The 288,358-nt window shown below is 40.4% G+C and overlaps 13 protein-coding genes, 3 long non-coding RNA genes and 2 pseudogenes across 62 annotated transcripts; 12 read left to right on the plus strand and 6 right to left on the minus strand.

Moving 5' to 3' along the window:
• Nucleotides 1-22,160: 22,160 nt before the first annotated feature.
• LOC103707189 (SH3 domain-containing protein 3) lies at nt 22,161-31,382 on the plus strand. The gene is given in 12 exon segments (XM_039126062.1): nt 22,161-22,439; nt 23,284-23,406; nt 24,260-24,298; nt 24,300-24,329; nt 24,447-24,623; nt 27,996-28,097; nt 28,237-28,434; nt 28,529-28,591; nt 28,674-28,760; nt 28,844-28,889; nt 28,892-28,917; nt 30,868-31,382. Coding segments are annotated over 12 exon segments (1,071 nt in total). The 5' UTR covers nt 22,161-22,379; the 3' UTR covers nt 30,988-31,382.
• Nucleotides 31,383-32,026: 644 nt separating this feature from the next.
• Nucleotides 32,027-47,158, minus strand: LOC103707188 (annotated as a pseudogene).
• A 22,659-nt stretch (nt 47,159-69,817) lies between these two features.
• On the plus strand, nt 69,818-75,211 carry LOC103707187. Of its 6 annotated transcripts, none has more exons than XR_005511757.1 (4): nt 69,818-69,996; nt 70,104-73,761; nt 73,868-73,980; nt 74,737-75,211. It is a non-coding gene; the product is annotated as an uncharacterized LOC103707187 (long non-coding RNA). The 6 variants fall into 6 exon arrangements; XR_005511759.1 differs by having other exon boundaries at nt 70,104-70,913; nt 71,933-73,980; XR_003385731.2 differs by having other exon boundaries at nt 70,104-70,360; nt 70,842-73,980.
• A 4,720-nt stretch (nt 75,212-79,931) lies between these two features.
• LOC103707186 (phytosulfokine receptor 2) lies at nt 79,932-83,723 on the plus strand. Its single transcript, XM_008791590.4, has one exon. The coding sequence runs from the start codon at nt 80,381-80,383 to the stop codon at nt 83,543-83,545; it is 3,165 nt and encodes a 1,054-aa protein (XP_008789812.2). The 5' UTR covers nt 79,932-80,380; the 3' UTR covers nt 83,546-83,723.
• Nucleotides 83,724-85,896: 2,173 nt separating this feature from the next.
• LOC103707185 (ADP,ATP carrier protein 1, mitochondrial-like) lies at nt 85,897-91,490 on the minus strand. 4 transcript variants are annotated; one of them, XM_039126064.1, is made up of 6 exons: nt 91,333-91,488; nt 89,462-89,572; nt 88,760-88,862; nt 88,088-88,592; nt 87,629-88,000; nt 85,897-86,499 (listed from the first exon to the last, which is right to left on the minus strand). In XM_039126064.1, exons 2-6 carry the CDS (start codon nt 89,478-89,480, stop codon nt 86,200-86,202), a joined length of 1,299 nt encoding a protein of 432 aa, XP_038981992.1. In that variant the 5' UTR covers nt 89,481-89,572; nt 91,333-91,488; the 3' UTR covers nt 85,897-86,199. The 4 variants fall into 4 exon arrangements, with proteins under 4 accessions (XP_038981992.1, XP_038981993.1, XP_008789810.2 ...); XM_039126065.1 differs by lacking the exon at nt 89,462-89,572 and having other exon boundaries at nt 88,726-88,862; nt 91,333-91,487; XM_008791588.3 differs by lacking the exon at nt 89,462-89,572 and having other exon boundaries at nt 91,333-91,486.
• Nucleotides 91,491-97,622: 6,132 nt separating this feature from the next.
• On the minus strand, nt 97,623-104,086 carry LOC103707184 (transcription factor GTE12-like). The gene is made up of 11 exons (XM_039126066.1): nt 103,941-104,086; nt 101,798-103,092; nt 101,631-101,682; nt 101,420-101,554; nt 101,279-101,343; nt 101,104-101,161; nt 100,923-100,997; nt 100,528-100,646; nt 100,341-100,407; nt 98,686-98,807; nt 97,623-98,489 (listed from the first exon to the last, which is right to left on the minus strand). Exons 2-11 carry the CDS (start codon nt 102,953-102,955, stop codon nt 98,223-98,225), a joined length of 2,118 nt encoding a protein of 705 aa, XP_038981994.1. The 5' UTR covers nt 102,956-103,092; nt 103,941-104,086; the 3' UTR covers nt 97,623-98,222.
• Nucleotides 104,087-106,538: 2,452 nt separating this feature from the next.
• LOC103707177 (glyoxysomal processing protease, glyoxysomal) lies at nt 106,539-115,964 on the plus strand. The gene is made up of 15 exons (XM_008791570.3): nt 106,539-106,839; nt 106,964-107,010; nt 107,194-107,374; nt 107,464-107,514; nt 107,659-107,736; nt 108,085-108,222; nt 110,568-110,699; nt 110,863-110,966; nt 112,407-112,492; nt 112,574-112,668; nt 112,741-112,842; nt 112,925-113,465; nt 113,598-113,799; nt 115,305-115,393; nt 115,508-115,964. Exons 1-15 carry the CDS (start codon nt 106,774-106,776, stop codon nt 115,738-115,740), a joined length of 2,145 nt encoding a protein of 714 aa, XP_008789792.2. The 5' UTR covers nt 106,539-106,773; the 3' UTR covers nt 115,741-115,964.
• A 2,598-nt stretch (nt 115,965-118,562) lies between these two features.
• LOC103707176 (serine/threonine-protein kinase 24-like) lies at nt 118,563-138,662 on the plus strand. 4 transcript variants are annotated; one of them, XM_008791567.3, is made up of 20 exons: nt 118,563-119,077; nt 120,555-120,611; nt 122,746-122,773; nt 122,862-122,984; nt 124,699-124,810; nt 124,978-125,015; nt 125,134-125,187; nt 129,036-129,104; nt 129,186-129,302; nt 129,434-129,502; nt 132,806-132,885; nt 133,044-133,259; nt 133,361-133,589; nt 133,693-133,785; nt 133,887-134,054; nt 134,165-134,256; nt 134,350-134,488; nt 137,907-138,031; nt 138,122-138,280; nt 138,379-138,662. In XM_008791567.3, exons 1-20 carry the CDS (start codon nt 118,980-118,982, stop codon nt 138,416-138,418), a joined length of 2,106 nt encoding a protein of 701 aa, XP_008789789.2. In that variant the 5' UTR covers nt 118,563-118,979; the 3' UTR covers nt 138,419-138,662. The 4 variants fall into 4 exon arrangements, with proteins under 4 accessions (XP_008789789.2, XP_008789788.2, XP_008789790.2 ...); XM_008791566.4 differs by having other exon boundaries at nt 118,564-119,077; nt 133,361-133,607; XM_008791568.4 differs by having other exon boundaries at nt 118,843-119,077; nt 122,862-122,988; nt 133,361-133,607.
• A 632-nt stretch (nt 138,663-139,294) lies between these two features.
• LOC103707175 lies at nt 139,295-140,326 on the minus strand. 2 transcript variants are annotated; one of them, XR_001879457.3, is made up of 3 exons: nt 139,994-140,326; nt 139,618-139,853; nt 139,295-139,518 (listed from the first exon to the last, which is right to left on the minus strand). It is a non-coding gene; the product is annotated as an uncharacterized LOC103707175 (long non-coding RNA). The 2 variants fall into 2 exon arrangements; XR_003385730.2 differs by having other exon boundaries at nt 139,618-140,326.
• Nucleotides 140,327-149,381: 9,055 nt separating this feature from the next.
• LOC103707174 lies at nt 149,382-157,158 on the plus strand. 13 transcript variants are annotated; one of them, XR_005511770.1, is made up of 5 exons: nt 149,382-149,818; nt 149,918-152,068; nt 152,564-153,004; nt 153,122-153,406; nt 155,175-155,598. It is a non-coding gene; the product is annotated as an uncharacterized LOC103707174 (long non-coding RNA). The 13 variants fall into 13 exon arrangements; XR_005511763.1 differs by having other exon boundaries at nt 149,382-149,546; nt 149,773-149,818; nt 152,564-153,406; XR_005511766.1 differs by having other exon boundaries at nt 149,383-149,818; nt 153,171-153,406.
• Nucleotides 157,159-174,513: 17,355 nt separating this feature from the next.
• LOC103707173 (protein TPX2-like) lies at nt 174,514-182,121 on the plus strand. 2 transcript variants are annotated; one of them, XM_008791564.3, is made up of 23 exons: nt 174,514-174,899; nt 175,247-175,329; nt 175,431-175,498; nt 175,682-175,766; nt 175,846-175,898; nt 175,995-176,110; nt 176,997-177,243; nt 177,328-177,430; nt 177,523-177,639; nt 177,742-177,837; nt 179,367-179,543; nt 179,629-179,691; nt 179,771-179,851; nt 179,934-180,010; nt 180,129-180,207; nt 180,296-180,430; nt 180,521-180,607; nt 180,703-180,822; nt 180,917-181,083; nt 181,161-181,269; nt 181,545-181,604; nt 181,704-181,798; nt 181,918-182,121. In XM_008791564.3, the coding sequence occupies exons 1-23, from the start codon at nt 174,728-174,730 to the stop codon at nt 182,003-182,005; spliced, it is 2,478 nt and encodes an 825-aa protein (XP_008789786.2). In that variant the 5' UTR covers nt 174,514-174,727; the 3' UTR covers nt 182,006-182,121. The 2 variants fall into 2 exon arrangements, with proteins under 2 accessions (XP_008789786.2, XP_038981997.1); XM_039126069.1 differs by lacking the exon at nt 174,514-174,899 and having other exon boundaries at nt 175,247-175,343.
• A 1,795-nt stretch (nt 182,122-183,916) lies between these two features.
• On the plus strand, nt 183,917-195,308 carry LOC120110601 (probable protein phosphatase 2C 62). 2 transcript variants are annotated; one of them, XR_005511772.1, is made up of 5 exons: nt 183,917-184,180; nt 190,190-190,441; nt 190,618-190,894; nt 194,588-194,880; nt 194,960-195,295. XR_005511772.1 is itself a non-coding variant. In XM_039126071.1 (5 exons), the coding sequence occupies exons 1-5, from the start codon at nt 184,148-184,150 to the stop codon at nt 195,095-195,097; spliced, it is 855 nt and encodes a 284-aa protein (XP_038981999.1). In that variant the 5' UTR covers nt 183,917-184,147; the 3' UTR covers nt 195,098-195,308. The 2 variants fall into 2 exon arrangements, 1 of the variants encoding a protein (XP_038981999.1); XM_039126071.1 differs by having other exon boundaries at nt 194,588-194,742; nt 194,960-195,308.
• Nucleotides 195,309-196,117: 809 nt separating this feature from the next.
• Nucleotides 196,118-197,507, minus strand: LOC120110602 (annotated as a pseudogene).
• Nucleotides 197,508-203,091: 5,584 nt separating this feature from the next.
• LOC103707171 (arginine/serine-rich coiled-coil protein 2-like) lies at nt 203,092-210,950 on the minus strand. 8 transcript variants are annotated; one of them, XM_039126074.1, is made up of 5 exons: nt 210,798-210,950; nt 210,637-210,707; nt 208,826-210,544; nt 208,604-208,713; nt 205,304-205,932 (listed from the first exon to the last, which is right to left on the minus strand). In XM_039126074.1, the coding sequence occupies exons 2-4, from the start codon at nt 210,682-210,684 to the stop codon at nt 208,648-208,650; spliced, it is 1,833 nt and encodes a 610-aa protein (XP_038982002.1). In that variant the 5' UTR covers nt 210,685-210,707; nt 210,798-210,950; the 3' UTR covers nt 205,304-205,932; nt 208,604-208,647. The 8 variants fall into 8 exon arrangements, with proteins under 8 accessions (XP_017698318.2, XP_017698317.2, XP_038982000.1 ...); XM_017842829.3 differs by lacking the exon at nt 205,304-205,932 and adding an exon at nt 203,092-203,415 and having other exon boundaries at nt 210,637-210,950; XM_017842828.3 differs by lacking the exon at nt 205,304-205,932 and adding an exon at nt 203,092-203,442 and having other exon boundaries at nt 210,637-210,950.
• Nucleotides 210,951-214,567: 3,617 nt separating this feature from the next.
• On the plus strand, nt 214,568-222,251 carry LOC103707170 (pentatricopeptide repeat-containing protein At1g11290, chloroplastic-like). Of its 6 annotated transcripts, XM_039126077.1 has the most exons (4): nt 214,569-217,886; nt 219,522-219,577; nt 219,751-219,871; nt 221,126-222,251. In XM_039126077.1, the coding sequence occupies exon 1, from the start codon at nt 214,764-214,766 to the stop codon at nt 217,557-217,559; it is 2,796 nt and encodes a 931-aa protein (XP_038982005.1). In that variant the 5' UTR covers nt 214,569-214,763; the 3' UTR covers nt 217,560-217,886; nt 219,522-219,577; nt 219,751-219,871; nt 221,126-222,251. The 6 variants fall into 6 exon arrangements, with proteins under 6 accessions (XP_026660488.2, XP_038982005.1, XP_017698301.2 ...); XM_026804687.2 differs by lacking the exon at nt 221,126-222,251 and having other exon boundaries at nt 214,568-217,544; nt 217,640-217,886; nt 219,522-220,167; XM_017842812.3 differs by having other exon boundaries at nt 219,522-219,871.
• Nucleotides 222,252-222,358: 107 nt separating this feature from the next.
• Nucleotides 222,359-230,295, plus strand: LOC103721807. Of its 9 annotated transcripts, none has more exons than XM_039126083.1 (8): nt 222,361-223,231; nt 223,421-223,875; nt 226,987-227,174; nt 227,425-227,491; nt 227,579-227,745; nt 227,850-227,944; nt 228,964-229,101; nt 229,188-230,295. In XM_039126083.1, the coding sequence occupies exons 1-5, from the start codon at nt 222,481-222,483 to the stop codon at nt 227,618-227,620; spliced, it is 1,503 nt and encodes a 500-aa protein (XP_038982011.1). In that variant the 5' UTR covers nt 222,361-222,480; the 3' UTR covers nt 227,621-227,745; nt 227,850-227,944; nt 228,964-229,101; nt 229,188-230,295. The 9 variants fall into 9 exon arrangements, with proteins under 9 accessions (XP_038982015.1, XP_038982014.1, XP_038982011.1 ...); XM_039126081.1 differs by having other exon boundaries at nt 222,362-223,231; nt 227,579-227,613; nt 227,850-227,946; XM_039126082.1 differs by having other exon boundaries at nt 227,850-227,946; nt 228,964-230,295.
• An 8,458-nt stretch (nt 230,296-238,753) lies between these two features.
• On the plus strand, nt 238,754-241,194 carry LOC103721808 (squamosa promoter-binding protein 1-like). Its single transcript, XM_008812154.4, has 2 exons — nt 238,754-239,265; nt 240,734-241,194. Exons 1-2 carry the CDS (start codon nt 238,946-238,948, stop codon nt 240,930-240,932), a joined length of 519 nt encoding a protein of 172 aa, XP_008810376.1. The 5' UTR covers nt 238,754-238,945; the 3' UTR covers nt 240,933-241,194.
• A 10,408-nt stretch (nt 241,195-251,602) lies between these two features.
• Nucleotides 251,603-253,588, plus strand: LOC103721813 (UDP-glycosyltransferase 71K1-like). Its single transcript, XM_039126088.1, has one exon. It carries the CDS (start codon nt 251,885-251,887, stop codon nt 253,328-253,330), a length of 1,446 nt encoding a protein of 481 aa, XP_038982016.1. The 5' UTR covers nt 251,603-251,884; the 3' UTR covers nt 253,331-253,588.
• The last annotated feature ends 34,770 nt before the right edge of the window (nt 253,589-288,358 follow it).

Consider the following 288,358-nt stretch of genomic DNA (forward strand, 5'->3'; position numbering starts at 1 on the left):
CCGCTTCGATTTTGCTTTTAAAGCATCGATCCAAGTTGATACGCTGCTTTGGTTTCTAAGGCCGACACATGGCGCGATCTAGATGGGAGGCGCGGTTTGGCCTTATCAATCTAAGCCGTCGGGAGGGTCTATATAAATCCTGGCCTGGCCCTAAAAGCTCTCATTTGGCCACTGTAGCTCTTGCCTTCTTCTTCTTCCACTTTCTTCTTCTTTTTTCCGATCGTTGTTTTAGCTTTCTCCAGGGGGTGTTCAAGGTGCTCTTCGGGTGATTTTCCTTGGTTCTTCGCTTTTGTCTGCTAGCCTTTTCGGTGAGGACCATGGTAGGTTGCTCTCCTCACGGTCGCTCGGAGGGCCGTTAGTCTTTCTTTTCTATTTCCCCTTTTTTCTTCTTTTTCTTTCTCTTCTCGGTGAGCACGGCAATGTCGGGTGGTGCTTCATCTTCCGGTAGGGACCTTTCCTGTAGAAAGGGGGTCGTACTGAAAATGGGCATGGCCCAGATGGGATCGGGTCAAACTTGGCCGAGGAGGAATTGGACCTGATCCGAGCTCGGTTTTTCCCTCAGCGCGGGTTCCGCCTGGAGCCTGCGAGGTCGGAAAATCGGGTCACGAGACCTCTTCTGGATCGGATCGGAGTGTACGTAGAGACACTCTGGACCGGCCTGCGATTCCCTTTGCACAGGTTCGTGAACGAGATCTTGGCGGCGTACCAGCTCATCCCAGCGCAGCTCGCTACGAACTCGTGGAGGACTATCATCGGCTTTTTATATCTTTGCCTTGCACACGAGATACTGGCCTCGGTAAACGTCTTCCGTTGGTGTTTCATATTGAAATCCAACCCCGCGGATGGAGAATGGCTTTACCTTGCCCTTCGGGGCAGTAGGCCATTTTTCCAAGGTGCTCCTTCCTCCATTCGTGGGTGGAAGGAAAAATTTTTCTTCCTCTCCTTCGAGCGGACGTGGGAGTTCGACCCATCGTGGGGGCAGCCCCGGCTCAAGGCCATCAACACGCCCCCCAAGCTTTCGGTGAGCGAGCAGAAGATTCTCAATGCTCTTCGCAGCCTCGAGGGGACATTTTTCTGAACGACCTCTTGAGCGAGGAGGCTCTGGTGAACGTTTGCCTGAGCTCGGGGCCCCCCGAGGGTAAGGGCGGTCGCATTGCTCCTCCCTTGTTTCGTCATCCTTTGTTTTACTTGTTTTTTCTTATTATTTTTTCTTTTGGTGCCTGTCTGACACTTGAGCTCTTTCTCCTCTCCAGACATTGTAGAGATGGTGACCAGCAACGCAGCCCTCCTCGCCAGGTACAAGAATTTGACATAGCAGAATTTGATATGGCAGAACAGAAGTTGACATAGCCGCTTAAAAACTAATGCGATAGATCAAAAAGCTAACGCAGCAAATCGATATGTTTAGCAATACTGATATAGATAACTGTTGCGACAAACTAATGCATCCACTACCATGGCTAACTAACATAGCATACTGGTTTGTTTATCGATGTGGCGGACTGATGTGATGGACTAACGTATTTGGGATGTGGTTGATTGACTTTTCTGATGATGCGGCAGTGAGAAAAATGGAAGTTGCACCGAGGACAGGGCTTAGAGAGAAGACAACTGAAAGTTGATGATCCTCGTAGAGGGAGGTACCATGGAAGAGGAGTAAGAGATGTCCAACTGGATAGTGAAAGAGTTGGAGGCAGCAAATGAAACCAGATATAGAGAGAAAGGGGCCGAGCGATAGTGAGAAGAGACAATTGAAGATCTAAAGTTGAGGACAAAAGCGGTGAAGAGGAGCTGCAGATCCAATTAGAAAATAAAGGATCTTTGTGTATTAATCTACCAGAAATAAAGGATATGCAGATCTACTAAGAAATATGGGATCTACTAAGAAATGTTTATTCACTAAAAAATAGAGGATATGTGGAGAAACAGAGAATCTGATGATGCACCAAAAAAAAAAAAGATCTTCAGGTGTTGATTCACTCGGTTGAGATTGATAAATCGGTAATAGAGGTCTTAAAAGCTTTTAGACATAGCAACGACAATCATAGCAAAGATGGAAGAGATGGCGACAGCAGATTAGGTGATCGGTGGCTCTGATATCATATTAAAATATTTGTAGAAGAAGAGAAAAACAAGAGAAAAATAGAAAAGAATGATTTTATTTCTCTATCCTTCATATTCAGTATATCTTAAGGATTATATATACCTGTGTACAGACTCAATATAAGAAAAAATCATATAGGCAGATATAAGATCATACTAATAAAAAAAAATATTACTCGTTGATACAAGTTGTTATGTAATCCGTAAAATCACTCTAACAAGATCATGCTAACAAAAAAAAGATAATATTGATCGATACAGGGCCAAGCTAACCAAAAAAAAAATTATGAGCTATACATGTTGTTACGCGATCTCTAAACTTACACTAACAAAACATGATCCACCTATAAATTCATTCGGCATGTTTTGACTCTGTCCCACAAGAATTGAGGGTAGTCGGAGGATATCCAACCAGCATCACAAGAGGAATCGTGCTAGGATCCACGGCATATCGAGATGCCTCGACCGCCAAACACCTCTGATGCCGCCGAAGACCGACAAGCTCTCGGTTGCTGCTACGCCTTCCGCGACATCCTCCTCGACCCCTCCGTTCTCACCGTCTCTCGCGTCTACGTGCCCCTCCGACCTTCCTCCTCCCATGTCGATGTCGTCACTATCCTCTGCTGCAACCCTGGCTGCCTGGTGTTCCTCGTCTCTGATCAAACCCCCACCACCTCTCTTGGTTCAACCCCAAGGGCCTCCATGCATGCCCGCATTGAGTGCGTCCCCGTTGCCACTGGCTCCACTGACACCCTCACCCCCTCCTCCATCCTCTTCGCCCTCTCGCATGGCCTCATCAATGAAACAACCCTCGTTGAGGAGGATGGCCACGGTGTGGGGCGTGTCGTAGGTCACGCAGTAGAAGAAGGGTCACACAAGAAAATAAAACTTTTTTTCAAAAAAATAAAAATAATATTTTAAAAACTAGAAACATGTAACTAAATCATTTTTTACGTCAAATTTCGTATTCCTTTAAAACAAAGAAGAAAAAAAATACCAAAGCTATGGTTCCTTGAAAGGGTCTGCTAAACTCTCCTATCATTTCTATCTCTACTTTTGAATCATGCATCAAATGGTCAAGCCATTTATACATGATCCCTACAAAGCAAGCTTAATGAGCATATAAGAAGCCACTTTATTTGCCACTTTAAACTAATGAGCTCCACTAAGCTGGTGTTATAGTTAAGTTAATCTGCAACAGATTTAAGTTTGAGTATTAATTACGGACATTGTTAGCCTTATCTATTGTTGGAACTTCGATATAGATTCAATTTCTTGTAATTTGACTGATGATAGAGCTTCCACCCTTCATAAAGTGAGGTGACTTTTTTCCCTGCGTCTGGGAAAGCTCGTTGCAAACATAAATTTTCGAAGTTGATTTTTTTTTCATACACGATAAGTCCGTTGGAGCATTCCATGAAACTTTCAAATTTACATTTTAATGTAGCATTGACTATGATATCTTGCAGTCTATTTCAGTTTATGGCTGCTCAAAACATGGCTCATTTTGAAGTCTCTTTGTCAAGAATATGGAAGGATATTCTCAAGTTTGATCCACCAACATGCTCTTGTGGTTGTTATATTCCTACGTATGAAAATATTGAGAGTTAGCATGGAAAATAATGAGGGTGTTTATTCTATCATGTTGATTATGGAATGCAGTTGCGTAGATGTGAATTCGCTGAAAAGTTGCAAGGTCTCGAGGGGCTATTGGTTAGAGGAAATATATTTTTTGAGAAATTATAATATGTATATATACTTTTATTGCCTTTGGAGTACACCAAAAAACAGTACATTATGGAGTGCACTGGGCAACACCACCTCTCCTACCTAGAGATGGTCCTCCGAGTGGTTGGCAACAAAAGAGTTACAGCTTTTGAGTCAGAGAAACTACCCTCGATTTGTTGATCTTTGAATTTAAGTCCTGATTGTCATGATATTTTCATGCCCATCAAATGGAGAGCAAATGATCTTTCAGAAACATATCATCCATGGATATAATTGCTTCTGTTTCCACTATAGAGTCATTCATGAATATTTGATGCCTTGACCTGACTTCTGTGTGATAATATATGCTAAACTATATGTACGGAATTTTTTACACCTGAACCAAAACCAACAAGGAGGCTGCCTCAGTTTAGGAACCAGAAAATCAAGATATTTTGTTGTTATTTCTAATCAAATCCAAATTGCTCAGGGCCCAAGTCTAGTCAAACCGTTTTCAAAACCCTTAAATACACGTAAACGAGAAGAGCTTGAGCTAAATTATCATTTGTGCAAGTGCACTTTTTACTTTTTGACCTGTTTTTCGTTATTATCAATTGGAAGTTAAAAAATTCTATTTTTTCTTAAAAGCTACTGTTGCCCCTGATCTTGAGACGTCGGGGTGGACTGCCTATGTGGACTTACGAAACAACAAACAAGAATGAAAGCTTGCTAGATTAGCTTCGGCCGGGCCCTCTAATGCTTAAGTCCAAAATGATTTTTTTAAGAAAATAAATGAGAAAGAAAAATCAAAATAATGACAGAGTCTCACTTAGTCTAGGCGATTACCTCTCTCTCTCTTCCCGTGAGGTAACTTTAGACTTATTTTGTAGCTAAAGCCCCAAATCTTTTGAAATTGTATCCTAAGAAACTTGAAGACGCATCGCAACAAACTGTTGATGTGGCATAACAACTTTGGAGGCGTGTTGTAAGAACATAGCATGCCATAGAATTGCATGCCCTTTTGAGGTGGAAGGACTAAGTTGCTTCTTTTATAAGAATGGTTCTCCTCCGTTCATATCAATAACCCAGGTACTGAGCTGGGCTGAGAGGTGGCGGCCTCAAAGATCGGCTTCTTCTGGTCCACTCGGCTCGACCTCCAAGGCTGCTTGAGGAAGCCCAACCACAATGCCTTGAAGAATTTTCAAATATATCGAATCCTCGCATGCCACTACATGCCGGTCATTTAGTGTCACAAAATTATTTTTCTGCATCTATCTTATTGCTAAGTCATTTCCGAAGGTGTTACCACCCACATAGTATGCAAAAAAATTGCTTTTGCTTCAAAATCCATGTTCATGCATTTTTAATGTATATCATGATTTAGGATTTCGATCAAAGTTGGTTTAGGGTTAAGAATTTTCATTGTTTTCTAATGATCAACTTTTTTAGTTTTCAAATTATCAATATGATCTAAAAGAATTATTAGACTCAATGTGGACCATTTTAGCCACTATAGGTAGGATTGGACAGGATCAAAAAGCAAGATCTACTACATTGGAAATCTAAATCATAGGCCAAACTTTCAAAGACTAGCTATATAATGCTCTATTAAGATGATATTTTCTTATAAGAAAAAAAGATTATGCATTTTTTGAACTCTAGGGCATGGTATCTCTCTTAAAAGATGCGGCACATTGAGTAATCAGTCCCAAATTCAATCTTTTGGGCCCCAAAATGAGCTAGTCAAATTAATTTTTCCCTTTTGGAAAAGATTTTGATGAGGAGTGTCTTCCAATACAGGAAGAATTAGATAAAGCGATTGCAGGCAAAATCGATGTATAAGACGAAATATACCTTCTATAGAATTTTAGCTTGTTTATCTTTATTTCCACTAGTGATGTCTATTATAAAAAAAACTAAGTTATATCTGAGCTAGAAGAGGAATCCGACTTAGATAAGCAATCTTAGTTTATTAGGGATCAATAAAGAAAGGGATCTATATCCTATTTTCACAAATTTTTGCTTTTTTTTCTAAATTTTTTCGAGAGATTCGAGTTGAGAAAAAGGAATTCTTCCTTCTCCCTGATCAGATCACAGTCTAAGGTAGGGAAGAAAATCTCGAGCTATATTATATTGCTAACAGTTGAACAATTGTACATAAAGAATTGGCTTATACAAAATTTGTTTCTATTGACAAAGAAAGAAAATTATAAAATATAAGAGGTTTAGACAACAATGGTCAATGTAACAGCATTTCATGCTTCAAATGACATAACTTTGTTTGCCACCTCGCCCCTTAACATACAAACACAAAAAATGCACTGAGTAATATGCCTTGTCTAATTAATCAAATTCCAGTACCATGGAACAAAAGTTGAGTCCCACGAGAGGTGAGATGGTATAGCACAAACTTTTTGCTAGCATATGTGAAAAGTTGGGTAGTTTAAGGCAGTTATGCAGCTGATATATGGTGTATTCAAGATATAGAGGTTGTAAAACATGAATTCTTTCAAACTATTTTATCAAATAGATTCTAAAACAATCTTATCAACTAGATTTACCTCAGCTGACTGGCATCTCTCTCTACATGGGGGAGGTCTTGGGGTCAAATCCAGGTGGTGACATCCTCATATTTCATATGAAGAATGTCAATATCACATAACCCTTTCCCTCTCCCCCAATTTTTCCAACACATACACAAGCACATACCTTTATTTGTTGTAATTTTTGTTTTAGAAACAATTGTTGGGTGAGAATTATGGAACAAAAAAGAGTAAAACTTTCAACAAGTTAGCTTTCTACTATAACAAATTTCAACAAACATACATAATAATAAACTTACAATTTGATTTCTCTCATCTTGGTAAAGGACAATAAAATCTTTACGTTTGAGATCATACTTCCTAATGAAAGCACCTGTAAATAAAGCAAAAGTGGATATTAATGATGAGATATGCAGAAGAGGTTTATTTTCAAATCCATCTTAACTTTTATCTTTTTTTTACTGGTTGCTTGGCTTCTTTTAAACTTTAAAAAAATTTATAATATTTTTTTCTTGAATCGTTACAACCAAGTCCTACTATTTTTCAATCACTAATTGAATCTTCTCACATAACTGCACATGTTAGCAAGCAACAATGTATCGCCGTACCAATTAACAGTTTGTGAATTTACATAATGATGAAAAAGCAAAAAGTTGCTCATATAGTAAAGTTCAATTTTTGTCTTTCTATGAAATATACATTTTTAAATAAGTGTAAAATATAAAATAAATTGGTGATTTTACTGATAAATCTGCTTTACTCAGATGTGGTGAAAGCTATTTTGGACAATATACATTTGATTATAAATGGATGAATTACGATTGTTGGTTTTTTAAGAAGAATAAGATAAGGCTTGTAGATTTGTGAATTAGGCATATATATAGGATTTCAGGGTTTTGAAAGCAATAAATATTCTAAACTTAAAACTAGTTTCTTGGATTCATAGAAGCAAGTAGGGAAGTATTTACTGATGTGAAATATAATTAACTGAACGAAAAATAGAATATTTATCAGAAAACAAGAGATAGGACATGATCAAAATAATTGAATAAATAAATTGCAGTAATTGTTGTTTGATAATGTACATATTAAATATTTAAGTTTTAAGAAAATAAATTAGATTGGTGAGAGAAAGAAGAAAAGAAAAAAGCTATTTGTGAAGAGAAGAAGAAGAGGAATAAGTATATGAAGAACAAGATGAGCTAAAATTAAGAACTAAGTATTATCTTAATCTACTTTTACAATAAATAAGATAATAAAAATCTTTCTACATATAATCCAATTTCAAATATTATTATTTATAGCCAACAATTGCTAGCATTGCTGGTTGGAACCTCTAAGGGTTTGCTAGGAGGAGGTTTCAAATATTGGATATTGCTCAACAAATCTACATATATATATATATATATATATATATATATATATATATATATATATATATATATATATATATATATATATATATATATATACATACATACATATATATATATACACACACACACACACACACACATATATATACATATATATATACATACATATATATATATATATATATATATATACATATATGTATATATATAAGAAAAAAAAGATCAAAATAAATAAATAAAATACTTGAATTGTTCACACATGAGATTTGGTGTAAAATCGAATAAAGAAGATTATCTTTGTTCTATATCCAGATATAAAGAATCATAATAAAGAGAAAGTTCACATTATTTTTTATTGGGTTTTTTGCATGGATACCCTTCTAAATATCAGATTTTTTTATGCATACCCTTTCAAAATTGATATTTGCATGTATGCCCAAAACTATGTTATTGTACAAATGCCCGTAATATAATGGTTATTCTAACGGTGTTAAGAAAAATCATATTTATATTAATTAAAAATATAATAAAATTTTAAAATTATGCTGTTGTCCTAGCCTTGTCTTCTTCTTCTGCTATCGGGATCGCGATCTATTTGCATGTCTACCTATTAAGGATATTTTAATCATTTTAATTTGAAACTATTAATTTTTTAACGTCGTTAGATAGCATGAGTATATATGCAAAAATAAAAATAAAAAAAAGGGTAGAATGGCAAAACAAGTGTTTTACGAGGGTATAAATGCAAATATCAATTTTAAAAGGGTATTCATGCAAAATCCAATATTTAGGAGGGTATTCGTGCAAAAAATCTTTTTTTATTTAATTTGGAAATGATATGATAAGTATATTTTTTGTTCATGTGTGGAATCTACCCCTTTATTTTATCACAAACGACATTGAATAGTTTGCATGGTTCAGTTAAGCTCCACTTGTTCATTAGTGAAATTATAAAATAGTGCATCCACTTCAATTTGACTATATGCCAGTCTCACTAATAATGACTTTTTAAATGGATCCTCATAGTTATTTTCTGACAAAATGATCACTAAGATGAACTAGCTCCATTCTTTCATGTAAAGTTATATCACTTATAATTTCAACTAATAATGATGCAAAGATAATTAATCTAAGTGAACTTTCTGTATGTTGTCTTGCGAACGTAGTTGCTTACCAGCATGTTCTAAGACATACACTCTGCCACTATTGTTAAGCCAAAACCTGCAAAAGGCGTAACACATTAAAAGAAGATAAATCATTTCATTGGGGAAAAAATCATCATTAAACAAATGGAAGGTGGAAGAAGTGATCCAACTTGAATTTCATTTGCCAAGCATAAGAGGTGAAGACATCTCTCACTGTAAGTTGAATGCCCTCTTTGTCATCTAAATATGGTAGGCGTGCCTCCGACTCCATCTGTTTTTGTTAATAAAAACTTAGTATGCATCTTATTATATAAATACTAATAGATAGTAACTAGAATGATAAAGAAAAAGAATTTGGCCATTGTTGCCATCTTCATCTAGTCAATCAGTATACAGAGAAATTGAGGGGAAAAAAAACCTTTGGAAGAACGATTCTCCCTCCATTGCTCACATCGGAATGTGTCAACTTCTTTTGAAGCACAAAGTTTAGCTTATCCTGCAAAACAACAATACCACTTTTATCATTTTCTTAGGATATGCGAAGCTTTATTTATAGTCTCATCATGGAGGAGAAGAGAAGTGGAGGGTGAGAGATTAAAAAAAACAAAAAAAGGAAGGGGGGCAAAAAAGCCTACCATGTTCATATAAGGAAGAAAAGAACTACCAGAAATAATATCATGAGCAACAACAGCTCCGGAGGAGGTGGAGTGCATGGAAGAGTTTCTGCGAATGCAAGAGCGGCAGGCAAACTTAGAGCAGCCATTGTTTTTCTTCTGCCTTGCAAGCCTTCTCTTATTTCTTAATAGCTTAGCTAGACTCCGATACTGCTCAATATCCCCCTGTGGTTGCACTGCAGGTAGCCAGCATCGATTCACTTCAAGGGTGGGAAGGAAAAAGTTGGATCTTTGTTCGACATCTAAGGTGGCAATATTATTGTTAACGCTGTGCTGTCCTGTTTCTTCCATCATTATTTTCATATGGATGAGCCTATGCCTTGAGTCACCACCTCTCCTATTTTGATTTTATTAGGCCACCCATTCAAGTGGACATGGTAAATAGACGATGGAGGAGAAAAGGTAAGAGTTTGGCTTGTTTCGTTTTGGGCTTCATTAAAAGGGTAGTGCTGGAGGAAGTGATGTGAAACTGTGGGGTATTAGGTCATGTAGGAAGCAGGATGTGGCTCCAAAGAGTTCATCCTTTCACATAACGTTGTCTTCTTGCAGGAGATGCCATTGGTGGCGTCCATGGAAAAGAAAAGATAGGAGGTAAGGTCAGACTGGAGGAAGGGAGGAGGAGGGAGGTAAGGAGGGGAGGGATGCAACAAGTAGGAAGGCCAGTGGAAGGGGATACACAAATGAGAGTGAACAAGACCTGGCAAGGGAACGTCTCAAAGCATGCATCTAGACCCATTAATGGAAGTAAATAAGTGGGATGAATGAGGGGAAGGGGGGACTGGGGAAGTGGCAGGTGCAAAGCATGGTGTTCACGGGGAGATGAATGAGGACACGCACATTTCAGGATTAAAAACCTTCTATATATTAGCTACCAAAAATAATATTACTGGGGTGCTGATGCATTCGGCCGGTGGAACCTCTCTACTCATTCAAGTCATGCAGCAGAGAATCCGCCTCCATATCATTTAGAGACATTAGCATGGATATCGGTTTCACCTTTTTAGGTACCGAGGCGATAGTGTAATTGGAGCTGCTCATGGCCCGAGCTTGGAGCCTTGGACACAAAAAATATCAAAATTTAATTGTAGCTCACGGCTCTAAATATGATATGAACCTGCACGTAAGCAATAAAAAAAGCGGAAAACCTGCCATGCTAAGCCTTCAGTGGCTGCTAAGGACCCATGATCATGTCATGCACATTTTGGATGGCGTCGAGCATGAACGTTGGAATTCTTGCAATAAAGGGCAGCTATCCGTCTCCGAGATGGATAATATAGCAGCTATCTAAGATGATGCATCCTTTTGCGGTGCAAAAGACATACCATAGATCTAAACTTGACTGCTAACGAGTGAAAAATAGATTCGACTTTGACAGGTAAATGCCGGACCAAGTTTAAGGTTTTGATTTGATGCATATGAATGGGTTTATATATGTATGCTTAGTAGACTTCATGTAGTTTGCATATGACTGGGTCATCTAGATCTAAGTTCTTTGGATATTTTTTAATAGGCATACACTACAGTAAAAGTGGGAAAAGCCGACGCTTAAATGCCGACGCTAGGGGAAAGCGTCGGCATTTTCTGCTCCCGCGCCAAACTTTCCCGACGCTCTTGGTGAGCGTGGTTAATTTGAAGCAGTGGACGACGCTTAAACGCGTCGTCGTAGACTTGATGCTAAAACGACGCTTATAAGCGTCGCCAAAGCCCCCTTAAAACCCAGCGCCCGACCCCAAGCCCGCATACTTGCCCTAGCTACTCCCGATACCCCTCATTTTCCTCTCCGGTGCTGCCCTTGCCTTCGTCTCCGGCGCTGCCCCCATCTCCCTCCTCTCCGGCGCGAACCGTCCGACTCCTACCTCCTCTCCGGCGTCGACCGACCGACCCCAACGCGCTCCGCCCGAGGTAGTTTCTCCTACTCCCTCCTCTCCCTCCATCTCGCTTGTTCTCCTCCTTCTCCTCCTTCCTCAACACGCTCCTCCTCTTCTTTGGTATAAGCCTTGATCGAGCTTCGCCTCCGCCGGAGGATCTTCTCCTCCTCCCTCCTCTCCGGCGTCGACCGACCGGCCCGAAGTCCCGATCGATCCAGGCCTGCCTCCGCCCGAGGATTTCTAATTTTACTTAGTGTATTTCCTATTTGTTCTTTTCTTCTTGTGTACCTCTTCCCGGGTTAAGACAGTTGCAATCACATTTCCTATTTGTTCTTTTCTTCTTGTGTACCTCTTCCCGTCTCTATCTTCTGCTCTTCTTCTTTGTTCTCCCCTTCCTTCATTAGCATAATTAAGGTGGGTTGGGCCTTGTCCTAAGAAATTTCTAAGAATTACTAAAGAACATTTAAGCCTTATTTGGGGATCAGTACATGGAAAAGTGAATAATTCTTGAGGGACCAATATCAGATCATATACACAGTATCTTTGAGATGAACATTGATCTTTCGAGTGCTATATTGTCTAAAGCCATTATTAGAAGAAAGCTAACAAATTCTCAAGAATTAATACTTTATTCCTGGCAAGAAATGGTGGCGTCTTTAACATACTAAAGTTTATCGGGTATCGAACACAATTTTGATTCCAAGTTCTCTTGCACTTTAGGAAAGCAGCAGTACCACTAAAAGTTTCAGTCCAGGTCTCAAGTTTCCATCAAGTTCTAGGTCCTCTTGCTTTCAGATTAGTTCTTTGTCCAGTTATGGTTTCTTGCATTCAAAGATAAATTCTGCTAACAGAGACCAATGGCAACTCTTCTTATGCTGATATTGATGTGAGGGAAAATAATGTTGGGGCAATTGCTTACCAGGGATGGGGACGACATCATCCCCTTGATGAAGAATCCAAGCGAGAGCTAGTTGAGAAGGAGCACAGTGATGCTTCATGGCCAAGTTCTCTAGTCTCACATAGAGCGTCTTGTTCTTCTCTAGGTTCTCTCCAGTAAACCTTGGATGAGAAACCTAACAAAATTATCGATTAATTATAATTTAACAAACTTCATTTCAGAATATCAAGCATATTAGCTGCTCATTGCATTAAAATACTCTGAAATATAAAGCTTCGGTTGAAAAGCTTGGATTTAATAAGAGTTCATACCAAGAAAGAATTTGTAGGCACACTTTCTGTAACTCCTCTGCCACCGAAAAAACCACGACCAAGAGGGCTATATGGAACTATTCCAATGCCAAGTTCTCTGCATTTCCATATGCAATACACTAAATGAATTGTAAGAGGACAAAGTATAACCGCATGTAAAATATCAAGATAAGACGAATCAATGTAACTCCAGAAGCTCAGCTGCGCAAAACATCATCCATGTTTCAGTAGCATGCAAAATTTTGTATGCCTGTTGTGCCAACTGATGAAGTAAATGCGCCAACGAGTTTGATGCAATGAAGGAATCCCGTGTACAAGATCTTCTGGTCTCAGTATGTGTTTGATTGTTAGAAGTTTTTGTTTTTTTCTTTATATTGCTTAGCTTACTATTTGTGTTATAAAGAAAAAACTATATTGCCATTTGCCAGCTTAGTGCTCTTCAGTACAGAAGAATGGATTTCGATGAGTTCTGTGCGGCATCGATGTGTGTAGAATTTCCTCCTATCTCAATTTTTGTATTTGGTGCTCTGAAGCCTGCTACCATCGTTTCGGCGCCTCTCTTTTTCCTTTTAAATTTATTCTAACTTCATATCAAAAAGAGAAGAATGACAGTGATTATTTTAGATTATTTTCTTCTTGATGATTGCCTGAACTCAAGCAGGTGCACCCAACATTTGGTTTGATCGCTTACTAAGATCAAGTTGGGTGCACGATTTTAAAACTGGGCAGCCCAACATTGGAAGCTAGAAACTGTGTGACAGCATGGCTGGCTCTACTGTCGGAAATGAAGTGAAATTTGTTTGTGAGGTTGGAGTATCTGAACACAATTGCAAGTCTCGAATTCTCTGAATATAGTGTATCCATGGATTGATGTTGGTTTATAGGTTTAAATTATTAATGTGACTGTTTGTTTTTTTGAGAGAGATATAGGAAAGAGCTACAAATCTTATTTCAGAGCGCGTCGGGGAGTCATCATCATCCGACGCGGCCAGTCGCGTCGAGGCTCAGGTCTATGCCGAATTGATGGGCCCAGAACGTTATGGTCGCGTGAGGGGTTACGGTATCGGAGTTACCCCCACTCAGCTGTCTGCAGTGAGCCGATATACCCAAGATGCCAGATAAGGTACTAGCACTGCAGAGGTTTGTAGTTTGAAGACAGAGATGGCACAGATAAAGCAGTCATATGAGACAAGGATAGAGGAGATGAGGCAGAGTCATATGACTGATATGGCGGAGTTGAAGCAGAGCCAAGAGTTGAAGATACAATCTTTGCAGGATCAGCTTGACCATATTTCATCTTTTTTGCAGAGATTTGCTCCTCCGATACATAACTAAATATATTTGAATATTTTATATAATTATAATGTATTCTTGTATTAGCGTGATGACTTTCGTATTTTTAGTTTCTAAAGTATTTTTTTTCTTGTAGGTTGCTGATACTTCATCTACTCGTAGAGATGATGCCGTCGACTCTTGATACATCGTAAATTGTGTACTTAGGAATTTGAGATGGATGTTTTTAGAATGTTTTTGAAGTACAATGTAATCAAATATGATAATATTGAGATTTTGAATGAAAAGTTCTTGTCTGTGTTGTGTATTTTGTTATCTATGTGATTTAGTGTATGTGTTTTGTTAGAAATTAATGTATACAGAGAATTAAAAATTGCATTTACAAATTTTTTTTTAAAAAAAATGCCATTGCCGACGCTATTTAGCGTCGGAAATACGAACTGGCACGGAATATGAAACGCCAGATAACGACGCTTTATTGCGTCGGTAAAGCAGATTAGGCCGAGCTTTTAAGCGTCGGCATAGCCCAACAGAAACTACGGTGTGAAGCGTCGGTTGAGGTACACCGACGCTTTTAAGCGTCGGAGTATTATAAAAGGAACGACGCTTAAAAGCGTCGGCATAGACCGACGACGCTTTTTTGACGCGTCGGGTTAAACCCGACCCACGCCCACCTGCCCGACGTCTGACCCACGCTTTGTGAAGCGTGGGCTGGGAATTCGCTGACGCTTATAAGCGTCGGTGAAGACAAAAAAAACCGCCGGGATTTATTCCTTCTTTGTAGTGATATAACAGAAGAGGAAGCATGCCATTCGGGCGTCTCATGAGATCTAAGGCTCACTAAGCCCCCCGTATCCATGCTCAGACCTAATCCTGACCCGTACATTTATGATTCAAGCATAGATCAAAAGACCCCTATAATTTTGGGATTTGGATTTGGGTCTTTTGAAATTTTGCTTGAGGGAACTAATTTGGCGGTGGATGTTGAGTAATGATAGCTCATCATCATATAGACGAAGGACTCTTATTGCTTACGTGTAGGTTCATATCATATTTAGAGCCGTGAGCTGCATTTAAATTTTGATATTTTTTTTGTCGAAGCTCGGGCCATGAGCAGCCCCAATTACACTATTATCGCCTCGGTATCTAAAAAGGTGAAACCCATATCCCGAGGTTTGTGGCTGAGTATACCTGAGTATAGGCGACAGAGATCAGCCACACTTCCTCTTCTGATGGATCTTTGATAGCTCGGGATACCCGATGTTCCCTTTCTACTCAGGCAACCCCTCAGATAGTATTCTTCACCCGGGAGCCTCCATCCGCGAGTTTCCTTAAAGTCAACTTCGATGGGTCTGTTTTGGATGGAGGCACGAGGAGATGTGCGAGTTTTGTCATACGAGATTCATACTCCATGGTGGTGGCAGCGGGCGGTTGCCAATTATTTGACACTTTGGTTCCTGGAGTAAAGTTGAGGGCTGCCTGGGCGGACTTTTGATATGTGAGGCGATTGCTATAAGCCAGTTCGGTCATCTTGGAGGACAACTTGGCCACAGTGATTAGTTGGATCCAGGAAAGTCCGAGGGTTATGAGCTTGGACCACCCTTTCAGGCCAAGCATATATTTAAAAAGGCCAATGAGGTTGCCGATTGGATGGCTGCTTATGTGGCTAATCATTCAGAGAGTACCTTGTAGTCAGAAGAGGGGGAGCTGCCTTGGACACTCCGTGAGTTTGTATTTTCTGATTTTATTGAGTGTATTCGTACACGCATTGTATGATGAACCCGTCAAAGCCAAAAAAAAAAAAAAAAACTCTTATGATGCTTATATACATTTGGGCCCATCCATCTAAACATGAAAACTTTTAGATAGGATCTTAACATGATATCATAACCCACCAATCCTTTCTGCTTACTGAAACCTCTATGCTCTCACTTACTAATCCATGTGTCATGCCGCATTTCGAGTTTCATTTCTCGAGCTCTATATGTGAAAGGAGATGTAGAGGAATAATAGTCCCACGTCAGAGAGATTAAGAACTCTTGTGGTGTTTATTACTCTTAGGCCATCCGTCTAAATGTTTGGATTTTTAGATAGGATCTTAATAATGGATAAGAAAGAAATTTCAATCTACTCAACTCAAATCATTCACAAAATTGAAAAAGGTGACAAATTAAAAATAATTTAGGTGGGAAGGAAGGTAAAAATCTTTTTACTTTCATATAATCAATATATAGAGAACATATGGCATAATACCGCTATTTGTACTAGTAAAGTCTATTACAAAATTTGGATCCGATTTCTTTTCTAGTTAAGACCATTTTTTCAAAAATATTATTAAAAATTTAAATTTGGGCAAAAGCTATATCTCAACTTTTAGAGCAACTTCGCCTTCTGTCATGCTAAATTCCTCACATATTAAGAGATACAACTCAATCAAAATTACAAAAAATAGCAAATTTTGTTTTGACGGGATGTTTGGAAGTCTAAAAATAATCTCGAAATGGGATTGTCGGAGACTACAGACCTACTAGTGAGTCACTATGTCATAGATATCAAAAAATTATTTTATTTTTTTTAAAATGCACCAAAAATGAATGCCCTTTGTCAAAGTTGGTCCCTCATAAACTTTTGATGCTTCACTCGGCCTTGGATGTAGCAGATCTTGTTCAAAACCCTATCCAAACCTGCCTAAAAAAGGCCAAGCTGGTCCACGATATGTCTAGTGATCTCTCATGGATCCCCAACTCAATCATATACATATATATCTCCAGTACCTTACTTGAAATTAGACCTTATCGATACTTGACAATTTAACCAATATTTAATGTATATATTAAGCTAATATATACTAATACCTCCCATGTTTCTTATAAAAATGTTTATATGAGGATATATCATTCATGAAAAATTTTGAGGACATGAAGGGGATTAGGCTTCCTAAGTAATGGTACTTGATCGAGACTTGAACCTCATTCCACTCCATACTCAATCCAACCCGAACTAACACTCAACCTAATTTGGATTTGAATGTTACTGACTAGCTGGTTCCTACCCTATCCGATACGAACCTCACCAACCCAATACTTGTTGGGTAGGGTGGGTTCAAATGTAGACTAAACCCACTAATTAATTAAGTTCAGGTTAGATGATGCCGAACATGACATGACAGCACCCTTACGTGACCCTTGAGTTGAGAATTGTTAAGCAAAATACTAATATATAGAACCTCTTAAACTTTAGGGTAGATAGATCCTATCAAAAAGAAAAAGAATTCAATCTCTTAACCTGACCTAAATATCGATTAGATTGGATTGGACCAATCCCCATTCCAGCCATTTCTATTTGCAGCCCTAGGTGGGCATATGAAAAAAAAAGTAATATAAAATAATAAACCATGCATCAAAATACAAATTAAGATTCTCCATTTTTAGAAAGGATAAGAAAAAGAAAAGAACAAGAAGAATGAGAAAAAAACACGCCATTACAAAAAAAAGAAAAAAAGAAAAGAAACATGCAAATATTATAGTTTATGTAATTCATAAGAATAAATAATTGACCACCTACCAACCGTTTGCTGCTAATTGAATACCATTATGATTTCCCAAAAAAATAAGAAGACTTCTATAGCCATCTAGCATGCTCCATTATCAGTTATATATGTTTATTTAGACTAATTTGTTCTGTCATAGACCACTATCCTTGGGATTGGCCGGAAAGTGCACCATCCTTGGAGCGAGCTATATGTACCGCAAGATGAATAGAGCTGCAGACTGGGTTGTCTTCTTTATAGCCGACCATTCTAGTGAGATGCTATGGACGATTGGTGTGGCCTTGCCCATCTATTTCAGAATATTTTATATGCTCTAGACATGCGTAATTCACCTGTCCTAGCAAAAAAAAAAACAAAACAAAAAACAAAACTTTGCATAACTAGACATAGACACCTACAAACATTCATGCATATAAATATTCACCCTTACTGGTGGTCTTCGTGACTGGATGCTCCATATCCCCAAAGGGCAACTTGGCACCTCGCTGTTGGAGTGGTTATTTCCCTCAGAAATATTATTTTATTTTCATTTCATACGAGTGACAAATATATCTATGAAAAATACCACTCTTTTTGAAGTTCAGGTTGCTATCTTTCACGCGAAAAAAAAGATGGGTCTTTTTTTCACCATGTATAGCATTAGATCACACTTTGCAGAGATCTCAAAGCATTCTAAACTCTTCGTTCATCCATATGTACAACTCTTGCACAGACTAATGGTGCATTTGCACTAAGGAAGGTGAATCCTTCTTTCTTTCGCATGAAAGATGCATCCCTCTTCTTGCGCCGCTGACATGTTTAAGATTCATGGTTTGTCCAACCTCATGCACCAACTCAATGCTACACCAAGCTAATAATATGCTACCACATGGATTTTTGACCACCTCAAGTGCATCCTCTGAGCACAATCATCTCCACAAAACTCATCCAACACGTACCCTCAGCGATGCCCCTTGACCTTGTTGGACCCCCTTCCCCTCTCCTCCTCCCCCATCACCTTCGCCACCTGCAGCAGCTACTCGACGACATAGGCCTCCATGCACAACCAGACTTCTTTGGCATGAGCTGCGCATTACCGAATTGGTCACTATCCAGCAGTCATGCGATCATTAGCACCCCACATCGCATGCTTTCGAATGACGAGTTCCGCCTGCAGTGGCCCATGAATGCCCTCATCGTTGTGTGCCCTAAAATCTTAATTTGCATAGCCCAACCCCTCTGGTGCCTCGTCCGTTGCCAACACCCAGAGAAACTACTGCCCTTGCCTCTCCAGCGGCAACGCCTCTTCGGCTGGCAGCAGCTGGTTCTACAATTCAAATGATATGTACACCACCGACTCTAGTGACGGTTGGTCTAGCCACGCCCGGCAACTAGCTGTCGCAATAACAATGTCTTTGTCCTTCATGCTGCGGTCTGTAGGAGGCTTCAGGGCGACGATAAAGTGCAGGGGGGGCTACCGCAAAGATGGCAGGCTGAAGAATCTAGCCTAGGCATCGAGCAAGGGCTTCTCGAGGGTGTCGGTGGTGTTTCAAAGGGTTGCAAAGATTTGGTAGCGGATGAAAATAGTGGAGAGCTGGTCGTGGAAGGCGGTGGAGAGCATGGATCTCTCCAATGTCGCTTGTGAGAATAGGCCCCTAAAGGGCTAAAGTCGGGAGGGCCATCTGACTTCAGCCCATGGCCCATTAGAAAAAACACAACAGAGGATCATGATCCTCTACTCGAGCATTATGGGGCTGGAGACGTCGCTGTAGCTCTGCGGTACCTCTGCGGCCGCCTGAACAACTGCTAATCCTACTTAACCGCTGCGGGAGTCATGACGGTGAATGAGCTACGATCCCCTTCGGAAGTCCTATATAAACTCCTCATCCCTCTGAGAGCTTCGCCACCCCGGCCGAGCGCTGTCCGAAGCTTTCTTCTTCGTGAGCCTATATCCTTTGCTCTGAGATCTGTTTGAGCGCAGCTGCCTCTAGCCTGCTGGTTGAGCAGCATGCAACCAAGACCCTCCATCTCTGTCGTCGCCGCCGCCGTGAGGATCATTAACTGCATCGGTAAGCTCTCACATACTCTTGTTCTTGCGATCAAAATTAACCTCTATTTTGAACCAATCCGAGGATGATCTCGATTCTTCCCCACCGGCCACCATTGCGGCTGCCGACCGCCACTCCCGGTTGGGTGGCCGTTGACTAGATGTCAACCTCTGGCCACCCAGGCCTAGCCACTGCCGGGCCTCCCTCCCTCTTCCCTCTCTTCCTTCTTTTCCTTCTTTTCCTTCCTCCTCCTTGCTCATCGGGATGAAGAACCCCCTTTTTTGGGTCTTGTTGGGCCCAATTCATTCACTTTGGGCCGCGTTAGGTCCAGATCATTCATTATGGGCCACATCCAATTTGGGCCCTATTCATCCCTTATGGGCTGCGTCCAATTTGGACTCTGTTCTTCCATTGTGGGCTGCATCCAATTTGGACCCTATTCATCCATTGTGGGCCGCATCCAATTTGGACCTTATTCATCCATTGTGGGCCGCATCCGATTTGAGCCCTATTCATCCATTGTGGGCTGCATCGAATTTGGGCCCTATTCATCCCATCATGGGCATGTTCATCCATTGTGGGCCCTATTGGGCCGTGTCCATTGTGGGTCAAGTTTGAGCCCTATTCAACTTGTTGGGCCGTATCCATTGTGAGCCGAGTTCAGGCCCTATTCACCATGTTGGGCCGTGTCCATTGTGGGTCAAGTTTATACCCTATTCACCATATTGGGTCGTATTCCTTGGGCCTTGCTAGGCCCTGTTCATCTATTGTGAGCTGAGTCCATTCTTTCTCCCTCTACTTGACTCGTGGATCAGGCTAATTCTCTCTTTTCCTATTATGGTCAAACCGGACTGGATAGGCCAAGCCTCCGATTGGATCTAACCAAGTGGATTAGGCCATAAACTAAGTGAATCAAGCCCAAAAGCTCAACTAGCCTTAGATCATGTATCTCTTTCTCTCTCTAAGCAAGCCTACATTCTGACTAGATCTAGGCCTTTCTCCTAATGGTCGATCCAAGCCACTTGGACTGAGCCCAAGACCAGGATTAGACCAAATTCAGATCCGAGCTAAGATTCTCTCTCCTCCCTTTCTCTCTCTAGACATGCTTGGGGATCCTAATGTAAGTCATGTTTTTTTTGTTGCTCGAATCTAAGTTGACCCAATTTAGAGACCCCGAACCGCCCCAGTATAGTTGATCAACCATTACTTCAGTCCAACTAGATTTGACCACTTTTAATCTTTACTTGACCCGTTGAATCCTTCTAGCTTGGACCGACTTGAGCAGTCGAGCACTGTCACCTGACCAACCTAATCTGGAAGCATGAGATTGTAGTATTTAATTTTGACTTCTGAAATTATGTTAAAAATTAATAATATTTTAATGATATTAAATAGGTATACCTGACCAATTTGCCTGAAGTGGGATTTAAAGCGAAAAGAAGTAAGTAATCTAATGCTTCAAAGCGCATTTTTCAAATTATTCGGATAAATTAATTATTAGTTGATTAAATTCTGATATATGTTTTGTATTTAGTTAAACAGATCGAGCATGTTAATAATTATTTTAAAATTATGTCATATGTTATGAAATCTGAAAAATATGACCGGGCAAATTATGAAAAAGCTTTTTTGTATATATGTATGTATTCTTAGCATGGCTATGATTTGGCTCCGCCAATAGAGATTATTCGTTGGCCCTGTCGATTTGTAATTTGTAAGGAATCGGTTTCGACACTAACCACCAGTGATTAGAATAGTGGTATTTGGACATCATTGCCACCGATGGTTAACAATAGTGGTTTTTGGTACTTTGTGCGACCCATATCACTAGGTTACGTGGCTATAGCCTATTGATGTTGGGATTCTGGTATTAGAGTTTTTATGAAAATGTTTAGTAAATTTCAAAAGAAAATATGTTATTTGTGATTTATTTTTCAGTCATGATTTTATGTTTAAATAAAATATCTTGGTATGCTTTACTCTACTATAGAGTATTATGTTGCTTAAGCTAGTGTAGCTCATTATAATATTTTTTACTTTTCATATCCAGAGCATGATTCGAATGGAATTGAGAAGTGCACTAGATTTTGAAGATTTTATTTAATTATTGCTTTTTAGTTAGATTAGCTAGCTTATTTGATTTATGTTAGCATACGATACTTTAAAACTTTTATAAGAACCATTTAAATAAATTAATGATTAAATAATTTTAAAATTATTCATTACTTTAATATAATCTGCTGTCTTGTATGTCTGCATGGTATGCGTTGCAGATATGCGGCGTCTACCGTACTTCGGGTCTGAGTGCTCGTCCTCAATTAGGTTCTGTTGGATGGGGTGGCAGAGTGCTCAACTGAATCCGTTTCTCTTTTTTTTTTCTTTTTTTTTTCGTCCTTGTCCTTAAAGCCGGTAGGGCTGCTATATCGATGTGCATAGGATAGCGGCTTGGCAGGGTGTTGTTCTTATGAGAAATTATCCCCTGTATGCACTATATGGTCATGCATGCAACCAATCCTTTCTATGGGCGCGCACCGAGGATACGATGGATGGTCCATAGAAAGGAGCGGCTGTGTGATTGGCTCCGTGCAAGGCCACGTGGTGCATAAAGTTTCATGGAATAATTTCTCTATTCGCACCCCATTATAACTCGTCCTTTCGCTCTCGCGACCTTTTTTATCATGCCCTTTCCAAGAAAGGTGATAGACGGAAAGAAAGAGCCACCGTGAGCTGGCAGCCTTGCGTCTCTCGCCTAGATTTATAGGTTTCAGAGGGGAGGAGGCGTCACAAAGAGAAAAGAGAGATTTAAAAGCTCGCAGTATCAGAAGTGGGAAGTATTAGAGGATTCTTTGTTGCTTGGTTTGGATTTGGGTTCTCGATTTGGGGAATGGAGGCGCTGAGGAAACAGGCGAGCAAGCTCAAAGAGCAAGTCGCCAAGCAGCAGCAGGTAAGATCGACACCTAATCTTTCTTTTCCCAGATCCTACCTGGTTCGTTTTGCGAATGATTCACGGATCCAATTCATTTTGGGTAATGATGCGCCCAATATGGTGATGATTTATGAGAGAGAAAGGAGGAAAAGAACTACTTTTTTGTCTGATCTTTAGTTATCTTTTTTCTTTTTAAGGTTTTTTTTTGGAAAAATAATGAGGGAAAGGGATCTGGATTCGTGTGAAGTTCAATTGGAAAAAGGAAGGATCTCCTGCTGTTTGATTTTGGTGACTGCAAATGGTTTCAAGTTAGGTTTTTTATTTATTTAACCTAACATATGAGTTTCGAGCTGGTATTATCAAGAAAGAATTTTTTTCCTTTTTTATCTTGTTTTCTTTGTAAAGTTATCAACTTTTTGGCTTTATATTGATTTAACTCATTAAGAATTATACAAATTTACTGAGTAGTGAGAGAACTGCATTGCTGATGTAAATGCCACTGGGGTTTGATATCCACGAGATGATGACGTGTAACAATGTCACAGTCACAGATTTCTAAGATAATAAGCACCAAATTGGTGCTTGGACTTCAACAAGTCCTTAACTCGGGATATGATAGGCCTACAATACCTATCACTTTCCATCACGAGCTTATGCAACAAGTGAATTCTGAGCTGTAATACTTTCTGACTTTTGAAGTTATATCTCAACAAATTGTTCTGAGATTACTATTTATGAAAGCACAAGTTTTTTCAGATTTCATGATTGTTATTGATGCTTCAAAGTTTTTTTCAGTTAGCTGTTTAATCTGCTAAAGAAATCAACAGACTTTAACTGAGATATTTCTTTAAATTTATTTCAGGCGGTGATAAAGCAGTTCAGTGGAACTGGTTATGAGAGTTCAGGCGCAATGGTTATAGATGAAGCCGAATTGCAGAGACATCAACAACTAGAAAAGTTATATAGGTCTACTCGTTCTGGGAGGGTAAGAAAGAATGTGACCATGCAGTGTTGCTTCTTCATAACTTCCTTTTTTCCCCCTGAAAATCTGATATCTGCTGCATTATTAGCTTTTCAGCAAATTCTGCTCAATTCAACTCATATTATTATAATGGTGTCATATTATCTTATACCACAATCTCCAATAAGTTTAATCTAGGGGCATGGCATCCTCATACCATACAATGTATACGTTAGACCCACAAGTACACTATTTATATGTGCATGCATCCTTCTTTGTTATACATTATATGGATGTCTGTGTGCATGCGTGAACATGCTTGTATATACATGTATATGCACATACCTATTATGTATGTAGATGCATATATATTAGAAGATGGAAAGAGTTAGAAGAAAGGGGACAAACTTGCAAAGACAGTTGAAGAGTTGGTAAGAGAGAATGCCTACAAATGTGTGAGATTTTGATGTTCGATTCCTTCCTTTTTCATGCTGAAATCAGGTTGCATTTAAGGACCTTAGCAGGCTGGCCGGTGTCAACATAGATATCTTGACTTATTTATATCCTTTTCATTTTATTAGTTCAACATGAGGAATGCAATTTCTGCATACAGTGCAGGAGGTTTGCATGCAGCTCCTCTAAAGTCCCAAATACCTTACTCTACTTTTCTTTTATGCACATCATTTGTGGTTCTAACCATGTTCCATGTGGTAACTTTGAAAAGTTTACTTAGCCAAATTCCACCAATAAATTTCTTGCATAGCGAGCATGATCATACCAAACTTTCTATGTTTTGTCAGCATTTTCTTATGGTTATACCCAATAAAAGATGTGACCCAGAAAACTTGTTGGATTTAATGATCCTTTTTGGCATCAGGATTTTCAAAAAGACATTATCCGAGCAGCTGAAGGCCTTTGCAACTATTGGATATAAACACATTGAAATAGTAAAAGTTTCTAATTTTATCTCTCATACTATCTTTGTGCTAGTCTTTGCAGTTTATCAAGTAACTAATTTGTTTTCATCATAAGTATTGATAAGATACAGTGTTCACTTAGCTGAGATATATATATATATTTTTTGCTGAAAAGGGACAAAGTTGTCAGAGGACTGTTATAAATATGGAGGTGAGAACAAAGCTAGTGATGCAATTCTAGCCAAAGCAGCATCTTTGTATGGTGGTGCACTTATAAATATCGAGAAAGAGCATGAAGATTTTAATAAGCTCTTGACTTCACAGGTTACTGTCTTCAGATATTTGTTCTATTCTAAAAATAGTTTGATTTTTCTATAAAGGTATAGAAAATATATAGTCTAATCAGTTACATGGTTTTGAGAATTTTTTGCTACTTATACTATGATGATTCAGTTCTGAATTATTAACGCTAACAAACTGTGCATGTACATATTGCTCAGTACTACATGTATAATATTTTATTATATGATGATGTTGTCATTGTTAATTTCATTCTTCAATTGACCACTAAATGTTCCCTTCTTTGGGTTAATGAAATGATATCTGCTTGAAGTATGCCTTACAGTGAAGTGTTAGCTAAGGTTGCAAGGGGGAACAGTTTCCTAATATTTTAGACATAATCAGCTTTATGGTTTAAGGTCTTCCCAGTTTATGTGGAAAAAGGTCAAAGTTGCATAGGGGATCTTGCAGCTCTCCTGTCTTCCTACTTAACTGCTAGAAGAATTCCACCCTTTTTCCTGCTGCAATCTCTTAATGTATCTGTTGGGTTGTTTCACCTGAATTTTAGTTCCCAAAATGATAAGGGCACCTAATAATAAGATGATATATTCCATTTCTTTTGCCATTTATCAAACTAGTTTTTTGCATTCTATATTGGGATTTGGGAGATTTGGATACTTATAGTTATATAGACATGCTTCAGCTTAAATTTGAATGTTGGACTATATTTGATGTTAATAGAGCTTGCATCTTTAATTGCTAGATTTGTTGGTACTCTTATCATGAGATGAGTGCTGTGATAATGAAAGTTCTGTACGTAGATTGGATTATAGAATTTACAGTCTACAAATGGTTGAGTGTTATTTTTAATTGGTGAATTCATTCACCATTGTAGTGTCTGTGACAGTCCCAATTTATGTCATTGTAAACTCACAAAAAATTTGGGAAGGTACATAGGCTATGGTATATTTATGAGTGGACTCTATCAAAACCATTGTAGTGTCTATGAGGGTCCCAATTTATGTCATTGTAAAGTCACAAAAAATTTGGGAAGGCACATAGGCTATTGTATATTAGGAGTGGACTCTATCAAACCTTCTTTGGTCTGACAAGCTACAGAAGTCACAATCCTAGGCTCTTGTTCATCGAAATGGAGTCAGATAATGAACTTGAGAGGAAAAGATGAGCAGAGTTTACAGCTAACCATCAATCTGGAGTCACCCTTTGAACAATTGTTGTGAATTTGCTGACCAAGGCAACCTTAGGCAACAGAGGGGCTTAAAACGAAAGTGAGGAGGTTGGTTGGTGGATAGGGACCAGGGAGGCATGCCTTTATTTGTTTTAGGTTAAACTTCATGTTACTAAAGAGCAATATCTGGTATAGAGATCTGCAGTCATCTTTAATGCTCAAGTTATAATATCTATATGCTTTATGTTTTGATGCCATAAATGTACACCATATAGCATATAGTAGATCAAGTTGCAAGCTTGGCCCATGCTATGGAAGGAAGAAGTACAAGACATGTACAGCCAAAACAAAAGGAGTTCAAAATAAGGACAGGAGAACAATCTACCACATGGAAAAACACCTGGAGTAACCTTTTATAGTTTGTGAATAAGGCACACCACAATCAGTGTTGCTTCTACACAAAATTAAGTATTGCCTGAAGAGAGACCTGGTAGTCTCAAGAATATCAGAAAGTCATGCATTTGACGCACTAGCCACTGGTGTCTGAGAGGAGTAGCGCATTACTTTGTGAAAAGGGGGAAAAGAAACCTTGAACATCAAAAAGGAAGTTATTTATCGCCACAATAAAATTAAAAAATATATAATAGCTTAGAGTTTGAGTAAGCCATTGGCACAAAGCAAAAATGTAACTTTTGCATGCTTGAGACTTATAAGATAAAGCCAAAAGTAATGACTGAAGTACTAACAAAAATAACGACATCTGTATTTGCTTTTATTCAGAATATTCCAAATATTTGAATGGATCAAACTAAAGTGCTTATGTGACTGTTGCTAGTATCATTTGGGCTACTTACTGGGTAAGTGGACAACAACTACCTAGAGTCAAAATAGCAGCACATTTCAAAAATATTCAGTCTATCTAAGCTACATTTCCAATAAATTAAAAGGGGAACTAGATTAAGAAGAGGAAGGAGAAGAGGAAGTAAAATTGCCCTGGATATTAGGTGAATTGGATATTAGTGAACCATGCAGCAGAAGCCTCCTCGTTCATGGACTATCCTACTTAGACTCTAGTTTGACGGTCTTGTTTTTGGCAAGAATAACAATCACATGAGATTATATGTTGATGATCTGCCAAGTTAGACAATCAAAGAAGGGGTTCATAAGCAAGCGTGAAACATGAAAAGCGTAAGGAATAGAGACAGTTAGACAAATCAAACCATGGAATGCCCTGATGTGTAACAGATTAGAAAGAATCATGAACAGTAGGAATCTCCAACCATCCAAGATGTTCTGTAAGTAACATGCGGTAGATGATGAAACAGCAAATGATCCATTGCATAGCAAAAGTAATATGATGGATTTTTCTTCTTTTTTTTTTCCAATGGAATAGGCTAAGACTAGTTACTACACAGGGATGTCAGCCCAGGCCCATATATTGCTAAACTATGGCCATGGCTTGGGGTGCTGGCTTTGGTCCATGCTGAGCCAGTACCAGCACCTGGCACAGGTTGGCATGGCACCTACTAAATTCGTTTTATTAGTTTTTAATAAAAAAAAGTATTTTTAAAACTTTCTTGCTTGCACAGTGAGAACGTGCTCACTATGTGGATTCAGGATTTGAATGCATCAAGAACAGACATAAGCATTTTCGTTAGCAATTACAAATGCTAGAAGGTCCGGGGCAGACAACTTCTGATAGCCTTTTCATCATTGCTGAACAGAAACTTCTATATTGCACTTACCTTAGGCTTTGGAATAGCAAGGTTATATGAGCTGACTCTTTCATGCATGACCTGATTGAATTTTGACTTTTGCTAGATAGCCTCATGTGGCCTGTGAACTAGTAAGTTTTTTTTTTCACCGCCCGTTCACCATCTTCCTTTCTAGTCATACAACTACAATAATCAATTAAGACTGCAACGCTTGCAGTTTGATGTATTTTGCAATAGGTTATCTTTCCATGCTCAAGGCCCTGTAAACCTAGACATTATCTGAGGCGAAAAGATTTATCATGGCGCTCTTGAAACAAGTTCTCATTTTGGGAGTATTTAAGCATATGCCTTATTCTTAACATCTTGTTTGAAAATTATCTCTCAATGATACCATAGACATTTAGATTTGCACATCAAAATTTAGTCTCATAAAGCTTTCGTTCATATTTGTGAACCATTTTGGAGTTATCTTCTGAAGTTTGACTTATCCTACTTATCATTTGATTATTTTAGATTATGGAACCATTAAGAGCAATGGCCATTGGTGGTCCCTTGGAAGATGCTCGAAATCTTGCTCAACGTTATAGTCGGATGAGACATGATGCTGAGAGCCTGGTAAGAACTTGTTGGGTCAACCATAGATTGGGAGCAAATTGTTTCTTTTTCATTGCTCAAGGCATTGTTGTTTGATATCTCATACCAAATTTCAGCCTCATACTTTTATAGTTTCAATTGACCACAAAAATGTGAACAGGCAGCAGAAATTTCGAGAAGGCAATTTCGAGTGAGAGAAACTCCCTTTTTGGAGAATACTTCAAAGCTGCAATCATCCGAAGCTAAAATGCAGGAACTCAAAGCAAACATGGCTGTGCTAGGAAAGGAAGCAGCTGCTGCACTAGCTGCTGTTGAATCACAACAGCAAAGGTTGACTTTTCAGCGCCTAGTTGCCATGGTATGATTATATGTAGCTCTTAAAATGAGTCTCTTTTCTTTAGTTGGATCAAACACCGACATTGATCTATGTTTGATCATACCTTTTATTGAAGGCCGAGGCAGAAAAATCATTTCATTTAAGAGTTGCTGCCATACTTGATGATGCTGAAGCTGAGGTAGCTTCCTTTGCGCCTTTATAAATTAAAATGTCCAGATGATGGAAATTTTAACATCTTTTCCCCCCTGAAATTTATATAGATGGTCTTGGAGAAACAACAAAAGGAATCTGCACCTCCTTCTCTGTCTCACAATCGCTCTGAGAAAGCCTTATACTTTCTTGCTGAGGTAAGTCAAACACTACAAAAGGAACAATAAGGATTCCTGACTGTCTAAAGGATGAATCTGTAAGTTTTCCCTTGTTTTGGCAGGCAGTGTATAACTTTAATGCTGCTTCTGAGAAGGAACTAAGCTTAGTAGTGGTGACTATGTTGTGGTCCGACAGGTAGTTTATTTGTTTTTTTTTTAATATCTATGCTTGTTCTAAATCATTCTTTTTAATTAAAACATTTTTCCATCGATATTGGAACTGAGGGGAAACTTGTTAAAATGTCTTACAAACTTTTGTTAGATCATCACTCATTTGTCGTGGTAATATTTTGAATGCCAACTATCTTAAATTAATCAGGGAAGATATACATCAATCAGTTAGTGTCGGTTTCCTCACTGAAATTTGCTGAATTCCTTCATAAATTAGAAGATGCCTTTGAGTAACGGGTCACAGTCCAAGCATCTGACCAAGCACCAGGAAGCCCTTAAGCACCCAGGTGCATGCCTCTATGCCAATGTAGGTATTCAGTTACTCACCAAGCCTAGGACCATTGGGAGTGATGTTGCCTAATGGTCAAGCTGCCACAGCACTTAACCGGACTGCTGAGAGCCTAAGTTGTTGCCTTAGATGACACTGACAGATGTAGATTAGACCTGAGCATTGACCAGGCCAGTCCAAAGCTTAATATGAAAGGGCTTTACTTGCTGGCCTGAGCTTGTCCTGTCTCGGCTCTGGATCTACAGTCTTCAGCCTGACCCCAGCTAGGTTATTAAAGTCTAGGCTTAGGACTAACCCAGGGCATGGGTCAGGTCCCTGTCTATGGTTGATTTTTAGAGATAAGGAGGAAATAGGTGACGATGATGATCATGAGTATCCAAGGAGAAAAGAGAGGCAGAGAGGAATGGCTACAAAGACAAAGAACCTGTGGCATTAGGAGGGGGAAAGGGTGTTTTTTTTGGAGGGTGGGGGCGGTGAAGGGGGAGGGGAGGGTGGTGGCAGCATGGACAAGAATCATCACATGAGTTGAAGTTGGAGAAATGGGGCTTGGGAGGGAGGAGGTGGTAGAGGTTTTGATGGCAGGTGGGGGTTTCTGATGGAGGCATGGGAATTGGGGAGACAGCCAAAGACAGGGATGTGGATTTCTTCATGATACGAGAGTATTTGAGATTAGATGAGAGAATGAAGTCTTTAAAATAGTTTATAGGTATTTTGTATATTATAGGTATAAATTTGATAGTATAATATTATTCATTTGTTGTTGCTAGTTAGATTGGCCCATTTTAATTTTGGCCACCTGGGCTAGAAACCCCTGCTGAAGCCCCCACAAAATTGAGCCAGCTGAGCCAAGCCAGACCTGATTTGCTCAGGTTTAATGTACATGTAATCCAGAAGTACTCAATATTTTGGGGGATGGTGTCGTCATGAATTATTTCTATTTCAATGGTGGCAAGGCAATTTAAAGCGGAAGGCATTCCTCGACTCGACCATGTCTTGTGTCCGGCTGAAGTAAGGTAAAGGTGGGGAAATTGGAAATGAGGAAATACTTTACATTTGCTCCAGATTTATGCTTCTAATGCATTATTTCATTTTTTTTCTAAAAAGAATAAGGTGACATTTATGGATCCTTGAAACTACATTTATTATGGATCTTATGTTAGAGCCCCAATAAAAACTACCAATAGAAACTACATGAATTTTAGGGTGTTAAACATATTTTATAGAAACTCCAACCACATCAAAGTCCGAAGACGCTAATGTTTGAATTTCAGGCTTATAAGATCTTCATATTAGAAATTCCTTCCATCTTCTTCATGCCCTCTAGTCAGTTAAAAAATCTCATACCAGCTCTTACAGGCTATTCTTGTATAATATATAAATACCTGATACATGCTATTCTTGTTTAGTGCAAAACATTCCTTAGTATTCTTAATTTGCTTTTTCATGACTTCAAAAAACAATACCTAGCTTTCTTGGGAGAGAGAACAAATCCTTCTGAGTGCTTGGTAGAATAAATTTGGTTATTATAGTATAATGTCTACTTGATTGAAATGATTGTGTCGAATGAGAAGTTATATGTCACTATATTTTGTTTATGCTTTTAGTGGTTTTGCTTTGTCAACTCAGGTCGCTCCATCTGGCTGGTCCGAAGGAGAATGCAGAGGCAAGGCAGGGTGGTTTCCATCGGACTATGTGGAGAAACGTCAGAACATCCCCCCTAACAAAATCTTTACCCGAGCGTACTAGTTTTCCTAAGCTGCCGTGGCTACCTTCAGTTGGTTGATTTTGAGAAGCTGAAGTTTGAAGCACCACAAATTTATCGGCAGAGATGGGCTATAGGTGAGACTGGGAGCTTCACTTTTTTCTGTAACATATATAACATCCCAAGCATTACAGGACTGTTTCATTCTTTGCTGGGAACCAAACATGACCGGCATGGCAAATTGCTGTAATCTATGTGTTGTGATTTCCTAATTAATGTGTTCCGTTTTCTTCTCTGGTGAGCATTAGCAGTAGCAAATCTTGAGGAATACTGAAAGAAGCTATAGGGAAATTTATGTAGGAACTTCCAAACATAACTCGGGTTCCCTAGGCTAAAGTTGTATAGCCCATGTACTTGGGCAATTTTCCTTTCATTTGAACTAATATCCAAATGGGCTATGTTCTATTTTTGGGGAATTACGCACTCATTATGTTGAGACTAATATGTGCTTTGCTCATATTCTCTCCAAGATATTCTAAGATCATGGTTTATCCGTTATGTATGATTCGCAAAGAAAACACCGATAATGGCGAGCATTGTTTTCCCAGGATTAGTACAGGTCATTGTGAAACAATGATCCAGTGTTATGATGCTATACTGTTAATTCAGGCAACGATACCTTAACATGGTTACGAAAGTGATCGATCATCCTATCTTTTTCCCCAGCGCTGAGAAAGAAGTCTTGGAGAGGAAAGTATGATGAGCCGAGTGACCGCTCGCCCTCCAAAAAGCTTCTAGGGACTAGGAAAAGAGAGTTAAATAGGGAAAGGAAAAGGCAAAAAAATAATCAGAGGAGCTCAATCGGGACAAGGGAAGGCCAAAAAAGCAAATCACCACCCTTTTGATTAACGGCATTGATAACTATTTTGAGTATCTTTTGATGTGTCAATATCCTTAAAATTCAATATCTAAGTCGTATTGAAGGAGCTATATTTTTATATACATTTATCCGAAGATACCAATACAAAAGGATAATGATATTATTTTATATTTAAAACAATTATTTATTAACACTGTCAGCCAAAAATCTAATAGGAGAGTTATTCATACGAAAATTTGATAATTTAAGGGATACATACGCTGATAACAATTTTCTGAAGGCAGATATACAACTATATTTGCAAGAATCTACATGCAAAAAAGCCCAAAAAAAGAATATGGCGACAAGATCCATCTCACCCCGCCATCAGCACAGGTTACAGATAACATTGTTAGTATTAATAATATATCTGAAGCATCCTTTTGACAGGATTCAGTTTCGGTATTTTCTATATTCACGCATGATCACGATCCAAGCGATTTGCAACTGAAGAAAAGGTGGTTACATCAAACATTTGATCCAGCGGCCCAGATTTTGCAGCAAGAATGCAACATGTCTCGTTTTCTAATGAAATTTCCATGCCAATTCAATGATAAGCTCGCTAATATGGAAAGCAGATCTCAGCAAGTTTGAACTGCATTTGTTAACTCCACATCCTGCGTACAAGGCACATAATTAAAAAAAATATATATCACTCCTCCCTGGAAGGTGACGTTAAAAATATATCACTCCTCTCTTTCTAAATCACAGCTATAGAAAGAGAATGAAAGGGAGAAAACAAGTTATTAGAAACCAGTTGCATGCAATAGACTATAAAAATAATAAAATATGCATTCCATGGACAGAGTCATGAAATAGCGTCCTTTCAAATACAAAGCTTCAACATGCAGAAATTTTACAGATCACAATACCTAGAGATAGAAGAAATGTGAATAACAGAAAACATCGAATTTAGCAAGAACGCATTACATTATATTGTGTTATGATATACTGAAGTATACTGAAGAAACTCAAAAGGGTACAAATCAAGAAAGTAGGGAGATAACTTATACTAGAAGAACCATACATATTCCATTAGACATAAAATTATATGCATCTGGCTGGGGCGAGCTTTGTTAGTTCGGTTATAGTTAAGTATTGAATGTCTTCCAGTTTCTTCTCTGCTATAACTCTCAAAGTTCAAGGATTCACCATGAACTCTTTAGTCTTACATAGCATGCATAGCATATGATATAATTGCTGATCAAAAGCTAGGGGAATAACTTTGGTATACAAATCATGCATGGTATCTCTTCATGCAGTCAATTACCATAGGATTAGAACTCTGATCAAGATAAGTATCCAGGGGAAGCTTCTAATTGACAAGCTTCCTGAAAAATATACAATCATGAAAGGTTTGTAATGAAATTCTCTTCCAATTTGGTACATGTCCGAAATCTCAAGGGAGTTTTCTGAAAGTTGGGAGAAAATTACGCTCATAGTATTGTTCATTAGGATCACGACTAGTCAACCTCAGCACTTCATTTAACTTTAATGACAAGGGTCAACACATTATATTCAACAGTGAAAAAGTTCACACTTGTACTAGTAAATGAAGTGTTAACCAAGGTTCTAAAAGTGGACACATCATGCGAGTGGCCAGGATACTGCATTATATGAGGCATGCAGGGAGGCTATGATGGTTGGTGTTCTAAAAATATTAAAAAATAAATTACATTCACAAATAAGATAAAAATGAGTGGAAAATTAGACAAACAAATAAAAATGCATGCAAGAAAATATAAACTTTTGCATTTATTTAAGAGCCTATCATAAAACTCCGACAAATTGTACTCAATTTTCAAGTGCATCAATGCAACAAATGAATCTACTGATTATCAAATGGACAATCAGATAAGATACACAGCTTGTAACTGAGCTTAGAGTACCCCACCAAATAAAAAGATGTAGTTGCAGACATTGGATCTCGACAACTTAGATTAACTAAAGATACAGTTGTAGACATCAGATCTCAGATCTCGACAACTTAGATTAGCAAAAGATACAGTTATAGACATCAGATCTTGACAAATTAAATTTTATGGGAAGTGGTAAACCTAAAAACCCTTATGGAGAAGAAAAAAGGGCTAGCATACCCTAGGATCTAAGCCAATCCCTAAGTCCTCAATCTAGTTTGTGTTTTATCAAACAATAAAAGGAAATGCAAAAAGAAAAGAAAATGAAAAGAAAAGAAAAGAGGAATCGAAGAAGAAGAAGGAGAAACAGAAAATAAAAAGATATAGTTGCAGATATCAGATCTCAACAGCTAAGGTTTTAAGGGAAGTAGTAAACCTAAAAATCCCTACGGAGAAGAACATGGGCTAGTGTACCGTAGGATCTAAGCCAATCCCTTAGTCCTCATTTTAGTTTGTGTGTTAGCATACAATAAAAGGAAATGCAAAAAGAAAAGAAAAGAAAAATAAAAGAGGATTTGAAAAAGAAGTAAAAGAGGAGGAAGAAGAAGAGGTCGGGGATGTTGAGATCATCGTCTCTCTCATCCTTGGACCCACTTCCTCCACCTTCTCTTAGTATCAGGTCTCTATGAAGAGAGCACTATGCAGAGGGCTGGCATTTTGACCTCTTGTAGCTTGCTTTAGGGGTGTAACGCTAGCTAGGATTAGATTTAGGGCATGGTGGAAACAAGGGCATGAGACATAATGCTAGGGTTTTGAGCCTCTAATCTTCTCCCTTTTTGTGTTCGGCTAAGAAAGAGGGGTAGCAGAGATTAGTAGGCTCTACAATTCTAGAAAATTCCAAGCTATTGGAGGACTAGGATGGGTTGGTGACAAAGGCATTAGCAATTGCCTCAGTATACGATGCCTATGATTGGTGAGTAGGTGCAAGGTTCACAAACACCAATTTCAATATCCATACTAGTACTATGTTGGTATAGTATCAATACAGGTCAGTTCGGCGTACTGACACTTGATACACCCCAATACTGCCTAGTATAGGGTGGTACAAATCGGTAAGGAGAACCATGAGCTGGTGGGTTAGGGTTAGTTTTGATCATTTGAGGGATTTCTCCTATTTGGATGGAAGTAACACATGGGTGAGATTTGAGGTTTGTGAGGGTAGCAGCAAAGGAAGGATTTCAATGGCATTTTTATAATCTAGCAGTGGCTGAGGGGTAATGGATACGAAGAAGATATAATGTTAAAGGCAAAACACATGATATCATTCTCATCCAATGCTTGCAGGCTTTCTTTCTTGGAGATAAGTAAGGTAGTTATGAGATGATATCTTGCCTTTGTGGTGATTTGGATGGGTGTAGGAGACCAAACATGAAGCAACAAACCAGGGTAGATTAAGTGGCACAAGTAAAGACAAAAGGTTAAATCAATAGCCATCAAATCATGTCACATCACTTGAAGATTCTTGACAAGCTTGAAAAGTTTTCATTCTTCTGCATAGCAAGTCTCAGCACATTATGGCATGATGCAAATTAACAAAATTTTTATAATTAAATACTTTAATCCTACGGTTTAAACTAAAAATGGTTGGTCTGCAACTTTAAGTTTATAGAATTGAACCCGTCTTGACTTTTAAAACAAAAATTAAGTATATATTGAAAAAACATAAAGCTGTAGAGCTTGAAAAGCATGTGACTGTAACAAGGTCATCATTGTAGCTCGCTTCTTTTTGGGTGTGAAGCAGCGTCAAACCAAAATACCCAACAAGAGGATTTAAAGGAATGGAATAGAGAAATGCATGTTAAATGCACCTATAATGGTGTTCAATTATCGGAACAGAATTTCCCAAAGATGACAAGCATTTTTCAAGCCAATTTAGCTTTTCTATTGTAGAGAATGTCTTAATAATAGCAACTATTACACAAAAAACTATTTATATGACGACAAACTAGGGCAATATTTTCAGTCCATCTGTTGAACTCGCTTGATTTCTTCCTATCCAAATAATAATAATTTTAACATAAAAAAAAGGATTAAAACACACCATGAAATATCCTAGAAAAGGATCAAACTAGATAGGATTAGACGAAACTTTAAAAGCATAGAAAGAAGTTGCTCTGAAAAATAAAGAATAACAATGAAGAATAAAGAGAAGAAAAAAAACGCATACCTTAAGGAGCTTAATTCTTCACGATGCCCAAAAAGTTAATCATATTATCACAATGTTCCCTATAATGTAAACAAGACCGTAAGTTAACACATGAATGGCAAAATGAAAAAGTATAAGTATGCTTAACAGTAGCTTACAAGTTAAAACACCACTTAATAAATGTGTAGGTACAACTGTGCTTATTATCACAAGTTGCAAGTATGCAGAACAACATGCTATCTTAGGCTCAACATAGAATGAAATTTATGATACCTATAAATAATTTATATTTATAATAAACAATTGAACCTGAAAAATGCAAATGAACCTAAACCAAGAAACTTATTGTATTCAATATGAATCATAATAGTCCAACTAAAAAAGAAAAGAAACTTAAGACGATCAATTGATGTAATTGGTGCATAGTTGGATACTAAAAGCAATTGAGAGCGTCAAGATGATGATATGGCCCTCCAACATATGAACATCATAGTTCCTACTAGGCATGAAAGTTATCACATTTTACGCTATGAACCAAGTTTCTTGGTTATGGTGAATTCTTTTTACTACATTTGATAAAAAAAATTGAGTAGGTTAAGATATTAAGTAAATGAATTGAACATATTGAAGAGAAAAAGGAAGAAAGAAGTGGACATGGAATGGGTAGCATATAAGCAAATCGGCTGATGGACTGTCTACCACTTAATAGGAAGAATGGATTTGGAGATTATTTAGATAAGTCAAAATTTCTCGCACCAGCAGCTGACACTACTATTTAAACTAAAGTTCTATTGCATACAAATATTATGTAAGGGAAGAAGAAAGGTTAACTTTTACTGAAGTTAACAAAGAACCACATAGAATCTAACTCCAAACTCATACACCAACAGAAAAAAAAGTCATGACAACATCTATGTTATAAAGGGACCTCAACATGGAACATGCAGAAAGAATCCTCCATTTGCTCGCTAAAATTTTCAAACATGTGAATAGAGTGATAAAGAATTACTCCAAAACTGTACGCATTTCAGTTTGCATCCACCTACCGTGACTTTATTCACTTGAGGAAAATGTCAAGAATTAAAAAATTCCACAATATAAAGCACCATATCAACTGAAGTTGCATAGAATAACATTTCTATAAGATTCTCCAATGCAATTATCCATAACGAATACAAAGTAAATTCCAAAGACCATGTATCTCACTCTTCAAATGCAAAACTGGAGTCAACCACTAAGAATGATTTGGCTTAAATGGTGGCATTTGTCTTTTTTAAAAGAAAAAAAATGAATAGATGATCAATTATCAATTTTCAGACAGATAAGTCTGGTTGGCTATACACCATCCTGCAACTTGTGGTCTCAAAGAATTAACGGATTTGGCCCTTTGGATTCTTCAGGATAGATTGATCTAACATGAGTTTTCCGTACCGCAGAAAAATATGTTAGAAAAACAGTCTTAAAGGAGTTTTTGATAGGCCAAGGAAGATAGAAGTATGAATGCAAAGAGAACTAAGAGATAAAGAAATGGAGAATGAAATTCAGCAAGCACAAACTCAGCTCTGCCAGTTCCCATCTGTCTCATTTATTTAATACTAGGATAACCCAGTTCCTAGTTTGAACCTACTGCTCAGAGGTTGAACCATACAAGTTGCACCAAGTAATTAAGCCCAAAATGCTTAATTTAAAGCCCAAAGTAGCAGAACCAACAAGTAACAACGAAAATAAATGGACAATATAAAACTAGAGCCATAGATTACTTATCATCTTTGCTATGTTAATTATAAGGCTAAAGATCCCTGGGGAAATATAAGAGTGTTTTTGAACAAGATTCCCTGTTCAGGCAAGGTCATCAAAACGCCACCTCAAAGAAATCGTTCCACCAAAACTTTGTCTTCGGAATTTTTTAATATGAAGATCAGAATACTCATTCAAGGGTTGCCTGTTAAGGATAACAACTCCGAAGGAAAAAAAAAGTTTCCAACTATTTGTTATCAAATATGACATTTTGTGATGTTTTCAAAATTTGATGCACTATGAAGCAAGGTCCGCCGAACCGGTACCTAAATCCATATCGGTCGATAGGTGGGTCGGCATGGTATTGGTTCGGTATCGTACCAACACACCATACGCCAGAACCGGCACGCCCATTTTTTTTAAGATTTTCAACTTTGATTAATTAGTAATCAACTTTTTTCAACTTTTTTGATGATATTAAGTATAGTTTGATATTTTTTTATATTTTTTATATTTCTATCATCCCAATATAATCTAAACGATGCATCTTATTGTTTTAAAGTGATATAAAACATAAAATGATTAGTGAGATGTTGCATGCTACAAAAAGTAACATGAAATATCCTAAGATCAACTAGTGAGATTCAAAATATTAAATAATATAATCAATTACGTATATTTAAAGTACAACATACATACCGATATCTAAAATCTCGTCGAGTGGCGATGCCTCTCGTAGATATCCGAATCATTAGCATAGTCAGAAGGCACATCAGTCAACCCTTCTAACCAAGCGGCGTTGTAGTGTTGTATATTCATCCCATAAGAAACGCGCTCTGGGTTATAAGCACTCTGAAATTTTTCGCTGAAGCTGTAGCTCTAAGAGGTGTCCTCTAGCTGATAATACGGCTGTGGAAGAGCCCATTCAAATATGCCGGCAGCAAAATTCGACCCGTAAGATACTCCGAGCTGCGTAGGGTAGTAGCCACCGGAAGATGATGCCTCAGATGCACCATATCCATATCCATATCCATATGAGTCATAGACTGCCTGTAGTTACGGATAATAAGATTCAGTATACGACTTAGAATCTGATGTCTATGAATTCTACTCCACGTGCGAGATCATCTGCAGCAGCATCGTGTCCTCCTGAATAACCTCAAGAAATCCGTCTCCTATATGCAATTATATCCTCGCGAATTCTACCAGATCATACATCGTGGTCTCTATCCTATGTAGCATGCGTAAATTGGAACTCACCGGTGAATCGAAAACCATCCTGCGATCGTATCTCATTAACGATGGTCTCATGTCCTCCAGTCTCTTTCTAGCAATCGTGTAGATCATCTATAGATCTATAATATATCATAAAATCAAGCCAAAATCAAAAATTTTGGCATGACCTCTTCTTATTTTGCAAATTTTAAGATATTTTTTAGTGTCCCAAAAATAGAGAATGAGATAGAAGAGAGGAAGCATACCTTATTTAAGGTTGGATCCTCCTTCAATCGTGCTGCATCAGTATATTTTTTGTCGTGGGAAAGGAGGGGTATTCAGATAGATTGGGAAGGTATGAGAAGTTTCTCAGGCCTTCCTAACTAGCCTTTAAAATAAAAAAAAAGACGGAGGAGGGGGGCCGGTTCAAAATAGGTCAGACTAGGTGCGAATTGGACGGTTCGCATCGGTTCCACACAGAACCAGCTGGTTTGGACCGAGTATGGGCGATTCGCGATCGGTTCTGGCTCGTTCTGTCCGATTCCCAAAAAAAGGTAAACTGACCTGGTCCCCAACCGGGTCGACTTGGTACGAGCCGAACCATGCGGTTCGGCCTGATTCAACAAACCTTGCTATGAAGTTTTCAAGATCGAAAAAAAAGGTGGGGGACAAAAGCCACATGCAAAAATCTTTGCAATCCTGACCTCTCCTTGTACAATCTCAAGTGAGTTTAATAAAAAGATGTCAAGATTTGTTAACATCTTGGTTGCTATATATTGGCCCAAGATTTCAGATTATCTCTGTTCTTTCCCAAATTTCCCCACCTTCCATCTCGATGGAGATAAACTGCAATCTCAGTTCAGTTTGGTCTCGGTCTCTGACTAAGATGATTGATATATGAGTGTTCAAAAACCAAAGTTGGCTTTCATGAGAACAATGGTAAGTTTGAAAAGATGGAGCAACCTAAGAGAACATTAATTTGTCTTGTAAACAAGATAACAAAAATATGATTAGATAATAAATAGACCTGGCAAAAAACAAACAGCAAAGCAACTTCTTTTAGACTGACCACAAGAAGATGAATAAACCTTGTGCAAAATGATAACGGTAGTTAGATTCAGTATGTCCTCTTTCGTGGGAGCTATAAAGGCATGCATGAAATCAGTTAAGATATATATGAGGATGTTGATCCAAATATATGGATTGAAGAACCTAAAAGTAGTAACAACAGAAGTAGTTGAGTTATGCAGAGAGAAGAGACAGAGTTAACACTAAAAAGAGGTTGATTTTGTTTGGGAAATTCGACAAGGGAAGACTCAGATAGACTTGGACAGAAGAGGATCTCAAGAAAAAAAAAAAGAGTGCAGTGTCTATGCAAATAAATAAAAAAGCAGTATTCACATGGCCAAAACAAGAACTTGCATGTCGGTTATCCCTGATACAATGGTCTACTATAAATGATCTATGCATGCATCGTGAAAAAACATTTCCAGTTTTAGAAGGAGAAAAAAAAAGGCATGTCATAAGGCACTCTCATACAAATCCAACACAGTACTGTTCTAGGGACAAAATAAGTTACAGCAAATAAACACAATGGTATATAACTGTATGCTCTCAATACAATAAATAGATTTATTTCCTACAATTCACGCACAACTCATGCAAATTATGCAACATATTTATTTGCTTCATTTGGACATCCAATATCGGCAAGCAAATAGTACAGTGAAGTATACAGCAGCAACACCATGTTTTGCACCAATGCATGGCTTATAAGTGTAGACTTCTTAAATGTACATTAAACCCAATTGAGAAGTCTACTTTAATTTTGCATGCCACATCTGACCACAAAGAATGGACCCCTAGCACAAAATCTGAATATCATTAGGTAAATTAAGAATGCCACTTTTTGCAACCAATATTAGTGAGAAAGTACCATCAGTAACTTATTTGAAGAAAAAGAACCATAAAGAAAACTTACAACTGACAATTCCCAATAATTTATAAGCTATAAAAGGACAGTTAATTAGAAAAATGATCACTTACTTGAAGAAATTCATTCATTGTGATTCAACTGCAACTCTGCCTCGCCAATGCACAAGCATTCCTCCCAAATCACTTATTGTAGTGCACCCACTGTCTTGTGGTGCATCATAATCCAGGGACCAAGATTTTGACTGCATTTTAGTAGCAAAATAACCCAAACTGTTGCCCAAATCCCTCAAGTTTCTTATCCTACGCAAATTAATCTATACCAACACCATCAATTCATTCATTTGTAAATATATCACCCAGTACTCGAGGAAACTTTAAGAACCCAAATGCAGAGTTTTTTTTTTTTTTGCTAAAATAGAAGGATCATACATAACGTGTACGGATACAACTAAGAAAATCAAAATGCAAAACATTCCGGAGCGCACTAAGCAGCTCCGCCTCTCCCACCCATAGGTGGTCCCCCGAATGGTTGGTAACAAATGAAGCCACCCAATCTGCAGCCTCAACCCCATTGGCCTCTCTAAAGACATGCTTCGCCTGGATTACTAGCCCATCCTGGCCCATAGCCCTAATATCTCATAGCAGCGAGTGATAATCGCCGACCCCCCCTCCCGAAGCTTGCTGGATCCACCCAATAGCTGTCGCAGAGTCACCCTCCAAAATAACCTCTCTCCCCTGCAATGCACGCTATACATAGCACAAGCCAGCCCATGCCGCTCTCAACTCCGCCCCTGGCATAAAGATGTCAAACAGGTGGCAGCACCCAGCGGCGATCACCCTGGAATCCGGACCCCTAATAACAAAGCCCGCGCCTCCCCTTGATGCAGAGTTCAAGTAGGCTTCTCATTGGTGTTTTATATATTGGAAAAAAGTCTGGAATTTGTGACACTAGTGGATAGCTAGTTCATTTCTACACTCATGTAGACTTTTATTTGTAGTTTAGTTGATTTTAGCAAACATTATGAACAGAACAAGTACGGAGATTATTCTTCAAATTTCAAAGTTTGTGTGACCATCGAAGCAGTTAAACAGCCCTCTAAAGTATCACACAAAGAAAATTGGTTCAAGGCTATAAACCCACACAATTAGAACCTATTAAAATGAACTACTTAACCAAGTCATCTAATCAAACCACTGAAAAAAGGACCAATCAGCCACCATATATATGCCAATATAGTTTCGCTGATTACCAGCCATGGAAAGTATTTGCTCTGTACACTGTAAAATCTAACAAAGTTGCCATTAAGATACACAATTAACTTCCAGCAAATGTTGTTCTTTTGCAGGAAATCAAAACCAGGTCAATGTAACTAGTTCTTGTCCATTTTTGACTTGTCAGATAACCATTAAATGCAAACATCCAATCAAATGGTGTCATAAGACTATCACATTAAAATACCCATATACACAACATGCACGTGGCAACAAATATAAATTTCATACCCTCCAAGTGTAAACGATCTAAGAAACATTCTAGAGGGACATGAAGACAAGGAATCAAGCAGTGTAAAATCATAAAATACTGCTACAACAACAAGATATCATTTCTTTTGTTAATTAGTTAATATAAGGATGTTATAAGTAGCAACAGATAAAGGAAATTGGTGAGATGATGAAAAGTAGAAGTCACGACATCAGCAGTACTTTATTAAATATGGTGACTTCTGACCAAACAACTAACTCAGCTCCATAATATTGTTATATCATCATCTCAAAATTAAGCAAGAACCACCAAGCAGCTCCATTTTCTGAAAGCAGAACTAATAGCAATGCATGGGAAATTCTTCTATAAACACTAAGAAAAGCTAACAAACTTCAAACTATGCTACCAAAGATAAAATGTCAGGTATAAGAGAGTTATGGGAATCTACATTTCTAGATAATTGAAAGACTGCAGTATAAAATTTTTCAATAAGTTCACAATGCCAACAGCAGCCTACGGTATTCCAACATGAGTTCACCTTATACTCCACTACAACAAAATTGCCCATTGGAAATTTCAACTGTTCCTAAAGAGGGAGATAAACATGTCTGAGCCTTCATAGAAATCTAATATAACCTAAGATCTTGCTGACTGCTCCAGTTGATGATATTAAAGATCTCATTGAGAAAAAGCTAAAAAAGATGTATGGCAATGGACTATGGTAATCGCACATCTAAAAATAATAAGTGAAACAGGATTTATGAATGAGCTCATAAACGTAAAATTGTCATAAATATCAATATGAAGATTTAGCAAAATGATAATCATTGAGTGTCACAAAATAAAAGCCAGAATATTCAATACCAAAATATTCATACTGAGAACCTGCCCACCACAACGCATTCCTGATTAACAACACCTCAGCTTGTAAACTAAGTAACTATAAAGTTGCACTAAAAAAGACATTCTATGCAAGTGAGAGGGCAATTGATATTGTGTATTTGTGTATGGTATGGCCACTCTTTCATCTACGTCCGTGAGCTCGTAGCATGTCATGCGCACCCCAAGAGCCATGCCCAGATCCGCCCCCATACTGAGGACCAGCATCTGCACCTCCAGGAACCTGGAATTCAGAAGGAGTTTCCTATCACAACCGGTTTATGTATATTAGTAGTTATTGCGTGTCAGAGGGTGTATCCAGTAACAAGTTGTTGCAAAGTAGAATAAAGGCCGTACAGAATTCGTGCCATAGCCAGCTGGATAAGGATTTCCACTATAACTGGGATCAGGATTGCCATAGTTCCCACCATAGCCTGCAGCTGCAGACCCCACAAAAGGGGAAAAAGAAATATCAAAGAACAATAAGCACGTGTTCTTAGCCCATGAAGAGCAAGATTTGACAAAATATGAGAAAATATTAGTTTTAATGCAGGAAAATAAGACTAAACAACTGCACTTGAAAGAACCTTGTTTAATACTTTAATTTCTAGTTGTAGTTTGTAAGTTGTTAATCAATGTGTTTCCATATAAGTAAACAGTTATAGTAAACTATAGGAAAATCATAATCATTTGTCAATCGTGCATCCCAACATCAAAACTCCAAGAAAAGCACAATGTAGTGTCCTGATCACCATAGTGCTATACACAAGGATTTTGAATCCTTGATCTTGAAAATACCACTCTCTCAATCCTAATCTAGGAATTAAGATGTCATACTTTGGTACCTACCTTTAATCATGACAACATCAGAGTTTAAGAATAAAATATCAAGAGGCTGCTAGCAATCCACTGGAACATGGCTTAAACGTCAAAGTATACTAGAATTCCATGCTTGATTCAAACCTCATTCATCTGTTGCTCTTAGGAAAGACTAGGAAGAGTTTGACCAGTTCTACTCTTTCTCTGTGAGAAAAGGATTGAGGAGCCGTGTCATGGAGCAGCTAACAATACATATTTCATTAGGAAAACTCTCAAGTTTGTGCAGTCAAAATTACACATTCAGTAATGTATTTCATCATTAATCATCAAGAAACACCTCCAAATAATAACTAAAAATAATACTCTCTTCCAATCACAAGTTTCCTTATAATCTCATCCTCCATAAGTGTGTTGACTATGAGGTGACCTTGACAACAATTGTAAAGATACTATCTAACCCATAACCATTATATATCAAGGATGTTTTGACTCCTAACTAAATTAGGCACTCAATGGTGATGAATTCTCAAAGATAAGAAAAGATAAACCCTTTTCAAGCAAAATGCATCCCTAAAAAGGCCATATTTACCTCTGCACTCTAATTTTCATATCTCCTAATTCAACCATTAATTTTGAGTTGGCAGACACGCGGCTACAATGAATGTTTTTAGTATATTACCTATACACCATTCATAACTAAGCTAATCTGCCTTGATATTTGAATATGGCCAAAAAATCTCCTTATTCCAATGAACTATGCAATATTGTGTTTGTACCGCCTACCCATTCAAGAACACAGAGGAAGTCGTCAGGATATATTTAGCGATTCTCTTGAATATCTAAATTCATACTATAGTTTCCTTAGGTCTATTAGACATTATAGTTTGCTTGGTGAATATGTAATACAAATCAATCTTGAGTTTATATTAAAGATAAGAAGAAGCATATTCAATCAATTCTTGGGTAGTAGAGCTATATGATAATTTAGTAGCGTTAAACTGGTAAAAAAAAGAGTTTACTTTGGCAAAGTTTGCTACACCGAATAACTTGTGAAAGGTGCTGATCATGTTTCTAAATCAAATTGCTTGGCTTTAATTATGTTAGATCATTTGAGTCAGGTGCAAAGCCTTTCAATTATTTTCCATTTATCAACGAATGCTCTAACTATAGCTTGCCTTAAAATTTAAATATGACAGTCTGAGTTGGCCATAAAATCTTCTGCTAATACAAGGTTCTTTTCTTGTTGCTGAGCATTTCCTGCTTTATATTGTTCCTCCCTCTTAATATTGCAGATGTCCAATTTTAATGTGCATTATGGTTCCCTATGACTGGATTTTCCATCAAACATCCTCGCTGATGCTCCAAATATTAATCACTTTTATTGAACAAATTGAGTGCACTAAAAGTTAATGCAAATTATAGTTGCATTCTTAAATTGATATTAAAAAAAGTGAGCTAGAGAATTATGAAATCTGCAAACCAACTGCTCAGGTAGCTCTCCGCGTGATTCATATGAAACATGTACCAACTGTATGGCATCTGTGCAGATTGCAGGAAGCCAGACAACAAACAGAACCCTCTCATGTTGGTTCTAAATATTAGTGCGAAACTCAAAAAGCAAAACAGAGCATAAAGGTGATTACCTTGAGTCCCAGCAGCAGCTGCAGCTCGTGCCCTCTTCTCAGCATTAGCAACCTCGGCCCGTAGCTTCTCAACCTCACGAGCCATTGAGATCAAATTGTTCTCCATAACCTGTCCTTGCTCATAACTCTCGGCATATCCCTTCTTCTCGTAGTCAATACCACCCCTAGGCATCCATATGAACCATAAGCTTATGATTGCAAATGTCACAAGATTATGGATTGGAATATATACCTTTTTATTCAGTCGTGCCACAGTTTTAATTTCTAACTCATGATGATTTTATCATTTTACAGTGCAAGTTCCCTCAATATGAACACTCAGACCTTTAATCATGTTTGGAACATGTCCAAGGATATTATCATTTCCCATTATTTATTTATCTTAGTTCCAACACGACTTGTTGCTTCACAAAGATTACAAACTGTGAACATTGTTCCTTGTAGAATTAGATCAATCAACACCAATTCCATTTAGGATTTCCTTTTTCTCGATTTTCTTAAGTTACACGGTAAAAGATCGTACTAAAAACAAGAAAGAGCACTGAAAAAGAGAGTCGGTGGTATCAAGGTAATGGTACCTCACTCGCTGCACCTCCTGCTTCAAGGTCTCGATCTCTGCCTTTATTGCAGGTGCCTCCTGCAAATCAGCCAAGGCCCGAGCCGAGTCCTGGGTAAGCGCATGCACCTGCCCCGCGAGCTCCTGCCTCATTGCACTCAACTTCTGCATCTCCCCACGGATCTGTATGAGCTCCGCCCTCATCGCCTCCGCCACCCGGAGCTCCGACTCCAGCTTCATCGACTTATCATAAGCCTTATCGAATCGTCGAAGCCAATCATCAATAAGAAACAAATAATCTTTCATCAAGAAAAGGAAAAACAGAAAGAAAACAACGAACTCGATCAATAAAGGGTAAGAAAGAGGACCTCGTGGAGATGTAGATCCCTCTCGGCGTGAGTGGAGGCGGCGACGTGATTGACACGCGCCATCTCGTGGCGGACGGCGCCGAGCTCCTGCTTGAGGGCGACGTGGGTGGCGGCGAGGCGCTGGTTGTCGACGAGGAGGCCCTGAATCTCCTGGAGCTGGGCGGCGAGGTGCTCCTCGATGATGGCGGGGTGAGGGGGGAGAGGGCGGGGAAGGCCGCGGCCGAAAGGAGGGGGGCTCGCGGAGGTCGTCGAGGAGGGTGGGGTGCATCGGGCCCACGCCGCGGCCGAAGGGGGGCGTCGGGGGGCCGTGGACCGAAGGTGGCGGGCCCTTCATCGCGTGGGGCGGCATCCGGCTCCTTCCCGACATCGCCGGCGAAAAACCCTGAGGGGACGAGAAGGAAGGGTTTGGTGGGATCGCAGGAGAAGAGAAGAGGTTGCAAGGAGGAGGAGAGCGCGTGCGTGGCGTGGAACGGCCGCGAGGCTTCTCCTCCTTCGGCTCCTTTTTAACCCCTCGGCTGAGTTTCACGCTTTCCGCTGCTTGTTGGTGCTCTCTCGGAGGGCATATGGTAGGCGGGGAAAGGTTCCCAGAGTTGAGTTGGATCACCTGGGTCATGGGCTGTGTTCGGGCCCCTCATTTGACATTTTGATAAATGGTACGCCTAAAGTCTTCCAGAGGACTAGGGATGCCTCCTCTCCCTCCTGCTCTTCATCATCTGCACCGATGCACTCTCGAGAGCTCTCAGATAGGTTGTATCCCTGTATGCTCTTTGCAGACGATTATTTATTGCTAGCTCGGTCGTCTCGGCAGGCTGCAGGAGTTATTAGTAGGATTCTCTGAAACTATTATGCTGTGTCGGGTCAGTATGTTAATTTCTCTAAATCAGCTATATGTTTCAGCCCGAAGACTACTTTGGCAGTGAAGAATTCTATTCTGGAGATTTTGGGGGTGGGTGAGCAGGAGGGCACATTGAGATACCTGGGAATTCCACTCTCAGGTCAGCAGTTACGTAGCAGGGACTGTTCCTCTCTGGAGCTTAGTATCAGGCGTAGACTGGAGGGATGGAAGATGCACACATTATCGATGATGGGGAGGATCACCTTGGTTCGGTCAGTTCTGTCTTTGATCCCCACTTACTTTCTCTCCAACTCTTTCATTCCAGTGGTGTTCCTGAGGACTCTTGAGCAACTCTTTAGGAACTTCATCTGGAGGAGGAGTAGTGGTAGAGGCGGTATTCACTTATTGGCAAGGAAGTTGTGTATCAGCCAACTAGATTGGGAGGTTTGGGGTTGCAATCTTTGGTGGTGAGGCGGGAGGCTCTAGCGGCACATCACATTGCCAGATTCATGCTAGAGCCCGATAGTATGTGGTCCTCGCTGATGAGGGCAAGTATGGTCCTTTTCTCCCTAGGACATGGGCTGGCCGTCACCATTCACTGGTCTGGAGGGAGATGTGTGCCAGAGCCATACTGGTGCTTCCGAAGATTAGATGGGCCATTAGGGATGGGCGATCTATTGATGTTTTGGAAGATAGCTGGGTGACTGAGCTGCCGATCAGTCGCTTGTCGACCATGGTGGATTCGGCGAGGTTGAGTGGATACAGAGTTTGTGACTTACTGGACCCTGTTGGGGGTTAGTGGAGGGCTGGGCTGATTCGGGAGGTTCTTAGGGAGCAGTTGGCAGAGTTGGTTCTGGCTCTTCCGGTACCAGCCTGGGAGGAGCCTGGCAAGTTAGTATGGATGCCATCAGGCCGGACGCGGGTACGAGCTAGAGATCTTCATGCTTTGTGCAGTAGGGAGCCAGCCCGGCAGATTGAAGGAGGATGGATCTGGAGGATGCGGGTTCACCCGCGAGTGGTGCTCCTTATATGGAAGGTGGCATGGGGGTGCCTACCGACCAGAAGCATGCTAGCTCGATGAGGAGTATGGGTTACCCAGTTTTGTCAGGTGTGCACGGAGTTGAGGAGACTATCGATCATGTCCTTTTGCAGTGCCCTAGGGTGAGGGAGACTTGGAGTAGTTCACCTGCATCCTTACCCCAGGTGATGGAGTCGACACAGGATTTGATCCATTTGCTAAGAGTTTCTATGCAGAGCCCCATATTTTGGAAGGGGGGATCCTCAGAGCATACCTGGCCTATCATATTTGGTTGGACAGGAATGTTGGCATATTTGAGGGTAGGAGGCTGTTGCCGAGGATGGTAGTGCATAGAGCTGTATTGCAGGCTAGGGAGGTTACTGCAGTTACCACGTTGTTCTCTACTGAGATGGCCAAAGACATCTGGAGTACTCTTTCTGCTGTTGTAGCGCCCAGGTTTGCCAATGTTTCTTGGGTGCCCCCACTCCTTGGTCATAAATAAAGATGTTGAGTAAAGAATAGAATTTAATTAATAAGAATTATAATATGACATAAATAGATATGGTAAAAAAATTAATTATGGAAAGAAGGAAAGAAAAATATCATTTGTAATGCCCCAAGCACAATTACCTTCCTTGGTTAAATCTCCTATAGAAGAAGGAAAAGAAAGTTGATTTTTTTGCTTATATACAAGACTCGAGCTACTTCCTTTTACAGTAGAATGATATCTACCACCGGTTTCACAAGTTATACGAATTTTACGCATGAAAAAATTAACCGTCCACTTTATAATTCTTTTAACCTTTAAGAGAGAGTAAGTTAAAACTCTAATAATCTATAGGAATCTTGACAGCCATTTAGAAGTTAATAAAATTTTTACTACGGTCTACTCCACATCGTATGAGAGCAAACTAAATCTTTGATCTTGGGGTAAAATCAAAAACAAATCCATTGATGGTGGGAAAATCCTCTTATCGTCAATAAAAAGATTTTAGATCCAAATTCATGGAAGTGAGTTGTCAAACCAAGCACTCATCAGGATTATAAGGTAGAAGATGCTTGATAGGAGTGCTATAGTGTTGAAACGTATGTATAAGCAAATGAATCTTTCTTCTTTCCTTTATTATATAATTGAAAGTTATTTCTAGCAATAACTTTCTTCAGAAGATAATTTTTTGTCATAGTAATTTTTCTCCTGTCATTATAAATAATTGTCCTATATTGTGACAACTTTCTTAAGAAGTTAATTTCAATGTTAAACTATTAATATATAGACTCATGTGTAAGTAATAAGTGGTCGGGCATTTCAAATGTTATATATAAATTATTAATCAAATTCTTATTGGACCTAATATTTTTGACCATTTACTATAGTTCGTCAATAATCAATTATTTTTAGGTGGAAATAATTAAAAATATTTTTTATCTTCGCCTAGCCCTACTTATCACATTTAATTTATGAATCATTTATTCCAATAAAAATATCGAATAATTTAACCTTTCCTCCTCAAATAAGTTCGCGATTCCTTTCCCCCTTACTTCATTAAACATGGTATTAAAGTTATAGAGATCTTGCTGGTTCGAGTAGCTTAATAAAATTATTTATTTATTATCTTGCTTATTTGTTACAGTAATGTCACATTGATTTTGGTATGCATACGAATGGATATTTTGGAGGACTATTCTTCTAGATTATTATCAATATTTAATGTAACAAATATAAAAATCAACATTTGCGGAGTTCAGCGTCAATTTTATTTTCTTACAGAAATATTGATCATTATTGTAGAATCTGATTGGCTGTTATAAAATAATGATAACTAATCATGTTATTTACTTGCATCAATGATAAAGTTTAACCGATAAAAATGTCAAAATGCACCCTTTTAATTTACTATGTCTTTGACCAATATCATCAAAATTTAATCAATTATCACTATTCCCAGTACAACATACTAGGATGATGACATGACTCATTGTTCATTCAGATTTTTTTTCAAAAAAAATGATGAGAAAGAAGAATATGTTACTCGGCATAAAAAGGGTGTCACAGAAACAAAGTATGAAAGACCAAAGATAGAGTTTCAGTTGTGGGATTTATTTTCATCAAAAAAAAAAAAGAAAAATTGTAGGACTTCTCCTATTTGGGTAGTGGCAGATTTATTAAATTTCGAAATGGTAGATGGCTCCCTAATTTCTATTATCCAATGTCTTTCCTATTCCTTTTATTAAAAAGGTGCCCCGAGAAAGCTCCCTGGGCACGAGGCCTTGCAATCAGAGGCACTACCCTCCGTAGATAAGATCACGAGCCTGTATACGGCCTTGCACCATATGGAAAGGTAAACACTTGCCTCTGCTAAAAATAAGTTGGCAGTAATAAGGGTTTCTGATGGGAGGCAAAATGGATCATCCTATTCCAGTACGGAGTCATTAATCTCTTGCCATGTAAATCTTAAAGCTAAGAAGGCCAAAGAAGCTCCCTCGACCGCAAGCGACGACCTCGATAAGAGCTAGGATGATCTCGACCCCACCAAAAAGAACCTCAGCCAGAGGCCAAAGCCGACCTCAGCCCGCTAGAGGCCAGAGCCGACCTCAGCCAGCCGAAGCCGAGCCGACTTTGCCAAGCACATGTCGCGGCCTCCAAACCTGCCCGACTTCCCCCGCAACCGTACCTGGCCACGTCATGACCCGGCAACCAAAGGCTATATCCTGCCACGCCCGTCTGGGGCCATACTCTGCCACGCTTATCAAGGGTCACACCCCACCGACACGCTATCTCCAGCTATTGGGCCAGCTGATCATATCTCAGCCCGAGATTTCAAGTAATGGCCGTCACCCTCATCCTATAAAAAGAAGGTAAGGAGGGCCCTCGAAAAGGGAGACAAGCTTTACAAGCTTCAACAAGCTCCTATAAGCTACGACAAGCCATTTTAAGCTACAAGAGGCCATGAAAGGCACTCAAAAAACTCCCCTCTCCATAAAAAAGGCCCAGCCAACTTAGCCATCGGAAAGCCTTCGCCGGAATTCCCTGCCAAGACTTTGTGCAGGTACCCCGGAGCGCAGGAAGGTGGCCATTTCCCTTCTTTCTGGCCGGCGTCTTCTTGGAGGTACCCCGGACCACCGGAGGTAGCCCTCTTTCGTCATCCCAGCCGGCGTCCCCTCAGCTCCCTTCCGGCATGGTCGCCTCTTGCCAAAATTCAACCACAACAGTTTCAATAGGATTCGAACTCATTACTAGCTCAGTTTGTTATTGCTGCACAGTTACCAAGTTAAGCTTGAACTCGACTAAGCCCACAGTTCAGGTTAAAGTGAACTCATGAAATATCCAACTAAACTGGAATTTATACCGGTAAACACAAATTTGATTCAGTCAATTGATATCCAGTTGAAAGCTTATACAACTTGATTCTTCCTTGGTCAATCCAATTTTTTACAAGATTTTTCACTAATCAAGCCCATTCTATATGATCCAATGTCCTCCACATGCATTTTCTAATTACTGTATAATATAAACAAGTTATAAATCTCAACCTAATAGACCCTAGTCTGTCCCAACTTCCAGGTATCCCCCACCAAATCATTAGTTTCCATCCATCGTAGATCGAGCTAGATTATTTATTTAATAAAATTATCAGATTTGGATTTGAATTTTTGATTCGTTTAATATATTGGTTACATTCGATTGATAAATTGTTGATCTATTGTAATAACCCCAAAAATTTTTTTTATATAAAAAGGGATAGAATAGTCCTTTAAAATTGATATAAGGGGTAAAATTGGAAGGAATCAAAAGTTAATGGCATAACTGTAGATCCGCTGAAGTGGCAAGGGCAAAATGGAAATTTTTAAAGTTTGATTTGACTTAAATGGGGGTTTGTCTGGCGGTGGGTTGGCTGAGAAGAGGGAATTGAGACAGAGAGGGAGAGGAGTTCTCAGGCGACAGAGAGGAAAAAAAAAAAAAAAGAAGAAGAGGGAAGGAAAGGAAGAAAGAAGAAGAGGAAGGGGATTCGAGGAGGAGGGAGATTCCGGTTGCACTTCCAGCTGAAGGGAAAAACGTAGATCTCCTTCCCCTCTACGCAAGGACCTCGATTTCAAAAAAAAAAAGGTAAATATCCGTCCCTACCTAGTCTTTTGATGATATTAGGCTATACAAAGGGTGGATGTAGTCTAGAGGGATCAGATAAGGGTTGTAGAGGTGGTTAAAAGAGAAAGAATCGGATTTCGACAAATTTTTCCGGCACTACGGAAAAACTGTGTCGAAGTCCCAACTTTGGCGAATTATTTAGGGGGTCAAACGGCCTCCGATGATGATGCATATTATCTCTCTGGAATCCTCTATGAGTGTAGAATGTTAGGTAAAAATTTCATCAAATTTGGAGTCCTGAAAGTGGATCAAAACCGGGATGAAGTAACCCACTATCAGTTCGGGTTACTGTTCATCCGGGTAGAAAATAGGGGATTTCATGCTATAATAGAGTATTAAGCCTAGATCAAGCTAAAAGGGACCTTGTACTCATGCAAGGGAGTCCCTAATACACATAAATGATGAGTTAATTAATAGAAAAAGAAAAAGAGAAAGAAAAGAAAAGATTTAGGGAACGGGGGAGTTGAATCAATTAAAGTTCCCTATATTATAATTGGCACGTAGATTATGACCTTGATACAAGACTAAATGTATGGTAAATGCATGTCACAGTTGGGCAAGAAGCTAGGGAACGAGAGGAAGAAGTTCCCCACTGCCTGCTGTAGAATTCTAGAGGCGTATCGAGGCCGTGCCGGATTGGCAGGTGAGTGGGAGTCATGTACTTTGCACCATGAGCATCCTTAATTCATTTTCATGAATGTCGCCAAGTGTGAATTGATTCCACTTGAGCATATTGATTGATATTGTAGTAGATTCCTCTATAATCTTGATTCTCCATGCTTGATTATTCTGTACATGCATTTGAGGGAACATTGAGAGGAATTACGAAGGGTTGATGAGTAATCAAATTGATTCCGAATTGTGAAATGATTTCTTTTGTAAATTGATTTCATTTCCTCTATTTTAAAGACTTGTGAGTCGTAGCTTGATTATACTCTTTTATGAGTAATTAATTGGTTCCAAATTGTGAAATAACTTCTTTTGTAAATTGATTTCATTTCCTCCATTTCAAAGATTTGTAGAGCCTTTTCAGTGGTATATTGAGTTGCATTGCACACCCTTGACCCCTCACTCCCAACCCTAATGTTAGTTTATGATTGGGTCGGAGTCGAGTGAGTGGTAGTCTTAATTATGCTCCTTTTTAGTAGAGTATTGGGAGGGTGCATTATGGCATTTATGCATAGCTTGGCAGTATCTGCAGGACACCTATAGTCGATGGGGTTGAACATCGGCCTTTGTGCACATAGTAGCCTTCTGGGTGGGCGGAGCCCCAGTCCCTTCCTAGGGGGACACGGCCCTAGGCGTAGGATCGGCCGGTCCTACGACTTATATTCTGCTTGCCGCCGGGCATAGTAAGACCCCGCGAGGTGCAGTATGGCTTTCCGCGGATGTAGAATTCCCGCGAGGTGCCGTTTAGTATGTAGATGTGAGATGGATTTCTGTTCTGGATACTGGCCAGCATTTATATGATCAGTGTGGTGTCTTATCCTGCATATGCATGTGACAGTAGGGAGTTGTTGCTGGTTCGCCTGGGGCGTAAAACCCACCTTCCGATAGCTGTTTAGCATTTATGTTATCGGTATGATGTCTTATCCTGCATATGCATGTGACAGTAGGAAGTTGTTGCTGGTTCGCCTGGGGCGTAAAACCCACCTTCCGACAGCTGTCTAGTGATGATTTACATATTGGTGTGGTGTCATATTCGATGTATGCATATGGCAGTAGGGAGTTGTTGCTGGTTCGCCTGGGGCGTAAAATCCACCTCCCGATAGCTGTCTTGTTGATGATTCAGCCTATTGACACCTGATTTATATGATTCAGTACTATGACCTGTTGAACATATTCATGAGTAGCATATATGTTGACTTGATTATTCCATATATGCTTCAGATGAGTTGATATTGATTGTGGTGATATTGATGATTTACTCCATATTCTTTATGTTGAGTTCATGTTCATCTTGTTATTGATCTTGAGATTTTACCTCGAGCCATGATTATATCTTGTCTCATGTGCATAGTACTCTCTACTCCACTCACTGAGTATTTATATACTCACTCCCCAGTTTGATGTTTTTGATTGCAGGAAAGGTATTGTATAGAGAGGAGCAGGATTAGTGGTTGCCTGCTAGCTGTGCCGCTCCATAGTATAGTATAGTATAATGTAGATAGAGGTTTATCCCCTTTTGGTGTATTATAAACCTTCTATTATATATAGTGCATAGTTACAGTCATAGATCCTGTTGTGGATATGGGTTTGACCATGGATGGATTGGGAAGCAGGTATATATATGTGTGCAGATCAGTTGTGTGCCTGTGATAATGTATTGCTATATATTGTCCAGGTTTATATGTGACAGATTATGTGATTGCTGCTCTGACAGGTAGTATGTTGTATGTATTGAGATAATCCTGACAGGTCACTATAGGAAAAGTGATCATTTTGTGGATGCATCATGCCAAATTTTTCAAGATTTATTGATGATTGATAGGTAGTAGGGTTCTACGCGGTGGCTGGTGGCCTTATGCCTACCCGCACCCTAGGACCGTCGCGGCGGCCCGCAGGGAACGGGGCGGGGGTCGTGACAAAGCTTGGTATCAGAGCAAAGGTTAAGAAGAGTCCTGTCAGAGCAATAGGATGAGTCAGGATTAAGTATAGGATTATACTATGGAGCATAGGATTTTTTCTGTATGTTATTTTATGAGTCATTTACAATTCAGTAAAATATATTATGGCTCTGTGTAACGACTGTCCTCTCTTTTGACTCTTTTAGAGACATATAAAGAATACTTCCAAGGAGAATGGAGCCAGATATAGCATTGGATGCGGGTTCCGCACATGTGGAGCCCCAAAGAGAAAAATCTCCTCCTGCTGATAGACGGAGGGTTGATGATCAAGGAGAGGTAGGAAGTAGAGATGCATTAATGGAACAGTTACTGGCAGAGAATCAGGCTCTGAGAGAGCAGATTGCTCGGGGGAAATCTCCTGCCCCGTCAGTAGTATCCATCCCACCTCCTGTAGTTGGTGCCAAGAAGTTTGGCCAGGCGGGCTCTAGATGATGAGGGGATTACTGTACAGGAATTTCTGAGGCTCAGAACCCCAGAGTTTAAGGGGGAAGAAGGTGAAGATCCTCAGAGATTTCTGGAGGAGACTGAAAAGATGATACGGAGACTGCCCTGTTCTGATGCAAGGGCAATAGAACTTGTAGGGCTCACAATGAAAGAAGATGCCTGGGGCTGGTACCAGAGGCACGTGGAGGACAGATTGTACAGTAGGAATCCTCCAACCTGGGAAGAGTTCAGGCAAGCAGTGATGGATGAGTTTTTGTCTCCGGCTGAGAGGCAGAATCGGGCTCTTCAGTTTGAGAGGCTGAAGCAGATGCCCGGAATGAGCGTATCTGAGTACGCTCGTGAGTTCACTAGATTGGGGAAGTATGCTTCTTACATCATCCCCACTGAAGCTGCCAGGATAGAAAGATTCAGGCGGGGTCTGATTTCCCCGCTTTATAATGCAGTACTGGCAGTAGAGGTCCCCACCTTGTCTAGGCTGATTGATAAAGCAAAACAGTGGGAGATCAGAAACAAAGAGGAAAGGGCTGAAAGAGAACAGAGAAAAATGAGTAAGGGGAAAGGGCAAAGCAGCCGAGGTAGATCTGAAGGAGCAAGTCTCCCGGAGGGCCCGACAGAGCAGTCTGTACGCTCAGCTCCACCTGCCCCACGTAAGAGGAAGTGGAGGAGAAGAGGTCAGTCACAGGATGCTTCTTTACCATTAGCACCTCGTCCTCCGGTCACTATGGCCAGAACTGAATCTAAGTTCCAATCATGGCCAATGTGTGGCATATGTGGGAAGCAGCACCCTGGCAGATGCAGAATGGGTCAGGGAGTGTGCTACAGATGTGGACAGCCGGGTCATTTTGTCAGAGAATGCCCGCAGGGTGCCACCCAGCAGTTTGTGCCTTTAACATCCTACCCTTCTGTGCAGATGGACAGGCCTAGTAGTAGGGGGCCTGTAGGCAGAGGCAGAGGTCAGACACCAACGTCACAGCAGAGTGTTGGACCATCTCAGCTGTTAGCTCCAGCAGGCAGAGGGCAAGGAAGGGTGTTCACGGTAAATCCACAGGAGGCACAGGCATCAAATGCAGCTGTGACAGGTATGCTCCTCATTGATAAGATTAAAGCTAGAGTGTTATTTGATTCTGGAGCTACCCATTCATTTGTGTCCCCTTATTTTGCTAAAAAGTTAGCTAAGGATAAGATATTGATGCATATTCCCTTAGTTATTAGCACACCTGTAGGGGATAGTATAGAAGTGAGATATGTGTATCCTACCTGTGTGGTAGAGGTAGAAGGTAAGACACTCCCAGTCGATTTGATTGAGTTGGCAGTGTTAGACTTTGATGTCATACTGGGCATGGATTGGTTATCAGACAATCGTGCCACCATTAACTGCCAAGAAAAGAGTGTTATTTTCAGACCTTTAGATAAGGGAAAATTTACATATCAAGGGGACAGGAGTGAGATCCCAATGAATTTGGTGTCTGCAGTAAAAGCAAAGAGGCTGCTGAGAAAGGGGTGTCAAAGCTATCTAGCTTATGTGATGGACACCCAGGTAGAGTCTGTGGATCTGCAGCAGATTCCAGTTGTTAGGGAGTATCCTGATGTATTTCCAGGAGAATTACCAGGATTGCCACTTGATAGAGAAATTGAGTTCAGTATTGAACTTCTTCCTGGTACAAATCCTATATCGATTGCTCCCTATCGTATGGCACCTACAGAGCTGAGGGAGTTGAAGGTCCAGTTGCAGGATCTGCTAGACAAGGGGTTTGTTAGGCCCAGTACATCACCATGGGGTGCCCCAGTTCTGTTTGTGAAGAAGAAGGATGGATCGCTGAGATTATGTATAGATTATAGACAGCTGAATAAAGTGACCATCAAAAATAGATACCCACTCCCCAGGATAGATGACCTGTTTGATCAATTACAAGGGGCTGAGTACTTCTCGAAGATTGATCTGCAGTCTGGGTATCATCAGTTAAAAAATCAGAAAGGAAGATATATTGAAGACTGCATTCAGAACGAGATATGGGCACTATGAGTTTCTAGTGCTTCCATTTGGGCTGACAAATGCCCCAGCAGCATTCATGGATTTGATGAATAGGGTCTTTAAACCCTATCTTGACAGATTTGTGATAGTCTTTATAGATGATATCCTCATATATTCTAAGAGTCAGGCTGATCATGAAGAGCATTTGAGGATAGCACTACAAACCTTGAGAGAACATGAATTGTATGCCAAACTTACCAAATGTGAGTTCTGGCTACAAGAAGTTGGATTCTTGGGACACATAATATGTAAGGAAGGAATCAGGGTGGATCCCAAGAAGATTGAGGCAGTTATGGATTGGCCGAGACCAACAAATGTAACAGAAATCAGGAGCTTTCTGGGTCTGGCTGGGTACTATAGGAAGTTTGTAAAGGACTTTTCAAAAATAGCTACCCCATTAACAAAGCTGACTCGGAAGCAGGTTAAGTTCACTTGGACAGATTCTTGTGAACAAAGCTTCCAGAAGCTGAAAGATTGCCTCACATCAGCTCCAGTTTTGACTCTACCCACAGATACAGGCGGATTTGTAGTCTACTGTGATGCTTCTAAAGTGGGATTGGGATGTGTGTTGATGCAGAATGGCAAGGTGATTGCATATGCATCCAGACAGCTAAGAAAGCATGAAGTAAACTATCCCACTCATGACTTGGAAATGGCTGCTGTCATATTTGCACTAAAGATATGGAGGCATTATTTATATGGTGAGAAATGTGAAATATATACTGATCATAAAAGCCTCCAGTACATTCAGCAGCAAAGAGATTTGAATCTCAGACAGAGGAGATGGATAGAGCTGTTGAAGGATTATGACTGCCAAATCCTGTATCATCCGGGCAAGGCTAATGTAGTAGCAGATGCATTAAGCCGGAAGTCAATGGGCAGTTTATCTCACATCTCCATCCAGAGGAGAGAGATAGTCAGAGATCTGGCAGATTTATTTGCTCAGGGACTATCTTTTGAGTTATTAGAGGTTCGTCCTTTGATTGCACAGTTTCAGGTGAAACCGAGGTTGATAGATGAAATCAAAGTTTCACAGGATTTAGATCCAATCCTTGTGAAACTGAGAGGAGAAGTGCAATCAGGACAGTCAGAAAGGTTTCAGATTGTAGATGGAATGTTGAGGTGTGGCAGTAGGCTATGTGTGCCAAATGTGGAAGATCTGAGACAGAGGATTATGCATGAAGCACACAATACTCCCTATAGCATTCATCCTGGTTCCACCAAAATGTATCATGATATCAAAGGCATATATTGGTGGAACGGATTAAAAAGGGATGTGGCCAAATATGTGGCTTCTTGTTTGACTTGTCAACAAGTGAAATTTGAACATCAGAAGCCAACAGGGCTTTTGCAAGAGTTACCTTTGCCCGAGTGGAAATGGGAAAGGATAACTATGGATTTTGTGGTCGGGCTGCCCAGAACACAAAAAGGATATGATTCCATCTGGGTGATTGTGGATAGATTGACAAAATCAGCCCATTTTCTACCGGTGAAAACCACATATTCAGTAGCTCAGTATGCCGAAATATATGTGAATAAAATAGTATCTCTGCATGGAGTGCCAGTTTCTATTATATCAGATAGAGGTTCACAGTTTACCTCTAGATTTTGGCAGAAACTCCATGAGGCATTAGGAACTCAGCTTGATTTCAGTACAGCATTTCACCCTCAAACAGATGGGCAATCGGAGAGGACCATTCAGACCCTCGAGGATATGCTCAGAATGTGTGTACTGGATTTCAGAGGTAGCTGGGACAGATACTTACCTTTAGTGGAGTTTGCATATAATAACAGTTATCACTCCACTATTGGTATGGCACCTTATGAGGCACTTTATGGGAGAAAATGTAGATCTCCCTTGTGCTGGTCTGAGATTGGAGAGAAGCACCTAGAAGGACCAGATTTGATCAGAGAAACATCAGAAAAAGTGCCAATGATACAGGAAAGGTTGAGGACAGTGTTCAGTAGGCAGAAGAGCTACTCAGATGTCAGAAGGAGAGATGTGCAGTTTGGCACGGGGGATCACATGTTCCTAAAGATCTCTCCTATGAAAGGGGTAATGAGGTTTGGAAAGAGGGGCAAGCTTAGTCCCAGATACATTGGCCCCTTTGAAATATTAGATAAAGTTGGCAATGTATCTTACAGATTAGCACTGCCTCCAAACCTCAGCCATGTGCATCCAGTATTCCACATATCTATGCTCCGGAAGTATGTGCCGGATCCATCTCATGTGCTATCAGTGCAGGAAGTTATAGTAGAAGAAGATCTTTCTTATGAAGAACTTCCTGTCGCTATTCTTGATACTCAGATCAGGAAGCTGAGAAATAAGGAAATATGTATGGTAAAGGTCCAATGGCACCGGCACAATGTTGAAGAATGCACTTGGGAGTCGGAGCAAAGTATGAAGAGCAAATACCCTCACCTCTTTGAGTAATCAGGTAATTTACTCTTTTAAATTCGAGGACGAATTTTATATAAGGAGGGGAGGATGTAATAACCCCAAAATTTTTTTTATATAAAAAGGGATAGAATAGTCCTTTAAAATTGATATAAGGGGTAAAATTGGAAGGAATCAAAAGTTAATGGCATAACTGTAGATCCGTTGAAGTGGCAAGGGCAAAATGGGAATTTTTAAAGTTTGATTTGACTTAAATGGGGGTTTGTCTGGCGGTGGGTTGGCTGAGAAGAGGGAATTGAGACAGAGAGGGAGAGGAGTTCTCAGGCGACAGAGAGGAAAAAAAAAAAAAAGAAGAAGAGGGAAGGAAAGGAAGAAAGAAGAAGAGGAAGGGGATTCGAGGAGGAGGGAGATTCCGGTTGCACTTCCAGCTGAAGGGAAAAACGTAGATCTCCTTCCCCTCTACGCAAGGACCTCGATTTCAAAAAAAAAAAAGGTAAATATCCGTCCCTACCTAGTCTTTTGATGATATTAGGCTATACAAAGGGTGGATGTAGTCTAGAGGGATCAGATAAGGGTTGTAGAGGTGGTTAAAAGAGAAAGAATCGGATTTCGACAAATTTTTCCGGCACTACGGAAAAACTGTGTCGAAGTCCCAACTTTGGCGAATTATTTAGGGGGTCAAACGGCCTCCGATGATGATGCATATTATCTCTTTGGAATCCTCTATGAGTGTAGAATGTTAGGTAAAAATTTCATCAAATTTGGAGTCCTGAAAGTGGATCAAAACCGGGATGAAGTAACCCACTATCAGTTCGGGTTACTGTTCATCCGGGTAGAAAATAGGGGATTTCATGCTATAATAGAGTATTAAGCCTAGATCAAGCTAAAAGGGACCTTGTACTCATGCAAGGGAGTCCCTAATACACATAAATGATGAGTTAATTAATAGAAAAAGAAAAAGAGAAAGAAAAGAAAAGATTTAGGGAACGGGGGAGTTGAATCAATTAAAGTTCCCTATATTATAATTGGCACGTAGATTATGACCTTGATACAAGACTAAATGTATGGTAAATGCATGTCACAGTTGGGCAAGAAGCTAGGGAACGAGAGGAAGAAGTTCCCCACTGCCTGCTGTAGAATTCTAGAGGCGTATCGAGGCCGTGCCGGATTGGCAGGTGAGTGGGAGTCATGTACTTTGCACCATGAGCATCCTTAATTCATTTTCATGAATGTCGCCAAGTGTGAATTGATTCCACTTGAGCATATTGATTGATATTGTAGTAGATTCCTCTATAATCTTGATTCTCCATGCTTGATTATTCTGTACATGCATTTGAGGGAACATTGAGAGGAATTACGAAGGGTTGATGAGTAATCAAATTGATTCCGAATTGTGAAATGATTTCTTTTGTAAATTGATTTCATTTCCTCTATTTTAAAGACTTGTGAGTCGTAGCTTGATTATACTCTTTTATGAGTAATTAAATTGGTTCCAAATTGTGAAATAACTTCTTTTGTAAATTGATTTTATTTCCTCCATTTCAAAGATTTGTAGAGCCTTTTCAGTGGTATATTGAGTTGCATTGCACACCCTTGACCCCTCACTCCCAACCCTAATGTTAGTTTATGATTGGGTCGGAGTCGAGTGAGTGGTAGTCTTAATTATGCTCCTTTTTAGTAGAGTATTGGGAGGGTGCATTATGGCATTTATGCATAGCTTGGCAGTATCTGCAGGACACCTATAGTCGATGGGGTTGAACATCGGCCTTTGTGCACATAGTAGCCTTCTGGGTGGGCGGAGCCCAGTCCCTTCCTAGGGGGGGACACGGCCCTAGGCGTAGGATCGGCCGGTCCTACGACTTATATTCTGCTTGCCGCCGGGCATAGTAAGACCCCGCGAGGTGCAGTATGGCTTTCCGCGGATGTAGAATTCCCGCGAGGTGCCGTTTAGTATGTAGATGTGAGATGGATTTCTGTTCTGGATACTGGCCAGCATTTATATGATCAGTGTGGTGTCTTATCCTGCATATGCATGTGACAGTAGGGAGTTGTTGCTGGTTCGCCTGGGGCGTAAAACCCACCTTCCGATAGCTGTCTAGCATTTATGTTATCGGTATGGTGTCTTATCCTGCATATGCATGTGACAGTAGGAAGTTGTTGCTGGTTCGCCTGGGGCGTAAAACCCACCTTCCGACAGCTGTCTAGTGATGATTTACATATTGGTGTGGTGTCATATTCGATGTATGCATATGGCAGTAGGGAGTTGTTGCTGGTTCGCCTGGGGCGTAAAACCCACCTCCCGATAGCTGTCTTGTTGATGATTCAGCCTATTGACACCTGATTTATATGATTCAGTACTATGACCTGTTGAACATATTCATGAGTAGCATATATGTTGACTTGATTATTCCATATATGCTTCAGATGAGTTGATATTGATTGTGGTGATATTGATGATTTACTCCATATTCTTTATGTTGAGTTCATGTTCATCTTGTTATTGATCTTGAGATTTTACCTCGAGCCATGATTATATCTTGTCTCATGTGCATAGTACTCTCTACTCCACTCACTGAGTATTTATATACTCACTTCCCAGTTTGATGTTTTTGATTGCAGGAAAGGTATTGTATAGAGAGGAGCAGGATTAGTGGTTGCCTGCTAGCTGTGCCGCTCCATAGTATAGTATAGTATAATGTAGATAGAGGTTTATCCCCTTTTGGTGTATTATAAACCTTCTATTATATATAGTGCATAGTTACAGTCATAGATCCTGTTGTGGATATGGGTTTGACCATGGATGGATTGGGAAGCAGGTATATATATGTGTGCAGATCAGTTGTGTGCCTGTGATAATGTATTGCTATATATTGTCCAGGTTTATATGTGACAGATTATGTGATTGCTGCTCTGACAGGTAGTATGTTGTATGTATTGAGATAATCCTGACAGGTCACTATAGGAAAAGTGATCATTTTGTGGATGCATCATGCCAAATTTTTCAAGATTTATTGATGATTGATAGGTAGTAGGGTTCTACGCGGTGGCTGGTGGCCTTATGCCTACCCGCACCCTAGGACCGTCGCGGCGGCCCGCCGGGAACGGGGCGGGGGTCGTGACATCTATCATGTGTCAACTTATCCGACACAACTAGCTTGCCACCATGGCCACCAAGCCCAAGTAGAAATTGATAGAATTGGGTTGAGTTTGAGTAGGGTTTATTGGGCTAAGCCCGGTCAATACTCAGCTGAGCCTCACATGCGATGCCACGAGAAACGGAATAAATAAAATACAGTGTGTTTCATCACCAGCCACAAGCATGAGCGAGAAAAAGGCTCTTTAGAGTGAGAAACTCTGAGGAGAGAGGAAGTCTGTCAAACCCAACGGCTATCTTCGCCGGCGTCGGCGAGATCTCCGTTGTTGCCTGGTGGGCGGGAGATCGAGGTGGGCCTCGCGTACTTGGCTTGGTTGTGTGCTTGCTGTTTCAGGTATCCCAATGGCCCGGAAGAAGGGGAAGCAGTCGATGGTGGGGACGACGAGCTCGGCAGGGGAGCAGGCGGCGGGGTCGTCGACGGCGGATGGCAAGGAACCATCGGGGCTGCCTGCGGTGCCGACGACGAGGACGTGGGCGGAGGTTGTAGCTCAAGGCAAAGGTACGAGCTCGGGGTGGAAAGGGGAGCGACCGGGTGGCCGTGCGCGCCCTGGACCTTGGGTTACTCATAGACTGACGGAGACGGAGGTGGCTCGTTTGAGCCACCACTTCTCGTCGATCGTCGAGCTCCCGGGGGAGCCTATCGAGGTAGCCCGCCGGGAGTGGGAAGGCCTTGCTGTGGTCGGTCGGAGCCTTGGCCGGCGGGTGCCGGTCGAGTGGGTAGCCAAAGATGTGGCTGCCCGGTTGAAGAAAACAGGGGAGGTGGTGGCGGTTACCCTGGCCGAAGACCACTTTGCTCTGCGGTTCCGGTCGCCGGAGGTCCGGGACCGCGCCCTGGTGGAGGGGCCCTGGGTGGTGGCGGGGCAAATGTTAGCCATGGAGCCGTGGACGCCGGACTTTCTACCCAGGGAGTCGCCGGTGAAAACGGTGGTTATGTGGCTACGGCTACCCGGGCTTCCTCCAGAATACTGGTCGACCTCGACCATTTTGGAGATTGCTGCCAAGGCAGGGCGGCCGTTGGCGGTGGATGGTGTCACAGAGGGGCGCCGAGCTATGGGCTTCGCGCGTGTCAAGGTGGCGATTGATGCCTCCGCTCCCCTCCTCCCAGGAATCCGGATCCTCGGGAGGACGAAGGCCCTCTGGCAGCCATTTGTATTCGAAAGCATCTCGGATCTATGCTTTCGGTGTGGTAGAATCGGACACCTTGAGCTTGGGTGCCGGTTCGGGGCTCCGGTGCCGACGGGTGCGAGCCTTCCGGGGGAGGCGGACCCCGGGCCGATCTATGGCCCGTGGTTGGTGACATCTCGCGCCCGGCAGCCGCGGGAGCAAGGGCTGCCGCAGTCGAGGAAGACGGGTGAGACCGTAGCTGGGTCGCCCCCTCCTCGGTCGCCTTCGCCGGGCGCCGAGCCCCCTGCTGGGTTGCCCCCCTCTAGGCCGCCCTCGCCGGTTGCTTCGCCGGTTGCTTCGCCTATCCCTTCGGTGTCCCCGCCGGACCTGGAGGGTTGGCAAAAGCCAACCAAAATGGCCCGTCGCCATTCCCCGCCGGTTGCCTTGGACTCCGGCGGGCAGGTGGAGGGTGTCCCGGAGACGATGGGGGGAAGGATCGGGTCTGGCCAGTGTGATCAGGCCGGGCCAGGCGATCGTTTGGTGGGCCAACACAAGGGAGCGTCCAAGAAGCGGCCCAGAAACGCTGGGCCGCTGCTGGATCTAGGTCGATCCCTGGGCCGGGGACGGGCGGGCCACAGGGGAGCCTGCGGGGCACGTGAGCCCCGCGTGGTGCATGTGGTGAACCGCGCGACGGGTTCCCAGGCCCGTCGCGCGGCGGGTAGCGCGTGGCCCAATCTGGCTGGGCCACGCGCGGTGGACTCTGAGAAGGCCCCTGTGGGCCTTCCACTGTTCACAGTCTCTTTGGGCTCTACGGGGCCGGCCATTGGGCCCGATCTGCTGGCCGAGCGGATGGGGTCTAGCGCGCTTGGTTTCCAGTTTATGGCCCAGGTCCCCGGGGTGGCTCTGCTGTCCGAGGTCCCTACCACTCTAGGCCCTCTAGAGTTGGATGTGGGACAGGGGGATGGTGCCTCGAGCGGGCTCGAGTTGGGCGACGCGATTATGGATAGTGGGCCCCCTGTATGTGTAGATTGTCCTATGACGGGCTCTCTGGAGGGGCAGGACGCACCCGCACTTGTGGAGCATGGGGTAGGTGACCCGTGTGGTTCTGAGGGGGCGGCTAGCTGGTCCGCAGATCACTCGACGGTTGTTCAACGGGTGAAGGCGGCAGTGCTGCGAGTTGTGTCTGGGGTTAGTGTGGATGAGGGTCAGCGGGACGATCCTTATCATGAGGTGGTGATGGACCCTGCGGCCCAGAGGGTGGATGTGCCTGTGGCCGACCTCTCGGACTTTTCCCCATGAGGATTCTTGCATGGAATTGTAGAGGGGCGGCGAAGCCGGCCTTCATGTCATCCTTTAGGAGGCTGGTTCAGATCCATAGTCCAGAGATCTGCCTTCTCTATGAAACACGACTATCCGGTAGAGGATTGGGTCGTGTTTTGCGGCGACTTGAGGTTGACTGGGAGTCATATGTAGTTGAGTCTCGAGGGTTGTCCGGGGGCATTGTGGCTTTATGGAAGCGGGGTGTGGCCACAGTCGATGTATTCCATAACTGCTCCCAACAGGTCCTAATGATTATCTCGGAACCTAATGTTGCTCCATGGGTCTTGAGTGGTGTGTACGCTAGTACTGACCATCGGACCAGGAGGGTTTTGTGGGATGAGCTCTCCCATTTACTCGCTCAGGGTCTTCCGACAGCGATAGTGGGGGATTTCAATTGTATCCTGGAGGGGAGTGAGAAACGTGGAGGTAGGGTGTTCACTGACTCTGTGGATAGGAGGGAGTTCCGCGATTTCATCTCGCGTAATGGCCTAGTTGATCTAGGTTTCTCCGGCCCGCAATTCACTTGGTGTAACAACCAGTCCGGTCGAGCCAGGGTGTGGGAGCGGCTTGATAGGGCCGTTGCTTCCACTGACTGGCTCATTAGATTTCCTTCCTACAGGGTTAGTCACCTACCCCGGATTGCTTCGGACCATTGTCCTTTGTTGATTTCGACGGTATCGGTGTCTAGTTACCGGTGCCCCTTCCGGTTCGAGAAGGTTTGGCTGTCCCTCCCCCAATCCTGGGACATTGTCCGAGGAGCTTGGAGTCTACCAGTTCGCGGTGATGCCATGCAGAGGGTTTCACGCAAACTGGAATTGACCAAGCGACGGCTACGACGCTGGAATCGTGAGGTAGTGGGCGATATCTTCAGGAAGTTGGAGGATGTGGAGGCCGCGATTGCTGACCTCCAAAGTAGTGAAGATCAGGTGGGTGTGCTCTCCGAGGCTGATATGGTGAGCCTCCGGGGACTTCTCGCCACTCACCATTCGATCCTGCGTCAACATGAGATCTTCTGGAGACAAAAATCCAGAATTCAGTGGGTCAGAGAGGGTGATCGGAATACTAGTTTCTTTCACCGCTCTACGGTTATCAGAAGACAGAGGAATATGATCCGATCCTTGCGGGATGAGCAGGGCCACCGGGTGGAGGGGGATTCGGCCATTAGCCATATCCTGCTTGAGTTCTTTCGATCTCGTTGGACGGAGGATAGTGGGTCTGATGAAGCCGGCCAGCTCCCGAGGGCCGATTCCCAGATTGATATGACCGAGAACGCTATGTTGGTTCGACCAGTGACGGAGGGGGAGGTGCGTGAGGCTATTTGGGCTCTGGGAGAGGATAGGGCCCCTGGTCCAGATGGCTTCCCACCTTTTTTCTTCCGGAGATACTGGGGTATCGTTCGGAATGCAGTGGTGGAAGCAGTCCTGTGTTTCTTTAGTCGAGCTGGGATGCCTGACGACTGGAAGGCCACATTTGTCACGCTGATACCTAAGCGTCAGGATGCGGCCGAGCCCAGCCACTTTAGGCCGATCAGTTTGTGCACAACTTTATACAAAGTTGTGGCAAGGATACTGATGGAACGTATGAAGCCCCTCCTCTCTAGCATCATCTGTCAGGAGCAGGGTGCTTTTGTGAGAGGTAGGAGTATTTCTGATAACGTCATGGTGGCCCAAGAGATGATGTGGGATCTTCGACGGGCCTCGAAGCGGCGGAGCTTGATGGCTGTCAAGCTGGATATGGAACGAGCTTATGATAGAATTAGGTGGAGTTTTCTTAGGCTAGCTTTGGAGAGTCTGGGGTTCCATGAGACATGGATTGGGTGGGTTCTAGGGTGTGTTCGGGGACCAAGGTTTTCTATCTTGGTCAACGGCTCTCCAACCCCTTTCTTCAGTTCTACCATGGGGCTTCGGCAGGGTTGCCCGCTATCTCCATACTTGTTTATCATTTGTTCTGATGTCCTGTCTCGGTCGCTGCGGGGGGTGTGTGCCTCCGGAGTCCTGGAGGCTTATGTCCCAGCTCCAGGGGCCCCGCCTATATCACATTTACTCTTCGCCGATGACTGCCTCCTCCTGACCCGGGCTCGCGTAGCGGACGCTCGGGCTATCAGGAGGGCTTTGGCTGTCTACTGCACTATATCCGGTCAAAGAGTGAATGCCCAGAAATCCTCCCCAAGTACGTCACTCCGGGTTCGACGGGGGATTCGGAGGATCCTGGAGATGCCCGAGCAGGACGGGACCTGGACCTATCTGGGTGTTCCGATCTCAGGTAGGAGATTGCGGGTTTCCGAGTGTACCGAGCTGGTGCAAAGGGTTCAGAGCAGATTAGAGGGTTGGCGGGCTGCGTCCCTATCTATGATGGGCAGAGTCACGCTGATTCGATCTGTTTTGGGGTCTATGCCCATCTACCTTATGGCAAATACGGTGGTGCCAAGGACTGTTCTAGTGAGGATTGAGCGACTCTTTCGGGGTTTCTTATGGGGCTCACTGGGTGGGGGTCGTGGGGTGCACCTGGTGGCGTGGGAGAGTATCTGCCTCCTCCTCAGAGAGGGTGGTCTTGGGGTGGTGTCTCTCATGGAGAGACGAGAGCAGCTCCTTGCCCGGCATGCCTCCCGTTTCATCCTGGAGCCGCAGGGGTTTTGGAGCCGGATCATGACTATCCGTTATGGGGGGGCAGGTCCTGGGGGCTGGGCCCGAGGAGCGCGGAGATGCTCCTTTCTATGGCGTGAGATAGCGAGGTACTTGCCATTGGTGTCTAGTCACACCCGATGGCTGATAGGTGACGGGCGTAGCATTGATGTGGCCGGGGACCCATGGGTCGATGGCCTTCCTCTGAGGCTTTGGCCGACTATGGTTAGTGTCGAGGCTGGGGAGGGTCTATGGGTCTGTGATCTCATGACTCCCGGGGCGGCTGGCTGGGATGAGATTCGGTTGGCCAGTCACTTCGGGCAGCATTTGGCGGAGCGGGTCCGCTCACTCTCTTTCCCACAGAGTGGGGGACCTGACGTATGTGTGTGGAGGTCCTCGTCCAGATCCAGGGTCAGGATGGGCGACCTCTCCCGCATCATTAGACGGGAGTATGAGCCTGGCCCATATTGTGTCTGGATCTGGCGATTGAAGCTTCACCCGAGGGTAGCGTTGTTCCTTTGGAAGGTGGTCTGGGACCGTCTTCCTACGAGAGCTGTACTTGGAGGTCGAGGTATGAGGATCCCATTGGTGTGTGAGGATTGTGGTGTGGCCGAGACAGTGGACCATGCCCTGTTTCGGTGCTCATGGGCTAGGAGTACTTGGCGTCTGGCAGGGGTCCCACAGGAGGTATGGCACTGTAGGGACCTGTTCTTACAGGCCATGCGTCAGGGCTCGGAGTCCCCGGTGCTTCGTCAGGAGATTGTTCGAGCGAGCTGCACTGCCTACCAGATCTGGCTGGCTAGGAATGCTCGCACTTTCGGCGAACGACGTATGTCGCCGCGATTTGTGGTCGAAAAGGCACGCGTTCAGGCGGCAGAGCTGTGTTACACTATCCCTGTTGAAGGGACCTTGATAGCTCGGGACATCTGGGGTTCCCATTCTGCTTCGGCAGCCTTCCGTACGGTGTTTTTCACCTGGGAGCCCCCACCCCCGAGTTTCCTCAAGGTCAACTTTGATGGGTCTGTTCTGGATAGTGGCACACGGGGTGGCGCGGGTTTTGTTATTCGGGACCCGTCTGCCAGGGTGGTGGCTGCCGGTGGCAGTCAGTTATTTGACACTTCGGTTCCGTGTGCGGAGCTGAGAGCAGCCTGGGCGGGTATTCGCCATGCCCGGTGCGTCTTACAGGCTAGGTCCATCATACTGGAGGGTGACTCAGCCACTGTCATCAGTTGGATCCAGAGGGGTCCAAGGGGTGGTGGTAGTGATCATCCTTTGCTTCGTGACATTTGGGCTATGGCGAGGGATGGATGGGCCTTTCAGGCCAGGCATATTTACCGTGAAGGTAACGGCGCCGCGGATTGGGTAGCTGCGTATGTAGCTTGTCACTCCGGAGGCACCTTGTGGATTGATGATGGGGAGTTGCCTTTGGCACTTCGAGGTATCCTATTTTTTGACCTTATTGGGTGTATCCGTTCCCGTCGAGTATGATACCCCGTTTTAGCAAAAAAAAAAAAAAAAAAAAAAAAAAAAAAACAACAACGGAATAAATCATCGAATTGGAATGATGAGGGGAAGAGCGGCAGGCCATGGCGATGCCAAAGGGTTCGGGCGATGTCCAGCTCGCCGCCGTCGCGGGCTACGCCGTCTGATTCCAGGAATCCAACCACGCGGCTCTCGAGTGCGACCCAGGCCATCTCCGCTCCCGTCCGCCGCTTTGTGTCTAAGGGCCAGCTCTCTCAGGTGCTCTCCTTACTGTTCTTAACTTGTGGTCTGCCACTACGGTCTAAGAGAGTGGCAGTAGAAAGCTTCGGAGTCTTGAATTAATCGGTTTGTTTTCACTTGTTTAGGTAATCCAGCAGGATTCGTGCTGGATTTTCTTCTCGATTCGTGGACTGGATCGCCCATCAGGGCATAGCCCATATCAACCAAACACCAAACACCCCCCGAGCATTGATGTGGGAGGGAAAAAAAAAAAAAGAATCCTGCTAGATGACGCAAACAGGCCCTTAAATTGCTTGATCTCAGAGATTTGATGTGAATTGGAACTATAAGAAAGACGAAGTGAATGAGTTTATTGCATGAACCTACACAGCAACAACATAAGGTAAAAAAATGGCAATTTTTCCTTATGCATTTGGAAGGCTTATCATCAGTATACATCAGTAGACGTAACGTAAACAAAATAAAACCAGAGAATTGACATTTCAGATGACGATGATGGCTTTCTTTCATGTTACATCCGTAAACAAAATAAAACCAAAGAATTGACATTTCAGATGACGATGATGGCTTTCTTTCATGTTACATCACTTGTTATGTTGATGTAGTTGAGATAATACTTTCACAGCTAACATTCTAGGCTTAATTTGTTGGGTAATTCACTTTGCATGCCTAATTCTTTTTTGCTTTTATGCAGATCTTACTAATTAGTAGAGTACTTGCTGCATTTTCACTGAAGCATTCCATCATTCATTTCCAAACAAGTTTTTCCTATGGAACATCAAAATTAGGCCTTTTTAGATATCATTAGTAAATATGAAGATGTTCTATGTAGGAATTCTTTATCTTGACTGCATTTTTGTCAGGTATTGAGTAAGCCTCTTTATCGACATAATGTTCAGATGATGTTTAGTTGAGATAAGCTCTACGTTTCTGCAGTAAGTAAACTACCTGAGGCCTACTTTTCAAGTCTTCTGTCTGGATAAATAACTCCTGATGGTTATTTAGGGATGCATAATTGGAGTACTTTTGAATAGCTTGACAGCTATTTCACTTATTCGTAACTATGTGCGCATTATAATTTTTATAAATGCTTGACAATTTGCAGTAGGTAAATATGTTGCATCTTGTTCATTGAATTCTCTCATCAAACCCATGTTTGGGAAATCACATCGTTTTCTTGGAGACTTGGGCACATTAGTAAATTAGAATCCTGCTTGATCACTTATTGTTCCAAATATGCTGTCAACGAACCAAGTAGTGTCAAGAATTCTCATGTTACTAAGTTTGCCTTAACTTTTTGTCCTGAAAGCTCATTCTTCTGCTGTGTTTTTCATTGGGTTCACAGCTTCTAGGTGCTGAATCTGTAAACCGTCTGAATTGTACTCCAAATTTAAAAGATCTAGAAAATGCAGATGTTATAATTGAAGCAATTGTAGAGCCTAAAGACATAAAGAAGAAATATTCAATCTCTATCACTTGTCTTGCTTCTGCGACTACCGACCAACCCAGGTTTTTGTCATTGCCTTATCTGTTGCACGTAAGATAGGCTCACTGGATTATTAACAAGGTCTACTGAACACCATGTCTACTTTAATTAAATTTTGCCTGTTATGAATCATAAACGGAGACAGCAGGCCTTAATTTGTTGATTGTATGAATTCTGATAATAATACATGTTTATAATTTCGGTACACATATCTCGGTCACATGTTGACTATCTATAGCATATTTGCATACACACCCAGAGTTGTGAAGAAGATCAAATGCATTTACAGGCTCCTATTTTTGTCACGCGAGATACTCGGCGGATGCCTTTGCCTTATGAGTTATGGCAACAGGAATCTTTTATTTCTGATTGGTGCTTAATTAGGATTGTTTTAAAAACTCTAGTTTTTCTCTGGCTGATGTTGACTCTCTGCTGAGCAAATTAATATAGTACTGGCATATTCTCTAGGCTTCAGAGTGAAGAGACTCATTTATTGAGGTCTTTGGTTGGCGCCTATTCAGAATAATCTCTTGAGTATTGACAAAGCCTCGTCGAATGGTCGATCTTGTTTTCCAATGTGTTATGCTCGTGAGATTATTTCCTTCTAATTGATGAAGCTACTACTCCAGAATTTCAAAAACACTTAGCTGGCCTTCTAACTGATGAAGATACTACTCCAGATTCCAGAAGAAAATGCTTGGCTGGGCTTGTGTTATGCAGGATTTTGAGGCAGTCTAGGAATCACCAGAAGCATGTTCTTATTTTTCCTGCCAGACAACTCATGAAAAAAAGTGATGCCTAGAAATATTCTCCAGTTGAATAATTTTATTTTGGGTGCCAGACACACTACAAAGGCATCTTCTTTTTGAAGTTACTAGTTCATTTTGAGCTTCACTATCTAATTTATCCTGCTAAATAATGCTTCTACATATTATCAAGTGTAACTCTTCATCATTGCATGAGATTTTATGGTTAGTGGTTCAGTCCATCGTGATTTCTTTTTCTAGAGATGCACTACACCAGTAACTCCAAAGGTATCATACACATTAGCAATTGAATGTCTGACTTCGCTACTAGTTTTGCCAATGGGTGCTATAAGGATAGGAATAACAAAATATATCTTGCATGACTGATTGATTTCATATGGATGATTACAACATAATTTAATCAATAATCACTTTCATTCCACACATACCATATGATAAAGTACTAGTCATTATAATTGCACTGCAAAATAAGAAGAGCATATTCAAGAGAATGAGAAATTAAAATTAGAGAATGTGAAAAGAAAAGAAGAAAATGGGATATAAAGAATTGACTATGGAGTAAAAGATAGACCAACATAGTTACTCCAGATTGATTTGTTTAGACTCATTGACTTTGTTTATACATGCATGGGACCATCAGCAGATATATCTTTCTAATCAAAGGATGCACTTGCTACAGTTTTTGCATGGTTTTAAAGCTTATTGAGTCTGTTTCTGTCATTCTGTGTTAACATTTTTGTGGTTTTTGTGACTTGATTTTGGAAAGTTACTTCCTTGGAACTGCAACAATGAACATTATAGCAATCAACACAGATACATGGGATTATTTATGTTGCTGGAAATTGGACCCGAGGGCAACCACGGGCTGAGAAGGAGGAGCTCTGGCAAGAGTGGCGCGTCGGCGGGCTGCGTCCTCCGAGGGACCTGCAAGAAGCCGGTGGCCGGGGCTTCCGGCGGCGGCCCTCCGATGCTTAAGTCAGAGGGGGGCTTAATTTTGGGGAAGGAGATGGACTGTATGTAGAAGTCCGAAGCCCCCTTTTTAGAAGGAGAAGCTCCCCTTTTTATAGGACGGGTGCCAGGTTACCTGAGATGTGACTGGGCGAATTAATGAATTACCGTCATGATTGGGCGTGGTCGTGCGCATTAATGAGCTGGCGTGGGCAGCTGAATAAGACGGAGTGGCGCATTAATGAGTTGCTGTGGATGACTGGACGGGATTGAATGAGTCAACGAATTGCCGTGGATGGCCTGAGACTTTAGGCTGGTTGATATGCCGTGGCGTGGCCGGCAAGCAAAGCATTGTGCGGTGAGACTACTGCAGGGCGTGGCCGCAGCATGTGGACGATGAGCTCGGCCTTCTGGCCTCGGCTTGCATGAGCTCGGTCTTCTAGGCTCGGCCTGCATGAGCTCGGACTTCTGGGCTCGGCCTTCTGAGCTTGGTCTGCATGAGCTCGGCCTGCCGTCGGATTCGGGTGTTCTGATTATATTTATGGGATGGTCCATTTTTCCCCCAACAATTTATGATGTTGGGTATCTGTATATCAGCTAACAAAAGCTTATTTGTTCAACACTAAACACAAGTACAGAGTAGTTGAAGTAAGTTTACATTTTAAATAATGGCTATTGTATATTGCAGGTGATGGACGTGCACTTTATGAACCCCCTTCCATAATGTAATTGATTGAGATTGTGAGAGGAGCAGACAAATTGGACGCGGTCTTTCTGAAAATAAAAGTCTTGGCACAAAAGGTAAGCACTAGAGTGTTTCCAACCCACCTGCATGGATCAACAAGTCTTTTCTTGCTTTCGGTGAACTTGCATAACCCACTAGAACCTCGAGGTTTGTAGATGTTAGGTTATTGTGGTAACAAATGAGGAAGAGCCATAGATTTCTTTTGAATTAGTAATTTATGGGCTGATTTATTAGTTGACAGAGAACCTAAAAGATCCATTTGATTTGTAATTGTGACTGTCCTTTTTCTAAAACAAACACTTCTTAAAATATTGCTTATTATATTTAACCTTCAAATCTCTTATATCTCGATTGCTATGTACGAATGCAATGGCGTCGCCTTTAATCAATCTTGTATGTAAGGGGTTGATCAAATCAAAAGTTTTCTTTTCGGTAAGTCTTTGATCAGGATAGCTTTCTATCCGAAAAGAATCAAATGGAGCGACAGAAGGCAGAGATGTTGTACAAGTAGAAATTTACCTTCGCAAAATTTTTAGCTTTTTTTTAGAAGATTTCTGCTAGTAATATCTATTTTAGGAAAAAGCATCTTACAAGGTTTAGAAAGAGGAACGAATCAAATTGTGTTAAGACGGATTTCACATTATAAATAGAGGCTACGTACCTCATGTTTTTAATCCTTAATGAAAGAAAAGAGATTTTAGCTGTATTTTCGAAATTCTTCTATCTTCTTTTAGTTATTTTTTGAAAGATTTGAGGTGAGTGGATTGAAGAAAATTTTTTTTCTCTCCGATCGGATTGGTTGGAGCCTGCAGACTTCATTGGTTTAGATGTATATCTTTCAATACCGAAGGTGCTTCATGAAGGACTCGGGGACAGCAAGCAAAATCCTAGCCCGCTCCTTGTTTAGTACGTTGATGCTGGTCGCTTGGGAAGGGGGCGAGGGATTGGCGTCCACACCAACCACAAAAAACCTGCAGCAAAACCATTATCCTTGCTCTGAAATCCTTGAGGAAGATTAAAGCTAGAAATGAAAGGAATCTTGAGGGCATGTTGGAGCCTGAATTGGGGCTGGGAAAGAAGATATCTTCCTCTGACTGAAAACAATAACAGGGAGTATATTGCTTTCGGTGTCTATCTGGAAGGCAGTCATGTATGCTCAGAGGAAGACAGGATAAATGCAGGTTGGCTTATCAATTCCTAATTGATGTTATAAAGCATGTATTTTTTCTGATGTTCCCTTGGCAGAGAATATTTATTTATACTGTAAAAAAAAAAAAGTCTTCTGAAGCCAAATGCTCTTAAATGCTCTTGAATGTGCGGTTGAATAGGAAGAGAGAATTTTTTTTCTCCCTCCTATTTCATAAAGTTTATCAAGGTCATGAAAATAGTTTGAATTTTTCAAAATTCTTGCATGCATCTCTGAGAAGAGTGGTATGGCCAAATATCATCCCAGAAACGAATCCACGTACCATTGCCTATCCAAAGTCTGGCCCAAGTTCTGCCTAATGAAAGTCTATGTACAAAATAAGACTTTTCCAAATGCACAATATTTAAGGGGTTGGGTTGCCCGATCCATTTTAGCCATTGGAGAGGTACTTAGCAGTCATAGACTGCATTTAATTGTTGTTCTAGATGAATTTCACAAAAGAGCTCGTGCACTTGGACATTCTGAACCATTAGGAAGATTGTCTTCTAGGCTTATGTTCTTGATCCTTTTATGTTTTCTTGGTTGCCCTTCTTGAATATTTTGAAGTGCAAGGGGATTGTATGATGTTAATTTCTTTCGTGTTGCTACGAGAAGGATTCTTCACTATTAATTCCTGGTAATGAGATAATAATTCTTAAACAACCATACTTCAGCGCAGATAGATAGATAGATAGATCAGCATTCCAAAGACATCCATCATGCATACTTTTCTTGAAGCCTGTATTGAGTCCCAGGGTCCCCCCTACTGTGTCTGCTCTGAGGCCTATAGGCTTGGCGGCCTGCCTCGGTCTTCTCTGTTGTACTGGCTGAGTGAGTCCACTCGTGGTTGTAGGACCCTACTCAACCTTTGCTCCATGAAATGGTAGTGAGCCGGTCACCATTGTCCTCAAAAAGGAACATGACATAATGAAATTGTGAAGAGTATGGTAGTTGAAGGATGAAACTAAATTGTATCTTCCTAAAATATTGTTGAGATGTTTTGGAATCGACTACAGCCGACAGAGAAGACTGGCCAATTAGACCTTTCCATGAAACCTCCATCCTATCACAAAGCCCCCCACGTGGCCTATCCAAAAGCTCGCAAAGTTCTTCGAATTTCAAAATCCTCTCTCAGCTAGCAACAACTTGGCTATGATAGCAGACAATTTTCCAAATCACGCCTGTGAGACGCGCAAAGCATGGTATGTGTGTGAAACAATCTCACGTAATCCTCGGAGCGTGTGATGGTTTGCCAGAGATGGCTGATCTGTATGCATGAATCCCTTGGTGATAGTCACTGGCTCTCGTCTATACAATCTAATTTCGAGAAACTCTCCACATAAGTGTTCTCGAGCTCTTATACGTCTTCGATCATTCTCGCAACTTCTATTGTTTTTCGAGAGTTATTCTGACTTAGGCATCAAAGCGTGCTAGTTAGATATTCTTTGACAAGAAAGCTTCTTGGTGTTTGTTGTTTCAGGGCCGATGTTGGAGCGAAGCTCGAACACGATCTCAACTTCCCAATGCTATCTCGCACATGCCTCGACTTTCCGCCGATCTTCACAGCCTGAACCGGCAATCGTTGAGCCCTCCAACAATTTCACTAGCTTGGTGCCTCAATCATATCAATTCTCAGCAGCAACAATTGTAATGCCAGGAAGAACATTGCGTTGTCTGCCAGCAACATAACCATTTACCTTTTCAATAAACAAATAGCGAATAATCTCATCCGGAATCAAGTATGACTATTAAGACCAGCAACCACGTCAATTCCCACTGCTGCTAGCTTCGTTTCAGATCTCAAAAGAGCAAGGGTGATGCTTCACTTCTAGCTCAATTAAGCCAGTTAAACAAACCCGAAACTTATTTAGTTTTAAATTAATCCAAATTTTGGCCCAAGACTCTTGTGAACGGCTAATTGGACGGTTGAACTAGTCCAATCAAAATGAACTTGTTAGCTACGGCCTGCTCATAAAACTCCTTGAGGTGATCCTAGCTAACTGATGAGGTCCAACTCTGACCATTGTTTTTTCCTAGTATACTCTTTTACGCAAAAAAAAAATTAGTTAATTATCAACCAACTATAATAAAATGGCTGATAATATTATATCGATCATATACGGTTAGTTTATTATTGGAGTTAAATACTTGAAGTTATCTGAATAAAAAAAGTTTTCTGTAAAGGAGATGCACCGGCAAGCACTTACTAGAAGTCACTAACATAAGAAATCATCTATAAAATGGTAGTTATTATTGAAAATAATTAGTAATTTGCATCATAAAAAAGATAAAAAAAAAAGTCCTAGTAGGGCCCAAAACCTACTTACTCTAAATCATTTGTCCTAATTTCTCAATTACTTCATATTACAATAATATCGCATTCCTTCTCCTATAATGGATGGGTTGGATCCTGTATCTCCTTGTTACCGCACCGTTTATTTTTCGTAATAATCATGATAATTGTATTTTTAATCTAGACAGTAGATTACTTTTATTCGAGTGATGATTATTTTTATTCAAATAACAATTGTGATTATCATGATTGTATAACTTAAAAAATAAACAATTTATGAAAGTTGTTAAAGGAATTATCAAAATACATTTTTCATATTTTTGTATATATTTTATGGCTCGGTGGATAATTTGATAAGCCAATAATTTTTTTTTATGTTTCATAATATGATTAATTAATATATTAACTAATCGACTACGAAATATTGGATCGAATTTTACCGTTTTTTCTTCTGCAGTACCCTCCAGATCGGGAGGCTCTCGTCTTCTGTTTCCATTTCTTTATGACATCAAGACCGAGGTTTCAGCACACGCACTCTTCTCCCTATGTGGGCGTCTCGATATGGGGATGTGGACGGGAGTGAGATTCAAGCTAGGCCGGTGGGGCCCACGGCCTCTCTCGGCCTTCCCCTCCCGGGCAAAAAAAAGATAAAAAATTTAAAAGAGAGTGGGGTTCGCCTGCCCTGATTCAAAAGGCACGCAACCCAGTTGACCCGGGAACTGCGGGAATCGCACGTCTCCGCCCGCTCGCCGGCACAACTCCGTTCCCTACGGGCGTGCGTCCGGTCCAAAGCCGTTCGACCCGGTCCGGTCCGCGACGATGTTCGTCTTCTTCGGGTTTTTTGCAACCCACCCCTCTCTCTTCCTGTCGGTGGGTGGAGCAGTCGAATTAAGCTGCCAGTCTAAACGATTGAGTCCGGCTTTGTGAATTGCTTGGTTTGGACATCAAAAAAATAAAGCATGCTTTGTTTTGAGACAAGTGGGCTGAGCAAGAGTCTACTTTATTAGATTACCTTTGACTCTTTCTCTAAAATAAATTATGGTGAGGAAACTCAGTTCAGCGTGATTTTAGGCCAACCAAATACTTGAAGTAGGCTCCAACTGGCCAACACTAAATTTAGATTGGTAATTATGGGCAACCATATTTTTCTACTGCATTTTGAAAGTCTATTTTGAAATCAAAGTTTTATTAGCCATGATTATGGTTATAATTAAACTTGTCAGATTTGCTCGCATATAATTGAATTTGATCGGTAATTTTAACTTATTTAATTTGTGATTTATCTTATAACTAGATTTAAATATGAGTGATATATGTTTATTGGCTTCAAAAATTACTTTATAGTATATTAGTCTAGATAAAAATATTAAATCCTAAAAGTTTTGATGAAACACATTTGTCAACAAGAGTACGTCGAAGTTTTTTTTCTTTTTTTAAAGAATATGACTCTTTAACTACATTTGTGCTTCTTTAAGCGCTCATTCATACATATTATCAAATAAAATGCCCAAATTCAAATTGGTTGGCAATAAAAACAGAATCTTTTACGGATTTCCGACCAGCAGAGCGGACAAACAATCTATGAGCCAAGAAATCAGAGTAGAAGGGGTGAACGTGGGATCGAGAGCATGGAGGATCCAAGAAGGGTTGTAGGGTTTAAGTAGAGAACTAGGGGAAGAGAGGGATTGCTTGAAGGGATATCTGTGGATATCATGCCATGGTCATGGAGGCCAGAAGACGACAAATGTTGCGGAGGCGCTCACTTTTTAAATTTTTAAAAAATAATTTAAAAATTTTGATAATCCGACGAAAAGTGTTAATCACAATATCTATTTTTCAAATATGCATATTTTTTAGATTTTTTAATTATCGCTTTTAACTTAAAGGCATGCCATATATTTTATCAGAAGTTAGCATCTAGTCCTCCATTTAACTGTAATTTTTGTTTACTCCTATACATTTATTGTGTTATGTTCAATACTATATACAATTAGACTAATATTTAGACATATCCAGTCATATGTTCTACATATTTATTTATATTTTTTTACCCAAATACACTTTTTTTAAACAGAATCAAGGACAAAATATTTAATAATTATAAAAATTGAGGGATGGAAACAAAATTTTTGATCAACCGGGATTAGGCGTAAAAAAACGTAACAGCGAACAAAGATTTTTGAGATTCGAATTTGTTCTATATATTCTCAAACCGGCTTGGTTAAACCGGTCGGAGACCAACCCGTCCGGCCGACAGCCTTCCAACTCCCGTCAAACCCCACCACTCCGCTCATTAATTACAGCCATTGAATACAATCCCAAGCGCCAGGTCCAAGAGCGGCTGAGAGCGCATTGAAAAAGCAAAAGAAAGCACGAGATCTGTGAACCAAAGCAAGACATCATAAAACCGCTGCCTGCCCTGGTCAGCACCCACTCCATATTAAAGCGCGGGACCCACCACTAAAGCGCGCAAGGAACCAAAATCCAAGCCAAGGTGACAGAATCTATCTCCCCTCCCCCCATTCTCCTTTCCTCCCCCCCCTCCATCTCTCCTAAGATTTGAAGCTTCTTCTCCTTCCGTTCGGCCTCCGCTGATCCTCTCCGCTTTCCCATTTAATATCTCGGAAACAGCGCCTGCCCGCATTACTAAAAGCTCCAACCTGTGGACGAAGCGCCCATGTTCCGATCTCTGGAGGGAGTCATCCTTTGAAAGGAGAGAAAAAGAGAGGAGCAGAAAGAAGGGGAGAAATGGTGGCATGGAAGGTGGGCAGTGCTGGGTCCACAGGGAACTCTTGCTTCGCCCACAAGCCGGTGACCTCCCCCCTCTCCCTTTGATCCCGGAGTCCTCTTGGGAATGTGGGTCTCCCCCAGCTCCCCTTTTGACCACCACCCTCTCCCATCTCCCACATGCATGAGCCTTATCCTTTTTGGTTTTTAGATCTTCTGGTTCGTCTCTCTGGCCAAGGGCCACATCCAGATGGGCTCCTCCTCCTCCTCCTCCTCCTCCTCCTCCTCCTCCTTTTCCTTCTTGAAATGGTGGGCGTTCATGGTTTGTTTGATGTGGTCTTCTCCCTTCCTCGGCGCCGCGGCCCCAGCCTGCAACCAAGACGACCACCGAGCCCTGAGGGAATTCGCCGCCAACTTTGCGGGTGGCTCCGTACTCGCAGGTTGGTCCGACGCCGAGACCTGCTGCAGCTGGGAGGGCATCGTCTGCTCTCGCAGCAGCAACCGATCCTCCTCCGGTCCCGAGAGAGTCGCCGGGCTGCTCCTCCCCGGCCGCGGCCTCGAGGGGACCATCTCCGGCTCTCTCGGCAAGTTGGACCAGCTTCGGCGCCTCGACCTCTCCCGCAACCTCCTCAGGGGTGGCATCCCCGAGGAGCTCTCCAATCTGAGCCTGCTTGAGCTTCTTGACTTCGGCTACAATGAGCTGTCGGGGTCCATCACTCCGGTCCGTGGCATGGCGGGCCTCAGGATGGCGAACCTGTCTTCCAATTCCTTCAATGGGTCTCTGTTTGATCTCGGGGCATTGCCTCATCTCTCCTACTTCAACATCAGCAACAATTCCCTGGCGGGGCGGATCGGTCCCGATATCTGCATTGGCTCCCAGGCGATTCGGGTTCTGGACTTGTCGTCGAATCTCTTCTCGGGGCCGCTCCCCGGAGGCGGCGCTCTCGACTGCAACGCAACCTTGCAAGTGCTGTACCTCGGCTCCAACTCTTTCGCAGGTGATCTCCCTGACTCCCTCTTCGATTTGGTCTCGCTGGAGAGGCTGTCGCTGTCCTCCAACGACTTCTCTGGTAGATTGAGCTCGAGGCTGAGCAAGCTTTCGAGCCTTAGAACGTTGATCCTTTCGGTGAACCGGTTCTCCGGTCGCCTTCCCAATGTGTTTGGGAACCTTACAATGCTCGAGCAGCTCATCGCCGCCTCCAATTCCTTCTCCGGAATGCTCCCTCGTTCCTTAGCCCATTGCTCGATGCTTCGAGATCTTGATCTTAGGAACAACTCCTTTACTGGTTCTATCGATCTGAACTTCACCGGTATGCCGCATCTTTCTTGTCTTGACCTCGCAACCAATCACTTCAAGGGTTCTCTCCCGACCAGCCTATCCAATTGCCGACAATTGAGAACTCTGAGTCTTGCCAAGAATGGCCTGTCGGGTCAAATCCCTGAGGAGTTCGGGAATCTCGCGTCCCTTTCTTTGCTCTCCTTATCCAACAATAGCTTTCATAACATATCCGGGGCGTTGACCATTCTCCAGCGGTGCAAGAACTTGACCACACTTATCCTCACCAAGAATTTTCTTGGAGAAGAGGTTCCTAGGATCTCCAATGGGTTCGAGAACCTGGCGGTCCTCGCACTCGGAAACTGCGCTCTCAGAGGTCAAATTCCTCAGTGGTTGGTGGACTGTAAGAAATTGCAGGTCTTGGATTTGTCGTGGAACCACTTGAATGGCACTATTCCCGCTTGGATTGGGCAGCTGGACGATCTAATATACCTGGACATCTCGAACAATTCCCTGAGTGGCGAGATTCCGAAGAGTTTGACCCAGCTGAAGAGCCTTGTTCTCACTAACAGCTCGGTGAATGGGAGCTCGCTGGGTATGCCGTTGTATGTTAAACGCAACCAAAGCATCCATGGCCTGCAGTACAATCAAGTTTCGAGCTTTCCTCCATCTTTGTGTGTGAACGACAATGGGATTAATGGGTCGATTTGGCCTGAGTTTGGGCAGTTGAAGGCGCTCCATGTCTTGGATTTGAGCAATAACGACATCACCGGAAGCATTCCTGACACCCTTTCTGAGATGGAGAACTTGGAGGTGCTGGACCTGTCGTGGAACGGGCTTAATGGATCGATTCCTGCATCTCTGAGTAAGCTCACATTCCTATCGAAGTTCAGTGTGGCTCATAACCACTTGCAGGGAGAGATCCCGGCTGGGGGGCAGTTCTTCACCTTCTCTAACTCAAGTTTTGAGGGCAATCCAGGATTGTGCAGGGGCACAGGTTCTTGTAAAAAAAATGGAGTCATGGGGCAAAGTCCTGAAATTCCATCGAGCGCGGGCAATAAGATTGGAAGGAGTAGCATACTTGGAATTACCATCAGTATTGGGGTGGGGATTGCATTTCTTTTGGCTGTTGTGCTGCTTAATATGTCAAGGAAGGAGGTGGGAGATGCAGAAGATGAAGAGGATTTTGAAGAGAGGACGCACAGATTATCTGACTCGGGTTCAAAGTTGGTATTTTTCTTTCAAAATTCTGACTCCAAGGAGCTAACCATCAGCGACCTTCTGAAATCCACAAACAACTTTGACCAAGCAAATATCATCGGGTGCGGGGGGTTCGGCCTGGTGTACAAGGCATATCTTCCTGATGGAACGAAAGCTGCAATTAAGAGGCTTTCTGGTGACTGCGGGCAGATGGAGCGAGAATTCCATGCAGAGGTGGAAGCCCTCTCGAGAGCCCAGCATAAGAACCTTGTTTTGCTGAAAGGGTACTGCAGATATGGTAATGATCGGTTGCTGATATATTCGTATATGGAGAATGGAAGTCTGGATTACTGGCTACATGAGATGGTGGATGGTGGGTCTCTGCTAAGGTGGGAGTCGAGGCTGAAGATAGCTCAGGGATCAGCAAGGGGATTGGCGTACTTGCACAAAGTCTGCGAGCCCAACATTATCCACCGAGATGTGAAGTCAAGCAACATTCTGCTGGATGAAAAATTCGAAGCCCATTTGGCTGATTTCGGTCTGTCAAGGCTGATTCGGCCATACGACACTCATGTGACCACCGATCTTGTAGGAACTCTGGGATACATTCCCCCCGAGTACAGCCAGACATTGACGGCCACTCTGAAGGGGGATGTTTTCAGCTTTGGGGTTGTTCTGTTGGAGCTTCTTACCGGTAGAAGGCCTGTGGATGTGTGCAAGGCTAAAGGGTGCAGGGACCTGGTAACATGGGTGCTTCAGATGAAGTCTGAGAAGAAGGAAGAGCTGGTATTCGATGCTGCAATTTGGAATAAGGCCTATGAAAAGCAGCTTCTGATGGTTCTTGAGACTGCATGCAAATGCATCAGCCCAGATCCACGGCACAGGCCCTCAATCGAGCATGTTGTTTCATGGCTCGACAGAGTTGGATCTGATGCCTGATTCTCTAAATTTGTCATCTTTTTCTTATAATATAGTTTCTGTACGATCTTCAAGAGAATGACTTAGAAGTGGTTTGAGTCCAATTTTGGAGAAAAACATGTAAATAAGTGTGCTTCTTTTAGTTTCTGTTAGACAAGAGAGCAAAATATATTTTTAACTCCGGCCTTTTTCATTTCATTGTGCATTCTTCACGAATTTTTGCACTGTATACTGACTTATTACTATATCCTGATTTACTTTTAATCCATAATTATTAAGAAAATAGTCGTACATTTACACATGATACAATCTGTATTTAACTCAATCTTACTATGTGTTTCCGCCAACACAGGCTTCGATAGGTAATTGTTACTGGATATTCCACAGATGTTTGTCTAATTTTGTGCAGGCATGGTTTTGTAGCCTGTGCCGGTTGCTTTTGCTCACTGTTTTGGGTTCTGCAAGTGATTTCTCTTGATTGCAACCGACCACACAGCCATGTATGAGATTATTTTGTAATCCATTAAACACTTTCTCTTTTTTTCCTGCTGACTAAACGTTTATTAGGTAATTATTTTGGTGATTTAGAAAGGTCTTCCCAATTTTTTGCAGTCATCTCTTAGCTCTTACTGGCTGCTGTTCTCGGAGTTCTGCAATGTTAGCTCATTCAGGTTGTTGCTCTCTCAGCCCTCTGTCTGCTAAATTGACTGCTTTTTTAATCTCCATTCATTACCAATAGCACATTCGCTGAATAACTGTGCTTCATTATCCACTTGGCAATTATTTTCAATCGACATAAACCTGCCACACTGGAATTAAAGTCGTTGCAACTTCTGGCTTAAGACGGTCAGTGAACAGTGGGGCTCGGCCTGAATAACGGGCGACTCGTAGAAACTTCCACATCCACAGATCCTAATTCAGAGACATGGCACAGATTTTAGAGAGACAAGTTTAAAGTGGATGGAAGCTTTTAGGATAAATGTCGGGGCGATCCAATAGGAGGACAGAAAGATCCAATTAGAAGCAACGAGCATTCAAAGTTTAACCATGAGAAAGAAAGACAATTAACCTCCCTAAACGATAAGCAATATATGAAATGAAACTATAGAGAGCAAATTAGCTTTGGCCCTTCGGCGGTGATCCATTTGTTTAGTTCTGGGGATCAGAGAAAATTTGATTTTTGGGTGGGAACTATTTGTTTAATGCAACAGATGTTGGACGGTGTAGTGCATTGAGGATTTAATTATTCAGAATTAGTATAGCATCTTCAAGCCCAAAAACCAACAAGACCCCAGAAGGCGTCTCATAGGATTCAGTAAAGCATTTTGTTCGTTAATTGCATGAAATAAGCCTCGACACAAGCTTTTTACCTAATGTTATCCATCTATTATAGTTGGCCTATTCAAACTCTGATGTGTAAGCAGAAATAAGCACACAAGATTCATTATCCGAGTAGGACCATCAACGTATTAGATTCCGTTCATAAGTTCGCAAATGTTATCAACCTTCTGAAGAGGAGGGGGGAGCTACTCTGGAGAAGGGGCAAAAGGAAAGGTTCCACTAAGCATTCATGGCATAACAAAAATTAGCAAGCTGAACTGGTAAATCCCATGCTTGAAGTTGTGTCAGAAACATCAAACTGGATCATTTCAATTTTTACCAGAACCAAGATGAAACTGCAAGTGGTCTTAGAGTTTCAACCAACCTTAACAAACCAAATAAATTGTACATACGCTTTTTCCTTCTTCAAGAATTATAAGAAAGAATTTTTTCTTAATTTTTTGAATTTTTTGAACATTTGATACTAGGGCAACATTACATTCTAGAAGAAATTGGAAGAGCCTTAACTGTTTTGTATAAGCTCAATCATCAACAAATAATAATACATAAAAATCCCCATTCAAAATATATATTACATAAAAATCATAATCACAGCATGTTAGATAACCATCAAACACTAAAATGACAAATAACAGTTTCAACATGATACAAACGAACACATATTTTCTTACCTCGCTACGTTAATTAATTTTTCCTAATTGTAATCGACTTTTAATGTCATAGTCTTCAACCAAAACTGGAGCTGAAACTGGCTGCTTTGAAACCGGGTGCCTGACATCATTAGTCATGGAATAATCATTTATGTCAAGAACAGGCCAACGTTAAGTGGTTTAGCACAGCAAAACAGACCAACGTGCCAAAAGTCATGCACAAGACTCCGACCATACGACTGAACCATTTTATTATTTTTCTCCTCATCTAAAAGCGGTTCCACAGGGGACATTTATTTCCAGAACCATCAAATAGAAACACATCTTTAATACAATCATGAAACTAAAGCAGAAACAAACCAGATGCCACGAAGAACCACATCAAGAAGAAAACACTCCAATTTAAAATGACGCAATCATGTTCTGGACAATTCAACATACAAGATTGACAAGATCATATACATAATTACGCAATAATACATTTTAATTCCCTCTTTTAACCAAAGAAGAGGCAGAACAAGCAACACAGTCCATAATTCATGCATCTCCAGGAGTCCATAAAGGGGTGTTCATCCGTCAACATTACTTTAAACTAGAATCAGAAAGGAAGCACAGACACCTAATACTCTTGTAGTCTTGTTCTTCATCATCGAACTCTAGACATCTGCAACTCGAGAAATGGAATTAGCCACCACCACCAGACCCATACTTCTTTCCAAAGACCAGGACCTGCAGCTTGTCATAACCTGCCAGAACACCAGCACCAGCCACTGCACGCAAGATATTCGCACCAGCACCCTTGAACAGGGATTTAGCTCCCTCATTTTTCAAGATTTGTGAGAATGCATCTAATGAGCTACGGTACTTGACAGCCTCCCCAGATGTCATCATCATCCTTCTGCGAACAGTGTCGATAGGGTAGGAGGCAAGACCAGCACCAATAGTGATTCCCCATCCAAGCAAGAAACTGGCAAAGAAATTATCCTGCAACAAGTCACCAAGTCCAACAAATAACTAATAATGTCATCTCTGCATTCATGAAAATCGATGCACATGCAGATCGGAGAAACCTATTGCTCAGAAGATGTGCAAATGGCACAAGCAACCCACATCACGATGGCTAAAACCAACAAAAATAATAAACCAATCAAAGTGCAAGTCCAGCTTTGAATCCCAGGCCAGGCTACCGGATGTTGGTAGGCCCAACCTGCAAATAATCTGACAAGTTTCATAATGATGCGATTTTTGCCACTTGAAGTGATGCCCACAAAATCCCACCATGAAAGAAAAAGAGAGAAGGCAAAAGAAAAGGATTAGTTTGGCTCACATAAAAATCTGATTTTGTTCCATATTTGGTCTGGTTGAGGTGTACAACCAAGACCAAGTTCGTAAAATGGCCATGTTGGCCCACCTAACACACTGACAAGGCACAACCTAATTGTTTCAGATACTGATCCTAATTATCATGCATTAGAAGTATAGACCAATCAGTCATCAGATTCAATCAGAGAAACACAATCAGGTTATTCATGTAGACTCAGATCACACCAGGTTTATGTGCCGCCACCCCAAAACAAATAAACTAAAATAAAAAAAAACTTAGCTTCAGATAGACTATAAACTAAGTGTTTTGTCATTAAGGATATATATATATATATATATATATATATATATATATATATATAAAATTTAAACATGAACCAAGAATACAACAAGTTCCTTTAAACAATTATTGTAGAATATTTAGGACATGGGTGTGTTGATATCATGAATAAAAATGAATTGATTTAAAACCAAGCTTTTTAACTATGTGTGAGTGCAAAAAAAGAATGCGCAAATGAAAAGATGCATTGCATGCTTGGTTATGAGCAGAAACAATTGTTGGATGATAATGGGTGTTTTTTTTAAGTTTTGCTAAAGCAAACATTTCATTTCGATAGTAACATCATTTTTACAACAAAAGGGTGAACTTAAATATTTAGATAATCTGCATAGAGGATAATTCACAGGAACATTGTCTATAACTAGTAACAAGCAGGCTGACAGGGGTTAAGAATAGTGTTAGGTGCGTGTGCACATAAATATGCTTGAATGCATCCTTTCTTTTACTAACCTGCAAGGCGCCAACCAGCACCACTGGTTTTAAAGAATCATACATTCCAAAGTAAAGCCCACGATAAACAATGATACCAACACAAGAGATGTTGAAGCCCCGATAGAGCCCTGCAACACCATCAGATTTTAGGGTTTTCCTGTAAACATCAAGCAGACCATTGAACTGCCTTTCACCTCCCTTCTTTGCAGCCTTGGCATCATTGGCTAGACGGGTCCTAGCATAATCCAGAGAATACACAAAGAGGAGAGATGAAGCACCAGCTGCACCTCCAGATAACAAGTTACCGGCAAACCATTTCCAATACCCATCTCTATCTTTCTTAAAGTTAAACATACGCTTAAAATAATCCTTGAAAGCAAAGTTCAGGGCCTGGCATGTAACACAAAACAATCAATCAATAATTAAAAAGGACCAATAACAATTGCAAAAGAAAATAAGGGAAGAAAAAAAGCTAACCTGAGTAGGAAAATAACGGATAACATTTGCAGTATTTCCTCGCCACAATGAAACAAAGCCTTCATTTTTGATGGTTCGGGCAAAACAGTCTCCAATTCCCTTGTAGGGTTCAGAGAGCCGGCCAGTTTTAATCATCTCATCCTGGTTCTGAATTAAGAGTTTCACCCGCTCGATTGGAGCAGCTGCTGTTTTGGAGACAGCAGCAGAAACTCCTCCCATGAGAAAATCTGTAAGAAATCCTGAAATACCCTTCTCCTGTGGGGCAAAAGCAGAGATGGGGGAAAGAGGTGAGAGAGACGAGAGACCAAGGGCTCCATTATTGCTGTGGTATGATTTCAGCCAAGGGCTCTTCAGGCCCCCATTGACATAAATGCCAGGAAAGTAGTGGATGCTGGTGTTCCTGGCCTGTGACAGTCTAGAGAACAAGTACGATTGCCCATGTATCTTCTGTACTATAGATGGAGGATGCAGTTCGTCTGCCATTTTGGAATGCCAAAGAGCCGACCTACAAGAAATGAACAACAATCAAAAAAACATAGGCTAATAGTACAAGGAATATATATTAAAGTCCATCAAATACAAGGATTGAAGAAAGCAAAATGTAACTAACAATGCATGTAAAAATTATTTTCACATACCAAGAGAGATTGCTTGATGTAGTTACTGCATTACCTTTTCTTATATTTGTCTTTACTGCTTAAAATGAGGATGATGTTTATAGAGATTCTTTGTTCCAGGGTTCTCAATTTAATTTGCTGAACCGAGAACAGAATATCTGAAAAAAATTGAACTATTAATTACCAAGAGAAATTGCTTGTAGATATTAAATTACCATTTTCTTATGATTGCCTCTACTACTTAAAATGATTATCGAGTTTTGTAAGAAGTCGTTGTTCCAAAGCTCTGAATAAAACATCGGGCCTGTTTTGATTCTTTTCATCCATTATTCCCCGAATACTTACTGTCCAACAGGAAGTGAGAAGGTCGGAAGAGTGGCATGAAGAGGAAACAATCTTTGTATGATACACCACTACCTCCCAATCTAGAAATCTCTGGGTTTACGTATTCCTTCTCAGAGATGATTTATCATATCCCTAAAATTTAGGGATTGAATAATCTCCACATTCTCAAATAATGCAGCTTCCTCCTCTCCTGCCTTCTTGCCTCTCTTCCATTATTCTCATTTTTCCATAAGATGTAAGATATCCAAAGATAGTGGATGCAAAGCATCTAAACAGGCCCATACTGAACAAAGAATATCCCGAACATCTCTAGGGCTGGCCAACTGAGCTTGAATGATAAAGAAATACTAAAAATGTTTTAATGACAGTTGATGCAAAAAAGGAATAATTTTGAACTGCATTAATGTTTCACCTAGATTGGCTGCAAACATGCTTCTTATATCTTTGATCTTCAATACTTCATAAAGTTGATAATCATGACAAGCTACTCATTCAACATCTTGTATGGTTACTTGTTTACAGGCTGTATACAGAAAGATGTAGGCCATAAATTCTAACCATGATGTGAAAACCATGAACATTTATGTTCAAACTCACATATCCAGAAACTCTTGGATTAATGTACATTCTGGTTGATATGATCTGTAAACAACAGCATATTTGATAGCAAAATCTACAAGCGCAGTAATATGTATATGCTCACATTAGCTAGTGCATGAATCAGGTTAGTTTCTGTCTTTCAATGGATTCATGACGCATGTCTTATATACCACACTGTTATCCCATACTGCCGGTGTTCAGTCTACAGAGATATCTTTAACCAATAACATAGTCCTTACATAGGTCTGGAAAGTATATGCATGAATCCTAGGATCACTAGAATGAAGATGACCTCCCCCACCCTTGAATCTATTTTATACAACCATCTTTGTTAAATGATTTTATTCTTAAATCTCTAAATGAGAAGTGTGGACATTCCCAGGTTCTTGATAATGACATAAATTACCACCTACCATTGTAGCAAAGAAAAATCTAAACGCGATGAAGAAAACTTGATATCTATAGCCTCTTGATATGAGCCAGTAATGAAGGTTGGAAAGTGGAAAAATAAAAAAAATACGAACATTGCAGTACACACCATGTTGATTATTGTGCTTTACAAGACAATTACAGGTAAATTTGGTTCTTTATATTAAACCACAACTTCTAGCTCAGTTCCTGCCGCAATTTGCAAATATTTGTAAATTGTATCTGATTTTTCATTGAAAAACATCTTTGACTTCTTGCTTGTCATTGGCATGGTTCTTGCTCTTTAGCATACAGGCAATAAGATTTGTATATTTTTCTCTTACTTTTCCACATTTCTTTTTCCTGATGGATTTGTCAAACTAATTCTAAATACTACCTGATGACAAAGAACGATTGACAGTGATGATTGTAATAGTTGAGACCCCAACATATTCAAGTCGGGAAAAGGGAACTAAATGCTTCAAAAGTCCAACATATGCCTAGTAACATAAACAAAAACAATTACACGGCAAGTAAGATCATGTGAATAGCTTCAATGCTCCCATGGCATCTATAACGCATGGTGGATAATCTAAGTCAATGATCAGTATTTGTCACATTCCCATATCTTATAGAAAATATAAAGACAAAATTTAAATAGTGTGGATAGCTTGCCACCATAGATCCATGCAAATCTCGTAATCTTTTGCTGAAAACTGTTCATTCAACAAGTTTCAGAAACATTGAAATATTTTCTATAGACAGGGTCCCGATGGCTAGGGTGGACTACCAGAGCATAACTTAGTTGGCACATGCCGTGTAAACAATGAAGCTGTTTCCATCAACATAATAACAACAAAAAAAAAAATCTGTCCCCTTACAAAGGATCTAAAGTGGCATCAAGATCAGACATATTAATGATTCTACAAAATTCCAATATCTAACACGTGCAACAAGATCTTAAAGGAAAGAGATAAGAGCTAAGTATGAAATTCGAAATAAAATTTGATAAGGGTAACGGCACCTCAAAATAACTTATCCAAAACAAATCAATCGAAGAAATGAGCAAATCCTCAAAGATAGTAACAATAAACACCCAGGCAAAGGCCAGATCCTCTGAAATTGGAAGTGTTTTCGACGAAAACCCAGTATAAATCGAGTATCGAGAGATCGAGCATTAGCAGGCGCCGATTCCAAAGGAAAGTCATTACGATCCAAGGGAAAGAACTGAAATACTGGGAAGAAACGAAATAAAGGAGGGAGTCGGAAGCTCACCTGGAGAGGGCCGAGAAGAGATGCCGCCTCCCTCGTCACTCTCTTCGCCCGACGGGGAGGAGACGGAAGGGATTGGGAGCCGCGATGCCTTTTATACGGAGAGCGAGGACCTAGGGGACAGAACCCAACTTGCGCTCCCACATCATTCCTCGCTGCTGGGAATGTTAAAAAAACCACTAAGCCCTCACTTCTTGGAGGATTTTATTTTTCTTTGGAAAAAAAAATATTTTTTTTTTTTTTTGTACATAATACACAAGGGGGGTAGGACCTCACCCGCTTAGCAGTTAGCAGTCCCCACTGCCCCCCTTCCATTAGAGAATGTTCGATACGAGTAGAAATTTTGCTCATACCATTTCCGACCTGTGGGTCACCCAACGTATGAGTACGTTACCCCAACGCCACCTCAGTGCTAACTGGACCAGATAGCGTTTCCACCGAGCGTGTCCAAGTGAAGGACATGCGGTCCCCAACATTTGCTCGATGCCCACGCATTTCGAACCTGGAACGCGCTGGTAGAAGCAAAGCCTCGTTCCAACTATGTTATCACCTTGGTAGCTTGAGAAAAAAATTATTAAAAATCTTTGCAACAATTAAAGTTTTCCCATGATATTACTTACTATATACGGTTAGGGATCATCAATATATATTAATTTGTGAATATTTTAATAATATAGATCGTGATAAATAGGATTGATCAACCTTTTTTTTTTTTTTTTTTTTTTTGGTAGTGCGGGTCGATCATACCCGGCGAGAGCGGATAGACCCAATAAAGTCGAAAAATAAAATACCTCGGAGTGCCAAGGGCAACTCCCCATCACCAAGCCATAAGGTGTCTCCGGAGTGACAAGCTACAAACGCAGCTACCCAATCCGCAGCACCGTTACCTTCACGGAAAATATGCGTGGCCTGAAAAGCCCATCCATCCCTCGCCATGGCCCAGATGTCCCGGAGCAGGGGATGGTCACACCCGCCACCCCTCGGACCCCCCTGGATCCAACCAATAACGGTGGCTGAGTCGCCCTCCAGGATGATAGACCTAGCCCGTAGGACGCATCGGGCATAGCGAACGCCCGCCCAGGCTGCACTCAGCTCCGCACCTGGAACCGAAGTATCAAATAACTGCCTGCCACCAGCAGCCACGACCCTAGCAGACGGATCCCGAATAACAAAACCCGCGCCTCCCCTCAAACCACCATCCAGAACAGACCCATCAAAGTTGACCTTAAGGAAACTCGGGGGTGGGGGTTCCCAGGTGAAAAACACCGTACGGGATACTGCCGAGGCAGGGTGGGAACCCCAGATGTCCCGAGCTGTCAAGGTCCCTCCAACAGGACTAGTAAAACACAGCTCAGCCGCCCGAGCGCAAGCACTCTCGACCACGAATCGCAGTGACATGCGTCGTTCACCAAATAGGCGAGCGTTCCTGGCCAGCCAAATCTGGTAGGCAAGACAGCTCGCTCGAATAGCCGCCTGACGAAGCACTGGGGACCCCGATCCCTGACGCATGGCCTGTAGGAACATATCCCTGCAACGCCATACCCCATGTGGGACCCCTGCCAGACGCCAAGTAGCCCTAGCCCATGTGCACCGAAATAGGGCGTGGTCCACCGTCTCGGTCGCACCACAAGCCCCACACACCAGTGGGATCCTCACACCCCGACCGCCGAGAACAGCACTCGTAGGGAGACGGTCCCAGGCCACCTTCCAGAGGAACAACGCTACCCTCGGATGGAGCCCCAATCGCCAAATCCAGGCACAATCCGGGCCAGGCTCACTACCTCGCCTAAGGAGACGGGAAAGGTCGCCCATCCTAACCCGGGACCTGGTCGAGGAGCTCCACACACGAACATCAGGTCCGCCACTCTGAGGTAGAGGGAGTGAGCGAACCCGCTCCGCCAAATACTGCCCGAAGAAACTGGCCAACCGAGTCTCATCCCAGCCAGCCACTCCGGGAGTCATGAGATCACAGACTCGAAGACCCTCCCCAGCCTCAACACTAACCGTAGTCGGCCAAAGCCGCAAAGGAAGACCGTCGACCCATGGGTCCCTGGCAACATCGATACTACACCCGTCGCCGATCATTGATCAACCATTTAGACGTCCTATTACTAATTTTGATAGGTACTTTCTCTATTCTGGAGAACAAAGTCTATCTCTAAATCAACTATATTTTACCTTTCTTTCGATAAGAGAGGGTATCTATTTCTTTTAAACTCAAAATCAAGCACTCAAATTGAAGATCCACGCTATTGATTATGATTCCTATCATTAAAAATATTTAAAAATAAAAAATATATAGTTTGGTGGTCTCTAGCCTATGCATCGAGTAGATAAAAAAATAACAATTTCCATTTTTATATAGTGAAATACATAATAAATTTAAATTATGAATCCAGCTTATTGATCATATTCTATACATGTTAAAATATTTGCAGATTGAAAAATTAGATCATTGCAAAATATGATATCATATGATTTTATCTATCCATTTTTATACCTATTTGATGATTAAGAAACCATCAAAGCAAATGAATTTTATTTTTTAAAGATATTTTTAATAATAGAAATGATGACCAATATTGTAAATCTTCATTTTGGATGCTCAACTAGCATGTAACCCACGGCGATCCAGAGGATACATCTTTTATTGAGAAAATATAGCATCTTTAAAATATTATTTTTATTAATTACATAGTTATTTAAAAATAATATATATTTTACTAATATAAATATTTATTTTATTAATAAAAATTTTGTTTTTTAATAAACTATCATTTATTAATGCATTAATATATTATTAAACATTACTAATCTTCTAACAAATATTATTTAATAAAAAAATTATTATTGCTAAAATATATTATTTTTACTAAAATACTATCAGTATCATCAATATTAATAATAATATTAATTTACTATTTTTACTAAAATGTTATTACTTTCAAGTAATGTATTAAAATGTAATCCTCTAAACTTGCATCCCACATAGCTCCCTTTGAAGCCATCCAATCCAGCAATGTAAACGTCAAACCATAAAATAATTATGCTTTCACCTAGTGCTAATTGAGTTTAATATCACTCTCAATGGCAAATCTACATCTCAATAGGGCATCTTTTTTACTTGGCGAGAGAACGACTTATATACAGTTGGTTGCGTTGCCAGATGGACTAAAGCACGAGGATTTGTGCTGTTGTATCTGATACCGAATGCAGAGCTGCTCAACTTCTTTTTTTGAAGTGAGATTCCAAATCTGAAATTAGCTCGTGCGGTACTCAAATATCCCAAAGACCGATGAAAGCCCGCCCAATAGCAAGAAGGCTTTTTCAACAATTGGAATGCTTCCTTCCTCGATTGATGAGGCCTAAGGAGTGCCTTTTGTGCCGGTTAGTTTTGCGTATCAGTTCCTTGCTTTTCTTCCCCAGCTTGAAGCATCCTTGTTTTATTCCTCATGGCTCTCCTATGAGTATAATTTCTTCCAACCAACGAAGAGTGACTAGAATGAGGAGCAGGAGCGCAAAAAATGGATATTTGTTTTAAAAGAAACTATGTTTCTCTTCTCTTTTTCTCCTCTAACACTATGCGTTACTCTCGATATTATTAAACATTATTAATCGTTCAACGCAGTCCGGCATTCTCTATGGGTGTAATTTCTCTCTTTCTGTTATTATCTGTATACAAGATTAATAAAGAGTAGGAGGAGATGCAGGAGAGTGCAAAAAAAAAATATTTATTTTAAAAGAAACCATCTTTCTCTTTTCTTTTTATCAAAGTTAGGAGTCAGCATTTTTTTTTTTTCTCTTATCTCCTCTTTTAACCATATGCGCCCCTCTTAATATTATTAAACATCATTAATCTACTAAAATATTATTAATAAAAAATATATTTACTAAAATATATTATTTTTATTAGAATAATATTAGTACTATCAATATTATTATTATTATATTATTATTATTTTTATTAAAATATTATTATTATTTTTATTAAAATATTATTATTATTAATTAATGTATTGAAATATAATATTGTGGACGTTGCTGTTGGACCAATTTTTCCAGAGATGGACGCAAAAGAGTGCGGCTGTTCAGCGTGTCTATAAAAAAAGTCCCACCTTGGGTTGGCTCCAGCTGGTCGTCTCCACGCGATCTCGTCCGTCCGATCAATGCTTTTGTCCCTGGCAATTCCTTTAATTACCTTGCGATGGGAGTGTCACACTGGGACAACCATAGAAATACTCTTTGCTTTCTCCTAAACTACACAAATGCCCTTCAGAAACATTTCCATGCGAAATTAAATGATGGAAGGGTGCAAGATCCTAATTTGAACTGCCCTTCCTTTTCTCCTAAACTACAAAAATACCTTCCGGAAAAACTTTTGCGTGAAATTAAATGACCGAGCTCTGCATCCGCTTATTTTTATATTTTATATATATATATATATTAATTTTGGATATTAAAAAAATAGCTGATACCCTCTTTCTACGAAAGAAGCAAAATCCATGTTTATACATGGGATGGGATGGACCATACTCTTCTAGAGATAAGAAGGTACCTACTTTTTTTAAATCCAAAATCAATAATCGAATATTCAAATCAAAGATTCACATCATTAATCATAACCTATATCTATTAAAATATGTATAAATTAAAAATTAATAGATTTTAACACTTAGGTCATAACAAAATATGATCTTATGTCATTTTAACTATCTATTTTTTTTTTACCTACTTAATTATAGGCTTGAGAGCATCAAAATATAACTTTTCGTTTTCTAGATATATTTAACAATATATATCATAATCAATAGTATAGTTCTTTGATTTGAATGTTTGTTGTTGATTTTTTGAATCTAAATTGAGCAAAGGCCCTCTACTATCAAGAAGAGCAAAGTATTGCTTCTCTTCATATGAAAGAGTATCTTTATCTCTCAAATCCAGGATGAATAATTCTGCATCCAAATCAAAAATCCACACCGTCAATTACCTTCTATACCACTAAAAATATGTAAAAGCTAAAAATCATATATTCTAGCAGTTTGTAATGTACATATCATATGAATACAAAATTGAATGTTAAAAAGCTATAAGATTATGTTTTGCTATGATTTAAGTATTAAAATCTATTGATTCTCAACATATATTAGGTTATAGCTAATAAAATAGATTTTCAACTCAAACACAAAAATCGTTTCTTTTTGTGTCCACATAATATATATAGGTTACATATTATCAAAATATTTGATCTTTGATTTTTAGATATTTATAATGTTATAGGTTATGAATAACGGTGTAGATTTTCAATTTGAATACTTCTTTATTATTTTTGAAACTAAGAGGAGTAAATACCCTCTCTTGTGGAGAGAGGAACATAATCAATATATATAATGGATATTTAAGTTGGTTGCTACAGTAAGAAATATTGTTTAACAATGACATTTGTTGAGCTAGTTAAAATAACAACCATTAGTGATTCAACTATGTAAATGAGTTCATAGTTTATACAATAATATCTGATTTTAGAAATAAGGATAGAATCAAATTATGTATAAGTGTCATAGTAGAGTGCCAATCTACAGCCTTTACAAGTACATATATTTTATTCATTCGTAAGGAACCAGAGGCCCTCCTTTGTTTTCAAATATTTTTATTTCACTAACTCTATTAAAGCTTATTCTTCATTTATTCGATAAAACTGTTAATTCCTTTCATGCTTAATATTTTTATTATTAATTAAAACTAGAGTTGTTTTATATTTTTCCGAAAGAGTAGTGCTTTGCATGTATGAACGGGTGCCAAAGTGGGTTTCTGTGCACCATTAATGGGGAATGTTGTTGATGAAGCTAACATGGTAGCTTAGGAAAAGCCACGTCGGAGGTACATTAAGCATTTTCCCTTCTGAAATTTCAAGAAAGTAACGCTCATCATTGGAGCTTTTTGTCAAATAATCAAGTTAATTGTTTGATTGTTTAAATGCAACTAAAGCTTAACAAATATTGTGTTTATGGAGATTTATCTGTAAACCAAAGAAGATTTGAAGATTGGATTGAACACCAAAAGGGGGGAAAACAGAATGGATTGAGCCAGTAGCAATTGTCATCTTGCTAAAGCAATGGGACCGCTGCTTCAGTTTATTTGCATGGCACCATAAAAGTTTCAGTTTCAGTGCGAGCAAAGCCAGAATAAAAACTAGTCTGCTGATGCAGTAAATAGGTAAGATAAAATTTAGTTTGCTGATAACATTATTCAGATAGATCTCATATTTCTGCTACTTATTTGCACAAAAAAAAAAATAAATCGTAATATAACCATTATAATAAAGTGTAAAATGTCCACATATATGAGATGAAATTTAAAAAAAAAAAAAAAAAATCAAGAACACGGTTTAAAAGCCTCGATGAAAATTGAAAACTAGCTAACATAAAGGCTAAAGCCTCCACAGGTTGCATCACAATTATCTCAAACAGCACGGAAATTACATTAACTTTAAAATCTCCAGAGTACCACCACGACTGTCAGAGAGACTGGCAGCAACCATTCGGGCTAAAAGACTGCTTCGGTGAAAAATCCCAGTTAGTTTTGAACAATGAACCGCGGGAACAAGACTTCTTTTTGTCCTTTGAACAGGGTGCCACAAGATCACATATTTCTTTATTCATTCTTTTCTCTTTCAATAATTTAGGATCCGGCTGCAAAATTTCCCAATATCAAATTGTGCATCTCACATCATCAGCTGCCAGTGATGGAGAATCACAAGCCAGTGTAGAATGAAAAAAAGAAATCACACTGAAGTTCTTCCTCGCTTTCCCTCTTGAAACAGAACAACAGAACTACTATCACCTATCACCCCAATGTTGATATAGGGCAACGTTACAGAAGGACATGTGATAAGATTACGAACAACCTATCTCCCCCTCTTCCACGTCACCATTGTCGGTGGCCGAGATCCAGTTATCAACTTCCTCATCCATATCTTCGTTCTTCATGAACAAACCCAACTGCTCCAACGGATGAGCAAGACCAGACTGCACCTCAAACCCGTCCATAAAATTAACAACCATTTCATCAGGCATGTCAAGGTTGTGCCCTGGCTGTGGATATCCGAAGTTTTCAAGATCTTTCACTAAATGGCTATTGTCAACATCAACAGTCTTTTCCATCTGTCAACAAAAAAGAACACAAAATATACAACAATATCAGTTTGAGGACTCAAAATCTGGAAGAAGAAGAAGAAAAAAGAACACAAAATATACAATCATATCAGTTTGAGGACTCAGAATCTGGAAGAAGAAGAAGAAGAAGAAATAAAAACAGAAATCAGTTAGCTACATTTACGAAATTAATATGTAACAAGACCTTTTGCAGTGCCAGGCGAGCTGCTTCTCTTTCCCTCTCCCTTTGCATTTTCATCTCAGCTTCTGCCTTCATTCGTGCAGCTGCTTCAGCAGCCTTGACTTCGGCCTCAATCCTTGCCTTTTCTGCTCCAAGGAAAAAAAATTAAAAGCAGAAAGTTAATTCCGGAACTGATATCAAGAGTATGGAGTTTTTCATACGCCAATCATCTACAAGCACAAAACTATACAGAACTTCCAACTATCAAGACTTGTTACAACTATATGGGGTTGGGTTTAAAAATTGTCATTTAGCTATCAATCCTAGCAAGGGTAACCACTGATACACATGTTCTCCATTATTCCTGCGTACTACAGGTCACTAGGACTAAAAGAGTACATTTCAATCTGAGGTAGATGTGCTCTGAATATAGGAAAGGCAACTCTCAAATGTTTTACATTTGACATTAAAATTTAAGAGATACAAGTATCTCAATACTAGTGTTTTTAGTATGCCCTGCAATATTTGCCACTCTCAATGCAAAATCCTTGGCATTATATTTGATAAAACAGCTTGTTCTTTTGACTGGACAATGCTGAATGTGTATATACAATGCAATTCGATGATATAAAACAGCATATCTCTTTGTTACTTATGGAAGAAAAGCAAGGCAGATAAAGGCTTAATGCGTAATAACGAGCCAGCCCGGAATAAAACAAATATAGAATATTTGATGATAATGGGATCAAAATGAGTCTCTGCAAATACACCACAATGATTAATTCCACAATTTTGCGTATCATTTAGTGAAATTGCAAAGACAGATAAAGGCCTTTCTAGCAGAACTAGAGGACAGTGATCGAAGGAAAACACTTCCAGAGTGGTGTGATCTCATGTCTAGAGGACTAATATTAATCAATAACAAAAAGGGTGAATGAACTCAAAAAGCTGAGTAACAGAAAGGGTGAAACAACATAATCTGTGCACCATAGATGAGTAACAAAATGGACGAGCAACAAATCTATCAACAACAGACCTTGGAAGTAGTGCACTGGAGAAAGATCTTTCATGGAGCTCGGAAGTTGACCGCATAAAAAATGTCACTAGTACATGCAATAATAGAAGATGCTCCAGTGACAAGAAAAGGCTGGAATTTTAGAGTCGAATGTTGTAAGGAAGAGTTTTTGTGCGTGTGGGTGTGTGTGTGTGTGTGTGTTTGCTTTGATAAGTAATTAGCCCTTGACATGGAACGAAAGGAAGGACTCATATTGAAAAACATGCATAAAAGTTAATTGTAATTATAAACTATCTCCATAAAAACACCTTCTATAGGCATAATCACTAATCATCTTGATAATAATCGCATAATTTCCAAAAAAATAAAATAGTTATTTTATATTACTAATTTTACATTCTCTAATCTATTAATTATGTAAAAATGCAAGCTACAAAATCTTCTCTCGATATAGAAAGTGAAGGCTGATACCTTCGCTTCTTTCTAATTATAACATGGCGTAAGATAAATGTATGCACAACAGATTTTAACAGCACACAATATTAATCGTCACGGTTACCAGCATGCTTTCCAAGAATGGAAAAAACCACAATTTTAATGAATGAAACAACTTTGCATGAATATCCAGGTATTCGAATTCATAGGGCACATAGACATCATTTACCATCCCGCTGCTTCTTTTCCAACTTTTCTCTTTCTCGCTGCAACTTTGCCGGGTCTACTTTCTCACCCTAAGTGATGAGAAGATAAACAGGTCAGTGCAAATCACAAATTTGTCAAGCTCTTCAACAGCTTAGATCAATCTTTAATAAAAAGTAAAATCAACGAAAGCATCAACAGAAAAGGAATACATGACTCAGAAGTGTTTTCTGTTGTGCTTTCAGGATGGTGTCAGCAAAACGGCTCTTCAGCATTGCAGCACGGAGAGCTTTAGTTGGTGATAACTGCCCTGCACAAAGATCAGCCTCTCCTGGATATGAAACAGCACCCAAGCACCATCAATTAGAAAAATTACCCAAGCTAATGATCAACAAAATCAAAAACTAGTAAATCTGAATAACAATCATGTCTTCTTGAAGAAGAAAAGAGAAGAACAGGGAGGAAAACTAAGAAAGCGTTATATAAGGAAGACCTTTACCTAGCAGTGGTAGCTGGAGTACAAGTGGAGATGACTAATAATTATGTCTTATTCAAGATATTGAATCAAGATTAAAAGACAGGCAGAGAGAGAACCAATAAGGAAAACCTTTTGTAGCAGTGGTAGCTGGACTAGAAGGATGAGAACCAGATTGGACAACATCTTTGTCAACAACTGAAACCCCTGGATATTTCATTCCAACATATCAACCAGTAAATAGCATGACAAAATGATGATTTTAAAATAAACTTAGTACTCATAGATGTTAGAAAATAGAAATAGTGCTCACCATCTGAATCAGAATTTGGATCAATCCTCTGCATTCCAATTTTAGTCTTCCTAAAATCCTGCTAGTTCAGATCAATGAAAGGACTGTAAATGGATTCTTATGTTGTACATAATCTAAAGACTTTATCTTCCCAATAGGCTGATACATTTACAAGGAAAGCATACTCAACACATACCGGATCATACGCAATGGAATGGCATGAATGACCCTCTCTATCTGAAGATCTTTCAGAATCCACATCTGGCCCAAAACATAAAACAAATGTAAGCATCAAAAGCCAACGAAATGGCCAAACTAAGAAAAGTTGGGATCTGACCACTAGATGAAGCTTGAGTAAAGTCATTGTGATAATTGCAGTGGCTATCCATATTAGCGCATGTCATACAAGCTGAAAGGCTCAAAAGGGCTTTACTATTGGCACCATCAGATCTAAGTCCGGTTCCGCCATTACCTACATCACATCTTGTCAATTAGGCCTTAGACAAGCTATGCGGCAGGTAATGTCAAGAAAATTATGACATCCAGACCTTTGCATGAGTCCTGCAAAGGGCGCATGACACTTTTTTTTGCCTGTTCAGACTGTAAAATATGACATTTCAGTATCAGAAAGACGAAGGGGAAATAAAATGGTCTCCTTCATCAAGAACATGATTGCAAGTTACAACAGCATAATACTTCTACCCATACTACTTACCTCAATAGGTCTTACATCCACAGAACTCCTTATGATCTGTTGCAATTCCCACAGAGTCTCCTCATCAAATATACCAATGTCCACCTTGATTATGTCTTCAATTTTGCCAAGTAAACAAGTTTTCTTCTGAAGAAAATCAAGCAACTGTGGTGACATTTTTCTTACTGGCATATTTGCTAACTCTTCTCTCAGCTTCAGTTTGTCAGCTGATGTTAAGCACCTTCCGGGCAATGAATCTGCGCGACAGACAGGTTTTCCCTGACCCACTTGCCTTGAGGCAAGAGCTGGTGTCTGCAAGTTCCTTACTGACTGCTGCAAAGATGTTGAGCTTTCCTTTCTGCATTTTCCCTCCAATGTTTTCCATCTTGTATTGAAAATGTTATTTAATTCCTTGGCCATGATATGGACATCATTTCCAGGAGGATTATAATGCATTGCGTTGGAGAATGTAAGTTTTACATCTGCTGCAAACTGATGAATGCTCGAGTACTGCTTGCTTGCAAGTTTATGTTTTACAGTGCCTAAGTCCATTGGTTTGGAGATAATTGCAAAATAATCTGGGATGTTTAACTTCACCGGATCTACAGGTTGCTTGAAGACCCAGCCAAAAGGATGATTCATTAGTTTCCTCAGGATACTAGCACACTCCCTCATCTTCGTAATATCCATTTTCTCACCTTTTCCAGTTTGACTGTCCACCTTTCCCCGGGTATTTCCTTTATAACCACCAGTCACAATGGATGCTGGTTCAGACTTCTCAGTGAGCATGATCTCTTCATTATTAGAACAATTATCAGTATCATTTTGATTTGTGTTTATTTCAGGTGTTTTCCTTTTCTTGTTAATCGAAGCCTGATCATTCTCACTGGTCAAGAACAGCTGGCTGTCGGAATCAGAAAAGGAATGAACAGATTCAACAGTGTTACCAGAACCACCATTTTCAAGGACATCTACATGGTCTTCCACGACAGCAGAATGTTTCTGAGACAATCTTTTCTCACAATCTACTATGACATTTTCAATTGCGGATCTCACTTGGACAAGTTCGGTCTTAAACTTCTTCTTCAGTGACAGTTTTTCAGCACCAGGCATTTCTGTCAGGTGAAAGAATTGAAGAGGTGCATTTTGTATAGTAATCAAGTCGCCTTCAGAGACCATGATCAAAATCAAATTTCAAATATTCTCGTCTACTCAGAAGATTGATGCCAAGAAATCTTGGCAAACAGCTGAATCTGCTTCTCAACTCAATCAGATAGCACACAGACAAGTAGAACAGCAAACCCAAGAACAAAAACCTGAAATATATCATGAAGCTGGTAAGAAGACTAACCAGGACCAAGAAAATCCTATTGTTTTTATCTTCTAAATTATAGATACCAAATGCATCAAACTCTTCACCTGCGATCTTTTGCTATAAATTGCAAAAATTATCCATCCTTAAGCTTTAAATGCAGCAAATCATATCTCATCAGCTTCACACATTAAAGTGCAAAATTATTTATCTTTGACGACATCACAAAACCAGTTTTAACCTACCACTATGTGTCTGTGAAGGCAAGTTAGCTGGAACGAAAATTCGAAATTTTGATCAGCCAAGATGGCTGGACTGAAAACCCATCAAGAACTGATCTTTATATGACAGCCACACCTGATTAGTCGAGTTACAAATTTGAAATTTTGATATTATTATCCTGGTTTGTTTCTATTTAGGATTCTACTCAGTAACGTCTTGTATGCTTGGCGACAAAAATAGCTATCAACGTGCAGCTGAAAAATCCCCGCTCTTCCCCCTTCTTTATAACACCTAGTGAAAGTAAGAAACCTCCTTCGCATTGAATCATAGTATTATAGAAATTTCCACAGCCTATCCTTCAGGAAACTGTACGGAACTAAAGATTTAGGGTTTAGCTTTCGAGATACCATAAAACCTCGTGGACGGGCACAGTAACTACGGTGAACCAAGAAAAATTACTTCCTTGTGACCAAAACCCTAGATTTTCTCTTTGTGGAAAAGAAAACCAAAACCCCAAGGCTTCAAAGGGCAGCAGAAATCATTTCAGATTTCCCAACAAAAGAAGAGAAGCACTACTCTACTGGAGAGAGGGAGGGGGGAGGGAGGGAGGGGGGAGGGAGGGAGACTTACTTTAGATCGAGGGCGAGAGGTGGGCTGACCTCACCCGCTCAGCGCGAAGGAGAGCGAGTGAGACAGAGAGGGGACGACTGAGGGCGGCGAGGAGGAGACTATGTAGGGCTAAGCAATCCGAATTCGAGCTGATGTGGGTCTTGGAAAAAAAAAAATAAATTATATATATATATGCAGATATTTTAGAGTCGGCATAGGTGAGAAACCCGCTCACGGGATCACGGCCAGCTGTGGTAGGGTAACTTTTGCGGGTTCATTTTTGAGTCTCTGGATACTATTCAAAGTGATACGAGAATTGCTCGAGACTTGCGCGTGAAGGAACCGCGTCCGGCTACAGATGTTTCACCGCTGTCCGGAGTGAGAGGCGCGTGGGAAGGAACGGCCTTTTGGCTTTAAGATGGAAACGCGTTTTCCGCTGCGTTTCCCCACGACCTCCCCGCAGAAGGTGCAAGCCCGGTTTTTTACTGCCAGTCGGCCACGGCGGCCAGATATTAATATCGGACGAAAATACCAATTTTGCTCCTCTCCTGAAGTCCAAAACGGGGTTTACACTTTCACAAATTACAGTGCGGATTTATAGTTGAGCTTAATGGATCCGATTGCTGAGTTTCCTAAGGTTACAGAATGATGCATTGCTTAGTTTATTATTGTTCTTGGAATCTTGATGACTCTCATTTGGTGTTTTTTTTGGCTTATACATGGAGAACAAAAATCATATGGGTCTAGTACCCAAAAAAAAAAAAAAATGGCGGATTCCTATTTTGCAACATTTTTTCGAGTGCTCATCTTTAATTAAAAAAAACCCAAAAGTTATGGATCTCTTTTACTATTGGAGTCATTAGTTTCGTAATTAAAAAAACAAAAAAAAATGGAAATCGCAATACATGCTACATGGTCAAGTAATATACACCAAATAAATTAGTTATTTAGCAAGTCAATACATGCATCTAGGTAACTTGATCCACAGTTTTTAGAATATAGTGTTTGCTGGTAAACAGTACACAATCAGGTGGTACACACTTAGTAAAATAACTATCTAGCAACCAAATATACATATCCAAGCAAATTAATATATATTTTTCAAAACATTATATTTATCAATACACACTACATGGTATGTGATATACACTCGTCGCATTCTTGATACAATTGCAAACTTATCTGATACGCACCTATCAGTGATCTAATACACACCTCTAGATAAATGTTACACATTTTTCAGAACATATTTTTTACTCATACACACTATATAGTCAGATGATACACATCAAGCAAATTAATTATCCCGTAAGTCAATATACACCTCTAGTAAATTGATACATTTTTTCAGAATGTAATGCTCATTAGTACTGATAGACAGCTTATGATATACACTCATCAACTTTTTGATACATGTTGCAAGCTTATTTGATACACTTGTAGCAGTGATCCAATATACATCTTTATGTAAATTGATACATAGTTTTCAGAACATGTTTTTTACTATTACACAATATATGGTCAGGTGATACATACTAAGTAAATTAATCATCTTGAAAGCCAATACATACGTCTACGTAAATTGATACATAGTTTTTAAAAATATTGCTTACCAGTAACGATACACATTTTTCTAGCTTTGTTTAACATAAAAAATATTATACATATCATTCAGATTCCATGAATTCTTAGGTGCTAAGATCCTAGAAAATAAAAAAAAATTTATAAGAGGAGAAAGGGACTCGAAAAGAGAAGGAAAACTTTATGGATGGGATAAATGGATCGATAAGTAAAAAAATAAATGGAGAGGCTGAACGAGGAAGAAAAAAGGTGCAAACGATTTTTCTCCATGGACGATATCCCTTGGTGCATGTATTTTTTTGTTTTCTTAAAGTTATGAGATTGACGGACTCTGTTAGTAGAAGAAGTCTTATTCTTATTTGACTTTTAGATCTTCTCAATATATAATATCATATGTGGCTGGATTTTTATTTTGCTGTGTTACCTCTATAATGAGATGTGACAATAATTCCAATTTACTACAATAAGAAAAGAGTATGTTTGTGGTGGAGAAAAGTACAAAAAAATGCTGCAATAAATATTAAAGTGATTTTACATAGTATAGAAACTCGTTACCTGCATAACTTATCATAGAATAATTTTTTATATTAATATTAATAAATATTAATAAATAATTTTTTGTATGTTTAGTTTATCATAGAATAGTGGCACATTTCAAAATAATTTATATTTAGTAGTGTTTCTATTTTTTTAAAATTTATATACAAATCTATTACATCTTTAATAAAAAAAATATATCTAATTTTATATTTAAAAACATATTTAAAACTTATTTTAATTTTTTACGTCTTATATCATTTTTTGTCTAAAATATAAAAAAACTTATTTCTATAACAAACTTACTTTTTCTTATTTTTTTTAAAAAAACCTCAGCTTAATAATTTCTTTTAAAAAATTTTGCTGTTCACCGTATTTTTTTTCCTCCCCTCCGCCAAAGCTGATGGAATTTTACATAATCTTCCCTTGTCTTGTCCTATAAAAGCCAGCCGACTCACTCAAACGATGGCCATCCCTTTATATAAGACTTAGGAACGAATGTATAATAAAGATTTTGTTAGGTACCTCCAAGTAAATTTTCTTTCTGAGGAGCCTCTATCGCCGTGGGGCTTTCCTCCCTGCCGAGCCTCTTCTTCCTCCTCTTCTTCTTCGTCCAATGCCTCCTTTCCTTCCAAAACGGCCCCAATAGATCCATCTACTCCATCTCTTCACCTGGTCTTCTTCAGTCCATCGAGTTCTTTAGTTCTTCGAACTGGAGGTGGAGAAGAAGAAGAAGATGGAGGTGCCTGAAATTGCCCGATTCGCCCGTGACTTCTCGGTCATGGTCAGGATCCAGGGCCCTGTGAGTTCCTCTCCTACCACCGTTTCTACCCTCTCCCTTCTTCTCAGTTTCGCTCTTTGATGACTTTGGAGCTGATACCTACCTTCTTTACCAAACCTCTCCATTTTCTCCGCGTTTCTTTCAGGATCCTAAACGCCTAAAGATACGGAGGCATGCGTTCCACCTTCATCAGTTAAGCAAGATCAACATTTTCGTTTTCTCTTTCTGTTTTTTGATAAAAAAATTCTTCTTCTTCTTCTTCTTTGCTTTTACGATGGAATTTTTCTATGATTTCTGTCAGCTTTTTTCACCCTTCAATCAACTGATCGATTTTTGAATAATAATGCAAAATTGTTGATTTCTAACAATTTTCAGGTCAGGAAAGACCATCCTCTCCGCCTCTGGTCTTCTGCTGCCGATGGGTTCACTGAATGACACTCCTCCGGTTTTCGATCATATCTGCAGCATCCATGGTTACTCTGGTGCTCTTGTTGTTACGGTCGCATCAGTTGTGGAGCCTTTCATGACTGCTCAATATAGAAATAACCCCTCCCAGGTTAATGCCGAGATCATGCTCAAATAACTTATTGTTGGGGGTTTTTTGGTTGCTTGTAATGGAAAAGTCTTGTGTCTGGACTTGTTCAGGAATTTGTCCCCCAGTTGATTCCCGGTGCTTCCATTGATGTTCTTGTAGAGGTATCTACTTAAAGAATTGATGGATCATTCACAAAAGCACACATGTCAGGTTTAAAGATATATGTATCTATGATATACTATAAGTATTTCTTGCATCTTGTATGCATTTCTTACTTATAAACTGTGTTTTATGCTTGACTGGAGGGTGAGAAGACAGGGACTAATGGGCTTGGCGAACATGAGACTTCTCATAGTTGGCTTCCATCTCATCTGCTGGCTTTGGTAGGCTCTCGCTATTTCTACCCACAATGCTTTTGCCTTTCTAATGTCTCTCATCTTTGTTGTGCATGACCAGACCATTACAATTAGTTCGCCACTTTACCTGTTGCATCACTTTGGATGAAATATATCTTTCTGAGCTGTTTCTTGATACTTATTACCTCTAACAGAATTTTGATGCCAAATTGCATAGTTAATTGCCACGTTCTTATCTGTTGGTTGATGCAAGTTTTATTTAAAGTTTTAGTGGAGGCTACTATTTCTTAGTTTTCCATACACCGGATCTAGACTAAATTCTGTGAAGGTTGCCACAGGGCTTTCCTAACTTAGATTGTTATCTATTTGTAATAGGTCGATGTTTCTGCATCTTCTGCTGCTCTCCTATCCTTGATTGGTGCTCATAATGGTTCATCTGAGCATTCTTCATGGGAATTGGGCTGGTCCTTGGCACCCTTGAAACATGAGACGGTAGGTGCTTTCCAAAAACAGGTTTTCTTCTTTTTTTATTACTGCAAGGCTTTCATTTTTGTATCTATTTTTTGCCTTTCAATATTGTAGTGCTTTTTGCCTGCAGTCATCATGTTAGTGTATCCATTTAATTGATTAGTGCAAAGTTGCCAAGTTGGAGCAAACAAAAATTTAATTTTAAAAAGAAAGGAAGGGATGGCCTGCAATGGCCTGGGCAGAAGTGTAAGGGATCAGAAAACCTTTCCTAAATGAAGGACATGCCAATAAATAGGAATTTTGGTAAAGATAAATGCAGAATCATGATAAAGTATTGCTTCTTATTTCTAATCATGTATTTATCATTTTAGAATTCTTTTACTTATTTTATGTACTTTATCTGTGGAGGCTCCTATAAGGAGAGATACTTGAGTTTATGTTGAAGATTTTAAGAAAAGGAAGATCTAAATTAACATGAATAGAGGTTGTGATGGAGGATATGGAAAAACTTGGAATAACATCAGAAGTGGTCCTGGATAGGAATACTTGGCGAATGAGGATCCATAAAGCCAACCCCAAATAGTCAGAAAAAAGCTAGATGGTTATGATTATGTAGAAAGAAAATAAGATCATATGTATGGATATTTTCCATTAGGTTGACTTCTTCACATAATTGGAAAGGATCTCATCATCTATAGTTCTGAAACCTTTGACAATTGAGACTGGTTCTCAAGAAAAGATACATAGAATCAACAAAAGGAAAAGATATATGACTAGATAAAATCTATGGTGACCAAGTGCCGCTCGAGTAAAACTAAAATACAGCAAACCAATAAAGACAATATAAATGATGCATTCTTACTGCAACCTGGAGTTGCTCAGGACCAGCCTAAGCACAAGGTCCTAGCAAGCCTGGAAAACCGGGCTGAAATGAGCCTTGAGTGGCAGTGTGTCTCCTATTTCAGGTTTAAGTTGGCAATTTATGCAGATTAGAAATCTGGATTTGAGCAGGAATATCAAAATATGGCAGATCAAATCAGTGATACTTTTGTCTGTTATTCCTTTCCTTTTATTTTGGAAATTTAAGTTGATTTGGAGATGCATTCTAGGGCTCGTTTGGTTCGCGGGAAAAGAAGGGGGGAAAGTGTGGTCAACGGGAAAGTAATGAGATGCCTCTTGTTTGGTTGGAGTTTTCAAAGGAGAGAGAAGGGAAAGTTGTATTCCCATGGGAATGTGATTCCCACATTTCATGGGAAAGTCTTTCCCATGAGAAACATGGGAAAGTTACTTTCCCATGAGGCGGGAATCACTCCATTTTTACTTTTTCCCAAAAAGTCCCTTCAGCATTAAAGAAGCATTAAAGAGGCATTAAAAACCTAAATTTTATTAAGGGCATAATAGGAATTATGTATAACTTTCCTAGGAAAGTGGATGACCAACCAAACATAAGCACCTTGGAAATTTGTCACTTTTCCATGGTCAACCAAACATGCCAAAAGTACTTTCCTAGGCATCCTCTTCCTAGGAATTTGTTTCCCAGGAATCATATTCCTAGGAAGGAAAATGCTTCCCGCGAACCAAACGAGCCCCTAGTTTATTCTTAGTTCCGTATGCAACAGTCATTGTGGAACAGATTGATAAGATATTGGTGTTTGGCTGGCTGTCTACACTGGCTACACCTATTAATGAATTAGAAGACTGGCTGCAAGGGGATACCTTTTTTCCCTTTTTCCGTTTATTTTCCTTTTTGGAGTTTTGGATGAGAGGAAAGGAATGCAAGACTACAGCCCTCTTCTTCTCCTTTTCTAAGTCTCTTCCTTTTCCTTCTTCCTTCTCTTCCCTCTCTTCTTTTGTTTTTTTGCCGGCGGCAGATGTCAACAGTTTCAACAAACAGATATGTATGGGTCTGAGTAGGAAAATCATCTATAGATCTCAACAAGCAGCATCCATCAATTTAGGGTGTATATTCTGATGCAATCAATACACTGTGTTAAGATTATTTTGTGATTCATTATTGGAATACTAAACTGACTTGAAGATCGCTATTTTCCTAGGGGGTTGGTTAGGAAGAAAAGCTGCAATACCACGTTATTGTTCTTCAGCATTCTAGAAGAAAAACCTTTTTCAGCGTCTCTCTACTGACAATCCCTTCCTTACTACACTTATTTATTCAATTTGGCTTCTTTGATATATTGCTTTGGTTTATATCATATGTTCACTTTTATCTTTTTCATGTGTCCTATTTGTTTTCTACAATGCAAATTACGGCAAAGAAATTGATATATATTGAGTATTTTTCTAGCTTTCTACTAGTACTTTTCTTTTGATGTAACAAAATTATTAAAAGAAACTGTGTTGTTGGAAGTTACTAGTACATTGATATTTGCCAGGTTGGGAATGATATCAGGTCTTCGCTTGACATTTACGGGAATCAGTCATCTGATGAATCAAGCAATCTCTCCAAAATGGCGAAGTCTGCCACAAGAATAGCTATTCTTGGAGTTCCTGATTTGGATCTTGAGGTATATATATATTTTCAGTTCTCAACAGCTCACCAACTTATTACTTTCCGTAATCAAGGAAGAGCCACAAAATTTGGATGCTTTTCTATTTTTCACTGTTTCAGGTTACAGTTTGTTTAGCTACATGCTCATGAGCATGAAATTATTCGTTATGGTTTCTCAGAAACTGATTCACATAAATACATCACCACCTCAAGAGAGAGGAAATCTTCTTTTAGTGATGGGTTCACCTTTTGGGGTCTTGTCACCATTGCATTTTTTTAACAGGTATGGTCATATAGAACTTTTTTGTTCCATCATTTGTATTTGTCATTCTACTTTTGTGGGTTACTATGTTCCATCCATCACTTTTCCATTGTGAAAATCATACTTCAGATGCTTTTTTTGTCCTATATATAATCTTGTAAGTTATGTGATAGTCTAATTGATACAACAGAAAAAGAAATGAAAAGATAATGTAGAATCATTTCATATGATACTTTATATGCTAAGGTAACAAGCATCAACATGCATAGGATAGAGAATATATGTATGGACTGGAGGGGACTTTCAGAGAAGACAGTTATTCGACCAAGTTAGACCACAAAAGCAAAAGAATGCTCTGATGCAATGTCATTAAACTGATTGGCTCTCTTAATTTCTGCTCATATGTTCACAGAGTTCTGATTGACTACTTACTTTCTGCAGCCAAACTTTGACTTTATCTTGTACAACAGAATTAATTTAAGGACTCAGACCAGGCTAAAGCCTGAAGAATTCCTGATATAAGCAGAGTTGGAACAGGAGTGAGAGAAAAGAGATATTTTCAGTTTGACTGAAAAAATAGAACACACCAACTTGAAAGGCTGAAAACTGGTGATTGAATTATTTTCTTCTGATGCTCTCAAAAATAACTTTCCTTGGATAGTGACTTCATTTCTGCTTGCTATAGATGCCTGTCATGAAGTATCAAGCAAGGGTTGAAGTACTGGTGCAGATACCTGCACTGGTACCTTACCAATACATTTCGTACCATCCTAACACATGGCATGCCTCTGATGCCAGCACTGTAAACATGACGTGATGTACCATGCCTCTGGTGCCAGCATAGTGCTGGTACTTTATTGGTATGGCCTTGTGCTGACCAATGTGCATTGAACACAGATATCGGCATCTAACAACCATAAGGTGAAGTGGTCAACAATGCATCTATTGCACTCCTCCACGAGTTTCATACTAAAAATCATGTCACTCTAGCTCAAATTTCTTCGGTTGTATAATGATGGTCCATTTGTTCTCTATAAATATCAGCATATGTCTCTCACCCCCTTCCCATTTGTGGCAAGTCTGTATAAGGAATAATAATCAAAATCCTGACTGACCAGACACACTTGGTGTTAAATTGCCAAATTGTTCCAAAAAATACAAATTTTCCTACACATTGTGTTATTAGATATAGTGATCATGACGATTTAAATGCTTTCCTGCAGAAGATTCCTTATAAACAAGTTTTCACATGGTAATAGTTCCAAACAGTTCTCCCTATTAGTTTAATACAAATGAATATGCTTATTTTATTTCTACTTTGTGTCATTGTGAAGTCACCATTTGCAATACCTTTTAGGATGGCTGAGGACTTTGTGAGTTGTACTGCTTATTCCAGGTCTATTGCATCGTTGCAGATTGTTTTTTCTAGTTGATTATTTGACCCTTCTCTTTTTCATCCAGCACATTCTATGGAGCTGTAGCAAATTGTTGCCCGTCACATTCTCATCAAAGCTCACTACTGATGGCTGATGTTCATTGTCTTCCTGGTACAGGAAATAGAATACTGTTCTATGCTGTCTTAGCGTTCATGCTATATTAACATTCAAGTTTGATAATTAATGACCCAGGAATGGAAGGTGGGCCTGTTTTTGACAAGCATGCTTGTCTCACTGGTATCTTAACAACGCCACTAAGACAAAAAGATGGCAGAGCTGAGATACAGGTAAGTTTTACATCCTTTAATTTTCCTTTTGCATTTAGAGTATGGTACGTACTATCCGTCCTTTGAATACAGCTGGTGATTACTTGGGATGCAATAGCAACTGCATGGGTTAATCAGGTGCAGAAGGAACCTAAGAGAGCCCAGAAAGAACAAACTGACAGACAAATTGATAGTGTAAGGAGAAAAATTGATGCTGAGTTGCAATAACTCAAGTTCTGTAAGATGTTTACATCCTGATTTTTCTTTCTTCTTGCAGTCTCCATTCAAAAAGGCTCTCTCTTCAATTGTTCTTGTTACAGTAGGTAGTGGAGCTTGGGCTTCAGGGATTGTACTCAATAAACATGGCCTTATTCTCACAAATGCGCACATTGTGGAACCATGGAGATTTGGAAGAACATCTTTACTGGGTCTACCAGACAAAAATACCATATTATCTGTTCGACATGATATACCTGTTTCTTCGCAAGAAGGAAACGCTGGTGAACAGGAGAGCCAGATCTTGTTTCCATCACTGCTGGGAGGTTCCAGTTCTTTTGGGGTTAGGGAGCATGGTGCGTCACTGTTGAATTTTAGTCACAACAGATATGGAAGCATATCAGTTCGCTTGGATCACATGGAGTGTCCAATATGGTGTAGTGCTAGAGTGGCTTATGTTTCAAAGGGGCCACTTGACATCGCACTGCTTCAACTTGAATCTGTTCCAAATCAACTCCATGCAATCAATCCCGAATTCAGATGCCCGCCTTCAGGTCTATCTGTCCACGTTATTGGACACGGTCTTCTTGGGCCTCGATCCGGTAAGAAGCATCAGAATACCTTTATCTCTGAAATGCATATATTTGGATGTCTGAGCATGTCTTTATTCTTGTGCTGCTTCATTGAACTTCATCTTCTTTCCATTTGTCTTATTAGTTTTCTCCTTAACACAGATGTCTGCCCATCTGTTTCCTCTGGAGTTGTAGCAAATGTCGTCAAGATGCCAGGACCCCTGCACCTCCATGGGTCTAAAAAAATGGAGGCTGAGATAAAAAATATCCCAGTCATGCTCCAAACAACAGCTGCTGTTCATCCAGGAGCAAGTGGTGGTGCTGTAGTCAATTCTGATGGTCATATGATTGGTCTTGTCACAAGGTAATTCATTTTCCAGTGACATTGATTCGTACACATGCACAAGAGCACAAGGAGAGTAGGAACATTTAAATGATGAGAACATATAGCAATGGTGTTAAGTTGTTAATATAAATTATGACTGTTGAATAGTAATACTGATATGATTAACAATCACAAGGATATGCTATATTCTATGAGTGGTATGCTGGTCCTAGATGATGTAGAATGCTCATCAATTTTTCTTTGAGCACATAATGCTTTACAAGCTTCCCTTATCTAGTCTTGAAAACTCCATCAGGGATACCAATAGTTATGAATTATTAGCTCGGTTGATTGTGAGAGGTTATCAATCTATGTTTCATTAGTTATTTCCTTACCAATTTGAGTTAATAAGGCCTCTCCCTTATTCGGTTCTTTTGTAAGTTGAGCACAGCCCACTGCCTGATTTTTTAGGGATGACCTGCACTAAGTATTCTTATTTCAACCTGACCTGTAGTCTGTATTTTCCTTTTACAAAAAATTATAGCTATTCCACAAATATTTTTACAGCTGAGTTGGAACACAATTTCTTTCACAGAAAGCTGGGCTTCTGTAACATCATTAGTACTTCCTGATGACACTAATTAAGTGCTTTACTCATTTTTTTTCCTTTGGAGTCCAATATGGTAGTGCCAAGCCTACGACTTTTAAATTTGGTCATGTTCAATGCATCAATTTGTATGAGTTTCAAATTTTCAATACTTGTGAGTGCCACTTGTGAACTAACCCTTTGTCTTATGATCTATATGTCCACCAATGATTCAATAGCTCGGAGGAATTTTCCTCTGGGGTATAGCCTTGTTTCTGGTCTTCTCTATTTACCTTCATGGTGCATTCCTAGGGAGCTGTTATTGCATACCAAATACTGGAATTTGTGTGTTGATCCTAACTCCAGGGTCTAAACATAAAAAGCAAATAAGGTGAAGAATTCTTGTTTCCACTTTAGATGCTGCAGAAAATTGTTTGTTACAAGTCAATGATACGACTGTTGCCAGGCTTTTACATGGTAGCAAATTATGTAACCTATGTACTTGTTTTATACCTGGTATTGTAAATGTTTCCAATGCTCATGTTATCTACTTGTTGATTTTGTTACTTCGCAGTTCCTATTATAATTTCTGGTCTTTACCACCAAACCTATAGATTGATTAATTCTAAACTTGTTTCTTAATTAAACTTATGTCTTATGCTTGTTTCTTAATTAAACTTATGCCTTATGCTGTCAAGTAAATATTTTATTTTTACTTCACCTTCACAAGGAGGAGAGACAATCACGAGCTACAGAAGTTATTGTTGTAAGAGCATATTTCAGTTTATTCGGTGGAAACCATATGATGGATTATCCATATTTAAATGGAGATCTTCTTGATTGATAGGAGATAGCAGATGGCAACTGCCTCTTGCGGACTCGGCATTAGTATCAGCTCTAGTTATTAGTGTCATGGAATATCTATTGGGAATCATGCTAATTCTCTTCCTTCTTCCAGCAATGCAAGGCATGGTGGAGGGAACATCATACCGCATTTGAACTTCAGCATACCTTGTGCAGCTTTGGAACCTATCTTCAAGTTCTCAGGTGGCTTTTATACTTGCTCGGACTTTTTGTAGTTAAGGGTTTTGTATTCATTATGGCTCTGCACCTTAAAAAGTAACTATTCTCATTGATGTTTTCCTTTTGTATCCCTGACAGAGAAGCAGGATCTCTCATTATTACAAGTTCTAGACAAACCAAATGAACTGCTCTCATCCATCTGGGCATTGGTTCCCGCACAATCTCCAAAGTCGCATTTGCCATTAGAAAAGAGCAGCAGGGAAGGAAAAGGATCTCGTTTTTCCAAATTTCTTGCTGAGAAGCATGCAGAGTTTACCCCTCGAAGGGATGTAGAGGCGCTTAATAAAGATAAGCTCCATAGCAAGATATGATTAAGAAAAACAGTGTTGGGATTTAGAGAAAGAGGTGATATTTTTGTAACCTAAACCAAGGAATAAATGTTGCTTCAATAATAATGATTAACTATACCCTGATGTCATCGAGCCTAGAGTTATGGATTGGTTTAAATATATCTCTGTGGCTCTGTTTTTGAGGGTGGTGGTTAGGCATGAGATGGTTCTTCTTGTCTCAAGACATCTATGAGAAACAAATACAAGGACAAGATGAATTGCGTTTATGTTAGATTCATGTCTGCATTTCTAGATATAAGAACTTTTATTCCGGTTTTTTTTTTTTTTTTTTTTTTTTTTGCTAAGGCCGATGGATCATACCTGACGGAAATGGATACACCCAATAAAGTCAAAAAATAGGATACCTTGGAGCGCCAAGGGCAACTCCCCATCACCAGTCCACAAGGTGCCTCCGGAGTGACAAGCTACATACGCAGCCACCCCATCCGCAGCACCATTGCCTTCACGGTAAATATGCTTGGCCTGAAAGGTCCATCCATCCCTCGCCATAGCCCAAATGTCACGGAGCAAGGGATGGTCACTACTGCCACCCCTTGGACCCCTCCGGATCCAACTGATGACGGTGGCTGAATCACCCTCGAGGATGATGGACCTAGCCTGTAAGACGCACCGGGCATGGCGAAGGCCCGCCCAGGCTGGTCTCAGCTCCGCACTCAGAACCGAAGTGTCAAATAACTGACTGCCACCGGCAGCCACAACCCTGGCAGACGGGTCCCGAATAACAAAACCCGCGCCTCCCCTCGTGCCACCATCCAGGATAGATCCGTCAAAGTTGATCTTGAGGAAACTCGGGGGTGGAGGCTCCCAGGTGAAGAACACCGTACGAGATACTACTGAAGCAGAGTGGGAACCCCAGATGTCCCGAGCTATCAAGGTCTCTCCAACAGGGATGGTGTAACACAGCTCTGCCGCCTGCACGCGGGTACTTTCAACCACAAATCGCGGCGACATTTGTTGTTCGCCGAAAACTTTTATTCGGTTCTCCTTTCAATTTTTTTGGGGAGTATGATAAGGGGAAGGAGGGCATAATCATAAATTCTTGCGCTCTCTTACAAGCCAAAAGGAATTTGTATTGTATGGATGCATCATGGATAGCCTTTTCTTTGGGCTTCGTCTTATCGAGCAGCGTTAAGATGACACTCCCATGGAGAGAAGGTTGGAATGATAGCTTTGTTTCCGGACCGGTCTTTCAAATTGCTTTAGAAGGAGGAGCAGAAGCATAGGAGGTAGTGTAGGAACCAAGCCAAGATGCACTAAAATGGTGAAAATCATAGGACAAATACACTTCGTGGTTAGTTACCTGTTTCTCGACAATGGCAACTCAAACAAGCAGTAGATTCTTTCCCCTTCGTTTCCTTGTGAAGGGGTGTAGAAGAAGGAAGCAGCAAGGAATTGATGAAAAAGTCTTGGGCTATGTTTAAGGGGATGTATTTATTTGGGCTAATATCTCCTATTGTTTAAGAATTAGAAATAGGATTTTGGAGGACAGCAAGATATGAATGGTTATCCATCACAGCCTGAAAAAATGCATATATTTTTGAAGTACAAGGCCAGATAACATTTCTTGAACCATGAATACCATCACAGCCCTACAAGAATGCATATATATTTGAAGTTCAAGGCCATGTTAACATTTTTTGAAGGTTCCACACCATTTGTTGCATAATCTCTACCATATACAACAAAAAACCTTGATATGGTTGGGTGTCTGCATGCAAGGCCATGTCTTTCGTCTTTTCTAAGCTTGCTCTTCTTCTACGAGATACACCCCTCATATATTTTTACAAACAACTAAGAGAACGGTGGGTAGATTTAAAATGGAAAATATATTCTTAAAGCTACTCCAATTAAGCATGATTAGTAGCATAGTCACAATTTGGTGCTCTTAAATAATTTGAGATGAAATTAATTTGCAAACATTTGGCGAATTCAATAGAAATGATCACCAAAAGTTCTTAAAGAATCTAGACACCATAAACTTAAAAAAGAAAACTAAAGACTTAAGATATACATATATATATATATATATATATTTGTATGCTATATTCTAAGAAAATGAGTGTAGGAGATGTAAAAATGAATGTATGATAAACAATAAAAAGAACACCACCATCATTAACAATAACATATAACATTAAAATTTGGTAATTTATAAAGGTTAACGCTTTCAAATCAAGTTCAACAGTGAACTAGAAATTATAATGACACGACAACAAATAAATGACAAATTATCATTTGTAGACTATATTATTCGGTCTTCACATACTTTCTCCATTTAAGTTCGGACGTTCTCGTCAGGCTAAGAGTTCAAATCTAATCACAAATACTACGGTTGTGTTCTCTAATCCACGTAGGTTATGGGCGGAGTCTGTTCTGATGCTATTTGTAACAATCCATGACTTCACCAAAAATGGCTAGTTAGAAAGTATTATTTGGATTACTTGATTTTATATAAATATCCAAGATCGACTGATGTAGAACTAAACACATGCCCGCACGGATTCTCACCGTATCAATGCTCAAATTATAGCCCTGCAAACAGTTATTTCCAACTTAAAACGGAATGCATAGGTGCGTTGTGCCCGTTTGACACCCTTGACCCCCAAAACCAGACCCAACTCAACCGGTATTCTAGTCATGCTCAACCTAGACTCAAAGCTGGCTTGACCCACTTGCACTTCACTAACATCTGGAGTCAACTTGGTCTGACCCTTGACGCTTTTTTGGCACGTGCCATCACGTATTCAGGTAACATTTCTTGAGTGACTGCGCGCCCCTTGGTTCATCGCATCTTTTCGGCATAGACAAAAGGAGAGCAGCGATACAAAGAGACAGCCGGACAGCATGTTCGCCTTCCGGACGAGAGCGACGGCCGCAGGGCTTCTCCCGTGAAACCCTCGTCCGTTTCCCTTTCGATCCACTCCCATCGTCTCTCTTTCCTTCCTTCTCCTCTCGATCGCCTCCCATTACCTACCGAGAAGTGGAATCGAGAGCCTTTTCTTGATCTTGATCGAGATCCAGGATCGCTCCCTTCCCTTTGAATCGAAGCGACCTTTCCGTCGCTTTCTCGTTCGATTCCGGTAGCGGGGCTTTCGGGCAATCGCCGGATGGAATTTGGTGGGCTGGCGCTGCCGTGAATTTGGGTCTTTGAGCAGCGAGAGAGGAAGTATTTATTCACGGGGGGTCTTCTGGTCCCCAACATGTCGGATTCGGCGTCAGCCATGGGCGCGCCCATGGAAGCCCGATTCAGCAATCTGGATCTCATCGGGAGGGGATCGTTCGGCGATGTCTTCAGAGGGTAATATCTCACTTTCAGTTTCAGTGTAATTCTTTCTTTCTTTTTCTTCATGGTAGATTACCTTTTATTATTCTGTTTCCCACTATTGCAATTTCTGGAAATTTATGGATTATGGGGTTTTTTGAGGAAAGAAAGATAATGTGATTATATATATATATATATATACATATTTGTGTACAATAATACGCTTTTATCTCAGCGCAAATAGAATGGTAGTAGGTAGGAGTTGGGTCTGTTCGGGGTTAATGTAGCAATTAATAATTACTCAAAAGAAAAGTAACTGAGAAATGATTAGTCTTATTTTAGGGATGCAAAGATGGTAGCTTGGTATCTACTGATGTTAAATTGTGGTTTTGGGATGGAGCTGCATTCAGATTAGGAAAATTTTGAATGGCAGCTTACAGATTGATTATTTGGATTCATAGGGTTACTTCTCAATGATTTCCTTCTTTCTTTGAGTTTTTTTCCCCTTGTTGGTAAGGTTTGCAGTCTTGCTTTCCCTTTCCCAAGCAGTGTTGCATGGGCGTGGATGCAAGAATCAGATTAACATATTTATCCAATCATCTGATTTGGCAAGAGAAAGAAAAAGGAAATTACAGGATACATAGGGAAAAAGGATAAATTCCACTAAATTATACATACTTATCCTTTGGATAAAGAAATAAAGATGTTATTTGTTAAGATCTTTAAATCTACATGTTTTCCATCCAAACTTTCAAGTTAGCTTAAGAATTTTTAAAAACATGACATTTCATAAAGTTATTTTTGATATCCACATTCTTGACATTCTGCAAAAAGTTTATAAGCTTACTTTTGACATTGTTATGGTGGGTCAAAGTAATTATTGGAAGAGTCCAACTCCCTACCGATCTTTAAAAGCTATAACTGAAGGATTTGTGTCTGATCCATGGTCAACTCACCAATACATATTCAACTTAGATTCTTCAAGCAGGACAAGTGTCCAACTAGCCCAATTACCAAGGCTTCCTCATACATTTAGAGCCATCCAATGGATGGTTGAATTCTTTCATGCATGGACTTGATGTTCCTTTGAAGCCTTTTCCGAGTGGGATGAAGCCAGAATCCAGAATCCAGCTATTCTTTATTCTTTTAAGTGTTTTTTTCTTCGAGAGAGGGGGTGCGGGGTGGGGGGTCGTGTGCGTGCAAAATTATGGACCTGCCATCTTAAGAAGGAGAGGAACTGTCTGTTTCAATTTGATAAGCAAATTATTTAGTTAGAAAAGATAAGATCTATATTCACTAAAAATATTGAAGTTTTGAGCATATTTTGTTTTACATTATTAATCATCTTTAGTAGATATCATGCTGATATTTAATTGAAGGTCCATCCAATAATTCGATTTCCACTACCACTTCAATCTCCAGACACTCTTAAAAGTCAATTCCTCAAGTACAAATGCATTCTTGGCTTATGATAGAAGCTGTACCATTCTCTAACAAAATTCTTGCCTTGCAGGTTTGACAAGGAGCTAAACAAAGAGGTTGCTATTAAAGTTATTGATCTAGAGGAAGCGTGAGTTCCTAGTTTAGAGATCTATACCATTATGCTCTTAATTTATTACTTCATAAAAGTATTCCACTTATTACCATAACCTTTATCCTTGCAGTTGTGGCTTCCTGTTATTAACTTTTCTTGACATCTTGATATTCGCAGATATTGTAACCATAAATAACCAGAAGTACTGACATTAGGATTTTAAAAACAATATGTATGACAAGTTATGGGCTAGGTAGAAATGTGTACCTATATACAGTCATGTTGACACATATCACTACAGATTGGCCTGTACTAGCATGTCTCACTTTGATATGTATTTTGTAGGCTGATATGTAGCAATATGAGCTTGTTTACTACCAGTGAGTGGTTTTATGCCTTGCCTATACCTTTATCTTACTTTTTTTGAGGAGGAAGCCCGGATCCGTGGACTGGATTCATAAAAGACAAAATTGTTGCTCCACGTCAAATTAAAGGCTGGAAATCAGGGTTTGAAAAAGTATAAAATCTTTCCACCCTACTACGACATCATGGGCTTTCCATAGCATTGAAAGTACTTGTAAAGTACCTACAATGTGTCATACTGAAAGAATGAGTTCATATAATAATTTGTGTCATATTCTTTATCTTCAATTAAGCTTACCTGTATGGTCTATGTTTAAACTTTAAATTTTAAATGCAAATTTGTAGGATAATTTACTCGAAATGCTTGTCAAACATCTAGCACAGATATATAGATTGCTTCACGATGCTGAATTTAAATGTAACAAGTTTTCAAACATTTTAAATGCTAGTATAGAATAATTAATGTGATCGATATTTGGAAATTAATTAAATTATCATATCTTAGTATGCCCATTGCAAATATTTTTGCAGGATTGTATATAATTTTGTGCCTGTTTGTGCCGTGAATCAGCATGCAGCTCATGACTTGCATTACCATACTAGACAGAGGACTACGTTGGATGTTTTGATTAATTATGCTATACTATATCAATTATATACATGAGTTATCATTCTTTCTCAAGCTCAATGTGGATCATATACTGAATTTGTACAATGAGGAGAAAAATGCTAGAAGCTGTGAGACTTCGATGGAAAGGGAATGTAATGATCTCATTAAAATTGAGTTAAATTGTAGAGCATATGAGGAATGCCTTAACTATTGCCCATATCTCATCTCAACACCGTCACATCAGAGGAGGTCAAGTTAAGACCTGAAACTAATGTAAAAACATGACTTTTCTTGCATAGGGAACAACATCGATGATGACTTAACATTGGTAGATGATATTAATTCTTAACTACATTTTGACACATGCAATGCACGTGGAGGGCTATTAATTTTTTATTTAAACAATACGTATTTATAAGAAGGTAATTGAGAAAGAGAGAGAATGTGTAGATTTGACTACTTTCTAACCTGCACAAGGGTTTGGGAGATTTTCATAGTAACTATTTTCTATTAAGAATATCCACTAGGCTTCCATGTTGGGATTCTAAGAAAGAGATAATGTGATTATGTTGAGAATTTAAGAAAGAAATTGGAGAGATAAACATTTTCTTTCTCACAAGCTTATCATATGAGGAAAAGAGGGGGGGCCTTGGCATAATGGTAAGGTTGCTCTATCATGACCTAGAGGTGTTATGGATTTGAAACATGGAAATAGCCTCTCTCCACATAGGGGGTAAGGTTGTATACATCTAAACCTCTCTGTACACCATAATGGCAGGAACCTCATGCATTGGAACGTCTTTTATCATATGAGGAAACCATGGAATGTGAAATTGACAACTGATGGATGGTCAAGAAATCCCATAATTTATAGTAACACATATAAAAGAATGCTATCTAAGGTAGATGAGAGGTGTAAAAATATCATCATTGCATTGATGGTCGTCATTTGATATGAAGGGTGCATAAAATAGTCATGTCTACTCTGCTAACTTCTTATCTGTGATATGAATACAATATGGTACTAGACATCAACCAAGCTTGTATACTTTATATTTCTAATAACTCGCTGTCACATTTGTTGCACTGTAGTTTGGTGTAAAACTTCAGTACTTAATGTTCAATGGTGTCATCTTTTTCTTATGCAAAATCTTTTCCGATATTACTAATACATGTATGTTTTTTCATCTACTATAGCGAGGATGACATTGAAGATATTCAAAAGGTTAGTTTTGAAAATAATGACGTAGCTCTGAACCCCACTATAAGTTACCAGAATTTTACTAACTTATAGCTCCTTTGTCTTCTTGCAGGAAATTTCAGTTTTGTCCCAATGCCGGTCTCCATATATTACTGACTATTATGGCTCCTATCTCCATCAAACCAAACTGTGGATAGCAATGGAATACATGGCTGGTGGTTCCGTTGCTGACCTAGTAGGTTTATATTTACCTTTTGCCTTTTGGTATTTGTTCACTAATCAAATTTTGCATGGTTCTTAATTCAGCTACCTATATATATTATCTTTATTTTTATTTCATGTCCTTAATTTAGCTTCCTATAGTATCTTTATTTTTGTTTTATTTCCTTTTTTGAGAATAAATTACACTGTGCTGGTTATACTTATAAATTAATAAAGAAATAAGGCTATCAATTAGTTATGATGGCTTCCTATCTTTAAGGTCAATTTCTATATAGAGAAACCTTGTCTTCTCTCTGTTATTCTTTTGAACTGGTGAAGGATGGATTTCTTAGTGCAGTGATTATCCGTAACATCAACATTTGAACCTATTGGCTGATGTGCTCTTTTGGTAATATAGTATGGAGATTATAGGTCACATCTCTGATCCCATGCCCGTGGCTAATAAATCATAGTACAAATTCTTTCATCTTGTTGGTGCTTCTTCAATATCGCTTTCTGTAAACTCCTCATTGAGGTTTTTTCCAACATCTGGTCTTAATCATATGGTGCCTTCTTTGACTTAGTGCCATCTGAGTTATTGAGTCAATCTAGATGGGAAATAATATATGGTTTTCTATGGGAAGATGAGCTCCACTTTGGGTGGTGTTCTGCAGGGATAAGCAACCATCTGTGATTCTGTAGGTTGGTGTCTGGTGAAGCATGATTATCACAGTGATATGCAATGATCTTGAAGGAAGTTTATGCAGGTCCCTAGGAGGAAAGACTACCACTGCTGGGTGTTGATGAATTATACAAACTGGGGAAATTATTTGTCTGATCTGCTCCACTGGAGTTGTGGGAAGTTGTTTTTCCAACCGTATACTGAATATCATGTTATTAATATATTGTTTCTCTTTCTTGGTTGTGGGTGTTGGGACAACCAACACTGTAGACAAGATCCTTGTTGAAGTGCTTAAACTGGTTTTAAGATCTTACATGTGGACCAAAGTGGGGAGGACCCAGTAGATTGTCATTGTGAGTTATATTTGGCAAATTCCTGAAGGGAAATGTGGATTATCGTCTTGTGTCAATCCTAACATACCGTGATATTTTTGCAGTGCACTTACCCTACCAGTCATGAGCTGATTACTGTCATTCTTGTTTGACAGGATTTTCTTCTTAAATTTTTTACTATAGCTGCTTTCAGTTTTCTAAATGAAATGTGGGGTTACTGCAATAAATTAATATTGGTGGAAATCTTTCAATTTTGGTTGGCTTAATCTGTTCCAATAAATTTCTCCCCAGATTACTGACATCTTTCCAGATTCTTTTTATACATCTCAAAAATTTATCTGGCTATATGAAAGATCATTACGTATAGATTTCATCTCTGATTTGCATGAGCCTGTGGCGAGATCTGTGATGAAACTTGACCAGAGTTAGTTTTCGAAAATGTTAGACACTGGGGTCCTAACTTGTTGCGGAAAGTGTAGTTTTAATCCATAGTAAGGATTATTTATTAGTGGTCGATGCCAGATTAGTTTGATGTTATTTTTTCTACTACCAAATGAAGAGGTGTTAATCTTCCTCTAACTGCCGGTCAGTACGAGAAAGCTGTTTAGGAAAACTCTCAGAGGGAGTATATTTTATTGGCACTTTTCCCCCCTTTATGGTCAATGTATTTGTAATGCCTTTTTTTTTCTGTTAACATAGCAATCTATCTATAACACTTTCTTTTTTCCTTGTAGCTTCAAACTGGTCCTCCTCTGGATGAAATGTCTATTGCATGCATTCTACGGGACTTACTGCATGCACTTGACTATCTTCACAGTGAAGGAAAGATTCATAGAGATATAAAAGGTCTATCCTGACTCTGTAACCCTATTTGTTGCATACTAGTCCATTTCCAAGATTGTTTGAAATATATGTTAATGGCTGTGCTTGCCTTTTTGATTTTTGTGGTGACCATCTTATCTTGTCTTTGTTCAAACGATACAACTACCAACACAATCTGTTATCTTTTGCAGCGGCAAACATTCTGCTGACAGAAAATGGAGAAGTCAAGGTTTGAAAATTCTACTGCCTAAAGAGTACTTGATCCATATGAAAGACAGGAAACTGTAAAACTTTACTGTCAACTGTTGCATCTAGTTAACTTCTTTATGGTGCTTTTTATATTGTAGGTTGCGGACTTCGGTGTTTCTGCACAATTAACAAAAACAATATCTAGGAGAAAGGTAACATCTTTTTTTTGTTACATATTTCACTCCTACAAAGCTTCCATGGCTGTGTTATATATATTATATATTATATTATATATATATATCAGTGATGATATATACTTTGATTGCCTTGCTGATGAGTTATTATTGATACTTAAATGTGCGAATCTGTACCTTGGAGGGAACTGATTCCGTTCTGCCAAATTCAATCTTTTACATGCTGCCAACTTAATTCCTGCTTCTAACTTGCTTTAGTTGATGACAAAATAGATCTTATTGGTCCTGAAGATATCTTGATTCTCATCTGTATGGATCAGTGAGCTTATTTCTTTTTTTAAAAAAGGCATTGTTTTTGTTAATTGTGCAGAAACACCATAAAGAAGCTAACTAGTTGCTTCCTTAAAAAAGGCATTGTTTTTTCTATCACATGATGTGTACAATAGCATCAAATCTCAATGGAGAACTGTTGTGATACCAATTGAAAAACTAGAAACATACAATATCAGCAACCTTAAAATCAGAAACAAACAAAAGAAACCTCGACTAATGGAATATCATAAAGGTATATTTTTGTGGCAGAACATGTTCGAGTGTGCACTATCATATGAAATGCCTTAAGGTGCTTATGACATGAGATACACTACCAGCAGCTAAGAAAGCAAATAATCGCCAACTTAGAGTATGATTTATGATTGGAAAAACAAAGACGCAGCTATGTCAAAAGACTTGTTCTCGACTATAAATTTTCATTGAGATCAAAGATTTTTAAGCTTGGAATGTTCTATGCATAGGGAGGGAAGTCTTTGTACAATTAGCATATGTTATTACTAGTGGAAAAGTGGATCGGCGATCACAGAACCGACCCGAATTGTGTGCTTCAGCTCGTAATGAACCATACCGGTGCCGGCCCGGGATGATTTAATTGCTCGGTTCGATTCAGTCGCTTGTTTATAAAATTCGGACTTTTTGAGGCTCTCTTGTGATGATTCAAGAGTTCTAGATCCAGTCACTCCCCCCTCCCCACCATTCGAGAGCCACTCATTGGTAAGCAGAAACCAAGCCACCTTCTGCACTCGCTCCCCCCTTCTTTGACCCGACCATCACCGGTGAGCGTCACCCCCTCTCCATCTGTCTCTTGCCCTGCTAGGGATAGGGAGCCATAGTAAGTGACCTCTGCCCCTCTTTGACTCGCTTCTTGCTTCCGCTTATGGTGGAGATCCGGAAGTACTGCTGGGAGGACAGTCGCTCATAAGCCTCCCCGTCCTTTCCTCCCTCCCTCCCTCCCTCTCCCTCTCCCTCCTTTCCTCCCTCCCTCCCCCCTCCCCCTCATCCTCCCTCTCCTTGTTTTAATACATCTTGGAACGACACAGAATGGATTTGTACCATTCTGAATCAATTGTCGGCCAGTACAAGCCCTGGTATTGGTTCAGTAGACCTTGGTGGAACCTATTCAATAAATTTTCCGCCGGTTGGATTGCATGAAATTTGAAGTCTTTTGGTGATATGCTTCGTCATGAAATGTTGAGTTAACAATGTCAAAAATTGGAAGCTGCAATCTCTTGCTAAGTAATTTTGAAAGATATGGCTTGTGTAAGTCAATTATCAAGGAAAAACAGGGGAAAGAGTTTGATGAGTGGAGATATAGAGCATTGAAGGATAAATTCATTCCCTATAGTGAAAGATATCTCCAAGATGGATGAAGAAATGTGTAATGGATGGATTAGAAGTTAGCAATGGGCTACAGAATTAGAACCATTACTGGCCAATACTTAGGAAGACTTTTTTGGACTTTGGAGGTCAACACATAACACTACTTTAAAGGGTCCAAGTGTCCAGCAAACTGCTGTTTGGAACATTGAGTCCGAAGAAGCTTTCTGGTGGGGCACAAGGAGCATCTCGATCATTCTTTTCATATGTCTTCCTTAGGCACTTTTCACTAGTCATTTGAGAAGTAACTTTGCTTCACGCATGTTGCGTTGAAACTTCACTTTAGAAGTAATATTAACCTCAGAAATTGATTGCTTCCTATTTACCCATTAATATGACAATTTTTAGGTAAAATTTTCCAATATGTGCAAATGATATTATCTTTCACCTCTCTCTTTATAAACGAATGCAGATGTGCCAATTTTGTCAGCTTTGAGCACAACTGTAAGTTGAGAATACTTCACAGAAAAAATGGAGCAAAATTTTTTGACCAGCTGTTGACCTGAGACCAACCCTTGATGAGTGCTAAATTTTTTGTCGAGCCAACCTAGGCAAGAGGGAGGTCTGCCATAAAAGGAGCCATAAGGTAGATATACGCAAAGCTAGGTTCTTATATCGAGCAAGTTTTGAAGGGCATGCATCATCTCACAGATCATTAAACTAGGTATATATTAAAAGGAGCCATCACAAATGATCATGATATTGAGCCAAATGGTAAATTTGTTGCAACAATATCTAAATGCTATAATGTACATATTGCGTACTGGAAATGCATATGTAATTAAACTGCAACACACTTAGCATGTATATGCTATCTTAAATACCCTATGTTTCTCTAATAGTTTGGAATATTGCTAGTCCTCCGGAGATATAGGTCATGTGCGTAGTAAGACATGATAATGTACCAAGGAGAACTGAATTATAAAGGGATGCAATTTTTTAAGGCTTTAGCTTTTTGGGAAACACATGGGCCATAATTCCTACCACGGTATGTCGTACCGGCCCGAACCAGGCGGTACGGGGCGTACCGTACCGGTTCGGTACCGGTAGCCGATGCAGGTGGCGTACTGATATTTGGTACGCCAAAAGAACTCCGTACCGTACTGTACCGACACTGTGCTAGCGTGGCACTGGTATGGGGTCCGGTACGGAGACGGCAAGCCTTGATTCCTACCGTTTAATTATCCTCTATCTCTTTTCTTAATTGTTTGAGGAGTGAAACTGCCATCGTGCACTTAGATCTCCTCATTTTGACAACTTAAAAAGTGCTAAGATATCTTATGCCTAGGAGAAAGCCATGCATGACACAGCTATCTTAAAAAGAACTTAGTAATGTTCATACCATTGTATCCTAATATCTGAATTGCAAGAATGCTGCAATAAGGCTATGAAATAGTTTGTAGTTATTCATGAGTTATACAAGGATAATCAAATTTCAGAGTCACAATTGGTGGTCTTGAGGAAGAAAAGCTCGTAGTTCTAGCTTTGCAACAACGGCTGACAGTCTCGTTGCTCTAGCTTCGGAATGAGGGTTGGATAGTTTCTTGCTTCAAGGATCGGCCTTTGCTTGGGTTATGTCTTTTCTGATTAATTGGGCCATAATCTGTCCTTCCAATATCTCTTCATTCTATCTCGGGGTGGGGAAGAGGGGTTTTTGAGTTGTTTTTTCTTTGTTTTTCTTCTCCTTTTTAGTGAAAGTTTGGATGGCAATGCTTCATTTCAGTCTTCTTCTAGGTATATATTTATTAACTGCTAGGCCATAAACTTTCTTTTCAATCACTCTTGATTCCATCTTGGGTTGGGGAAGAGGTTTGTTTGATTTTCTTTTTCTTCTTTTTAGTGAAAGTTTGGATGACAAGGCTTCACTTATGTCTTCTTCTAGGAGTACCTTTATTAACTAGAAATTCTCTAATTGTACCACCATGTATATTTTTCCTAAAAAGAAAGGACATTCTAATATTTGGATGATGGAGTTTGTGCTGGTTGCTATTTTTGCATATTTAAGATTATATTGTTTTCTGTGATACTTTGCCGATGCATTTTCATTCTTTAGCATGTTATGATGCACCTATATTCTATATTAAATGGCAGAGTATCTTAGCTTAATGCATTCTATTCTCCTTGTGTTGTGTACTAATAAGTTGAAGCCTACTTAGACATTTGTTGGAACCCCATTTTGGATGGCTCCTGAGGTCATTCAGAATTCAGATGGATACAATGAAAAGGTACCTGACAAAGCTCTTATCGTTATTATTTATTTTCAGACATGAAATGACTTTCTTAGACAAATCTTCTTTCTGATGCAGGCAGATATATGGTCTTTAGGTATAACTGCTATAGAAATGGCAAAAGGTGAACCTCCTTTGGCGGATATCCATCCAATGAGGGTTCTTTTTATGATACCACGCGAAAATCCTCCCCAGGTATACTTGGACAATATATAGATTTCCAAATTTTGTTAGCTATGAAGTTAAACTATATGGTTTTTTCTGATTAATTGGAAAGTTGATGTTATTGTCATTTTTGAAGCATGTGTTTTTTTGATTTGATGCAGCTTGATGAGCACTTCTCTCGGTCAATGAAGGAATTTGTATCATTATGTTTAAGGAAAACTCCTATGGAGGTAATCTTTTCTTCTTCTTAATCATTATTGTCTCCATTTTTTTGGTTCGATGGTTACATTGTACAAACTTAAGTGACTTCTAGAGAAGGAAAAAATTATGATGTACGTAGGATCATGCTTTTTGGTTGTTTGATAGTTCTCTCTCTCAATTTTTCAAAAATCTGTACTTCAGGTTAAAGACGTACCAATTAGTGTCAGTAGTGACATATCTGATTTAATAGCTAATTCTCATTTAGTTCATACTATCAGTCATTACTTGCTTGAGGATTCTTTCAAACTAGTAGTTATGAAACTATGTGAGACAATAAACTAGTATGTGGAGCATGTAATGCATTTTTTCGATCAGAATCATCTGGATGCTAGTGAGTGTAGAAAACTCATAATCACAATCATCCAGCCTTTTCCTGGATATTTGGAGTCACTTTTATGGATCCTCATTTGCTGGATATTTCTATCTAGGCCACCTCTGATGTTATTCCAAGTTTTTCATTATCCTTCCTTACAACTGCCATCTGTGTTAGTTTAGGTCTTCCTCTTCTTTCTTATGACCTTCAGTACAAACTAAAGTATCTCTCCTTATAGGAGCCTCCTCAGATCTTTGAGGTACATGTCTATATAGTTTTAATCAATTTTCCATCGCCGTCCTTAATTTGTATAGCTCCTACAGTTTCTCTAATATATTCATTTCTTAATCTATCCTTCCTAGTAATGCAATCTAGTAAACTAAAGAAGATAAATAGGAAATAAATGTAAAGATTGACAATTGAAATCATTAGGGTATAAATGAAAACTTAGATAGGAACAAACTTTAAAAATAAAACAGAACATATGAGATTGCTAATATAGATAAATTGCTTGTAATTTGAGCAGCATTTGGAATGGTAGAATATACAAGTCCCACCGCGCTTACGTTATCTGATTTAGTTTTTTAAAAAGAAAGACAGACCATTCAACATGCACTAGTGTACTCCATACTGAAGTGACTGATTGATGTAGCAAAAATTGGGACATGAATTCTCATCATTGTTTTTTTTGTTAAAAACATTTTTTTAACTGGTGCTAATTTGCATTGAAAGTTTGTTGATGTTAAAGGAGGGACCTCTTACAAGTGTAGTCCTTTAGTAAGGTGCTGTTGAGCAGGTGCCATCCTCGAAACTAGCAGTTACGAAGCAATTTATTTTCAGTTAGACTATGTTGATTAGCTAGAAGTGCAGGCAAAAGGGTCAATTTGGAAAAAATTATGTGGTGAAGTTGCATATATTCAACCCTTGGAAAGGTTGGAAGTTGCATCTTGTTAAGCTCAAATACATTGTTGGCTGATTCTTTAACAGCTTAAGTTGTTGGGATCAAGTGGCTAATTAACATAATAACATAGCTAAGTTTCTGGAGTTCCTGGGTTCAAATCCCCTTTAAGTCAGCTACTTATCTAATTAACCTGGTTATCATCTTGATATATATCATGTTAATCCCTCCATGTGTGTGGTCAGGGTGCACATTGGGCAGGGGTTGTTAGTCCTGGCATACATTGTTGACCCAGTCCACAATAGCTTAATCTTTTGGGTCAACTTGTGAGCATATAATGAATTGAAACCATTCGCTTTCCTGAGAGGGATGAAAATGACAACTGTGGTTTACAATTGCTACAATGAAAGTAAATGCAACATAAAAAGGTTTAAGTGCCAATCCATACCATTATGTCACACCTCACAAGCAAAATACACCTTGCATATATTCCTATAATATTTAGTATCAGAGCTTTGTGCTGTAACTACTATTGGAAATTTCATAGATAATGGCAGCTATATTTACTATAAAACCCTGATTTGTTAGAAGGATTGTTTTTTTGTAGACTACCTTTTTTTGTTCTTTTTTTAAGGAAAGTGAACTTTACCTTCTTGGTATTGTGATTTGATATAATCCTTATGGCCCCTCCTTTTTAATATATACCTACAGCACTTCCGCATCAGGTTTGGAATATGTGAAAATGTATGTTGGCTGGGCTTGTAAAATTGACTAGCCAAAGAGTGTGTTTTATGCTGGTCTTCTAAAGACAATTGAGAATTTTGTTCATTGATTGATCTTCAAATTGTCTTATGGAAGATGCACTTTTTAGAGCTGGGCCTTCATCAAAGGATGAATTTCATAGTATGGTCTGATAATGTTATTCAAAACTAAGTTAACGGAAGCAAAATAGAAGGTACAGAACTCTATCTAGAAGATATCATGAAGCCAAAATTAATTACCTCAAAAGATAGAGGAGGACCAAACCAGCTGCGGGATGTTTCACACTAAATGTTGACAGCTGGAAAATGTGCAGATAATTCTGGCTTCTGTGTCATTATTTGCAATCTTGCAGGTGCACAAGTGCTTCCACTTTTAGTGGCCTTGAGAGGATATTGCGCAGGCCTTTAAAAAGGAGCCTCCTAGTCTGCCAGCAACAATAAGATTTGGCATGAATAATCTGGTTCTTATTGTTAATTGCATCAACTTGATCTTCCTACCTTGGGGAAGCAGAAGGTTGTTGATTCTCATATTTGGTGTTCCTTCGTGGTTGTATCCTTGATGAAGCCACATCCATGTTATTTGGAAAAATCTAATAGACCTCTTGATGATTATTTTCCCACTCAATCCTATCAGTCGGTGTGGATGAGAAATGCTTAATAAGATTTCATGTACACCCAAGATTGGCCGTCTCGGTACCGGACCCCGTACCGGTGCCACATTAGCAGTGTTGGTATGATAAGGTACACAGTTTTTTTGGCGTACCAAGTGTCAGTACGTCACCGGTACCGGTGGCGAACCGGTACGGTATGGTACATCCAATACCGTCCGGTTCGGTATGATATGGCATACCATGTATACACCATTGTTATCCCTTACGCAAACCAACATCCGCCTCCTGCCCTCTATAAAATGTAAGTTAGAATCATGGGAACGTGCAAGCCATTAATCTTAATTCTAAAGATGCTTTTGGTTCATAGTTTCTATTTTTTTATAACAGCATAATTACCTCATTTCTCTTTGCATTTTGCTTCTCATAACTTAATTTCTCTGGACTGATTCTGTGCAAGAATTACAGTGTTTTTATTGCTTTTACATTTGCTGTTTTGCCTTTTGATTATGATAAGTTTTGACTTGGGCAGGAACTTGAGATTTCTCTAGTCCAACTGCTTCAACTTCATAATTATACCAAAGTTTACTTGGACATATCGGCTAGAAAAATAAATGATCACTTTTAAATTTTGACTTATTCAATCAATATGTTTCCATGTCTAAATATGGTTTTGAATATCTTGACTTCAGAGACCAAGTGCCAAGGAGCTTCTGAAGCATCGTTTTATCAGAAATGCTCGAAAAAGTCTAAGGCTCTTGGAGAGAATAAGGTCCACGCTGTTCTTATTTTCTGTAACCATCTGCTTATAATAGCTAATAGTCACTTTTTTTTTTGTTAAAATAGCAACATATTTTACTTGACTTTTTCTTCATACTTTGACACTACTTGTTTCACACCTATTGTCTTTTAATGCTGATTTGCTGACAGAGGGCGTCCAAAGCTTAATCTAAAGGAAGGTATGGAAACTCAGAGAAATGGTCAACAAGTTTATGAGGACGCAACAAGCTGCGTCAGAGTGGTCAGGGATATGAGAATGAGAGATGAAGGAACAGGCACTGTCAGGGTGGTCCGAGATGCAAGAGATGAAGGAACAGGCACCATCAGAGTGATGAGGGATGCAAGAGAGGACAATGCTCATTCCTGGTATTCTAGTTTCCTTCTCTTCTGTTAGGTCATCTTTCACTTGCTCCTTACATTTCACTATAGTCATTGAAGGTCCTAAGAAATGCTAGTTGGTATGTTAGCTTGGATGTATCACAGGCTACAGGGACTGTCTGCAGTGCTATAAAGCCACCGCTAGTTGCTGTGATGAGAGAAAAAAGATCTGATGTTTCCTACAGTCCTAATATGACAAGAAAGACAGCGGATGGAGAAAATCCTTGGATGCCTGCATCAGGAAATGCATTTGATGATTCAACTACTGGAACCATTTTGCGGAAAGAAGCTGAAAGTGAACTGGATCCTAAAAGACTGGAAAGTTCTTTAGAAGATGTAGATTTCCTATTCCTGAAAATTTAAGCAATGTACTTCAGCATAATGTGCTAATATTGACTATGTAGTTGTGCTTATCATTCAGGGTTACCTTTCAATAAGTGGATCAGGAACCATTATTGTGCATTCTCCAAGAGAGAGTCAGATGTATGCAGCATCATGCAGTCAAAGTACTAAGGTGAAAGTCTTTATTTGTGAATTGAGGGTGCTATATGGATTATATCTCTTGTTTGTTAGTGAGATTGCATATGACATCAATCTTTTTTCGTTTATTATTAGCCTGTGGGCAGATACTCTTCATTTGAAGATATGTCTACCAGTGACACAGTTGTTCTTCGTGACCACCATGATGAATCTGAGACCCCCCGAACTTCAAAGTCTAGGTTTGGAATCCAAGAAAAAGGATCAAATGTCTTACATGAAGATAGTGCAACCAACCTTGCAGAGGTGATGGTGGTTATGCATATACAGCCACTGTTCGCATCTACACATATAAATGTTATTTCATTGTTGTAGCATTGCTTCATTCATGAGATCTTCCCATGGATTAATTTCAGGCAAAAGCTGCATTGCAAGGGGGATTAAGAAGAGGAAATGATCGGGAAAGACCCGTGGCGGGCAAACAGTCAAGTAACTTCAAATCTTCTAGGTAGATACTGCTTGTGGTGCAAATGAATGTCTAAATTACTTCTAAACATTCATAGACGGAAATGTTCAATTTTTTCTGAATATGTTTTATTAGAGATCCTACTGAGAACATTGATGTACAAAAGCTCCATAATAAATCACAACAATTAAGTGATATGCAAGCCAGCGCCCGGGCTTCTGCAGCAGCAGCTTCTCCTGCATTGTCGTTGTTAATCATTCCTTCAATGAAAGAGGTAGGAGAAACAAGCTATATATACATATTATTTTCTATAATTTTAATTTAATAATTATGGTTCTACTATCGTGCTGGTAGAAAACCTTGACTGGAAGACTGATAAATTGCTGTGGCAACTAGAGTCTAAGCAAAATACTAGTTCCACTTGTCAGAATTGACCTGTAAATATAATGTTATATGAATAGTATTAAAGTGCCAATCAACAATCATGACACAGCATGGTACATATCATGCTAGTGCCTTACCAGCAAGCAGCAGTGGCACTGGCATGTACCTGTGCTAGTGCATGCCAAGCATTACATGGTACAGCGTGCATGTGCTAGTGCTGGGTGTATGGTGCTAGATCCAGGCCACCATGCCACTGGCACATGATGCCTTGGTCCATGAGATTTGATATGTTACAAAGAAATCTTTTATCTTCCATTATAAAATGAGAAATTATGTAACAAGATTTTCACTCAACTATTTCTTTGGTGAAGTTTTTCCCTGTCACAAGGTTTCACAAGATAAGATACTTTCTCACTTAGAAACTTGCTAGAGAACTTATATGTATTTATGTTTTGATTAGATGATAGATTCATAGGACTTTTGTGATGCTTTAGGAATATATTCTTTATTCTATATTGACTGTCATGTCTACATGCAAGTTAGATTATGTGCTTAATCTAAATATAATATCTTTTTGGTTATTCTATAGCATTAAAGCATTTTAGATAGTGGACTTAGTACTCGAGGAGTGAAGACATTGTTGGGACAAGTAGAAAAAGCATTTGCAGCCTCTAAAGAAATGTTCGATGAGTCTAATAGTTTTCGACTAGAGCCCAAACATGGTTCACTTTAAGCTAATATATTACAAGTGGCTTTCTTTTTAAAAAAAATTAATGAGTTAGCATTGTGGACAATGTGCTTTCATGCAAGAAATTTGCATTGGCTTGAAGAAGGGCTTGATAAAGACAAAGCTGGGCTAGGAAAGAACTTCTAGAGTTCTAGTGGAATGTAGTGGTCCTCACTAGAGTCGTTGCTCATTGATACCCTACTTTAATGCTTTGAACTAATGTTCGTAATCTCAGTACCGGACCCTATATTGCTACCATCTTGGTATAGTGTCAATATACCCAGTATGGGGGTCAGTTTGGTGTACGTCCCTTGTACCACAAATAGATTTGGTACTCATACAATATGGTATGCTTGGTATGCACCGCTATGAGAACCCTTTTTTAGGAGCAAGAGACCTACTTACCTTACTGCCCCCTACGTTGCCAGCATCAATTTGTTTTAACAACACCTTGCCTGTAAGCCATAGTTACCATACAACACGGCTCACAAGAATTTTGATGGTAGCAGCTTAATAGTTTCTCCATTTGACCCCATTTGACCCCATTTGAGACACTTCTGCACTAAACTTTCTTGGAGAGGCCTAATGGGTCAGACATACTCAAAAGAAGCTCAAATCTTAAGCTGAGCCGTACATAGCCAACCCTAACAAACACCTCACTTTTCACTTGGAGGCACCAATTGTCTAATCCTAGCAAGTTGGGCCTGTAGGGTTGGAGGAGTATACTTGCCTCTGAAGTCTTATGTTGAATGAGCTTACACTCACTGAGATGATAGCCTGATCCACCAACTGGACTTTTAGGTTCATGGCAAGTCTTTGTCTTGTCAGAAATGCCCTGGCCCGATTTAACACCAGTTTTGAGGGTTAATGTATAGTTGAGAGCTATACTACCTACTTGGAGTCTTTAATTTATCCCCTTGTCGTTCTTATTGGGCTCTTTGACTTACCCGCTGAAATCTATACAGACGTGATATCTAAATGGAGTGTGGACGTAGCTGTGGGTACCAATTGGAGAGAAGAAACTGTGAAGGCCCACTTATAGCGCAACTAAAATGGAATAAGCTAGCCTTATTCCACTTTATCCCATGAAATAGTCAATAAATGATCTAAAATAAAGGAAGTTGGTGGATGGGCGGTAAGAGAATTTCCTGAAAAATATTTACTTGCTTCTTCTGCCTAACTCACATGAAACTATTTGAGTGAAAAGGGAAAACACATTTATTCCAGTTTATATCTCCATTTTGCCCCAAGTTATTCCACTTAACTTTGTAGAACTACTCCCGGAACAAAAAGGGCATTAAAGATTGGAAGGATCTGAGAACTAAAAACCATATATCACCTAACTCTTGTACTATAGTCCATGTAATGTAGGTTGAGAGCCAGTCAAAAAAAAAAAAAAGAAAAAAAAAAGGAATTTCGATGGTCATACCTCCATCCTAGTTTATTGTTCATGGATAGGATAAAGGTGATTTAAGTTTTAATGGATTAAATCTGTACGTTTGATAAAATTTACAGCACAATGGTTGTGTTCTTCATTTTTGCTGATTATTGACCAGAAAGGATCTTACTTCTTGATGCTTAAAAACAAGTGTGCATTCATATTTCCCAAATATTAACTAGATATACCCTTCTAAATTGACCGTGAATACTCTTGAGACTGAGTCTTCTTGTCTACTTGCTCCTCAGGATGCTGTATATGTGCCTAGATCTCATCATCCTTGAACTTTGAGGATCACAATCATGAAACATAATTGTCATTTTGCCATATAATCCTCAAATATAATTGTGATTCTACCATATCTTTCTACCTCTCTCCATTCAAAACCAGGCCATTGTGATCTTAATTCATATAATAGGACCTTAATTTCTTTGAAGGCATTGTAAGTTTGTTCATAAGAATTTTATTCGTATGGGTTGCCTCCAACAGAACTGGCCATGTGTTTGCCAGCAGCACCCTTATAAAGCTTTGATGTTCAATTATAAGGGCTAGCAGAAGTTAACGTTGCCTTTATAGTTGGGTTATGTTCAAGTTGTAGAGTAATTCAAGAATAATTTATGACCAAATGCCTCATCTCGAAAGGATATTTGATTGATTCACATATGAGCTTAGCTGGGGTCAACCAAGGAGATGTTACACTCTTGACGAGCATCTATTGTCTGTTTGGAAGTGGTGGTAGTATAAGACAGTATGTGTTGCAATCATCATTGTATAATGTACCATCTTGACTGCAACATCACGGCATCATTTCTATTCATAATCTTAGGTTGCCTGCATTTTCTAGTTCTCTGTCCAGTTACTGTTCATTTTCTCGGCAGTCACTTATGCCATCAGTAGTCTGTCTTTAATTTTCAAGCAACTTGACTATTTCTAGCCACTGGGAAGTATGCACAAATCCACATGGGACATGGCACATCTATCCTGTAGTGAAGAGAATGGAACATGCCACCGTGTTCTGTACATTACAGCATTTGTCCAGACGAATTATAATTATGTTGTACAGCAGAAAGACCAAAGCTGCACAATATAGTCTTGAATCTAAATCCAGCTAGGCTGTCCAGCTCAATCTACTGTCTCTTACAGGCTGCTGGTGATAAGTCAGAAGGGTCAACTGTCCATGCTGTGCTTGAATCACTGATGGATATGGAGTACGAAATGCCAGGCTCTTGTGAAGCTCTTGTCAGCAAGTTGCTGCATCGACTGGGAAGGTCCTAATTTTTTCTCATGTTTTTATTATCATTCCCTTCTGCATTATAGTTTATATAGGCTATATGAAAGATGGGCATTTTTTTCTGCAGGTCAAAGGAATCATACTTTAGGGGACTCCATGATTTGGCAGCCAGCATTTTCACAAAGAAAATGGGGGCGCCCCATGATTCAGGAGATGGCAAGAAGCAACCAAATGCACAATCACTTGAGACTGGCCTAAGCCCACTTACCAGGTTCCTCCTCAGTAGGTCAGTGTGCTTAATTTTACTGCTATCCATTTTCTTCCCTTGAGTTGTTTTGAGTTTGCCATGAAGGGAGAGCTAAATCGATGGATCTACTAGTGCAGATGGCAGAGCCAAGTTTCCCAGGATCTTAACTCAGTCTGAAGGGACTGTAAGAGCTGATGATGTTCCTATTTGTGGTTTTAAATGTATAATTAATTTTAACAGTGTACATAAAATTGAAAAGAAAATTTCTGTTTTATTTTTTATTTTTTGCATGTCCTTTCTGCAGCAGCTTTTCTATGTTTTGTTTCTCATTTTCGCTTGTGTTATTGTATTTTTAAAATTCATATTCATTTTGCAATTTAACTTTGCGGTCGAGGAAAATCAGTTCATTTGCTTGTAATTTAACTATTCCACTTCTCTCTTTTGTCCAAGTTGCCGTTGATACCTATTATAGACTTTGCTTTGTTGCTTTAATTTGGAAAAAAGAAGTGTGAAAATTTTATGCAAGTGTTAAGAAGAATTTGGACAAGAAAAGAGGGGTGGGGTGTGGGGGTTGGGGGGTGGAGAGAGATTATAGAAATAAAAATGAAGATGCATCTATAATTAAATCAAAGAGACAACAAGGATGAAGAATGACTAAGAATTGCCAAGCATGAATGTATACCATGGGAAGGGAGTCTTGTTGGAAGCCGTTATGAGAGACAAGCTGATAATTAGAGAAATTTGATATTTCATTTAGGATCCCGAGGGAAATATCTTTAGCTGTGGGAGGCTATAGAGATTTTCGTTCTGATTCATTTATTAAATTGAGTCGGAGTCATGTTGCTTGGGGAGGGGTAAGAGTCAAAGGTTGAGTTCTCGTTGGTTAAGACAGATTCCTATCTTATTTTACACTAGTTATACATTATTTTTTGTAATAGACATAATGACTGTTAAATGCAAGTCTCCTGCTGCCATCAAAACATAATGATTATTTAATTGTAATTGTCCTGGTGTCATCATATCACAATAAAGGATGTTATAAACCAAAAGATCTGATGTAAGTCTTAGTTTATCTTCATTATTTATGAAACTGCAACATTTCAGAGACCCGACGTCTACTGTTTGAGAAAAATATGCGTATCTTTGCTATTTTCCGGGCACTTGCCAATAGAATGATTAATGAGTGGAAGCAAGCAATCCCTGGAGGGAAATCTTCAATGTTCGCGAGGCGCAACCAAACTGTAGCTTATACATGATGGAATATCTAAATAAATGATCTGTAACATTCACAGTAATCTAAAAGTTACTACGTTTGGAAACAAAATTGTGCTTAATCCATGTTTAGAACTGTTCAAGCCACCTGATTTTCAGCTTACCTTTGTCGAGTTACATTTCTGAGGACAAAAAGAAGAGTAGATCATTGTCTTCCATCACCAAAATGCTCTACAAACACAAACTCCCTGAAAGAGGAAAAGAGCAGCATATAGCAGTACCAACTTGGGTTCAATTGTGGTTGCATCAGAACTGAAAGAGGAATTGCACTTCGTAAAAATAATATCACTTAAGCAAAACAAAAGCAGCAGTATCTTAGTAGCATCAGACCAGGCAAGATCTGCATGAAATTGCATAATGGATGGTCAAATATAAAACATATTGCCAACTATCACGGTGAAACATAATTTCTCTTAAAAATTGATGAGAACGAATGCGATGCCCCGGAAATGGTAGAATTATGGTGTCTGCAGTATTCACCTTTTGTTTCTTGTGAGCCACTTCGATCGCAATAACCACCCTGATGCTCTATATTTTTATTGTACAACAGCGAAATATCCTGGTAACTGCAATTGAATAAGCGGCAATATAGATTTCCATGATCTTTCAACAGCAGCTTGTAGAATCTATGGAAGCAGGAAATGCAAACATTTTGCGGATGCGTTTGGCTGCTCAGTTAAAATGCCAGCTTGTGTTGAGCATGGTTAAAAAATCACATTGTCGTTTTGGTGCCATAAAGACAGGTACAGCCTTCCATTTCAGATTCTGATATATTATCTACATACAATGAGTAAATCTCTTTGATTTGCTGTACCTGCATCAGGATACTAGGAAAATGAGAAATAAGATTTTATATGTCCAAAGGCATGTAAAAGTAAAATATTGCACTTGCCAGGATAAATGAATTTTTTTCATTTTTAAGAACAAAAATGGACTGAAAATGAATGAGAAATGACATTCTATTGTCATGTGAGATGAGCTTCTTGTTATTGACTTCAGCTGCATTTTGGCAAATTTCTATCTTTGGACTCCCATGATTCTGATGATTATTTAAACTTACTGAACCACAAAAATAGACAAGATAGGCATAAACTAAATCTCAAGCTAGCATCACAATAACAGCATGATTGCATGATGATGGGAGTTCAAAAAGAATTCAGATCTCCCTGTGAATGAACGAACAAATGCATGCACACTAGTGACACTACAAAAATACCACGACACAAACTACAAAAATATTCTTTGCTACAAGCAAATAGAGGATATACAAAGCTGTTGATAACACAGTTTTTCCATGAGGTGTTCTAAAGGAGAAACTTGCTTGGATAAAACTCCTGAGCAAGGTTCGCCGTACCGGTACCGAACCCCGTACCGGTGCCGCACTAGCATAAGCATACCGAATGTCGGTACGGTACGGTACGCGGTACGTCAGGCATACCGACACTGGCGTACCGATACCGGTATCCATCGGTACGGGTACGGTACGCCCGGTACCGACCTGTACCGATCGGTACAGCATACCATGCTCCTGAGAGACCAACAGTCCTGTCAGGCTTCCCATAAGCAACAATATCTTCTGCCATTTCTTTCAAAGGATTCAGAAGTACATTTGGTATGACAATTTCTATTTTGCCCTTTGCAGATCCCAATTCAAGGTCATACAAGGTTTTCTCTTTGGGTTTGAGAATTGTAGTGAGCTGGTCTTGCTAGAAACCAAGTAAACCAACACTGTTCGAACCTGTGCCATTCAAGGCAATATTTTGACGAGCAGAAGCCACTGCCCAGGGGTCTATGTCTATTCCAACAGATAATGCAGCTCCCATGTGCATTTAAAACCATATTTTAGGTGAGATTGCACCTAAGATAGATAGTGCTAGCTGGCAGCAAAAACAAAACCTGGAAATTGTAAGAGATAAGTTGTATAGATGATGAGAGAAAAGCTAGATCAGTAGAGATGTTTGCATATAAAAGCACACTGACATTTTTCATATTTGGCACCACAGCAAGAAATGCCGAACCGGCCCATACCGACCAGTTCAACCTATACCGAACCGGTCCAGTTCGATGTTAAAAAATGGTACCGGCCCATACCGACCAGTTCAACCTATACCGAACCGGTCCAGTTCGTACCGGCCGGTGCAACCAGTCCGGTGGCCGACCAGTACATCTACTGGTATCAGTTCGACGATCCTTGCACTACAGTGAAAGTAATGTGAAAACAGACGAGACAAAAAAAAAAAAACTACTATGATGCACAATCTACTTCATTACTATTGTTAGAGCTAAATAGCACGGAGGCCGTATGCCATCTATGGTACATTCCTTTTGTTCGTTCAATCGTGCAAGTCTGTACATGTGCACTTGTATGTTGACCTTTGTTTAAGCTCATGTAAATTGTAAACATCTATGTCTATGCCCATTTGGATAATGGTTTGTTTCCTGACAATGCTCCTTGAGTTTTATGGTAATAGAGCTTACATTCAAATCTTAGAACTTTGCTAAAGACTACATGTGGGATAAAGACTAGATAATTGCCAGCCAGTTAAGGTGGATTGTTTTTGGAACAAGGTGACTTGATATCCTGTAGCCACGCACACACACTAACACAAAAAGGAAAGAAAGAAAAAGGGCAGAATGTTACTCAGGGTTTTAAGGCTCATGCTGTTCTGGTTCAAAAATTGGAGTTCAATCATTGAATGGTTACTCGAAAAATAAAATGAAAGTATTCATTTTCCAGCAGTGAAAGCAAAAAAAAAAGAAAAAAGTTAAGCAGGGCACTCTTTTTTTTGTTGTTTTTGTCCATTCTTGTTTCATGATCTTAACCCACCTATTTCAACTAACACCAAGACGTCTATGTGGACCTTCCCCACAGTACTCCAGCCATCCTCAAGGCTTTCCCGGTACCTCTACTTGCAGTATGGTTTTATTTTTTGGGTGGTTGACCTGTTTTTGACATGATATTTCAGGATCAATATTCAAATACTGATGTAGCACGCTAAGGCATCTCTGGAGCCATTGCCATCCTGTATCCAACTTGCAACATTTTTAAGCTCGAATCCAGATGTTTGTGGCTGATTTTACTGCTAAACAATAGGCATTTCTCATGTATAGGAAAAACCTCTCAAAACCTTAAATTCCGTCTCTCCAAGCTCTAACTAACCTTCTATAGGCTTAATTTCCATCTCTGAATATTGATCCCTTTTTTGCAACATGGGTTACACTTTTTCAGTGTTTGGGAGATTATCTTCCAACTTCTACGATGCCTTTTTCTTAATTATCACTGAAATTTGCCCAATTTGTTGACCTATTTTTGTGGCTTCTAATGTTGACCTAAATGTCAGACCGTGCAGGCAGCTATGTTGCTAATACCTAGCTCACAATTCAACACCCCGTTGTTGGCTCATACTGCCTGTAGAAAACCCTCTTACTTTATTGGCTCACCAAGTTTGATGTAGTCTCTTCCTGGCATTCTCACGGATCTCATAGACTACTCAAGGACCCGCCATCGTTTGACTAATCCTAAGGTCTATCATTCTTGTGAGCTTGCATCATTCAACTGGCTAGTCAATTGGTCTTATACAAGTAACCATTCGTCACTTCTTGATCGTCACCATTATTTGCCCCGCTTGTAGCTTATCAATAGAAGTATTCCCTTCTTCAGCTTCCCCCATTGTCCTCCCTCTTCTTTTCTTTAATGTGACAAACAACTGATATAATAAGAATAACTGGATTTCAGTGAATTCCCTAGCCAAAGGAACTCACCTGCCAAAAAAGCTAAGTGCAATTACAACCCTGACTGCTAAACTTTCCTAATCCTTAAAAAAAAGGGAAAACCTTTCAACAACTTTAACTGGATCTTAAAGGACACATAACTATAAAAAATGGCTATGTTTCAAAGATACCATTCATAAGACTGTTGGAGAAAATCATTGATATATCACAATCTTGACAAAACACAACATTTGGAACTGCAGGGAAACCAAAGAGAAACCATCCTCTCAGCCCTTTCTCTCAGAACAGGGCTGGTGTCAATCAAACAACAAACAACTGCTTGGAGACTGAATCAAACCACTTGTGGCTTAAATACTTAAGCTGCCTTTTTTTTTTTCTTTTGCTGAAAACGGGTTTTCATACAATACGTGTATGAATACACCCAATAAAGTCAAAAAACACTAACTCGCGGAGTGTCAATGGCAACTCCCCCTCCCCCGCCCAGAAGGTGTGCCCTGAATGATGAGCCGCAAAGGCAGCCACCCAGTCGGCCGCCCCATTGGTTTTTCTAAATACATATTTGGCCTCGACGGCCACCCCATCCCTCCTCATCATCCCTATATCCCGAACCAAGGGGTGAGAGCACAGACCACCCCTAAGCTGCCTTTTCATCACTTTCTTTATTGGCAGGATCTGATGAGAGAGCTGCCCATCCTATGCCATAAACAGATGAAATATCCATAGGCCCTATATTGCTCTCACCACAGGTGGATAGGTACCATCAACTACTTACCTACCTACTATCCCTTTCTCTCTTGATCACCTCTACTGTGTCCTACCACAAATGAAACTTCCTTTTGCCTATCTGAATAGTCGACATGTATGCTTGCCCTACCATGCAATCTCTTACTACCAGCTCTCTCGCTTGCACATATTGTTGCCAACATATCTCCTCCTCTATGGCCCTTGTCAGCGGATTATAGTAGCTCGGAATACGGCCCCGCCAGTAGGTTATAGTAGTTGGCATGATATTAAGTACGGCTCTATTACAGGTATAAGGTGACCTTAGCATTTAGTATGAGAGAATTATTAGAAATTATGATATGAAAAAATGACAAATGATTTTTGACTTTGTAAAATTAGCATGATTTTATTTATGGACTGGAAGCCATATTCATGTAATTTGCATGATTTATACATACGCAAGAATATGATTGATTTATGATTATACTGTTTTTATGAAATATTTTTTATTTCTAATACTAGTTATCTTCTTAAAATGATTTATTGATATATGTAAAAACTTATGCTTGATCTGGTAAGGTAGTAAAAGGTTTACTTACTAAGCTATGTAGCTCATATCTCTTTTTATTTTTCTCTTTTTTCAGACGAATAGGATAACTAGGAATGAAGGATGATCCAAGTTTGGAGTTCGCGCTAGCAAGCTTGGCAATTTTATAGAAGAATTTTAGTATTTTAATTGACTATAAATTTGTAGTTAATGACTTTCTGAATTTTGAGGATTACGGGTTATAGTATTCCTATTTGGATTTAGGCGCTCTGAACCGGTGTTTGCTTTATTGTTTAATGGATGATGGATTTGGACCATTTTACTATGTTTTTATATAAGGTGGATTTGTTTACAGATTATGATTGTTGGCTTCATGTTCTCGTAGGTGGTACCCCTCAATAGCATGATCGTGTTATGTCTTGAATTTGGGGCATGACAGAAGCAAACCACCTATGGCTAAAATACTTAAAGTTGCCTTTCCATCCCTTTCTTTATTGCCAAGATCCAATGAGAGAGCTGCCCATCCTATGCCATAAACTGATGAAATATCCCTAGGCCCTATATTCTTCTCACCACAGGTGGATGGGTACCATCAACTACTTACCTACCTATGATCCCTTTCTCTCTTGATCACCTCTACTGTGTCCTACCACAAATCAAACCTCCTTTTGCCTATCTGAATAGTCGATACGTATGCTTGCCCTACCTTGCAATCACTTACTACTTGCTCTCCTGCTTGCCCATATTGTTGCCAACATATCATCTCCTCCTCTACTGCTAGATCGCTTTGCTTGGTTAATGCCTCACTCTTCACACCATGCTTGCTTGAACTTATCATTGCACATGACTGCCCCTAGTATGTACATGTTTCACATTCAGTCTTGCTAGAAGACCAAACTGTACATTAGTAAGTTGTCTCAAAAGCACTAGTCTGCATGAATGACCATTTCAACAAAAGAAAATGCATTAAAACGTTTCTCCACTTTTTATTAGCAACTCATATTTCTTTCTATGCCCACGTAACAATCTGACAAAAGGGCCAGGTCCCTACTACTAGCGGGGTAAGCTTACTTGACTGAGTAATAGACATAATAGATTAGCTTCATCCAATGATCCCATCCATCATTATTTTGAATATAATCACGCACGAGTCTCTCTTACTCATTCTTCCACAAATTCTGCTTCTTAAGATTTATTTAGGAAAATAAATCAATTGTCTTGATTTGTGTTTCTAGGTTTAAATATATTCAACAATATATTTATGTCTTTTTTCCCCTCAACATTTTTATAGTATCTCCTCTTTTCTGTACTCAAAAAGCATAGTGCACTAAATATGCCTATCAAGCAGTACGCAGCAGTTACAATAACATAAAGTTGATAGATATGCAGAGGTACCAAAAATATAAATGGCACAACCTATCACCAATCGATGTATTAATCAGAAATACTTCAAGCATCTAATTTGATTGCATAGTCCAAATTACTAAAACTAAACCATGAGATATTGGAATCCCACTTTCCATATTCTCCAAAGAGAGATACATTCTACGACATCAAAAACTGCAGCAACAAAAATGAAAAGTATTACATCCTTTAGCTTCATTGAGTAACATTGTCGGTGATTCTTGGAGCAACAAATCATCATCAAAATTATCTACTGGAGTCCTAATTTGCCATCTGCAGTGAGATACAGATCTGAAAGACAAGCATTGATGTAAAATGGATAAATCTAATTGTACCTATTCAAAAACATCTCTTCAACATCTTGAAAGAACATAAGAAGGATTTAATGGAGCAACAGGCGCAATGAGAGAGCACTGCTCATCCACAAGTGCAGCGATTCAACAACGAAAATCACATCGAACATCTCCATTAAATAAAATTAATAACAAAGTCAGACCCCATTATACATGAATTACTGATCTTTTTGCTCGAACACTAACTAGAAATACCGAATCAAACTATCATAAAAGGCTGCACATGCATATCAGTCAGAAAGATAAAGAAGACAGTAAAAATTGCAATAAATTGCTGCATTCACAAGCAAGCTAGGTGAAGACTATGGAGGAATCACTATGCAGCATAACTAGACTAAGATAAACAGAAGGACGAAGCCATCTGAACATAAATAACAAGTATTTACTTCAATTGCCAACCCAAAATACCAAATCTTTCAAAGAAGTATCAGTAAAACAAAGGGAGGCAGACAAATAAAAATACAAAATGCTTATAGCCACATTCCCGTCAACCACACTGCTTACATAGTTACATCTCTGCATGATCAAAATGACTCCATAACAACTGAACATAATGTTAAAACCCCATTGAAACACAAAAAATAAACTCCAAATCTCATTCAAACCAAGCAAAGCAACAGGAAACATCTTTAAAAATCATTCCAATCATCATTTGATATTGTAAAAGATATGATTAAAATCAAACAGAGTTGAAAGATCGAAAAGAAATATCCTTTTAAAAATACCAAGTTGTAAACCAAGGGGAAAACCGAGAATAATATGAAAGACATATCAGCAACAAAGTAAAACCACCTCAATCACTAAACGAATATCTCAAAGAGACTATATACTTTTCCAATTCTGATCGCTGCACAACAGTTGTCTACCTGTAAAAAAGCTAAAGAGGAGTTCAACCTCCACAAGAATTCAAACACCATTAGACATGTTACCAATTCAATCAAAATAAACCAAGAGACTTTTATAACATAAGACAGTTCTATCGACCTGTTCATAAGGAAATGATCTAACGCCATCTATGGAAATTGGCATAAAAACAAACTCTGGAAACGAAAATAAATCATCAAGACCTCCCAAGATTTAATAAATCACATGGTCAAGCCCTAGAACTGGACGATCATCACAAAACGAGGACTCGACAGATCACAGCTACGATAGGAAATAACAAGGGAATCACCACATAACCCTAAAACCAGACTAGAAATCAAGAACCAACCAAACCCGAGCTCGAAACCAAGAACCATTACTGGAATCCAAAGAACACCAAGACCAAACTAGAAATCAAGAACACATATAACCCTAAACCCAGACTAGAAAAAAATCAAGAACCAACTAAAACCAAACTGGAAACCAACAACCATCTCAGGAATCCAAAGAACATCAAAACCAAACTAGAAAACAAGAAACAAGTAATCAAGAACCGCATCAAGAATGCAAAGGAAAAAAAAAAAAAGAGATACGAAATAGGGGACGGATCGCTTGCCTCCTCGTCGTCGTTCTCATCTTCCGGCGGTGGCTGAAGTTGATAGCGGGATCACCGCTCCAGGGATGCGAAGAAGAAGGCAGACGCCATCCCTTCAAGCCTCTCGCGCGAAAGGCAGCTCAGGTTCTCCACCTCAGGGCGGTCCTATCGCCGGATCCCGATGGATCGCTGGGAGAGAAGGGAGAAGAGCGGGAGGAAGGGTAGAAGTCCTCCAGGGAGGCGTTCTATATATAGCATAAGCGCCGGGACCATCGGTCAGCTTCACTTCCGTGCAAGTTAAAATTAATTAAAATAACGAATTTTGGACAGCGATAGTTTTAACATAACGTTATAAAAACCGTTACGGTGTTGATGTTGATGTTTGCCGTCAAACATTGTTACAGGTCCCTGACTTCTTATTTATTATTTATTATTATTATTAATTACAACAAACCGTTATAATTTTAATAACAACCGTCCTTTTCACTTGTAAGTTCTTTCAAATAAAAAATATTTTCCAAAATTCAAATCTTTATCTACAAATTCCCTCCAAAAATATTTTTATAATTCACAAAGTATTATTATTTGATAATAATAACCATTATTTTAGTGTATATTTTAATATTAAAAATTTATTTTTTTTAAGACAAGTAACAACTTTATACTGATCAATAACAATTTTTATTTTTATATAAATATTGTGATTATAATTTTGATAATATTTGTGCGCAAATATATAGCCGGCTTTAGATAATTTATAAGTTCCTAACTTTGAAGTTTTACGAAAACTTTGTAGCAGTTTGCAAATTTTTTAAAAGAGATACAATCGCAAAGTCTGCTAGAAAGTCCACAAATGGGCCTTCAATTATTTGTGGGCTACTTTCTAAAATCTTTGTGCAAAAAATGTTGAAAACAAACTTACATCATGTTCTTAACCAAGTTTTCAATTAATTAAAAGTCTCTAGCTTATAAACTCTATATAGATTATGGATATTTTGTGATTACATCATATCCAATTGTTTTTACAGACTTAGTGACCAAGTGGTCATCTTAGCGCATCACTACAAAAACATATGCTTGTGATTAGTATGGTGCACCACTACATGCACCTTGGTGTAGGATATAATTTTTGTGCCATCTAGAGATCTCGAATTCTGCGCATTAGAAAAAATTATTGACTTGTGCTTGTATGTGTTGTTTTGCAGTTGCAATGATCCATTGCTGAACTAATGGATCTGATCCAACCCACAATTTCTTGTTCACTAGTAATATGACATACATCTTGATATAGATATGGATGGATAGAATTACTTAAATTTGGTGGACCAATTCAACTGCAAAGCAATATATGCATACTGCATTGCGGTGGGATTGGTCCATCTGAGATGGTAAAATTGGTCTAACTAATAATTTTTTGTTCACCGGCATCATATCACATAATCACTTAAATCGGCCAAAATGGAGGGCACATATTTCACGAAGAAAAAAATACAATATGCGCGTGCGATAATATATATAACGGTTTTTTTTAAAAGAAAGCTATATAACATTTATTATATGGAATGTTTATTCAAGTCCTCCTTTGACAGCTGGTATACTACACGGATCTGGTGGACCGAAGCTCCGCTCTTATAAATAGGCTCCCACCTTTCCAATTCTGTGTGTCACGTTTCTTCCAGACGATACGGTGAGGAAGAGTCTCAAAGAAAAGGAGGCGGCCGGTCGCTGAGAGGTGGACGAGAGGAATGACCAATGGAAGTCCATGATCCCCGTTCACTCCAAATTCTTCGATGACCAGAACATCTCAGTGCTTTCGTAATTATATCTCTCCTCTCTCTCCTCTCTTTCTTCCCCCTCTCGCTTTTCGTTCTTCCGCCGGGTTTTGAATGAATGCTAAGGGTTTCTGTCCGAGGGTTTCGTCTTGTTTCACTTTTTTGAGTTTAATTATTTCTTATTCCAATGAGGGTTTTCATCGATTCTTGGAGGGTTTTAGTTTAGGGGATTTGATTCTTCGTTGGTTCTTCTTTTTCTTGATTCCTAGAGGATCTTGGTGCATTGCCGGTGGACGTGACGGTACTTTAGATCAGGTTCGGTTTTTCTTTTTCGTGTTTATTTTTAATTTTCATAATGTGCAGTTTTGCTTCGTTAAGTATGAATGAAATTTTTAACCAAAGATAGGCCGGTAGGTGAAGGAAGTATGGACCTTGTCGATGATGGTGGCTTGGATGGGGAGGACTCTGATGGACGTGTTGATGAGAGGAGATGATCAAGAGGATCTGGGGTGTGGTGATGGAAAGAGATAACAGGAAGGAAGTAAAGGAATAGGATATTGTAAGGAGATATGCAAGAGATAAGAAAATTTCCTTTGTTTATATGCTGCTTATTTTAGAATTTTCTGTTAACAAATTCTCAAACCTCAGGGGACTCTGTTGGAAGAGTTCAGCTGCAAATGTATTCTGTTCTAATATTTTATCTTAGAAAATCTGAAAATAATGTATTTTGATGCCAATGAACTTAGTTTTATATCACTACTGTGTTTGCGATAATATTGTGGATAATATTTCTTGCAGTTCTATTCTATTTCATTCAGTGTCACACAAAATCACATAATCTATTCTTGTTCTTCTTCACATATGATGTTTGTTTGTATAGGAACAATATTTTCATATATTCTTTTCTTTAAATCCATTGGTAGTGTGAACTATATATGTATCTGGGAGCAGTGTTTTTTCTTTCTTACACCTGAATCTTTTAATCTTATCTAGGTCCGAAAGTGGGTTGGATTATATCTGACAGTATCTGTTTATGTATCCGATTTGAGTTGAATTTGGATACTATTTTTTTAGTCCGATCGGATCCGGATTCGGATAATCCATTCAAAAATCTTCCGGATACGGATGTGGATGCAGATATACCTGATTTTTCTGGATTCGGATCCGAATCCGGATATCTATATAATAAAGGTAAGTGAAAAGAAGAAGTTTAAGTTAAATTAAATTGGGAAACTAATTAAGCGATAACCAAACCTAAACTAAAAGGAACTCAGATATCGAATGACCGTCACTTAAGATAGTAGCCCGAATACGGCATATCCGATTCGAATAAAATTCTTCGAATCACCCCGCATAAGCGAAAGGCTCAAACTTCTTGTTCGTTCGTTTTGTCCCTTTTTTTTCTTTTCGTCGTCTTTAAGCAATTAGGGTTTGAAAGATCCCATCTACTTTCTAGTTTCTACCTAGTGATTGCAACCGACGACAGTCGTGAGATGCTTTAGAGGCGTTATAGATCCGGTCTACTTTGGTGACGAACAATTTTGAGTAGTATATTCTTTATGAAATTATTAGTTTTTATTATTGATAAATGCTTGTTAAAATTATATTTGTTTTAATTGAATCTTTCTTTTATGATCATATCTTTATTGCTAGTTTCTATTATTGAATTTTGCTCAAATTTGATAAATATCCAAAAAAGTATCTGATTTATATCTGTATTCGGATGAGAAAATATGTATATGTTTAATATCCGATTAGCATTTGTTACCGTTTAGAACAAATATGGATATGCTTAATATCCGATTCGTATCCGTATCCGTTTAGAACAAATATGGATATTAATTTGATATCCATTTAATATTCGTATCCATATCCTTATTTGTTAAAAAATATGGATATATCAATATCCGATCTATATCCGATCCGTTTTCAGCCCTAATCTTATCTCTGTGAAACTGAGGAGAATTTACTACATTGGACTTTTTTTTCAAGTTTTCTTTTATATCGGTCTTGAGTTCCATTTATTTTCTTTCACTTCTTGGGAAGAAAAATTCATATTGCTAATGATCTCTGTCAGTTTAATTTTGACCCTTTTTAACTTAAATTTCTTGAGGTTCTTTAAACCTATTATCTTGTTACATTCATATTTCTAATGATCTCTATCACTTCTTAGCTTGTTACATTCTTCATTTTGCTATTCTTGTACATAATTATCTCTTTAAAACTATTATTTGTCTCATAGTTTGTTCTGGGAAACTGTTTCTTCAGTTGTTGAAACCATAATTACTATCTGGACGCATTGTGTAGCTTTGTGCATTTAATAGTTTTCACTACAATTTTCCAACCATAATGTGATAAAACTATATCTGAGTTTCTGCTTTGTTTTTCTAATGTTTCATTGGTCAGTCTACTGGAATGGGTAGAAATGGTGCGTGATTTCTACCCCTGCTCTGTTCCATATTGGCTTGGAGGCAGGGTCTTGGTTAGTTTTCAACTGGTTGGAATTAAGACAGGAATTACTGTACTGGAACTCGATAAAACTCTGAAAGCTCACCGAAAGAAGAGGTGGTGTCTAAGTTTATCCAGTCATTGTTTATACTTAATGCACTCAAAGTCTGCTCAACCAAGTGCTTCATGAACAGAACACTAGCATTTACAGATTATGCAAGTTATCCTCATTTCAGAGAACTACTTTATTAATCGTGATAGGATGAGCAATTGAGTGACCCTCATTTCAGAGAATACTTTATTAATAGTGATAGGATGAGCAATTGAGTGCAATATGATATTAATTATTCTGGGTACATGTTGCCTATTTTTCTTTTACTTTTGTCGTTTTCTTGTGTGCTCCATGTATATCTTATATTGGATTATCCAATAACTATTGTAATTTTAGAAAGTGATATTTCTTTGTCTAATACTAATGGCTTCAACATTTTCTAGCATTTGTTATATATTATAATATGTTTAAGGATGTTGAAGAGTTTTTAGATGTTAAACTTGGTGTGCGTTATCACAGTTATCTTTTAAATCCTTATATTTGATTTTAAATTTTGTAAGGTGGTGATACACAAAATCAGTGTCTCCGACTGAATGTAAATTGTGAAAGGTGCGTTCAGTGCAAGGAGGGACCATGTCTGTGCATTGGTCTCAGTAAGGATAAACAGGCAGTGACTTGTTCCTCATTCTTTTTCTTTTCTTTTTCAAATTTTAACTCTTTTGGAGGGCTTACAGCTTTCTATACTTACATTACTTTTTCTTTTCTACTAGCACTTGATTATCCGAGGCTGTAATTTCATTTATGATTATTATTAGTCATAATTAATATTTGTGTCTAATTTGTGCGCTGCTGCAAACTTTCAGGACAAGAATGTCAATATGGGGTTCTCTGGAGTGGATGAGCATCCATAATGAAGTGCAGAATTTTCAAGGCACAGCACAAGACTGTAATTGTAACTACCACCAAAAGAGAATTTCCTGCCACTGCTACTCATGATCCTGGTATTTGCAATAAATATTGTCATTTTATGCTATCATCATGCTGCAGTTTATTTGAATCAATGCTGTCTGTGATTTAAATATGCACCAGCATCCCCATAACGTACTAACGAGTTTCAGTTTACATATGCACTCTTTCTGTCATATGTCTTTATGTGATTGAGGGCAGGGCATCAGTAATCTAGCTCGTATGATGCAAGTGGATGGCAGATCTGAGCACCCAAGGGTGTCCTTCTGTCAATGAATGCCGGTCATATCCTTAAACGGATGTCTGTAAAAGGGGAACTGCATGTGATTTGTCGTGAAAAATATGGTGAACAAATATGAGGGGTGGTTAGGTTGCTGAGAAGGGTCTGATGAGGGGTTAATGAGGAAAGCATGGAAAAGAGTCCGGGAGCATTACAGGTCAGTTATTCTAGATTCTTTGTTTTTTTTTCTTTTTTCCTTGAGTGAAAACATCTATTTTCTCTTGTCTTAGAAAAGCATTAATTTACTCAGTGATGTAGTTTAGGTTGTGACTAAATATTCTATTCACATTACATGTGGTACTGATTATGGTGGCATTTACCTCATTGTACAACAGCATATGAATATGCTTTACATTTGCTGCTTCTAACCCTGCTTTAGAGTCTTTATCTTATTTTGATTTTTCTTTGTAAAATATTTGAATATGCTATACATTTGTTGCTTTTTTCCCTACTATAGTAGATTATCTGGTTTTTATTTGTTTATAAGTGTGTGATGATCTACTTTTGGTCTATGAGTTTATCTTGTCTAACCACAGTTTCTAATATGAGATGCAAATATATATTTGGCTTCTTTTAATCTTACAGTCCTTTCCAACCTGACTCTTCCACTTAGGATCTAATAGTTTTAAAGAGATTTTGTTTTCAAAAAATCTTTGTGCGCAACCTATTCTTCAAAATTAAATGTTGTTCATTTCTTTTATTTCTTAATCATATTCTTACAGTAATGGGTTTTCTTTAAAGAAAATTGAAATAGAGGAAGGTGATGTTGGATTGATACTTTTAACCGAGTAGATGGTAAAGAAAGAGCTAATCTTGATTTAGTGTTGGTGGACATTACAGTAGTTTGGACCTAATATGCTTCCTTTTTTATTTTATATTTTGTCAGGCTTTTATTTACTTTTTTTTTTGTTTCATGCTTGCTTGATCAGAATTAGATGAGAACAAAGGAGAAAAAGAAAACAAAATTTACTGATGCAATTTCCCCTCTTCTTTTTGGGGTATGGTGCAATGTTGGCACTTTGAATGATATACGGGGGTGAAATTTTAACCGAATAGAGGGCAAGGGGTAAAGGCTGTGTGCCGTACGTACACAATGTTGGTGCCATGGAAGGATGGGGAGGACTCTGATGGTAGTAGTGATGAGAAAAGAGGATGAGGATCTTAGGGGTGGTGATGCTAGAAAGGGATGATGAACGGATAGCAAAGAATAGGAGATTGATAATAAGATAACGAGGTAAAAAAATTTCAGTTGTTTATACATTCGTTATTTTAACATTTATCTTTGCCAAAGTAATAAACTTATTCTATGGATAATTTCTCCAAAGTAGGAGGCTGTGTTTGAAAAGTTAGGTGAAAATGCACTATGTTGTAATATATTATTTAAAATATCTGAAAGTAATGTACTTTGATGTCAGTGAACTTAGTATCAATATGACTGATGCATTCAAGACGATATTTTACCTTTCTCAGCCTCTTACTTTTTATTTATAAATTTAAGACGAACTGAAACAATGTAGATATTGTGCCTGCTCTGTGTCTCGTTTGCTTGGAGGCATAGTCTTGGTAAACTTTCAAGCGATGAAAAGCAAGAATAAAGTTGATGTATTGGAACTCGACAAAACCTTGATAGCCCATCAAAGATAGATGTGGCGCCATGGTATTATATCATTATTTATACTTCATGCACTCACAGCCAGCTGAAGCAAGTGACTTACGAACTGACAACTAGCAACTACTGGTAATATAGCTTCCTAGGTTAGAAAATTTATACCTTAGCAATAGTGATAGGATGAGCAATGACGTACCTATTTTTGCTTTGTTGTCTGTTTTTCTTGTGTATACCATACACATCAGACGTTGGATTCTTTTTCCTAATCCAAGAATCATAGTAAGTTTAGAATCATTATTTTGTATGATTCTTGCAGCTTCCGCATTTGATATTCACTGGATTTTGGTGAGGGGAGAGAGGATGCTTCCTTTGGCTAGGCTTCTTGGTGGGGGAGGAGGGAAGAGGAGAGATTCTTGATGGAGCTGAGACTAATAGTAGTGGCGAGGGGCAGGGAAGGGAGAGGGATTTGGAGGAAGACATAGCATTTGAGGCGGCGGCGGCACAACATCCTGTGTGGCTTGATATTAGGATGGGCTAATTACTTCTGGTTACATCCACTAGGAAAATGATCAGTCTCGTGAACTCGAGAGTAATTTTTAACCTCCACCGGGTGCTTTGTAGTATTTTGCACCTGTATTTGTATATTCTGAACCCCTGACGGTTCTTGGGGTCACTGTGTAAAAACATGTAAAATATAATTAAAAACAGGTCCCCTTATTGAAGGATATTGTGAACTTTCATGCATTAATTATTATTTGTAGTTAATAGTTAGCTGGTCCAAGTTAGCTAAAGTAAGCCTTAGGTTCAATGAAATTAAATTGTCTTTGGGTGGTTTAGTTTTCAACCTGGGTCATGTAGTCATGGAAAATGGCTGGTACCTCTCTTTGAATTGAAGTCTTATTTGGTCCTATAATGTAACACAAAGCTAGTTGGAGAGGCATCCATAGTTCATTTTCTTAAGGCATCTTGTAAAGCGACGAATTTTTTATATGTTTTTTTCTCTCTAATATTTTTCTTACCCTCTTCTGACTTTTATTCTTTTAGTTGATTAATGCTTGTTTTGGATCTTGCGTGGGCATGTTTAATCCACACCGAAAAGCGTGCCATTTTACACCCTTATTATTATTAGTCACAGTAAGTGTGTATTTCTTGACCGCAAAATGCTTTTGAGATTAGTAGATTAGTGATCCCTATATAGAATATGTGAAACAAAAAAAATAATATTGGTTCTTACAAATGTAATTATATCTAAGTTCAGAATTTGTACAGTCGCCGTCTCACTGTATAAAATATCTGAAAGAAAAATACAAGTGCAATTAGTCCTAAATGATTTTCAATTATTTGAAGTAAAGAGTTTGCATTTGTACATGCAAAGTCTCAAACGTTGTCTGCTTAACTAAGTACGACATATGTTAAGAAAATTATGTATAAATATTTCTCATAAAAAGAAAATTATTTATAAATCCCTTATTAAACATAGATAACTTGTTATTTTAGCCTTCTTTTATTTTCTAGTGTAGCAGGTAACGTAGTCTACACACGATCTCTTTGGTGAGAAAGAAGAATAGTGAAGGGGAATACGAGTCAAATAAACAAGAGTTGTTCTCTCTTTCCTTTGAAGAAATGCTTTTCCTTTTCAACATTGATCATTTGACTTAGCTTGATTGGCCTGATCTAAAGTGAAATTTTATCTTATTTCATGCGATCCAAGGTTCAATCTTTTGTTTATTATGCGTAATAGATTTTTCTACTGTAAAGTTGGTGAAAAGTGGCTTGACATTAGCTTTAGACCATGTTATAATTCAGTACAACATTTTTATAAATTGAAACATCTTTGGATGAATGCCCATGTTATGGTACGTCATGGTGGCGATGATCCTCATGTTCACATTGATCCTCGATAGATAGCAATGAGGAGGGTAAGCATTAGACAAAATCTACTGTAGATTCATAGAGCTTATTCCTTTGTTGGGTCCAATGAGAGGCCATGGTCAATAATGTCCAATAGTAGATTAGATGAATTCAGTAATCTTCTCTAGCCCAAAACTCTTTAGCTCACCATTGAGTTAAACGACCAACATCAATTACAATATTAAGGCTATGTCACATGGGTATAGATATCATAAGTAAAGGAGTTTAGGAGTCACAATGCCAGCTATATTGCTATTGTAGTGGCCTCCATCCCATAAACAAAGAAATACCTCTTATTAGAAAAAACATTCATCTTTTATTTTTCTTGGTATACTGTGATCATTATGACTTCCAACCATCAAACCCGTCCCTAATATCTAATTTTCTTTATGCATAAAAAGCTCCACCTAATTGAGTCACTTAGATCTGTCTACTAATACAATTCAATAAGTGCTTCCTTTGTGTCAAATTACACAAGATAACCCACAGGTCTAATAGGTGTCACGAGATCCAAAGCCAGATTCAAAAAAACCCTTGAATTGTGCAAAATTAGAATGGCATAGGGGGCCCACCGCTTTTGGTTTCAGCCATGCGACACCCATCCAAGATCATTTCTTGCATTGAGCTTCATCTGTATTCGGCGGGCTAGATCGCTTCGATATGGCCCAATTTGCCGACTTCATCCCAGAAATGCACCTTATGGATCCTCCAATTCGAGGAAGGGACTTCACGTGGTCAAATTATCATGAGAATGTATTCCTTTGCCAAGTTATACCGCTTTATACTCTCTACTGATTACGAAGTTTCGCATCCACTTTGCTATGTGCATGCTTTGCCAAAGGCCCAAAGCCAACTCCTGACTGCATCCTCATTTGCCTTTATGATGGAAACATATACTCTGGTCCAGCCTTTCCGTTTCGAGTTGCTTTGGCTACAATAAACCAATTTGCACTGCCTAATCCCCTTACTAGTGGGATCTAACCCACCGCGGCCTAGCTGCAATCTTGGTGCGCAAGACTGAAAGGCACACGGAGTCAATTCCAGGTGCACAACATAGTCCGCAAGCAAAAAGAATCTATGGCACCACTACATGAAACTGATGCTCTTGAAGAGTAATGGGATTTGATGGCAGCTGAACCTTCTCAGCGTTGCACTATCAAAGAGTGGCTGGAAAGTTCAGCGCACCAAGGCGAGTTGTCATGGAAACAACGTTTGTGTCAAATGGGCTGCACCATGGTGACAAAACATGGCTTATCTGGAATGGCAAATTGTTGCCGTCACCAAAATAATATATCGGTTAACGCAAATCATGGGATCATGCTAAATGAGATTGCAGGGGAGTTTACAAACGTTTTCTTTAATTGAAAAGATTTTGAATACTTATATAAAACTAAAAAATTTAAAAAATATTTTTCAGCTAGCTTTTTTTTTTAGTGACGTTTTGGATTATTACAAATAATATCATAGTAGATTCGGCTCATAATTAATGTGGACTAGAGGGTACTGCAGCACAAACTTATTGATACTGACCACGGATTGATTATAGTGCTTGTGATTAGATTTGGATGAATTTATATTCTTAGTCTGACAAGGATATTAGGCTTAAACGAGGAAAGTATATAAGGATTCCTATAAGTGTGTATATAGTTCTATATTGATTATTCGTCAGAAAGAAATTGAGTATTTATATAGAATTAAGAAATCTAAAAAATATTTTTAAACTAGTATTTTTTGGATAAGGTTCTGGATTATTACACTGTCAACGTCAATTTATCCTCCTTTATCCAAGGATGAAGCAAAGATGCGGTTTTTGAGCTTGGATTGGAGAAGGCTCTAGGACCACTCGGGTTCGAATTGAATAGGAAAAAGACATCTCCTGGGAGAAAAAAAATATGTACCGACCAATCAGCCTTCCCGATGGGATCATAAGAGCCATCACCGCAATTGCTAGTCAATCGTCTTAAATCTGTCATGGTGGAGCCTGACAAGCACCACCCAATTGACCTTTTTGCATGACAGATGTATCCTTGATAGCTTCATCACTTCTCATTAGATGTACTGAGAGATTTCAACCAAGTCAACTGGCAATTCCTTCTCACACTTCTATCCGGGAACGGGGTTTTACAAGTAACTTGTGCTCCTTGATCAGATCAATCCTTCTCACCAGCAATTCATCCACCTCGCTAAAATAACGAGCGTGGCCCCTGTTCGCGCGCCAGCGCGGGCTATCATATTCGTAGAACGGACAGAAATTTGGGGTTCTTACGGGTCTAGACCCTGAACCACCATTTGAGGGGGGAAAGCTGCCAATCAATTATCCTGGCTTGCCTTCTTTGCATGAAAGAGGACTCTCCAAACAGCACTGGCAGCCTCCTATTTGCCGACTTGACCCCAAACTGGCGGGATGTAAAGGCTCCACTCTCTCTTGAGGCGAAAGGTTGACATTGGTCAACTCAGTCCTATCGGTGATCGCACAGTACTACATGTCGGTATTCCTTCCACCCATTTGGATGATCGAGCAACTGGACCTTATCCACCAATCCTTTTTTTTGGAAGGGATCTATCCCAATATCAGCTGGCTTCTGCCTCATTAATTGGAGGAAATGTTGGATGCCGGAGCAGCAGGAAGGACTTGGAATCAAAAACTTCAACCAAAAATGAACCTAGCTTTACTAGGTGGGGACTTGTACCATACCATGCTCCAGCAAAGGCTATTGCTAGCAAAACATTACACAAGAAGACCGCCTCGATTACACGTCTTCGCTGCTTTGACAGTTTCTTTCATGCAGATCGAAAATCCATACAGGAGATAGAGCAATAATAAGGGCATGTTTGGTTGGAAGAAGTTGGGCTTTGGAATGGAAATGAGAATGAGTGGCTCTTATTCCAGTTATTTGATAGGAGGGGGTTTCATTTCCATTCCTATTCCAGAGAAAAAGTCCCATTTTCTCAAATTTAATCTAGGCTTTCTTCTAATATTCAAATTCCATTTCGAATTAACCAAACGCGCCCTACGGTATTTTGGAAAGACCCTGTTGGGGAAATATGCTTTTCCCCCAGCAACATAATTATTCCTAAGAGGCCGCACAACCGCCGACTTGGGACAGCCGAGGTCGGCGTCCGACCTCCGACCTCAGAACCTCCGACACCTGAGGTCTATTCTTGTCGACTACCCACGACGGCCGTACCCCTCCGAGGTCCGGCCGAGGGCCATATCCTGCCACTGCCCCGGCATTTATTGCGCACGACCTCTGCAAACCCTCGGTTCACTCAACAATTAATGTGGATCTCCAGCTCACTCAACAATTAATACGGATCTCCAACTTATTCCACCATTAATGCGCGTGGCTCCTGTTATCTACGGACCCGCAACTCTCCACGGCAAGTCAGCCCAGCAGAGTCCAATCAACGATGATAAGTCTCTGATCTCGGCCTTACCCCCGACATCAATGCAATGATTCGTCCGATCGCGTGCCGCCTCGGGTCGTACGACGACCTCACCTCCGACATCAATGTAATGATTCACCTGATCGTGCGCCGATCTGAGCAACATGCCGAGCCGTACAATGGCCTTGCCCCATCACATCACAGGTAAACCGACCCCCCTATAAAAGGGAGCCCTTGCTTCTCAGAGGGGGGTTGGAGACTGGGCACTCTACAAATACTATTCTTCTTCTTCTCTTACACGATTTGCCCCCTCTGACTTAAGCATCGGAGGGCCGGCGCCGGAAGACCCGGCCACCGGCTTTCCTGCAGGCACCCGGACGGAGGACGCCGCCCGCCGACGGACCGCCGCTCCCCTGTGAGCACCTGCCGCTCCCTCTCTTCGACCGACGATCGCCCCCGGGTCCAATTTCCAGCAACAGTTGGCGCTAGAGGAAGGGACCGAGTAGCGATCATTAAGTTGAGAAGCAAGGGAGCCTCCAACATCTCCCGGCGTCCCCCGCAGAGTCCTGGACATTCCGTCCAGAATTCACTCACTCCGGCTGACCCAGCTCCTCAGGTCCAGCCGGAGCAGTTCAATGCCCTGATACAGCAAGTCCAGGCCCTGGCCGCCGCCGTTCAAGGCCTGCGGCGCGAGGAGGCCTTACCAATGCTCCCCCCGCAGGCCCAGGTCCTGCCAGAATTTCCTCCCAACGGCCCGGTTCTCCCAGGCCAGAACTTGCATGGCTCCTCCAGAGCCAACAATGAAGAGCGGACTTCTCCCCAGAGAGAGCTACCGGGGGAAGATCTCAACAGAAGACCCCAACCCTCTGAGGCTGAGTCAGCCCCAGACCACCGTGAGCCGGAGCAGACCACGGTGACAATCCCACGGGTTGGGGAGCTCGACAGGAAAGTTGAGCATTTGGAGCGCCAAATCGCAGCGCTCCACAGTAGGAAGGCAAGGCAGGAGGGAGACTTCGAGTTCACCACCAAATCCCCTTTCTCCCGCCAGATCGAGGATGAGCCGGTCCCCGCGAGGTTCAAAATGCCTCAGGTGGAGCCCTACAGCGGAATTACCGACCCCCTCGACCACTTGGAGAGCTACCGAGCCCTCATGGCTCTACAAGGATCCTCGGAGGCCGTACTTTGTAAGGCCTTCCCAATGACTCTTCGAGGGACAGCTCGGCTTTGGTTTTCTGGACTAAAGCCGAACACGGTGTCCTCCTTCGAGCAACTCGGCAGGCAGTTCGCTACCAATTTTGCCGCCAGCCGACGCCACCGACGGACGTCAGACTCCCTCCTGGACATCAAGCAGAAGGAGGGGGAATCCCTCAAGGAGTATCTGGACCGTTTTACTGCCGCCACGTGGGAAGTTCGCGAGCTAGACCAGTCAATAGCCATGTCAGCTCTGAAGACTGGAGTTCACTCCTACCGATTCCTCTTCTCCATTGAGAAGAGCTTCCCGGCCGACTTCACCGAAATGTTGGCCCGAGCCCGGAAGTACGCCAAGGCCGAGGAGGCAGTTGCCTCCAGGCGGGGAGCGATTGAGCCCGCCTCAAGGAAGCAGAAGAAACGCCGCGAGGAGCGCGGCCGACAAAGGAGCCAATCCCCCCGTCGAGAGAAGAAGCTCCCCCGACTGAGGAGCCCGCCTCGGCAGTAGGGACGACCTCAGCGGAGGACTCCACCTCGACCAAGGTCTCCACCGCGGCCTCGGACGTACCCAGGGAGGTACAAGAACTATACACCTGTCAATGCCCCTCGGGCCGAGATCTTGATGGAAATCGAGGGTCGGGATTTCTTCCGACCCCCGCCTCCTATGCGGGATACTGGAGTTCCCCGCAATCCCAGGAAGTACTGCCGCTTCCACCGAGACCGTGGGCACGACACGGAGGATTGCTTCCAGCTCCGGGACGAGATAGAGACGCTCATCCGCCGGGGAGTACTCAATCGGTTCGTGAGAAACCGACGTGAGGAAAGAAGGCCGACGGAAAATGCCACACTGCCCGAGAACCCGGACGACAACAGGCCTATCGCCGGCACCATCAATATGATCGGAGGAGCCTCGGTAGGAGCAGCTGCCCAGGGAGCCCCCCGAAGCGCCTGCGTGCTGATGAAGTCATCTCGTTCTCGGACGAGGACTTGGAAGGGGTTGAGACCCCCCACGATGACGCTGTGGTCATCTCTATGATTGTAAACAGGTTGGATGTAAAATGTGTCCTAGTTGACAATGGAAGTTCAGCCAACATTTTGTACTATCATGCCTACCAAAAAATGGGGTTGCCAGAAGGACATCTCCGAAAAATCAATACCCCACTGGTTGGGTTCACCGGGGATTCGGTCCCAGTTGAAGGTGAGGCCAGCTTCCTTGTCACAGTTGGCCTCGCTCTCCGGGAGAGCACTGTGAGGACGGACTTCCTTGTGGTCCGCCTGCCCTCAGTCTACAATGCCATCCTTGGGCGGCTAGGGCTAAACGCCCTCCGAGCCATGGTCTCAACCCGTCATCTGCTCATGCGGTTCCCCGCCGGCCAAGGAGTAGGCGAGGTCCGTGGAGACCAGTTGGTTGCCAAGCAATGCTACATGGCGGCCTACCGAGTAAGGCAACTGACCGAGGCGCCGATTCAGCCAACAGGCCCCTCACTACCCATAGAAACCATGGATGCGAGGGACACCCTTTGGAAGAAGCAAGTAGAGCCTGGTGAGCTTCTTGTTCAAATTCCACTACGAGAAAATTTTTCCGAGCTAACTGTGCAGGTCGGCTCCGGCCTTGGCGCCCGCGAGAGGAATCACCTCATCAGCTTCCTGCGGGACAATGCTGATATCTTCGCCTGGTCGCCCGCGGACGTACCGGAAACTGACCCTGAGGTCATGGTCCATCGACTTCAGGTGAAGCCGACTAGCAGACCTGTAAAGCAGAAGAAAAGAGGCTCCGCCCCGGAACGGCAACGAGCTGCGGCCGAGGAGGTGGATAAACTCCTTGAAGCCGGCTTCATCCGGGAGGTCTCTTACCCAGATTGGCTCACCAACGTAGTCCTCGTAAAGAAGGCCAACGGAAAATGGCGCATGTGCGTGGACTACACCGACCTGAACAAGGCTTGCCCAAAAGACAGTTTCCCTCTCCCAAGCATCGACCAGCTCGTCGATTCCACTTCAGGACACCAACTGCTGACTTTTATGGACGCCTTCTCGGGGTACAATCAAATTCGAATGGTGCCAGAAGACGAGGAGAAGACGGCCTTCATCACCGACAAGGGCACCTATTGCTACAAGGTGATGCCCTTCGGCCTGAAGAACGCTGGAGCCACCTATCAGAGGCTGGTCAGCCAAATTTTTAAAGACCAGATCGGCCGGAATATGGAAGTTTACGTGGACGACATGCTGGTGAAGAGTCGAGCGGCGGAGCACCATATAGCTGACCTCAACGAAACGTTCTCCAAGCTCAGGAGATACCGAATGAAGCTCAACCCAGCGAAGTGCGCGTTCGGAGTCACCTCGGGCAAGTTCCTGGGCTTCATAGTAACCCAGCGCGGAATCGAAGCCAACCCCGAGAAAATCCGAGCGCTGCAAGAAATGGCGCCCCCGAGGACAGTCAAGGAGGTGCAGCGGCTTACCGGACGGGTCGCCGCCTTGGGGAGATTTGTCTCCCGATCGGCTGAGCGCTGCCTCCCATTCTTCAAGATCCTCAAATGGCCAAAGGACTTCCAGTGGTCAGAAAAATGCCAGCAGACCTTTGAAGAGCTCAAAAGCCTTCTGGCCTCTCCCCCGCTGCTCACCAAGCCTCAAAGGGACAAAGTCCTTTACTTATACCTGGCCGTCTCTCCAGTTGCAGTGAGCTCAGTCCTCGTCCGGAAAGAGGACAAGCTCCAAAAGCCGGTCTACTACGTCAGCCGGGTCCTCAGGGATGCTGAGACCCGATACTCCAAACTTGAGAAGACGATCTTCGCTCTTATTATTTCCACTCGGAGACTCAGGCCTTACTTCCAAGCCCACACAATAACCATATTGACCGACTAACCTATGAAGCAAATACTCCAAAGGTTGGATCGTGCGGGGAGGATCGCCAAATGGGCGGTCGAGCTCCGAGAATTTGACCTCGAATATCGACCTAGGCCGGCTATCAAAGCTCAAATACTCGCCGACTTCATCGTAGAGTGCACCCTGCCGGACGACCCCGAGCTGCCATCCGTATCCACAGAGGAAGCCCCAAGGCTACCATGGGTCCTACACTCGGACGGGTCTTCAACTTCGGGGGGTAGCGGGGCTGGACTCATCCTTACCAGCCCAGATGGAGTGGTGGCTGAGCAAGCCTTGCGCCTCGAGTTCCCGGCCTCGAACAACGAGGCTGAGTATGAGGCTCTCATCGCCGGGCTCAAGTTAGCAAAGGAGCTGAAAGTAGAAGACCTGAAGGCCTTCAGTGATTCCCAGCTGGTGGTAAGCCAGATTCAGGAGGATTTTGAAGCAAAAGAGCCATCCATGCATAAGTATCTCCAAAAAGTGCGGGAACTCGTGTCCACCCTGAGCTCTTTCAGTATCCAGCACATTCCCAGAGCGGAGAATCTCAGGGCAGACCAGTTGTCCAAACTGGCGACCTCCCGCATGAGCGAGCTTTCCAAGGGGACAACGCTCGAGTACCTTCAGACCCCCAGTACGGAGGAACCCGAGCCCACCATGTGCATCGACTCCGAGCCGAGCTGGATCGACGGGTTCGTCCGCTATCTCCAAGACGGAACCCTCCCACATGACGAGACAGAGGCTCGCCGGGTCAAGCGCCAAGCTACACGGTATGTCCTATATGAAAACAGACTCTATCGTCGATCGTTTACTTCTCCTCTTCTCAGATGCCTCCGCCCCTCTGAGGCGGACTATGCCCTCCGAGAGGTCCATGAAAGAATCTGCGGAAATCACCTGGGGGGTCGGGCGTTAGCCCATAAGATCCTGCGGCAAGGATATTACTGGCCCACGCTCCAGAAAGATGCGACGGATTTCGTCCGGAAGTGTGACCGGTGCCAACGGAATGCTAACATCCAACGCCGACCTTCAGCCTTGCTGACTTCAATCATCGCCCCCTGGCCGTTTGCCCAATGGGGGATTGACATTCTGGGGCCCTTCTCTCTAGCCACTGGGCAAAGAAAATTCCTGGTCGTCTCCATCGACTACTTCACTAAATGGGTCGAAGCCGAACCTGTAGCCCGGATCACCGAGCAAAAGATGCGGGACTTCGTGTGGAAGTCCATAATTTGCAGATTCGAACTTCCTCATATCCTTATATCCGACAATGGCCGGCAGTTCGACAATGTCCACTTCAGAAAATTTTGCTCTGAGCTCGGCATTGACCACCGCTTCACCTCGGTCGCCCATCCCCAGACAAACGGAAAAACTGAGGTAACTAATCGTACCATTTTGCAGGGACTCAAAGCTAGGCTTGATCGGTCCAAAGGACAGTGGGTCGAGGACTTGTACAACGTCCTCTGGGCGTACCGAACTACGTTCCGACTGCCCACGGGAGAGACCCCCTTCAACCTAGCATACGGCACTGAGGCCGTCATCCCGCTGGAAATCGGCCTCCCTTCTTCAAGGGTGGAGCATTACGACCCCGACACCAATTCTTTCCGGCTCAGGAACAACTTGGACCTTGTTGAAGAGACACGAGAGGTCGCCCGGGTCCGTATGACGAGATATCAACAGAGAACGGCCCAATACTACAACTCCAGAGTCAAGCCCAAGCTCTTCAAAGTAGGGGACCTCGTCCTCAGGAGAGCCGAGGCTTCTCAACCGAACGAGCAGGGAAAGCTCGCCCCAAATTGAGAAGGGCCGTATCAGATCGCCCGAATACAACGACCCGGAGCATACAAGTTGAAATCCCTAGAGGGAACTCCAATTCCGCGAAGCTGGAACTCCGAGAATCTACGAATATTCCTCGACTAAAATCGGGATGCCTCGAGGCTCGACCGTAGAGTCCCAAACTCCCTCGACCTCGGGAAGTATCGCAGGACGATGAAATGTCGACTTGACGCAAGACCCCTCGACTAAGGTCGGGATGCCCCGAGGGTCGACCGTAGAGTCCCAAACTTCCTCGACCTCGGGAAGCGTCGCAGGTCGATAGAGCATGCCCAGACCCATCGACCTGACGAACGATTCCTCGACTAAGGTCGGGATGCCCCGAGGGTCGACCGTAGAGTTCCAAACTCCCTCGATCTCAGAAAGCGTCGCAGGTCGATAGAGCGTGCCCAGACCCATCGACCTGACGAACGATTCTTCGACTAAGGTCGGGATGTCCCGAGGGTCGACCGTAGAGTCCCAAACTCCCTCGACCTCGGGAAGCGTCGCAGGTCGATAGAGCGTGCCCAGACCCATCGACCTGACGAACGATTCCTCGACTAAGGTCGGGATGCCCCGAGGGTCGACCGTAGAGTCCCAAACTCCCTCGACCTCGGGAAGCGTCGCAGGTCGATAGAGCGTGCCCAGACCCATCGACCTGACGAACGATTCCTCGACTAAGGTCGGGATGCCCCGAGGGTCGACCGTAGAGTCCCAAACTCCCTCGACCTCGGAAAGCGTCGCAGGTCGATAGAGCGTGCCCAGACCCATCGACCTGATGAACGATTCCTCGACTAAGGTCGAGATGCCCCGAGGATCGACCGTAGAGTCCCAAACTCTCTCGACCTCGGGATGCATCGCAGGTCGGCAGAGCGTTCCCAGGATCACCGACCTGACGTAAGATTCCTCGACCAAGGTCGGGATGCCCCGAGGTTCGACCGTAGAGTCCCAAACTCCCTTGATCTCGGGAAGAGTCGCGGATCAATAAAATCTTCCCAGATCCTCTCAACTTCGGCGGGCGTCATCGGGTCCGTGAGAAGCCCGAGCCCCCCCCAACAAGTCAAAGAATGACTCCGAAAGTCGATGAGGAAGGGGAACAACCCACTCCGCTATGTGGGGCACAACTCTGGGAATGCAAAAGGTACATCCAACTCGACACTCTCCTTGTCATATTTTATCTACGCGCTGCTAGCGAAATCTCAGTCAAAGTCGAGACCTTATTTTGGCCAAAGTTGGACTACTCCTATGAGTCGGTTTAAAACTGATCTCCCACCAACATTACGCATACTCCGTTTGTTAAATCTCCACGACAACTTATGCAAGTCCTCGTAAACTAGGGCCCAACTCGGCCCCCATGCGTAGACTCCGATGTCGAGCTATGAAAATGACCTCGATCGCGGGCGTACCGATCGAGTTCAAAGATGCCGAGATATTCTTTAAAAGTCCCGGCCCCGCTCACCGGAACCTCGGCAAAGTCCGAGGACGAAAGTTGAGAAAACCCTGGCGACAACTCGATTATTAGCTCATGCTCCCCCATGGGGGATAGCACCAACCCTTTCTATGGTCCTACCATCTGGGAACCGAGTTCGGAAGATCAACTAAACTCCCCAGATAGTGGCCAGTGCAAATCTGGCATGGCCCCGCTTGGAGGACCAAGGCCCAAGTTCGGTGCCTTACAAACCTAAAAGCCAAATACGGCAACTCTTGCGACTTTAGAGTCCGAGCTGTAAGACTTAGAAAAATTTCCTAAAAACCTAAGCTCGGAGCTTCTTCCGGTTAGCGCGATCGGAACTAGCGGAAGCAAGGGTATATTCGATGAAGAGACGCGCCTCTATTGAGCAACTCGAAAGCTAAGGTATGAAGCGGACCGCTGGTAAGACGATGGGTTGAGATCCCAGCCTCGTTTGCAACAAAAGAAGAAAGAAAGGCAAAGTGACAAAAGGGATTTTTCATTAGCAAAATGCCGAAAGGCTAAGTACAAAATTGGAGGTCGGTCGTTTAACGAATTTGAAGGCCGACCTCATTTATAGTAAAGAGAAGATAAAAGCCTAAGCCCTAAGAGGCGGCAGCAGCGTACGTGTCACCCTCGGGGTCGTCCATGGAGATGACCTGGGGGCCTTCAGCGGGCACGGGCTCGGGGTCTGCAGCAGGTGCCTCCGGAACGCTTTCCGACTCGACCACCGCCGTCGCAGGCTCGGCGGCGTCACACTCATACAACCCCGCCTCGGATGTCAGGATGGCGGGGATGTCGTCCGAATCAGACCCGTAACCCAGGTTCATCCTCGGACGAATTGTTGAGAGGTCGAACTGGGGGCAGATCCGAGCCATCTGCTTCCGAAAGTTGTCGAAGCCCCGGAGGAACCCGTCAACGGTTTCCTCCTCTAACATGTCGCGGAACTCCTCCGACTCCTTGAAGAGCTCCACGGCATTCTCGGCCCGCTCGAGTGCCTTCTTTTTCCGAGCCTCAAGCTGCTCGATCTTGAGGCGGAAGACCCCGCACTCGTACTTGAGGCCCGCGATCTCGGACTGGGCCTCCCCCAATCGCGCCTCCGAGGCGCGCAGAGCCGACTTGGCCAGCGAATGGGCGGCCCTTTCCTCCTCGAGCGCCTCGACCATAGCTAGGCGCCCGGCCTCAGTGGCCTCCCTCCGTGCCTCGGCCTCGGCCAGTGCCGTCTCCAACTCGGCAATTCTTTTCTTAGCTGGCTCCAATTGCCGGCCGAGCTGCTGAGCCTCTTCTTGACACCCTTGGGCGATGAACACCAAGGCGTCGACCTCGTGAATGTGCTGCAAGAGAAAACGGATGAAGCGATTATGAGTCGAAAAACATACAGCGTGTTCGCCAGTAGCTTAAGAAAAGTTGGGAAAGTAGCTTACCAGAACGGTATTGCGGTAGGTACTGTCGACGATCTCTTCCAGCGGCAAGTTCCGGAACTCGGCCCGGTCCGCTGGAAGCATCGCACGCCGAAAAACGGCTCGTGCGACATCGGCGTCGTGTAGAGCAGAACTCCCCTCGAGGAGAGGGGACCCCGGCTCGGCCGATTCCTCCCTTGGCCCCCTTGAAGAGCTCGGCTCTCCCGAACTGGGGACCTCGGGGCCTCTTCTCGGCTCAGGCCCCGATCGTTGCTGGCGGATCGTGGCTGGACCCTCCCGCTGGGCGATGGGGGCAGGGCAAGGAGGGATCGCTGGGCCCGCGTCGCCGGCGGCCCGTGTTCGCCCCTGGTCGGCCGAGGAGGCCCCCGCCTCTAGGCCTCTCGTCCCGGCCGATGTGGAAGCACCGTTCGACCTCGACTTTTTCCGAGGCTGGAGAATGGCCCCCCAGGCCTCGGCCTCTCGCCTCTTTATTCGCGAGAAAAGAGACGTGTTGCTAGTCGGCATGTGGGGAATATCTGAAATCAAAAATTCTCCTAAGTATCAGACCAATGATAGTAAAAAGAAATAACAGACAAAAAAAGAAGGTAATGAAACTACCTTACCCTCAGGGCGTGCCGAACTCAGACCAACGCTCGCCAGGGCGTCCTCCCGTAGGAGCTCGATCAGGTTGTACCCCTTTCCGAGGGCCCGCAAGGAGTCCAGGACCCTCAGCTCCCTCCCCGAGGGCTCGGAGAGTCTGTTGAGGGCCTTCAACTGAGGGTGCCCCCACCTCGGGTTGAACCCCCACGGCGCCTCAGACGCAAGAAAGAAAAATTTCTCCTTCCACTCATGAATAGAGGAAGGGGCACCATGAAAGAGTGACATACCGCCCCGAAAGGCGAAGTACAGCCACTCTGCATCCGCCGGGTTTTTCTTTAATAGAAAACACCGACGGAAGATGCTCACGGAGATCGGGATCCCATGCCCGAGGCACAAGGACAGGAACCCGATTATGGTCCTCCACGAGTTCGGAGCAAGCTGTGCTGGGACGAGCTAGTACTCGACCAGCAAGTTGTTCACGAACTCGTGAACAGGGAACCGCAGGCCGGCCCAGAGCGTCTCGCGGTGAACCGCGATCCGACCTGGGGGCGGCCGCGTCGCCCTATCCTCCGGTCCCGCAGTTTCAAGACGAAACCCGGGCTGAAAGAAGAACCGGGAGCGGATCAACTCCAACTCCTCCCCCGACAGACTCGACCCTACTTCCTCAGGACCGAGACCCATTTTATGGAAAAATAAAATAAAACTGAAGATAGAGGAGGGAGGAGGAAAAGAAACCCTAGCTAGTACAGGGTGGGAACCTACGGGACATCGCCGGAAATCGCTCCGGGCACCGTCGACAAAATTTGGTCGAAGGGTGGAGCAAGGAAGGAGACGGCAAAAATACAAGGCAACCAAATAAAATTCTTAGGGCAGATTCGTGAGGTTTATATAGACCCCCCTGACGGCCCAGATCGACGAGATCGGTTCCCATCCCCCGTCCAGATCGCGCCGCGTGTCGGCCTCAGAAGCCGAAGCACCACATCCACCCCGAATCAATAAGCCGGGTACGAAATCGAGGCGCCGTCCCATCGGATCTCACGGCCTCATCATGGGTCCGCAAAATCGAATCACCTTAAAAGACGAGCGGATGTCGCCCCCGCTCCCTTCATTTAATAAACCTCCGGGACACGTGGAGCGCCGATGTAGCCTCCACCTCCCCAGATCAGTGATCTGCTAATACGAGATCGGAAACGTCCGACCTCAGATCACGCTGCGTGTCCATTTTAAAGCACGAAACGGCATACTTATTTATGAGGGAAGCCTCGACCATGAGATCGAGGCGCCGCCTCGTCGAGCCCAAGGCCCCTCATCATGGGTTCGCCGCACGAAGCGATCTCGGAGATCCAAAAGGCGCCATCCCCGTTGCAGCTGCTTCGGGAAACGTTAGGACGCAGACCCCATCATAAGCTCGCCGGCTAAAGCGACCTCGAAGCGCCAAAGGGCGCAGGTTCCGTTATAAAAGCTCCGAAAAGCGTAAGGGTGCGGACGTGATTCCCTCCGACTTTAATAATGATAATCTCTACTTCCCGCGTCCGAGCCTGCAAGCTGCTCGAACTCGGAAGTCGGGGGTAGTGTTGGGGAAATATGCTTTTCCCCCAGCAACATAATTATTCCTAAGAGGCCGCACAACCGCCGACCTGGGACAGCCGAGGTCGGCGTCCGACCTCCGACCTCAGAACCTCCGACACCCGAGGTCTATTCTTGTCGACTACCCACGACAGCCGTACCCCTCCGAGGTCCGGCCGAGGGCCATATCCTGCCACTGCCCCGGCATTTATTGCGCACGACCCCTGCAAACCCTCGGTTCACTCAACAATTAATGTGGATCTCCGGCTCACTCAACAATTAATGCGGATCTCCAGCTTACTCCACCATTAATGCGCGTGGCTCCTGTTATCTACGGACCCACAACTCTCCACGGCAAGTCAGCCCAGCAGAGTCCAATCAACGATGATAAGTCTCTGATCTCGGCCTTACCCCCGACATTAATGCAATGATTCGCCCGATCGCGTGCCGCCTCGGGTCGTACGACGACCTCACCTCCGACATCAATGTAATGATTCACCTGATCGTGCGCCGATCTGAGCAACATGCCGAGCCGTACAATGGCCTTGCCCCATCATATCACAGGTAAACCGACCCCCCCTATAAAAGGGAGCCCTTGCTTCTCAGAGGGGGGTTGGAGACTGGGCACTCTACAAATACTATTCTTCTTCTTCTCTTACACGATTTGCCCCCCTCTGACTTAAGCATCGGAGGGCCGGCGCCGGAAGACCCGGCCACCGGCTTTCCTGCAGGCACCCGGACGGAGGACGCCGCCCGCCGACGGACCGCCGCTCCCTGTGAGCACCTGCCGCTCCCTCTCTTCGACCAACGATCGCCTTCGGGTCCCATTTCCAGCAACAGACCCAATCCTGAACGACCAGCCTCAAGGACCAGTTCTCAACTCAAATCTCCTTTTTAAAAACATCCTCCGGCCTCGCGGTGTAAAATTCCTTGAACCGTGACCAGCTTTTCGCCGAACCCTTGGACCAAAATACAGAATATGAAAGCTGGCCAGCCAAGGAGCTCCTTAGCCAACATCGTCAACCCACATTGTAAAGGCTAATTTAGTTGCTGATGGAGTCCGGATGGTCGCTGTACCGTCGAATCTTCTCATACTTTCCTCGACACGGGAGGTCGTGCTCATTCTTGGGCAAGACGGCTTTGGCAAGTAGGCCTCCCAAGAGCAGTTCTATACTCTATGCTTGGGCAGCAATCCATGTGAAACTCCCTACAGGTGACAACTCGGCAACCCAAAGTCGCCCTTTTATGTCCTTCGCAACTGTGAGAAAGAGAATCATGATCTCCTCTTCCTGAAATGCCATTTCACTGGGTGATCCGATGGTCGATGCTTTTCCTGCGGTACACTGAATGAGATGCGTGACATCTCCTTGGCGTGTACCGAACGCGTGCCACGGACCGAGACGGTCGACCTGGTCCTCGACGACGCCGAGACAGCAAAAACGAATTCGTGCAAAGGCAGGCAGGGGAATCCCCTCAACCATTCTGCCGCCATTTACATCCACTCCCCTCTCGCCACGTATGTATTCGTCATTGGTACTTGTCGTTGTTCCCTCCAACCAGCTCTTGAGCTAGTTGTTCGCCTTTTATCATATTATTTAATCTCATTATTATTATTATTATTTGTACATTGGCGTCTCAAACTAATCTCATGTGAGCATAGCTAGCTGATTTCATAAAGAGAAAACTACATAGTAACGAAAGGATAGAAGCGTGCCAAGTCTAGAGAATCCTTTCAGAATATTGGGCAGCAAATGAGGCGACCAAATCAACAGCTCTTTGCCTCTCAAAATACATACACGGCTCGAAAAGCACAATACTCCCTCAGCATCAGCCGGATATCGCCTAGAAGCATGTGCTTTGCCTCCCTAAGTCCAGAGAATCTCTCTCAAATATTGGGCAGCAAATGAGACGACCAAATCAGCAGCTCTTTGCCTCTCAAAATACATACACGGCTTCGAAAGCATAAGCGCTCCCTCAGCATCAGCCGGATGTCGCTTAGAAGCGGGTGCTTTGCCTTCCCCCGACCCTTCTCCAGTATGCGCTCAATCACTGCGGCTGAGTTTCCCTTAAGGATGATACACCCAGCTTCTAGTACACGTCTTGTATAGAAGAGTCCTTCCCACACAGCCCTGAGCTCCGCCCCAAAAGCAGAAGCCTCAAAAGTACGGCGCCCCCTGCAGCAATCAACTTGGAGGCCTGGTCCTTGATTACGAACGCCACTCCAGCACTATCACTGTTAGAGAGTAGACTACTATCGAAATTTACCTTGAGATAGCCAGGTGTGGGGCTCCCAAGACACAAGGACATATCTGGGCACAACACTAGCAGAGAGGGGGTCTTAGATGTCCCTAGCCATTCTAGATAAATCAGCTTCGACTGCCTCAGTGACTTCCATAGCCCTGACGGGAGCCCTGTTCTCGACGACTCTATCGCTCCTGTCCAACTAGATGTGGTAAGACAAATAGACAGCAACAATACCCCACTCATTAGTGCTCGGAGATTGTATGACAGACCTCACGTGCCGAAGAAGATCCGCAGCTGACATCGCGAGCCCCGGTAGGAAAAACAAGGCCCTCCTATAGACCTGTGCTGCCTGTGGGTACTCTAGCAAGATATGAATGACAGACTACACCAAGTCCGAACAGTCCACACACATCGGAGAAATCCTGACTCCCCTCCTAGCCAGTAAGCTCTTAGTCGGCAAACAATCCCAGCCACTTTCTAAGTGAACAGAGCCACTCGGGGGTGGACTCGCATCCTTCAGATCCAACCACCATCAAATCGTCTGGAAATTTCACCACCCATCACCACTTGTAGGTCAATCGAGCGCACTCTGGCTCTTCCCGTGGTTGCCCAAACTGCCTGTCTACCATTGCTCCCTGGGGCAGCAAGACAGTAAGGGTCCTCTGAGCTAACTGCGCCCCGAACGCATCCTGATCCGTACCTCATCCCATCGGCCCTCTCTGGAGATGACCAGGTCACTGACTCTGAGACCGGCCATTCTTGCCGCATCGACCAACATTGACGTTCGACTAAGCGGTAGCTTCAAATCTTATTATTCATCCACCCACGTAGATGTGAAAGCGCGAAGGCGGACAAATCCATGCACAAGATACAACCCGAGTCCATTTCACTAAACAAGTCTGGGTTGCAATTAATCATAAAATCAACATCTATCACGCTTCCTCCTCTATAGACTCCCTTGGTTCTCTCGATGGTGCAACTCTGCAGATCTCAGGCCAGGGCCCTGGCATCATCCGCCCTGGCATTTACTGCTTCTTGCGTACTATGGAATGAATGGAACAACTGAGTATTTAATAGCAAGGCCCAAGGAATTCAATCCGTAATTTCTACAGCACTTTTAAGCCGGTTATTGGAAATGGTCCCACATGAATATGGCCGTTAAACACGTCCATCCCCCAGGCAGCCCACTTTTATGGCCTCCTCCGCCTTTTTCAAATTTCCCGACCGTTGGAATCATAACGTTCACCCTCGCCAATCCTCCTTCCAAAAATATAGGCCCCCTGGAAGGAAAACCAAGAAAGCGCGTCACTCCTCTTTCCCCCTTCCCCTCTCCCCCGCTCGTCCTCACTACGTCTTGCCACTCTCTCCCTCTTTCTTCGCCAAAACCCTACATCTCCGCGCGTTAACCCTAAAAGCCCCTTCTGGTTCCCCGAGATTTAGGAGGAAGAAGGAAGGATCCCCATGGCGACCGATCCGAAAGGAGGAGCAGGAGGCGGCGTGGATGTCCTTCAGATAGACGAGGCCTATGAGTTCTGTGCGCCCCGGTTCTTTGATTTCATAAACGAGGAGACCAAGGAGGACATCCGAAGGGCTGAACGCTGGTTCGAGACCTCCCTCAGCTACGCCCCCTCTCGTACGTTTCTTGCTGATTTCTCCCCTTCTTTTCTTTGATCTGTATCTCTAATGCTGAGAAAAAGAGAATCTTTATTCACCCGAACTCCCCCAACCCTTTTGGGAAGAATACGTACTTCTTGATCGGGGTCATGGTGGTTCTGGTTTTTGTGGTTTTGATCAATGGGGAAGGTGCCTTTTGTATGGTAAGAGATCTAGGGAATCAAGATTTTTGTTTCGTTTAATAGGTTCGCTTTATTTTAGGACGAGGAATAGGGAGGCCGTTCTTCAGATTCTCGTCTTCTTTTTTCTGGTCTCTGCTTCGAATTGGAATTTAGGGTTTAATTGTGTTTCTTTATATTGACTTAGCTTTCATGCCGAAAATCAAAGAGGGCAGATCCATTAAAATGGAGACTCTCTGCGACTTTGGGAATGTAGATCGAGTGCAGAAGGTGATTCTTATCTGGTCCGTCATTTTCCCTCTTTTTGATTCACTGAATTAAGTCAGACGTCTCAAATTATGTTTCTCTACCCTTATTTTACTTCATGATAGGAATCAGCGCCAGCAGAAGTTAGTAATCAAAGAGACAATCCGATGATATTGTCAGACAACACTATCAGGTGGGCTAGTCTACCTTTAGTCTTTAGGGTAATCATTGTTTGATGTTAATAGACAAGCTCTCTCTCTCTCTCTCCCCCCATCTCTCCCCCACCCGCGGGCCCCCCCTTCTCCTCCTCTTTATCTCTGTTACTCTTGATCTATTCTATCTTAATTTGCAATTGATCCTCTTTCAATCTGTCCAGACACGAGCAGGAGCTAGATGTCGCTACAGGAGTAAAAGCAAGCCAACAGCAAGAAATAAAGGATGTAAAGAATTCTTTGGAATTTGTAAGTTCGAAGTTTGCTTTTAAAGAGGTTAAATTTTACATTCTTGTTTCAAATTTTAAATGGCTATTATCGCTTTCAGAATTCTGAGGCTAAGCCTAGTCAAAACTGCAGTCTTCCTCAACAAGAGAATAGGTTCTTATTTCTAAGCCTTCTCCAATCAGATTTACTACTCCCAACTCAAGCTTCTAAACCAGTCTATGATTTTACTATTTTATTTACTGGTTACAGTTTGCCTATTGGTGATGATAGTTCTGCCTCCTCAGCTTCTGCAGCAAATTTGAGCAAGGAAGAAATCTCTTCTTTTGAGTTCCCTCTTCCTCCATCAAATCAGGCAAGAGTCGGAGGTAGAAATTGTTGTATTTATTAATGATTAAATGTTTTATATTATTATTACAATCCTTTGTTGGTATGGTTGGTTTGTGTGTGGTGTTTGTTCTCACAAGGTTGTGAGTTCGAGTCCTTCTTCCCACCGGTTTTCTTGCTGCTTTTACGACCGTGCAAGCCTTGCACGAACGTAAAAGCAAGACGCGTTCTGGAGCCTTGCACGAATGTAAATGCAAGTGCTTTTACGACCGTGCAAAAAGGGAGGCGCAGCAACGCGCTTCCACGCGAAGGATCGCACCCGTCCATGCGAAGGTTTCGTGCCTCACGCAAAATGACGCGCCCTGTAGCCATACGTCTGTAGAAGTCTATAAATAGAAGGCCTCTACAGATTAGAAAAAAAACAATTCTTTAGACAAAAAGCAAAGGATTCCAAATTCTTTTCCTTTTCTACTCTCTTCCTACCAGTTAAAATATTTCTTCCAAATTCTTTTCTTTTTAAACGGGCTTGCTGCATATTGATTCTGGGTTCGAAGCCTTCTTTGATCCGTGCAAATCATCGAGGCAGAAGGAACGAGAGGCTGTTGTATCTCAGGAGTAGAACGCCATCCAAGCCTAGTGCACTGTAAGGCGGCGAAATCTACTTCAAGGAAAGTGACCAACATACCACGCCTCAGCATCTCGGGTTCCATTTTTCCTACTTTTACTTTTAATTTTTTTTATTTTAGCCTATTACTGCCTATTATTTATTGAAGTAGAATAGTTTAGTTTTATTTCTGCTTCAAACATTTTTTGCAACAGAAATACTATAGCTTTTAGACAACCATCAGTTTTCACATCTTTCTCAACCATTACTTGCAATATTTCTATAGTAATTTAATCTTTTAATTTTGTGTACGTCTACTGAAGCTTCCACCCCAAAAGCACAGAAGGTTCCCACAAAAGGAATAGCACTGACCAGTGTAAAGAAACAAGTTAGCATTGAAGCTTGCACTCCGAAAGTACAGACGGTTTCTGTATCAGCACCCACCAGTACAAAGAATTTGACGGCTAAAAAAATAGCAAGTTTGATTAAACAGCCATCTGCAGCAAAGCTGAAAACCAAGTCCCCTTCTGTCCAATCTTCAAAATGCACCAAACCTAAAAGTGTAATTAAGTGAGTGTTCAGTTTGCACATATATCATATTTAAAAGATTTTTTGTTTGGGAGGCTCTATAGTTTGGCCTTTTCAATGAAGTAGGTGTCCTGGTGGTGTTGCCACGAAGAATGCTATGGCTACTGTTATTGCTCAAGAAAATCAAGCCATAAAGAGGCAAAAGCTGGATGATGGAAGATCCAGACAGGTAGTTAGGCCACCTTTTCTATTCAACTTTGAAACTTGACGTTTTTTACTTTATTGTTGATGAAAAGTTTGTTTTAATGCTGTAATCGTCAGATACTCAATGTCAAAACCAGAGTGTTGCCCCACAAGTCAAGACCAGGTTTAACTAGCGGCACTGACATATTTTCATATGGTTCTAGAGTGTGTCATGAAGACTCATCACTCCGGAAGGTATGTTGATGTAACCATGTGACACATCAATCAGTAGGTACAGCCTGATGATGCAGTACTACTTTGAACTTTAAACTCACAGATATGTATGTTTTGAAACAGGAAGTAACACCATTCATGTCTACAGCAGAGTTGGTTAAAAAGTTCCAGTCAACGACTAGAGACTTAGATTTCTCTCGTAATAGATCACTTTCACATGTTAGTTACAGACTTTGCCCTCTCTTTTTTCATTAATTTGTTTTATGTATAATGAGCTTTGTAGGGCTACTTCATTTCAAGTAACTAGCTTGATTAATTTGCTCCCTCCTCACATTCTGTCTTTGTCAGCTTAATCTGATTGCATATTTTAAAGTGCAAGTTTATTTCTTTTGGCAGTTCGAAAATTGCAGATCTTAGTTGATTTTTTTCTTTTCTCCTTTTTTTGCGTCATATTTCCTGCCATTTTTTTTTGTCATTTGAGATAAATACAATCTGTGCACAAGAGATAACTTCATACCTCATCTCTATTTTTTATTTAATAACCAGTTCTATCTCATAGCTTTTATGCATTGTTGGTTGAAAAATGACAAACTTATTATAGTTTTCCATCTTATTGTTTCATATCTTAAAAATATGTTAGATATAATTTGGAAGTAGTCACAATTGAAAATGTTATATCTAGTTAGGTTTATTACCATCACTTAGGCATTGCTCTAGTTGCAATTGACTGAAATTGTGGACCTGACTGAAAGGTTCACCAACTCCATCTCATATGAGTTTATAGATTTCTCAATTAATTGACAGTTTTGTATGGATTGTTGGGCAGTAATTATGGAAGAAAGCAAATTGATTTTCTACTATTGCCATTTGAATATGGTAGTTACTGCTGATAAATGAAGATTATCTCTGGCTGATGATGGACCTTAAGAAATCTTGCAGGGATCATCCCTTAGGCATTGCTCTAGTTACAATTGACTGAAATTGTGGACCTGACTGAAAGGTTGACCAACTCCATCTCTTATGAGTTTATAGATTTTCTCAATTATTTGACAGTTTTGTATGGATTGTTGGGCAGTAATTATGGATGAAAGCAAATTGATTTTCTACTATTGCCATTTGAATATGGTAATTACTACCGATAAATGAAGGTATCTCTGGCTGATGGTGGACCTTAGGAAATCTTTTAGGGATCATCCCTTAGGCATTGCTCTAGTTGCAACTGACTGAAATTGTCGACCTGACTGAAAGGTTCACCAATTCCATCTCTTATGAGTTTATAGATTTTCTCAATTAATTGACAGTTTTGTATGGATTGATGGGCAGTAATTATGGATGAAAGCAAATTGAGTTTCTACTATTGCCATTTGAATATGGTAATTGCTGCTGATAAATGAAGGTATCTCTAGCTGATGATGGATCTTAGGAAATCTTGCAGGGAGATCATCCTTTGGTGCTTTATTTATTCTCTGTCTTTAAGAACTATTACTGAGTGAAAATATAGTCAGATAACTTCCAGGTTCATGGTTGCGGAAGTATGACCCAATCCGAGTCTTTTGGCATGCTGAATATACTGGCAATGGACCTAGCAGAAAACATATCCTTGATGCTTTAAATTTCATCTATAATATGAAGTTAAATGCCATTTGTTTGTACTTCCAGCTGAATATTTAAGACGGTCCTGGCTATTACATGGTTCAGTAGCTAATATCTCAGTGGAAGCTTAGCAATTGATATGCTTGACTGTCCAGGATGATACAGCTTCAATGATACAAAGGAGGACCAGGCTTATCTTGACAAGGCCAAAGGAGCCAGCACTTGAGACAGCACACCGAGTTCGTGCAGTAAGGGTGAAAAGCTCTGCAGAGCTAGAGGAAGAAATGTTGGCAAAGATTCCTAAGTTCAAAGCTCGGCCTGTAAACAAGAAGGTTGGCTTTTTCATCATTTCTATTCATTCATTTGCTATTAGGGCTTCTGAATAATATTCTTACATTTTTCTTATTCACTTGACAGATTCTAGAAGCACCGTCACTCCCTGCATTGCCCAGAACTGTTCCACAACAACCTGAGTTTCAGGTCACTATTTTGCTTTATGCTCCATTGGCCAAAAACCAGCTGTCTTAGCGCACAAATACTTTCTCTTTGTTTTGCACAGGTATTCCATTTGAAGACAATGGAGAGGGCGAATCAATATGCTGAAACATCATCGACAGTCTCAATAGATGCTTCCACCCAGGTAGAACTATTGCTTTCATAGTCATGATTGTCTAGCTATTAGGTTTTCCAAATTATGGAAAAATAACATTTTTATGTGACAGAATCAGAGCAAACCCTCGAAACTTACTGAACCAAGGCCACCCCTTCTTGAAACATCGCTACGAGCACGACCTCCAAAGTATGCATTATTTTCCTTTTGACACTTTGTTTATTATTTAATTTTGATTTTCTGTTAATTGGAAACTTCAGTCATGTCATATCTCGTGCATATTCTTGAAACTTTACCCCTATCACAGAGTCAAAAGTTCAGAGGAATTGGAGCTGGAGGAACTTGAAAAGATTCCAAAGTTCAAGGCCCGGCCACTCAATAAAAAGGTCTTTAATTGTTGTTCTGGATTCATATTCATTCGTATTTATCAAAAAGTTGTTTATTGACTGTTATCTGAAAGAAAAATTCGTGCAGATACTTGATAGCAGAGGAGCTACTGGCTTGTTTTCTTCCAATCCAAGGCCCCAAATAACAACTCCTCAAGAATTCCATTTTGCAACAAATGACAGGTTTGGTCCTTCAGCAACTATGGTGGAGCTCTTTGACAAGGTAGACATCAGTGTTTCCTAGTTATAATTGCTATGCATGGAAGGATTTTTCTTTTTTTTTTTTCAAATTGATTACAACTCTTTCTTTCAGCTCTCGCTGCACTCGGAATCTTCTCACCGTGACAATAGAGAAGTTGCTGGAATCACAATGCCAAATCCTTTTCATCTTAAAACAGAGGTGTGGGGGATTATGCATTATTATTTTTAGCGTTTGCATTCTTGTTTTGAACTCAAATAATGACTGATCCTGCTGTTGTTTTGCATTTCTTTTAGGAGCGAGGATTTGAAAAAGAGAGGCAGTTTGCTATGCAGATTTTTCAGAAACAGTTGGAAGAGGAGAAAGCTAGGATTCCCAAGGCTAACCCATATCCGTACACTACAGATTATCCAGTGGTAAAGAACATTATGTCTGATGACTTGCAATCAGTTTTTTACAGAGTGTCTATTCTTTTTTTCATTTATTTATTTTTCTTTCTTTTATTTTTAGATACCTTCAAAACCAGAGCCTAAGCAGTGTACAAAGCCTGAGGCTTTTCAATTGGAGAGCTTAGTAAGGCATGAAGAGGAGATGCAGAGGAAGCTGGAAGAGAAGGAACGGATGCAAAGAGAAGAGGCACAAAAGAGAATATTTAAAGCACAACGGATCATGAGAGAGTAAATATCAGTACATCTTCAATTTTAATACATGTCGGAAAGAAATACTGAAGTCTTTTTTGTAATGTTGGTGACAGTGATCCTATTCCACTACCAGAAATAGAGAGGAGGCCTCTTACTGAAGTCCAGGAGTTTGTATTCCATTCAGATCATAGGGCTGTGCAGAGATCAGAGTTTGATAAAAAGGTATGCAAGATTTACGGAACGGTTTAATATATCTTGTTTATGTAGTCCCCCACTCCTCTGAAGTTCTCTAGTCTTATAAACAATTAATGTATTTGCTTTCATCCATTTCTGCTTAGTTTCTAGTTTTGCAATGTCTCTCCTGTTTGTTGATTTTCTATTGATCCTAGGTATTGCCTTGCAAATCAATGATGCTCAAGGGTTTTTATAACATTCATTTCAATCATCATTGTATATGCTTATTCTAATCTCAATATTTTATCTTACCCTTGATGCAGATAAAGGAGAAAGAAATGATGTATAAGAGAATGAGAGAGGAGTATGAAACTGCAAAAATGGTAAGGATTTTTGAAATTATTATTCTTGATGTTTTTGGTTGGTGTGTTAGCTTTATGATGGTAATGTTTCTTGTCAAAAAATGGTCACAACTTGCACAGATTGAAGAAGAGAAGGCAGTGAAACAGTTGAGGAGGACAATGGTGCCCCATGCAAGGCAACTTCCGAAGTTTGACAATCCATTCCTTCCACAAAAGTGAGCAATCTTGTTTATGTAGTCATCTTAACTTACTCATGCGAAATTTACTGTCTCTTTTTTTTCTGGCTATGATGACCATGAAATGTAGTCATGTTAATGTTTTCCTTTTTTGGCAGGTCAACAAAGGAAACAACAAAGCCAAAGTCACCAGAATTGCGTGTGAACCAGAGAGGAGAAAGGTGGCATGCCTTTCATATGAGATGATTGCTTGTAATATTTGTTCAAGATTGCTTGAACCAGTCTAATTTGTTGTGCACACCGTGTAACTAGAATCTTTTCTTTGTAAAAGAGGAAGAAAGTTAAGGGCAAATTCGGCATCATACTTGTTTTTCTTTCTTTGTTTTTCAAATAGCAGAAAAACAGGAAAATGGTAGGAGGAAATGCTGGATAAAAGTAGTTTTTAAAATTAAAAATGAGAGTTAAGAACAGCTATTCAGATTGTGGATGATTGTTGGTCGGCAATGTTGTGAATGGTGAGATAATCTAACAGCGTAGTAACCATGCGAATTGGAGCCCAAATTTTGCAGCAGTTGCTTCGTTTTAGAATTTATGGAAGAACGTGGATTATGAATATGAATTATTTTAAATCTCAAAGATGTTAAGGAACTCATCATTAGTAAGGCAAGGATACAGGCAGGAGAATGAGGGAGCTAGGCACAGGATTTATTTATTTATTATTTATATATTTATTTAACACTTTGAAAGATCTAATTTTGGCTGAGATAAGAATCTAACTCAAAAAGTATGGAGACTTGTGGCATCAGGACTAAAACTGTGGTTACAAAAGAAGACGTAGTTAAAAAAAGTTCAGTAACATATAACCTCAAAGATGTTAAGGAACAAATCATTAGTAAGGCAAGGATACAGGCAGGAGAATGAGGGAGCTAGGCACAGGATTTATTTATTTATTATTTATATATTTATTTAACACTTTGAAAGATCTAATTTTGGCTGAGATAAGAATCTAACTCAAAAAGTATGGAGACTTGTGGCATCAGGACTAAAACTGTGGCTACAAAAGAAGACGTAGTTAAAAAAAGTTCAGTAACATATAACCTCTTACTATCAGTTGATGCGCGGTTCTTTGAGCTATATGCTTATTTTATTGATGGTGCCGCGTGTAAGAGCACGGACATGGAATAAAAATCATATGGCACAGAGCTCTCTTTCTTTGACGCATTTCTTTTTCTACCAATCGAGTCTGTTAATCTCCTAACTCAAAAAAAAATTAAAAAAAAAAATACACGAGCTAAGAAAGACCATTTCCAAAAAAAGACCATCAACATTTTCCAAATAAGGCATTAAGCCTTTCATTTTATTCTCTTCCTCATCAAGCTGTCTTTTCTATCCACAAGAGCTTCCTTCTCCTCCTAAGTCCATTTCTCCCTTTTTCTAGAAACTATTGGATGATTATTTTACTATGTGTATATTACTTAATCGTACAGATTGTATTTACAAATACCATATTCAATAAACTCGGTATCATTTTCTAAATTGTGTATTAATTTATTTAGAGATGTGTATTGGGATGTTAGATAACTATATTGCTAGGTGTGTATCGATTAACATATACCATGTATTGGTAAATATCATATTTTGAAAACCATATATCGATTTATCTGAAGTGATATATTGAGTTGCTATTAGGTATGTATGAACGACGCTTACGGTATATTAGAAAGCCAATGAGTGTATATTATTTGACAAAAAAGAAGGATGAGATGGTCTTTTTTTCATGCATAGCTTCTATTGGCGCATGATTTTTTTTAAATTTTTTAAAATTATAACATTGATGGACTTTGATTTTTGGATTTTTTTTAAGATGGGTATAAAAAAAATATGGTTTTTTTTTTTTTTTGCCTGATGTACTATGGTGCCCGGTCTAATATGATTTTTGTTCGTGTGTATTGGGTTAAGATGTTTGCAGAATTGAGTCAACCGACCTTGTCCTATTAGTGGGATTTATTTCTACCCGTACTTTAACGACGCCGTGCCGTCAGCCCGGCGTGTCGGTGACGCCGCAAGTCCTTCGCACACTGTAGACTCGATCAAACATTCAAAGCCGTCAATAATAATAATAATTATTATGATAAAGATAAAAATAAAATGGCCAAGCAAGCAAGGTGTCGACATCACAAAGAGCGGCCACCGAGCGGCCACCGTCGCCTCAGAATACCACGACTGGATCTCCGTCAATCATCCACACGGAGCCTCTCTTCAACAATACAAAGCTCTTCTTCTTGCCTGCCTTCCTTGGGTGTATAATTTGTGCGAGAAAAAAATCTGTGTTTAATTTATTCTTTATTTTGGATAGAAGTAGCAGCGGGAGGAATCACACAAATTATAATGACGGGAAGAGAGATCTTGCACAAGATGAAGGTACGTTGATTAATTATCATTACCCTTTCATTCGTTCTCTTACCGACACTTTTATCGACGATGATTAAATTGCTTATTTTCTGATCCAGATTTATATCTTTTTGAATTTGTATATCTCGTATTGGAATGATTGGGGAAATCTTTTTTACTTTTTTGAGAAAAAAATGGGGCTATCTTTGTTTTGGTAGATTTTAAATAGGTTAAGGTTTTGGGGTTGTTGCCTTTCTTAGATTATGAGAAGCATTTCGGACATTGAACAGTGTTAAGGAAAAGGTCTTCCGTTAAAGCAGTCCTTTCCAAAACTCTTCGCACCTTCAAACTTTGGGGTAATTTATGCTCAGCTAAAGATCTGGAAAGCCACAAAAATATCCTACATCTTTAGATCCTCTTTTCTAATTCCATGATCTCCGGTGTACTTTCCTAGTAACCACTCTCCACTTCTTCTATTTCTTTTCCCTGTAATCATTCTTTATTTTACCTAATAAATTGGGGAAAGCGATTTGCTTCCTTCCGTATCCCTCTCAAAAAAAGGTACCACCATGATGGGCAGGCTGACCCTTGTGAAATCGGTACTCAGCTCCATGCCGATCTACCTCATGTCCAGCATAGTTGTTCCAAAGCTGGTGATGTTGAGGATTGAGTAAATGCTCCGGAGCTTCTGGGGCTCATATGGCAGCAGACACAGGGTGCACCTGCTTGCTTAGGGTGCTGTTTGCCGGTCTACTCAAGAGAGGGGCTGGGTGTTCAATCTTTGCTCGGGAGGAGAGAGGCACTAGTCGCTAGACATGCTGCGAGGCTATTTCCTAAGCCACAGAGCCTATGGAGTCAGGTGATAACAGCCCGGTACGGCCCTGGGACTGCTGATGGCGTATTCTAGAGGGGTTGGAGGTGCTCCTTGATTTGGAGAGAGATATGCAGGCATGCTTCTATTATTTTGGCCAACATTAGATGGCTGATCGAAGATGGGCGCGGTGTGGATTTAGCAGAGGACCCCTAGATGGATACCCTTATGGTGAGACTCTGGCCAACCATGGTCAATGTTGAGGCTGTAGATGATTTATGGATTTGTGATCTCCTCCGCCCAGATGGAACTGGGTGGGACTTTAGCCGAACTAGTCATTTATTTGGAGAGCACCATGTAGAGAGGGTGCATTCACTGACAATTTCTGGAAGCGACGTCCCGGATGTGAGGGTCTGGAGGACTTCTTACAACCCGACGATCAGTATCGGGGATATCTACGACCTGGTCCAAAGTGAGCAGAGTCAGAGGTTGGACTGCCTAGATTTGTATCTTCGGTCTTCATTCGAGGATTGCATTATTCTTGTGGAAGGTGATCCGGGAATGTCTACCGACAAGAGCCGTCCTGAGTAGGTGCGGACTGAGTATTTCTCCGATCTGCCCTGGGTGTGAGGCGGAGGAGTCCGTGGATCACATGTTATTTCAGTGTGATCGAGGTGAGAGGGTGTGGAGGCTGCCTGACATCTCGTCAAAGGCGCTATGCCAGTCCAGTTTGTTTACCCAGGCACTCAGGAGGTAGGCTGGTTCGCCCTAGGCCTAGTATGTGGTCATCAGGACGACTTATGTTGCTTATCACATTGGGCTATCTAGAAATGCTTGGATGTTTGGGGGAGCAGTTCGATACTTAGGCTCGTCATGAAGAGAGCCCGAGTGCAAGCTGTGGAGATCACCCATTCTGGTCCATCGGGCGGGCTGTTGATAGCTCGGGGCACCTAGGACTCTTCTTCTACTTATACAGTATCTCAGACGGTGTACATCACCTGGGAGCCCTCATCTTCGAGCTTCCTCAAAGTCAATTTTGATGGATATATTTTGGATGGTGGCAGCAGTAGGGGTGCAAATGGGTCGGGTCGAGTTCGGTCTTGAGTGACTTCGATCCGACCCGACCCGACCCAATTTCTCGTTCGGGTCGGATCGGGTCGGATCCACCGCTATAATTTTGGACCCAACGGGTGGGTCGGGTCGGGTCGGGTCCATGTATAACCCAGACCCGATCCGAGTAATTCGGGTCCAGGTCGGGTCCGAATCTAGGTCGGGTCGGGTGAGGCTATCCGTGCCTTGGCCCTCTTCCATGGCAAAAAACCAAAAGCCACCATCCCTCCATGGATTCCACCGCCAGCCTCTCCTGTTCCACGCCCATGGCTCCCAAAAATAGAAAAAAAAAAGAAAATAAAAAAGAAAAAAAAGACACTCTTATCCATCGACTCAAAACCCCATTCTCAGCCTATCTTCTTCTCAAACGACGACCACTGGCTCTGCCGTCGATCACCCAAAAGAAGCCTTACATAGCAGGCAGCTCGAATGAGCCTTCAGCCATTCATCAATGCACTTTGGATGGAATGGATGGCTACAGCTTGGCAGCACCTTAACCTTCTCTCCCTCTATCAAGCAGCTGAGGCATATGGAGCACTGGGCTTCGTCGCCCGATGAAAATTGCTGGTGTAAGTGCACCAGGAAGCTACCCACGATCTCCGCATCAAGGCCTGGTGGTCGTGAAGCCAGCCTCAGAGGATAACTCCCCCATGCCCGTTGCCGTTGTCCATCGCTGGTAGTCGCAGGCCCACCTGATGTATAAGCAGAGGAGGGTGAGAAAAACCAAGACGGAGAAGGGACATACCTTGGGAGAAGGGATGAAGCACGTCGAAGTCGCTGGACGCCGAAGAGACTCGCGGGCGCGCGGAAGTGGGAGATCGATCCGGAAAGGAAGGGTCTTCTCGACTTTTTCAGATCTAAAGTTCCTCCGCCGAACAGGGGACTTGGATTCCCCCCTTTCGAAAGCGAATCAGGACTTATATCTCATGGGTTTGGAGCTGGCTAGCGGTTTCTTTGCGAGCACCTTAACCTTCTCTCCCTCTATCAAGCAGCTGAGGCATATGGAGCACTGGGCTTCGTCGCCCGATGAAAATTGTTGGTGTAAGTGCACTAGGAAGCTACCCACGGTCTCCGCATCAAGGCCTGGTGGTCGTGAAGCCAGCCTCAGAGGATAACTCCCCCATGCCAGTTGCCGTTGTCCATCGCTGGTAGTCGCAGGCCCACCTGATGTATAAGCAGAGGAGGGTGAGGAAAACCAGGACAGAGAAGGGACATACCTTGGGAGAAGGGACGAAGCACGTCGAAGTCGCTGGACGCCGAAGAGACTCGCGGGCGCGCGGAAGTGGGAGATTGATCCGGAAAGGAAGGGTCTTCTCGACTTTTCCAGATCTAAAGTTTCTTCGCCGAACAGGGGACTTGGATTCCCCCCTTTCGAAAGCGAATCAGGACTTATATCTCATGGGTTATGGAGCTGGCTAGCGGTTTCTTTGCGAGCTGTGGGCCTGCAGGTCTAAACGGGTAATCTGAGTTCGGGTCAGGTCGGGTCGAATCGGGTCTTTTGGTAAACGATCCAAAATTGATCCCAAAAAAATGGGTCAGGTCGAGTCCAGGTTGGGTCAAGCTTGGGTTGACCCAAACCCGACCCGAAAAATAGAACAAATCCAAATTTAGGACCTAACTCGGCCCTGTGGGTCCTAAAATTCAGATCGGGTCGGGTCGGGTTACAGGTCAACCTGACCCATTTACAACCTTAGGCAGGAGAGGTGGCGCGGGCTTCGTGATCAGCAACTTGGACTTGGACTCTAAAGTAGTGGCAGCCGGTGGAAGCTCGATCTTCGACATCTCTGTCTCTGGAGCGGAGCTTAGAGCAGCTTGGGCCGGCCTGTGTCATGCTCGGCTTGTGCTACAGGCCAGTGCCATCCTGCTTGAAGGTGGCTCAACCACTGTGATTGGTTGGATCCGAGAGTGTCCTAATATTGCTGGAGGACACCACCCCCTGCTTCAGGACATCTGGGGCATGGCCAGTGGGGACATTATCTTCAGGGCAAAACATGTATTTAGGGAGATCAACATAGCTGCGGACTGGGTGGCCTCCTTTGTTGCAAATCACTCTGGGGCTGTTCTGTGGACAGATGAAGAGGAGCTGCCTCGGACGTTTTGTGAATTGTATTTTGACTTTTTTGGATGTGTTCATATTAGACTGGTATGAGTCATCTGGTGTAGCAAAGAAAAAAAAGGTACCGAGAGAACTTATCTGTTGACGGTTGGGAAACAATGGCATATTGCATGCATGCTTTCGCTGCCACCACAATATGCTTGCTTTCATGAGAACATACTTAGGATATATGAATCACAGAAGCCATAAAAGCTAGAGATCGCCTAATACAAGCCAGAAGGATTATGAGGCTTAAGATCCTATAAATTTAAACATTTTTCATAAAAGGGGAGAGGGACCTCACCAACTTCATTGAGATAATAAAGATAATTATAACCAACTTACAGCATGATCTGTTAGGTCTTGCAATTATAAAAACCTCCAAGAGTCTATATGTCTACACAATTAAATGGAATATCATGCTTAATCCATGATTGGAAAGTAAGATTCGCTAAATCGGTAACCGAGGTCACACTGGCTGGCAAGTGGTTCGGCATGGTACAGGTCTAAACTGCATTGTTCCAGGGCGTACTAAAACAGGGAGAGCTGGAGAGGGAGGGGGTGAGTGAGAAGGAGAGAGAGGGGGGAGGAAGGGAGGGAGAGAGAGGTCAAGAGAGAGGCTTGGATCCTCGGATCCTGCATGAGAGAGAGGGAGGGAGGGAGAGGGAGAGGGAGGAAGGGAGGGAGGGAGAGGGGCTTAGATACGGCGAGAGAGAGGGGAGAGAGAGACAAACGCACACGGGTCGTATATCATCATTGTTGAACTGGCTGAGGGCGGAGGGACTTCGATTAGAGTTGCGACATGGCGGAGGGGGCAATCGGACCATTTTATATTCCAATTCGAAGGGGAGGCTTGAACCATGCCGGTAACTAAATGGTCCAGTTTGGTACGCTCAGAACTGGTTAGTTCGGCTAACCATGCTAGAAACATACTAGGAAAATGCAATTCCATATTCTTATATGTAGTGCATCTTCTATGTTAGCATGTTTCCTAAGTTCTAAATAGATGGACCTATTGTAGCTGGTTGTTAGGTGTATCCAGGGAGAGTGATTCCTATAATATTTTCTTTTGAACTATTGTTATATCCTGACTTGCCATAGCCTATGTATGTTATGCGTCTTGGAAAAGAAGGAAAATGAAACATAGTTCACTTATGGCTGTGTAGAGGAGTTGATTTTTGTAGGTGAAAGTGGCAAAATTGTTGTGGAAGGATAAATAGTCGCACTTCAACTATTCCTACATTAAGCAAATAGTTCAGGTGGCTTTGGACCTGTTTTCATTAAATGATAATGAATGGTGTTGTAAGTTATGACAACATTCTGGTCCAGCAAGCCTTGATGCAAGCTGATATGAGACAATTTGAACTGAATTTCCAGTCCATATATTGGTCGTCCCACAAATTTAGGTGTTATCCAAGAAATCAGAAGACTCAGTCATAGTATCAGCATAACTATTGGCAATTGGTAGATAACACGTTAGGGTGTTGTAGTTCCCAAATGCTGTACTCGTGATCTCAGTGCCATATGTATATTGCTTCTGATAGTCCCACAAGGTCCTCAAGATATGTTTTCTCCTTGAGATCTGTTTGTGTAGTACTGTAACTTGTAACTACTTTGATTCATACTCCAAAACAAGAAAAGTCCTTTTATGAGTTTGCAAGTTGTAACGTCATGCTCTTTTTCAGCAATTCTCATATGTTGCTATATTTTATTTACTTGTGGGTATATATTTTTCCTATTTTCTAGTTTGTTTTGGCCTTGACTAACTGTTCACTGTTCTGTTCCATGTTAATTATTGCTTACAAGTATGATTCAGGCTGAAGTTCCACACTTGTTGCAACTTTACACGGCTTGTTTAATCAAATTTAGGAGTGTGTGTAAAATCTTACTTGGAGCTTTTGTATTTCTCTGCTATTGTAGCTATGCTCTTATGTTATTTTCTAATATGTTAAAAGTTTTGATCCTTAAATTCTCTTATGGATGAAAAATATTGTTTTCTTAGAGATTTACATGATTCTTTCAGGTTAAGGCTGGGTTTGGTTCATCTACATCAGATACTGGAAAAGGCAAGAGCAAGATATCAGGCAAGCATATCAGACATGGATATCACTTGGTGAAGGGGAAATCAAGTCATCCAATGGAGGACTATCTAGTGGCAGAATTCAAACAAGTGGGTGATTGTGAGCTGGGTTTGTTTGCTATTTTTGATGGTCACTTGGGCCATGATGTTCCAAATTACCTGCGCTCTCATCTATTCGAAAACATCTTGAGAGAGGTGGAGTGCACTGACTGTAGTTCTCTGTTCTTTCCATCAAATCATGCACATTAAACATTGAACTAAAATTATTTTCTTAATGTATCTTGATCATCCTCTTGGCAATTTTTCACGGCTCCAACACTAAATTGTAAAATTTTGTTGTCTAATATTTTGAATCTTTGGTGTTGCTGCAGCCTGAATTTTGGAGTGACACAGCAGGTGCCATTAGGAAAGCATATATAATAACTGACAGTAAAATATTGGAGCAAGCAGTTGAGCTGGGAAGAGGGGGTTCTACTGCAGTTACAGCTATATTGATAGATGGTGTGAAGCTTGTGGTAGCCAATGTTGGAGATTCACGAGCAGTGATTTGCAGGAATGGTGTTGCTACACAACTTTCTGTTGATCATGAACCAAGCAGGGAGCGTCAATCAATTGAGGGCAAGGGTGGTTTTGTGTCAAATATTCCTGGTAACTAACTGCCTTTAATCTTTTCTATATATAGTTGCTGATATACATTGAGATATCACATAGTATATGAAATTTTTACTACACTGTTTAGTTAATGTTGTAGCAGCTGTGAGCAATCATGTTTTCTGAGTATCAACCTCGTTGTATCCTATTAGTCTACCCAGCCAAGGAAGTGCCGGTATTATCAGACAAACTCAGATATGCCATTTCGCAATTCAGCTCAAACCATTTTGCACATATTCATATATAATGTTGTTAAAATGAGCTGGAATTTGCCTTAGTAGTCATACCCCTCTGATTAGCAACCAGAGGTTCTTGGTTTGAATCTTGGATGACGCATTCACAAGTTTTGGGGCCTGAGTAATTATGGTGCAGGTGGTCATGGGCTGTCGTGGTGTAGATGTTAGCACACCAACTGAAGGCCTACAATTCAAGTTGCGGTGAGGGCGTCTCTTTTGGGTCAGAATTATAATATGGGTGGATCTGCCTTTCCTTTTTCTCAGAAAACTTGGTAATTGTTAAAGAAACTTCATTTTGTAAATAGACAAACACAACTAACCTTCTACGGGGATCCGGCATAAAAATAAAACAAGGTAAGCCCTCCCTACTGGTCACTGGTCCTATCAAGAATTTGACATCAATCTATGGAGGATGGATGCCAGGTTGACAGCTATTTAGAAAAAAAATGGTCCAAGAGCATCTAGTTAGAAAAGATAAGGGATCATTGGAACAGCTCTAGTGGATGATGAAATCAGAGAAACATAGTTGAACAGTTGACAAGGATGAGGGGAAGATTAAAGAAGAATCCCTCTAGACTGCCTAATGTTTCACTTCCGTCTAATTTCAAGAACATTTTACTGAAAACAATCTTAGTTCAATCACAATTAGACTATGTATTATTTTACATTTCGTAATACAACCGATTGAAAAAAATTATATAGTAAATAATATTATTTACACAGATGCTTCCTATTACATCTTTGACATCGCAGCTACCTCGGTTGTGTTCATTCCATATTCAGGCAATTAAAGGTGGAAGTACTGTGAAGGGATTTATCATGCTTTCAATTTTGAAATAGGAGCCATAAAGCCAACCCTAGATTGGTGGGATGAGGCTGCTTGTATTAGTCACAATGAAAAAAGAATTATTACCCAATGGTACCTTCCATGAAAATTCAAGATTCTGTTTTCCAAATATTATATTTGCACTTCCCTTCTGTGACTTACATCCTCTTCTATTTCACCTATCAAAAGCAGATGTCTCGCAGTATCTTAGAAATCTGTGGTAAACAATCTTCTTTATGTGTATCTGAGTTATTAGAGCATGATTGCTTAAGCAACTCGAATAAAGTGAACATACAGAGATGGGATTGCAATGTGAATCTCCTCCAAAATTTTTTTGTATATACTTGATAATTATGTATATTAATAATTCTCCACTGCAGATAACGATAAGCTGCACTTGATAACATTGCTTAGCAATTCTCGATCATCATTCTTGGATTGTTGATTTAAGTCCTATCAATTTCTTCGCAGGTAATATATATTGGCCTTTTCTCTATTTGGCGCATCTAAAACATGCAAGGACTTGCATGCATCTTTTTGAACTTATTGCAACTTCAAAGTAGTTAGTTGATTTGTGCAGCAGTTAAATTAATGGTCACTAATTAATGAAGGATGCACTGTAACTTGTTAGATTTTGGTACTTGCATAGTAAACAGATGCATACAAGCATGTTTATTTTTCTATATGTACTAGAAGTGTTCCATTATTCAATTTCATTAGTTTAATTGTGGGCCAGGCCTCGTTGAATCGTCAATGTGAGGGAAATGGACTGTGTACTGTAGAGAGCTCAAAGTAAATTGCACCTTGTAGTATATGCGAGTCTATGGCTTATCATAAGGAGGTATATTTGGCCTCTTCCTCCATAAGTTTGATTTTAGTACATTATAATTCTAGGAATTAGTTTTGGCATATTATATGATTATAATAATTTATAAGTGCTGGGTGGGAGATTGGTTTACCATCTATGCTCTCCACCATAGTTTGCTGAATCGTGCCGAACTGGCCGGTTTCAGGCGTTACTAAATCGGACTGATTGGTTACCTGCATAGTTTGATGCATTGATTCGAAATGAAGGGAGAGGGAGAAGGGAGAGGGAGGGAGGGAGGGAGGGAGAGGGAGAGGAAGGGAGGGATGGAGAGGAAGAGGAAGAGAGAGAGAGGGAGGGAGAGGGAGAGGAAGAGAGAGAGAGGGAGGGAGAGGCAGAGAGAGAGAGAGGACTCAAGCCCTCTTGGCTCGTTGGCAAGGGGTTCCCTTGTTTCGTTTTGGAATAGGAGATATCTTATAATTTTTATTAAGTGAAGTTGGCAAACCATTTGTCAATTTCAGTTCCAAGATGGCAAAAAATTGAAGTCAATAAATGGTTTGCCGACTTTACTTAACCTCACTTAAGTGAGGTCTACAAATCATTTGCCGACTTCATTTTGAGATCAACAAAAAACAAAATGGTTTGTCTCGGAACGGCATGGTATGGTACCTGTACCATGTCGGTCGCCAACAGCTACGGGCCTGGTACCGATTCGGCGAACCTTGCTCTCCACCTTTGGATGACTCTTATTGGCCCTTATGAAATGGTACTTTGTTGCTAAATTTTATTCTAATCCAGCAAAGCTTTCAAAGCTGACTTTGAATAGATGATTGAAGACAACTTTCATTTCTTCCAAGAACCCATAATCTAGTAAATTTGTTACATATAGGAAGTAGTAGACTGATTGCTATGTTATGTTCCTCTTTCATCCCCGTCAATGCATAGTTATCAAAATGACTATTTGATCAAGGGCAAGAAAAACCTAATTTGCCTTTTTTTGCTAAAAAATATGAATGCTTGATTGTAGATACCTTTCAGTATCTTGTTTCTACATAAACCCTTAAGCAACAACTCAAGTTACTTTTTTGAGCAATTTATCTCTGATATGGATGTTCTGATAGGACTTCATCTCATTGGCACGTCAGAATGTTTTTTTGCTCTTTTGTGCCATTGTTTTTTTGTTCATGTCCCTATGGGAATTTTATTATTGCTTCCAAAAATCTTTGTGCATCTCTCTGCCAACTCATACATATCATTGTTCTAAGGTATTTTGGGTTTTGGGCAGAGCATCGATGACAAAAGAAAGTATCATTCAGTCTATCACATGTGGTCCTGGTCCCCAATTGATCCATTTAATACTCAGCTTGATGATTTTAATTTACTATGAATCTGGGGTCTTGCTATACATGGGACCCTTGAAACCTACAATATGCACAGTATGCTTGGTGCAGGTAGAGAAAAGGACTCTACATATGGTCGATCTGTCCATGCACTTTAGGTAGGGATTATGTCCTGGTGTGCATATTTATGAGAGAATTGGACTTTATATATGGCTGTGTTAATATACCTGGTTTACAGATATGGTGAATCATATATCAGGGATTATGGCCTGGTATAGGTATGTATTTATGTTGTCGTCCCAGTGATGGATCTTATTGCATTATCACAACCTCCCAGCACTAGCTCATGATATCCTGGATTAACACATGCAATCAATCACAGCCTAAAATAAGAAAATTCAAATACTTGATTATGAAATCGTGCCAATTGATTATCATCTAGCTGCAAATGATAGTTTAAATTGCAGTATCTGGTTGATACAGGAGATGTGCCACGTGTGGATGGGCAGCTGGCAGTGGCAAGAGCCTTTGGAGACCGCAGCCTGAAGGTACACCTCAGTTCTGAGCCAGATGTGGTGGAAAAGATGATAGATGATGACACAGAGGTACTAATCCTTGCAAGCGACGGTTTATGGAAGGTAAACACAATTTTGTTGATCTAAGATAGATTCTCGCATCACTAGACATTACTCGAAACTCCCATGTTTCAATGGTGAGCCTCCAACCTAGGTATGGTCTGTCTCCATACGACCGGCATCACCAGTCGTTAAACTAATGTGAGTCTGGTTTTAAAAAACTCACTGAAGTTCAAGTGATAACGGTGAGGTTAGCTTCATGAAGCTTATTTTGGTCCAGGTGATGTCCAACCAGGAGGCAGCGGATGCGATCAAAGATATAAAGGATGCCCAGGCAGCAGCCAAACATCTGACAGAGGCAGCTGTTGCCCGGAAGAGCTCAGATGACATCTCTTGTATAGTTGTAAAGTTTAATTAAACTCTTCTGGAGTTGAGTGTCTTCTTGACATGCATCTATATGTTGGCTACCAGATAAGCTTATAACCTGATTGCTTGAGAATAATTCACGTTGATATTGATCATGTTTGCAAAATACAATGGATAAATTATACAAAATAAACTACCTGTTAGGATTATGCTATGATGTAATGGCCATAGCACACAATACATTGCAAAATTAAACTCTGTTAGTATTGGAGAATACCACACGCTGAAGTGTGTTATTCTGATTTCTGTTTGATTGTTTAAGAACTAGAAGATGCTTGCTGATTTCAGTTGGAGGCCTAAGCAATTGATGCCCTCTTAAAAAAGCATCAGATGAGCAGTAAACATGATGATTAATCATTGAGCTTTCATCATTTAAGCTGGTGCGGTGGCAGTATGTGGTAAGTCCCTGGTAGGGATTCCTATGTTCCAAAAATTAGTGGTCCATTATTTGAAAACTACGTAGTTCTCTAAGTAGGCTTGGGTTAGTGCATGCTGATGTGTCCAGGGCTTCCAAAAGGGAGTGAGATACGTGACATTGATGTGTGAATGTGTCCCTGAGCGAGTAGCTCATTTGTACAATCTCGTCTGTTTGAGCAAGAACTGGGGATTCGATTCTAAGAGGTCTCATTCCTCAATCTCTTGCCCACAACAAAAAAGTTATGGTTCTGTCCTATTTCCAAAAGTAAGAAAAAAAAATGCATGTGATGGTTTGAGGAGTTAATCTCATTAATGGCTGATCTCATCGGTTAGTAAAATGTTTGAAATCAAATTTTCCTTCTTTGTAGTTCTTCATATTTTACTTCCACTTCCATCCATTCTCTTGTTGTGCAGGAGAAATAGAGACATTTTTTTCTAGAATGAAGAGAATAAGATGCCTTTTTTTGGAGAAACGAATTATAAAGAGGGTTTTATATGATAAAAAGGAGATGTGACTCAACCTGATGTATGTTCCAAATTTTTTATGATCATTGCAGTGTCATGTTTATCTCTTTTTAAAATATAAAGATTTGAGATTCGTTAAAATATAATTAATCTGCTTATATTTTTTAGTTAATAATGCAAGGCTGAACATTTAATTCTATCCAAATAATTTATCTATTTCCATTGGAAAGAGTTTCAGATGCAAACCATGCAAAAGTGGATGAAAGTTTCCTCAAGTATTTTGATGTAAGAAATTTTCAAGTTGCTTTCTTATAGAACAACTGGTGGCGCTTCTATCATCTATCTATACGTAACTTATGCGTAAAAAGATCTTAGGAGGCATAGTTCATCGTCCATTTCATTTATCTCACGTGATGACCTGTTAGAAGTTTGGGGAAAGAATTATGAATTAGTGCTATTATTAGGAGGCTCATGCATGCCAAAATGGTGGTAAAGGGTGAATGAGAACAAAAACAATTCACTTGAAATAGAAAGAAATGACTATTTTTACCCAAACAAATCCATCGTGTCAAACCTACTTCTTCAATTAAAATTTCAAATACCAACCAAACAATAAAGCCATAGATCGCACCGATCCAACGACTGTGATGACATCATTGATCCGGCCCACAGCTGCTGCGCCTGTTGCTACTCCTCTGCTCCACCAAATCCTTCCCCTCCATCAGACCACCAACACTCGAAGTAGAAAAACTCGGAGAAGAACGAGCACCAGCTCCACCGATCCCATAAAAAGTAGAAGCAGTAGTTCCAGAAAGCTCCATCGCCCCTAAAGAACTCATCAACTCCTCGTACAGCGAATCGTAGCCCATCACCCCACTAGAAAACAACACTCCACACTCCTCGTTAGTATTACTAGTAGTATTGCTGTTATTGCCAGCAGTAGTACATCTGGAGGGCTGCAACGGTCCACCAGATGGGGAAATCGGTGGAGAGAAACCCCTGAGTGTCGAAGTTGGCGACGAGGCGGCGGGCCAAACGGCAGAGCGTGAGGGCTCGCGAGTCGAACCAGGGGAGGGGATGGGAGTGGTGGGGTCGGCCGAGGCGATGGAGGGGAGGAGGCAGAGCTGGCGGGGGGAGTGGGCGAAGAAGCAGACCTTGCGGCGGCAGCGGCGGCCGTCTTTGCAGGGCATGGTTCGGTAGCGGGCGGGGTGGAACCAGCACTCGAACACCCCGTGGGCGAACTCGCAGGCGTCCCCGCGCGGGCACCCCCCGACCGCCGGAAGTCCGGGCAGATGGTGCCCGACTAGTGGTATCGCCTTGGGTCCGCCGCCGCGCCTTCTCCCCCGGGTGGGCGAAGGGGCAGTCCGCCTTGAACTCGTACATCCGGAACTCGTCGCATAAGTATCCACTTCTTCTTCTTCTTCTTCTTCTTCCTCCTCCCCTTCTTGCTCTTCGTCTAACTCCTGCTTCGGTTCTCTGTCTTGGTACTCGTCGGGGACGTAAATGCTGAGGACAGGGCGATGGAGGAGCTTACTTGGAGGGACATCGAGATCGAGCAGAGCGTTTTTTCCGTAGTAGAGTAGCTGCTGCTCAGTGCAAGCGGTGGGCACTCTTCTTCTTTTTTGGGTCAAAGCCGCATTTCATTTTCAATAAATCAAGATTGAGTATATCCTGCTAAGTCAAGAGAAAGTAAGCAATACAACAAATGGGGAACGCCTGCTAGACTAATCCATCACCTCACGATACATATGACCAATATGGACAGCTAACATCTCCTAAACTAGTCTGCGAGTATTCCGAATCAAAGGGTGGCCGTTACCATATCTATCCACTCCCCGTATCCAATCAATCACCGTGGCAGAATCTCCCTCGATGCACAATCTGTCGACTTCCAACACACATCTTGCATATCGGTGCCCTCTCAGGCAGCTCGTAGCTCTGCCCCAACAACCATCAATCCTGGTGTGCTCCGACCTCCAGCTGCAATCAATCTACCATGCTGATCCCTAATAACAAATCCCACTCCTCCAGAAGCTCTATCCATAGCCATACCACCATCAAAATTCATCTTAAGATAACCAAGAGATGGGGGTACCCAAGAGAGAGAAGCATACCTAGGCGCTGCAACAGCAGAAGAGGTACCCCAGATATCCCTAGCCAGCATAGATGAAGTCGATGGAGTCACTGAAAAGACCTCCGCCGCCTGTATCATGGCTCTGTCCATCACAAACCTCGAGGTCGATCCTCTCCCCTCAAACAGGCGTCTATTCCTATCCAACCATATATGATAAGCCAGATAGGCAGCCACAACCCTCTTCTCAGCTATGCTAGGCCTCTTGGAGGAATCCCTCAAGAACTGTAACAGGTCCTCCACTGACTCCCACCTCGAAGGTAAAGGCACAGATAAACAACTCCAAATCTGTACAGCCCTAGGGCATAGAAGTAAGATATGATGTATGGTCTCCTCGAAATCCGGGCATACCTCGCAGAACTGTGTCATCCTCAACCCCCGCCTAACCAGCACGCTCCTGGTCGGAAGGCAGCCCCAAGCTACCTTCCAAAGAAAGAGCGCTACGCGAGGATGCAACCTCCACCTCCATATCCAACCCGCGTCAATCTGCCTATCAGGCATCCTGCTAATCCAAGCATGAAGATCCCTAGCAAGGACTCCCGATCTGCCCGTCGGCTCCCAAATCAATCTGTCCGGCTCCTCCCGTGATGGTACAGGTAACGCCATAACTCTCGCCGCTAACTGCCCTCCAAATATCTCCTGTATCAATCCCTCGTGCCACCCGATACTCTGGAAAGTCCTGAATCCATTCAGCAGCGGCAAATGCTCTGTCTAGTCTCTCCCAAACCGAGCTGAGCCCTGTTGGTTATTGCACCATGTGTACCTTGGCCCCACAAAACCCAAGTCAATCAATCCATTCATCGAAATGAACTCTTGAAATTCCCTCACCTTTCTATTGTGACTGAAGGTCTTCCCCCATCTTTTCCTGTGGACCATCAATGCAATTAAAATCACCTGCTATCAATACTGGTGCTCCCTGATCAACCAACCTGGATGCCTCCTCCCACAACATCCTCCGAACCCTGAAATCAGTGCTGGCATAAACTACTGCAAATATCCACGACCGTCCACCCTCCTCAGTATCACCATAATAACTTCTTGACTACACATATTAAAAATATCCAAAGTGCCACAATTTAGTTTCCAAGTGACTATAATTCCACCTGATAGCCCAAGGGATTCCATTGCATAGAACCTCCAGGATCTCGGCACTGCTCTCTTAGCCTTCTGTAAACTTTTTCCTGACAAACGGGTCTTGAGCAAAACATATATGTCCGGACTATGCTGCTGAACTAATCTACGAAAAGCCGAGGCAAAGGAAGGTTTCCCTGCCCCCTGCAGTTCCATAGTATGATCTTCATAAATCATCTAAGTTAACGGCATGACCCTCTTCCTCTAAGCCGTTCCCACCACTAGCTGAAGTTCCTTCTTCGCTGATTGCCTTCCCAGATTTTTTCTGCACAGAAGCTATCACTTGGAGCAACAATTGAACATGGCTAGAATCCCCATGCGCACTGTTCCTTTGTGCCAACCGGCATGCTTCATCCACAGTATCCAACCCCTTTGCTGTAGCCGAATGCTTCTCTTCCAACATCCTGCCGCCGTTGCTTCCCACAGCCGTGGACTGCGTCGTCACTCCCACCAACTCCGGCGACGGCGCTCCTCCCACAGCCATCTGAGTCGTTGAATCCTCCGTGGAGCCGTGCCAAGAAATCCCACCCAGCTTAGTCATTTCACCATCTCGTCCTCCCCCAACCACCGGCGCTGCTCTGGATAGCCGACCAAACTCCGGCGTGGTCGGCGGATGGGAACTCTGGCTTCGTCGACGACCCTTGCTTTCGAATCTCCTCAGCCCCTCTGTCGGAAGTTCCCGGCCGTTGGATCTGTGCAGATACAGATCATCCACCACAAACTGGCCTGAATTTGGGCTTCTAACCCGTCTGAGTGAACTCGGTCCCGCCCCATTCAACCCAGGTGTGACGGGCTGAGTCCTGTCGACCGGTAGCGGGCTTAATCCAGGCCACTCCGAACGGCTACGAATCGGGCTTTGACTAGCCCACTCCAGATGTGGCCCATTGGCCTGCTCGCCAACCGGACCGTCCGGTTCAAGGCCCTCGGCTTGGTTGGTTCGGGTTGGTCCAGCTCGCTGGCTCGACTCGGCCTGAGTCACTGTTGCCCCACCAAGTTGACCCACTCCACCGGACGGAGCCAACGAGGAAGAACCCTTTCGACGAGCAAATTTGGACGGTTTCTGCCATCCTTCTCGATCCTCCAGATTGCTGGCAGCACTCGATCCCTTTGCCGCTGGGCTCAGCTCCTAGTTCGCCGGCATCGCCGCCGAGTTCGACCCGCCACCAGGCCCGATTATCTTCTTTAGTCGATTCCCTGCTTTCGCCGGCCGAGGGGGCGAATTCTATGTGCGACCGACCAGCCAGGGACCATAAGGCAACGCCCCCATTGTTCCCTTCCCCTTTGCCTCCCACTTGCTTGAGGTTTCCATCGGGTTGATCCCATCCTCCGTCGCCGCATCCCCCAAGATCTCCACCGGTTCTGACTTCGCTGCCGGAGGATTCTGTCTGCATTCCTCTTCATGGTGACCCACCCGGCCACACTTATAACAAAGTGATGGCAGGTTTTCGTGAAGGAAATCCTGCCAAAACTTCGCTTCCATTCCATCCTTCCTACCTTTCACAAAGATACCGGTTCGCAGAGGCACCTTGAAATCCAATTCAATCTTCACTCGTGCGAAGCCCATCTTCTTCCTCTGGTCCGTAAACGAGTCCACCTCCAGAGGCTTTTCGGCCTTCGCAGCCATTTGTAGAATGATCGGCGTCCGCCAGAACTCCAGGGGTAGCCGGGGCAACCTCAGCCATGCAACACCTCCACCGAGATCATCCCTGCCAGGAACGAAGTTTGGACGCCATCGTTCCATAGCATGGAGCTGTCCGGCCACCATCCATGGACCATACCTCACCGCCGCCTCCCGGTGCTCCTCACTGGCCAAGCGAAGGGTCATATACCCGTCCAACATCATGAAACACTCAGGATCGTAATCAAGCTTCAAGGCACGGCGAACCTCCTTCACAACCCAGTCCGCTGGGATCTGTCTCCCCAAGCTCCTCACCAGAACCGCCAAATCCTTCCAAAAGCCCCTTGACTCTTCAGCATCTCCTCCTCCACCTCCAGAATGTCTGGGAAACGATTCTGTATCGAATCCAGCTCCTGATCAGAGATCTTGTGAGTGGTCCAAGCTTGGCGTCTCGGCATTCCTTTGGTTACCTCCGCCCAGGTCGGAACCCTCCCTCCTCCACCCTTAAGCGCCGTCTTCGGACTCCCTTCCTTCCCTACCTCAGACGAAACCTTCCTCCCCTTCTCAAGGTTAGCCATCGTTACCGCCCCACCTGTTCGAGAGAATTCCCAAAAGAACGCCCTCAGTGGCGCGAATATCGATGCACCCGCCTCACACCCTCCGTGTTGCATTTTCTTTCTTCTTTTTCGGGGTAGAGAAGACACAGAAAGAGTAGGTAGAAGGATCGAAGGAGAAGCGGCAGGAATGGGTGAGAATTTGAGAACGAGGAAAGCGAGGAGGCGTTAAGATGGGGAGGACTGGGCGGGCAGGGGTGAAGGGGGTCAGTAAAGTAGGTGGGGCGGGGTGGATGCAGGTGATCGGAGAAGGGCGGCATGCAAAGGTGCATGCGTACGTGTCAGAACCAGCCATTCCTAGGAGGGATTCAGAGCCCGGGCTTGCGCTCGTTTGTCCCGACCGACTTCAGCCACCCCACTTGTAGTTGCGCGGCGTATTTGGCTTACCAGCTCCGTACAAATGGCGCGCGCATTGGCAACCTTGGAAACGGGAGGGCCGCCTGGCGCGCGGGTCTCGCGGTGCGGGGATGCGGCTTTGGCCCGGTTCGTAGTATGGTAGTGCTGCAGTACCAGTATCCGCACGGACATTGGCCTCGAAATACCGTGAGAGTCTGTTTGGATGGTGGATGGATTCAGCGCTCGGTGGATCCGAGGGAAGGAAAGTCGATCAGGTGGAGACTTGTCTCATGTTCCCCCTTCACGCCCAGGCAACCATAAAATGAAAGCCGAAGTACTTCAGCATAACCTTCCAGGGTGGACATTGCGTCGTAAGACGCCGCCATGAGGCTAAAGTACTTGATAAGTCGCGGTGCGGCCAAGGCCGTTCATTCAGGCATGTTAATTGTCTGATCTTGACCCAAATCTAATTCAAATACCGTCACCATGATAGTGGTCAAGCGAATAGCTTGTTGCGTTGCCAATTTAATCTAATAATGACCGAATCCAACTCAATTAATGCATATTTAAAATGGTATCCGATATATATCATACTTGCCCGTCCAAACCCAGCCATCCAACCCCCAAAGTACCATATGGAACTCCCCTAAAAACTGTTTTCTTTTAAACAAATCACCATCTTTTTGGGTGTGCGTGCATGCGTTTGCGAGTGTGTATTTGGGTTGAAACTCGGATGTAAGGTTTCATCCAGAATACAGAAAATTATGACGGCACCCAAACTGCCAACATTCAAACTTCCATAGCAACGCAATTGAGATTTCGTTTACGATTTACACACTTTAAAATAAATTCACCAAAGTATATAAGCCGAACTTCCCACGAACACCAAACTTCCTACCATACTTTTCATCTCTCCATCAAATTGCTTCTTCGCCTTGTGATTCTGAAACCAACTCTCAGAGAATCAAACCCTACCGTTAATTTTCCACTTAATAGGAGACATTCGCCGGATCGATTAAGCTAGAAATGGCTGGGCATGTTTGAACAGAGCCACGTAAATGAGGTTTGGTTCTGGTCGGGGTCATACAGGACAAGAGAAACCGAAAAACAAAAAGGAAAAGGAAAAGGCCTTATTAAATATATGACATGGCTTTTATATGCTTCTTCAAATAGCGTTGTCAGTCCAAGGCTTTTCCAAATTATGCTTCACCGCAGCAACTGATAATCTTGTTAGCAGAGCTTTAGCAAGTATGCATGAAAATTGTGGAACTGAATTGATAGTATAAGCTGCATCCTTAGATTTCAGATAGAATACTATGAGGGTCAATTTATTAGCTGAGGCATCCACAGTTTCATTTGTGCTATAAGAACAGTTTAAGTACCGCAGATTATGCCTACGTGGACAAGCATGCGGGGATCCTGCAGCCAAAAGATATTTGCCAAGCATCTACACGCTACGAGCTGCCACCTTATAATTCCCAACATACCAGCCTGGATGTCTAAAATTTAAGTAATCAGCTGATTGTGCTCCTTCTAGGTCATATTTTTCCAGAACGGCCGTTTTTGTGAAGCCTGTAATATAATCTTCAAGTTGTTACCTGCGCCAGAACCATAAATCCCATACCCTGGATTCAGATGCGGTGGGATGAGAGATGACATGAGGTAACTTAATTTCAGATATCTTATATGAACACATTAATTGCCAGACCAACAAAATACCAGAAAAAAAAAAATACAATGATCCACACATCTTGAAGCCACTATGAAATAAAACAGGTTCATTTAGATGGTGAAATGATAGGAACAAGTCTGAAGATTTAAAGCAGAAAATGTATATAAATACTGACAGAAAATTAATAGCTGGTAATATATGAAAAGGAAGATCTATTAACAACTTCATCAGGCATGACAAACTACTGATGCTTAAGTATGAATCATCCCAATCAAATGAAATTTTTGAATTAAGGAATTTAACAGCAGTCAAGGCATCAAAAGAGGCTTGTTCTGACGCAAGTGGATCCTCAGACATCCAGTTCATCCTGGCCAATATCACTTCCATGTAATTTGCAACAAGCTGAAATCTCTCAAAAAGTGGTACATGTCTAGCTGAAGATATTAAGGAGTTTAGGGAACTTTTCACTTGTGGTTTCCTGGTTGAAGGCATAGAAATTCTACTATTATAGCACCGTTGCTCCTACAAACAGTGTTTGTCAAACTGAAAATTTGAAGAGAGCCAACCACTTCAAGTAGTAATTTCAACATATTTTGTTCACTTTATATACTGAGGTTTGAAAGTTTCAAATATCAATTGATGCAAACACATGTAAAAATATGAATCTTGATGGAGTTATTAACACCTACTTCAAGCATATCACATTGTTTCATCAGTAACTTGGATAAGATCAGCAATCAAGCGACAGAAGTCAGCAATACAGAAATCTCCATACAATAAGATCAAATGTGATGCAACCATTAACATACGGTCTGTTTCACCTCCAACAATTCCCAAAGGGATGCATAAGTTTAGCTGATAGCCATATATACAACTCAATATAAATATGGTATTATTTGCATTATATAGTCATTACAAAAGAACTTCAGTGAGATACCAGAGTCATCTTTGAGGTATTAAACAGGTCGGCGATGCTCATCTATCTGCAGTCAGATGAAAAATCATAGACATAACCACCTCTTCCTTGTCAATATTCTTCATTCATTTCTATCTCTACTTTATCCCTGCATTCATGTTCACTCTCCTTAGATTTCTTGCTCAGTCATTTCTATTCCTAATTAATCCCTGATATTCCGAAGTTTTCTCTCCTTGTCGGTTCTCTTTTTGTAAAATCAAAAGGTTCTCCAACAAGCTAACAATATTCCTATATGGCATCTCATTTCAAAATAAAACCCTAACCAGATATGGTCTCTACTTATTGATGTCCTGCATAATTGCAGAAGTTCTCAAGCACCAACATAACGGCCTATAGGTAAGCAGGTTACAGTGTAAGACTGTAGTGATTGGTTGCAACAAAGGAGTACCGATGGTGGAGGGGGGGCTGTGTTGGTGGCCGAAGATGGTGGCAGCAAACATGAAAAAGGATGCCAGCAGTCGACAGTGACATGAAAAGTGGTGGCAGCAATTGGTTGGTGATGTAGGATCATTTAACTAACCAGCAAAGATAACTTGAGGAAAAACAGTATTACCAATCACCAGATGCAAAGCACCAATATTGAATTAGAAAGAAATTTGATTGGAGTTTATAAATGGAATGGTACCCGAAAATCATGGTGGGCCATAAAGATGATAGAAAATTAAATGATAAGAACAATGAAAGAAAACAGGGTAAAGGACTCGTGCTCACCACCATAAAACTATGGAATTAGAATTTGTCAAAATCTACAGAGATCTTATTCAAGTTTATCTGCAATAAGCAAATCAAGAGACAAGCAAATCAAGTTTATTTGCAACAATCCACAGACACACATAAGTTATCACAAGAGAAAGGAAAATATTTGTAGTTCAATATTCAACATAGGATGAAATAACTTCAATGTTGGCTGTTTTAGTTCTTCAATATCAAAGATGTTGCAAAGATAACCTTGACCTCAGCTTCATATGAGGAGACTTACTTCAATGATACAATAAAACCATGGTCGAAAAAATAAATTTATCCTACAAATACTTAAAGCAACAAAAATATTAAATCACTGATGCTCTGGTGAACTAGTTCAATCCAAGTTCGCTAAAACCGAACAAAAGTATGATCTTCCCACAAGCTGAAACCGAGAACCTGGCTGGTCTCTGACAAGTACTGATTACATCCAACAATAGCAGTTTAGTCCAGGCTGTTTTAAGTTCTTCAAAAACTGCTTTCAAATGGTAGAACCTGTCCTCTAGTCGTGATAATCACAGAAGATCATGGATTCAGCTGCTTGCGCATTATCCCAGGTGCACTCTACATCATTTTGTTTTGTTGTTTTGAAGCTCATTGCTAAATGAATTCCTTCATCTGAATCCGAGATCCCATAAGATTTGAGAATATTTTCTCGCAGACATGGATGAAGAGAATAACTCATACCCAATTTAAGCTTGATTCATCTTATGAACAGGTGCTTTCCTGTAGAATCATATGGAGACAACTTCAATATGATTATGTCATCCAACTTTATCATGTAGATCTGTGCTTCATTATACAACTCTGCAGAGATAAATATGATCTGATTGGAATCACTGACCAAGCAATATATGTGCCTCATTCATCTCAATAACATCATAGTATCACAAGGCTCTGTTTGTACACTTTCCATGGGAAAGGTCACAAGACATGTCTACCAACCAAAATGTCTGAGACATTCAAGTACTGAGAATTTAATTTTGCATTGGAGTTCACACTATGACCAACTCTTTATAAACAATGTCAGCAGTAGTGACAACTATGGGCAGTGTTAACATTTCCTTAGGAGAGTTACCTACCTTGCAAATAAGAGTCAACATTATTGACTTCAGTCTGATTTTACAGACTTTCCAATGCCTAGGAAATTATTGATTTACACCTTTTCAGGTTTGAAATTCAGGACTGCAACATCCTCTGCATAATCTCAAGTTGCACTAATGTCCAGCAAAGAGCCATTATCAACAATGACTGCAAGCCCCAGCACCATTTATAAACAGCACAGATAAAGTGAATGATTCATCAATCTTATAAAGACTAGCTTCACTAAATGGCTCTAACAAATTCCTCCATGACACCTTTCTGTTAAGGATTACAATACTGCCTGCCAAGTTCATGTCAAACAAGGGCTGGCACAGTATGATACTCTACCATACTGTTCTGTATCATGTGCTAATACATGGAAAAGCCTTGAAAATAAGGGGGGAAAGGGCCTGAGCTGAAGGTGCCAAATTATTAAGCAGGTAAGTCTTCGGCAGTTCTACCGGAAGAACGTGATTGCATCACGCCTTCACAAGGGTTTGGATGTTAGGGGTATTCGGGGATAGCTGCCTCTGTTGTGTAGCCCATTGCCTCCAGGCCCTTTTTATCAAAAAAGAAAAAAAAAGTGCCTGAGAATGGCATGGGCTGGCTACATAGTGCACTTGGTTGGCCAACATAGTGCATAGCATCTGACACAAACTGATACAGTCCAGCACCTAAATTCTTGCTTTGGATAGCATAGGCTGCACAGTCAGGGTTGCCAAATGAGTACATGGTTTCTGCTAGAGTTACATAAAACAAAAGGCAATATCTACAGCCTATTTTCGATCCCCAATAGCCCCAATAGTCTTTCAAGGAGCCCCATTAATGATAATGGAGAAAAAATATTAATGAAGATAGCATAAATCATCCATCTAGTTGAAAACCCATATATAGTCCATTTTCATAGGACTCTTCCAGTTTAAGTTGATGTATTCTTGAGTATTAATTTCTCGGATTTGATTTCTAAATTATGGCTTTAACCATGGAGTGAACCTCTTAACTACCTTTCTACCTAAAATCATCTTGGCTAGTGGATGTGATGCTGCCCAGAGCCATTCTACATTATGATGCAAGAAGATCAGAATAATCAGAAACCTTAGATTCATTCACGATTTAATTCTGCATTCCAAACTCCAAAGCCCTTGCATTATGATTGTTCACTGATCTAACAGTAACCAGGCAATGAGTTAAACTGAAGTTATAATTAATAGCAACTGTCAAAACATATATTAATAATTGATTACTGATTCGTACCACAATAACATTGTTTATTGTTCTATCATCACTCTTTGGTGCTATCATATGATACTGTAGTCATTAATTAGACCAGATGTGTCCTCTCTTCCAACTACCTATCCAACAAGGGCAAACCACTCTGATTTTAGTTTAGTATAACTATTTATCATTTACATCAAATTGCGAAGTAATATGAACTGCTCATTCTACTTTTTGGGAGGTAACAGTTGTAATTTAAGCATCCTGCAACTGTATAAAACATATCAAAAAGTTGTAACTGTTGTATCTGAAGATATAAATTATCACATGAGCTAGGTTTCAATTTAATAAGAGAATTTTTCCCATCAATTTGACATTGGTAATTTTGTTTCAAAGATCTAACTAACAGAAACAATGAACTATAGGAAATGTAGACAGCAACAGAGATATACAGAGAAGAAAGTGTGACGAAAGTAAAGTTAAACAGAATAAAGCTAACCTTAAGCACTGATACCCAGGGAAGCCATGTATGTCTTTGTTCAATGTTTATAAGAGATGATTCTCCACTAACAAGTAATTGACCAAAACCAAGCAGAAATACTTCACTAACATGATGCCAGAATATGAATCACCCAGAAACCTCTTTGAGGCTAATTTCCATAATTCCTTACTCTCAAAGAAGCCACCACCTTCGATCTTAGGAAAAAACAAATGTGCAGACCAAATACAGTGAAAAAACTTGTCGATCACAACACACTCCAGAACAGTAACTATGGGAAGCTGAATTACCTCTCATTAGAAGGTAAGGTAATACTATCAATTATACTTTCATAATTGATCACTGCAATTCCAACAGAAACTAGAAATTCATACTGCAAGGCATGACAGTATAGAAATTCTGCATTTGTATGGATGAGCAAAAGTGCCAAATTGTTTGATGCAAGCATACAATGAGTAAAATAGATCATAAGCTTGAAATAGAAGCATGGAGAATAAGCTTGAGCGGTAGAACATATCATCATCTGCCATCTACTAAAGCATTTTAAAATATCTACGAAGATCGGGAAAACAAATCAAAGCTCAGTTAACTGCTGCAGACCTCAAAAGAGAAGCCCATAAAGACTTAAAATTATTGCACATCCTTCACCGCTGCAGCTGCCTTCTAGCCAAGGCTGGGCTTTTCTTTGGAATGTAAACCTTGTAGCTCACCTACCAAACACATAAATATAATCAGATCTAAGCAAAGAGAAGAAAATGTCTTTCGCACTGGTTGATCCGTGCACGCCAGCAATCAATTCGATAAAAAAAGCACATAACTCACCTGCACCATTTCCCCATCATGCATTCTAGAAAATGTCTTTTGCTCAAAATGAGACCCAGTTGTATCCTTCTCCACAGGTTTATTTCCACTCTTCGCATTAAGGCAAGTAGAAGCCCCTGATGCCGACCCATCAGCTATTTTCAATTCATCCCCAATAGTAGCACTACTTCCAGGTTCAACGACTGCCTTCTTATTCTGGATATCTTTGGCCGACAGGGTTTTCCCCGAAGAGAATTTGTCCAAAGGCTCTTCTTTGCTCTTTAAATGATTTGGAATGGTTTGGCCATCAGTGGTGCTAGTAACGATAGAGTTGACAGCTAGTCTTGAACTCTCACTAGCATTTTGACAACTGATGATAGAATTTCCATCAGCATTTTGTGTTGGAATATTCACGATAGATCTAAGTCTGGGTTGAGTCATGGGAATTCCCCCTTGAATGCTTCCTTGGCGTTCAAGAGAACTAGCGAACTTGCAATCTGATGAAACAATAGTGTCTTTTGCCTCAACAAATCTACCATCATCCTTGCAGGGTTCAGTCTGGATGGACTCATCTTTCTGATCGCCACTCATGCCTTTTTGTTCCAAGAACCCACCTCGGAACTTTCTGAAGTTCTCTAATGCCTTCTGTCTCAAGAGCAGTTCCAAATCCTCGGGTTCTGAACTACCTGCATTCACTGCATCCCCACCGTTCTTCCTTGTTGAATCATAATTGCCACAATCAGCATTCTTGACAGGCTCAGTATTGAGCTTGGTCAAATCATAGTTATCTCCCTTAACATAAGCTGTATCCTCAACCCAAATATCGGCACCATGCTTTTCCCCAACAAACTCTACCTGCCTATCATCTGAGGCTTGCTCACAAGCATCAAAACTCCTTCCCAGATCATCATAAGCCTGAAAAACATTATCCCTACCAGAAATTTGTTCCATCTTCTCTGATTCTTTGGTTACCACAAGTGCTGATTTAAGCCGTCTTGGCTGATCCACCTCTTTACCTTTCCCCTTACTATGACTCCGACTCTCACTGTAACTCCTGCTACCACGTCTTTCCAGCTCCTCCGATTCTTTGGTTACCACAAGTGCTGATTTAAGCCGTTTTGGCTGATCCACCTCTTTGCCTTTCCCATCACTATGACTCTGACTCCGACTGTAACTCCGGCTGCTACAACTCCTACTCTTGTCACAAGACGAGCAGCTCCGAGATAGATACCGACCACCATCCCGTTTGGAGCTCATCCTCCTTACACTCCTCCGACTTCTCCCCCTCTCCCTTCCCTTCAACTTGCTTCCTTCCTTCGATTTCACCCTCCTATCCGCACGAGCTGGAGGACTGCTCGACCTGTTCCTCCCCCCCAATTTCGCCTTCCTATCAGCACGCGGCAGGCTCCTCGACCTACTCCTACCCCTTAATTTCACCCTTTTATTACCGCGGGCGCGGCTCCTCGACCTCCCGGAGGGGCTGCTCCGGCCCCGACAAGTGGAGCAACTCCGGCTCGAAGAACTCACGCTAGCATCCCTGCGATAGCGGGTCTTGCGACTCTTCTTTTTTACCGGCTTCTTGGATTCCTTCTTCGTCTTCTCCGGCTTTTTGGGTTCCCGCTGGGTTCTCTTCTTCCGAGAGCGAGCATCGATCTCTGAGCCGGAGGAATAAGAGGACGATGATGAGGAGTCGTGGCGGCGGCGCTTATTAGATCTCATCTTTCTCTTTTTGCTCCGATCCTGGTTAAGGATGAAGCCAGTAATTGAATGTTAGAATGGATTGGGAGTTCGAAGTTCTGGAATAAAGGGATGGGAGGAGAGAGAGGGGGCACTTCATCGGAGTTCTTCCTGGAGTGCTTCGAGGAGAGGCCGGTCCTCATGGGACGGCGACGCTAGGAAGGACCTGCATGAGAGAAAGAAAGGGAAGGAGAGAGAAAGCGGAAAGGATGGGGAAAGGGGAGGGACGGGAGAGAGAGGAGTGGACGAAGGTTACCGAGGGGCGATGATCGGAGAAGGGGAGGAATGGTAAAGGAGTTGTGCGTTACGCTGGAGAGCCCTAATTTGGGTAGATTGCCGCGGCAGGGGGCGATGCCCAAGCGGCACAAAAGCGGAATTAAGATTTTGGCATCGGGAGGCTCCAACTTTGGCGCATGGAAAGTGGATGCATGGTTGGTATATACATATACACATATACATATACATACGTACACACACACACACACACACATATATATATATATATATATATATATATATATATATATATATATATATATATATACACACACACATATATACACACACACATATACATATATACACACACATATACATATATACATACACATATACACATATTAAGAAAGTGGATGCAGCTTACACTAGTCTCTAACATCGCCATTAGAGTCAAAAGACAAAATACTTCATAAAGATAGAGTAATATATAAAAAACGAGTCTAGAAAATCTGTTAAGAATGACGAGCAACAGAGAAGGCGACCAAATCAGCAGCTCGATTCGTCTTCCAGAACACATGCACAACCTGGTAGGCATCGCACTCCCTCAGCAGCCTCTCGAACATCTCCGATTGTAAAATCCACTCAATCATCTCTACTGAGTCACCTTCCAAGATGATGTACCTCGCCTCTAAAACTCGTCTCACGTAGAAGACTCCCCTCCCATGTGGCTGAATTTTGCTCCATGAACTAAAGTCTCAAAGGTGCGCCGCCCTCCCACCGCTACCAACTTGGACTCATGGTCTCTAATCACAAAGGCAATACCAGTACAACCTCCACTAACTGGCAGACTACCATCAAAGTTCATCTTTAAGTGGCCAAAGGTGGGGCTCCCAAGATGTGATGACATACCTAGGTATTGTAGCAGTGGAGGGAGAGGCCCAGATATCCCTAGCCAGCCCAGATGATATATGGTTGATTCGCTTAGCGCTTTGGAAACTTGTTAGAGTAGGGCACTCGTAGATTCGGCTTGTGTAGTTTTTGATTTTTTCCCCTTAAACTATTTATTTAGGTCTACTTTTATTTTTTTTCATGTATATTCTTCTAAATATTCAAATTTATATAAATATCCTTCTAAAATTAATATTTGCATGTATACCCTTATCAAACATTTGTTTTGTATACATACTCTTCTTTTTTCTTTAGGTGTACATATCCATGCCACCTAATGTCGTTAAGAACTTAATGGTTTAAATTTGAAATAATAAAAATATCCTTAACAGATAAACATGCAAAAAAATGTTTATAAGGATATACATACAAATAGCAATTTTAGAGGGTATTCATGCAATTTCACATATTTAAGAGGATATATACGTAAAAAAATCTTGAATTTTTGTATAAATATTCTTCTAAATATTAAAATTTACATAAATATCCTCCAAATCGATATTTACGTGCATGCCTTCACAAAATACTATTTTATATAAATACCATTAACATAGCAATTCAACTAACGTGATTAGCTAATATTATATTTATTTACATTTAAAAATTAATTAAAATTATAAAATTATCTTATATTCTTGAAGCGAATAACAGGTTAACGAGTCTCGCTAAAAATTAATATCTCTACGTCCTTTTATAAATTTTTCGATATCTCTTGATCCTCTCTTTCACTTTTCTGTCCGAAATCAAAATTATTTTTTTGACTCCCTTCTCCACTATAGACAACCCTCTATTGTATTTTTTTTACATGAAGATGGTTAGATCCTGCCTTTGGCTTTATAATTTTTTTTAAAAAAAATTTTGAGAGAGATTTGCAAGATTAATCATTTAGTGTACAAGATTTGCAATGTTTATCTTTTAGAGCCGAAAAATTTTTCGTGTGCAAATTGGTGGCTGATTTAATATTATCATGACAAGATGGGGCCCATATACTACTTTTTTTTTTCTTTTAGAAAATTGAAGCTCTAAAACAAAGTAGCTTAAGGTACACAACGTAAGGAATGTCTTTCTACCATATGGCTATGGAGGTTGTTAACAACTTTGAAGGATTTTCAAATCCTTTAATAATTTTGCTTAGGGATGATTGATGTTGTTTTTTCACCCATGAGCATAGCAGTAGTAACAAAGCTTGATCATTGCAATCTATCGCATGCCTTTAAGAGATTCTAATTTTTTTTATATTCTAATACAAATCCTTATATATGCATCTATAATAATAAATATTACAAGCTATGTTTCGATGAAATAAGATAAAGTAGTTGTTATAAATAAAGAAGAATACAGTTGAATAATTTCATAATTAGCGAAAGAACTTGCATAACTCTTTTTGTTATCTAATTATCGAATCAATTTTTTTCTTGAGCAATATTTTTACGAAAAATATTGAGGAGCAGATATTAAACAAATTCGAGTGTTAAAACAAGTTGAAATAAAAAAAATAAAGTTAATTTTTTGTGCTTGTAACCCTTCTAAATATGTGAAATTGTCTGAATATTCTCGTAAAGTTGTTATTTATGTTTATACTCTTATAAATATTTTTTTGGCATGTCTACCCATTAAGGGTATTTTAGCTATTTTTAATTTTAAACTGCTAATTTCTTGACAACATTAAATGGTATGGCACATATGTAAGAAAAAGAAAAATACACACGCAAAATAAATATTTGATAAGGTTATATATGCAAATATCAATTTTGGAAAGATATTCATACAGATATATATGCAAAAAAATATTTTATTTTTTATTAGTAAATTAGCACTAAAACCTATCACCTGTCAAATCATCATAAAATTATCGGTTAGGGATTTAGTGTAATATACGAACAAGTTGGTGGCGTTAGTCTATTCCCCAACCATCTATCTTTTATATCAGGCTAATAATTCAAGCGATGATGCGATAAATATAGATGCTTAGAAACTATATGCATCGAGAAGAGGTTTTGACTTAGAATAAACCATATGCATTGAGAAGTTGTTTTGGTTTAGAAACTCAAGATAGCGATACTTGACATTGCAATTCATCCCGGTGATTAAAAATTTAGAATTATAATATAAAAGATATTATTAGCTAAAAGATTATTTTTTTATTAACCAATTAGAAAAGGAGAGTTATTGAACCCATTCTAAGGTATGCTGTTGTGCACTCTTATTTTTGATTGAAGATTCATGTCTTGCTACGTTTTAGATAAAAAGTAATTAAATATAAACAAACACATATTTGGAAAGGTGGTTCATATTTTTACATTCAAATGGCAAGCAATTTTGAGCTATTTGTTATATAAGGTGAAAAATAAGTCTATACATGAGTCATAGATGGCTAGAGTTGGAGTTAAACAACATTACATCCATACATGAGTCATAGGCAAACAACAGATATATTGGTGACTTGGGCACAAGTAATCTTGTTTTGTATATAATGCATAGTGTACTTGTATTAGTTTCATTTGCCTTCGAAATTTCATGAGCTTAATCAATTCAATAGTTAATGTTTTTGGTAGATCACTTTGATAATATAGTTAAGGTGCTGGTCGAAGCACACACGAATGGTTTGTTAGATTCCTAATTTTTAATTTGACAACTCCACAATCAACAGAATCATCATGACTCGCAAAAAAAATTCAAGTTGCGTCAATTCGCTCTTTTCATAGGATAAGAGAGTTGCTCCCATGCACTTAACAACAACCATGTAGCTTCGATAAAAATATTATTGAATAATTAAATGTCCAAATCAGCTACCAATCTCAAGGTTAAGTCTTCAATGTAGATGAATCAACACAGCCTAGCCCACCAGAATCATCAAACAAAACCCATAAACAGTCGTCTACTTTTCAGAACGTTTCATTTCCAGTGATTAGAAAATATTTAGTAGTTATATTGGCAATAGTTTTATATCTTTTCTACGACATTTTACCACCCTAGCTTCACAAAACATCCGTGCTCGAGCGATGTTACGCTCCCTCGTCTACGCAACGAATCGTTTGAACTTTGAAAGCTGGGCATGAAAGCCACCTTCTCCAGACCTCTCTCCAAGTGCCTACCCATCCATCTTCGCCTGTGCCCCACTCTTGCTTCCTTCTTCTATTCAATCCAATGCTCTCATATCCCATTCTCCTTCTACTCCCGATTGAGAGCCCGCTCCCGGGCTGGAGATTACTCAAGTCTCCTCTCTCTCTTCGTCCATATATCTAGAGAACAAGCCTTGAAGCCCGACAGACCCACCTACCTCCTCCTCCTCAAGGCGTCGGCCACACTCCCCTCCCATCCTCTCGGACTCTCCCTTCACGGCCACATCCTCAAATCCGGCTTCCAAGATGACATCTTGGTCGCTACGGCCTTAGTTGATATGCTCTCAAAGTGCAGGGATGTTGAGGGCGCTCGCAAGTTGTTTGATCAAATTCATGAAAGAGATGTCGGTGCTTGGAATGCGATGCTATCCAGTTATGCTCGTAATGGGTATGCGGATGCGGCGCTATCTTTGTTTTCCTGGATGGGTTGTTGTGGCACGAAGCCCAATTCACTGACGCTCTCGATTTTGCTTCAGGTGCGCTGCGGGTTCGGAGATGAGAGGCTCGGGAGGTCCATTCATGCTTATGCTGTTCGGCAGCATGAGCTTGCTGGCAGTTTCTTGGGGAATTCTCTTATTGTTTACTATAACAAGGCTGGCGAGTTTCATATTTCCAAGAGGATTTTTGATAGAATGCCACGAAGAGACATTGTGTCTTGGAATGCAATGATATCGGGGTACATGCAAAGTGGAAATGGATGGAGAGCTCTGGAAATGTTTCATCTACTGAGGGAGCAAGGGCTGTGTCCGGACCTTGTCACCCTCGAGACAGCGCTGCAGGCATGTGCTCAGATAGGAAAAGATGCTTTCCATGATGGGCAGTTGATCCATGCACTTTTGGTTAAGATGGGAATCGCCATGGATGTTTACGCTGAGAATACTCTGCTTCTGATGTACTGCAAGTGTGGAAAGGTGGAGTCAGGGCAGTCTTTGTTTGATAAGATGCAAGAGAGAAACGTGGTCTCTTGGAATATTCTAGTGAATGGTTATTCTCAGATCAAGTGTCCTGAGAAAGTTCTGGCCTTGATTCGTTGCATGCGTTTTATTGAGCTTGAACTAAATTCTCAACTGCTGGTGAGTGCTTTACAAGCTATCAGGCTATTGGGAGGGTGTATAAAACATGTTATATGTCTCCATTGCCTCATTATAGTTATGGGATTTGATTCTGATATTTTTGTCTCTAGTTCCCTTATTGCTGCTTATGGTGACTGCTCTGAACTTGAATTTGCTCACAGAATCTTAGATTGCGTGGTATCTGAAAGGAGTGATGCCACTGTTTGCTGGAACACCATGCTTTCACTATATGCCCACCATGGTTATTTCTCTGAAGCAGTAGAACTCCTTGGCTGCATGCTAAACAAGGCATGCATGTTAGATGCTGTCACCCTTGTGAGTACCCTGTCTGTTTGTACCCAACAATTAAATTTGAGCTTGGGTAAAGCTATTCATGGATACGTAATCAGGAATAAGTTTGAGTCTGATGTTTTTGTTGGGACATCATTAATAGACATGTATGCTAAGTGTGGACTTTTAAATGCTGCTTGCTGGTTGTTTTCAAGAATGCCATGTCGGAATATAGTGACATGGAACACAATGATACATGTTTGTCATGAGAATGGCTTTCCCAGGGCATCATTGCAGCTTTTCCATCTTATGCAGCAGCATGATGGTCCCATACTAGATGCAACAACTGTTGTGGGAGTTATAGAAGCCATTGCTCAGAGAGGGTATGATAGTGAAAGGAACTACATTCACAAATTTGCGATCGAAACTGGTCTCAGTAGTGATGAGTTCATTGCTAATTCCCTTATATCTATGCATGCAAGATTAGGTGATGTTGACAAGGCAAGTGCAGTGTTTAATAGCGCTAGCAAAGTCGGAACAGCTACCTGGAATACAATGATTGCGGAGTATTCTTGTCGTGGCCTAGTGGACAAGGCTATATCAGTTTTTCATGCGATGAAGCTAAACAATGTAGCGCCAGACTCGATCACACTGCTCTGTGTTCTTCGGGTCTCCGCAAGTCTTGGTTCATTGAATTGCATTATGTGGCTTCATGCAATCATAATGAAAGCTGGGTATGAATCTGATCTATTTGTTGGAACTTCACTGCTAGATGTATATGCAAAGTGTGGTGACTTAAGCTTGGCTAGATTGATATTTGATAACATGAACTCTAAGACAGAAGTATCTTGGAATTCCATGATTCAGGGCTATGGCATGCATGGACATGCAGGGGAAGTTGGCAAACTCTTTTCCCAAATGCAGCAGTCAGGGCTAAATCCTAATACGGTTACTTTTCTCATACTTATATCAGCCTGTAGCCATGCTAGAGATGTAGAGAAGGGCCGGCACTATTTTGATCTGATGACTTGTGCTTACTCATTCTTGACACGGAGAGAGCATTATGCAGCCTATATTGACCTTCTTAGCCGTGGCAGACTAATTAAAGAGGCATATGAAGCTTTGGAGAAAATGCCGATAAATCCAGGGGCAGATGCTTGGGGTGCCTTACTGGGGGCTTGCCGGATTCATGGAAATTTGGAAGTAGGGCTGGCAGCAGCTAAAAAACTGTTTGAGTTGGATCCTTTGCATTGTGGATACCATGTGCTATTGTCAAACATGTGTATGGAGGCTGGAAGATGGACTGACGCATCTGAAATCAGAAGAAAAGTTGATAAAATGGGACTCAAGAAAGTGCTGGGCTGGAGCAAGGTTGAGAGTATTTAATGACTTGCAAGAGAAGAATAGGAGAGGTTGCTTTGCAGATTGGATCAAGATTAAGCAAATTCTTGCATTTTCTAATGCAGATACAGAAGTAATAGAAGGAATTTTCTGGAAAATGGACTCAACAAAGTACAGATTTGGAGCATGGTCAGGGCCTTCCTGCGACTGATGAAAATGTACGTCTGGGGTTATATCAACTACAAATTCCTCGATTTTACGCCCCTGCATCCTTATGATGACTTCTCTAAAATTTTACAGTTTCTTTGAGACTAGTTGCTGCTCATTTCTGGATTGGAAATGAAGCGGATGGTAATTGCCTCTAAAACCAGAGTAAGTATTAAATCTTAATTTTCTGTTAAGTACTGCAGGTTTGGACTACTAGTAGCCACTCTTGAAGGAAAACATTAAAACTGGCTGGCAAATTAGTTCATCATTAATGGTGCATTTTCCATAAACTGCAAATCATTTTGTGATACAAACAATTACATTTGACAAATGCTTGCAACCTTAATTTGGAGAACATTGAGATTTGTATATGTAGGTATTTGCATTATGCAACATTTATATGTTTTCATGCATCTTTGTTATGTTATGCATTCAATTTGTTTAGTAACTATATTGTTACGACATATTTATCCATTGATGTTATATGGACAAGCCTATCAAATTCACTGAAGCGATTATTTGCACCATATCATAGCCCTTAGTCCTTACATATACCATGATTCTATACCTCTACTTTTTCCATAATATAAAATCAGATTTGTCAACTTACTGATGTATGTGAGTTGCTTGATGGGCCAAACATCAATGCTTTCTACTTCACATACAGATGGCCAACTAAAATATTAATGGTGGTCTTTACTTACCATAGAGTTTGGATCCTGGCATATTACTATTAGGACACTCAAATATATTGTAAACCTCTTGTCGTGGTTCGGAATGGTAACAGGTATACTACCCGTAAAATTTGTCCTATTCGTATCCAAACCCGTTTAAAATCCTACTAGAATCCGTCTCAAATCCGATTAAAAATTTGCTCAAAAATTCCTAACCCATCCATCAAAAAGGGTAAATCTGTTGGGTACCTAAACCCACCCGATTAATCTTTATTTGGATCGGATTATTTGGGACGGGTCGGGTCGGGTACTTGATCCAGAATTATAAAAAAAAATAAAAGAAGGGGTGGGGGGACAAAGGGAAAGACTTTTGCATAATGACTCAAATATAACTAATATAGAAGGAAAGAACTTTGCATAATGATTCGAATATAACTAACATCAAGTATAAATTAATAATATATCGAACTTCCAATTCAAACTTGAACAAACAACCATAATCCACAATACCAGCATTAAGTCCATAATCCCCTCACCTCTTTATTGTATATATATTTTTGTAAAATTTTATAAAAAATGTATATATTAATATATAATTAGCAGGTATCTAAAAGTCAAATCCCAAACTCAAATCCTAATGGGTTTTAATTTTAAATCCTAAACCCTTCCCAAACCCTATAGGGTCTTGCTAAATGGGTCTTATTAGGTTTCGGGATGGGTCGGATATCCGAAAAAACCTGCCAGGCTGCTATCTCTAGTCATGGTATAATTTGATCTCATTTGTCGGATCATTTTTTCTGTTCCCAATGGCACTACATTATACCATAACTTCAGACCTCAAGCATTTGGAGCAAGTTCAGTCGCCATATTGTTGAGCTTCATTAGAGCAAATCTCTAGAGTCATGTCAAACATGCCATGAAAAAAAAAGTTATGCTATTGCAGTCCTCCATGCAACCATGTTTGTTTTTCTGATTCTATCATGTGCCATGTTTGCTTGCCAGCTTTACGATGTTGAATTCACTAATGCTATCTAATGCCCCCTTAGTTCCTAAAGTTTGAAGCAATACGATTTTTCTTTCACTAGCTGCTACTTAAACGATATCTGAAATCTCTCTGTTTTTGAAGGATCCTACGCTGAAGATCGCTGCATGACTACAAGAAGAGATGACATTATTTTATAGGTAAGTCCCAAGCACATCACATGCCAACTTGTGGCGCTATCAAATTGAAACACCACTGTGCAGCATACCATGCCATATGACACACATCAAGCAGCACAATCACCAGTGTGAGACAAGAATTCTATGCATCGGTGTGAATTGACCAGAAGTGGCCCATATCATATTGCTTCCAGGATATGTGAAGCTAGAGGCGACCAGACTGAATTCTTCTTTTGCATCCTACACAGAGGCTACGCAGGGCATGGTATGGGTCCGCTCATATTTCGCTGCAGAATGTTCTAACCATGATGCCAGGTTACCCACTGCCTTTTTTTTATTTGAGCAACTTAACTCTAGCAAGTCTTGTTGCCTGTATGGAAGCAATGAAGTCATGTGTTTAACATAAAGCAAGCTACCATGCTGATACTGGCCAAGTTAGGATCCTCCCATAAACTATTATAATGTTTCTTGAAAATCACAGGAGAATGCACCAAATGCCAGATGTAAAGCAAATAAGTTGCCAGTAATTCAATGTTTGGACAACAACTGTCTTGGTTGTATGCATAATTTCTCTTGTTTGTCTATTTATATGCAATAAAAAACAAGCTGACCAGATATGACCACATTGTGCGTGTATAATTTAGAGGTTGCACCTATACAACATTCTTCAATGTAGATTCTTTATATGTACAATTATACATCCTATCAAAATACATTTTCAGTTTTAAGGCATCATGATACTCATATAGTACTTATGCTTCAACCAACTTCTGATCACTTATCCCATTATAGGAATTTGTAATTGTACAGCCTCTACTTTGTAGATCATTGATACCATCCTTTTGTCTCACTTAAGATTCTGAAACATTATCTAGACAAATTTGTAGGGCCGAAACCGGATCGGATACTAGTATATTCATATCTATATTTGTTTCGTCTGACGAAATATGGATACAGATATTAATCATATGTAAAAATTTATATTCACATTTGTTTTAAATGAATCGGATGCAAATCGGATACTAGAAGCATGGAGATACATACGGAGTTGGATAATTAAACTTTATGACCAATGAATCAAAGATATTACTAAGTGGATGGTATATTAAATAAATAACATGTTAATGTGTTGTATATTATCATTAAAAGTTAATAAGTTGCATATAAAACTAAATAGGATTGCAAATAGAATCAGATATTCGGATACGGACTGAAAAGTTATCTATCCATATCCGCATCTATTTTTCTTTGACGGATATGGATACGAATGCTTAAATTTCTATCCATATCCAAATAGATTTGGATACGAAATCAAATTTGGATGGATATTAACTGGTCCACTTTCACCCTTACAAATTTAAGAAACTTTAACTATCAAAGGAAGGACCAAAACTCAAAAATTTCAAGAAATGACAATTCTTTCTTTAGCAAGCAATAGCTATTATGCAATGACAAAAAGTTATGTTTGATACTTTCTCAGTTTATGTTATCTATTATGGATAATAAATCTTATCCCTCAATTTTTATGTTTATAGTAAGATAAGTCTTTTATAACCTTGTGATGGTCAGCTGGAAATATATTGGCTCGTTATTGTGTGTTGGATTTGCTTAAAGCGGTAAATCACCACTTTTGAGTCATCACTCTAGACTGATTGCTGCTCGGGGATGGAGCACCGTCGGATTGACAGCTGTTGGGGGGAGCTCAGAGCAGCATGGGAGGGCATCACCTATGCGAGACAGGTGTTGCAGGCTAAGCATATCCTTCTGGAGGGGGACTCAGCGACGGTGATTGACTGGATATGGGGTGAGGGGCGGAGAGGGATAATAACCCTCTGCTTTGTGATATCCGATAGTTGGCAGCGGACTGTAGCGCCTTTCGAGCCATACATATGTACCGCAAGACGAACATGGCCACGGACTAGATCGCCACATATGTAGCCCAGCACTCCGGAGCTACAGTTGAGGGATGCCCCTCCAATGCTGTGTCATTTTCTCTTTCTTGACTCTATTGGTTGTGCGCACGCTAGAGTAGTGTGAGCAGCTATTATATCAAAAAAAAAAAAAAAAGAAGAAGAAAAGGAAAAGGGAAAGAAAGCTACGATTCTGGAATTTCTTTATCCATGTATGCTATAAAGGTATGAATACCACTTATGTCAGCTATATTCAGCCACTTGACGTTTGAACCTCGAAAGATAGCTCAAAATTCCTCTCTAGTCTCTCCAACACACTGGAATCTTCCCCTGTCCCAACTCGAACTAAGAATGATCTGTATTTCAATCACGACAGTCCATAATTGATGCGATGACAGTCCTAGTCGGAACGGAAGAGGATCCCCTGTCCCAACTTGAACTAAGAATGGTCTGTATTTCAATCACGACCGTCCATAATTGACGCCATGATTTAGTCAAGTCGGAACGGAAGAGGATCCAAGTCCCTCTAAACCGGTGTTGGAGATTTTAATTCAAATCGTTCGCCGTAGGCACAGATGTATCCCATCAACTAAAACGGTAGCTGAGTATGTCTTAGAAATCAACTATCGAATCTTAAGCGACACTTACAGGGTTGACACGTCGAACGTACGGCTTTTCAGCTTCTTAGGCAACTAGAAGCCTCCTCCCTCCGTCTTCTAAGTTATTAACTACAACACAATCATTCTAGATCGATGGAGCCAGAAATAATCTGGGATACGTGCAGGGGATATAAATAATTTTAATCATATGTACAGTGTCTATCAGTGCGAAGAAAACAAGTGGAATTAAAATTAACACGTGGTCCCTTACTGCGTTCTCCTTCATCTATTGAACTGCAGTCTTCTGGCTTCTAAGGGAAGCCAGACCCTCGCCATTCGATTAAAACCCGAACGCCTCCCTTCCGCCCTGCGTCGCCTCTTAAACAACCCACCCTCACCTACTAAACCGTCTTCGATGCACCCGCGCGTAACCTCGTGGATCCTCGAGTTCGTCCTGCGCCAGCCCGTCGACGACTGGGTGGCGAACGGGCTCCTCTTCGCCCTCCCCCTCCCTTCCCCCGTCCCCCCTCGTCTTAAAAAGACCCTCCTTCTCCGCCGCCTCTCCTCCGATCTCTCCCGCCCCTGCCTCTCCGGCCGCACTCTCCTCTCTCTCGAGCTTATCGAGGAGCTCGACCGCTCCGCCGGCGCCGACGCCCCCTCTGACTCCCTCGCTGCCGCCTACGCTGCCGTCGCCGTCGAGTGCACCGCCTGCTTCCTCCGCGAGCGCTCCGATGACGACCACGGCGAGGACTTCTTCGACGCCGTCAACCGGATCTGGAACTGCCGGGTCGCTGATCTCGAGAGGTCAGAGGCCGCCGGCCTCGTCTCGCCGGCGCTGGGGGAGGCGAGGAGGGAGATGGAGGAGGCCGTCGTGAACCCCATCGTGAGGGTCGGTCTCATGGGGAGGGACACCAAGAAGGCGGCTTTGGACGCGGTTAGGGTTTATTTGGACGAGGCCGATAAGGAGATGGGGCCTCCTTATCTTGAGCGCATGGCGAAGGCGGTCGGCGAGGAGTGGAGAAGGAGTTCAAGAACTGGGAGGGACGGCTCTGTGGTGGAATTGTATGAAATTTTGCTAAATTTATTGGCCATTCAGGGGGAACATGGGAGACGCGAAGGTCTACCCGATGGTGATAGAGCAAAAACATCTAGATTTCTGGAATTTGGTTAGTTTTCTGTGTTGCCTACAAGTAATTTGTTGAATTAGCTTGAAAAATTAGTTCATTGCTAACTTTCTATGAACTTCTGAGAACATATCGTGTTTGCTATTTTCCATACTCACCATGCTTTCTTAATTTTACTGAAATTTGAGGATCTTTTTGTTAAATAAATGCTGGTTTTTGTATATATGCTAGACAAGCATGAGGAGAGTGTGCTGGGTAGGGACAAGGATGCACCTGAACAAGGTGGATGCTCTTCTGACGAATTTGTTCACTTGCCTGCCGCCGCCGCCGAAGTTATAAAAATGAAAATTTTGTCTAGATCAGGTGTTTTGCCGGCTAATTTAGATAATATGGAAGACAATCAAGATCAGATGGGCTCAAATCCGGTGTTTTCTGTCAATGAAGGTACTGGCAAGGGGCCCTACAATGACCATGATGCAATGGCTCATCCCAGTCTTATGAATCAAGGTCCATCTGATTTGGAGCATGTGGAAGAGAACCGAGAGAGGGCATCTTTATCTTTTGTTGACAAGGGTACTAAAGATGGCAATCCTGGTACCAGTACCTCTACCAGGGACAAGAAGGATTGCGCTGGTGCACCGAAGCCAAGTTTAGTGGATCGGAACCGAACTGCTCGTACATTTGAGGTGATGATTTCCCGCCTGTTATTATGCTGACCTATTATGTTTCTAACTGAATTTTATAATACATAAATGACCTTATTTTCATTTGGGTGGCCACAATGCGCATAGAATCATTTTCCGGTAGCTTTGCTTCCATAATTTAGTTTTAAGTGTGCAGTAGGTTATGTGAGTTCACATGTCTAAGTAACATATATGGAAGTATCATATGTTGTTAGATTTACTATAAACTGGTTATGAGTTTTAGATAACATAGGACTATACCAGTGGAAAACCGGTCCGCTAACATCAATGTTTGTAAGCCTGATTGGATTGTTTGGCCTGTCTGGTGTTAGGGAGCGCATAGATTTTTGTCCCAGCTAAGTTGAAGATTTTCGAAAAGACCCTATGAACCTGATGGTTTTAAGCAGGTTCTTTAGGTCCTGCAGCCCAGGCAAGGACTTGGAAAATGTATATTGCCCAATGTGGGGGTGAGTTATGGCTGAGAAAGGATGGAGTGTGTGGGATGGGGGCAGGTTGGGTGCTAGAGAAGAGAGGGAGTCAGCAGTCTTTTATAGTGAAATCAACCTCAAACTGGATGGACTCGTTTCTCTAGCCAGGTGGTTTGAATACTTTATCAGTTGTCATCTGATTTACTTCTAGAAACACTGGCGCTGCTATTGTAAGTTGTGGATTGCAGTGGAAATGTTTAGCCATGAATATATGATATGGTAGCAAATATCGCTTGTCCATTTTAGTATAATAATGTTGTCTTATTAATAAATTATAAGATTCTATTTTGTATAATGACTAAAGAAGAATTGGTGTTTGATTTATACAAGGAATGTCTGTATTATCTAGATAAAAACTCTTGGAATTTATATGCTTAGGTTCATTATAGTTCAGCAGGCTTCATAAATTGTTATTCTCATAATCTGACAGTTATGGATTAAGAAGTGGATATCGAATTTTTCAAATGATTGTTTGCTTTCACTTGGCTCCTGCTTAATGAATGGATTTTCTAATTTCTTAGAGCCAATTAAATGTATGAATTACCCTTTTCCATTGTATGCAGTAATATATTCTAAACTCATGTTGCTTGGCTTTATGCCAGGCAGGTCTGCACTGGAGGCTAGTTTTTTTAGGCAACAAGTGGAAAGATAGAAAGATGAATAAGATGCTGCATATTTTCTTTAGTAACTTGGAGAAACATATGCAAGAGTATCTTGAGAAGCATTGGAGTGTACTAAAGTTTTGTGGGCCTCAAGAATGAAGGTGTACTTAAAGGTGGCATTTAAATTTCAAGATCATGTATTAAAGACCAAAGTCAAATGGTGATACTTGCATGAAAAATTGAGTACATGATTAGCTTACACCCTGGTTTATACTAAGCCATATTGCTTTATGCTTGTCAATTAGACCTGCTCAAAAACTAGGTGGCTTGCCTAAGCCGGTGTGTTTTGGACAGGCTTGGGTCTGATTTTTCAGCCCAACGGGCTGGACCAGGCCAGAATTTGAGCCTGTCCTTTAAACGGGCCGGGCTCAGGTTTGCATCAACTCGGCCCACGCTCGACCTGAGCCCGATTATTTAAATTAATAAATATATTGTATATATAGTATATGATATCCCTTAAATACCCTTAGAGTTTTACAAAATTACATGTCTAACCTATCCCTTAAATCCCTAATCCCATTGCCTTCTTGCCTCATTGTGCCTCCTCACCGCCTCATTGCGTTATCTACTCCCTCGCTTGCTGCCGTCGCATCGTCCGCTCCCCCGCTCGCTGCCGTCGCGTCGTCCACTCCCCCGCTTGTTGCCGCAGAAATCCGAAAAGTGTGAGGCCCAATTCGATGTCCAAAGCTACCAGGCTCGGACCGGGAAAGTAAGCCTAAAGCCCAAGCCTGGTCGGGCTTGGCTAATTTTGGTTATATATGGGGCTGAAACCGGCCTGCTCGATACGCAAGTGTAGCTGTCATTGACGAACAAATTATTGATATCCATATCAAGTAGAGCCTTTGTGTGCAAGCAATTTGCTGGCTGTGGATAAGCTTGAACATGAAATTGGTATATGGCAGCATGGAGAGATTGATAAAATGGGCTGGCATCAAGTTCTTATGTGATTGACAAATGCCTTTGAGACCTAGCACTTTATACAATGACTCTATGACTTGTAACGATATGTCTTTCAAAATGTGGACAATAAAGAAAGCCCTAGTGCACAAGTATATTAATATATCATCTAGACAAAGGGCATGGTGGGGAATGAAAACATTAGAAGAAGCACAGAAATCGTGCCAATCCAGCAACAAAGTGATGGAAACTTGATCAGGATGATATGACCATGTTCAGTGGAATTCTTAAAGGGACTTGATTTGGAGTGGTTCTTGAATTTGTGTCAGGACAATTGTGAAGAGATGGGCATAAGATCACTCAAATGGATGGTGCAAGAATGTCCTTGAAATATGCTTGTGTTGACAAAAGTAACCCTCAAGTTGAATAACAGGCTAACAAGGAAGGATTTGTGAACCCAAATTTTGGAAAAGCTCTTGGTAGTTGAGTTGTCATTATGGTTAGGATTGGAGTAACAGGAAATTTATTCATGTTTCTGTTCTCATGGAGATTTGGAAAATAATGATGCTTGTTCTTTATGAAATCGGCATAATATAAAGATTCTTTTTTTTTCTTTTTTATGTTATATTCATGTTCTTATTATTTTCTTTGATTGTTTCTCTATATCATGTACCACTTATGTGACATGCAAGTTTTTGGCACCATCACTTGTGATATGAACGATCTGTTTAACAGGTGTGGCATACATTTGGCCTTATAACTAAATATAATATTGCAACTCTGGAAGGGAAAAAATGGGTAGTTTGGAAACATACACATGTATCTTTATGAGTAATGTTAATCAATTTTTCCCCCGTTAATTTGCTGCTTATCTGATATATGGATTTTTTTTTTCATCTGGGAATGTTAAGAGTAGAAATTTGTAAAAACTGTGCATCGTTAATCCTTCAGCACTTGGACCATGCCAATGCATTAATACAAATTTAAGTTACCATGTGCAGAATATTTATTTTATGCTCAGCTTTCACTCTCAGATATGGTTTCCTCTCTTATTTCTTTTTCTGCAGTGGGATGAAGATTCCATTGAATCTCCATCTGAAAATTCGCCTAATTCATCAAATAAACTTCACTTCCGAAGTCCTAAGAGAAGAGAAATTTCTTTACCATTAGAAGACAATAAAACATTCATTAAACGTAGAACGAAAAGGAAATGGAGTTCTCTGGAAGAGGAGACTTTGAAGAAAGCTGTTGAGAGGTATGAATTTTATATATTTTTTGCTCTGAGATAATCATTTGATAAGTATCCAACTGATGTTAATTTGGAAAGGATGGTATTTTTTGCTTTTAGAATAATCACAGAAATATGTCATGTAAAGTTCTATTTGTAATTTTTTCATCCTTAAGAATTGTTGATAATTTATATGATCTCTGAATTATTTTTAATTTGAATATCTTGAGCAATGCTGATATGCTTTCTAATGTATGTTTCTGAGACAAATGTAAAGGCATGGAGTGGGAAACTGGAAATTCATTAAGAGTTGCCATCCTGAAATTTTAAAAGACAGAACAGAGGTAGCAATGCGTATTATCAACCATAACCTGATTTTTGTTCTTTACTAGAGGAAATCATTAAAAATGATTCATTGTTCCATTGAACAGGTTGATTTGAAGGATAAGTGGAGAAATATGATCAGGCAATAAACTATGCTTTTCTATATATTATTCCATTTTGCTAATATATGTGTTCTCCTCATTGTTATCTTGCTTTCCAAGCAATTACATTTTTCTGCTTTCTCCCCCATTTCCTCGTCAGTCTCGTTCTTGATGTAAGTGATTCATGCATCAAAATATCTTCTATATTTGTTGTGGGTTAGATTGTTTCCTTTTTTGGCCTTTTCCTGATAGGTTTTCTACTGCTATTGAATCGCAGGTGTATATAATTGGAATGAACAACAGAACAAGGGTAATGGGAGTCAGTTTTTATTGAGCACTTGTTTGCTGAGGACAGCATGCACACCTTCAATCGTGTTAGTTCTAACTCTATTTACAAAAATCTTTAACCTGGGTGACCAAAAGGCTAGTTTATTTCCTCTCCTTTGAGTACTTATTTTGTTAGTTCTGCTGGGATTGTGGGCATTTGCATTTTCTATCCTATTATGCATTATTGATTTTCTCTCCCTTAATCATGTTGCACACCCTAATTGGTTACATTTTCTTTTGCTTAAGGGTCATATCTTGTTTTCTGCTTTTATGCTAGACAGTTGACTTCCTATGAAGGGGTTCTAATTTGATCATCCAAAGGACTACCATTGAACGATCATCCTTTTGGGTCATCAAAATTGCTTGACACTTTCAACCAGAGGGTGATGCACATATTCTATCCCTCGGCATAAGTAAAGGTGTAGATTATAATTAATAGCATGGATATTTGATTTGGATGGCTCACTATTGATTTTGGAATCACTAGTTTGATTGTAGACCAATAATGCTTTAAAGAGACTAAAATCATTTGCTTTAGTGGTCTCTTACCGGTAGTTTTCTGTTTTATTCAACTGACCTTAGTCCAGAAAATCGCTCTTACCAAACAATCTGCAAATAGATGAAATAAGTTTTGTTGACTATGGCATACGTATGGTTATTTTACAAGGATCCTTGCCCATTACTTTGTTCCAAATTTTTACCCAGATTCAGTGACATTTCAACATAAGAACAGGTGATTAATCAAGAATGAAACCATCTCAAGTCTCAGACTATGGACTTAAATCAATTACGTTACCTTTTATAGCCTTGACAGAATAGGTTTATCTAGGCATGCTTCTAATAGAGGTAGCTATTGATTAATAACAGTGGCACAAACCTCAATGCCTCTGCTTTGAGTTCTATATATTTGCAAAGCATGATTCTTGGAAGGTTGGCATACAATGTTGCTTCCATATTTTCTTTTTGCTGTCTTTTATTGTTTGGCTTGAAACTATTGATGCTGTGAACATGGTATTTCTTCTATTCCTCCGTCAGAGTTTCTGGACTATTGACTTGTTTTACAGGGCATCTCCACTCAAGACTCTTGTTGTAGAAGGTCTGTTTTCAGGGCTGTGCCGGCACGCACTTCTGAAGCTTGTTGAAACGTTTTCTGTCCTCATCCAACACAGCCACATGGATGGGTTAACCTGAAGGATCATTTGGTTTGTGCATCTTTTATATGAACCATTCCAGTTGAACCTGCCCATTCTGATTACTGCTGGCACACTGATTTATTAATTTACTCCAGTTATCAGCATGCCTGTAAGTTGTATTGTGTACTGAGGAAGCAAGGCAAAAGGAGTCAACTTGCCGGTGCCTGGAATGTGGGCATTTGATCTCCACTGTCAACTTGTCGAATGTTCAGACTGCCGCTTCTCCATCACTGTTCTCATAATTCATCATCTAGTCCCTGCTTGGCCATCCGGCAACGCCACCTACGTTTGCTCATGGCTTGACCATCCGCCACCATGACCTACAATGAGTCCATTGTCTCCTCAGACTCGGATGTTTGCTTTGAGGAGCTTCCTCAAGTATAACCTTCCCACATGGAGAATCAGAAAGGGAAGACTTTTTACTACTCATTTCATTCTCATGAACTAAGAGGGGCCCCATTGTTGCGGGCCTCGTGCACTCCATCCTCATGAAAGATTCAACTGCCGATGCCGAGCAATGCCCACCGCGATGAGGTATTGCCCGAGGAGTTCTTAAAAAGGACTGAAGGCAGGGGACTGGTCTGGCCATCTTGGATGCCTCAGATGGAGATATGGCGAGGCCGTAGGGGGGTTCCTGACACATTTGCGGTGTAACTTGTGCCTGGAGAGCTTGTGGTTTAGGCCTTAGGGTGCCTGTTCTCAGGTGGCCACTTTAATGCTGAGCAGCACCTGAATGCCTTTATGATGTCGAGGGAATTGGGTGTGGCATTGGGCCTGAGGTTGGATCATGATAATGGGGGATTTGGGATCTCGGATGAGTTGGAGATGGTGGTGAGGTGCGTATGCAGGATAGTGAGGAAGGCAAGAGGGAAAATATGGGTGGTGGTGGTGGTGGTGGCGACGAGCAGGAGTCATGCAGGGGTATCGTCGTTTGCTGCTTTGGAGTGCTTCAAGAAAAATTGAAATAAAAACTTGGCAGGTAGCTGTGGGCATGTAACTTGTACAATCATAAAATTGTTACTAGGCAACTTGATCTTCTGTGAGTGAAGTAATGTTCTTTGTGTCTGTTTGTACAGACACGAAACATCAGTGTTGTAACTTGCAAAGCTTGCAAGAAATGAGCTAGTTGTAATGTGGGAGGTGGTGTCATGTTATGTGAATTTCAGATAGATATCCTTATTATCAATCTTGTTTGTTGATCCATCCTCGAATTTTGGGGAGACCGACAACTATTTCCAGTAATTTCAGGAGGCATGTTTTAGCAATTGGTGCCAATCCTAGCAGCAGCAGGATGCTGTTGTCCTGGTTTCGTCTAGACTTCGTTCCAGTGCCAAAGATCGAATAGAAATGAAGATTTAGCTTTCAATGAATTAAAAATTGTTCCCCTACTATAAGTAAAATTCCGCATACTCTTTTATTTTGCAGACAGATGAGTATGGTAAAAGTGTAGGCATACAACGTGGTTTTTCCCTTTTTTTTTAGAGATATTGTTTTCCTTGTCATCCGGATTAGCTACAAAATGAAAGAAGTCAAATTTCCATGTTAACAAAAAACATAATATAAAAAAGGGAAAAAACAAAAAAATAGAGGTCATGTTCATGTTTATGTCTGTTCCATCCTAAATGTATGTTCCAAAATTTTCTGGGGTATTTCTTATGTCCTGGACATGCAATATTTTCTTCGATAAAATATTAAAAAATATGCAGTGATATCTTTTTCGACTTTTTGTGATTTGTATTTATATCTTAAAATTTCTAATTTTTTCAATTAAACTTCAATATTTAGTTATATTCCATTTAAGTTTTAATAACGTTAACAACACGTATGAAATGGTTAAATTAACTTGAAGAAAATCTTAATTTATTAAATAATTTTTTTAATTTATTAAATGATTTTTGAACTCATCGATACATTGTTTTGAAATGGAGTTTGTGAAAGAAGAGATCGTGTTTTCTTCCGAGCTGGTGGTGCCTCCTCCTCCGCCACCGACGACAGAGATGCTGAAACCTGAAATTCTAAAAATTCACAACTTTCATATAGCCATTAGCCTTTCCGCCAGAGCCAGCCCAATCCTTAGGCGACTGAGGCGGTCGCCTAAGGCCCCGGCCTAAAGAAGGCTTACCGTAAGAAAGACTTTAAAGACAAAATAGAAAAGAAAAATGTTCTCCTTAATGAGTTCACCTTGGGCCGGCCGGCCCACTGCAAGGAAGGCCTTAATGATAAAACAGAAAGAAAAAAGATCCCTTTTAGTGAGTTCATCTTAGCCCCCCGCTGCTTCTGCTCTCTGCTGCCATCCTCCTATTTGTGATTGTCTCCCTCTCCCACTTCCTCTCCAACCCTCTCCCTACTGCAACAATAAGAATGAGTTGTGCCAGAGGGACAAGGAAGGACGGTAAAGTAATACCATTAGTTTCTTGCGTTAAAAAATCCTTCTTTTTAGCCACTAATCCTGTATTAATAGACTCAACTCTCAAGGAGACAAACGAAGGGAGCGTGAAACAGAGAGCATTAAATTAAGAACCCGAACAACTGAATCCCATCACACCTTCTCAATCTCTCCAATCTCCGACTTGTGCACTTCAAAGCCCCAAACTCCCACCCTGTAATTCTGTAAAGAGGAAAAAAAATCCCAAGAAAGGAAAGAAATAAAACTATCTTAGGGCTAAAAATCTTTCCCTTCACTACCAAATCTTACTGCAATTGAACTTAAGAAGAAGGCAAAAGCATAGGATGAAAGAAAAGGAAAGAGAGAGAATGAGAGGAAGAACACAATTAATTTTCTTAGCTATTGTACACATATGGATCTGTCAAAGCCTATTTTTTGTTCCCCCGAAGAACTGTAAATGGTTAACTCAACCACCCCCTCCTGAGGAACAACAATCCGAAAAAAAAAAAAAAGGCACATTACAAAATGACTTATAATTTAGCATCTAATTTTCTGAAAAGAATTATGTAGAATAAGTATTATGCTCTTAATAAAAAAAAAAAATCTTATCTCATTTTATCAAAAAGTTTAAAAGTATTTTTGAAAAAAATATTCTGATTTCTAACTCGTAGAAATTAGATTTTTGTATGTTCCACATGTATTTTTTTCTATAAAATATAGAATTTTTTTTTAAAAAAATACATTCTCATCTTCTTGGACTCCAATTAAATATAAAATATTTTTTTATTTTTTATTAACCATATTTTTCTCCCTCCTCTTCCCAGGAACCAAACTGGCCTATAACGTTAATTTTAGGGCCACAAGGTGTGTGCACTTGAGGTGGCTCATTTTGGGCCACAAGCTTTTGGCATGACCGGCAGAAAGACCAAGAAAGGGATGGTACAAGTCCAGTAGAACTTAATTAACACTCCAACGAAAAAATATATAAATAATAAAAAAATGTTTGGACGAGAGATTTTGATTCTCCATTATTGGTAGGCTCAGCGTGCACGCTGATTGGGTGGTGAAGAACCCCACACGCGTAGCCATCTTCAATAGTTGATACCCGTCATATTTTCAAGTGGGACCCACCTAACAAAGTTTACAAATTCATCCCATAAACTTGAAAAACTTTCCACGGTTCTACTGCAGTTTTAACTCTTCACCATCTTGGGTACTTCAAATACTTCTTAAACAACTATGGCTCGAGATGACTAAAAAGAGCACTAATTTGTTCATGTTGAATGGCAAAAAGAACGAGCCATACAAATTCATACCATTTTATTTTCGAAAATGGATATGTTCTTCATCTAATTGTGATGAATCATCATCTTAATCATCGGTTGCAGCACAACCTGAAACATGTCCAAAAAAGAGATGAAAAAAATATTTAACAGAATTTTGAATGCAAACTTCCTCTAAAGCAAGTGCCTAAATGGGAAAGCAATTTACCTTTTCGCATCTTCTGCGCTGCTGACAGTATTTTAGCCAAAAGCAATGCCAATTAACAAATGAATTAGTTAGCAACTTTGTTACATGGAGGCTGTCATAATTTTTTTTAAATCCTCCCCCCTAAACATGATCAATTAGGGAATAATCCTCATCATATATTCATTATTTTATCTTTTTTTGGGCTAAAAATGGATGTTTCATACATTACGAGTACCAATACACCTAATAAAATCAGAAAATAATAGATCTCGAAGTGCTCTAGACAACTTCGCCTTTTCAGCTCACAAGATACTTCTGAAGTGGCAGGCCATATAAGAAGCCACTCAGTCCGCAGTCTCATTGGTCTTTCTAAATACATGCTTGGTCTGAAAGGCCACGTGAATAAGAATCTCTATGCAGCGTGTACTCTCGTGCCCGCTCCTGCGGTAACCAGTTGGCCAAATACCGATAGCTAAACTAAAAAACACGGAGAGGGAGGAAGAGAGAGAGGCTTTTACAGTTTGGGGCCGCCGGGCCTGAGCCCTGGTCCCATTTCCCTCGGATCACGTGGAACGCAGCTGCCAGCCTGCTGAAAACTTTTTTAAAGTGGGCGGTACAAAAGGAAGAGGGAAAGGGAAAGAAGACTGCGTCACGGAAGCGTCGGACGAAGACCGCTCGACCAAGTACGAAGGTGCGCGTGCTTTATTATTTTATTATTATTTTTACCGTGTCCTCACACCCATGACCTCACCCATATTTATTAGATTATTGGAATGGGACAAAAGCTGACCGAACCGGTTGCGCTGGCTCGAGCCTGCTTGGGCCGGTCTGAGGAAGGAGCTCTCTGATTTGAGCTTGGCACGAGTTACATTTTTTACTCCTTGGTCTGAACAAATTTTGAGGAATAGGTTTGGTGCAGGCATTAGTGTTTTCTTTCTCTCAATTTAGAAGAAGTCATCCGGATCTGATTAGATCTCCCAGAATATGCAGACCTCTTTAGTCGGTTGATTACTTCTCTTTTGAAGCACCAAGATGAGTAGGTCAATTGGGTCAAAATATCTTAGATTTGGGTAGTACACTGTAGATATAGGTCTGTTAATTAATCATACTGGTATGTAGTAATCGGCATATGGGCGGCTGAATTAATGAAGTTTGATTCGAACTTCGAGTCCTTTTTTTATTTCATTGGCCCATACTATAAGTATAAATCTCCCAGCTTAGCAACTGTTTGCATGACAAGTAGTTAATTTTTTTTTGTGAGAGATTTTATAACTCTAGTCAGACAAAACTAGATTTGTCCACATTCTTCGCATTTGAATTGTTTATTAACAAGAGTTTTGCTATATTTCTCCCATGACCTTCACCGATGTGTTTGCTATATAAATTATGTTATAATAATTTGATATTATATCATAAATATAATTGTATACTATAGCATAATAATATAATATAATTTGATATTATATAATATAACATATCAATATATTATGATATAATGTAATATAATATTATATTTATAGCATAATACAATAATATATCACTATATTAGGGTTCTTTGTTTTCTTTATTGGGATTTTGCAGATTTTTGTAATATAAAGGGATATTTTCTGTAATTATAATATTTTACCATGTGTATTTTGGTCTAAAAAAGAAAAAATTTATAAATCAAATAGTTTCTCATAAAAGTGCTTTTTCGAAGATGCTTCATTTTAAGAATTTTTTCACCAAACATCTCTATTCCATTCAAAAGTATTTTTGGAGGGTTAAAAAGTACTTTCTGGCCCATCAAAAGCTCTTCTAAATAAAGCCTTAGGTCTTGTTTGGTGGAGCTGTTGGAAGTAGAGTTGTCTGAAGTAGAGCTTTTATAAAAAACTGTTTGCTGTTTGGTAACTACATTTCTAAAGTGCTGTGACACTTTAACATGTGTTTGGTAAACAAACTGAGAAAGTACATTTGTATGACAAAATTACCATAAAGGACATTGCATAGTATTATACAATAGAGGATAATAAAACATAACATATATTAATACATAATATACGATATAGTATAATATTACTGTAATGTAAAATAATATTATTATAATATAGTAATATGACATTGTATAGCATAGCACAATAGTAATATAATTATTAGGGTAAATTAATTTTTCATAATATTAAATTATTTAACATAATACATTAATATATTATGATATAATGTAATATATATTATATTTATAGTATAATACAATAATAAAGATATAAAATATTATAATTATTAGTATAAATTAATTTTTCATAATATAACATAATATTAAATTATTTAAAATAACATATTAATGTATTATGATATAATATAATATAATATGATATTTATAGTATAATACAATAATAAGGTATAAATATATTATTAGTATAAATTATTTTCTCGTAATATAACAAAATATTAGATTATTTAACATAACATATTAATGTATTATGATATAATATATTATAATATTATATTTATAGTATAATACAATAATAAAGGTATAAAATATTATAATTATTAGTATAAATTAATTTCTCATAATATAACATAATATTAAATTATTTAACATAACATATTAATGTATTATAATATAATATAATATAATATTATATTTATAATATAATACAATAATAAATGTATAAAATATTATAATTATTAGTGTAAATTAATTTTTCACCCTTCTAATGACCATTTATCTCTTTAACAGATTATCTCTTTACTTAACTATTTGCAATGGTGACAAATTTACTGTACCTATCAATAACATAAAGATCAGATTATTTGCCACTTACTCATTATTTTTCTTTTTATTTATTTATTTATACATTCATTCGTATATATATTTATTTATGCATTATTTTATTCATTGAAATATATTTATTTATTATCTTATTTATTCATTCAGTCATTTATATGCATATTTATTTATGCATTTATTTATTTATTTATTCTTTTTTCTTTGTTTTCTTTTTTTTTCTTTTCCTTTTTCTTCTTTTCTTCTCCTTCCTTTCTCTCCCCCCCCCCCTTCTCCTTTCTTCTCCTCCCACAGGGTCGATGGCGTTGGAAGGGGGCCAGGCCGCGGCGGCCGCGGGAGGGGGCTGGGCCGTGGCCGGCGGCCGCAACTAGCCCCTTGAGAAGTGTTTTCCTCTCGTGAGGCCGACAACGCCAGAAAGGTGTCGGGCCGTGGCGGACCCGGGAGGGGGACGAGTCGTGGGCGGCGGCGCCGCAGGAAGCGGGAGAGCGCCTCCTTCTTCTTCCTCTTCTCGGCACCTCCCCACCGTGGGGACCTCTTTCTTCTTCGGCACCTTCCCATCCGTGACGGGGATATTGTGGCCGGCGGTGGCCGCGGGAAGGGGAAGACTGATCCGTCTTTCTCTTCTTTGGCACCTCCCCACCATGGGGGTGGGGGAGAGGGAGGGTGGGTGGGTGGGAGAGTTTTTTTTAAATGGGGTTATTTTGGTCAAAAATAGAGCTTTCCGACAAAACTCAAAATAGCATTTTTAGAAAGCTCCAAAATGAAGCTTATGCCAAAAAATTATTTTTAGTTTTTCGAAAAACTGAAACAACTTTTTAAAAATTTTATCAAATACTATTTTTTTATTTAAAAGTGTTTTTGGAGGGCCAAAAGTGCTTTTTGGCCATCTAAAAGCTTTCTAAATAGGATCTTAGTCCTTGATGTTTTAAAACAATCATTGGGATGTAAATAGTGATCTTTCTATTCATTAACAACTAGGTACATGGCTCTCCATGTCCCATTTGCGCAAAAACTATTCAGTAGAAAATCTTTTCTTGGCAATTTATGCAGGTAGATTTTCTTTTTTTTTTTTCCAGAGGGACCCATGGTGATTGGTGGTCTGTGGGAAAGCACCATTAAGGACGTAAAAAAGTGAAAGGAAGTAGCGAAAGCGGACTGAAGCTTAAGAGGAGCAGGACGTAAAAGTGCAGAGGGGAAAGAGAGAGAGCTGGAGCCGCATTAAAGGAGTGGGCACGTGTACGATGCACGAAAAATCACGCGTCAGTAGCTCAGTGGCGGCAGCCGAGTCAGTGCCCTCACGCGGGAGCTGCAGCTGCCGCTCCAGTTGTTGTACTGCCTCCACGAAGAGGCCTCTTAAATTAAAGTCGCTCCGGTCGCTCTCATGCTCTCCAAGGATGGGGCTGGGCGTCCGTCTTCTCGTGCGCCGCCCACCACCACCAGCTGCAACCCAGAGGAGCCACCGATGCGTCCGAGATTTCCGTATTCATGTTCCTATGCGGCAATTAAAGAGATGCTTGTCTACTCCTGCAGGACACCGAACCATCGTCCCGTTCCATCTGTCATCGCCAGCTGCTAGCTTGCATAAAAGCTTTTTTATACGTTGCTTGGTTCCGTAGGAGTGTTCCAACTTCCCTTTATGGGACCTACCCATTCTGCCTGTCTCTTTTTTTACCGTCTCCTCCCGTGCATCGTGATACATAACAGCGGCGTGATGTTGAAACGGTCGTTAGGAAACAAGACTACGACGGTGCAACTCCCTCTCCCTCCCTCCCTCTCTCTCTCTCTCTCTCTCGCTCTTTTTGTTTTTCTTTTCCATTGTTTGGACATTGAATATCAAACTTTATTTTTTATATTTCTCATTATTATAAATATACGAACAATTATCCTATCTAATAACGCTTCTATAATTTTTGTTGTCCATCTATTTTATTTCTGTCTAACGGCAACTGCTATGTATTTTATATGAAAATTCTATAATAGAAATAACAAACAGTCTTTTTCCTTTTTATATAATGATATATTTAAAGCAACCATTGTGTATGGATATTTAACAAAACAAATGTTGTTAAAACTATAAAAGGATGGTCAGGGACGTATAGCTAAGAACCGGCCATTGATCCATGAGATTCGTCGATTGATGGAAGAGTGCGACTCCCACCAAGTCTCACACGTGTACTAGGAGATAAACGGGACTGCTGACTTGGTGGCTTCCTATGCGGCCCACTATTCCGATGGTTTCATTTGGATGGACAGTAGGTTTATGCCAGGTATTTATGTAGTCTTGTATTTTCTAATTTTATTGGTCGCATTCACACCCGTAGTATGTGAGTCGCTGTTGTACCAAAACAAAACTATAAAATAATAATTTTGTTTGTCAAAAACATTTTTTTTACTATTGCCATGGGTTATTTTTAATACAAAAGAAGATTGTGATATCTTATTTTTCACATGTATAAGGTTGATCTGATAGTTGTTTCTTCGTCAAAATATTATTTTTTTGGGTACATCGGTTGCTTACACTGCTCCCATATGAGCACAGCCAGTTACATCAATATATTGTTTACATGGGGACAAAAAAAAAACTACTTTGGTGCTATTTTAATAGTTATATCTTTTTGTACTTTTAAAAATATTAAATTATTGTAAAACCTTATTTTATAACTACTCTAAAAATAAATTATTATAAAACAATTAATTAGCCAAAAAGCTATTTTTCTTTCCTTTCAAATATTAAAATGGTATTCTTAATGATTATCAAGTATTGTTGTTGTTGTTATTCTTATTATTATTATTATTAGATGGAGAGCGGGGGCAGGAACCAGGTCCACTCCCCAACATAATATAATAATAATAATTATGAGCAGTGATTTTCTGATTCCAAAATGGTAACTTAGAGAGGAGAGGGCTTTTAATTGCCGCAACCTTCTAATAACGGTCCATAATTGAAATCGTACGGCCGAGTGGAACTGGATGACGGCGTTACTGGAACCTTAACGAGTTACTCGTTTAGCTTCCTCGTGCTTACTTACCCCCGTCGTCTCTCTGGCTAGTGATCCACTGACGAGTGACGGCAAACAAGGGGGAAAAAATATGGTGAGGGGTGACCGCGGGGTCTGTGGTCCTCACAGACCCGCGGCCCTTCCCTTCCTTTTTCACCTTTTGCTCACTCCCCCACGAACCCCTCCCCAAATCCCCTTCCCTTCCCCCTTCCCCACGACTCCCGCATCCCCATGGAACGACGCCCGCCCTCGGAGCCCAAGCGGAGCGGGAAGGAGAAGGCCCAGAAGGACGCCGCCGCCGACGGCGACGAGGAGGAGGAGGAGGACAAGAAGAGGCGGCCCCCCGCTCCTGCCCCTGCTTCCTCCGCGGCCCGGCGGGGATCGGGCGCCGGGGGGGCGTCGCAGCCCTGCTGCCAGGCGGAGAAGTGCACCGCCGATCTGACGGAGGCCAAGCGGTACCACCGGCGGCACAAGGTGTGCGAGGCCCACTCCAAGGCCCCTGTCGTCATCGTCGCCGGCCTCCGCCAACGCTTCTGCCAGCAATGCAGCAGGTCGCCTCTCCTCCACGTTACCTCTTCCTACCCTCTCTCCTCTAATTCTGTTAATTTCAGGGGAATCTTCTTGCTAACTATTCCATCCACAAATACAGAAACGAAGAAAAAAACAAAAAAAGAAGGAACAAACGCGTCACTGTGAACCATAATTGACCTTCTGGGGACTTTTAATTCCGAGCCGATCTCGATAACTTTCGTGTTTGCCATCCAAGTTGCCTTTCTTTCTGTGTCTCTCTCTTTCCTTTTCTTTTCGATCTTTTCCCGAAGGGAAAGAGGGAAGAGTGGTAACTTGGAGCTCTTGGATGGTACTTGGACCCGGTTCTTTTTTCTCATTTTTGGCTGTTGTTTAGCTGTTAGATTTGTTGTTTGACTACTGTATGTGAAATTTTGATACTTTAATCTCATATATTGATGTTCTCTTAATGCTCATGGAAGCTCAGCTCGTGTTCCCAATGGATGGAGAGCAATTGCTGCTGGATTTTGTTTCTATCGGAAAGCACCTCGATGTTACATATATAATTGATTGCTGATTTGGAGCCTGCTATGTTCATTTCTTTTGTTCTTCTAGTACTTGAGCTTCCCAGGTGAAGTTAACCGTGACACAAAGTTTAATTCTACAGAACTGAACAGGATTTAGGTGTATATTTGGAGCATTTGAGCAGGAGGGCGCATTTCTTGTTTGCCGGTGTCTTTGACTTGCAGGATCCAGGACTGATGGTCGACCACTGTCGACTTGTCCTAGTGTCACGGATTTTAGGGCTATTGCCATGCTTTTTTATTCTGCACTCTAGAAGATTTCTGTACTACCAGCTAATGTGGACCAATGTCATGATTTTGATCCCATCACGAGTGCATCCTCTGGAAATGCTGGACATTCTATGATCAATTTTGTTTATGCACTCTCAGCACATTTAAGATGGATCTGTGAAGATCAACTTTTCAACAACAAAAAAGAAAAACTTTGTTTGTGGGGAGTTCAAAGAACCCATATATTTGAGTGCAGTTGTCATCAAGCATCTGGCTGATGAATCGCTAAGCGTCTTGTCTATAGTATTCCTCTCTAAAATATATGTGCTCTAACTACCATATTTTTGTCCTGCTAGAGTCATTTGTCATATTCAGCCTACATAAGTTTGAAATTGAGATGACCAACTCCTTATATATGATAGTTACTTCCTTTCTAAACATAAAAGTAGTTGATTCTAAGAAAAAGAAATGGTAGTTGATGTATAACATAAATTTACTCCTACTATTGCTAGTTTAGAAAGAATGAAGTAGTTGGCTTCTAGATATATTTCACTGAATTCTGTAGACATGTTTTATAAAGTTTGTTGAATCTAAATCTCTATATTTTTGCTGATTTGATACTTAAATCCATACGCATGCAGCAATTGGTCAATCTTCTCTCTTTCCAGTATTTCAAGGTTTTCTTTTGTGCTTATTCCTTGTAATATGCTCTGTGCAGGTTCCATGAGCTATCGGAGTTTGATGACTCTAAGAGGAGTTGCCGTAGACGCCTGGCTGGCCACAATGAGCGGCGCAGAAAGAGTTCTTCTGAATCACAGGGAGAGGGATCAAGCCGGTGCAGGCAGGCTGATCAAGATGGGAGGATTCAGATAAGCCTCCCTGGAAATCCCACCTACAAGCATTTCCAGATCAGATAAGCTATTGATTATTCCCATTCAATCATGCTCTCTCTCTTCTGTCATGCAGTGGCTTCTGTACTAACTAATGCCAGATTTCTCTATTAATCTCTGTAGAAGAAATGTATTTGAGTAGTACTCCAAGCTTAGTGCCGCCGCTGCAGTGATGTTGTGGCTGCGATACTTTAGTAATTGTGATTACATATATGGTTAAACTCTTTAAGTTGTGTTTACTCACTTGGCATGAATAATGAGCACTCGTGGCGTTCTATTTTCTACTCAACTAAGTGTTGTCTACTCTGTAACATACTTAAAACTGTATGGCATCATATATATACACTATATTCGGATCCTGGATGGATGCCATGGGACCGTGTTAAAAGCCTCAGAATGCTTGCAGCGGACTACGGTGTCTAGTTGACAAATCCGGGTGTCAGATTCATGCAATTTGGTGCTCTGCTTCATACTTACAGGTGTAGCAATTTGAGTATCCTGAACATTAGTGCTTGTCACTGCAAGCGCTAGCTGTCCTTTCTTTTATTTTTTTCTTAGACTTGCAATTAGTGCGTACCAGTTGTCAAGACAAATGCCCTCACTCTGAATTGGGAGGGCTGGAAGCATCTATGATATACTGTTTGAGAATCATAGACCATCCAAGAGATCTTTCTCATATTCTGGTGGTTGTCTAAGGTTTGCTTTTACGATGTCCCGGTCCAGAGCATGTAAAATAGCATGAGACGTGGATTCTGACCTCATTAGATGGTTTAATTCGGCATATATGAGCCAAAATGCAAGTGCTGAGGTTGTGTTATAGTATACAGCTGCTGCATGAGTTGATTGATTGTGGTTTCAAGATGCATTTCTCTTTTATTTAATTTTTTTTACATTCTTCTTTAAATGTTCTTCTATTATAAGTGCAGACAACAAGATTATAAATCTACTGCCAGATATATTGAACATAGCTTGTTATTTGTGAATATGGTCATGTTCATATATACCTCTTATTGCAAATGTTCTCATTTTTTTTACATTGGAAAAGCATTAGCATGCATGCGATTATCCATTTTTGACTTGGACAAATAATCAGGTTAACCTGTGTACATAATGAATAAATTGTGTCGCATTATAGTTATTGCGACTTCATTTCATGTTCCCAGGTCATTTAGGCCAGTAATAGTTCAGAAATCCTTAAACTGTCAGTTGAATTTTGCATTTGATTTTTTTTTTGAAACAATAAAAGCTCTTCTCTCGTTATAATGCTTTGGCAAACTTCAATCACTTATTACACGTATTTATGTAATTGCCCACATCCTTGGATAATAATAAGATTGTTTGATGGTTCAAAAATTACTTCCATTTATTAGGTTGTCATTTCTACATCTTATCTACATGATTAAGAAAACGTTATTTTAGGATGTCCAATATTTTCTTAGTTATTACTTCATCAATTAAAAAATTCCTAATTGAAACCATATTTCTTAGTCATGCCTGTAACACTTAAACCATTTTTCCCTCAATGCAATAATTTGGCATCATCACTCTGTTCCATTTTCTACAGCTCACCATCCAGCAGCTCCATCAAGAAGACTAGCATCTGCATCAAATATCTTAGGCTACAACTCTTTCCCCATCATTTTGACCCTATCATCCCTTTTGTGAACAGTTGTTTGTCTTGGAAGTCCTTCCCAGTCGATGTATCATCACACTCTTTCTGAAATTATAGAAATTCATTCATATCGCTCCCCATCTTCAGCATTTGTAGCGGTGATCAGTGGGTTAACACTTGGGTTGGATGTTGCACATAGTTCACCTTAATACATTCCATGAAACTTGTGCATGTTGGTTTTAATAGGACTATTTGTGTGGGAAATCCATTAGTCTTCCTAGCTATTATCTTGATGTGAATCTATTGAGGACATTTTATCTTAGCAGAACTCAATGCTTAGAAATTTACCTTAGAAATGTTGTCTCATAGACTCGGAAAGGTCAAGGATTTCATTTCAGATGTAGTGGTCCCAGCAATAATCCATAATTTCCATCATCTTTAGTCATCCCCAGATTCGTGTCATTATTCGAGTCTCGCTCCGTTCTACGAACTCTAAGGGCAGAACTAGTCCTAGAATTAGTCGGGCTGTTGAGCCGTAAAGCCTAGATTGTTTCTGGATTGCAGATTTTTCGTAGGTAAAGACACTCGTCGTCCTGGATAGGCCAAAACCCGCACCAGAATTTCTCACACAACCTACCTCAAAGTTGGTTCAGATGTGATGGAATGGGGCCCCCCATTCAAGAGCTGTGCATTTTAGTAATCGAATGCATAGAAAAGTTATATGACAGATAATTCAAACTTTGCAGTAAATTGGCAGGATCTGAGCATAAATCTAAAAACGTGGAAATCGTAAAATTAAATCTTTCCACGGACCTTCATATAAGGTTCTTGGATGTACTATTTTATGCTAAGTGAACCTTGATGGTGCGAGACAGCTTAACGAACGCTATGCTGCCTCGCTTGCTATCTTTATGGCAAGACTGTTGGAATTTGAATGAGTTTTAAATATTTTAAAGAGGTGTAAATAAAATGAATTTGTAGCCCCCAAATTTTTAAAAGAGTTGTTATAACCTTTAAGTATTTCAAATTCTATTTGGAAGTTTCAAAACTTCCCATTATCTCTCATTATGGCCTTAATGAGGCCATAAGTATTCAACCGTTATGGTTGGATTATAAAGGCCAATATATATGAGCCATTCCTTGGACCTAAATATACAACACAAAAAGTCTTCTTTTTTCCCTCATTGTCTCTCTCTACCACCATTCTCGCTTATACAATTATCTATTTTATTTTATATTTTGGGCAACCGATATAGACTAGGTAATCTACCTACTACAGAGGTGCACTGTAGATTAGGCCCGCTGTGAGTCGTTTGGGTTGTATCTTGGAGTCGTCGCGGACCGCCAATACCTGCACATGGGAAGGCAATAACGGCTTTAGGACAGTGCGTCTCTTGGCGTGCTTCTCACACCTCACAGGCCAGATATTTTCTTACCACTATTTTATTATAATTGTTAGATTTCCTTTTTATGTGATTTAAATATTTTATAAAGCATCTTGCTAGATCAACATTCTAAAGCCGTTCTCACATTATTCTATATATATATATATTAATTCCGCAAGATGCATTGTTGAACACTGCTCTTGTTCATCTCTGCTAGAAATCATTGTTGGATACACTTTAAATAATAATAATATATATATATAGTTTAGCTTTAGATTCTCAATTTGAATATTAAACTGTTTAATTTAAAAAATACAGTTTACTGTTTTAATAAAAAAGTTTACTATTTAATAAAAAATACTTTACTGTTTAATTTATAAAAATATATATTTTACTATTTTAATCAAGAAAACAGATTACTGTTAAAAAACAGTTTACTGTTTAATTAAAAAATAGTTTACTGTTTAATAAAAAACACTTTACTATTTAATTAAAAAAAATAGTTTACTGTTTAATCAAAAAAAATAAAACAGTTTACTGTTTTAATTAAGAAAACATTTACTGTTTTAATATAAAAAATAGTTTACTATTTTAATTAAAAATAGTTTTGGCGAAGATATATATAAAAAAAAGGAGGAAAAATTAAAAGGAAAAAGTTTGACTGATTAAAGTTATAATAAGTTTTGGAAGATCAAAAGAATTTAATTAGAATAGTTAAAAACAAACTCTTAGGATTTTAATTTTCGATAACAATTTGCTTTAAGTAATAAATGGTCATTTAATGAGAATTGTAACCATTTGCTTGCAAGTATTAAACCTGTTTGGTGACATTGGTGTTATTTTTCTTTACAATTATTAGTAAAGTTATTGTTATATAGTATATTATTAAGAGATACTTTTAGTAACATCTTGTTTACATTTATTCATTAGTGACGTTATTGTTATTATTTTTTCCTCACAGTTGAATACTCTACTGCCCTTTTAAATTTTAAAATTTTAGAGTTTAAAATTTAGAATGGCAAATATGGAAGAAGCCAATAGTATTAAGCCCGAAAAATTTAGTGGACAAAATTTTCGTAGGTGGCAAAGACAACTTAAATATTGGTTGACTGTGTTAGGACTTGTATCTGTTATAGCAGAACCACAGTCTAATTAAGAGTTACCTTTCCGAATAACTAATGAGCAAGTAGAGTATCACTGCTATAATAGAATACTCAGTGGTTTATCTGGCTACCTTTATGATGTGTATCATGCCACTACCTTAAGTGCAAAAGAACTTTCAGATGCTTTAGAGGCCGAATATGGGATAATAGATGCTGGCATTGATCGGTTTACTATCTCAAACTTTAATAGTTATAAAATAGTAGACAATAAACTAGTAGGAGATCAAATTCGTAAGTATCAAGAATTTCTGAGAGGAGTTGAGAAAAAGGGAACCAAATTTAGTGAAGATTTTAAAGTCTCCTGTCTTATAGATAAGTTGCCATCATCTTGGAATGATTTTGCTAGGATCCTTAGGCATAAACAAGTAGAGTTAACCTTAACCCAAGTCATAAACTTTCTTAGGTTGAGGAAAAATATACTAAGAAAGAGGAGGAAAAGACTCCTAAAGTGAACCTAGTTGAAAATAACACTAAGAAGTTTTACAAGAGAAACAATTTCCAATGTAGGGGTAAGAACTTCAAGAAAAATAATAGGTTCCACAATCGTTCTAACCAAAACTAAAACTTCCAATACCGTAATAATAATAATAATAAAATATTCAAGGGCAAAAGAAGTGAGAAAAGACTATGCTTTGTTTGCGGAAGAACTAATCACATGGCGAAAGATTGCTTCTCCAAGAAGACTGAGGAGTATAAGCCCAAGCCCAAGTCAAATTACTATCAAAGAGATCAACTGATGGATCAAGAGAATTCAGCCGAACCATCCATTAGGTATAACTTTAGTTCTTCTTCTATCAATTTTATTTATGGAAATAAAGATTGGTGGTTAGATTCTGGAGCTAATGTACATATTTGTTTTGATCGTGGTTATCTTAAAACTTATCAGAAATCAAGTGGAGGAAGTGTAATATTAGGTAATGACTCTGTTGCACGTGTGCTTGGAGTTGGAGACATAGATTTGAAGATGATATCTAAAAGGATCTTAACTTTGAAAGGAGTGCGACATGCTCCAGAATCAGAAGAAATTTAGTTAGTGGGTCATCCTTAGTCCAACAAGGATACAAGGTTGTTATGGAATCCAATAAAGTTATAATTTCAAAAAATAATGTATTTGTTGGGAAAGGATTTATTAGTGAGGGGTTGTTTAAATTAAATATACTTTCAGAAGTTAAAGTTATCTCTTCAAGTGTTTTCAATGTTGAAACTTCTAATATATGGCATGAACGATTGGGACATGTAAACTTGAAGAAAATTAAAAGAATGATGGATCTAGACTTAGTCCCTAAGTCCAATCTAAACTTTAAACATAAATGTGAAGTGTGTGTACAGGCCAAACAACCTAAAATGCCTTATAAGTCTGTAGAAAAAAATACTCAACTCTTGGAGCTCATACATAGTGATGTATGTGATTCTAATAGACCACCTACTAGAGCAGGATATAAGTATTTTGTGACTTTTATAGACGATTGTTCGAAATTCTGCTATGTGTACTTAATAACAACTAAAGATGAGGTGTTTAATAAATTCAAGATTTATAAGACCGAAGTGGAGAATCAATTAAAAAGAAAAATTAAGAAACTCAGATCCGACAGAGGAGGTGAGTATACCCTTACTAATTTTAGCATCTTCTGTGAGGAATATGTAATAGTACATGAAATAACTCCACCATACTCTCCCCAATCTAATGGAGTAGCTGAAAGAAAGAATAAAACTCTAATGGATATGGTTAATGCGATGTTGATAAGTTCTGGGCTACCTGAGAACTTGTGGGGAGAAGCAATTCTTACTGCATATTTCATATAAAATAGAGTAACTGTGAAAGATAATGATAAAATCCCTTATGAAATTTGGAAGAAAAGAACAATTAATCTTAAAATCTTGAAAGTGTGGGGGTGTTTAGCAAAAGTAGCAATCCTTGAGTCTAAGCAGAAGAAAAGAGGGCCTAAAACTATAGATGCTGTCTTTATAGGACATGCTCAAAATAGTAGTGCCAATAGATTCTTAGTTATAAACTCTAAGATTAGTGAAATTTCAAACAACACAGTTATAGAATCTAGAGATGCTACCTATTTTGAAGATATATTTTGTTATAAAAATAAAATTTCACAATAAGTAATAGATAATTCATCTACTAATGATAAACCTTCCACGAGTACAAGTGCATCTAAGGAATCATAAACACAATTAGAGTTAAGAAGGAGTAAAAGGTCTAGAATAGAGAAAAATTTTGGAGACGAATTTTATACCTTATTAACAGAAGGAGATCCTACTACCTATAAGGAAGCTATATCTTCTTTAGATGCTCCATTTTGGAAGGAAGCTATACAAAGTGAGATAGAGTCTATTATTCAAAATAACACTTGGGAGTTAACTAATTTACCTACTGGAAATAAAGCTATTGGGTGTAAATGAGTGCTCAAGAAGAAGTTAAAACCTGATGGAACCATAGATAAGTACAAAGCCAGACTAGTGGCTAAAGGTTTTACATAAAAGGAAGGAATATATTACTTAAATACATATTTACCTGTATCTAGGATAACTACGATTAGAATTTTAGTTACTTTAGCATTAGTGCATAATCTAGTGATTCATCAAATAGATGTTAAGACTGTCTTTCTAAATGTAGACATAAATGAAGAGATATATATGGAGTAACCTGAAGGTATTGTAGTTAAAGGTCAAGAACATAAGGTCTGTAGGTTAGTTAAATCCTTGTATGGTTTAAAACAAGCTCCGAAGCAAAGGCACGAGAAGTTTGATAAAGTGATCTTAGAATTTGACTTTAAGATTAATGAGTATGATAAGTGTGTGTACTGCAAAGAGAGTAATGGAGAACATGTGATCTTATATCTTTATGTTGATGATATATTAATATTTGGGACAAATTTGGAGATAGTAAATGATGTTAAGTCTTATCTTTCTAAAAAGTTTGATATGAAGGATTTAGGAGAGGCCTATGTAATTTTAGGTATGAAGTTGGAAAGAATACCTAAGAAAATTACTCTTAATCAAACCAGTACAATAGAAAGGATGTTAAAAAAGTTTAATTATTTTGATTGTAAACCTATATCAATACCATATGATCTAAATGTGCATTTAAAGAAAAATAATGGTGAACCAGTATCCCAATTGAAGTACTCACAAAAGATTGGATCAATGTTATACATAGCAAATAAAACTAGGCCTGATATAGCATATGCTGTTGAAAAACTTAGTAGATATACTCATAATCCTAGCAAAGATCATTGGGTTGCTTTAGAGAGAGACTTTAAATATCTTAGAGGAACCATGGAATACTCATTGTGTTATAAGGGATTTCCGAATGTAGTTGAAGGGTATAGTGACGCGAATTGGATAACAGACAATATGGATGTGAAGTCCACTTCAGGGTATGCATTTCTTTTAGATGGAGCAGCAATATTTTGGGGATCTAAGAAACAAACTATTATCTCTCGGAGTACTATGGAGTCAGAACTTATAGCTTTAGATACAACTTGCTCTGAGGTTGAGTGGATTAAGAACTTGATGCTTGACATGCCTTTAGTTAATAAACCGACGCCTGCCATTTTCATACATTGTGATAGTAAGGTAGTAATAGAGTTAGTAAGACAGACATATACATTGTGATAGTAAGGTAGTAATAAGAAAATAAATAGCCATTTGCAAGTGAGTTATAAATAAGTTAAAAGCCTATTGAATAAAAATATTGTGTCTTTGGAATTTGTAAAATCTGAGAAAAATATAGTTGATTAGCTGACCAAAGCTCTTTCTAAGAGAGCTGTCATTGACTTGTCGAGGGGGATGGGCTTAAGCCCATAAGGGAGTCACCTAGGGAGGTAACCCAACCTTTATGATTGGAGATCCCATGAAGAAGGTTCAATGGGTTGAAACAATCCATATTGCGTGACTCATTTCTGAACTACTTTTAAGGAGAGAGTCTCCTGCTCATCCCTATGGCAATAGTGCTTTGATATGTGACGTTAAGAAAGGGTGTTACCCCGAATGAGCCCGAGGCAGACATACTTCTGTAGGATATAGGTCACATGTATTCTTGGGGGACTCACCTAAATGAGAGTTGTCGTGAGGTCGCGACTGTGAGAATTGGGCTGTTCTCTAATAACTCTCATGAGAATCAAGATTCAGCGCATGACCATAAATAACACTAACCCGCACCAAGTCTATATCAATACTATGTGTGTGGCATGTTAAAATCTGGTCCAAAGGGTATAGTTCAAGACTTAGTTCACTATGATCCTTCAGGTTAGAACTGTCAACACTAAGTGTAAGTTCAAGTCCGGAAGACACCTGCACCCATTGCATAGTATAAAGTTGCCCAAATTTCTCTCTCTATATATATGTATATGATTTTATGAAGTTTTGAAACTTGTGGAGAACTGTTGGAATTTGAATGAGTTTTAAATATTTTAAAGAGGTGTAAATAAAAAGGATTCGTAACCCCCAAATTTTTAAAAGAGTTGTTGTAACTTTTAAGTATTTCAAATTCCATTTGGAAGTTTCAAGACTTCCCATTATCTCTCATTATGGCCTAAATAAGGCCATAAGTATTCAACCGTTATGGTTGGATTACAAAGGCCAATATATATGAGCCATTCCTTGGACCTAAATATACAATACAAAAAGTCTTCTTCTTGCCTTCATTGTCTCTCTCTACCACCATTCTCTTTTATACAATTACCTATTTTATTTTATATTTTAGGCAACCGATATAGACTAGGTATACTACAGACGTGCACTGTAGATTAGGCCCGCTGTGAATCGTTTGGGTTATATCTTGGAATCGTTGCTGATCGCTAATACCTGCACGTGGGGAGGCAACAACGGCTTTAGGACAGTGTGTCTCTTAGCGTGCCTCTCATACCCACAGGCCAGATATTTTCTTACCACTATTTTATTATAATTGTTAGATTTTCTTTTTATGTGATTTAAATATTTTACAAAGTATCTTGCTAGATCAACAAAAACAACTAGCATGACCGAACGGGTGTCTTGAAAATTTTATTGTAGTTAAACTTTGGACGAAAACTTTACATTCAAAGTTACTTGCACTTCCAAACCATCTATCACACCACTTGCATGATATGGGCGTTCAGAAATTCTGAAAACCGCCTCACTCTGTGTGACTTCCCTTTAGGGGAATAGTGAGAAACAAGTAGTACTTGATCATAAATGAACATAGTTGCACCTAGGATATGTTTTCAACCGAAAAAACCATTGTTTAAGTTGTTTTAAAATTGAATATGGTAACATAAAAATAACCTCTTCAAGTTATTTCTGGAACCTATAATTATATGGATCATACTATATAAAAAAAATAGTATGGAATATCTCAAGAAGACTTTTGGCACAATTTCTAATATGAATGGACTTCAAGTTTTTTTTTCTACAATGAACAAAAATTAATTTGATTTGCAACTATTTATCAGTTACTCACATTGGGATGGCCTAATCTATTCCAACTTAAGAATTGACAGAATAGACGGTGAGACCAATCATTTTAAGGTACTCATTTTCCGCTTCTTTGAGTGTGGGGTTTCATGTGGAAAGGAGATAATCTTGTCACAAGCACTGGTTTGGTTTGAAGGAAGAATTTTTTTTGCTAAATTTTTTTTTTGGAAAGCTGATGTCTAGATATATGATGTCTAGAAATGTGATTTTGTATGTTTAGTTAAACATGAGAAAGTGAGATATTATATATACTTTATATTTGGTTAAGTATCTATTTTTTTAGAAAAGTTGTGTGAAATTTTTATTATACCTTTTATAAAGAAAAAGATCTTACCACATTCTATCTAAAAGTATAATGACACATTTGAAAAAAAAAATATCTCAATTTTCTGCGAGTGGGAATTGAACTTTTCTATGTCCTACAATTTCATTTTTTATGAAATATAAAAATTCTATTTTCATAGAAAATCTACTTTTCTATCTCTCTTCTTTGAAAGCTCCAATCAAATACAAGATATTTCTTCATTTTTTCATTGACCACATTTTTTCTTTTTCTTTTTCTGCGAATCAAACGAGTCCAAAATGATTCTACTTACTACCTTTTTGCGAGCATCGAAGTGGCCAAGGCTAAGGTTTAATTTATTTTGTCTGCCTTCATGGTGATGTTTATAATACCAGCTAGCCTAATCCAGTGAAGGCCCCCATTCTTTGATTTAGCTACCACAATATTTTGCTAGAAGGCTATGCTAGCACGGTACCTTCAAACATAATCATGCATGTAGGAAAGCAGAATGGCATCGATGACATGAGTTCAATGCCTAGGGTTATCTGGTCTAAAGATTGAGTTGGCAAGATGGTGATCCATGCCTAAGAGAATCATAACCATCCTAGTGTGATGCTACTAGCCCTTTTAACTACAGAGAATAGTTCTTAACCATTGACATGAGTTCATAACCTAGGCTGGAACTTGATTTAAAGACAACGTATGATATAGTATTACGCAATTGGAATGCGATGTTCCGAATAAAATATGAAACTCAAATATATGAGTCTTAAGATTATTAGAGAAAACCCTGCAGTAAATTTGGGGACGGCGCCCCTTTGAACCTGTCAAAGAGTACTTGAAAACAAGTTCAATTGGTTCGGGAATTTAAATCGACAGATACCTAACCATGGATCATTCAACGACTTTCTTGAGCCGCAACAAAGTCAGTGTTGCTTACGTCGGTCACTAAGTTTTAGGTGAATCGGAACGAAACCAGGATAAATTGCCGCCCGTAGGCCCTTGGACATTGAAGCCCTTCCAATTGCGAATCCATCAATTTCCCTGCATACTCCTGGAGACACAAGAGGATGGGAAAGATCAGCCTGGTTTTCCTGTCGTTCTGGGGCGCGGGCCACCTGGTGCCCATGGTGGAGACGGCCAAACGCCTCCTCCGGTTCCAACAAGAGGAGAAGCTCTTCTCCGTCACCGTCCTCCTCGTCCAACCCCCAAACCCGGCATCAGCCTCCACCTTCTCCCCCTACGTTCAGTCCGTCGCTTCCTCCGGCCTCGATATCCGCTTCCAAGACCTCCCGCCTGTGGATCCCCCCACCGACACCGACGGCGCCGAGGACTTCATCTCCCTCTACATCCAGAGCTACAAGCCCCACGTCAAGGCCGCCCTCGCCCTATCCTCCATCCCCGTCGCCGCTCTGGTCCTCGATCTCTTTGCCACTACTATTATTGACGTGGCTGACGAGCTCGGTGTCCCGTCCTACATCTTCTTCGCCTCCACTGCCGCCATGCTCGCTCTCACGCTCCATCTCCCGATTCTCCACGACAAGATTCCGGTAGAATTTGGGGAATTGGAAGGCGACGTAGAGGTCCCTGGAGTTCCTCCCATTCCGCCCCTGTCCATGCCGACTCCCTTAATGAACAAGAAGAGCCGGGTCTACACTTGGTTTGTCTTTCACGGCAAACGGTATCTGGAAGCTAAAGGAATTATAGTTAACACGTTCAAGGAGCTAGAGCCAGGACCACTGGAGGCACTAATGGAGGGCCTCTGCGTGCCAGGCCACCCCACGCCGGCCATCTATCCGGTAGGACCAGTCATCGCCCTTGAGGATGACGCGGATAAGGCTAATTCCGAGCGGCACGAGTGCATAAAGTGGCTGGATGGGCAACCACCGGCGTCGGTGCTGTTCTTGTGCTTCGGGAGCATGGGCAGCTTCGGCGCTGCACAGGTGCGAGAGATGGCTCTCGGGCTGGAGCGAAGTGGGCACCGGTTCTTGTGGTGTCTCCGGACACCTTCGACGGGGAAATTCCGGCACCCGGTCGATGCAAATTTGGGGGAAGTATTGCCGGAGGGGTTCTTGGAGAGGAACGGGGAAAGGGGATTGGTGTGGCCAAGTTGGGTGCCGCAGAAGGAGATATTGGCTCACGAGGCGGTCGGGGGATTCGTGACGCATTGCGGGTGGAACTCGACCCTGGAGAGCTTGTGGTTCGGGGTGCCGATGCTTGGATGGCCGCTGTATGCGGAGCAGCACCTGAATGCTTTTGAGATGGAGAGGATGCTTGGGGTGGCTGTGCAGCTCAAGGTGGACAGGAAGGGAGGGGGATACGTTGGAGCCGAGGAGTTGGAAAGGGGAGTTAGGTGTTTGATGGGGGACTCTGAGGAGGGGAAGAAAGTGAGGGCGAAGGCTGAAGAGATCAGACTGGCAATAAAAAATGCCATAGGGAAAGGAGGGTCATCGTATAATTATTTGGAGCAACTAGCTGCGGACATGAGCAAAGGCGGGGCTTCAGACAAATATTAATGATGTTGTACTTTTTCCTTTGAGCACTCCCTTGCTGTTCGAATAAGCTCTAGATCGTCCTAGATGCTCGCTAGTATAAGATGACATTGCCTGGTGAAATTGAGGACATGTTAAATTATTAGCTTACCCTACAAGTCAATGGCTATGACTTGGCTCGGCGATGAGGCTACTGAATTGCCATTTTATGTATACAATATTTCTTAGTTATGGCTGTGACACTTACCATTTTACCCTCAATGCAATAATTTGGTATCATCACTCTGTTCCATTTTCTACAGCTCACCATCCAACAGCTCCATCAAGAAGACTAGCATCTGCATCAAATATCCTAGGCTACCACTCTTTCCCCATCATTTTGACCCTATCATCCCTCTTGTGAATAGTTGTTTGTCTTGGAAGTCCTTCCCAGTCGATGTATCATCGCACTCTTTCTGAAATTATAGAAATTCATTCATATCGCTCCCCATCTTCAGCATTTGCAGTGGTGATCAGTGGGTTAGCACTTAGGTTGGATGTTGCACATGGTTCGCCATAATACATTCCATGAAACTTGTGCATGTTGGTTTTGATAGGACTATTTGTGTGGGAAATCCATTAGTCTTCCTAGCTATTATCTTGATGTGGCAATCTGTTGAGGACATTTTATCTTAGCAGAAATCAATGCTTAGAAATTTACCTTAGAAATGTTGTCTCATAGACTCGGAAGGTTCAGGGATTTCATTTCAGATGTAGTGGTCCCAGAGATAATCCATAATTTCCATCATCTTTAGTCATCCCCAGATTCGTGCCATTATTCGAGTCTCGCTCCCTTCTATAAGGTCAGAACTGGTCCTGTCATACGTATTGGTCTCAATAATTGGCATCCACGCTGGATTGTAGATTAGTCCGGCTGTTGAGCCGTCAAGCCTAGCTTGTTTCTGGATTGCAGTTTTTTCGCAGGCAAAGACACTCTTTGTCCTGGATAGGCCAAAACCCACACCAGAATTTCTCACAGAGCCTACCTCAAAGTTGGTTCAGATGTGACGGAATGGGGCCTCCCATTTAAGAGCTATGCATTTTAGTAATCGAATGCATAGAAAAGTTACATGAGTATGACAGACAATTCAAACTTCAGAAGACTTTTGGTGCAATTTCTAATATGAATGGACTTCAAGTTTTTTTCTACAAGGAACAAAAATTAATTTGATTTGCAACTATTTATGAGTTACTCACATTGTGATGAGCTAATCTATTCCAACTTAAGAATTGACAGAATAGATGGTGAGACCAATCATTTTAAGATACTCATTTTCTCTTTCTTTGAGTGTAGGGTGGTAAAATCACTATTTGTCCCAAAAGCTTAAGCTGGTAGGATAAGATAGATTTATTTATATATTTTATATTTTCTTATACTTCCCCTCACATGTGGGCCGAACTTTCTTTTAATAGGTAAGCCCAACATGTGAAATTTTTAATAATAGAGTTAAAGAGTGCGGTGTTGTGGACGAGCAGAAGATCTGTTATTTCCTTGATTCTTCCTGATGCCAGCATTGGCCGTGACCACTAGAGGATTGACATGACCATCAAGACATCGTAAGTAGGCCTCATGAGAGACCAACAGATCATGGAGCTCTTCAAAAGTAAGAGCAGTCTCTCTGGCACGGATAGGGGCCACTATGTCTCGAAACTCAGAATTAAGTTCATTTAGGACATAAAGTGTGAGATCATCTGGAGAGAGGGGAGTGTCAATGTCAGCTAGCTTATCAACCAGGAATTTGATAGAATGCAAGAATTCTGCCACAGAGGAGCTTCCATGTTGAGCCAAGGACAGAGATTCCTTGAGCTGCATCACGCAAAGCGAGATTTATTCGCATACAAGCAAGTAAGGGTCATCCATGCCTCATAAGAAGTGTTGCATGTCGCAACCAGTGGAACAACATTCTTAGAGACGGAGGAAAGGATGGCATGGAGGCTTAGGTTGTCCTGACGCAGCCAATGAGAATATGCTACAGCAATTGCATCATCTCGAGATGGTCGGGGAATTCGTGACGCATTGCGGGTGGAACTCGACCCTGGAGAGCTTGTGGTTCGGGGTGCCGATGCTTGGATGGCCGCTGTACGCGGAGCAGCACCTGAATGCTTTTGAGATGGAGAAGATGGTCGGGGTGGCTGTGCAGCTCAAAGTGGACAGAAAGGGCGGGGGATTCGTTGGAGCAGAGGAGTTGGAGAGGGGAGTCAGGTGTTTGATGGGGGACTCCGAGGACGGGAAGAAAGTGAGGGCGAAGGTTGAAGAGATGAGACTGGCAATCAAGAATGCCACAGGGAAACGAGGGTCATGTTATAATTATTTGGAGCAACTAAAGCTGAGGACATGAGCAAAGGAGGGGCTTCAAACAAATATTAATCTGGTACAAAGATGTTGTACTTTTTCCTTTTGAGCACTCCCTTGCTATTCGAAAAATCTCTTGATCGTCCTAGATGCTCGCTAGTATAAGATGACATTGCCTGGTGAAATTGAGGACATGTTAAATTATTAGCTTACCATATAGATCAATGGCTATGACTTGGCTCGGCGATGAGGCTACTGAATTGCCATTTTACCGTTCAACCTTTCTTTAAATGCATCTTGCATCTCTTAAGAACACAACTGCTGAATTTAAAGGCGCATGCATCTCGAAGCCCGGTCTAAGTGAGAGCCAATTATATGCTGCCTTAGATATAAACTATATTCATTTTTAATTAGATTTCGAGACTGACCTATTTAAAATTTAACATTTTTTATTGCTAAATTTGACTCATGATCAGCTCTAGTCTCAAGATATCCCCAGTCCTTACTACAATTTTTGTTAATCAATCTAGCCTACCCATTTTTGAAAATACTCATACGCGCGCACGGCTGCACACGCACACCTAGCGAGAGTTCTAGAAGACCTTTCTTTATCAACTTTCTATCCTTGGAGGGCTCTGATTATGATTCCCAATATTCAAAATCTTGAGAACATAGTATATATGCTCTGCAAAGACTCAAAATATCACCACTTACAAAAGGACCCTAAGTAGACGCATAGGACCATACTAGAGAAAGCAATGATGCAAGTAGGTCATGTGCACACGAATCTGCCCCTTGCCTGAACAGATTCGAAACTGATCCATATAAAAATTTTTGCCGTGTGTGTGGGGTGTGAGCTCCAAATAAAAGCAAACACTTGGATTTGGGCTTGTTGAATTTATTTTGGACTTGAACTAGAACCATCAATGGCATAAGTCAAACATGTGTCCAAATTCCAATGCCAAGACTGATCCATATCAAGGTTAGATTAGAGTAGGAATTAATCCAACCAATCCTACCCAACCCTTTTGCATCTGTAGGTAAACATGATGCCTTAAAACTCATGTTACTATTAGAATTTATTTTGTCTAATGAGTATTCTTTTTCTACTTTCTGCCAAAAAAGCTAAATAAGTCCACTCTTAAATCATCCACTCTTACACCCTTTTTGCTTTGCTGCACAAATTCTAATATTTAAAAAAATGAAAAGAATGTTAGGAGTATGCCCTAGAAGCTAATTTGGCAGACGCATTGTAATAGTTCTGGAGGCATAAAATTTGTATTTGATCTTTTATTAATTAATAAAATCAGGCATTTTATTCATTCATGTTATTATGTATCCATGAATCGTCCTAGGAATTAATAAAATGATAACACATATTCTCAAGAGTTGAGAATTTAAGGCATGTGTAATTAATAGTTAATTCCTGAATAGCTTCTGATCGATGGATCATCACGAAGGACGGTGATCGATCCGATGAGATTAGTACACATATCACTTTCCTTAATGGGCCAGTCTTAAGTCCATAGTGTGGCGACACTGGGGTGATTGTGCAAGTGCTTGTTAGAGAACAAGGGTACTAAGCGTGACCAAAGCAAGAAGTCATTTGGATGTCTATCCACTCGTCAGTGACTTACTTGATGCTGCAATTGTATGACTAGTACTTAGACCTGCGATGCCTCAGCTAATCACGGTGGGGTTGCTGTTGTTTGATGAGCACATAAACATTGGCCCTAAGGGTCCTTTTGGTGCAGATTGGTGTGGTAGATTTACTGTCGGATTAGGGCTGCATCTAGATGGGATCTATCAACCTTGATAGATTAGGAGAGATCCTATGTGATTTATGAGACTAAGTTCTGGAAAAGGAGTTTTCCAATCTCGAACTTAAGTCAAATAAATCCGACATAAGATAGGCGATGGGGTTTGACGAGTTATCCATAACCTCCGTTATGTCGGGATCCATGATAGAGGTACTGTATCATACTCTAACTGCACCTAGAGGTTCATCCCTTCCGTTCTACTGAATTGTCACTATATGCTGCTAGGTGTCACTAGTGGATTGTGAGACTCGAAGGCATTCACTTGGTGATCAGTGAACCCTAAGAGTAGACTCGAAATCATTTCAACCTATTGAAAGGAGTTTCAATGATATTATGATAGAGATCATAATATATCTCACTACCAGTCAGAATAGAACTTACGGGGTCACACATATTAGAGGTTTTGATCGTTTCGACGGTTGGATTGCTATTTAAGATCATAATTAAAATTGATTGTCAATCAGATTAACCCGCTAAGAGTTAGTGAGTTAAAGAAGAAGAATTTGCAATTGGATTGTAATTTATTTGATTTAATTGGACCTAATTAAATTAGGCTTAACCTTATTGGATAAGGATGGGAAGGCCTGACTAATTAGAACTCCTTATTAGATAAATAACTTGATTCATGAAGTTCAATTCAAGTCCTAATTGGATTAGGATTCATATAAATCAATTTGGAGGACACATTGGGTTCTAATTGGATTAGGATTCAATTGAACAGGTGGAACCATGTAACACCTAATCAGATTAGATGACCCATGCATGGAAGGAAGGGAGAGAACCCTTCCTCCATGCGTGAGGAGCAAAGAAGGAGAGAGGGAGGGGCGTCCGCCCCTCCTTCTCACACACACCAAGAAAGGAGGGGCGTCTGCCCCTCCTTTCCTTTCATGGTCTCCACGCCATGTGGAGGGTGTTAGAAAACCCCGATCATGCCGCTGAAATTCAAAAAATTTCAGATGCAGCGGAAGAGGCATGTGCGGGATCAACCGTTCATCGCATGAACGTTGTTTAAAAACCGTTCGTAGATAGATAAGGATTAAAAACTTTTAAATAACATTAGAAGATCAGATCTTTACCTTTGTGCGGGTAGATGATCACCGCAAACTGATGATCGTGGTTTAGGATGAAGGTTCGCTTGAAGCTGTTCAAGTGCCCGGCCTCTATGGGTATCCACACGAAGCAGAAAACCGATCCAAGCTTTCTATCTCCCCGGGGTGCTAGCTCCCTTGCAGAGATAACTTTGATGGCTGATATCCTCCCTTTCAATCAATCCTTGATTGTGCTTGGGAGGAGGAAGAAGAAGGATGAAGAGAAGAAGAGGAACGAAGCCCTACAGCCTTCTTTTTCTTCCTTGCGTTGGAACCAAACGGTGGAGGAAGAAGGAGGCCACCAAGATCCTTTTCTTCCCTTTGTTGTTGGTGGCTGAAAAGAGAGGAGAGGAGGGTGGCCACGTGATGGAGAGGAGGAGGGCTTCACTTATTATTAGGGCACCTCCTTTCAAAGCCTTATAAAGGCATCTAGGGCTCCTATTTGGTTTAGTCCAAATCATGAATCAATTGGGTTCAATCTAAGCTAGTCCTAATCCAATTAGAACTTGAATGAACCATGACTCAATTGAACTCTTCAATCCTAATCCAATTAGGAGTCATGTTGATTCATTAGATTAATAATTAATTAGGACTTAAGAAATCCTAATCCAATTAGGACTTGTTTAATTCTAGTCCTAATCCAATTAGGACTCTAATTTGAATTCGAAGTCCTAATCCGATTAGGACTCTAGGAATCCTACTCCAAGTAGGAATCCAAATTTAATTCAAAACTCCTAATCTAATTAGGATTGTAGGAATCCTACTCCAAGTAGGAATCCCAGTCCTACTCCAAATAGGATTCCCAGTCCAAGTAGGAATCTCAGTCCAAGTAGGATTCCTAATCCTAATCCAATTAGGACTCTAGGAATCCTACTCCAAGTAGGACTCTTGTTTTAAGTCCAATTAATTAATTCTCTTTGTTCCTTCTTCAGCTTATTATCAATCGAATTGATTACTTGTGATTCCTAATCACGATTCAACCATCGGATCGGTCAATGCCTCTAGTGTGTGTGACCTCATAGGTTCTACTCTGACTGGTAGTGAGATATATTGTGATCTCTATCACAATATCATTGAAAACTCCTTTCAATGGGTCGGAACGATTCCAACTCTACTCATTAGGGCTTATCGATCATCGAGATAATCCCTATGAGTCCCACCATCCACCAGTGACACCTAGCAGCATGTAGTGGCTACCCAGCAGAATAGAATGATGAACCTCTAGGTGCAGTTATCATGTGATACAGTCCTTCTATCGTGGATCCCTACAGGACGGAGGTCATGGATAACTCGTCAAACCCCTTCGTCTGTCATATGTCAAGATTTATTTGACACAAGTTCGATAGTGGAAAACTCTTTCTCCACTTTATATTACTGCCCTGGCCAAGGTCTTAGAACTCAGTCTAACATAGGATCACTCCTCTTCTATCAAGGTCGATAGATTCTATGTAAGTGCATACCCTACTCCTACAGTGAACTTACTGCAGCCAATCTACACTACAAGGACCCATATGACTAGAGACCATGTATACGTATAGTCAAACTACAATAACCTCACTGTGAGTAGCCGAAGCACCGCAGGTCAAAGGACCAGTCATACTACTGCAACATCAAGCAAGTCACTGACGAGTGGATAGACGTCCAAGTAACTTCTTGTCTTGGTCACGCTCAGTACCCTTGTTCTCTAACAAGCACCTGCACTATCACTTCAGTGTCCCTACACTGTGGACTCAAGTCTCGTCCATCCAGAAGGAAAGTGATCTGTGCACTGATCGGATCGATCACCGTCCTCGTGATGATCCATTGATCAGGAGCATTTAGAAATTAATCACCAATGATACATGGCTCAAATTCTCAACTCTTGAGAATATGCATCATCATCTTATTAATTTCTTGGACGATTCATAGACACATAATTAATATGAATGAAAAGATGCCTTTTATTTATTCAATAATAAATAGTCATGTACAAAATTATGTCCCTAGAATTAACAATGTGTCAGCCAGATTGGCTTCTAGGGCATACATCTAACAATCTCCCACTTGCACTAAAGCCAATCAGTCATATATCTAAGCCCCATCTTCTCAAGGTGGGCTTCAGTCTTTTGCTGACTTAGCTGCTTAGTGAACGGGTCTGCCATGTTATCCGCGGAGTCTACTCTCTGCACCTCTACATATTTTTTCTCAATATAGTCACGTATGAGGTGGAAGCGCCGCTCTATGTGCTTGGACTTCTGATGAGACCTTGGCTCCATAGCTAGTGCTATGGTGCCAATGTTATCGCAGTAAAGTGTTATGACATCTAATGACATTACACTTAACTCTGCAATGAACTTTTAACTAGAAGGTTTCCACTGCACCCTTAGATACGGCTTAACATTCAGCTTCTAAGGTAGAATCTATAATGATTGGTTGTTTGGAACTCTTCCAACTTACTGAACCACCATTGCACATATCTTGATGTAGACTTTCTATCATCAATATGTGTGCATCCTTCTACCTTCAACTCTGATTTTCTTCCAAAGACCAAGAATAAATCTTTAGTTCTTCTTAAGTACTTAAGAATATTCTTCATAGTTATCCAGTGCTTTTTGCCTGGATCTGATTGACATATGCTCGTGACACTCACAGCATGTACTATATCAAGTCATGTACATAGCATGGCATACATGAGGCTCCCTATTGCTGATGCATAGGGGATCTTGCTCATGCATTGAATCTCTTCAGATGTGTTGGGGCACATCTTCTTGGAGAGATTAATTCCATGCCTTAGGGGTAAGAGACCCTTTTAGAGTTTTTCATGCTGAACCTTTTCAGCACTTCCTCTATGTACATCTTCTGTGATAGGCCAAGCATCCTTTTAGATCTATCTCTATAGACCTTTATTTCCAAAATATAGGATGCTTCCCCAAGGTCTTTCATGGAGAACTCTTTTAACAACCAGACCTTGACCGAGGTTAGCATGGGAATATCATCCCCTATCAGGAGGATGTCATCCATGTACAGTACGAGAAATACGACAGCACTCCCACTAACCTTTTTGTAAACATACGGTTCCTCTTCGTTTTTGATGAAATCAAACGTTTTGATTGCGTCATCGAAACGAGTGTTCCAACCCCGAGATGCTTGCTTTAGTCCATAGATGGACCTTTGCAGCTTGCAGACCTTGTGATCTCCATCACTGGAAGTGAAATCCAAAGGCTGTTCCATATAGATATCTTCATCAAGATATCCATTCAGAAAAGCTGTTTTCACATCCATCTGCCAGATTTCATAATCATGAAATGCTGCAACGGCAAGCAATGTTCGGATGGATTTCAACATGGCTACAGGTGAAAAGGTCTCCTGATAGTCAATGCTCTCGCGCTGACTATACCCTTTCGCCACAAGCTTTGCCTTATAGGTCTCTACCTCTCCATCCGAACCTATCTTCCTTTTGTAGATCCATTTGCATCCAATAGGTACAATACTTTCTGGTAGATCTACTAAGGTCCAAACTTGGTTGGAATGCATGGAGTCTAACTCCAATTATTTCTCGGAATCGATATCAGATATCGCCTCGTCGTAGGTTTTGGGATCCTGCGTGTGATCCCTATCTCCCACTAGGAACATTTCCTCGGTATCCTCTTCTAGTATACCTAAGTATCTATCGGGAGGATGGGAGATCCTACTTGATCTGCGAGGTGGTTGAGGGACATCGTGTACTGGCTCTGTATTAATGGGTTCGATAGGATCCATGACTCGTTGCTTTTCAGAGACTTTCTCTTCAAGCTCAATTTTCCTCCCACTGCCTCTATCAAGGAAAAACTGGTTTTCCAAGAAGATGGCATGACGGCTCACAAACACATTGTGCTCCTTTGAGACGTAAAAATTGCATCCTAATGACTCTTTAGGATATCCTATAAAACGAGCACTTATGGTCCTAGCCTCTAACTTGTCTGCCTGTAGTCTCTTGACGTGGGCCGGACATCCCCAAATCTTAGTTTCTTACCATGTCATATCTCATATGGTGCGGTAGGAATGGACTTTAGAGGGAACTCTATTCAACAAGTAAATAGCTGAAAATAGGGCATCTATCTAAAGAAACAAGGAATTTGTTGGAATTTGTATCCTAAATGTCAATCGTCAGCATATTGATGATTGAATTTTGTAAATGAATTGACAAATTAATAAAGTGTTATTTGGCATTATTCATCATTTCATCTTCAAATGAACTCTTATATGATGAAGTCCTTAGGACTTATGTTATGATAAAGGAGGATTTATCTTTGAGTCCTTAAACTTGTTTGCGACGAAATGATATGTTGTTACTAGGACGACAACATTATCGAGATTAGGTTGTTGTGTGACATATACATTGGTTGTCCTCTTAACCAAGGAGTGTGGAGACACTGGTATGCCACACAAGTGAAGTGTAGAAGTACATTTCACTAAACGTGACCAATTCCGGAACGCTCTACTGTCGAGAGATGTTCCGAGTGGATATGGGTATAAGTTTGGCCCTCTGACCTGAGACCGCAACCTGTGACTAGCAAGCAACTCACTATACTTTGGTACCGGACTACCTGAATTTCTAATTCAGTGACGGAAGGTCACTGGGTGCAGTCAAGTACTTGCGTAGTCAGTTGTGAGTCAAGATGGAATTGACCCCTCCTGAAAACAGGAGATAATGTCTTGTGATTAATTTAGCAAAACCTTGGCCAGGGTAATCCCAGTGAGGAGTCACGGGATATCTAAAGTTAATCACATAATGGATGTACTAATTATAGGGTTGACAGTGAGCTCTAAGTCATCCTGGCATTAGGAGTCAAAGGGATTGAATTATACAGTAACCATAGTTCAGGGTTCCAGAATATTTGCTTCGCATATATTCGACCTATCCGGACGTCGGGTACCATTGCTAGATGGTCACATCGATTAGTGTAGAAAATCGTTCCTATACTACCGGCTTAGGTTCGAACCTATGATGTCACACGCATAGAAGATTCCTGATTGATCAAGAAAGTTGATGAATGATTAAGAATCATTCAGGGGTAATTTGGTCAATTTGATTGGCAAATTATCTTATAAAATAATTAAAGTAATTATTGAAGGATTAATTAGTAATTAAATTACTAATAAACTCAATTTGATTGAGTAATTGTGCTAAGGATGAGCCAAAATAAATTGGATTCAAGTTTGGGCTCAATCAGGGTTTTGACCTGATTGGATTAGGTCAGAACCAAAAAGGACTTAAGCTGATCAAATTAATTTTAAATTAATTTGTTCTTAATTGGGGATTGACCTAATTGAATTAGGTCCAACACAAAGTAATAATTCAATTTGATTGAGTTTGCATGAGCCAAAATTGAATTGGATTCAATTTGAGCTCAATCAGGGTCTGACCTGATTAGATTGGGTTCAACCAAATTGCTTTGTTTTAATTCGGGTTTGACCAAATTTGATTAGGTGCAACCCAAGGAGATTAGGCTCAGATGATGTGGCAATTATTGGTGACATGGAATTGGATTTCATGAATTTTAAATAAACCAAAATTATTGCATGGCACATGGACCCATTGCTTGACACATGGCGACATTGTTTGTTATTTGAATTTAAATTCAAACATTAAGCAATGTGTTAAATGATTTTAATCACTCAAACCATCAGCCAAGGTGGCGTCTGAGTTTTTGAATGGATTAAATTCGAATTTCAAGAGGTGATTTCGAAATTATGAAGTGTTTTACCTTGCCGCATGGATTTCAAATTTCTTCCCTCTTGCACATGTGTTTAAAATTTGAATTTAAATCAGATTTGGTTGAGATCTGATTTGGGTTGTTCCTATTCCTTTGCATGTGCCAACTAAAAGAGATTTTCTGAAAATAAATTTCGAATTTTGAATGAAAATTCGGAGGCCATTAAAAGGGGTCAAACATGGGCACCAAAAATACATCCATTGCAGCCTTCTTCCTCACCCGCCTCCTCCTCCTCTTCTTCTCCATTTAGATAGGGTTTTCAAAGTGAATATCTAGAAGATTCAAGATCAGATCTGAGTCCTCTACTTCCCTTACAAACTTCATCTCTATCTGCTTCAAGATGATTGATCAAGAGTTGATTGAATCCCGGCGGGCAGATTTCAGCTTTCAAGTGTTCTGCAGCTGCTAGCACTGTTGCGGAAGAAGATCCTTCAGGACTTCGCGTGTACTTCTCGTAGAGGCCATTCGTGTGCGTGGCTGCAAAGTCAAGAATCAGATTCACAACTTTCATCCATCATAAAAGGTATTAATCTAGCATTAATCATTTATTATGGTGTCAAGGTCTAGGTCCAATTTCCCGAGGTTTTACCCTCTTTTGGGGCTCCTCACGGAGATATCTCCAGAATCTATTCGATGGATATTCGGAGATTAATTGGAATAAAGTTCTTAAGTTTCAGATCTGATAGTTAATCATGCATAAAAGTTTTAGCATAATTGTTTAAACGATTCCGGCATAATCCTATGTGTTCTTAAGGTGCTGATTTCTAGATTTGATCTTGTAAGCATGCATGAATTAAATTGTTTGATTCGGTTTTTCCGCTGCGTTTTAAAACTTAAAAAGAACTACGTATGGCTTGATCCCCCTTATGAAGGGGTACGTAGGCAACCCGATCAGGTTCAGCCATGGTTTTCAAAAAAAAAAAAAATTCAGCATGCTAAACACCGAAGAACCTAGGATTCACTTTCAGTGGTATCAGAGCCAGGTTTATGTTTAAACTTTTATGTTTTAATTCTTGCAATTAAATCTGAAATCATTAACATGTTTAGATTAGATCTAAAGTGCTTTTTATGATTGATTTAATTTCTGATTATGCATGATTAAGTAGATCTGAAATTTTGGATGCATATGATGCATGTTTGTGTTAGGATTAGTAACATGAATAAATCTGAAATCATAATATTGTTTAGATTAGATCTAAATAAAGTTTATGATTCATATGATCTTTGATTTTAATGAACAAATCAGATCTGAAAATAAAAGTGAAAAAATAAATACATAAGATGTATGTTGTTTGTATTAATTCATGTTGTTATGTATATGTGATGCATGAACATAAAACATAATGACTTAAACATGAATTAAATCTGATTACATGTGATTAATTACAAAAACTCAGATCTGAAAATGTGTTTTAAGAACTGAAAGATTGTAATTAATATGTAATTAAAAAGAAATATGCAATGATCAAAACTTTCATAAGTCTAAACTTAATTGAGAATTAAGTGTTATGAAATAGAATTGTAACTCAATTAATTGACATTGCATAATTCTTTGGGCATATGGGTTAGCTTGAATCAAGTTCTTAGGATTGGGTTAGACCTAAGGTTAGAATCAAACATGGTCTAATTAGAGTTAATTGATCAAATCTAATTAAGTAGTAACTAGATTAGGTCAAGGAAACTCTAGGTTAAATACAATAGTTGTAGATTGATCAATTCTATGTCTTTGATTAGACCAAGATGGAACTTGATTTAGGCTCAGAGGTGTAGCCCGAGTCATTTGAGTAATCAAATCGAAATTGATTAACCAGTCGGTGTCTAAGGTAAGTTTGGCAGTTTTGACCGGTGGTTTTTAATTGGGAGCTACTCGCACTGATTCGTCTTTGTCGAGTTAATGGCATATCCCTTCCACCGATCTCACTTACCTGGCCGACATGGTCAATCACATTTTGATTGGATCACTTAATGATTCGAGTTAGCCCATGCCTTAAGGAAAATCAGTATGACTGATTTAGGTGTCTCCTTAACCGGTTTGAGTCTAATCTGATTTGGGAAAGTCAGTGGGAGAAATTAGACTAACCGGATCTTCTCATCTATCCTAATTATGAAATCCTCTAAAATTATTAGGTCCTTAAAATGAAATGGTTATGGAGATAACTAGGTCATAGCCTCCCATTAAGTTGGGTGATAATGGGTCCAATATTTTGATAATTATTGGAGGCGCCACACGCCTGGTACTTATCAAGCATTGGAATTGTCATTCAATATATGATGAGTTAAGTGTACCTTCAATAGGCGGTCAGGTGAGCCGAGCCACACTCGGGCTTGGTCGTCTATTAGTTGATTAGACTTAACCCTATCATTTAATAGTTGGACCTGACTAGGGTATTCGGTGGAGGCGCCATACGCCTGCCGGAAAACCTAGGGCAAAATCATCACTAGAAGTTGCTTGGTGAAGCAATTGGTTAAGAACCTACCAATAGGTGCATATGGGTTGGCCGAGCCACACTCGGGCCTATATGGGATCTATTGGGTTCTAGTGCCCACTAAAGAATTAGGAGTAATTTTTCGAATTAGAGGTAGAGGCTACCAATTTGTATAAAATAGTGGGAATATCTTTAGACTAAAGTCCAAGTCTACTGTGTTTAGTCAATTCATATACTAATAGCCAAATTTTCTTTTTATACAGAAATGGCCACTAATTTATCACTTCGCTCATTGTTGGACAATGACAAGTTGACTGGTCCAAATTTCAATAATTGGCATAGGAAACTAAAAATAGTGCTAGAGCATGAGAGAATCCTTTATGTGATAACGGATCAAGCACCTGAGCAGCCCGCTGCTAATGCATCAAGATCGGCCAGAGACACTTATCAGAAGTGGCTCAGTGACCGAATCACTGTTCGATGCATCATGTTGGCAGCAATGAGTGATGAGTTTAGTAGACGTTTTGAGAATACGCAGCCGGAAGATATCATTCAAGTGTTGAATGAATCATTCGGCGTTCCTGACGACGTTGAGAGGCACAAAACTAGTTGTGCCATCTTCAGCGCCCGAATGAAAGATGGGACCTCGGTAACTGATCATGTACTGTACATGATTGAGTTGATCGAGCGTCTAAGCTCTCTTGGCTTTTCCCTTCATGATCAATTGGGGAAGGATGCCATACTAAACTCATTGCCTGGATCATACCGTCCTTTTCTCACTCATTTTCGTATGACGAAACCTGTAGTGAATTATCACCAATTGTTGGGGTTACTACAGACGTTTGAGAATGATCACCAACTTCTTAAGAAGACGGTGAATTTAGTGGGAGGTTCATCCAAGGGTCGCTCCTTTAAGAAAGGAAAAAAGAAAAATAAAATCCAAAAGAAACAGGTGCACCATGCTCAGCCTAGTCAGAAAAAGAATAAAAAGGCTGATCAGAGCAAGGCGGAGTGCTTCTTCTGCAAGAAGCAAGGACATTGGAAGAGGAACTGTCCTCTTTACATTGCATCCCTCGATCCGAACCGGCCTAAGAAAAGTGGGCAATCAGTTGCCAATCAAGGTACTTATATGATAACACCTTGCAATTTTTCTATTTGTGATAATTCGACCTGGGTATTGGATACCGGTAGTCCTTTTAATATTTGCAATTCGTTGCAGGGGCTACAAGTCAGTAAGAGGTTTGAAGAAAGAGAAAGATTCCTGAATGTTGGAGATGGAAGACCAGTTCCAGTTCTAGCTTTAGGAATTCTTAAACTTGAATTCAGCTCTCATGTAAATGTCCTTAGTGATTGTCACTATTGTCCAAGTTTTCTATTGAATATCATTTCTGTAGGCCTTTTGGCCAAAAATGGTTATGAAATATCAATAAAAAAGGATTATTGCAATGTCATTTGGAATGGTGTTGTTGTAATGAATGGAATTCTGAGTAATGGCATTTACATTTTGTCACAGCCTGTTCATGTAATGTATAAATCCAATAAGCGCCCTAGAATAGATAATGTCACGGATGTCTACCTTTGGCATCATAGGCTAGGTCATATTAACAAGAATAGGATGAACAGGTTAAGTAAAGAGGGAATCCTTGATGTTAATGATTGTGAATCATTGACAACCTGTGAATCATGTCTTCTTGGTAAAATGACCAAATCACCTTTTACCGGAAAAGGTGAACGAGCCAGTGATTTATTGACCCTTGTACATTCTGATGTATGTGGGCCAATGAGCACAGATGCTAGAGGTAGGTATTCATATTTCATTACGTTTACAGACGACCTTTCTAGGTATGGTTATGTCTATTTAATGAGACATAAATCTGAATCATTTGAAATGTTCAAATTATATCGTAATGAAGTAGAAAAACAAACTGGAAAGAGTATTAAAACTCTTCGATCAGATCGAGGAGGTGAATACCTCTCCAGTGAATTTTTGACATATCTAGGAGAAAATGGGATTCTCTTCCAATGGACTCCTCCTGGTACACCACAATATAATGGTGTGTCAGAAAGGAGAAATCGAACTCTGTTAGACATGGTTCGATCCATGATGGGGTTTGCTAATCTGTCCATATCCTTTTGGAGATATGCTCTTGAGTCAGCTTGCTATATTCTAAATAAGGTTCCAAGTAAGTCTGTAAATAAAACACCACATGAGATGTGGACTGGACGTAAGCCGATGCTCTCTCATCTTAGGATTTGGGGGTGTCCGGCGTACGTCAAACGTTTGAAAACAGACAAACTTGAACCCAAGTCTGACAAATGTTTCTTTGTTGGTTATCCTAAAGAAACTAAAGGATATTACTTCTACTTTGCTGAAGAATAAAAGTTGTTCGTAAGCAATAGAGCAATTTTCTTAGAAAAGGAATTCCTTGGTGAAGGAACAAATAGCTCTAATATTGAGCTTAGAGAAGTTCAACATGTAGAAGATCCGACACCATCTACTGAACCAGTTGAGTCGGATTTGATTAGATCAGATCCAGAATCCATATTAGATGCACCATTAAGGCGATCGGGTAGAGTACCAAGTCAGCCGGACAGATACTACGGTTTCTTGGTCCGGGATGGGGATCCTATCGAACTTGATGAAAACGATGAGGATCCGATCACATATATGGATGCAATGCAGAGGTATGACTCTGATAAATGGCTTGGAGCCATGCAATCCGAAATGGAATCCATGAAGGTCAATGATGTTTGGACATTAGTTGACCCACCCGAAGGAATTAAATCCATAGGGTGTAAGTGGATATTCAAAAGGAAACGGGGCGCAAATGGAAAGGTAGAGACCTATAAAGCCCGTTTGGTTGCCAAGGGTTATCGTCAACGTTATGGTATTGACTATGACGAGACGTTTTCTCCTGTGGCAATGCTCAAGTCCATTCGGATTGTGCTTGCGATAGCAGCACATTTAGACTATGAAATCTGGCAAATGGATGTAAAGACCGCATTTCTAAATGGAAATTTAGAAGAGGAAGTGTATATGATACAACCTGAAGGTTTTACATCTGCAGATGAGTCTAAAGTGTGCAAGCTTCAAAAATCCATTTATGGATTAAAGCAAGCTTCACGGAGTTGGAATATACGTTTTGATAAGGTAATCAAAACATATGGCTTCATTAAGAATGAAGAGGAACCTTGCATTTATAAATGGGCAAATGGTTCAGTTATTATATTCCTTATTTTGTATGTGGATGACATTCTTTTAATCGGGAATGACATTCCTGCATTACAAGGAATAAAGGTTTGGCTATCATCTCAATTTGCCATGAAGGATTTGGGAGAAGCATCTTACATCCTAGGGATGAAGATCTATAGAGATAGATCTAAAAGATTGCTTGGATTATCCCAATCCATATACATTGATACTATACTGAAGAGGTTCAGTATGATTAATTCCAAGAAAGGCTATCTTCCGATGGGCCATGGAATTAACCTCTCTAAAAGGGATTGTCCGACAACCCCTCAAGAAAGAGAGAGTATGGATAGAATTCCATATGCTTCGGCAGTGGGATCTATAATGTATGCCATGACATGTACTAGACCAGACGTGGCATACTCACTAGGAGTAGTGAGCAGATACCAGTCTGATCCAGGTAGCAACCACTGGAAGGTTGTAAAAACCATCCTTAAGTATTTGAGAAATACTAAAGATCAATGGCTTGTCTATGGTGATTCTGACTTAAAACTTGAGGGATATACTGATTCAAGTTTTCAGTCAGATCAAGATGATAGCAAGAGCGTGTCAGGATATATCTTCACTCTTAAGGGTGGGGCCATCTGCTGGAAGAGTTCCAAGCAGCATACAGTGGCAGATTCTCCATGTGAAGCAGAATATATCGCAGCATCTGATGCCGCCAAGGAAGCTGTATGGTTGCGGAAGTTCATCACCGAGCTTGGAGTGACACCCTCCATTGATGGTCCAGTGCCTGTATTTTGTGACAATACTGGGGCCATAGCTCAAGCAAGAGAAACCAAAGCACATCAGCGGACCAAGCATATTCTACGTCGCTACCACCTGGTTCGAGAGATCATCGATCGAGGTGATATTGATCTTCAGAAGATTGACATAAAAGAAAATCTGGCTGACCCATTTACCAAAGTCTTCGGCATCAAAGAGTTCGACGAACACAAGTCGAAGATGGGTATTAGATACTGTGCCGATTGGCATTAGGCTAAGTGGGAGTTGTTGGAATTTGTATCCTAAATGTCAATCGTCAGCATATTGATGATTGAATTTTGTAAATGAATTGACAAATTAATAAAGTGTTATTTGGCATTATTCATCATTTCATCTTCAAATGAACTCTTATATGATGAAGTCCTTAGGACTTATGTTATGATAAAGGAGGATTTATCTTTGAGTCCTTAAACTTGTTTGCGACGAAATGATATGTTGTTACTAGGACGACAACATTATCGAGATTAGGTTGTTGTGTGACATATACGTTGGTTGTTCTCTTAACCAAGGAGTGTGGAGATACTGGTATGCCACACAAGTGAAGTGTAGAAGTACATTTCACTAAACGTGACCAATTCTGGGACGCTCTACTGTCGAGAGATGTTCCGAGTGGATATGGGTATAAGTTTGGCCCTCTGACCTGAGACCGCAACCTGTGACTAGCAAGCAACTCACTGTACTTTGGTACCGGACTACCTGAATTTCTAATTCAGTGACGGAAGGTCACTGGGTGCGGTCAAGTACTTGCGTAGTCAGTTGTGAGTCAAGATGGAATTGACCCCTCCTGAAAACAGGTGATAATGTCTTGTGATTAATTTAGCAAAACCTTGGCCAGGGTAATCCCAGTGAGGAGTCACGGGATATCTAAAGTTAATCATATAATGGATGTACTAATTATAGGGTTGACGGTGAGCTCTAAGTCATCCTGGTATTAGGAGTCAAAGGGATTGAATTATACAGTAACCATAGTTTAGGGTTCCAAAATATTTGCTTCGCATATATTCGACCTATCCGGACGTCGAGTACCATTGCTAGATGGTCACATCGATTAGTGTAGAAAATTGTTCCTATACTACCGGCTTAGGTTCGAACCTATGAGGTCACACGCATAGAAGATTCCTGATTGATCAAGAAAGCTGATGAATGATTAAGAATCATTCAGGGGTAATTTGGTCAATTTGATTGGCAAATTATCTTATAAAATAATTAAAGTAATTATTGAAGGATTAATTAGTAATTAAATTACTAATAAACTCAATTTGATTGAGTAATTGTGCTAAGGATGAGCCAAAATGAATTGGATTCAAGTTTGGGCTCAATCAGGGTTTTGACCTGATTGGATTAGGTCAGAACCAAAAAGGACTTAAGCTGATCAAATTAATTTTAAATTAATTTGTTCTTAATTGGGGATTGACCTAATTGAATTAGGTCCAACACAAAGTAATAATTCAATTTGATTGAGTTTGCATGAGCCAAAATTGAATTGGATTCAATTTGAGCTCAATCAGGGTCTGACCTGATTAGATTGGGTTCAACCAAATTGCTTTGTTTTAATTCGGATTTGACCAAATTTGATTAGATGCAACCCAAGGGGATTAGGCTCAGATGATGTGGCAATTATTGGTGACATGGAATTGGATTTCATGAATTTTAAATAAACCAAAATTATTGCATGGCACATGGACCCATTGCTTGACACATGGCGACATTGTTTGTTATTTGAATTTAAATTCAAACATTAAGCAATGTGTTAAATGATTTTAATCACTCAAACCATCAGCCAAGGTGGCGTCTGAGTTTTTGAATGGATTAAATTCGAATTTCAAGAGGTGATTTCGAAATTATGAAGTGTTTTACCTTGCCGCATGGATTTCAAATTCCTTCCCTCTTGCACATGTGTTTAAAATTTGAATTTAAATCAGATTTGGTTGAGATCTGATTTGGGTTGTTCCTATTCCTTTGCATGTGCCAACTAAAAGAGGTTTTCTGAAAATAAATTTCGAATTTTGAATGAAAATTCGGAGGCCATTAAAAGGGGTCAAACATGGGCACCAAAAATACATCCATTGCAGCCTTCTTCCTCACCCGCCTCCTCCTCCTCTTCTTCTCTATTTAGATAGGGTTTTCAGAGTGAATATCTAGAAGATTCAAGATCAGATCTGAGTCCTCTACTTTCCTTACAAACTTCATCTCTGTCTGCTTCAAGATGATTGATCAAGAGTTGATTGAATCCCGGCGGGCAGATTTCAGCTTTCAAGTGTTCTGCAGCTGCTAGCACTGTTGCGGAAGAAGATCCTCCAGGACTTCGCGTGTACTTCTCGTAGAGGCCATTCGTGTGCGTGGCTGCGAAGTCAAGAATCAGATTCACAACTTTCATCCATCATAAAAGGTATTAATCTAGCATTAATCATTTATTATGGTGTCAAGGTCTAGGTCCAATTCTCCGAGGTTTTACCCTCTTTTGGGGCTCCTCACGGAGATATCTCCAGAATCCATTCGATGGATATTCGGAGATTAATTGGAATAGAGTTCTTAAGTTTCAGATCTGATAGTTAATCATGCATAAAAATTTTAGCATAATTGTTTAAACGATTCCGGCATAATCCTATGTGTTCTTAAGGTGCTGATTTCTAGATTTGATCTTGTAAGCATGCATGAATTAAATTATTTGATTCGGTTTTTTCCGCTGCGTTTTAAAACTTAAAAAGAACTACGTATGGCTTGATCCCCCTTATGAAGGGGTACGTAGGCAACCCGATCAGGTTCAGCCATGGTTTTCAAAAAAAAAAAAAATTCAGCATGCTAAACACCGAAGAACCTAGGATTCACTTTCAGTCATATCTCATATGGTGCGGTAGGAATGGACTTTAGAGGAAACTCTATTCAACAAGTAAATAGTTGAAAATAGGGCATCTATCTAAAGAAACAAGGATAAATCAGTGAAGCTCATCATGGACTGGACCATATCAATAGAGTCCGATTCCTCCTCTTTGACACTCCATTGAGCTGAGGTGTACTAGGAGGAGTCCATTATGAAACTATACCATTCTCCTTGAGATAATCACGGAACTCTCCATTAAGGTATTCACTTCCTCGATCTGATCGAAGAACCTTAATGAGTTTTTGTGCTTATTTTTCTACTTCATATCTAAGCTTTTTGAACCCTTCAAAAGTTTCATATTTGTGTCTCATACACATATCCATACCGTGAGTAATCATCGGTAAAATGAAGTAAAAAATTACAACCCCTAGCCTGCACATCGAATGGGCCACACACATCAGTGTGTACTAGGGTAAGTATTTCAGTGGACCTTCCTGTGTCCTACAAAGGATAATTTGGCCATCTTTCCTTGAAGGCAGAATTCACAAATCAAATATGACTCGAAAGTCAATGAGCCCAAAAGCTCATGTTTCTCCAATTTGTTTATTCTGTCTTCTCCTATATGGCCAAGCCTGAGGTGCCATACATACTTTAGAGTTATCTCATTTTTAGATCTATTAGATCCTATGGTATTCACTGTTTGCTCAGATACATTCACAGATACATCCACATCCATATGTATGTTATAGAGACTGTCAATCATAAAACCACGTTGAATCAATTTATTTCTTAAATAAATGGAACAGTAGTCTTATAAAAATCTTTCTGTGCTAAACAGGATACAGAAATCAAATTTCTGCTAGCAACAAGTAACAGTCCCTAAGTATCCTGAGCATATCTGACATACCTTCTGAAGGTCTGTCACCCTTCATGTTTTTATGCTTTCCATGTATGTAGGACAGTTCCTTTTCCAATGGCCGTCCATGATGCAAATGAAAACATTTTTCCTTACAATTGGCCTTTTTCTTGGAACTTCCTTACTTGGCGTTTTCTCAGTCTTCTGCTTCTTCGCAGGCTTTTTCTTCTTCCAAATAGACTCTCTCTTGAAATTAGAAACCAACTCGACAGCGAGAATGATGCCCCTTGAACTCTTCAAGGTCCCTAAGGTAGTTACCAATTTTTTTAACAATTCTGTTTTGGTGCATATAATCTTGTTCATATGATAATTTACTATAAACTGTTCATATGAAGCTAGAAGGGATTGTGGGATCAAATTCGTTTGCAATTCCTTGTGCATGGTCATGCCGAGCTTCTCAAGCTTCTCTAAGTCCTTTATCATGGTCAAACTATGATCATGGATAGACTGCCCATCACGCATCTTGGCCTTGAAGAGCCTCTTGGACATTCAAACCAAGCTGCGTGACTCTGATCACCATACAACTCTTGCAGGTGTTTTAATGTGTCCTTGGCAATCTTCATGTTCTCATGCTGGCATTATAATTTATTGGACATGGATGCCATTATGTAGCACCTAACTTTATTGTCATTGTTCGTCCACCTGGCATGCGTCTTACGCTGATCAGTGATCGGACAGATTGGTAATACAGGGATTCCATGGTCTAGCTCATACCCTAATTTCTCACAATTCAAAACTATTTTGAAATTTGCTGAGCCAGTCTTTATAATTGGGTTTGGTCAAACGGTTGTTCTATAGGATATGAGTTAAAAATCTAGAAGCTGACATTATAATCCTCATAGAGTAAAGATTCTAGTTAGAATTTTGTACTTGATCCTTATTTGTTCTAGGGTTTTTTAGAATAAATGTACCTCCCACTATTTTCTCGAATTCCTCACACTTCCCTGGTAGGAAAACGGAAATCCTACGCGACTAGGGTTTCTAGTAGGTACTGCGGTCTCACCAATCTACATGGCACCTCACCTAACAGTTATTGGTGACACATAGATGGATGAGTGTACAACTCTTGTACAATGCTTCTCAAGCATGTTGCTTAGGAACTGTTATTATGTACCTGCTGCTAGCAGAAACTTGATTTCTGTATCTTGTCTAGCATAGAAAAATTTTGAATTCAATTTCAATAAAGACTACTGTTCCATTTATTTGAGAAATAAAATGGTTGCACATGGTTTTATGATTGACAATCTCTATCACTTACATTTGGATGTATCTGTGAATGTATCTGAGCAAACAGTGAATACCATAGGATCTAAAAGATCTAGAGATGAGATAAATCAAAAGTATTTGTGGCACCTCAGGCTTGGTCATATAGGAGAAGACAAAATAAACAAATTGGAAAAACATAGGCTTCTAGGCTCATTGACTTTCGAGTCTTATCCGATTTGTGAATCCTACCTTCAAGAAAAAATGACCAAATTATCCTTTGTAGGACATGGGGAGAGGTCCACTGAAATACTTACCTTAGCACACACTGATTTGTGCGGCCCATTCGATGTGTAAGCTAGGGAAGGTTATTCTTACTTCATAACATTTATCGATGATTGTTCTCGGTATAGGTATGTGTATCTTATGAGATACAAGTCTGAAGCTTTTGAAAAGTTCAAAGAGTTTAGATATGAAGTAGAAAAACAAACAGAAAAACTTATTAAGATTCTTCGATCGGATCGAGGAGGCGAATACCTTAGTAGAGAATTTCGTAATTATCTTAAAAAAAATGGTATAGTTTTACAGTGGACCCCTCCTGGAGCACCTCAGCTCAACAGGGTGTCAGAGAGGAGGAATCGGACCCTATTGGATATGGTCAGATCCATGATGAGTTTCACTGATTTACCTTTATTTCTTTGGGGAGATGCCCTACTTTCAGCAATTTATATATTGAATAGAGTTTCCTTTAAGTCTGTTCCTATCACACCGTATGAGATATGGCATGGTAAGAAACCAAGTCTTGGTCATCTCAAGATTTAGGGATGTCCAGCCCACGTCAAACGACAACAGGCGGACAAGTTAGAGGCTAGGACAGTTAGTGCTTGTTTTATAGAATATCCTAAGAGACATTAGGATACAATTTTTAGGTCCCAGATGATCACAAAGTGTTTGTGAGCCGACATGCTGTCTTTCTGGAAAAATAGTTCATCCTTGATGAAGGCAGTGGGAAAAAAATTGAGCTCGAAGAGAAAGTCTCTAAAGAGCAACGAGCCACTGTACCTGTAGAACCTATTCACATTGAGCCAATAAACGTAGAACCTATTCCACCTTATAGATCTAGTAGAATTTTCCATCACCCTGAAAGGTACCTAGGTATGCTTACAGAGGAAGTAAGGGAAGTATTCCTCGTGGGAAGTAGGGATCATATAAAGATCCCAATAGTTACAACGAGGCGATGTTAGACATCGATTTTGAGAAATGGTTGGAAGCAATGAAGTCAGAGATGGACTTCATGCATACCAACCAAGTATGGACTTTAGTAGATCGACCAAAAGGTATAATATCTATTGGATGTAAATGGATCTACAAGAGAAAAATAAGTTCGGATGGCTAGGTAGAGACCTATAAGGCAAGACTAGTGGCGAAAGGTTATAGTCAGTACGAAGGCATTGACTATCAGAAAACTTTTTCACCTATAGCCATGCTGAAGTCCATTCGAACATTGCTTGCCATTGTAGCATATCATGATTATGAGATATAGCAGATGGATATGAAAACTGCTTTTCTAAATGGATATCTTGAAGAAGATATCTATATGGAGCAGCCTTTGGGTTTCACTTCCAGTGATGGTGATCACAAAGTCTGCAAACTGCAAAGGTCCATCTATGGACTAAAGTAAGCATCTCGGAGTTGGAACACCCGTTTCAACGATGTAATCAAATCGTTTAATTTCATCAAGAACGAAGAGAAACCGTGTGTTTATAAGAAGGTTAGTGGGAGGGCTATTGTATTCCTCGTATTGTACATGGATGATATCCTCCTAATTGGAAATGATATTCACATGCTTACTTCAGTCAAGATATGGTTGTCTAAGGAATTCTCCATGAAAGACCTTGGGGAAGCATCCTACATTTTGGAAATTAAGGTCTATAGAGAGATCTAAAAGGATGCTTGGCCTATCACAGAAAATATACATAGAGGAAGTGCTGAAGAGGTTCAGTATGGAAAACTCTAAAAGAGGATTGCTACCCCTTAGGCATGAAATTCATCTCTCTAAGAAGATGTGCCCCAACACATCTGGAGAGATTCAACGCATGAGTAAGATTCCTTATGCTTCGGCTATAGGGAGCCTCATGTATGTCATGCTATATACACGACCTGATATAACACATACTATGAGTGTCACGAGTAGATATCAGTCAAATCCAAGCGAAGAGCACTGGACAGCTGTGAAGAACATTCTTAAGTACTTGAGAAGAACTAAGGATATATTCTTGGTGTTTGGAGAAGTATCAGAATTAAAGATAGAAGGATACACAGTTTCAGATTTTATGACTGACATTGATGATAGAAAGTCTACATCAGGGTATGTGTTCTTGTGCAATGGTGGTTCGGTAAATTGGAAGAGTTCCAAACAACTAATCATTGCAGATTCTACTATGGAAGCTGAGTACATTGCCGCCTCTGAAGCTGCAAAGGAAGCATTATGGTACAAAAAGTTTGTTGAAGAGTTAGGCGTGATGTTATCAGATGCCATCACACTCTACTACGACAACAATGGCACCATAGCACTGATTAAGAAGCCAAGGTCTCACCAAAAGTCCAAGCACATAAAGCGACGATATCACCTGATATGCGACTACCTCGAAAAGAAGTATGTAGAGGTGCAGAGAGTAGACTCCATAGATAACGTGGCGGACTTATTCACTAAGCAACTAAGTCAGCAAAATATAGAAGCACATCTTGAGAAGATGGGGCTTAGATATATATCTGATTGGCTTTAGTGCAAGTGGGAGATTGTTTGGAGTATGCCTTGAAAGCCAATTTGGCAGACGCATTATAATAGTTTTGGAGGCATGAAATTTGTATTTGATCTTTTATTAATTAATAGAATTAGGCATTTTGTTCATTCATGTTATTATGTGTCCATGAATCGTCCTAGAAATTAATAAAATGATAACACATATTCTCAAGAGTTGAGAATTTAAGGCATGTGTAATTAATAGTTAATTCCTGAATAGCTCCTAATCGATGGATCATCATATAGGACGGTGATCGATCCAATGAGATTAGTGCACAGATCACTTTTCTGGATGGACGAGTCTTAAGTCCATAGTGTGGCGACACTGGGGTGATTGTGCAAGTACTTGTTAGAGAACAAGAGTACTGAGCGCGACCAAAGCAAGAAGTCACTTGGATGTCTATCCACTCGTCAGTGATTTACCTGATGCTGTAGTTGTATGACTAGTACTTAGACCTGCGGTGCCTCAGCTAATCACGGTGAGGTTGCTGTAGTTTGAAGCGCACATAAACATTGGCCCTAAGAATCCTTTTGGTGTAGATTGGTGCGGTAGGTTTACTGTCGGATTAGGGCTGCATCTAGATGGGATCTATCAACCTTGATAGATTAGGAGAGATCCTATGTGATTTATGAGACTAAGTTCGAAAGACCTTGGCCAGGGCAGTTCTGGAAAAGAAGTTTTCCAATCTCGAACTTAAGTCAAATAAATCCAATATAAGACAGACGATGGGGTTTGACGAGTTATCCATAACCTCTGTCATGTCGGGATCCATGATAGAGGTATTGTATCATACTCTAACTGCACCTAGAGGTTCATCCCTTTCGTTCTGCTGGGTTGTCACTATATGTTGCTAGGTGTCACTAGTGTATTGTAAAACTCGAAGGCATTTACTTGGTGATCAGTGAACCCTAAGAGTAGAATTGAAATCGTTTCAACCCATTGAAAGGAGTTTCGATGATATTATGATAGAGATCATAATATATCTCACTATCAGTCAGAATAGAACCTACGGGGTCACACACATTAGAGGTTTTGATCGTTCCAACTGTTGGATTGCGATTCAAGATCGCAATTAAAATTGATTGTCAATCGGATTAACCCGCTAAGAGTTAGTGAGTTAAAGAAGAAGAATTTGCAATTGGATTGCAATTTAATTGATTTAATTGGACCTAATTAAATTAGGCTTAACCTTATTGGATAAGGATGGGAAGGCCTAATTAATTAGAACTCCTTATTAGATAAGGAACTTGATTCATGAAGTCCAATTCAAGTTCTAATTGGATTAGGATTCATATAAATCAATTTGGAGGACACATTGGGTTCTAATTGGATTAGGATTCAATTAAACGGGTGGAACCATATAACACCTAATCAGATTAGGTGACCCATGCATGGAAGGAAGGGAGAGAACCCTTCCTCCATGCGTGAGGAGCAAAGAAGGAGAGAGGGAGGGGCATCCTCCCCTCCTCCTTCTCACACGCACCAAGAAAGGAGGGGCGTCCGCCCCTCCTTTTTTTTCATGGTCTCCACGCCATGTGGAGGGGTGGATCTCCTCCTCCTTCTCCTGGTTCACGCGGATTGCCACATGGCATGAGCACATCCCTTGGATTCTCTTTGAACTCTTTTAAGTAAGGATTGTGATAGAATTAAGGGGTGTTGCAGATTTTGGAGGGATGAATCAAGGAGTGATTGATCTCTGAAATTATTCCTTGTTTGTATGGGCATGAGATGCCTATTTAAAGAGCCGTGGCATGAAGCATAAGAGCATTGAAGCCCCTCTGCTGCCACCACCCTCTCCCTCCTTCTTCCCTTTGGCGTGAGCAAGAGAGAAAGAAGAAGAGCCGCCGCCTTCTTCTTCCTCCCCTTCGACGTTCGTTGTCTTCCTTCTTCTTCCTCTCAAAGTAATGAAGAAGTTGATTAAAAGAGAGGAAATCAGCCATCAAAGGTGATCTCTGCAAGGGAGCTAGCACCGTAGTGAGATTTTGGAGCGATCTGTACCTCGTGTGGATACCTGTAGAGGCCAGACGCTTGTGCGGCTTCAAGAAAACCAAAAATCCTACGATTATCAGATAGCGGTGAAGTTATACCTGCTCAAAGGTAAAGATTAGATCTTTATAAATTCTATACAACTAGAAATTATAGTAGATCTGAAATTAATTTAGTCTTTTAATTTTAATCTTCCCTTTAGATTTCATAAATCTGAATTATATTAGAGAACTCTAGAAATTTTTTGAAATCTACGTTCCTTAGAACGTTCATGAGATGAACAACCCCACGCGTGTCTTTCCGCTGCGATCGTCGCAACGCGTGCGTGTGTAATCCAACAAAGAAATGTGGCATCCATTACAATTTTATAGTATGTATATATTGAGAAAATGGTGAATCATAATTATGTATAGTACATTAAAAAAACAAGCATAAGAAACACGCGGAAATGGCTTGGCTTGCAGAAAACTTGGAAGTAAATTTACTCTATAATAACTTGGAGTGCTCATTCGGAAATAAATTGGCGAGAATAAATTTGGAGGCTCATGGTCATCTATTTCTTCCTTCCTAGCTTCTCCTCCCCCATTACCTCCACCACCACCTCCGCCAACACCACCACCTCCGCCACCACCACCACCATTCTCCCCGCCACCAAGCACCCCTTGAGCTCCTCCACCATCAGCTTCGTATTGCTACCCCCATCAACCACCAACCCACTCGAACGGCACCCCACGCGTGCGGCATGCTCTCTAAAGTGCCGAGTGGCTCACGAATGCCACCACCAGCAACTCGTGCCGAACGAGGTGCCGCAAGCTCTTGATTTACGGGATCCACCCCTCACCACCAATTCCGCCCCATCTCCCACAATTCCCTTCGCTGCCTCCTTCACCAGCAGCATTGGCTCTCCGGCCGGTGGCCAGATACCCGACTCGAATGATGACACGTACACCATCGACCCTGGGATAAAACGGTCAACGCCACCACGGCTAACTGAACCAGACCTCAGTTCACAAAGGAGATGAGAGGTTAATGGACGGGCATGTTGCAGATAATTATAACTTTAGCAGGGTCGATTTGGTAAAAAGGATAAGGTAAGGTTTAGCATACAATATTGATAAAATTTCGAGTATAATATGAAAAAAAACTATGAATAAAATACAAGCTGCATTACAATAATGTATTCCTATATGTGTATATCATTAACAAGTCAAACTAAAATTTCACTTGATTAATGAGATATAATAGAATGCCCACCACTTTATCTCATGGCACCAAATTGATTAGCGCATCTCATCTCCTATTGCTTAACCACCCTCCTTCTCAGCATTAACAACAAAACTTTATTAGTCTAGTAATTATGGACCGTATGAAGATCATCATATTACTTAACCACTCCAAACAACCACGTAAACTCGAGGAGATACCTTGTTAAATATATAGCACGGTAAGGTGAGCTTTTCATGCACTTCAAGATGGTTTCTGAAGTACTTTTGCATAAGATCCTTTTTGTTTTTTTGCTGCAATGGATCATTCATACAATTCTAGTATGGATACATCTAAAAAATTCAGAAAACAACAAGTCTTAGAGTGTTCTAAGCACCTCCTCCTTCCTAACCCACAAGGCTCCCCTAGAGTGGTCAGCCATATACGAGGCCACCAAATCCGTAGCTCCATTAGTCTCTATATAAATATATTTAACCTAGAAGACAACATCGCCACTTGCTATAGCCCGAATGTCCCCAAGTAAGGGATGGCATCCAACCAGGCAACCAGTGCCCCCTTGGATCCAACTGATCACCGTGTCCGAATTGGCTTCGAGTATGATCGCTCTGACCTACAGTACTTGCTGAGCATGACCCAAACCGTCCCACGCTACCCGTAGCTTCGCCTCCAGTACAGAGGTATCAAAGTGATTGTAGCTAACCGTGTCCGAATTGGCTTCGAGTATGATCGCTCTGACCTACAGTACTCGCCAGCAACAATCACTTTGGAGTTCGGACCTCTCTTGACAAATCCTGCACCACCTCTCCTGCCACCATCTAGCACATATCCATCGAAGTTGACCTTGAAAAAGTTCAGAGGTGGGGGCTTCCAAGTGAAAGATACCGTTTATGGCGCTACAAAGAGCAGATGTAGAGCCCCAGATGCTCCGAGCTATCAAAGGCCCGTCCAGTGGACTCGCAAGAGTGATCTCCATTGCCTGTACACGGGCCTGCTCTACGACGAATCTAGATGTAGTGCTGCCCTCTTTAAAAGTCCAAGCATTCCTCGCCAGCCAGATTTTGTAAGCAGTGTAAGCCGCTGCTATAGCTGCCTGCCGAGTCTGAGAGGCGGTGGCTCATCGTCTAAGCACCTGCATGAAGAGGTTTGACTGGCACTGGGCCTCCGGCGGAATATCGACGAGCCTCCAGACCCTCCTAGCTCTCTTGTACTGAAATAGAGTATGATTGATGATCTCATCCAATTGGCACCCAAGGCACCAAGGTTGGATGCCCAGTCCCTGCCCGTAAAGCACCGATCTCGTCGGCAATCGGCCTTAAGCGACCTTTCAGAAGAACAAAGCTACTCTTGAGTGAAAACTGAACATCAAGATTCAGGCGCAGTCGTGCCTCAGGTGCTGATCACACTATAGGATAAGATGTTCTTACGCTGCCCCTTCATCCAATCAGATTAGGCGCACTTTTGTCCGTGAACAAGTGCATCGAAATATTATGAGGGACGTTCTTGCATGCAAAGTTGTTAGGGCCCAGAACTAATAGACGTGCAAAAGTTTGTTGACCAGCGGTAACCTAGCAGATATATAAATTAATCTTGCACAAAGAACTCTCGTAATTGTCGTTTAACTCTCATATAATTTTCTTTCTATTTTGACACTATGTAAGCTATTTAGACTGACGAGCAATAGGCCATAGACAAATTAATTATTTTAATTATTCTTTGATATTTCTGTATAATTAAGTGATGCCTGATCTCTAAACAATTTTAAGCTAGCCTCTGCAGGTTCCTAATAAAAGGAATTGTGGTTATGCTTGTGGTCATTGCTAGAATGGATCCCAACATTTCTATTTTAGCGGATATCTCATTTTGTCTCAGTATCTAATACCTTCCGACATAACTTGCATATAGAAATCATATTACCTGGACTGATACAATCCAATAAAATAAGATGTAAGCCACCAATATTTTTCATTTTTTTTATATTTTAAAGTAATTTTTAATCAATAAATTTTGAAATTATGTTTTAGTTGGATATCTCAAATTCACTATATGAGTTGGGATTTGAACATCTTTCATTATGCTTTAGTCACGTCTATATGAGTTGGGATTTGAGAGGAGTATTTTTGACAATATTTTTTATCGCTCAGAAAAATATGCATGATTTATAGAAGGCTTTTATCAGACGTAGTTATATGGCAATTAAATTGGATATGAAACCAGAGTTTAATAAATTTTTCTTCACTTCTTTTTATTAGTTTGGTTTTCTGGATGTCTGGATTGATTGGATTCAAGATTGTACCATAGCTCCTTTTGCTATTCAAATTAATGGTACTGCTTCCGGGACTACTTATTCTTCTATTGGTGCGAGACAAGGTTGTCCTCCATTTTTCTATTTATTTATTGTATATGAAGCTAATTCTTTATCAATACACCAGCCTGCTTTAGTGGGGGCAACTATCCCTTATCTTCCTGTTGCTGATGGCTGCATTTTATTTATCCGAGATATTTTATCTATTGCTTGAGCTTTGTCTACTATTATAAAGAATTATTGTAAAGTCTCTGATCTGAGAGTGTATTCTGAAAAATCTATGGTGAAAGTCAGTCCGAAGGTTAATACACTTATCATGCAACGTATAAAGAATCATTTTCATATTAAAGAATCAGATGTTACCTGGCTTTATCTGGGTTTTCCTTTCTCTGGAAGGAGACCATTTTGAAGTGATTAAGTAATATTGTACAACAATTTTTGGATAGATTGGAGGGATGGAAGTGAAACAATTTATCTATATATGATGGGTACGTAGAATCACTTTTATAAAGTTTGTCCTATCTGATCTTCCCATCCATTTGATGACCAATTCTATTATTTCCAGAGGTGTGCTTTTAAAGTTGGAGAGCATGATTTGGAACATTCATCGGGCTCAACTGATAATTCTAAATAGGTGCATTTGATTTTTTGGGATTGCATTTATCAACCTATCCTGGAGGGGGGTTTGGGTATTCCTTCTTTAACTGCTAGAAGTGAGGCTTTAATGACCAAGCATGCTGTGAGATTTCTTTTGGAACAAGATGGTTTCTGGAGTTCATTTATGAGAGTGAATTATGGATCTTAGTCTTTTATGTCCTCAACCTGTCCTCCTAGTAATTATTCCCCAATTTGGAAGAAGATACATTCATATGCTTTAGCTCGGTGGCCTACTCACGTTGATTCTATTTCATTACAAGGGCTTGTGGCAAAGGATCTGTTCATTGAAGGAGAAAGGAGATGGAATCAGCCTTTTATCTCTCAAATTTTGACGAAGGAGTAAGTAGATAAAATCTTTTTGCTTCCAATATTGGGTGGCGATAGCTTTGATGGATTAGGATAGGGTCCATCTTCTGGCTTGACAATTGAGATAACTTATTTTCATTAACTCTCTTTGGTCAAATCTTAGCTAAACCATAGTGTTGATTGGGTTTGGAGGATATGTATTCATCCTATGATTGCACTATTTATGTGGAAAGTGGCTTGGAACCGGTTACCATGTCGAGATTTTCTACATCAAAGAGCCTTTCTTAATCCAAGTCATCATGATTTATGTTCAGATACTGAGGACTCTATAACTCAGGTTCTAATCAAGTGCACACTGGCGGCCGAGGTTTAGAGGATAGCCCCACTTTAGGATTCTTCTATATTTTCAAATATTTCTCGTGATGAATTCCTTGAAATTATTAAAAAGAAGGCTTTTAGCAAAGATAAAACATTTGAAGCAGTTTTTGATGTGTTGTATTGCCTATGAAATCTGGATGGCTAGAAATGATCGCCTTTTTCAAGGTATTAGGTTAAGTGCTAGGCCGATTTTGCTAAAAGTTTTTATCTAACCTCAAGAGTTTGCCTATATGTTTGATTCAAAAGGACCCTTGATAGAAGGAAAGTTTGTGGCTCTTTTCATGTAGTTTTTGCATCCTTATATGTATCTTATTTTTTCTTGAGAGCCACCAGCCCCTCCTTTCTAAAGGTCAATTTTAATAGCAGCGTACCAGAAAGAGATGCTTTTGGTGGAGCATGCTTTGTTATAAGATATGCCAGTGGAACTATATTAGCTACTAGAGGTGTCAAGATTTGTAATACAACTATGCAGATGGTGGAATTAGATTGACTTATGCTATGCAAAGATTGAGAACTTCTCACATTAATTAAGAGGGAGTTTCTTCGACCGTTGTTAGATGGTCTTTTGATCCACCTCTTGCTTATGCTAGAATTGCATGATTATTGGTGAATGATATGTACCCTGCTTTATTGAGGTATCACATATTTATAGGAAAGTTACTAGTGCTGCTGATTGAATGGCGAGCTGTGCGGCCAATTACCCTAGAACTACATTCTAGGATTTTTCAATAAATCTTTCTGCCTAACTTTTGAATATTTTATTTTTTGATTTTCATGGATGTATCTATCTCATATTATTTATTCCGTCCGACTTAGTAAAAAAAATCTTTATTACTCCAAAGTTTCTTATTTATCATACTAGTCCAAATAGACTAAGGTGTAGGCTATTTTGATCTTAATTGCTCACTGAGATATATGATACCTTGAAACTTAAAGAGATCTAAAAGATGTAAAAAATGCAACTCTAAAATTAATGCAAAAGAATATGCAACAACTTTTGGTGATTTAAATATTATTTTACTTTTTTAAAACGAAGATATACCACAAACAAGTGGGATCTCACTATCATATTGCAACTTGCATAGGGCTTCTTGCTCGAATCTAATCCAAATTCATTTTGTATATAACTACCCAGTTGTTTCTACCAAATTAAAAAACCATTCGGTAGTCACATGACAACCACCACTTTATCAATAGCATCAAGTTAGTGTGGACACCTCATTTTATCTGCTCCTTTCTTTTTTATTGGGGATAAAAACCTCTATTGCATAACAATATTTTTACTAACTTAGTCAGCACATATATTATTACCAACCCGTTCAGTTCGCAGTTTTTTTTTTTATTAGAATATTTTTTTGGGAAGTTAATACGTGCATACACGATGCTTGAAAAAATAGATTTTATATGTTTAATTAACTATGAAAAAAAGATCAGACTGGCTTATATTTAGTTGAGCATATACTTTTTTTCATAAGTTATGTAAAAAAGATGGGAAGGGGGTTAGAGATTTGTAAGGAAGGAACGGTTGGAGGAGTTGGAGAGATGAGGAGAATGGCCTCCGACGACGCTTTTCTAAAGTGTCGTTGGGTGTGTGTGTGTTTTTTTTTTTTTGGGAATGCCTCCGATGACGCTTTAGAAAGCATCGTCGTTGGGAATGGCCTTCGACGACGCTTTCTAAAATGTCGTATTTATTTTGGTTTCCGACGACGTTTTTTAGTGCCGTCTAAGTCAGGCTCCCGCGCTACAGTGTCAGTATCTCCTGACGTTATTTGCACGTGTCGGCAAATTTTGGCACACTAACTAAATTGCCGACGTTTCTCCCTAGCGTCGGCAATTGGGTGTCGGGAATACTTATTTTTTCTGTAATGAAAATTTGACTGGTTAGAAATGATTATCAATACTAGATTGAGTGCTCGTCTGATTTTGCTAGAAGCTTTTATCTAAGCTCAAGAGTTTGCCTATATGTTTGATTCAAAAGGATCTTTGATAGAAGGAAAATTTGGTGGGAGCCACCACCCCCTTCTGTCTCAAGGTCAACTTTGATAGCGGTGTACAAAAAAGAGGTGCTTTTGGTAGAGCATGCTTTGTTATAAGATGTACTGGTGGAACCATATTAGCTTGTTAGATGCATCGGGATTTTTAAGACAATTGTGCCAATGGGGGAATTATGAGTTGCATCAAAAAGATTGATTTATGCTATGCAAAGATTGAGAGCTTCTCATATTTATTTAGAGGAAGATTCTTCGATAGTTGTTAGATAGTTTTTTGATCCACCTCCTGATGCTAGAATTGCATGACTATTGTTGGATAATATGTATCCTACTTTATTGAGGTATCACATATTTATAGAAAAGTTAGCAGTGTTGCTGATTGGATGGCGAGCTGCGTGGCCAATTACACTGGAACTACTATATTCTAGGATTCTTCAACAAATCCTCCTGCCTAACTTTTGAATATTTTATTTTTTGATTTTTATGGATATATCTATACTCATATTATTTAATTCATCTGACATAGTAAAAAAAAATCTTCATTACTCCAAATTTTCTTATTTATCATATTAGTTAAAATAGACTAAGGTATAGGTCTATCTTGATCTTGATCGCTCATTGAGATATATGATACCTTGAAACTTAAAGAAACCTAAAAGAAGTAAAATATGCAACTCTAAAATTAATGCAAAAGAATATGCGACAACTTTTTGTGTTTAAAATATTATTTTACTTTTTTAAAACGAAGATATACCACAGACAGCTTGGTTCTCACTATCATATTGCAATTGCATAAGTCTTCGTGGACGAATCTAATTGAAATTCATTTTGTATGTAGCTACCCAGTTGTTTATACCGAATTAAAAAACTACTCGGTAGTCACATGACAAGCTGACAGCCAACACTTTATCCAAAGCATCAAGTTAGTGCGGACACCTCATTTCCTATTATTTAATCTGCTCCTTTCTTTTTTATTGGGGATAAAAACCTCTCTTGCATAACAATATTTTTACTAATTTAGATGCCCTGTCTGTGTGCTTGAAGCGGA

The sequence above is a fragment of the Phoenix dactylifera genome, chromosome 4 (genome assembly GCF_009389715.1).
Source record: "Phoenix dactylifera cultivar Barhee BC4 chromosome 4, palm_55x_up_171113_PBpolish2nd_filt_p, whole genome shotgun sequence".
NCBI lineage: Eukaryota > Viridiplantae > Streptophyta > Magnoliopsida > Arecales > Arecaceae > Phoenix > Phoenix dactylifera.

Bases quoted from the DNA above. Each gene is read 5' to 3' on its own strand.
- LOC103707173 (XM_008791564.3), top strand. From the start codon at position 174,728: ATGGCGACCGATCCGAAAGGAGGAGCAGGAGGCGGCGTGGATGTCCTT. The intron at 175,330-175,430 runs GTGATTCTTATC...ACTTCATGATAG, and splicing joins ATGTAGATCGAGTGCAGAAG to GAATCAGCGCCAGCAGAAGT. The intron at 175,767-175,845 runs GTAAGTTCGAAG...TATCGCTTTCAG, and splicing joins TAAAGAATTCTTTGGAATTT to AATTCTGAGGCTAAGCCTAG.
- LOC103707177 (XM_008791570.3), top strand. From the start codon at position 106,774: ATGGAGGTGCCTGAAATTGCCCGATTCGCCCGTGACTTCTCGGTCATG. The intron at 107,375-107,463 runs GTTAATGCCGAG...GGACTTGTTCAG, and splicing joins ATAGAAATAACCCCTCCCAG to GAATTTGTCCCCCAGTTGAT. The intron at 113,466-113,597 runs GTAAGAAGCATC...TCCTTAACACAG, and splicing joins TCTTCTTGGGCCTCGATCCG to ATGTCTGCCCATCTGTTTCC.
- LOC103707171 (XM_017842829.3), bottom strand. From the start codon at position 210,684: ATGAGGACCGGCCTCTCCTCGAAGCACTCCAGGAAGAACTCCGATGAA. The intron at 210,545-210,636 runs GTGCCCCCTCTC...ATCCTTAACCAG, and splicing joins CCAGGAAGAACTCCGATGAA to GATCGGAGCAAAAAGAGAAA. The intron at 208,714-208,825 runs GTGAGTTATGTG...TGTGTTTGGTAG, and splicing joins ATGATGGGGAAATGGTGCAG to GTGAGCTACAAGGTTTACAT.
- LOC103721808 (XM_008812154.4), top strand. From the start codon at position 238,946: ATGGAACGACGCCCGCCCTCGGAGCCCAAGCGGAGCGGGAAGGAGAAG. The intron at 239,266-240,733 runs GTCGCCTCTCCT...TGCTCTGTGCAG, and splicing joins TTCTGCCAGCAATGCAGCAG to GTTCCATGAGCTATCGGAGT.
- LOC120110601 (XM_039126071.1), top strand. From the start codon at position 184,148: ATGACGGGAAGAGAGATCTTGCACAAGATGAAG. The intron at 190,895-194,587 runs GTAACTAACTGC...TGGTTGATACAG, and splicing joins TTTTGTGTCAAATATTCCTG to GAGATGTGCCACGTGTGGAT. The intron at 194,743-194,959 runs GTAAACACAATT...ATTTTGGTCCAG, and splicing joins CAAGCGACGGTTTATGGAAG to GTGATGTCCAACCAGGAGGC.
- LOC103721813 (XM_039126088.1), top strand. From the start codon at position 251,885: ATGGGAAAGATCAGCCTGGTTTTCCTGTCGTTCTGGGGCGCGGGCCAC.
- LOC103721807 (XM_039126078.1), top strand. From the start codon at position 222,481: ATGCACCCGCGCGTAACCTCGTGGATCCTCGAGTTCGTCCTGCGCCAG. The intron at 223,232-223,420 runs GTTAGTTTTCTG...TATATATGCTAG, and splicing joins ATCTAGATTTCTGGAATTTG to ACAAGCATGAGGAGAGTGTG. The intron at 227,175-228,963 runs GTATGAATTTTA...CTTGTTTTACAG, and splicing joins TTGAAGAAAGCTGTTGAGAG to GGCATCTCCACTCAAGACTC.
- LOC103707186 (XM_008791590.4), top strand. From the start codon at position 80,381: ATGGGCTCCTCCTCCTCCTCCTCCTCCTCCTCCTCCTCCTCCTTTTCC.
- LOC103707170 (XM_017842812.3), top strand. From the start codon at position 214,764: ATGAAAGCCACCTTCTCCAGACCTCTCTCCAAGTGCCTACCCATCCAT.
- LOC103707176 (XM_008791566.4), top strand. From the start codon at position 118,980: ATGTCGGATTCGGCGTCAGCCATGGGCGCGCCCATGGAAGCCCGATTC. The intron at 132,886-133,043 runs GTCCACGCTGTT...ATTTGCTGACAG, and splicing joins AGGCTCTTGGAGAGAATAAG to AGGGCGTCCAAAGCTTAATC. The intron at 134,489-137,906 runs GTAGGAGAAACA...TGTCTCTTACAG, and splicing joins TCATTCCTTCAATGAAAGAG to GCTGCTGGTGATAAGTCAGA.
- LOC103707185 (XM_039126064.1), bottom strand. The intron at 88,593-88,759 runs GTAATGCAGTAA...CATTTCTTGTAG, and splicing joins AAAGACAAATATAAGAAAAG to GTCGGCTCTTTGGCATTCCA. The intron at 86,500-87,628 runs GTTAGTAAAAGA...GACTTGTTGCAG, and splicing joins TGCTGGTTGGCGCCTTGCAG to GATAATTTCTTTGCCAGTTT.
- LOC103707184 (XM_039126066.1), bottom strand. From the start codon at position 102,955: ATGGTCTCTGAAGGCGACTTGATTACTATACAAAATGCACCTCTTCAA. The intron at 101,344-101,419 runs GTCAGATCCCAA...GTTTTGGGCCAG, and splicing joins TACTCAAGCTTCATCTAGTG to ATGTGGATTCTGAAAGATCT. The intron at 101,162-101,278 runs GTATGTGTTGAG...CTGAACTAGCAG, and splicing joins ATTCCATTGCGTATGATCCG to GATTTTAGGAAGACTAAAAT.